Here is a 281,170-nt window from a genome sequence, read left to right as displayed (position 1 = left end):
GAAATGGAAGAGGAAGTGTGGTGTGGCGGGAAAACCCGGACGGAGGAAAGGAAAGGAAGGAAGGGGTGGAGGGGAAGGGGAGGTCGAGAGAGACGGGGTGTTCGTGGAGCCTCTGCACTCGCAGGGTCTCGCCCCGCCCCCCCAGCGGGGTGCACACCTGCCGCCGCACCTGCCCATCCCGGCAGCCGCGGGGCCCAGGCCCGGCCCAGTTCAGGGCGCTGTGAGTCTCGGGCCGCCTCTGTACACCTCCCTTCGGAGTGTGTCTGGCCACGACCGTGACTCTGTGGCTCTCTTCGGGGTGTTTGACGGGGGAGGCAACGGCGATCACCAGTGTCGCACAGCCTGCAAGTGGGTGTCAGAAGGCCGAGTCTGCCCCAGGGCCCTTTCCCTTCTATCCCACCGCGGGGGATGCCCCCTGGAGCCCTTCCTTTCACACCGCCTGCATCCCCCTTCGGCGACATGGTGCCACGGGGCTCCTGCAAGGACACTGTGTTTCTCCCAAACCCCAGAAGCTTCCCAGGCAGGCATGCTTCAATGCTCTGGTCTCAATTCCGAATCTCAGGAGGCCCTCCCTGACCCCCTGGTGTACAGGAGCCCCCCCCCCCCCCCCCCCCCCCCCCGTATTTGATGTTTTTTACAACGCTCCCTGGCCTTTTGCACTTATTGATTTCTGTGTTGTCAGACTGGGGCCACAAAGGAGCAGCAGTCTCCCCAGGGCCTGGTCCAGAGCCGGGTAGAAATGTTTCATGGCCATAAATTCCATTGCTGTAGTGCAACTTTGCAGCTCTTCTCATCAAGAAGTGAAGTTTGCTTCTCCACCCCCTTGGACTACTTTTTTTGTGACTTGCCTTGACTAATGGAATGTGGTGGAAGTAAGCCTATGTACCGAGAGGCCTCAGGTGGTCAGGAGCATACTGAAGAAAGAGCACGTTGAGAGAGGCCCGTCCTCCCAGAGCTCCCGGCTGAGCCCAGCCCCCAGCCAACTCACCAGCTGAATACAGCAGCTTGAGTAACCCTTGTGAGGCAACAGAACTGCCCAGCCAGCCCACAGAATAGTGGAAAGCAACACATTATTGCTATGTTAACTCACTATATTTGGGGGTGGTTTGTTACTCAGCAATGCATCACTGAGACACTTCTCGATCCTTATGTGTTAAATGAATGAGTGAATGAAACTTTCAAAAAATGCAGTACAATCCACGAGTAATACATTTTGTGCCATCTCCCACACTGAGGTCAGGCCATGTTACTTTCCTGCTGAAAAACCTAGTTACTCCCAATTGCCCTTAGAATGGACTCTAAAGATCTCACCATGGTTGACTTCTTTGCTCTTATCTCTCTCTTTCCTTCTTCCTCCTCAGGACTCTCCTGCCACTCTGGATTCCTTTTTGTTCTCATCAAGGGCTTGGCTTGTAGGCCTCTGTTCCTCCCAGTCAGGGCTTCTCAATTAGGCCAGTACCAACCCTAAGGACATTTTGAAATTTTATTGTCATGATAGGGGAGCAGAACTGCTTGACAATGTCCTACAGAGAGCAGGACAATCCTACAGACAGTCTCGTGGCTGGAATAGATATTCTTGGAGGTGAAAAACCTATTAATAGTCATCTGAACCTAGAATGTACATCTGCTTGACATATAAACACAAAGCATTTTTCACAGTCTTAATATATATTGAATTTTCCAGGAATGCAACTGTTCTTGTAATTCAGGAGAAAACTGCATTTCTTCTGGAACTTTACCAAATGCTGTTCTCTGTTTCAAAACCACATTACTACCATTTACACCAGCCCTGGTATTTGAGTTGCCACAACAGCATCTCTGATCAGTCTGCAATTGTCATAATTCAGGGAATTCTACTTCTTTTTTTTTTTAATTTTTTTTTTTCATTTATTTATGATGGTCACACAGAGAGAGAGAGAGAGAGGCAGAGACATAGGCAGAGGGAGAAGCAGGCTCCATGCACCGGGAGCCTGATGTGGGATTCGATCCCGGGTCTCCAGGATCACGCCCTGGGCCAAAGGCAGGCGCTAAACCGCTGTGCCACCCAGGGATCCCAGGGAATTCTACTTCTGGTTCTGACTGCTTTATTATATCTCTTCGTGTAATTTTGATTGAGCATTTATTTTTTTAAAGATTTTTATTTATTTATTCATGAGAGACACACAGAGAGAGGCAGAGACACAGGCAGAGAGAGAAGCAGGCTCCCAGTGGGGACCCTGATGTGGGATTCGATCCCAGGACCTTGGGATCATGACCTGAGCCAAAGGCAGATGCTCAATCACTGAGCCACCCTGAGCATTTATATAGTGCCCTGTCTGAGCATTTATATATTGAAATAAAATTTGCAGATGTACTTGCTTTCCTTTTGTTTTGTCTTTGTTTTTTGTTACCTCCTTAAAAAAGTATGTGTGTAGAAAGATTATTATCTGAATTTTGTTTCTGAATAGTTAATGGAGGCCTTGTGATTACAAAAAAGGGAGTGTGGTGTCTATTGGTGTTGGAAAGCACAGCTGGCTGACACCTTCCCATCATTCCATTTCAACTTAAGGTCACTCATGAGGGAGGTTTTCACTAACCTCCCTGTCATGTCACCTCTACCTCCACCACTGGATTCTACATCATCTTGATTTATTTTCTTTATTGCACTAAACTGAATTTGAAATGGTGGTATTTATTTATCTGTGTATTATCTATTGCTGCGTAATTACCTGAACCTGCAAAATTACCTGAACATCTAGTGGCTTAAAATCAAACATTTATTGGGGTGCCTGGGTGGCTTTGTCAGTTGAGCGTCCAACTCTTGATTTCGGCTCAGATCATAATCTCTGAGTCAGAAGCTCGAGCCCGGTGTTAGGTTCCATACTGAGTACCAACTCTGCTCAAGATTCTCTCTCTTCCTCTGCCCCTCCCCTACCCTGCTTGTGCTTGCTTTCTCTCTCTTAAAAAAAAAAAAAATCAAACATTTATTTTCTCATAGTTTCTGTAGAATTGGAGAGCAGCTTGGGTAGTTCTAGCTCAGGAGCTCCCATGAGATTGCAGTCAAGCTGCCATCTGGGGCTGCAGTCATCTGAAGGCTCAACTGGGGTTGGAGGAGCTGCTTCCAAGGTGGCTTACTCACATGGCTGTTGGCTGTAGGCCTCAGTTATTCACCTCGCCGTGGAGCTGTTTGAATGTGCTCATGACATGGCACCTCGCTTTCCCCAACAAGTGATCCAAGAGAATAAAAGAGAGAGCAGCCATAGGAAGTTGCAGTGATTTTTATGACCTCATCTCCAAGGTGAATGATCAAGGGTGGTGTTTCGGAGACTTGACATAAATGTTGGTGGTGTGATTTTGCTATGGTGAATGACATTTGATAAAGTTCCAGACAAAAGACGTTTTTTCCTTGATTTGCATATAGTTGCTTTAGAAGTGAATGACTAAGTCCAGCTCACATTAAAGAAGAGAAACATTAGGCTCCCCCTTTTAAAGGAAAGGTCTGTTTTCACATGAGTTTGTTGGCTTACCATCCCCTCTTTCCCAGGTAGAACATGCATTCATGAAGGTAGAGATATTGTCTGCCTCGTTCATAGTTCTATGCCCAGAGCATGAAGAAGGTGCTCAATAGCTAGTTATGGATGACTTGCGATGGCTGGATTGGGGTTCACAGGATTTAATAATTTCACCAGAAAGTTATTTGGGGGAAGCTTCTGTTTTTCTATGGTAAGCACAATAATGGCCTCCCAAAATATCCACATCTCGATCTCCTTAACTTGTGAATATATTACCTTAGAATGCAAAAGAGACTTTATTTCCGTTTTTAAAAAAAAATTTTTTTTAGATTGTATTTATTTATTCGTGAGAGACAGAGAGGCAGAGACACAGGTAGAGGGAGAAGCAGGATCCCAAAAGGACGCAATCACAGGACCCCAGGATTGCGGCCCCAGCGAAAGACAGATGCTCAACCACTGAGCCACCCAGGTGCCCCTTTATTTCTGTTGCTTTTTTTTTTTTGTAAGTAATCTATATGTCTAACATGGGGCTTGAACTCACAACCCTGAGATCAAGAGGCACATGCTCTACTGACTGAGCCAGCTGGGCACCCCACAAAACGGAGTTTGAAGGTGTGATTAAGTTGAGGGTTTGGGGATCGCTGGGTGGCTCAGTGGTTTAACACCTGCCTTCAGCCCAGGACGTGATCCTGGAGTCCCAGGATCGAGTCCCACATCGGGCTCCCTGCATGGAGCCTGCTTCTCCCTCTCCCTGTGTCTCTGCCTCTCTCTCTCTCTGTATCTCTCATGAATAAATAAATAAAATCTTAAAAAAAAAAAAACCCTAAAAAAAAAAAGTTGAGGGTTTTGAGATGGGGAAATTATCCTGAATTACCTGGCTAGCTCAGTATAATCACAAGGGCATGAGATTCTCGGGCGGCTCAGTGGTTGAGCGCCTGCCTTTGGCCCAGGGTGTGATCCTGGGGTCCTGGGATCGAGTCCCACATTGAGGTCCCTGCATGGAGCCTGCTTCTCTCTCTGCCTATGTCTCTGCCTTTCTCTGTGTGTCTCTCATGAATAAATAAAGAAAATCTTTATTAATAATAAAATAATAATTATTTATTAATGATTAAAAATAATCACAAGTGTCCTTATAAATGGGACACAGGAGGGCCAGAGTCAGAAGTTGAAATGTTGGAAGCAGAGTTAGAGGTGCGGAGGAACACAGGCAGCCTGTAGAAGCTGGAAAAGGTGGAGCAATGGGATCCCTCTCGGTGCCTCCATAAAGAGCCCACCCTGCTGATCTACTCTACATCTCTGGCCTCCCAAACTGTGAGAGAATAAATTGGAGTCGCCTTAAGCCACTAAATTTGTGGTAATTTTTCACAGAAGTCAAATTTGAACTTCAGATAAACAACAAATATTTCTTTTGAGTGTAAGTATGTCCCATGCAATAACTGGGGCATTGTTATATATATATATTTTTAAATTCACTATGTACCTGAACTTAAAATATAGCTGGAGGGAAAAAATATATATAACTGGAAGGGTGCCTGACTGGCTCATTGGAAGAGCATACAACTCTTGATCTTGGGTTGTGAGTTCAAGCCCCTCGTTGGGTGTAGAGATTATGTAAAAAAATAAAACATAACTGGATATGTTTTATCTACCAGTCTCCTCCCAGTCTTGCTTTGCCAGCAGCCATGTGGGACCCATGAGGCAATCTGAAATAGACTTTTTTCTCCACAGAGCAACAAGAGAGAAGGCGCCTGGGCCCCTGACATTCTGGGGTGCTTACCTACTGGCTTTTACCTGAGATAGACATAAACACCTTTTATTTTTTGGCTCCCTATCTCTTATAGCTAAACCTCGCCCTAACTAATAAAATTGGCAACCAGCAACGTCTGTTCTGAACAGAACGTCTGTCCTGACTCCTGTTTTCTTCTGAGTAATGTCTCAACTTGGTAGCACGAGCCAGTCACCTAAGGCCCCTGTGGCTGTGCCTTACAGCTGGCTTTTCCAGCTGCCAGTCTGGTTTCTTCCCACCACACACAGACTCTTTATACGTCTGGCTGTCCCGGATGGCCTGACCCTGCTCCCACAGAGCTTCTGTGTGTTACTGCTCTCTTTGAAACGTTTCTTTTCTGTGTTTAAGGCAAAACTCAAATGCAGCCTCCCCGATTTCTGTAGCAGGGCTGGGGATGGTGCTTGGGGCAGAAGCACTGTTTTGTTGGTGCCTTATTTTTAGGGAAAGCCTCAAAGGTAGACTTGTAAGATTCTCTCCAAAGGAAGTTATGTATATAGCAATTGTATTCTGTTTGTTTGTGCACGTGTGTCCAGTTGCACTAAAAAAAAATGTTAACTGGTTCAGTGTAAATATTCGACACCACCGTTGTGGGGATTTGCTGTTTATTTGTTTGCTTCTGGATCAGGCTTTGGGCTCCCTGAGAAGAGGACCCTGAGACAAGGATGCGAGTGTGTTTAGGAGGTGATCCCAGGACACAGCAGTAGGGGAGTGGGGATGGAGCCAATACAGGTGTGATATCAAGCCAGTCACCACTGAGGGTAGTCTGGGGCTCCATCCCCCTGGAGAACTTTGGGACCAGCATAGATGTGCCTCAGAGTTATCCCAGAGAAGGGGTGAGAAAGCCAGGGCATTCATTCATCTACTCATTCATTATTGCCTGAGGGCTGCTTCTCGGGGTAATGGATTCCGACACTGTCCTGCACACAGGTGGACCAAGCCCCATGGCCCATGGGGAGCAGCCTCCTCCAGCCAGAAGAGGTAAGTGCCCAGGGCAATGACTGGGGCACCGACAGTGCATGCTATTTACCTTTTGGGTATTTTTTATTCTTAAATATGCCAGACCCTTGGCCTGAGTGCTCTCCCGGGGCACAGATGTGTGCTCCTTCAAGCACAGGACAGACTGGAAGTGCCAGTGGGTTGACACCCTTGGGAGAGCCACCCAATGATGAACAGAGCATGGTCTGCTGTTACCCAGAGGTCCTCAGGTTTGCTGGCCAGATAACACACCCCCTCATGGCTTCCCTCTCCGTGTCCCATTTCCCCACTTACCTGCTGCTGCCTCCCAAATATACCATGTGCACCCAAATCCTGGGTGCTTCTGGGGAACCCAAGTGTGATATACAGAATGATAGCTGCCCAAGGATATCCATGTCCTAATCCCTGGGACCTGTGAATAAGTGACCTTACATGGAAATGGGATGATACTAAGGGTCTGAAGATGGGAAGATTATTCTGGATTATCAGGGTGGGCTAACTATAATCACAAGAGTCCTTATAGGAATATAGGATGTCTCAGTTAAGTAAGCATCTGATTTTTAGTTTTGGGCTCAGGTCATGATCTTGGGGTCATGAGATCAAGCCCAGCATCTGGCTCTGTGCTCAGCAGGGTATCTGCTTGAGATTCTCTCTCTCTTTCCACCTGCATCTCCCCCTGGCTCTCTCTTTCTCTAAAATAAGTAAAATTTTAAAAAATAAAATAAAAGCCCTTATAAGTGAAAGAGGTAGAGGCAGAGATGGGAGGCATGAGAGAAGCAGAGGTCAAGGGACGCTACTGCTAGCTTTAAAGATGAGAGGGGGGCTGCAAGCCAAGGGATACAGGCTGCCTCTAGAATTTGGAATGGACAGGAAAATGGATTCTCCCCTAGAACTTCTAGGTGGGAACACAGCCCTGTCAGCACCTTGAATTTGGCCCAGTAAGGCCCATCGCAGACTTCTGACTTCTAGAACTGTAGGGTAATAACCTTGTGGTATTTCACACCACTATGTTTGTGGCAATTTGTTACAGCAGCCATAGGAAACTAATTCCTAGATAGTGTATCAAAGAAGGTTCTGAAGTGCAAACAGCAGGATTCACTCTAGACAATTTAAGTAGGGAAGAGTTTTATTACAATATACCAAGAAGCCTGTAGAAACTCCGGGAGGGCCAGAGACTCATGTCTGAGGATGCAATGTCTGCGTCTCACTGTAGGGCTGCCTCAGAAAGACCTCACTGCCACCACCCGAGGGTACAAACCCTCCATGGGCCTTCTACCCACAAAACTGGTCTAACTCCTAGTTTTGGCCATCCACTGCTGTGTAACAATTTACCCCAAACTTAGTACCTTAAAACAATTTATTATTTCTCACAATTCTTCGCTTGCCCGGGATCAGCTGGGTGGTTCTTCTGTTGTGTGTGGTGTTGGCTAGATCTGCAGTTATCAGGGCTCACACAGGGTTAGGACTTCCAGAATGTCTGCTCACACATCTGGCGCCTTGGGGAGGACAGCTGAGATGCTAGGACAGCTGGGGCAACTGTCCTCTCTCCTCATGACTCAGAGTCTGTCCCTATGTGACCTTACCACGTGGTCTCTGTTGGCCGCGAAGCTAGACTTCTTATGCAGTGGCTCAGGGCTCCCCAAAGTGCAAAAACTGAAGCTACCAGAACTTCTTTTTTTTTTTTTTTTTAAGATTTTATTTATGTATTCATGAGAGTCACAGAGAGAAAGAGACACAGGCAGAGGGAGAAGCAGGCTCCATGCAGGGAGCCCAGTGTGGGACGCAATCCTGGGTCTCCAGGTTCACACCCTGGGCTGAAGACGGCGCTAAACTGCTGGGCCACCCAGGCTGCCCACTACCTGACCTTCTTTAGGTTGAGTCTTGGAAAGGAATAGCATCCTTTCCAACTGCACTCTATGGTTAAATCAAGACAGGTGATCATGGGATCCCTGGGTGGTGCAGCGGTTTAGCGCCTGCCTTTGGCCCAGGGCGCAATCCTGGAGACCCGGGATCGAATCCCATGTCGGGCTCCTGGTGCATGGAGCCTGCTTCTCCCTCTGCCTGTGTCTCTGCCTCTCTCTCTCTCTCTCTCTCTGACTATTATAAATAAATAAAAATTAAAAAAAAAGACAGGTGATCAGGTGAGAATGGATATTTGAGGAGCTACAAGGGGTGTGTGAATACTAAGAAGCTGGCTGATAGTTGTCAATTTTGATAACGGCTGCCACGCTGCTCTTTCGTGAACACCCGAGGGTCTCCTGCGACTGATCATAGTGAAGAGATTTCTTCATAGTGAAGAAATCTCACCCATTTGGCCTCAACAGAAGAAGTATGGTGCATTGGTAAAGAGTACAGACTCCAGACACAAGTGGTCTGGGTTCGAATTCTGCCTTTATTTACTTGTTGGCTGGGTCACCCTGGACCAGTTACTCACCCTTTCCTGTGTCAGCTCCTCCATCAATGCCTCATCATCCAGTACCTGGCTTGTGGCGTTTCTTGTGAGGAGAATGTGCGTTAATGTGTATCAAGCCCCTAAAACATGACATAGCCCCTAGCGGGTATTCTGTGTTTGTTCTTATTGGAGGGCCAGTTTTCTTTTTTTTTTTCTTTAAAAAAATATTTATTTATTTATTCATGAAAGACACACAGAGAGAGAGAGAGAGGTGCAGAGACACAGGCAGAGGGAGAAGCAGGCTCCATGCAGGGAGCCCGACGTGGGACTCGATCCCAGGTCTCCAGGATCATGCCCCAGACCAAAGGTGGCACTAAACCTCTGAGCCAACTGGGCTGCCCAGAGGGTCAGTTTCCAACTTTATCCGTAGATACCCGTTGGGCAGAGCACTGTCTATAGCTCGGAAGGAGATACAAAGAGGAAAAGGCAGGGTCTCCAGAATCTTATGTGCCATTATTAGTGTGTGTGGGGGGTGGTTGAAAATAAGACACAGTCAGGGGTGAAATGATACAAGAAATAAAATATCACAGATGTATGCAAATCCATAGACACAGAAAGGGGATCAGTGGTTTTCAGGCACTACAGAGCGGGGATGGGAGTGACTGCTACTGGGTACAGAGTTTCTTTTGCAGGTGATGAAGATGTTCTAAAATTAGATTGTGGTAACGGCTGCACAACTCTCAGTATACCAGAAAGCACGGAGTTGTACATCTTTAAAGGGATAAATTGCATGATATGTGAATTAAATCTCAGCAAAGCTGCTTAAGATAAAGAAAATACAATGGACAAATAAACTCCACCAGAAATCGGAGAGCTAAGACTGGCTAACTCATCTGGTGCTTCCCACCAGCCAGGACTGTTCTAAGTGCTTTGCTTAGACTCATCTAATCCTCACAACTATCCCAGATGCTATTTCTGAATAGCACCCCCTTTTACAAAAGAGAAAACTGAGACTCTTATCTTGAGGTATCTTGTCCAAGGTCACGCAGCAGGTGCCCATGAGCACTGGGATTGAAATCTAGGTACCTGGTCCCCAAGGCTGAGATGGTCATCTGTGCACGGTGCCTGTGTCCAGATGTGGCAAGCAAGTATGGGACTAAGTGACTCCCAGGTGGACAGGGAGATAGCAACTGCAGGTGTTTAGGAGAGCCACCACAGGGGAGGGTGGGAGCTGGATGTGGCAGTGCTTGGCCTAACCTGGGCGGAGAAGAGAAGGGTGGACATTTCCATCTGTTTCATCACCTTATGGTTCTTGCCTTCTGTTCTAGGTCCTGGGGACATTGCAGTGCACAAAATGCCTGAGCCTTTACCTTCATTGAGCTTGATTTCTAGTGCAGAAAAACAGACAATCAACACATAAACTAATGTGGGGGCTGGTTAAAGACTTATTTGTGTATTTTAATTATTTGCCCGAAATTAGTTGTGACAGTAATTTTAAAGTATGTCCACAAATTCTTTGTCAAGCATCCTTGAAACTCAGTGGGCTTTTGAAACTGTATCAGCTCATAGACTATGGCAGAAGCGGCACGATGTGGCTTCTAAGGCTGGGTCATAGAAGGTGATTTAGTTTCCACCCTGTTCGTGGGAATGCTTGTGCCTGAACCCTGAAGTTGCCAGGTAACCAGGCACACTGCCCCGAGTCAGCCAGGCTGTGAGGGAGCCCAGAAGAGCCCACACAGAAAGCACCCATGGAGAGAGGGAGAGGCTGGGCCACCCTCTCTCACCTCCACTGCTCCGGCTCCCCCGTGCCAGCTTCAGCAGGCATCAGACTGCAAACACATCAGAAATCTCCAGCCAGAACTTCCAAACCATGCTCTGCCCCCAATTCCCAACCCACAGAAATGGGGACAGGTGCTGATTTTCGTTGCTTTCATTTTTTAAAAGGTTATTTATTTATTTATTTATTTATTTATTTATTTATTTATGGGAGACACAGAGAGAGAGAGGCAGAGACACAGGCAGAGGGAGAAGCAGGCTCCATGCAGGGACCCCGACATGGGACTTGATTCCGGGTCTCCAGGATCAGGCCATGGGCCGAAGGCGACGCCAAACCACTGAGCCACCCAGGCTGCCCTGATTTTTGTTGCTTTAAGCCACTAAGTTTTGGGGCGACTCGTTCTGCAGTAACAGGAATCAGAACAGTTATTTAATGACAGAAGGAAAGATGACCATGTTGGGCTGGGTCTAAGGGAGAAGCTACTCAAACCACAGAAGCTTCTGCTGTTTTCTGGCTGAGAGGGGGTAGTGGTCTGGACCAAGGCCGCAGTAGCAAAGGTGGTGAAAGGCAGGCATACTGAAGACAAATTCAGAAAACTAAATGAACAGGCCTCAGGGACTGCTTGTGTGTGGCAATGAGGGAGAGTAGGACGTCTAGGAGGGCTCCCGATTTTCTCATTTGGAGAAGCAAACAGGTGGTGAGGCCATTTACCAAACCAGGGTACACGGGAAAAGCTGGTTTCAGAAAGAAAAGGTTGTTATAAATTCCAAGACTGCACCTTCCAGTAGATATTCCTCATAACCAGAGACAGCTTCTCTGAAACCTCTTGGTACATTCATTGGTTTCCCCAGGGAAGGGAAAGGACCACTCTCCACCCCACTCCCATCCTCAACCTCCATGCAATTTGTGTCTCAGTCACCAGAGGGCGACAGTGCTCAGGAAGTTCAGCTGGACTCCCCACCCCGTCTGGTTTTACTCCTCCCTGAAAAAGAGGTGGGGAAAAGGTTTTGGCCTCATCCTTTTGCCTTAGACTCATTCTCGTGAGCTGCTCTGGCACCAGAGGAAAGTCTGATAGTTATGTCGCGTGTGAGTCTGGTGCAGGCATATTTGATCCTTCAGTGCTCATCAGGAAAAATCTCCCGCCCCACGGTTTTCCAGGAGCCCACCTCACAAAGCACGGGGACTTTCCTTTATATATTTTCAATGCCAGCCTTTAGGGGAAAATCAGCCAAGTTTGATTCTGAAACACTGATACTTCTTCTGCCCTATGACCTCTCCCCCATCTGTGACCTGTTTCCTCATTCCTGTGCTTTCAGCAGTGGGAGCTTACACCTTCCTCTTTTGTTCTTTCATGATGGTGCTAGGACCCCATAAATCTCTGGATCCCTTTTTGTTTTAAGATTTTATTTGTTTATTCATTAGAGACACAGAGACACAGGCAGAGGAAGAAGCAGAGGGAGAAGCAGGCTCCCTGTGGGGAGCCGGATGCAGGACTCGATCCCAGGACCCTGGGATCATGACCTGAGCCAGAGGCAGATGCTCAACCACTGAGCCATCCAGGCTTCCAATCTCCTGACTTTCTCAGAGATGTTGCTTCCCTCCCAAACATGCTCAGATACCAGGCACTTAAGGGCTAGTATCCAAGCAGGCCTTTACCAGACATGATGGTTCTCAGGGTCCTTGAGGCCCAGGAGGAGAAGGGACCAAACCTACCCAGTCTTTTTGCTAATACCTCAACTGGAAGAGATTATTTGGCAATAGGACCTCTGTTCCTAAAAGTACTGGGACTCTAGAAATCGCAGACATTCTCTGATCTGGAAAAAAAAAAAAAAAGGTCTCCCAGGGCAGCCTGGGTGGCTCAACAGTTTAGCGCCTCCTTCAGCCCAGGGTGTGATCCTGGAGTCCCGGGATCGAGTCCCACGTCGGGCTCCCTGCATGGAGCCTGCTTCTCCCTCTGCCTGTGTCTCCACCTCTCTCTCTATGTGTCTATCATGAATAAATAAATAAATCTTAAAAATAAATAAATAAATAAAAATAAAAATAAAAATGGTCTCCCAGACTTGTGAGCATGTAGAATTCACTTTGGCTTGCTCAGGTCTCTGCCCCTCAACTGGTCTTCCCATGGTCAGAGCCAGTTTCAGTCTCTGAATTCTCTTGTTTGGGCCTCAAAACCATCATCCTGGTTTTGGTTCTTCCCAGAGCCTGAAGCTCCTTAGGGTAAGAACCACTTTTTGGACATCTCAGAATTCCCTAGAGTTGGGCTACCCAACATCCCCCTGCTTCAAACACACACACACACACACACACACACACACACACACACGGCCTGGCTAGACTGTGAGGAAGATATATTGTATTGCTTTTATTTTTAAACCTGTTCATGGTACTTTGTGGAAAACAACAATGTAGTGAAATTTGCATAAATTTAAACAGCTGCTGTTTATTCTAATATTTTCATCTCTTTCCCTTGTTGGGGGTAGTGGTGGTGGTGGTGGTAGTGAACACATTCTTTCTTTGTGAAGTAATGATGAAAATATTCCTTTGATATGAAAGTCTTTACTTGGCGATATAAAAAGTAGATCGTCTTATGGAGATTGCCCAATCATTTGTTTTGACTTTAGGAATTTTTACTGGCCTTAAGAAGTCCAAAAGGCTGGGATCTATTGTCCGACCACAGCTGGCACAGTCTCCAAAGCAGAGAACATTTGATTGCCACATGACACGGCAATTCCACTCTGAAGCATATGCCCAAGAGAATAAAAAACAAGGTCTACGAAATCTTGTGCAGGAATGCTCATAGCAGCACTCTTTACAACAGCCAAACAATGGAAACAACCCAGCGTCCATTGACTGATGAATGGATAAACAAAATGTGGTGTATCCACACAATTGAATACTATTATGCCGTAAAAAAGAATGAAGTGCTGGTACACACTGCTTTGTGGATGAACCTTGACAACATCACACTCAGGGAAAGAAGCCAGATGTGAAAGGGCAAAGGTTGTATGATTCAACTGCTATGAAATATTTAGAATGTGCAAATTCATAGAGACAAAGTAGATTAGAGGTTACCAGGGGTTTGGGGCAGAGGACAATGAGCAGTTATTGTTTAATTGGTACAGAGTTTCTGTTTGGAGTGACAAAAAAATTTGGAAATAGGGTTAATGGTTGTACAACTTTATGAATGTAATTGATGCCACTCAACTGTGCACTTAAAAATGACAAATTTTAGGGGTGCCTGGGTGGCTTAGTCAGTTAAGCATCTGCCTTCTTCTCAGGTCATGATCTCAGGGTCCTGGGATCGGGCCCTACGTTGGACCCCCTGGTCACTGGGGAGTCTGCTTCTCCCTCTCCCTCTGTACCCTACTTGCATAAGCACACTGTCTCTCTCCCTCAAATAAATAAATAAAATCTTTTTTAAAACTGACAGATTCTAAAAAAAAAAAAAAAACTGACAGATTCTATATGACATATATTTTACCACAATAAAAAAATGTGGAAACAATTGAAATGTCCACCAGCTAGTGAGTGGTTAAAAAAAAAAAGTGATATATCCACACATTAGAATAGTATCAGCAGCTAAAAGGAACAAAATACTGATCCATTTACAGCTTGAAGACTACAATTGCGTTTATATGAATATCCAGAAAAGGCAGGGAAAGGAGATTAGAGTTGCCTGGGGCTGAGGTAGAGGGATGGGGAGCGACCACAAATGGGCTCGAGAGATCTTCTTAGGGTCATGACAATGTTCTAGAACTGTGGTAATGGCTGCACAACTCTATAAATTTCACAAACATCAATGAATTATATGGTTAAAGTGAGGGGATTTCATGGTATATAAACTACATTTCAAAAAAGCCATTTTTAAAAAAGAAGGAAATGACAAGTGTCAGTGAGGATATGGAGAAATTAGAACCCTCGTGCATTGCTGGTGGGAATGTAAAATGGTGCAGCTGCTAGGAATACAGTACGGTGGTTCCTCAAAAAAATTAAACATAGATCTGCCATATGATCTGGCTGTTCCACTTTTGGGTATATACCCAAAAGAACTGAAAGCAGGGGCATGAACACACACTTGTACGCCCATGTTCATAGCAACACTATTATTTTTTTAGATATTTTATTTATTTATTTGACAGAGGGAGAGCACAAGCAGGGGAGAGAGGCTGATAGAGAGGGAGAGGCAGGCTCCCCGCTGAACAGGGAGCCCAGTGTGGGGCTTGATCCCAGGACCCCGAGATCATGACCTGAGCCAAGAGCACGTGCTTAACTGACCAAACTACCCAGGTGCCCCCATAGCAACATTCTATACAATGGCCAAAAGCTGAAAGCAACCCAAGAGTCCGCTGACAAATGAATGGATAAACAAAGCATTGTATATACATGCAATAGAATATTATTCAGCCTTAAAAAGACAGGGAATTCAGGGAGGCCTGGGTGGCTCAGGGGTTGAGTGTCTGTCTTTGGTTCAGGTCAGGATCCTGGGGTCCTGGGATTGAGTTCCGCATTGGGCTCACTGGGAGCCTGCTTCTCCCTCTGCCTGTGTTTCTGCCTCTCTCTGTCTCTCATGAATGAACAAATGAATGAATGAATGAATGAATGAATAAATATATATATATTTATCTTAAAAAGAAAAAGGAAGGGAATTCTGACATAGGCTACAACATGGATGAACACCAAAAGACATGATGTTGAGTAAAATAACTCAGATAGAAAAGGACAAGTACTGCATGACTCCACTTCTAGGAGGTCTGTGGAGGAGTCAGATTCACAGGGACAGAAGATAGATTCCTGAATGCAACAGGATGGGAGGGGAGTCAGTGCTTCACAGAGACTGTATCAGTCTGTGAAGATGAAAAAACTCTGCAGCTGGGTGGTGGTGATGGGTGTACAATAGAGCGAATGTACTTAATGCCACCAAGCTTTACTCTTAAAAATGGCTACAATGGTAATTTTTATATTATGTACATTTTACCACAATTAAAAATAGAAAAGTAGGGAGTAAGCAACTGTGTCACATGCTGCTGAGTGGTCCAAGTTATGGACAGAGACATCACAAGGATAGGAAACTACAGACTAATAGCCTTACGAACATACTTGCAAATATCCTCAACAAAATACTAGCAAACTGAACCTAGGAACATATGAAAAGGATTACATACCAGAAATGTATCTCAGGAATGCAAAATTGACTTAACATCCAGAAATCAGTTAATATAATAAACCATATGAACAGACTAATGGATAAAAACCACATGATCATCCCACAGGTACAGAAAAAGCATTTGACAATATCCAGCAGATTCTACAATAAAAAACCCAAAACACTAAATGAACTATGAACAGAAGGGACTTCCTCAACCTAATAAAGGAAATTTGCAAAAATCCCACAGCTAACATCCTCCTTAAAAAAAAAAAAAAAAGATTTTATTTATTTATTCATGAGAGACACAAAGAGAGAGGCAGAGACACAAGCAGGCCCCATGTAGGGAGCCCGATGCGGGACGCGATCCCAGGACTCCAGGATCATGCCCTGGCAGAAGGCAGGCACTAAACCGCTGAGCCACCCAGGGATCCCTAACATCCTTCTTAATGATGAAAGAATGGATGCTTTCCACGTGAGATCAGGAATAAGACAAGACTGTCTGTTCTCGCTACATCTAGTAAACACTGTACTGGACATTCTAGCTGGGTCAATCAGATAAGAAAAAGAAATAAAAGGCATACAGATTGGAAAGAAAGAAGTAAGACTATTGTCCTTGCAAATGACATCACTTTGTATATTATAAATGGTAAGGAACCCATTTAAAAACTATTAGAACTAATAAAGCAATTCAGCAAGTTTACGGGATATGACTGATTAAAGAATCAATTAAATCTCTGTAAGGAACAGCCCGGGTGGCTCAGTGGTTTAGTGCCGCCTTCAGCCTGGGGCGTGATCCTGGAGACCTGGGATGGAGTCCTGCATCAGGCTCCCTGCATGGAGCCTGCTTCTCCCTCTGCCTGTGTCTCTGCCTCTCTCTCTCTGTGTCTCTCATGAATAAATAAAATCTTTATTTTAAAAAAACTCTGTGAGATACCAATTAAAACTTAGGAAGTGAAATTAAGTAAAAATTCTGTTTAAATTAGCATCAAAAAGAATAAAACATTGAGGATTTACCAAACTTGTACTCGGAAAACTGTAAGATGTTGAAAAACATCAGAGAAGTCCTAAGAAAATGGAAATACAACCCATTTTCATGGATTGGAGGACTTAATATTGTTATGGTGGCAATACTCTCTAAACTGATCTACAGATTCAAGGCAATTCCTATAAAAATCTCCACTGGCTTCTTTTCACTTAGCCACCTGATCCTAAAATTCATGTGGAAATGCAAGGAATCCAGGATAACCAAAACAACCTTGAATAAAATTGGAGGGCTCATAATTCTTGCGTTCAAAACCTACCACAAAGCTATGGTATTAAAGACAGTGTGGTAGTGGCATGAGGATAGGCATGCTGATCATTGGAGTAGATTGAAAGAGTAGAAATAATTCTTTGCATTAATTAGTTAGTTGCTTTTTTGGACAAGGATGCCAAAACAATTCAGTGGGAAAATATCACCTTTTCTTAAAATTTTTTAAATTTATCTATTTATCTCAGAGAGAGAGAGAGAATATAATTCTTTTCATAAGAGGTTCTAGAACCACTGATATCCACATGCAAAAGAATGAATTTGGACTACTTCCTCATGCCATATGCAAAGAATAACTCAAAATGAACCACAAACCTAAAAGTCGGGACTAGGATTACAAAATTCTTAGAAGAAAACATTGAAGCAAATCCTTGTGATCTCAGGTTGAGCAAAGTCTTCTTAGATATGACACTAAAAAAAGCACAGATGACTGTAGGAAAAAAAAAATTGTACTTTATCAAAATTAAAGACTTTTGTGCTTCAGAGGACACTATCAAGAGAGTGAAACGATAAGCTACAGAATGATAGAAAATGTTTGCAAATCATATATGTGATAAGGGACTTGTATCCAGAATGTATTAAAAACACCTTAAGTCCAACAACAAAAAGGCAATAAACCAATTGTTGAGTGGGCACCAGTATTTGAATAGGCAATTTCTCTGAAGAAGATATACAAATGGCAAGACAGCCAACATCATTAACCATCAGGGAAATGCAAATCAGAGGCGCAAGGTACCACTTCACACCAGCTGGCAGGGCAAAAATAAAAAGACAGGGCACCTGGCTGACTCAGTTGGAGAGTGTGTGACTCTTGATCTTGGGATTGTAAATTAGAGCCCCACATTGAGGGTAGAGATTACTTAAAGATAAGATCTTGAAAAAAAAAGGACAGACCATCCTAAGTGTTGGTGAAGCCTACAGTCAGGTTACAACCCTTGTACGTTGCTTGTGGGACTGTAAAATGGTGCAGCTAGTTTGGGAAACGTTCAGCAATTCCTCAAAATATTAAACATGGAGGTGCCTGGGTGGCTCAGTGGGTTACGCATCTGACTTTGATCTCAGCCCAGGTCTTGATCTCAAGGTCATGAGTTCAATCCCTGTGTTAGGCTCCACGCCTCTTTTTTTGTTTTATTTTTTTTTAATATTAAACACAGTGTTAGGGACACCTGGGTGGCCTGGTGGAGAAGTGTCGAACTCTTGATTTCCTTTATTGTCATTAGGATGCTCAGAGACAATTCGATAGCCAAATACCTGAGAGGTCTTTGTGGTAGGCAGTTTTATGGACCAGGTAAATTTTTAGCTTTATTTCATTTTCTAACCTGTGGCAGAGACTACTAGTAGCCTGTCATCTATTCTCCCTTCTTTCCCAGTAGGGAAGAGCCCCGATTTTATTTGGGGGGGGGGGGGAATGACATTGTGCAGAGCTAAAAGACAGCATTTCCTGGTCTCCTATGCAGCTAGGGCTAAATCCTGGCTAATGATTTATTTTTTTTTTTATTTTTATTTTTTTTATTTTTTATTTTTATTTATTTATGATAGGCACACAGTGAGAGAGAGAGAGAGGCAGAGACACAGGCAGAGGGAGAAGCAGGCTCCATGCACCGGAAGCCCGACGTGGGATTCGATCCCGGGTCTCCAGGATCGCGCCCTGGGCCAAAGGCAGGCGCCAAACCGCTGCACCACCCAGGGATCCCTGGCTAATGATTTATAAATAGAAGTTTGGGACTAAGACTTCTAAGAGGCTCCTTGGAGAAAGCTGGGATTGTAGGGTTTTCTCTCTTCCTTCCTTCTTCCTGCTACCTAGAATGTGGCTGTAATTGCTGGAGTTCCTGTAGGCATCTTGCACCATGAGGTGGCCTTGAGGATGGAAGCCACATTCTAAGGATAATAAGGTCAGATTCTAGAAGGAGTCTGTGTTCTCAATTCTGTGGAGCTGCCATACCAGTTCTGACTTCCTCCCCGCAGATTTTATTTATATAAGAGAAAAATAAATGTCTATGTTGTTGAGGCCACTATTTTTTCTTGTCTCTCTTACCAGCAGCTGAACACAATACTTTATCGGATAGACTGCTCCTTATTTTTTTCTTTTCCCTGATTCCCTCATCTATTGATTTCATCTTGTACGTATTTTTATAAAACCACTTTAAATCCTTTATGGACTTAGAGTCAAAATAAATAATTTATTAAACGGCAGCATTACGCAATCGAGCACATGGATTCTTATTTCAAAGAGCAACAACAAAAACCATTCGCAGACAGAAAGTTAAACTGTGTCTTGTGATTCGCAAAACTGAAGTTTGAATCAGGAAGGAAATCCGTTGCTTATTACCAGAAAGATGGGTACCACATGGAAAATCAATTTCCACCAGAGAGAGTTTTTAAAATTTGAAAAGCTGAACAAAACCGGACCATATGTCCCACCATGGAGGAAGGGTTAGGCCATCCACAGTGTGTTAAGACAAAGGAGTATCAGATCGCCACAGAGAACGACAAATATGACTGTGATGTGAAAAGCAGCAAAGGTGCTCCACAAGGTAACAGGAAGAGAGGAAGACAGGCTTGGCCAGTGCCCATGCCTGCTTAGTCACCACTGTGCAAAATTACATCTCTGGTATCTTTAGGCTCAGAGGGGGTTACACAGTTAACAATAATTGGTGATTCGAGGAACCAATGGAGCTGTTGATAATTCAGCATTTCCATTGAATGTGTGCCTATTGAAGAGTTAATAGATGTACCCACAGGTGATATAAAAAAATGAGTAGCTTGAAAAAAAAAATGAGTAGCATAGAGGAAGCCTTAGAGAGTGCAAGAGGTCCCCCCGCCCCTGCCAGCCCTGGTGTTCACTCTTTAGGTGCCAGATTGTAGGAGGAGCTGGAGGGTCCCAAGAGAGGAGTTGAATACATCCTGGAGAGCCAGGGAGTACTTGGGAGATTGGGAGCGGTGCTATTTATTAACCATTACAGAGGCGTTTCAGTATTTTAACAACCCGTGTGCCTGCACTTACTACAAGTAAGTATCAGCTCTGATTATGCAGTTTAAATATTTGCTTCTTAAGTAAAAGTTTTAAAAGTGAAAATATTTAAATATGTGTGTAGAAGATGGAATTGTAAAATGCTAGTACTAATGACTCCTGCTTTTTGAGCATTCGTGGTGCTAAGCACTCTAATAATTCACAATTTCGTTTAACCTTTATAACAGCAGCCCTGAAATGTGATCTTTTGGTTACAAGTGACTGAAATCCAGTTCCAATTGGCTTGAGCAAAAAAGAGAAGCTACCAAGGCATGTGACTAAAAAGTCTAGTGGGATTCAAGCATGGCTGAACCAGGGACTCAAAGATATCACCAGAATTCGGTTATCCTCTCCCTTCTGTCACTGCTCCGCTTTCCCTGGTGTTTCTCAAGTAGACTCTCTCCCCATGTGGTAACCCTGGTGGTTCAACACCTGTGTTATCCTTGTAACAACATCAGCATTTAGAGAGCTTTTTATTTCTTTTTTCTTTTTTAAGGTTTTATTTACTTATTCACGAGAGACACAGATAGAGAGAGAGAGGCAGAGACACAGGCAGAAGGAGAAGCAGGCTGCAGGCAGGGAGCCCAATGTGGGATTTGATCCCGGGACCCAGGGATCACGCCCTGAGCCAAAGGCAGACACTCAACCACTGAGCCACCCAGGCGTCCCAGAGAACTTTTTATTTCTAATAATCCTAATGGAATTTTCAGGATTGAACCTCAATAGACTGACTTGGGTCACATGCCCATCCCTGAACCAACCTCTGTGATTGGTTGTGGACCACTCTGGCCAGTCATAAGCCCACCTCTGGATCTGGGGTGGGGTCAACACTTCTTGAAATACAGAAGTGGCCAAGCTGCAAGGAGAAGGGGAAAGCTGCCCAGACACAATATCAGATGTCTACTACAAGTGTCCCCATTTTAGTAACAAGGAAACTGAAGCCTAACTTGTGCAAATCAGCAAGGAGGACAGCTTGGCTGGAACACAGTGAGCAAAGGGGGATTATGGGAAAAGGAGTCAGCAAGGGCAGGTTTCAGATCATGTAGGGTCTCCCAGCCCATTGGAAGGACTTGGATGTTTGCTTTGAGGGAGAAGGCAGGCTCAGAGCAGAGGAGTGAAGTGACCCCATAAAGGTTTTAGAAAGAATCATTCTAGTTGCTCTGGTGTTCAAATGTAGAATACTGTCTTTCTTTCTCTAACCTTTCATGTTTATTCATGTAACAAGTAGAAAAGTGACATGGGGCCCAGGCCCCGCCAATCAGCACATTCCGTTTCTCTGACCAGTGATTGTATCAGAGATGGGCATGTGACCCACACCGGTCCAGCAAGGTCCAGTCCAGGCACTCCTGCTCCAACTATGGAGAGAAAAGAAACTCCACTGATGTTGATAAAGATATGAGTCTCACCACTAAGAGCCACCAGGTAGTAGGACTCCACCTGAGAAGGAGGCCAACACGAAGGATGCAGGACAAGTGATGGGGAGGAAGAAAGTCTAACCTCGATGACATCAGCTGACCCCTAGAACCAGCCCAGCCTGACGTCTTTCTAGGCCTGGATTTCTCAGTTCTGTGAGTCAATATGTTCCATTTTTCATTGGAGCCACCTTGAGTTGGGTTTCTAATGCTTACGATGGAAAGAATCCTGAGTGTGTACTTTGAGCCCCACTGCATGTTTGTTCCAGGGACAGATGCCAGGATGGTTTTGACTAGTGCTTTGCTCCTAACAAGTTCACAGTTGACTGAAATAGAGAACCTTTTCCTGTCTCCGTCTAAATCATTGACCCCTTCTGTGCAAAGTCCTTTACCTTCTCTGTCACTCCCAAGAGAATTTAGTCCTCTGTAGAGCTGTTTTCGTGGGTGCTCCCTAAGTGTGACCAAGGATGTGACTTTGCTTGAGGATGTGACTCCCAACAATAGCAAGAAAATGTTAAGAATCCAGGGTGGCAGGGAAACCTGCCTGCCTCCCAGGCCAGATTACAAGTCCCCGAGCCCCCCACAGACCCCTGGCCAGCAATGAACCAGGACGCAAAAGGAGAGTAAACAAGAAGAGCTTTATTCCCTTTCTTTGATTCCAAGGAGGAGTTGGCCTGATACAATCAGCACTTGGCCACCTCCTACCATCTTTCATGTCACATCAGGTTTCATTTGTGTCCTCTACGGGCTGTCCTGCAGCCAGAGCTGTCTCCAAAGGACTCTGGTTGGCTCCCATCCCGTCCACCTGAGGCCAGGTAGATGAGAAAAATAGTTTTCTGTCCTCTGTCTCAGCAGCAGACTGGGGCTGGAGCCTGCTGGGGAAAGAGCTTCTTGACCCAGGGACTGGGGGTAGGATTACAGGATCAGTCACCCCATCTGCCACTTCTCCCTCCCCAAAAGGTATGTCTTTGTGTGAGGAAGAGGGGGAAGGGCCCCACATGCCTCGCTCTGGTCCCCTTGGGGTAAAAGAGCAGGGAGGCGAGCCCAATATATTATTAGGAGACATGTGATCCTACTGTTCTCAGTAGGGCGGCTCTGCCCAGCTCAGCGGCCCCGCATTCCCTCATGCCCCTCTCTTCCACAAACCGAAGCTTGCACCCTTCCCAACCTGTTCTCGCTCGGGGCGCAGCAGGCACTTTCAGAACACTCTGCCTTCTTTGCCTCTGCCAGCTTCCTGCCTGTCCTGCCTCCCTCCCATCCCTGCTTCGTGAGCTCCCATTCGTTCGTCAGGACCTAGTCCGGGTGGCACCTGTGACGCCTTCCCAATCCCAATCCGTCTTCCCAACCTCTTCTCCAAGCTTGAGCCACAAACACAGCAGAATCGGTTTCTTGTGAATTGTTTAAACTCCACGTCGAGAGCTTCTCAAGTTTTGCTATCCCAGGTACCCTTTTGAAAGCTTGAATATTTTCCCTGTGGACCTGAATGGATGAAGTCATATCCAGAGTCATCCCACCGTTTACCCAGTAGCTACCCTGGTCCTGTCCCTGAGCCACTGGCTGCCCTGACCCTGCTCTCTTGAATGCACTCATGAAGCCCCTCGTGCACACTCACATGAATGCACAATCTTCCTCTGGCACCAGCTCATGGTCAGGCCATGCCTCTGCCCTCCTGTCTACCTTCCCCTGGTGACAACCCAGCCTATCTCCCCCTCCCCACCACCACCACCACATCCACCCGGACCTTTTGCCTCGCCACCTGGGTGTCTGTCCTCTTTCTCTGATGCCAAGCTCCAGCTTCAATCAAGGCATCCCCACTTGCTGTTCCCTTCATCTTTGCCTAATTCCCACAGTCTTCAGGTTTCTGCTTGAACGTTACTGCTCAAGAAGCCTTCCCTGACCCCAGGTCTAAATGAAGCCCCCTGGTGATACATTCAGATTGCACTGGCTCCTAAGTGTAGCCCTATTACCATCCCCAGTTCATGCAAGGGTTCTTTCAACTTTCTCGAAATGTGACCCGTTTTTTTGTTTTTGTTTTTGTTTTGTTTTCTCGAGTTAGCTGGTTAAGGTTTGTGTCATCCAAGGTGGAGCAGGGATATCAGCCCCTGGCTGAGCTTGCCTTCGGCATTCGGTTCTTAAAAGGACAGATAATAATTTCTGTCGGTGCCAGACTCAGAGCTAGCACATCCTGCTGCGCTGTTAAACCGCCTTTGGAGACTCCTTGTTTCTCTGGCTTAATCATGATGGCTACACCCTGTCTCCCAAATCCCCTAATGCGAGTCTGATCATAGTGAATGCTCCCCTTGCCTTTTCCTAAAACTCACCACCCTCAACACAACACACATACATACATGAAGGCACACACACACCTCTTCCTCTGTGGTCCATAAGAAGCACAGTGGGCTGGTAACAACAAGTTTGGTAATACAACTCAAACCCCCTTTTGAGGGCACCGGGGTGGCTCAGCAATTGACTGTCTGCCTTTGGCTCAGGCTGTGGTCCCGGGGTCCTGGGATGGAGTCCTGCATTGGGCTCCCTGCATGGAGCCTGCTTCTCCCTCCACCTATATCTCTGCCTCTCTGTGTGTCTCTCATGAATAAATAAACAAAGTATTAAAAACAACAACAACAATCCTTTTAGAGAGGCAGCCTTACTGTAATTGAAAGAACTTTTGGAAAGTCCTAGGTTCAAATGTTAGTTCAGCTATTTAAGAGGTAGGTGATCTTGGGTAAGCATCTTAACCTCAGATTCCTCATTTGTAAAGTAGAAACTCAAAAAGCCTAATCATGGTTTCAATGTAAAGTTAAATGATCAGATACTTATAACCGTCATGTGAAAATACATGTAGTGTGATGTCGTGTGAAATGAAACCCTTCTGTGTGTGTGAAAGTGTGGGAAAAAGTCCGATGGGTCACATCTGGAGCGGGTGGGTTGGGAGGATGGTTAGGTATTTTCCTCCTTTGCTATGGTTGCATACTTTCCTTTTTGAATTCTGAATGAGACCATGTTCACGTGTAACACTGGTTGCTGTAGATTAGGTTACTGTCCAGCAAACATTTACCTTCTCCACCTCCACTTCCATGGAAGGGATGTACTTCTGTGGCTCTCACCTCTGGCCTTGGCCCTGCGACTGGCTTTGGTCGATGGGGTATTAGTGGACATGGTGTAAGCCACGGCTCGACATGTACTGACAGAATGGGGCTCGTTCCCTGTGCCCCTGCCTTTCAACATGAGGAGAACATGCCATGGGTGCCCCGCTGGTTCCCCAAAATGGGTGACTTGTGAAGTACCCTGAACCAGACCCACTGCCCGGAGGCCCAGCTGAGATCAGGAGATCAATCATCTCTCCCTAGAAAATACACAGATGCATGAGCCACAAATGAGTGTATGTTGTGTAGCAAAAGATATACTTGTGTTATTTTTATTTTTTAATTTTATTTTTTAAAAAAGATTTTATTTATTTACTCATGAGAGACACACAGTGAGAGGCTGAGACATAGGCAGAGGGAGAAGCAGGCTCCCTGTTTGGGACTCGATCCTAGGAACCAGGGATCATGCCCTGAGCTGAAAGCAGATTCTCAGCCGCTGAGGCACTCAGGTGCCTCTACTTGTGTTATTCTGAAAGGAGAGTGGAGGGACTCTGGGTTTGGCTCAGGTCATGATCTCAGGGATGTGAGATCGAGCCTTGCGTTGGGCTCCATGCTCAGTGTGGAGTCTGCCCCGGATCCTCCCTCTCCCCCTGTTCCTCTCCTTGCTCTCACTCTCTCTCAAATAAATAGATAAAAGGAGAATCTTTAAGAATAAAAATAAATAAATAAAAGATGGGGGAAGAACAAAATTTTAAAAAAAATGAAATTAGAAAACAGAATACCAATTAAGGGGCACCTGGGTGGCTCAGTCAGTTGGGCATCTGCCTTTGGCTCTGGTCATGGTCTTGGGGTCCTGGGATCCAGCCCCACATTGGGGTCCCTGCTGAGCGGGACATCAGCTTCTCCCTCTACTCCTGCCTGCTTGTGCTCTCTCTCTCTCAAATAAATAAAATCTTAAAAAAATAAAAAAGAATACCAAGCAAATAGCTGTTGAATAAATGCTGGATCCTCTTCCATTCCCTAATCCTCCTTCAAGGGCTGGTTCAGAAGAGTCCAGAAGCTCTTCCACGACCCAGTTTCAATGAGTCGCCTTCCTTCTTGATGGTACTTTGCACCCACTACTTACATTATTCTGTCTTGCAATACGCTTACCTCACCCCCTTGAAGAATGTACCTGCCTTCAAGGAGCTTACAATCGAGTTTGCGTGAATGTGATATAAATACAAAGGAAATCTCTCTTCTCACTTAGGCCCACTTCCTTTGAGTCTTTCACAGCGTTTTTGGTCAGCTGCACCTGATTTTAACGTTTAAGGTACTTATTTTGTGTCTATGGTGATTACCAAGGACAATTCCAAGGGGGATCTCTTATTATCCCCGTATTATAGTTGAAGAAACCAAGTCAGGTAGAGTCTATAAGGGAGATTGGGCCAGAGTTGGGGTTTGGGCTGCGATGTGGATCCAAAGCTGGATCCTGGGTTCTAGTTGCAGACTTTCTTCTTCAATAAGAGACTTTCTCAAGCACTCAGTGAGGGCTTTTAGGTTAGATGAGCAGAAATAAGTAAGATTTTGTGGCTGCTTATTACATATCAAGAGCTGATACATCTGGAAGCGGGCATCTGCTGGATTTGAGGGCAGCTCCATCCACATTCAGAGAAGCAGGATTTCTTCCACTCATTGAACTGACAAAGGCTCCAGGTAACTGCAGGAACCCCAGCTTTTTTCTTTCTTTTGTTCTTTTCCCTCCCTTCCTTCCTTCCTTCCTTCCTTCCTTCCTTCCTTCCTTCCTCCCTCCCTCCCTCCCTCCCTCCTTTCTTTTCTTTTCTTTCTTTCTTTCTTTTCTTTCTTTCTTTTCTTTCTTTCTTTCTTTCTTTCTTTCTTTCTTTCTTTCTTCTTTCTTTCTTTCTTCTTTCTTTTCTTCTTTCTTTCTAGATTTACTTATTTCAGAGAGAGAGAGAGTGTGTCAGCACAAGCGGGAGGGGCAGAGGGAGAGAGAGAATATCTCAAGCTGACTCCGTCCTGAGCACCAAGGCCAACGCAGGGCTCGATCTCACGACTCTGACATCATGACCTGAGCCAAAGCCAATAGTCCAGCACTTAACCGACCTCACCACCCAAGCACCCCACATGTCCGAGTTTCTTACCACTGAAGCTGAGAACTCCCCCAAGTTGGTTTTCAGCCGGGTGGTGGGTCAGGAACAGGCATAGACATCAGGCAGTTGAGATTTGAGTTCTGACCCTGCTGTTCACTCGCTGTGCAACTTGAGGCAAGTCAATCAACCTTTCTGGGCTTTGAAGGGTGGTTGTTGGTAAAATTGGGGCCAGTGTGGCCCACAGGCAGGTTTATTTGGATGGCACATGGTTTTATTTTGATTCATTTTAGTTTATTTGGCAACAGTAAAACAATAAGGTGTTTGTGAGGAAATAGTTACTGGTACAAAATTGATGGGAGTGGATCTTGGTGCCACTACGAGGGGACAATTTGGCAAATTTATTAAATGCTAAAAATGCACACGCAGAAATTCTACTTTTTTGGAATTTTGTTCACAGATATACTTGTTCATGTGAGAAACGATGTATGTTGGAGGTCAGTCAGGCAGCATTGTTTGTAACCAATAGTTTTGAAAAACAGCCCAATGCCTCCCAACAGGGGATGGGCTGGATCAAATATGGATCATCCACACATTGGAATACAATGCAGTTGGAAAAACACCCAGGGCACCACCTAGGTACTGATAAGGAAAGTTCTCTAGGATATACTGTTAAGTAAAAAAAGCCAGGTGTAAACCGAAGTGCTCATTGTGTTCTCTTTTATCTAAAGTAAAGAAATATGTATGTATATGTTACTATTTGCTTGTATAATTATAAAGAAACCTTCAGTATTCAAAAAAAGTCAATTAACTGTTATCTTTGAGAGTAGGAGACTGGAGTGAAAGGGAGACTTTTTCTGCTTACCTTTTTATTTTTTTAATTTTTTATTTATTTATTTATGATAGTCACACAAAGAGAGAGAGAGAGAGAGGCAGAGACACAGGCAGAGGGAGAAGTAGGCTCCATGCACTGGGAGCCCGATGTGGGATTCGATCCCGGGTCTCCAGGATCACGCCCCGGGCCAAAGGCAGGCGCCAAACTGCTGCACCACCCAGGGATCCCTCTGCTTACCTTTTTAAAATGTCTTTAATTTTGAGAAAAAAAAAAAAAACACACTTAAAACATCAGATGCTTTCAGATTTAAATGATCCAGCAGCTCTGCAGGCAAGGGCCAGCTTCAAGCTGGGTGGTGGCTACTTCCCAGATGGGCTGCATGCATTCTGGTTTGCCACAGTCCTCACCTCTCCCTGTTGTCTCCCTGACCCCAAGACACGGGGTTTGTTGCCATCTATCAGTTTGCTCACTGTAGCTTTTCTTAGACTAGAGCTAAGAGAAAAGTGAAACTTCTTATACTCAGGCCTCCATCAAAAGCGGCAGGCTTGTTGCACAACAATGTGAATATACTACATCACTACACTACATTTACACTCAAAAATGGTTAAGATGGTAGGGACACCTGGGTGGCTCAGTTGGTTAAGTGTCCAACTCTTGATTTCAGCTCAGATCATGATCTTGGGTCCTGGGATCAAACCCCATGTTGGTCTCTGCACTCAGCAAAGAGTTTGCTGGAAATTCTTTCCCTCTCCCTCGGCCCCTCCCCCCAGCATGTGCACTCTCTCTCTCAAATCAGTCTTTTAAAAAAATGTTTAATATGGTAAGTTTTATGTTATGTATACCTAACGATAGTTTTTAAAAAATGTAGCAGGCTGTATACCTGCAGGTAGATGCATAGATGGTTCCTAGTACCAACAAAGTTCCAGAACCAATTATCATCAGTTCAGCTTGGCCAATGTACCAGCTCTGAGGCCTGTGGATGGAACAGCCAATCTGCTTCTCTTACAGACATTGCCTGTATGGCCTCTTGAGTTTGTAACTCTGAAGTCGGTGGTTTCAAGTTCTCTCCTTTTTTTTTTTTAATTTTTTTTTAAATTTATTTATTTATGATAGTCACAGACAGAGAGAGAGAGAGAGAGAGAGAGAGAAGCAGAGACACAGGCAGAGGGAGAAGCAGGCTCCATGCACCGGGAGCCCGACGTGGGATTTGATCCCGGGTCTCTAGGATCGCGCCCTGGGCCAAAGGCAGGCGCCAAACCACTGCGCCACCCAGGGATCCCTCAAGTTCTCTCCTGCCTCCATGATTCCTGGAATGCTTTTTCCCCCTACTTGCTGTGTGACCTTGGACAAACCACTTCCCCTCTCTGGGCCTCTTTCCCATCTGTTAAATGAGAAGCTTGAAGTGGATTATCTCAGGGACTCTTCAGCCCTTAGAATCTCCCAGTTGTGTTCTCTTTGAGCAGTTCTTCTGTCACTGTCTCCAAAGAGATGAAGTGGGCTCGGGCAGGGGAGCAGGGAGCAGAAGCCTTCTCATGTTGGGGATGTGTGGGCTGCAGTGGGAGGTTCTCTTTTCTTTCTTTCTTTTTCTTTTCTTTCTTTTTTTTTTTTTTTTTTTTTTTTTTTTTTTGTAGCCAGAAAGTTATTTTAAACCCTAAGCGAGGAGCTGCTAAAAGCCACATGCCTCAGATCTCACGTGCTACAACCTCTTCTGGGGAGAAAGTGAGCAGAATTCTTAATTCTTACTGTTCTCCCCCACCCCCATCCCAAGGGAGGGGCAACTCACTCCATTCATCCTTTGCTCTGCTGAGTCACAAAATGGAAAAAAACACTTGTCTTCTGGCCTCTGGCTGCCGCTAGGGCTGCAGTCCAAAACCTGCACCCCTCCAACTTGCACACACACACACACACACACACACACACACACACACACACGGCTCCCTTGAACTCTTCTCATTAAAATGCAGATTCTGGTTTGGCAGGTTTGGGGTGGAGCTGAGGGTGTACTGTTCTAGCAGTCTCCTCCGGGATGCCCATGAGCATCCCATCCCGGTCCTGAAGAACAGTGCCCAGGATGCTGTTAGCTCAGAAAATCCAGCTGGAAAGTCACCTGAAAACCACTCACCGACGTCTTCTCATTTTGAATTTGCCCTGCTCCCCTATTTTAAATAATATTCTTCAAGCATGTGATACATGCAGAAGGTAAATATCAATCAATCAATCAATCTAATGCTTGAAAAAGGCATACACTGAAAAGTTAGTCACCCTCTCTCCTGCCCCCCAACATTCCAGTTCTCAGAAGCACCCTTGTTACAGTTTCTTGGATCCATCCATCTGAGGAATTTTGTGCACAAAGATAATTGTTAGCATAGCTATTCTTTATTGACCAATGCCCGTGTCCTTGGCACTGAAAAGAACCAAGGAGATTACTTAATTCAAGGTTTCCAACAAGTACAGCAATGAGGACCCAATTTTACAGTTGAGGAAGCTGAAGCACAGAGAGGGTGACTGTTTTGCTCTTCATCACACAGCAAAAGAGGGCCAGAATTGGTTTGCCTGGGCTCCGGTGCTGGCCCTCTTTCAGGTTTTAACACCTCTGTAGACTTTCCCCCCACCTTTGTTACAGCTGAGGCCATATATAGTGTTCTGAACCTTTCTTACCTCCCTTACCAATTTATCCTGGAGAGAGCTCAATCACAGCACATGGAGAGCTGCCTTTTTCTCTTGACCAATAGGATAGAATTTCTTTGCAAGTATGGACCTTATTCATTTAACCAGGGACCTCTTTGGGGGGTGGAGGAGGATAGGTCATTCCAATTCTTTTGCTATAAACTGCTGTAACACAGAGGTCTGTGCATCTATCATTCCATACACGTGTGACGGTATTTGTAGGATAAACTCTTGGGCCTGGAATGAATGTGTCAAAGGCCATGTTCCTTTAAAGTCAGGTAGTTGATGTCAATGGCAGTTGCTTTCCAAAGCACCCAGAGCAACTGGCTCTCACCCCAGAGCCTCACCTCCACTGTTTAATAAACTTTTGGCTTTTTCTGCTGCTGATTTTGAGCTGACCTGCAGGAAGTGGAGTTGGACGAGACTACCCTTCTCTGCCTGATGGTCAAAAGCACCAGCTGAGGTGTGTGGCTTGGAGATCATTTTCCATACCCAGTGACTGTTCTCGCGGTCAGGTCAGTCTGCTCCTCCGCAGAACAGCGTTTGTCATCAGGGATTTAATGGCTTAAAAATAAAGGGGATCGGATTGCGCTCAGGAGCCCTGGGCAGGCTCAAGCCCTGGCAGAAGCCCCAAACCCTTTGCCCCAACCCTTGGGGCTGCAGCTGAGAGACTGGAGGAAGCCACAAAGAATAGTGAAGTTTGGCTTCCCTGCACCCTGAAAGGCAGAGGGGCCCTGGCACAAAGGAGCTCAGAAGCTGAAGATTGGGGCTTAGCCTGTGCTCTGCCACCACCCCTCCATCTGAATGACCCCCCCCCCTTACTGCAGAGTGGTGGGAAGCCCACAGACTCGGGAGACCCAAGACCTGGTCCACACACTGCTTCCTCCATGGTTGAGCTATGCCACCTTAGGTCAGTGATTTTTTTTTTAATAGTTATCTTTTTTAAGATTTTACTTATTCATGAGAGACAGAGAGAGAGAGAGAGAGAAAGAGAGAGGCAGAGACACAGGCAGAGGGAGTAGCAGGCTCCATGCAGGGAGCCTGATGTGGGACTCGATCCCGGGTCTCCAGGATCAGGCCCTGGGCCAAAGTCAGGCACTAAACTGCTGAGCCAACCAGGGATCCCCAGGTCAGTGATTTAACCTTCTGTACCCCAGTTTTCCCAGCTGCAAAACTGGGATAACAATAGGAAAGATAAGCAGCAACGTTGTGAGAACTAACTGCCTTAATGTACATAAAGATTTTGGAGCAACATCTGGCACAAAGAAAATACACAATAAATATGAGCTATTCCTTCATCATTCATATTATTTATTTACTTACTTGATTTTTTGCTTGTCTAGACTGTCAGCGCCAGGAGGGCAGACACCTAAACTCCTTATTCCCAGAGGCGTCCCCTATCCCAGCACGGTGCCCACACATAGTAGGTCGTCTTTAAATATTCACTGGAGGAATGAATGAATGGACACTTCTCCTCCTTGAGCCTCGGTTTCTTTATTTGTAAATGAGAGATTTATATTTTGTTCTCTATGCTCATCAATGTTTTCCTAATCTATGGTGATCATATATCATTGCTTTTTGCCATTGGAAGAAAAAGTCATAAAAAATGGATAAGCCCGTATTTACTATTGCTGAAACTTGGAGCAACCAATATGTCCTTCAGTAGGTGAGTGGATAGACAAACTGTGGTACATCGACAATGGAATATTATTTAGCGCTAAGAAGAAATAAGCTGGGCAGCCCAGGTAGCTCAGCGGTTTAGCGCCGCCTTCAGCTCAGGGCATGATCCTGGAGACCCAGGATCGAATTCCACATCAGGCTCCCTGCATGGAGCCTGCTTCTCCCTCTGCCTATGTCTCTGCCTCTCTCTCTATGTCTCTCATGAATGAATAAGTTTTAAAAATCTTACAAAGAAAAAGAAAAGAAGAAATAAGCTATTGAGCTAGGAAACATTATGGTGGAATCTTTTTTTTTTATTAAAAAAATAAAAATAAACTTAAAAAAATCATTTGAGAGCAAGAAAGGGCATGAGCAGGGAGGAGGGTCAGAGGGAGAGAGAGAAGCAGACTCCCTGTTGAGTAAGGAGACTGCCTTGGGGCTCGATCCCAGGACCTCAAGATCATGACCTGAGCCAAAGGCAGATGCTTAACCAACTGAGCCACGCAGGCGTCCCAGGACATGGTGCATGGTGGAATCTTAACTGCCTATTAATAAGTGAAACAAGCCAGTCTGGAAAGGTTACATGGATATGATCCCAATAGTATGACATTCTGGAACAGGCAAAACTATGGTGACCATGAAATGATCAGTGGTTGCCAAGGGTCCGGGGGAGAGAAGGAACTGATGCACAGGCAGACACAAGATTTTTAGGGCAGCGAAACCATTCTGTATGATACTGCAGCAGTAAAATATGTACCATGACACGTTCGTCCTAACCCATAGAATATATAACACAGAATGAACCCTACTGTAAACCTTTGGTTAGTTAATAATGATGTACCAATATGGCTCTAACACTGACTCTCAATGTTAACAAACATGCCATACTCATACAAGATGTTGTTAATAGGAGGACCTTGGCAGGGGGTGGGTGGTAAGAGGGTATAGGGGAACTCTCTGCATTTTTCCCTCAAATTTTCTGTAAGCCTAAAATGGTTTTTTAAAGTCTATTAATTAAAAAAAAAAAGAGGTATAGGCTCAGTTTTAAATACTTCAATTCGTTGGCTTTTCTTGTTGGTTTGGTTTTAGAACTATTTGACCATTGGTGGTTCTCAACCACATGGATTGTAGATTTTTTGGCAGTGGTGACAAGGACACAGGTAACCAAAGTACAGAGCTTAGTTGATGACTCTTCATCCTGTCATTACGTGTTCTGGCTAACTGCGTGTGGATACAGTAGGAGGCACTACATATTCCTTTGGCCTGGGTCAATGCACACATCTGGAGTTCCCATCTCTTCCATGACAAATTTCCGGATCTCTTTGAGGTTCCAAAGACCACATTTTTTGAACCCCACTTGGATGTGCTCGCGCACGCCGATGGTATGTTCTCTGGTCACCACCTCCTCGATGGCAGGATGTTTTTCTTGCTACCATCCTTCTTGGCGAGAGCCATTCTGGCTGGCTCAAGTTGGAAAGGAAGAACAAATGGATCGTGGATGAACTGGCGTTTGAATCGTGCGCGCACGTCCTACACTGGCAAGTAGAGTTCCAATCCATTCTTTTCGTATATGCTTTGAGTTTTAGGAAATGTGTTCAAGACCTAACAAAATGTTTAGACCACAAGGATGGCATTGTACAACTTGGAGACTTCACAGATGAGAATTGAGGCCTGGAGAGAGGAAGAGACTTGTCCAAGATCCCATCATGAGAGGTGAAAGAACTGAAATCTACCCCAGGTCTGCTCACCAGCAACATGTGGGGCTCTGCATCAGTTATGTCCTCTATATAATGGGATTATTTTTTAAAAAGATTTTATTGGTTTATTCATGATAGACACACAAAGAGAGGCAGAGATATAGGCAGAGGGAGAAGCAGGCTTCCTTCAGGGAGCCTGATACAGGACTCGATCCCAGGATCCTGGGATCATGAACTGAGCTGAAGGCAGATGCTCAGCCACTGAGCCACCCAGGGGTCCCTATAAAACGGGATTATAAGAGTGTCTACCTCCTCTGATTGTTGGGAGGTATAAATGAAATAATATGTAAACACATAGGAGAAAGCCCGGTACATAGTACATGCTCAGTTAAAGTCGGGCATTACTAGTATTCCTTTGTAGTGAAGTGGGAGAGGAAGAAGGGGAGGAGGAGGAAGAGGATGTGAATTCATATTCCTCCTGTTTGAATTATCAGGGCAAAATCACAAGACTTTAATAAGGGTATATTTTATTTTTTTACTTCCTATAAGCTTTGAGATGGAGGGTGGGAGGGAAGTTATTATTGTCTGAAGGCCCCTCAAGCAAGGCACATGGTCCACTGTAGGCTTTCTTCCTTTTCCGCTGGGAACCCCAGAAAACTGAAGTTTGAAGTCAAGTGGTGAGATAGCAGTGGGGGTGTTGAGACCCTGTCGTGGTGCCTCCCTATTTAGGGAACTTGTCTGCAGAATACTGGGGTTAGGAGCTGAGAAATGGGAGATGGCGGAGACAGGGTGCCCCACAATCAGAAGCCTCAGACCTGGGTTTTCAAAAGAAATCTTCTCCTAGGAAACTCTAGTGAAGCTATTATTGCAGTCAGGGGCCTCTCGGGTGTCATCTTGTCCAGGCTTTGCAAACTCAGCCACCTACAGTGCCCTGGCAGGGAAGGTTCAGGACTGGAGTGAACTGGGGGGCACTGGCTCCTTCCAGGGGTGCCACTTGCAGATGGCCGTGACCACCAAGGAGCAGAGCCCCAAGTGGCTGGACACTCTCAATTTTAAATCTTGTGTGGGACAACTAGGACATGTCTGGATGTCAATCAGAAAAGACAATTATTCTATGATCTCATTCATATGTGGAATTTAAGAAACAAAACAGAGGATTATAGGGGAAGGGAGGAAAAAATAAAACAACGTGAAATCAGAGAGGGAGGTAAACCGTAGGAGATTCTTAACCATAGGAAACAAATTGAGGGTTGCTGGAGGGGAAGAGAGTGGGGTGATAAGGTGACTGGGTGATGGGCATTAAGGAGGGCACACGAGCACCAGGTGTTATGTAAGACTGATTAATCATCGAACTCTACCTCTGAAACCAATAATATATTATGTACTAATTAATTGAATTTAAATAAAATTTAAAAACAAATGCTGCTGTGAACAAGCTTGTATAAATATCTGTTTGAGACCCTGCCTTTATTTACTTATTAATGATTTTACTTATTTATTTGAGAGAGAGAGAGAGAGAGAGAAAGTACAAGTGGGGGGAATGGGCAGAGGGAAAAAGAGTCTTAAGCAGACTCTGCACTGAAGCAGGAGCCCCATGTGGGGCTCGATCCCAGGACCCTGAGATCACAACCTGAGTTGACACTAAAATTTGGATGCTTAACCAACTGCCCCTCCCCTGAGTCCCTGCTTTTAATTATTTTAGGTACATACCCAGAAGAGGAATTGCTGGATCATATGGTAATTCTATTTTTAATTTTTTAAGGAACCTCCAGAGGCTGCATCATTTCACATTCCCACCAGCAAAGCATAAGGGCTCTAATTTCTCCACATCCTCACTGACACTTATTCTTTTCTTTTATTTTGATAGCAGCCACCCTAATGGGTGTTTAGTGAGACACGGCATCTTGATTTCTGTCTAGAAGATCTTCCTGAGGGTGTTTCCAAAGCAGTGATGTGGGCCTTCCATTCCAGGTGGCATCTCATGGGGTGCAGGGAGGTGGTTAGGTGACCAGATTTGTGTTAAAACAGTGTTAGTAAAAGACCCTCATTGGTTTTGTTGTTGTAATTGTTTTGGTTTATTGGGACTGTTAAAATTCATAACAATCAGTAAATTTTCTAATATTCTCTTTATTTCCATAAAACTTAAGTGTTTTGTGTAGTAAAATTGTAAAGTACTTAATGCAATGCACAGTATACAGTAAGCACTCAATAAATGTGACCCAGAGGCAGGGAGTAGGGGAAAGGATGAAATGGATGAAGGGGTTCCAATGGTATCAAGTCCTAGAGAGAAATTAAGTCATAAGAATAGATCTTAAACGTTCTGATCAGAAGAAAAAGATTTGTGGGTGCCTGGATGGCTCAGTGGTTGAGCGTCTGCCTTTGGCTCACGGCATGATCCCGGGGTCCTGGGATCAAGTCCCACACCGGGTTCCCTGCATGGAGCCTGCTTCTCCCTCTGCCTGTGTCTCTGCCTCTCTCTCTGTGTCTCATGAATAAATAAATAAAATCTTAAAAAAAAAAAAGTATACCTCAGTTAAAGAAAGAAAAAAAAAAAAAAGACTTCTGCCTCCTACATTAAGAAAGATAACCCCAAGGAAGGGTTTTGGAGATTTTATGGTGATTTGGTGGGGCAAGTTAGGACCTCCCAGGGTTCCCTGGAGGCTGTCCCTGCTGCTTGGCTAATTTTGGTCAGCATCATTCTGGACCTTGTCTGTCACCTCCTAGCACCAGGAATAAGTAAGGCAAGAGGAGACAGCTCTGGCTTCTTGGAGCCTGTCCCCCAGGACAGGGCTGCTAAGCACCCCCACACCAGATCAGGCCTGTGTTCTCTGCCGTTCTAGTCTGTGGGAAGATTCACTCCTGGAGGACTTCTCTGCTCTCTCTGTTTTTTCTCCCCCTCTGTCTCTGTCTCTGCCTCTGTCTCTGTCTCTGTCTCCGTCTCTCTCCTCATCCCTAAGTCCTGCTGCTGCTGGGGGCAGGGGAGATGCAAATTCGTCTGCTGCTGAGAGGCTCCCAGAGAGTGTGAACTTGAGAAACCACGGGAAGGTCTGCCCCATATGTGAGAAAGGTGGTGGACGCTGAGTGAGTTTGTGGGAAATCAGGGCTGAGGAGGGCAAGACAGGGGCACAGGCTGAGAGTCCAACTGGGAGCTTCCAGAGTCAGGCTAAGGAGGTACTGGGATGTGAGCAAGGCCAAAAGGAGTTGTAGAAGAGGGAGCCTTGGTTCTGAAGAAGGAGACCTGAGTTTTAAGGCCCAGCTCTGCCACCAACCATAGGGCCATGGATTTAGGACTGAATCCACATGCTTCACTGGGGCCTGCAAGGCCCCGCCTGCATCCCTCTGATCTCATCTCTCCCACTCCTCCCCCTGGTCTGCTCTGCTCCTACCTTACTGATCTTTCCTTTCTGTTCTTCTAGGACTAAACTTGTTCCTACCACAGGGCTTTTGCATTTGCCATCCTTTGGTCTAGAACCCTCTACTGCCTGGCTCTGGAAATGGCTGGTTACATCTCAAGCTACAGGTGTCCCTCCTATGTCACCTCCCCTGGAGCTCTTCTCTGACCGCCCTAAATTAGTCCTGTTGGAGCCCTTATTTATTTCATCCATAGCACTTAGTGTTCTCTGAAATTATCTCCTTCATGACATTATTTTATTATTTTTTAAGATTTTAAAAAATGTATATTAGAGAGAGAGATAGAGCATGAGCAGAGGGGAGGGGCAGAGGGAGAGGGAGAAGCCAACTCCCCATCGAGCAGGGAGCCTGACATGGGGCTCCATCCCAGGACTCTGAGATCATGACCTGAGCCAAAGGCAAACGCTTAATCTACTAGGCCACCCAGGCACTTCCATGACATTATTTTCTATGTGGCCTGCTCCTTGCTGCTTTCCTGGTCCACTGTGATGCATATCTGCTACTGAACAGATACACCTGCTGTATAGCCTCCGACGAGCTATTTTACTACTCTGGGCCTCAGTTCTATGGAAAAGTGACAAAGAGCTCAGCCTTCTCTAACCCTTGTGAAGACTTAAGAAAATTAGGGGAATGTTTTGCAAAGCACAAATGAGAAGTCACTTGCTGAGAGCAGAGAGACCAGTCTGGTAGAGAAATTGCTCATTTAACACATTGAATTTGCTTTGCAAAGTGTTACTCCTCACAGCCAACCCCCAAGCAAACAGTCTCACCTTCTTCTTACCCTTGGGGAAGTAACAACTTCTTAGGGAGATAAGAATATTGATTTTATTTACTCTCATCTGCACCTGTGAGTGGGATGATTCACTATTTGTTGCACTCTTAAGCCAGATCTTGAAAACTGGGGCTCTAGCAGGATCTTGCTATGTGACCTTGGGCAGGCCTCCTCCCTTCTCTGGGCCCTTCTTTCTCTGTCCCTTGAATGAGAGAATGGAAAGGTTTGAAACTTGGGCTCTCCCAACGCTGATATTTAGGATAGCACAGACTCACCAGGAAGGAGAAGAAACCACACTGACCCAAAGTGCCCCTGGCATGGGCCTTGCCCAATGGTCCATTAGTAACACTGATCATCCCTACTCTCCTTCTCAAAGCACTTTCCCATCCGTCCATTAGTGGGGATAGAGGTGGGGCAGCAGGCTGCTGTCTTTATTCCACTTTGTCAGAGAAAAGAGGGGGAGGGAAGCAAGGCCTTGCCTGCCTGTCCAAACTCAATTCCTACCGTTCTCACCCTTGATTGTGCCTCAGGGCCTTTGCATATGCCACTCACACCTCAACCTGGAATATTCTTTCCCCAGCTACTCTCACTCTATGAGCTCTGAGCTCAAATGCTTCCAAGAGGCCTTCTTTGATCACCTCGTTTAAAAGAACAGCTCTCCCATGTCTATTACTCTCTATGGTCTCACTCTGCTTTATTTTTCTTCATGGCATTTTACAACACTTGACTGTAGATGATATCTCTGTTTTTTTAATTGTCTGTCTCTTCCCCTAGAATATCAGCTCCATGAGATGAGGATTTCTGTCTGTCTTGTTCAGTGCTATCTTCCCAGTTCCCACTGGAACAGTGTGAACACTTGCTAATTAACTGTTGAATTGAATTAATCTCCTGGGGATGCAGAAGTGGAAGTGACCTTGAAAGATAAATATCATCTGTCCCTCTGCTACTATGCTGGACCTGGTGGCCTGTGTGGGTATCTTTTCTGGGAGAACCTCTTAGCAGAAATCAAGATTTTCGATATCTCAAACAAAACAAAACAAAACAGGTTTTAATCACCACCAAGATCTGTGCACTCTCTTTGCTGGCCCTACCTTGCTTTCTTACGGAGCTTGACAGAAACAGGAAAAAAAAAGACAAGATATTTAGGTTACACGCTGCAGATGAATGATATGGGCAAACTGCTAAAAAGAGAGATTGAATTCCTTCTTGCAGGGGACTGAGGGTTTCTGTACTCCATCCTATAGTACTGGATGACAATGAGCATGACAGTCATACTCACATGATGATCCTCACAAGGGTTAGTATTACGGGCAAGACCTGTGTGTAGGACTTTCAGTAATTTATCACTAAGCCTCAAAACAGTCCTGAAAGGTGGGAATTGCTGTGATGATCCTCCTTTTACAGGTAAGGAAACAGGCCTGTAACACAAAGCATAGATGCCGGATGCCAATGTAAGTGGCATCTGAAAACCCCCCTTCAAGGGATGAAAAGTTCAGAACTGGGGCTCTGGAATCAGACTGCCTGCCTCAGCCAAGGGCTCTAAGGCCTTGGGTGAATTCATTAGCTGCCTTGCACCTCAGTCTCCTCATCTGAAAAATGGGGATAGTGCTGCCGATGCTGATTCAATGGCGTCAATGAAGATTCACTGAGTTTAGTCTGCAACATGCTTAGAATAGAGACAGGCACAAGCTAAGGGCTCAATATTTGTCAGTTATTTGTATTACCATTTCCTTGTGCACTTTCTTTCTCTCTCTGCCACTGTTACACATGCACACATGCCTGGTGGGCTTCCTGGAGGAGAAGGTCAACCAGGCAGCCAGCTGAGTTCCAGACCTAGAATCAGGCTTAAATCTCCTCCCCTGGCAGGAAATCCCCCACTGACAAGGGAGTGACAGTCTCTTGCAGCCTTTCCCACCCTCCCCCAACCACCACACTTATGCCAGCCCCACACATGGGTCATGTGCCTGTCCCTCGGCCCGCGTGTGACTCAGCCTGGCAGCTGGACCAGATGGTGGGAGAGTTGGAGATTAGCACTGCCAGGGGTTGCTCAGAGCAACTGCCTAACTGCAAAGGTCAAGGTATTGGGTTTCCATCTTGCACGGTGCCCTGGGAGGTATATGCACGAGACCTGCAGAGACCAGGCTGGGGTTGTCTCACCTCTGCTCACCACTGGGGTTCATGTTATAATTAGTCTTTCATGTGTACACTTGACAGTTTGTGAGATGGTTTCCCTCTACTTGAGGTTCCCGAGGTAGCCAGTGTTATTTTAATCATCCCCATGAAATGGGGCTCATCGAGGCTGAATATCATGCTCCAGGTCACTGGGCGAACAGAACTGGGATCCAACTGAGGTTTACAGAGTTTCAGAGTTGAAGTCCAGGGTGCTGGCCAACATGCTGCGCAGACTGTCCTCAAACTGTAAGCAAGTGTCTCTGTGTGTTGTGTATGTGCATGTGTGGGTGTGCACATGTATTATATGGTGTGCCAGGGAAGGAGTTGACCTACTCTGGAACATGAAGCTCAGCTTTTCTGATGGTCTGATTTTACGTGTGAGCATTCAAAGTATGCCATGAGTCTTTTTGTTTACATATCATTATAACTTAAATTTTAAATGTATTTTTTGGACAGGCACTATATTCACAGAGTTCAAAATCAATATGGGATACCTGGCTGGCTTACTGGTTGAGCATCTGCCTTTGGCTCAGGGCGTGATCCTGGGGTCCCAGGATGGAGGCCCACATCAGGCTGCTTGCAGGGAGCCTGCTTCTCCCTCTGCCTGTGTCTCTGCCTCTTTCTGTGTATCTCTCATGAATAAATAAATAAAATATTTTTAAAAAATCCAGATGGGTACAGTAAAATGTCACCCTTTCTCCCCTGGATCCCTCAACTCAGTGCCCCTCTCCAGAGTCACTCAGTCATCACGTTCTCCTGCCAGTTCTACAAGTCAATATGAATACCCCTCCCCCAAGGTGACTCTGTACAAATGGTTGCACACTCCATTCATTGTTCTGCTCCTTGCTTTTTTTTTTTTTTGTAGTTACTAATATGTCCCAGGGATCATTCCATACCAGTACATAAAGAGCTGCTCTGGTACTTGGCATGGCTGTGTAAGTTTCTACTGTAGGGAAGCACCTATTTGGCCCCCTATTGATGGACATTTAGGTGATCTCCAATACTTATAATGACAAACTATGGTATGAAGGATCATCTTGTATGTGCATCACTGGAGGTGTGTGTGTGGGTGGGGGGGTGGATGTAATACCTTGCTGCTCAAAGTGTTCCAGGACTAGCTTCGTTAGAACTGCAACATCATGTGCCCCACCCCAGACCTGCTGGATCAGGCCTCGCATTTTAAAAAAGTGCCCAGGGGATTTGTATTATGCACATTAAAGTTTAAGAAGTTCTGGTCTGGAAGACAGATTCCCAGAAGTAGAATTGCTGGGTCAAGAGATAGGTACATTAATAATTTTGACAGGTACAGCCAAATTCACATCTGCGGAGCTTGATTCAATACATATTCTCACCTGCAATGCATAAACATTTTGATAGAATCTTGAAAAAGAATCCATATCCAGTACCACAAACAATGGAGTGTAGGATTCAGTGGGCCTGGGGTGGGCCTGAATTTGCATTTCATAGGCTCCTTGCTTAATTTTGGTTCAACCACAGTTGAGAATAACTGATCTAAATACATTCCTACCCTTTGATTTCTTTAAAGGGCTCCTGGGCAGCATGGCTCTACTGATCTTTAAGTCTCCATCCAGGGATGGCAAACACAAATGCCCACGGGGGCCAGATAGTACTAGTGACTACAGTGGACTGAGTTAGGCTTATATGACATCAAAGTAAAAAGAAAATTAGAAAAAATGCAAACCAAGCAAAACACATCAGGTCCCTGGTCTATGAGTCGGTGACCTAGGGTGCTCTCATGATGCCTTTTTTTTTTTTTAAAAGACTTTATTTATTCAGAGAGAGAGAGAGAGAGAGAGAGGCACAGACACAGGCAGAGAGAGAAGCAGGCACCATGCAGAGAGCCTGACATGGGACTCAATCCAAGGTCTCCAGGATCACGCCCTGGGCTGCAGGCGGGGCTAAACCGCTGCGCCACCGGGGCTGCCCTCATGATGCCTTTTTTTTTTTTTTTTTAATTTTTATTTATTTATGATAGTCAGAGAGAGAGAGAGAGAGAGAGAGAGAGAGAGAGGCAGAGACACAGGCAGAAGGAGAAGCAGGCTCCATGCACCGGGAGCCCGATGTGGGATTCGATCCCGGGTCTCCAGGATCGCGCCCTGGGCCAAAGGCAGGCGCCAAACCGCTGCGCCACCCAGGGATCGCCCTTAAAAAAAAAAAAATCTGTTTGGGTTGGGGTGCCTGGGTGGCTCAGTGGGTGAAGCGTCTGCCTTTGGTTCAGGTCATGATCCCAGGATCCTGGGATCAAGCCCTGTATCAGGGTCCTTGCTGAGTGGGGAGCCTGCTTCTCCCTCTCCCTTTGCTCCCCCCACCCCTGCTCAAGCTCTCTTTCTCTCAAACAAATAAATACAATTTTAAAAATTTTCTTTATTTATTCATGAGAGACACACACACAGAGAGAGAGAGAGAGAAGCAGAGACACAGGCAGAGGGGGAAGCAGGCTCCATGCAGGGAGCCGGATGTGGGACTCGATCCCAGGACTCCAGGGCCACGCCCTGGGCCAAAGACAGGCACTAAACCGCTGAGCCATCCAGGGATCCCCAAATAAATACAATTTTTAAAAAATTGAAAATTAAGAAAACATCTATTTGGGTCAAATAATCTCATATTGCTTGGTGAGAATGCAAGGATCCCTCCTTCGTGCAGTGTTGGGGATCTCAGGGATCAAGGCTCCCACTTTACAGAGGAAAACACAGGATGCAGGGCGTAGGTGGGGGGGCCCAGGTCCCCGCAGAAAAGTTTTTTTTTCCGCCCGCAGAAAAGATTAATCAGTGTTGACCGACTGTCGGACAGTGTGCTCAGTGTGGGGGGATCTGAGCCCGCACGATAAAGCCCTGGACCTTGTGGAGGGGGAGGGGACAACACATCGTCCCAAATGCCAGGCAGTGAGGGGACAGGGTTCAATGGGAGTGGTTGTCAGTTCCAAAGTGGGTCCCAGAACCAGGGAAGGTTTCACAGAGGAGCAAAGGCTGAGAAAGACGTTGGTGGTTTTTGTTTTTTTGTACATCTCACAAAGGGATTCGACCCGGGCTGGTGAACGTTTCCTGTCAAGGGCAGATAGTGAATATTTTAGACTTTACAGGACTCCCGGCCTCTGTCGCAACCACACAGCTCTGGCCTTCCAGCCTGAAAGCAGCCACAGAGGACAGGTAAACAAACGGGTGCAGCTCTCTGCCAACACAACTTGATTTATGGACCCTCGAATTGGTATTTTATATCGTTATCATGTGTCACAAAGTTGTCTTCTTTTGACTTTTCTCCCCGCAGCCATTTAAAAATGTAAAAACCGTGGGCAAGAGTGCATGAATGCACAGGTGTTAAGGAGCTGTGTGTTGCTCATGTTCTGATTTTTGCAACTCGACTCTGTACTTGGAGTCGGTCTGTACAATTATTATGTCATTGTAATGATTTCACCTCTAACTGTGACATTTTTATCAAATGTGTGAATAAATATATAAAGATTGGTAAAAAAAATAAAAATAAAAAATAAAAATAAAAATGTAAAAATCATTCTCAGCTCCAGAGCTGCAGGGAAACAGGCGGTGGGCTGGATCTGGCTAGAGGGAGGAGTTTGTTGACCCCTGATTTAGAAGATGAGGAGGAGGGATCCCTGGGTGGCTCAGCGGTTGAGCGCCTGCCTTCAGCCCACAGGGCGTGATCCTGGAGTCCCAGGAACGAGCCCACGTTGGGCTCCCTACATGGAGCCTGCCTCTCCCTCTGCCTGTGTCTCTGCCTCTCTCTGTGTGTCTCTCATGAATAAATAAATAAAATATTTAAAAAAAAAAGAAGATGAGGAAGAGGTTGCCAGGCAGATGGGAGAAGTGTTCCAGGCACTGGGGGTGACAGGTGCAGGGACAGGGAGGTGGCAAGGAAAAAAGGATTTAACAGAGAAATTGGGATCCAGATGCTGGGCTCTTGGTTTCCTGTACAGGGCTGTCATCTGCCCAGCTGAGGACTATGGTGAACAGCACAGGGAAGGTGTTGGCCCCTTCTTTTCTGGCTCCTGACCAGTGATGCCAAATTCTTCTGATGGCCCAAGAGAAGCTGGACATATGCTCATTGCACAAATGTGCTTGAGTGCTCACTGTGTGCCAGGGCTGTGGCAGGCACCGGAGAGTCCATGGAGGTAAAAGCAGACCAAAGACACTGCTTGCAAACGGATGTGGGGCAGATGTGAACAAAACAGATAGACCATGTAGCATGTGCGGTGGTGATAAATGCTATGGGAGAAACGGAAGGCAGGGCAGGGGGTAGAGGTGTCGGGAACAGTGTGAACTTTTAGAGCAGGGTACAGGGAAGCCTCACTGAGATGGGAGCATTTGGGGAAAGGTTGAAAAGATTCATGGACTGAGCTGTAGGGATACTGCTTCCCCAGGAGAAGAGCAGTCCAGGCAGAGGGAGAAGCAAGTGCAAAGGTCCCAAGGGAGGAGACTGCCTGGAATGTTCTAGGAACAGCAAGGGGGCCTGTGTGGCTCAAGCAGAGGGCGTAAGGGGGTAGAAGGAATTAAGGACAGAGAGGTAATGTGGACAGATTGTGTAGGACTTTGTACATTGTGAGGACTTTTGTTCCGAGTAGGTGGGAGCCATGGAGGGTTCTGAGCAGAGGAGGAAGACAATCTGACTTAGGTCCTCATGATAGTCCTCTGGCTGCATGTGGAGAATGGACAGTAGGCGAGGGAGAGTGGAGGTGGGAAGGAGCCTTGGGACCAAGCTAGATATTTGCATTTTGCAGGGGGAGACATAGAATTTGCTGCTGTGTAGGTTGTGTAGTGTGAGAAACTTAGACCTTACTGTGAAAACTTCCTCTATGTCATGGGTGGCAACGGAGTCAAATTTGAACTCGTCTCCCTGCGGGCCATGAAAACCTTTTGCGGGCTGCCAGTTTGCAGCTGCTTTTCAGCCAGATCTGTCTCCTGTGTTTTCACTTTTTCATTATGACTTTACTTTTTTCTTATCCCTCTGTCCTTTTCCCAAGTAGGCTGGAATCCACCCTGAATGAAGGGCGGGGACCGTGCTTTGTATTTCTTGGTATCTCATGATGAAATGAGTGAGTGTGGGGTGGGCGGGTGAGGGGCCTTTCCCCTTCCCATGGCTAACCGTTCAAGAGACATTTGTGCAACATCTAACTGTGGCATGAACATTCAGAGAGAGTCAGCCCCTGACTATCCCAGCCCTTGCTCCCATCCTCTCAGACTCTGTGCTCACAGCTCTTGAAAAAATTTTCTCCCTAAACCAGCTTGGACCTGTGATCCTTAAGAACAAAAACCAAAAAAACTTTTTTTTTTTTTTTTCCTGTCCTGTTTCAGGTCCAGTCCAGTCTGGTCAGATTCTCAGGAGAGGACTGCCCCTTCTGACCAACTCCTTTGCCCTGGGGCTCAGGCCCTGTCCCTGTCCCCTGTGCAGCTGGCTTCTGCTCCTATGTCCCTCCCTGAAGCTACCCCGCCACAAGTCTCTCCTAGGTCTTCATTGCACTCGCTTCTGGGGCTTCTGTTCCTGCTTAGTGAAAGGCTCTTGCTTCTGGAAACGCTTTTCTTTCTTGGTTCTATAAAGCTGCACCTGCCTGGGTCCCCTTCCCCTCAGACCTCCCACTCCTCCTCCCCCATCTCTCCTTTCTCTAAAATACATACATGCCATGGGTCAGCTGATGGAAAAGCCTGTGGGCCTGGGAGGGAAAGAAAATGACTGATGTGAGTGAGTTCTTTAGACACCAACACACTTTGGTTGAAGAATAGTAGACGGTGCTTACTGAATAGTTAACAAGTGCCCATCCCTGCTGTAAGCACGTGGCACATGTGTCAGTTCTCCTGACAACTGTTTGAGGTGGTTGCTCTCATGTTCCTGTTTTCCAGTATCATGTTCCCATCTTCCAGACAGGGAACTGAGGCACAGAGAGATTGAGTAACTAGCCTGAGGTCATATGGCTTTTCAGCGGCAGTGCCATAATGTGAACCCAGAGTGACTCCTTGGTGTCCAAACATAATCACACTCCACTACAACTTTCACAGTACCTTCTCCCCATCACCCTCCTTTCGCCAAATCATAGAAATTGTTTATTGTTAATCCCCCCACCCCATGCCTCCCGCCATGTCTTAAGTGGACAATGTATTGATCTTGCAGTATCTGGTGGTAGAAATCCTCTCCCTTTGGCTGATTTTATTCACATTTACAATATTCAGACCCTCTGACTCAATCATCCTTTCTCCTGTTGTAGAGAAATATTGTGTCCAAGGGGGCAAGCACAGGATGTTTATGGGAGTCATGCTCCTAATAATAAAAAAATCGGAGGGAATTCCTGGGTGGCTCAGTGGTTGAGCATCTGCCTTTCGCTCAGCTCATTATCCTTGGGTCCTGGGATCAAGTCCCAGATCAGGGTCCCCGCTGGGAGCCTGCTTCGCCCTCTGCCTGTGTCTCTGCCTCTCTCTGTGTGTCTCTCATGAATAGATAAATAAAATCTTAAAAAAAAGTTTTTTTGCATATCCTTATCACAGAATACTATGCAGCAGGCTGAAGAAGGCAACAGATCTATAAGTATCGATGTGGAAAGATCTACAACAGATTACAGGGTGGGGGGAGCCAGTTGCAGAACAATACACACACAATTCTTGCATTCCATAGATATTTATGGAGCATTGCTCTATGCCTGACACTCATAGCGCTGGGAGAGCATACAAACTCTCTTCTCTAGCTGAGCTAATGTCCTACCTGCGAGGACAGTAAAGGCAGGGGATAAATGGTATGTCGAGCATGGTAAGTACAGTAGAGAAACATATAACGGGAGATGTTTTCCCATTTTTTGTAAAAAGCATCACCGCAAAATAATACTATGTGTGTTCTGTGGGTATTTCCTTATGTATATAAAGGCACAGGAAAAGCTCTGCAAGGAAGCATCCCAAACTGCGGACAGTGTTATTCTGGAGGGAATGGTGGATGCGGGACGGTGACCCATGTATTACTTGTGTAATGGAAAGTTAGTAGTAGTAAGCAGCTGAAACCCTCACACAGTGCTGGTGAATTTACAAAACGGTACAACCCTTTTGGAAAGCTGTTGGCAATTTCTGATAAAAGTTAAACGTGGGGTGGGGGGGGCACCTGGGTGCCTTGGTGGGTTGGGCATTGACTTGGGCTCAGGTCATGATCAGGGGTCCTAAGATCTAGCTCAGCGGGATCAGCTGGGAGCCTGCCTCCCTCTCCCTCTGCCCCTTCCCCTGCTTGCACACGCTCTCTTTTTTTCTCTCTCTCTCAAGTAAATAAATAAAATCTAAAAAAAAAAAAAAGTTAACATGTGATTCGGCAATCCCCCTTTTAAAGTGTTCGCTTAAGAAAAACAAACACCAAAAAAGAAAAATGAACACCTATGTCCACGCACGGATTTGTCCGACGACGTTTATAGTGGCTTTATGCATAATAGCCCCAAAGTGGAGACAACCTAAAACATCACCCTAGGGGCACTAGGCGAACACGTTATGCCTCCACACACTAGAGCATTACTCGGCAATGAAAAGCAACAAGCTACTGGTGCATAGATGAATCCAAAAGCATTTTGCTGAATGAAAGAAGCCAGGCACAAAGGAGCATGTACCATCTGATTCCAATTATGTGACAGGCAAAAGTAATCTACAGAGCTAGAAACAGAAGGATGGTTGCCTGGGGTGGTTGTGGGTTGACTGGAAGGAGACCTGAGGGACTTTTGGGGGATGATGGAAATGTTCCAGCTCTTGATTGGAGGGGCATACACATGGTGTGGGCATTTGTCAAAATTCGTTGAATCATAGGCTTCAGATCTGGGCATTTCACTGCACATATTTCCTACATTCAATAATAATAAAATAACCACCAGAGCTTGGGGAGGACGACTCTGATGTGTTAAGAGTGCTTATTTCTAAATGGTGGAAATATAGGTGATTTTTATTTTCTCCTATATGCTCATCTGGGTTTTTCCAAGGTGTTACCAATGCACATATTCCTTTGGTGATCAGAAAAAAAAAAAAAAGTTTAAGATATGACATGGCCTGTGCATTAAAAAAAAAAAAAAAAAAAAGGACATAGGCTTCTTTTGAGCAACTTTTATTTGTTTAGTCATTTTGTTTGTTTTTTAAAAGAAGGGTAGGAAGAAGGCGAGGAAAGGAATCCCCTCTGTCATTTCGTTTTGTTTTATTCTATTTTCAACAAATATTAACTGGGAAGCAGCAATATTCAGCGCTGAGTCCTATGGAAGATGACAATCAACCCAGGCAACAGATTTCGGCAATCAAGAAGCTTACAATTGTGCTGAGCTCCTGAGCCATCCTCTCAGCCCTTTCAGAGCACTTGAAAAAGGCCCCCTCTTTTATGAAGCCTCCTTGATTTCTGCCTTAAGCCTCTACCTCTGCGCCCAGAACTCTTCTTACCTCCACCCTGCCCTTGGAGGACAGGGTGCTTTCCTTTTCTCTGAATCCCCAGAGCCTAGCACTGTGCTTTGCACGAGGTGAGTTCTCTGCCCAGGCTCTGAGCACTTAGTTTTTATTAAAAAGCCCCAAAGCAGGCCCTGGGGGTGGGTAGGTCCCTAGCTTTTCACACTTTCACCCTACACTGAGCCCAGATGAGGAACCGAGAGGGTGCCCTCCCAGCCTCTGGGGAGTGGGAAGAGATACTCAGGGGAGTCCCAGAGGCTCTGTAGAAACTCCTGCCTCCCCTCAAAGGTCAAGCTGGCCACCTCTGGCCTGCCTTCCCCCTTCTCTGGTTTTCTCGGCCTAGAGAGAGACACGTGCATGGGTGAGGGCTGCGACCTGCTGCAGGCACAAGTGTCCCGCGCACATCTGGCTCCCCTCGTGCCCCCCATGGCCTGCCCCCAGCTCTGGCGCCCCAGGCCCCGGGCGGGGCGGTGGGTGTTTGCCGGCGCTAGGGTTGGCCAGGGAGCATCTGGGCCACTCGCATTGTTTTCTGTCTCCCGCGACACAATAGAAGTTTTGCAGAGCCTCAGGGAGCGTCTGCAAAGTGCCCTCCTCCGACCGCGCGGCGCTGGGCCCGGCGCTCGGCGGCCTCTTATCTTGGGATCCAGGCGAAGGTGCGGAGGCGCCGGGCAAGAGCAGGGCCGGAGGCGGTTGTGGCAGCGCCGGGCTCTTCTCAGGGGTGGTGGTCGTGCCCCATGAACAAGATGCCATGCTGCAGGATAAGGGGTGGGGGTGGGGGGGGCACCTCCTGTTCAAAGTCCCTCTGGAAGGGGCGCCTGGGTGGCTCAGTCGTTGAAAGGCTGCCTTGGGCTCAGGTCGTGATCCCTGCGTCCTGGGATCAACTCCCGCATCAGGTTCTCCGTAGGGAGCCTGCTTCTCCCTCTGCCTTTGCCTCGCTGTGTCTCTCATGAGTGAATGAATAAATAAAATCTTAAAAAACAAACAAAAACAAAACAAAAAACAAACAAAAAACAACCCAAACCCACGAAAGACCCCCCAGGAGAAGGGAATCTGAAGGCACAGCTGGGATACTGTTCAGACCACTAGCAAGGGCTTTCCTTTCGATCTTGGAATTATATCCCAGGTTCAGACCTTCTCCATCTGCAGTACTAGCTGTCAAGACCAAGCCAGGTCCTCCCGTGTCCTCCCCCACCCCCCATTACAGCACAGCCTCTAGCTAGTCTCCCTGTTTCCTATCATTCTGGCTCTAATTTAATTGCTGCATGGTCCTGAGCTAGTTAGTTCACCTCTCTGGGCCTCATATCTATAAAATGGTAATGATCATAGTGGCACCACACTCATTCTTATTGTTATGTGGATTTAACGAGAAAGAGATCCTTGTATTTTTTTTTTTTTTTTTAAGATTTTATTTATTTGAGGGACGCCTGGGTGGCTCAGCAGTTAAGCATCTGCCTTCAGCCCAGGGTCTGATCCTGGAGATCTGGGATCCAGTCCCACATCAGGCTCCCTGCACGGAGCCTGCTTCTCCCTCTGCCTATGTCTCTGCCTTTCTCTCTCTCTCTCTGTGTCTCTCAAGAATAAATAAATAAAATAAAAATCTTAAAAAAATAAGATTTTATTTATTTAAGAGAGAGAGTGAGCGGGGAGCAGCAGAGGGAGAGGGAGAGGCAGACTCTGCTGAGTAGCGGGTCGGAACAGGACTTGGGACTCCATCCAGGCCCCCAGGATCATGACCTTTGCACAAGGCAGGTGCTTAACCCACTGAGCCACCCAGGTGCCCAATCCTTTATTTCTAATAAAAAAATATATAGAAAGTACTTATTTATTTATTTTAAAAAGATTTATTTATTCATTTTTAGAGGGGGTAGGGGCAGAGCACAAGGGAGAGAACCCCAAGCAGACTCCCCGCCTAGTGTGAGCCCCGAAAGAGCTGATCCCACCACCCGGAGATCATGACCTGAACTGAAACCAAGAGTCTGTCTCTCAACCGACTGAGCCACCCCAGGCACCCCTTTTAATTTATTTTTCATTTAAAAATTTATTTTTATTTTTATTTTTTAAAAGATTTTATTTATTTATTTATTTATGAGAGACACACAGACAAAAAGAGGCAGAGACACAGGCAGAGGGAGAAGCAGGCCCCATGCAGGGGGCCCGACGTGGGACTCGATCCTGGGTCTCCAGAATCACACCCCGGGCCAAAGGCGGTGCTAAACTGCTGAGCCACCCAGACTGCCCTTAATTTACTTTTTTTTTTTTTTAAGATTTATTTTTATTTATTCATGATAGACATATATATAGAGAGAGAGGCAGAGACACAGGCAGAGGGAGAAGCAGGCTCCATGCCAGGAGCCCGACGTGGGACTCGATCCCGGGACTCCAGGATTGCGCCCGTGGCCAAAGGCAGGCACGAAACCACTGAGCCGCCCAGGGATCCCCCTTAATTTACTTTTTGAAGTAAGCCCTAAGTTCACTGTGGGGTTTGAACTTACCACCCCAATATCAAGAGTTGCATGCTCTATGACTGAGCCAGCCAGGTGACCCTGAAACTATAGGTGGTTTTAGAACAATGCCTGGCACACAGTATGTATTATGAAAGGATTAATTATGGTCATTTTTATTATTGAGGGCTATTCTCCACTCAACAGCATAATTATTTACAAACCAGAATCAGGTCATGTCATACCTTTATTTTAATTCCTCCCTGGCTGCCCACTGTACTTTGCATGAAATCCATGCATTTGCCTGCCTGCACGTTACCTTTCTGACTTTTTTCCTACCACTCATCACGTTATTAATTTTTCCTGCCTCACTGGCCTCCTTGCTGCTCCTAGAATGTTCCAGGTTTTGTGCTTGCCATTTTTTTTCTCCTTAGAAAGCTATTCTTTTCATGCTTTGTAGCTGGTTCTGGCTCAGCATTGAGATCTCAACTTAATCATTTCTTTCCTAGGGGAGCCATCCTGTATCACCCTATCTAGGGATGTGCCTTCATGTATTTCACTATGAAAACATCTTGTATATTTCTTAGCTGTCATTGGCTATGTGTTTATTTGTTTACTATCTCTCTCTTCCAAATAGAATATAAGCTTCACAAAAGAAGGAACTTTGTCTTATTCACTGTTTTTTCTTCTACATCTAGCATAATGCACATAAGTACTCAGTAAATATGAGTTGGTTAAATGAGCAAAGAAATGGGAACATCACTCTATAAACAGTGGGTAAGGTCTTTTGGGGAATGTGGAGATAATAGATTCAAGTTGGGACTCTTTCTTTCTCTCTCTTTTTTTTCTCTTTCTTATTGAAGATTATTTAACATACAGTGTTATATTAGTTGTACCATATGATTAGGTGTACAATATGATTCATAATTCTATACATTTCTTAGTGCTCAGCAAGATAAGTGTACTCTTAATCCCCTTTATCTACTTCTACCATCCCCTGACCCTGGGACATGTTTTTGAGGTGCCTGTGGGACTGCTTGGGAAGATGCCCACTCTGTACCTCACAAATGGGTCTGGAGTCATCTGAGGAGGGAGGCCATAGCTAGCACTGTTTCTGGAAGTTTCACCATTCATGGGGTATATTCATCAGGATAATTCTTTTCTACAAGTCAATCAAGACCCAGCTCAATGTGGTTTAAACAATGACAGTCCTAGGCTTGGTTGATTCAGTGACTCGACAGCAGCATTCAGGGATCCAGATTCTTTCCATCTTTCCATCCACCATGATGGCACAGTGTTTATGGTTCCTAAATGGCTGCCATGGCTCCAGACATTGAGTCTTCATACAAAATCCATAGGTCAGAAGGACAGATCACTTTCCTGTGTCTTATTTTAAAAGGGACGAACACTTGAAGCCCCCAGTGGACTTCCATGAATGAAACTTCACGTTTGGGATTCCCTGGGTAGCTCAGTGGTTTAATGCCTGCCTTCCTGCCTTAGGCCCAGGGTGTGATCCTGGAGTCCTGGGATGGAGTCCCGCATAGGGATCCCTGCAGGGAGCCTGCTTCTCTCTCTGTGTGTGTGTCTCTCATGAATAAATATAGAACATCTTAAAAAAAAAAAAAAGAAGCTTCATGTTTTTGGGTTAAAAATGTGTCCTCAGCCCATTGTCTATGATAGGCTAGGACTCCTTAAGGTTTAGAGAATGAATAGAGTGGGGAGTGGGGGGGGGGGTGAGGGAGTGGAGGTGGAGTAGGGGAGTTGCCTGAGTGCCTCCAGCACTTACCAGCAAAACAGAAGGAGGGAGAAACTCATTGTGCTGAGTGCTACTGAATAATGGAGGAAAATAAGGATGGAGAAATAGCTGTTAGTTTTGGACTTGCAGGTCCAAACTGGTGACCTTGGTGAGAGCAGTTTTGGTGGAGTGATGGATGTCTCCGGAATCCATGGCTGCATCCTGACTTTTGCTTCCCAATTCCATGCTTTACCTTTGCTTTCCTGGAATTTTTAGAACAGCTTCCTCACTGATCCCTGGGATGCGGGAAGACCCGTATCATGTTGCAGAGGTCTTTCCATGCCAATCAGAGCAAATTATAATCACATCAGCCAGCAGTAGGGAGCCACTGGAGATACTTGAGCAAGGGAATAATTTGATCATAGCTGCTCTTTATGGAGGTTAACCTGAAAGAGTGGTACAGGCTGGAGTGGAGGCTGGTGAGACTGCTAGACAGCACAGCCTCCCTTGTCCTTTGTGTTTGTTGTGCCAGCCTCCGTTCCCCTTCTTCTAGCGCTAGAGCCTCAGTGGATCCTGGGTAATATCCCCTCTCTACTTTCCAACCATGCGGTCTGGGCAGAACCCACCTTCCTCTCCTCTCTTAATGGAAGACACCTAACCGAGGCCTGGGTGTTCAGAGTCAGTGATTGGACATATGTCTCAATCCTGGCTAATCACACAGCTTTGCAAAATACGCTTTTGGGAAACAAAACAAAACAAAACAAAACAAAACAAAACAAAACAAAAACAGTCTCTTTTTCTTTGAGCACCTGGATCCAGCTGTGCCTAATGAAGCTAGTGTAGACTTTGTTATTTACAGTCCCTGGCTCACTTGAATTGGTTTGAGTTGGATTTCTACCCCTTGGATCCTAGGAATCTTTGAATAATAAAGTAACCCAGGGATTTGAGAGATGAGACTTCTGGAGTTGGACAAAGGGAAAGTCAAGGTTGACTGTGGAGAATAGTGGGACTTCTTAAGATTGGACAAGTATGGGACGCTCATCATTCATTTTCAACACATTTGTTGAGTACCCTACACAGTGCCAGACTCTTTCCTAGATTGTGGAGAATCAGCAGTGAGCAAAATAGATAAAAACCCTTACCTATTCGAGCAGTGGCTTAGGAAACACCAGCTACATTCATTCTATTATTATGATAATCAGCATCATCCCATTTATAGATGCAGAAACTGAGGTCCCAAGAGGTGAAGTCATACAGCCAGGGAGGGGCTGAGTGGAGATCTGACTTCATCTCTTTCTAATTTCCAAATGGGCTCTGTCCACCCCACTAGGCAGGAGAGAGAGAACACACCCACGTGGAAATGACTTCACGCTCCAGAAAGAATGCCACAAATTGGTTGATGGGAGTAGAATAGAAATTTTCTCCATAGAGGCTGCAGGAATCCACTGCAGGGTAGAAATGTGATCAGAAAAGGATGAGATTTGATTTGCAAATCATAGTAGTTTTAGAGCTGGAAGAAAGTCCTTGAGATCAAGAGGCATCAAGCAGGTTTTCTGAAAGGAGAGGTGCTTGTGGCAAGGGTCTTAAAAGAAGGGTGTTGGTAGAAGAATGTGTGAATCTGTGGTTGCCTAATCAGTCCATGTGCCACATCCTCCATCAGACACTGAATCAATTATTTTTTCCTTTTTTTTTTTTTTTTTTTGGAGGCTGATGAGACTGGGGAATGGAGTCCTGGTTATAGTGACGACAGCTTTTGTTGCTGCTGCTGAAATCATTAGCCCCCTGCCAACAGCACCCAGACCCTGCAGGTCTGCAGGATGGAGATACACACAGTGATATGTTGAAAAAAATTCTCCAACAAGAGCTGTGACTCATACACATTTCTGCGAGAAGAATAAAAATACTAGGAGCAAAAGATAGATTAGTCACTGGAACACAGTTTGCTTTTGAGAACTGGGTCCCCCACAGTTGCTCTTGTTCCTCATTAGCTTCTGTAATTTGGAAACCAAACCCCAAACTGATGCCTACGAGGGATGTGGGATGAAGCCTGGTTGGGTGGGTGTGGGGCTTGGTGGGCAGAGGGTAGCTTGATGGAGCAGGACTGGATTCCCCTGGTATAACAGTTCAGTTGCACAGGTTGTATGCAGCTGGCCCCTGTTCTGATTGGTCTTTGCCTGAGTTGTTCAGTGTGACCACCTCTAAATTAAAGCCATATGTTCATTCATTCACCAACTCATTTTCTCATTCAGGCAGCCTACTTCAGGCGAGGTAATGTGTGAGGCTCTGTGTGGAACCTCAAAATAGATCGAAAAAAGCTTACCAAAGAGCTAAGATCAGAAAACATGACAACAATGTCTACATAGAGATTTAGGGAAAGGAGAGCTCTCTCTCTCTCTCTCTCTCTTTTTTATCTAGCTCAGGGATTGGCAAATGGTGACCCTCAGGCTATTGTTTTTATGTATTAAGTTTTATTGGCAACAGCCACACCTATCATTTACATATTATCTGTGTCAGGGCAACAAGAGCAGAATTGAATAATTGCAACAGAGACCATATAAGCCTTAAAGATTAAAATATATACTATCTGGCCCTTTATAGAAGTTTGCCAACTCCTGGTCTAGCATAAATCAGGGATTTGAAGTTATAAACAATAGAACTCACTTTAGTAATTTTATTACCGGCTCTGGGGGGGCTCACAGAATCTCAAGGGTGCCCTGGAAGCCCGTCTTAGGGATCATGCCCCCCAAGAACAATGCCAAAACTATTCTATGGGATGACTCCAGCGAGGACCCCACAGAGCACAGACATTCTAACTGGGAATGCCAAAGGTTCTGCTGTCACTGCCTTCAAAGCTGGATGCCTCTGCCATTGCTTTGGGCAGGTAAGCAAAATACCTCTAGCCCAACCCAACAATTCCATTTCTGGTAGACAATGTAAAAAACCTTGCTCACAGATGCAAATGGAAATATGTTCATCATAGCGTTGCTTCAAAGATTTCGGGTAATCATGTCTAGCAGGAAAAAACGGATAAGCAGACTACGGTTTTATTGGTTAGGGTTAATTTTAGCCGCTGTAATAAACAGACCCTAAACTATGTGAAGTCTCAGACCCAGTGGAAGTTTTATTTTTTGTTCATATAATAGTCTGAAGTGAATGTCACTGGTCAGTGGTCTGGCTCCCCTCCATGCAGGCACTCAGACCCAGGCTGAGGGTCGCCCTGCCACCTTCAACCTATGGCTTCCAAGGTCACTCTGGGGTTGTCATCCCAATCAGTTTAAGGGAAATAAACAGGTAAGGGAGGACACGGAGAGATTTCTTCACCAGGGTGGAGGCGATGCACACTTGATCCGCAGGCATCCCTGGGCCAAAGCTCCCCTCTGTGGCTCCACCCACCTGCAGGGGGCACTGGGAAATGTAGTCCTCCAGTGTGTCCTGGACCAGGAGGAAACCGGCAAAGCAGTCTGTACCCCGGTGAGGTGCTCACACAGTGAATACTAAGCAGCAGTTGGAATTGGTGAGTTATATTTACAAACGGCAACAGGGAGGGAGCCATCTCCAAAACATGATGTGGAGTGAAAAAGGTAAGATAGCATCGGAAGCACAGCTCTAAGCCATTTATGTAGAAATTTAAAAATAATCATAAAATGACACTTTATCTTGATCTCTTTATATCTTTTTCACTATGTCTATTTGGATACACATGTATCCAAACAGACATATGGCAGATGGATAGAAGGAACATACTTCAAATATATCTAAGTGGGTGTCCGTGGGGGAGAGGGACATAGGAGGGGGGGTGAAGGCAAAAGTAAGGGAAAATAAAACAGAATAGAGGCCACACTCACATGCTGCTGATGGTTCCATGGCCTGAGGAGCATGATTAACTACTTTTTGCATCTGAGGTCCAAATTAAGAGGAGGTGGGGGAAAGCGATATATTAAAGAATGAATGTAATATGCTTCCACTGTAGAAAATTTGAGAAATCTAAGTGTATAGAAAAAAACAAATACCCACAATTCCACTGCCCAGATGTATCTACTCTTCTCATTTTTATATATTTCCTTCCTGTCTTCTTTGTACGATTATGTAATATATATTGACAATGCTGACATCACAGTCTGCATGTAATTTATATTCTGCTCTTTTTCTACCCATTTATCCATGTGCTGTGAGCATTTTCTTATTCCATTGAACACTCTTTGGTAGCAGATTTTTTTTTTTTTTTTAAGGGACATAGGAGTCCATCATGGGCTTGAACTCACGACCCTGAGATCAAGACCTGAGCTGAGATCAAGAGTTGGATGCTTAACCTCTGATTGAGCCACCTGGCACTCCTGATAGCAGATTTTTAGATGGCTAACTAATTTCCTAATTGTGAAAACAGCCTAATGCAATTAGAATTTTGGTCTGTTCCAATATGATGCTAAGTATCACTGCAGTGAACATCTTTGTGCATCAAAGTTTGTCTTAGTGTGTGATTGTTTCATCCTTTAGAGTCCTTGAATGAGAATAACTTGGTCAAAGTGTATGGATGTAGGTGTGTATATTTATTTTTAAGGCTTCCTTTTTTCTTTTCTTTTCTTTTATTTATTTATTCATGAGAGACACAGAGAAAGAGGCAGAGACACAGGCAGAGGGAGGAGAAGCAGGATCCATGCAAGGATGCCCTGAGCCAAAGGTAGAGGCTCAACCACTGAGCCACCCAGGCATCCTGTATTTTTAAGGCTTTCAATACATTTTTAAGCTGGGAAGTAGAGAACACATAGAGAAAAGGGCATAAGACATAAAAATGACTCATAATACATTATTATAAAGTGAATCTTTGTGAAATCATCCATTCACTTAACTACTGAAAAACAATACTAAGGACTGCAAGAATCTATCTTACATCAATTGAATGCAAGTCGAACACTGGGGATAAGAAATCTAATGCGGCCAGCCCCCTGAAGCCCCTGTGCGGCTCATGGGGATCCCAGACCCCTCCTCCCCAACCCTGGGAGGAAACCAGTGCCCTGACTTGCATGGTAAGCGCTGTGCTCTTTTCTTTACAGCTTTCTCCTCCAAGTGTGGGCCTCTGAGAGCTGGTTTAACATCGGCTTAACATTGTTTGCTTTCGAGAACCAGATAAATGGAGTCGTACTTCATGTGCTCTTTTCTATCCGGCTTTGTTGGCTCAACATGATGTTTCAAAAATTCATGCATTTTGTTGCGTGGAGCTATATGTAATTCTTTCTCTGTCATCACCTCTCTTTAGTTTTCTCTGAATTGGTGAAAGGTTTTTTTTTTTTTTTTTTCCTTTTTTTTGCTTTGGTTTCATGTTTCTGAGTATCTTAAATTGGGCAGTAGATGAAGAAATCCCTTTCATTTGTGCAGGGCTCTTCATGTTTTCAAGCATTTTGGGGTCCGTAAAGTCTCATGGCGTCCTTGCATTCCCTTGGAGAGCCCACAGAGCAGGATTCTTAACGTCCCCACTTAAGAGATGGGGAAACTGAGGTTTGGAGCCATGAAGGAAATGACTGAACTGAGACAGGAAACGAGGTCATGGGAGATTCCATCATGTGTCTGGTCTTCTTAAGGAAGCCAGGGACACTGGACTCTCTCCAGTTCTGCTCTGGTGTCCACTTGCTGGCTGCCCTCGCTCTGAACGTCAATGTGGCCCGGTCTTCCATCCTTGTCTCTTCTCTCCCACCGCATGCCCTCCCTGGATGATCTTGCCCAATCCCGTGGCTTTAATTATCATTATGTCCTGACCATGTCTGCATTCTTATCTCCAGGCTGGCCTCCCCCTGAACCCTGGGCTTGTGAATCTGACTGCCCACTCAACACTTGGCTACTGGCTTTGGTATTTAACACTGCCAAAGCCAACTTCTCCACCTTCTCCCCCAAACCTGCTCCTCCCACAGTCTTCCCCATGCTGGTCAATTCCAACCCCATCCAAGGCCAAAAACCTTGGAGTCGTGTTTAACTCTGTCACTCCCAGCACTTCAACAAATCCTGCAGGATATAACCAGAACAGACCAATTATCCCTCTCTCTCCTAGTTTCAACCTGGTGCAAACCATCCACGTCTCCTGCTTGGACTGGTGCAGTATCCTCCTCACAGGTCTCACTGCTTCTGATCTTCCCCCCTTGCTGTCTCCTCCCATAGAGCAATCAGGGGGATCCTGTTAGATCCTATGTCTCCTCTGCTCAGAACCTGCCATGGAGAAAAAGCCAGCATTCTCACAACCTTACCTACACAGCTCATCCATCCAGCCTCCCAGTCTAGCCTTAGCCCATCTCCTATAGCTAGCTACATTGCCTGCCCCTTGCTTTCTCCACTCCTGGCTCTTCCTGTCTCCAAGTCCTGGCACCTGCTGTCTCCTCTGCTTGGAACACATATGGGACCTACTCCCTTACCTCTTTCACTCCTTTGCTAAAATGTCACCTCCTTTCTCTCACCTTCTGGGGCTGTGCTGGCCCAGCACTCCCTGCTGTGTCCCCTCTCTCTGTTTCCCCATAGCCTTTACACCTGGCAGACATTGTGGTTGACTTCTTGGGGTCCTTATTCCTCGCCTCTCCTGCCACTAGGCTGTCAGTTCCAGGAGGGCAAGGACCCTTGCCTGCTTCATTCACTGTTCTCACTGCCTGGGAACAGTGCCAGGCGTCACAGTGAGGTTTCTCTCAACCTGGAAACCAAAGAGAGTACTGGAGGTATTCATTCGTGCATTCAATTAATATTTAGGTGTCCTTGGTGCCATTCTGTGTCAATGGAAATGAGATTCTCACAGTCCTGAGGGAATCACCTGAGAGATGGCTTGTTGAGGATTTAGGGTCAGACACACCTGAAAGGCCAAGCTCTGGCCAATCGGATGGAAGTGCCAGTGATGTGTGAAACTTCCAGTTTACGGTCTTAAAAGGACCAAGCATTCCCTTCACCGTCCCTCTTTCTCTTTCTGCTGGTTGAGATGTGGTGCCAGAAAAACCATCGTGGAGCACTCAGTGAACACCTCATGTCAGGGATAGTGGAGTCCCAAGTTGGAAGGAGCCATGAGGTCTCCATACCGGCTTTGGGTTCTTTATGCCTGGATTATCATATGAGAGAGAAATAAGCTCTATTTAGAAAAATTTATTACTATTAGGGTCTCATCACAGTGGCTGTCTCCATCTCAACCAATACAGTGACCTTGATTGGGTTTCTTTCTGAGCCTCGAGTTTCTCATCGATAAAATGGGATGATAATGTAGTAATAATTATGAAGCGCACTTGTGAGAATTTGCTGCCAAATCTGACTAGTGCCTGGGACACGGTGTGAAATGGTAACAGTTGGCATTGGAACTTCCCTCCTTTCAGCAAGACTCCAGGAATGGAATTTGCCCAGGAAATTTGGAAGGCAGGCTGCAGCATAAATGGCATTTGGAGAGGGTGTGGCTGTTTGTGTTTCTGCTGGCTAAAGCGGAAACCGTCAGCTTTCCATAAAAGTTGCCACTGGGATTGCCAGGTGTCTGGATTCGGACTGGGCAGCCCTATTTTTGAGCTTTCAGGCCAGGAAATAAACTGAAAAAGGAAAAAAAAAAAACCCCAGACATATAAATGTGTGTCCAGTATGTCTGTTGAAACCATCTGGCATCCCTGGCTACAGAATTTCAAGATACACCAACCAGGTCAATCTCGGGTCTTGACGAAGTTGTATAATTTACCTTTTATGCACTGACTTTTTTTCTGAAAAATTTAAAAAAGATTTTATTTTTAAAATTATTTTATAATTTTTAAAAATAGGGTCCACGCTGGGCATGGAGCCCAATGGGGGGCTTGAAAGCATGACCCTGAAATCAAGACCTGAGCTGAAATCAAGAGTTGGGAGCTTAACTCACTGAGCTACCCAGGTACCCTAAATATTTTATTTTTAACTGAGACACCCAGTATGGGGCTTGAAATCACAAGCCAAAGATCAAGAGTTGCATGATCTACTGACTAGGCCAGTCAGACATCCCCTGAACCTTTTTTTCCCTTAAATTTTACCCCTACTCCAGCCTTCGTGTTAGAATCCTTAGGTCTTTGCTGTACTTGGAAAACACTGTGGTAGAGAGCAGGACCCTGCTGGGGCATCTGCATTTTAAGAGAGAACTGGAAAGAGCACAACACGTACTTCAAAGATAGGGTGATCATAATCATCCAAAGCGGGACGTTACTAATAATTATTTTGGGACAACAGGCACAAGATGGGATTGTCCCATGGAAACTGGGTGTTTGGTCTTCCTTCCTTTTTTTTTTTTTTTTTTAAGATTTTATTTATTTATTCATGAGAGAGAAAGGCAGAGACACAGGCAGAGAGAGGAGAAGCAGGCTTCATGCAGGGAGCCCGATGCAGGACTCGATCCCAGGACTCCAGGATCATGCCCTGAGCCAAAGGCAGACGCTCAACCACTGAGCCACCCAGGCGTCCCCCCCCCCCATTTATTTATTTATTTATTTTAGAAGGCGAGAACAAACATGCATGAATGGGGTGAGGGGCACAGGGAGAGAAACCTAAGCACCATGCTCGATCCCATGACCCTGAGATCAGGACCTGACAGAAATCAAGAGTCACTCAACCGACTGAGCCACCCAGGCAGCCCTGGTCTTCCTTTCAGTAGAGGAATCAGTTCATCTAAGTGGAGGGCATATCAGGATTCCTTTGGTTGCAAATAAAGGAAGCATGACTCATGTGGCTTAAATAAGGACATTTTATCATCTTTTAATATAATAAGTCCAGAAGGAAAGCAGATCGATAGTTGGTTAATTCCGGGGCTCCATGACATCAAAGATCCAGATTCTTTCCCTCTGCTATTTTGTCATCTTCAATTGGTTAGCAGTGACCATCCTCATGCTGTCAAGAAGGCTGCCACACCACCAAACATCGCGGCCTCACCCAGTTCTAATAGCTAACACTGAATTGAGTGTTGGGCAGCAGCATTCTAAGCACTTTGGATCTATGAAGTATTTTAATCCATATAACCCTTTGAGGTAGGAACTCTTATTGATCCTATTTTTACAAATAGACACATCAAAGCCCAGAGAGACTAAGTAACTGGCACAAAGCTACACAGTTAGGAAGTTGGTGGGGCCGGGATTTGAACCCAGGCAGCTGGTCCCTAGGGCCACAACAATGTCCAAAGGCTGGGAAAATTGAAAGCATGTCTATCAGTGGCAGAGCTGGGACTCAAACCAAGGGTTCTAAGCATTTCCTTCTTGGTTTCCTCCAGGCTATGTTTCCAATGCTTCCTGGCAGGAATATGATTTGGCAAAGCCCTGGAGCCCTGACTTAATCTGATATCCATTATGTTCAAATCAGACCTTGATCCAGAATCCTCTGGAGAGATCTGCTTCTAACAGCAAGGCTTCCTTTGGGGGAAGTTTTGACTTGGACAGTCAAGGGTGGCTCACCTAGGACTAGATGGGAGGAAATATTTTGGTCTGAAGAAGTGAACCCTGGCCGGCATGTCCCGCATTGCGTTCGGTGTCCAGCTGTTCTGGCCAATGCTAAGGGTGGAGATGCCTCTCTTCCTCTCAGAAAGCTGCTCTTGGTGCTCAGAATGGGGAAAAGACTTTCTGGGCAGCTGGCCTGACTTACTGAGAACTCATTTGCATTTGGGAAATATTGCAGTCCTGGGCAGTCCTTAATTCATTTCTCATCGGTTTGTTCAACTTGGGATGGACAGAAACCACCCCTTGTTTTTGCTTGCTTAATCGTTATTTTTTTCTTTTGAGCAGAGCTTGAGAAGGCAGCCTCCAAATCCTGAGCCTGCAGAATCTGAGAGGCTCGTCAGGGAATAAGGAACTGTCTGATGTTTCCAGGCAGCACTAACTTCTTCTCTGTACCTGTGATACATATGCAGCAGAAACGAAATGGTATTTCCCACTATTGGCGAAGTACATGGCAATAGAAACTCTGAAATTGTTAGAAGAGAATTTCCCTATCATTATCATTGCTCCCCCTCCTCCTCCACTCTCAACTGAAAGATTTTTTTTTTTTCTCTCTCGCTCTGTTCTTTTGGTGAATGTTTCCCAGCTATAGCCTATTTTAGGCTCTACCCTGGAGACATACTGGTTCTAACGGCTCCCCACTGGAGATCCTGGAGGGTGTGGGTGGAGGTGATGGCGAAGAAGGTAGGGAGAGGTCAAGGCCAAAACAGGGCTGGGAAAATAAATCTCTCCCGGGTTGTGGTTGCTTGGTCATGTTTGGTTCAGTGAATCGCTCTGTGCCAGCATTAGCTGGACGGCAGCCAGGCACTGGACCAAGGGAGTCCCCATTGATCACACCAGTGCGGAGCTCCCTGGCTGAGTCATAAGACCTGGGGTAGGCAGTGACCTGAGGCAGAGGCCTGGAGGTGACACTGACCCACTCTGGAGAAGCTGAAAAGATCTCATTTGTTTATTGATTGATTATTAACTTGATTATTTTCCTTCTCCTCCTGGTCTGGACTAGAAGCATCACGAGGGCAGGTACCTAAGTTGCCGTGTGACTGCTGTATCCCAGTCTGGGCCGTAGTAGGCCTTCCACAAACACTCGTTGAATGAACGACAAGACTTGTTGTCTTGCTAGGTTTCATTCATTATTGTCTGCCCCACCCCTGCTAGAATGATGTCGGCTCCTTGAGGGCCTCAACATCTTCGGTCTTTTTCAGTTCTTTAGTCCTAGCACCTCCCAACACCCAGCACAGAGCAGGTGCTTGTGGCAGACGCTTCTGTCTTGAAGAGGACCCCACGTTGTTCAGGCAGCCACGTCCCAGGAGACGAAGCAGGGTTATTGTAAACTGATAGTGACATTTATGCTCTTGGTCCAGGGGTAAGCCTGGCCTGTGAAAGTCTAAGAGAAAGCCTGCCTTGGACTTGTGTTGGCAGGTGATGCTGCTGTTGTAATAGCCGTCTTGGGACTCTGAGGCCCCAAAGCTGGGATGGCAAGTCACTATGATGAGGATAGCAGGGGTGAAGTACCTTGGTCCTTGATGACATCGCGAATCCTCAATCAGCCAGATGAACCAATATCCTTTGGACTTCTTGTTAAATAAATGATATCCTTACATTCGAACCCACCAGTAGCCCATTTTTCTTCTCCTTGTAGCCAAATGAATCTGTGGATTCTGCACACAATGCAAATAAAAGCCTTCACTTCCAGAATGCTTACTATCTGCTCCAAGCGCTTTCTTTCTTTTTTTTTCCCCAAGCGCTTTCCATGTATTAACCACCTTATGACGTAGGTACGGCTATTGTCCACAGTTCACAGAAGAGGGAAAGGAGGTGCAGAGAGCTTAAGTAATTTATTAAAAGTTGTATCATATTTAAGTGGGGATGAAACCTCCCAGAAGAATCAGATAGAATATAGAAGAGCTGGAGATGGGCCAGGGGTGGGCTCCACCCACAAGTGAAGACAGTCCTTTTGGCAGCGTGGACCAATTCTTGGATGAGGCATGGGATCTGTGCATGTGCGCCTGAGACAGACATCTGAAGCTGAAGCCCATCGTCACAGCTGGGAGGGGACTAACATTTGTTGAGCATCTACCATGTGCCAGCCATCGGTGTCAGGAGCTTTTTATCAGCGCTTCTCAACTGGTGGTGCTTCTGTCTCTCAGGGGACATTTGGCATGGTGACATTGTTGGTTGTCACAACTGGGGCGGGGGAGAGTGCTACTGGCATCTGGTGGGTGCAGCATACCCGTGAAATGGCTGTAATGCACAGGATGGCCTTCCACAACTAAGACTTCTCTGGCTCTAAATGTCTATAGCCCTGTGGTTGAGAAACCCTGCTTTACGTACATTTTTTTTCTTTTAATCTCTCACAAAGACTCCCATTTTACAGATGAGGGAACTGAGGCTCAGAGAGGTGAGGTGTTATAGCCAAGGTCATCCAGCCAGTTAGATTTGGAGCTGGGGTATGAACCCAAACCAGTTTCATACGACAGCCATCATGTTCCCACTATGTTCTCTTCTTGTTAGACAGTTAAAGAGGAGACATCTGAGGCTCAGAGAGGTGCTGTGACTACTCTAAGGTCACACAGCAGAGCTACTCAGAGACCTGTGTATCTTTTGGACATAACTGACTCTACTACCTACACCTGGCAGACTCACCTACCTCACACCTTTACCACCTGCCCAGAAAAACTGCACTCACTCAAGACCCAGATCAGGTGCCACCTTGTCCCACTGTCCCAAACACATTTCCTAGAGGGCTGAAGCCACTCCCCTCTCTCCCTGTGTCCTGAGGCACTTGCAGTATTTACAGAGACCAGGATAAGAACAGTTTTGGGTGTTTGGAACAGAAGATAAATAAGCAATCGTGTTCCTGCCTAAAGGATGATTACAGTCTAGAGGGGCATATTATGTGAATCAGCTAATCCACTGCAGCGACAGTACAGCCCCTGGTGGGTGAACAGGGCAAGGTTGGGGATTTTGTGAGCAGACTGGAAAATGGGATCAGGCCAAGAGGGGCAGTTCACACATGAATAATAATAATAAAGGACAAACACGGAGAATTTTCTAGGTACTGGGCGCTCTTCCAACACACAACCCTGTGCAGGACCCTATGAGCTAGGCAGCAATACTATTCCCATTGTGTTGATGAGAACACCAAGGCTCTTGAGGCAAGGACACAAGCCCAAGGTCACCCACTAGCAAGTGAGGGAGATGGGATTCGCACCTGAGCCGCTTACTCTGGGCCCCAGAGCTCAGCACCTCTGCACACCTTCCTGGGAGGCAGGTGGGGGCATTTGTCCAGCGGTTCCGCTGCGGATCAAGGTCACACGGAGCAGCCCGGACTAGCGGCCGGTTTCCCAAGGCCTTATCCCGGGGTGGGGGGGGGGGGGGGGGTGGGGGAGCAGCTGCTATTCGATAAGGAACTCGAGAGCAGATAATAGTTTCCTCCGGGAAAGGTGGAAGAGGCAGGGTCGTCTCCTGGGGGCAAAGAAGTTCCGAAAGAAGGGAAGGAAGGGGCGAGCGAGGGAAGGACAGAGAGACGCGCGCCTCCCTTCCCAAGGTCGTGGCCCAGGGTCTGGCCGGGGCGGGGGGGGGCGGCGGCGGCGGGACCTGCGAGCGCGGGCGGCGCGGGGTGGGCGCGCGGGGGGCGGGGGCGGCGCAGCCCGCGGCGGGGAGGGGGCCAGGCGTCGGGGCGCGGGGTGGGCGCGCGGGCGGCGGCGTGCGCGGCGCCTCGGGGTCCCGGGCGTGCGCGGCGGCCCCGCCGGAGGGCTCCATCCCGGGCGCCCCCTCCCGGGCTGCGGCCGCTCCGAGCTTCCGACGTAGCCGCCGAGCGCCGCGCGCGGCTCAGGGGCCCGGGAGCGCGCGGAGCGCCTGTGCGGCCGGAGCGCGGCGTGGCACTTGGCAGACGCTCCCTGGGCGGCGGGGGGCGGCGGCGCGGCGGCGGCGGCGGCGGCGGCGGGGCCCGCGTCTGGGAGCCCCGAGGGCCGCCCCTCCGCCCCCTCCCGCCCTGGGCCGGCCTCCGCGCGCTGCCTCCGCCCCCGGCGCGGGCCGCCCGCCCCCAGTGCCTCCCGCCCGCCGCGCCAGGCGCCGGGCCCGCCGCTGAGCCCGGCCCGCCGGCGCGCCCCGTCCGGGATGGGGCTCCGGGACGCCTGAGCTACGCCGCTCGGCGCGACCTTCGCGCGGGAAGGAGCGGGCGGCGCGGCCGCGCCAGGATGGAGGCCCCCGGCGGCGGCCGACCCCGGCGGCCACGGCGCTGCGGACGCCGCCCTCGCCGACCCCCGGGGCCCGTCGCCGCTGCGCCGGCTCCGGCCCCTGCGCGGCCGCCCGGGACTCGGAGCGCCAGCTGCGCCTCCGCCTGTGCGTCCTCAACGAGATCCTGGGCACCGAGCGGGACTACGTGGGCACCTTGCGCTTCCTGCAGTCGGTGAGTGTCGGCGGGGCCAGCACTGCCTGCGGCGCGGTCTCGGCGGGGCGCGGGGCGCGGGGGGGGCCGAGGGTCGCGGGGGGTCGCGGGGGGCCGCGGGGGGCCCGGGGGTCGCGGGGGTCCCGGGGGGCGCGACCCCGCTGCCGCGCGCCGGGCCGTCGCCTCCCGCCCGCCGCGCCGAGGGGTCTCCCGCACTCCCGCGCCCCGCCGCGCGCTGCCCTTTTGTCTTTTTCTCCCCCCTCCCCGCCTTTCGAATAGTTTTAAAATTAGTTGCCTCCTTGAGGCCGGGGCTCCGGGACCCAGGCGGCGGCAGCTCGGGCTCCCCGGGGTCTCCTCGGCACCTGGGCGCCGCCGGCTGCTCCTCCCGGCCGGCCCGCGGGCACCCGGAGCGCCCCCCCCAGGCCAGTCTCGACCCCCCGGGGCCCGGAGCGCCCGGACCTCCAGCGAACCCCGGGTAGGGCCCGCGTCCCTTCCCCGGGACGCCGTGTTTCGGGGCAGCTCGGGGAGAGCGGGTTTCGAACTCACGACTTGGCGGCCCAGGTTCCGCCCCCAGCCCTGAGCGCCAAGACCAAGGCGTCACCCTGCGAAGTCGCAGTCGAGCGCTGCCCGTGCGGGCGCCTCCAGCCCTCCAAGCGCCCATGAACACCCATGAATGGGGTAAACACGGGTATTTACCCCATTTTTTTTAGATGAGAGAGTTTAGCGCCAGGGAGATTGAGTAACTGGCCCGGAATCACGCAGCTGGTGAATTGGGGATACCGGCTCTTTGAACCAGGGCAGCCCCTGCCGGTGCTCTAAACTCCTGTGCCGTGCGTGTGTGTTTTCTTTCTTTTTTTTTTCTTCTTTTTTTCCTTTTTAAAAATTCTCCCTGTGAGAGGGAGGAAGGGGCCACTTCCCCACTCTCCTAGGAAGTGAGAAAAGTGGCCAGGGGCGGAGGGGGTGGGCCTGCAGCCAAGCCTCGCTGGAAGTTAGGAGACTCTGAGGGCTTTAATCTCCGTGCCTCCTGCTGGGACCTCATTTACTCCCTTCTCGGCTCTAGGAAGTCTTTTAATCCGGTTCAGGAAGAGCTGGTGGGGGCGGTGGTGGTTCCTTTGGAGACCCCAGAGCCAGGCTCTGCAGCTCCCAGTTCCTGGGAGACAGAGGGAACCGCTGGCATCCTCTGGGGTCCCCATTGGCTTAGAGGTACAGAGGAGGCTGTGCGAGGTCCTGCTTGCATCTCAGAGAGGAGAGAGCCCTTCTCTCTGAAAAGAGGTGTGTGTGTGTGTGTGTGTGTGTGTGTGGGAGGCTGGGGAGTTGCGTGGGGGCATTGAAAACCATTTGGCTAAAGGACCCTTCTAGAAAGGTCTGTGAGAATAAGGCAGGGTTGGCATTTCTTTCCCATCTCTGCCGCGCTCATAGTTAAAAAAACAAAAGACAACAACTACAAAAAAAAAAAAAAACAAAACAAAACAAAAAACCCCGAAAAGAAAAGGAATCTGTTCAGTTTGAAGCTGGCAGTTTCAGATACAAAGATGTAGACAGCTCTGATATCTCTGAGCAATGTCAAATTCTAGGGAACTCCTTACTTCTCCTTCTGAACCACTCCCTGTTCCTCAGAAGACAAACCAATTTTTATATTAATGGGTAAGAAAATACACCTCTCCTCCCACGCCCACACCTAATGTGGTGCGTTTCAGAACAGAGACAGATTGTGGTGGAGTTAACTGTGGTTTTAAATTGTCCACTCGAAGAGTCGAAGGTTGCTGGAATAATGGAAATTGATTGGAATCAACCATTCTTATTATTAAAGAAGCGGGGGAGAAAAGAAGATTCCCCTACTTCCATATTATTGAGTTTATCACTTTTTGTTGTGATTGACCCGTCAGGTCCGAGATGAGCTGGTTCTTGGACCAGTCACACTACTTGCCCTGGCCTCAGTTTCTCCTCCTGTAAACCAAGGGGAGGAGAATCCAGGCTTCTTTTCTGCCTTGTCCTTTTGGGTGTCCCCAAGCTGGTGCCAGAAACAGACTGATTGTGTAACCTGACCAGCCATACCTTGTTTGTGAGCCACAGGAGGCCTTTCTTGTTTTGCTCCATCAGAAATGCCCCCTAAACAACCCAAGGCCTTTTAGTTTTGAAAACCCAGGGCTTAGCTTCAGGAACTGCTAATTACCAAGGCTTTCCACGCAGCGAGGCTGGCAGCCTGCAGGTTGTTCTATCTTCCCACTCTCTCCTCCGAGCCTTTATACTTGGTAAGGGAAGAATGCTCCGTAATCCCTCCCAGCTTTTAATTCCATGGGGCAGAGGCGGGTCTGCAAGGGCTGCCCTGGCCTTCCTGTGTCACTAGTTTTAAGGTCCTGCTATCAGTAGAAATGACTGAGAAATGTGGGAGGTGCAGAAAGGCCAGCTCTAGGTTCCTGCCCTCAAGGAGGGGACAGTCTAGTTGATGGTGGCAGAGTGGATGTTTACAGACATTCAAGTAGGAGGCTGGGCTCTGGAGCTAGACTCCTTGGGTTGAGTCTTTCGGCTGTATGACCTTAGGCAAGTGGCTTAATCTTTCTGAGCCTCACTTTCCTCATCTGTAAAATAGGAGATGATTATAGATCTTGTCTTGCACGGTTTTTAAGAGGATAAGTTAGTTATGTGTATATAAAGCACTTAGAACAGTGCCTGGCAGGTAGTATGGCGTATAAATTTGAGTTATCATCATTAATTATTCTGTTATATGATGATGAAATAATACAGGTGATTAGGGCTATAGGAGTCTAGCTTTTAGTGAGCAGGAGTAGTCAGGGAGGGCTGCCTGGAGGAAGTGAGGTCTGAGTCAGCACTGAAAGGAGGACAAGGACCCTGAGTAAATTTCCTTTTGACTGTCTAAAACTCCGGAACCAGTGGTTTGTTATTTTGTTGTTGTTCCGGTTCTGGGGCTCTGTGGTTCCTTCAGAATCTCCCCATCTTTCCCCTCTGCCGCCTTCAGGAACTGGTTTCATCCCTCCTCATCTCCAAGGGGGGGACTGATGCTGTGTTTTATGTGTGTTTATGTAAGAGTCACAGGAAGGCAAGGACAGCCCTCTTGCAGAGATACTGGATCTTTCGCGGGGGATACCACAGAGAATGTGGGAGAAAGTGCCCTGGGTTTTGACTCAGAACCTTGGATTTCAACACTGAGAAGCCCTGGCTGTGTTGGGTGCTCCGGTGTGCTCTTGGGCAGTGTTCACAGTGATAAGAGCAGTTACAGTCGTTAGCGGGTCAGAGCTGACACTGATTCCTTACTCGCCGTTCTGGGCACTGGGCACTTCGCGTGTATCAACTTATTTGATCTTTCCAGTATCCCTAGGAGGGGAGTGTTGTCACCCCGCTGACAGATGAGGAAATTGTGGTGGAGGTAGTTTAAGCGGACTGCCCTGGCTCACGCAGACAGCAGTGCCAGGATCTGGCCCCAGGCCGCCCGCCCCAGAGCTCATGTCCTCACCACCTCACAGACTGTCTCTGGCTCAGAAAGGGCTTGGACCATCGTTTATCAAGGTGGCAGAACTGAGATTCGAACCCAGGTCTGGGTGACCCTGATCCTCTTCCTGTGCTTCCTCTGGCTACTTATCCCCTCTGCGGCTCCTGTTCGGTCTTCTGCACAACAGGCAGGATTCTAGAAGGGATGGAAGTGGCAGGCTACCAGGGTCTTCCTCTGCGCTCAGTGTCTGTTCATGAAGTGAGAGTTCAGTGTGGAGCTCTGGTTGCCAGCCTGCTCAGTGCCTCAGTTGCACCGTCTGTAGAACGGGAACAGTATAGCACCTGTGTCGTAGGGGGTGTTGGTGAGGCTCATTCAGGCTGTTAGAACTGTTCCAGGCACAGTTTGTGCTCACTATGCTATGGTGGCTTTTCCAGGGATGTGCAGCATTGGGGGTCAGAGGAGGTTGTCTGTTTGTGGTTCACGGTCTCCTCTCCCCCACCCCCCCACTTATAGAGGAGGCTAATTGAACCTTGGGCCCACCTCCCCCTTGGTTGGATTGATTTTGGATCCCTGCCTGCAAGTGGGGAGACCTCAGGGGCAGGTGCTAACGCATCCTATGATGGATGTGCCAGCCAGGCAGTGGTGAGAAGACAGGGGAGCCTGGGTGGATGATAGAGTGACCCCTGGATGAGGGTTGGTCAGCAGGCCCCCAAAGGGCTCCCCTTGGCCGGGGGCAGAGACCTCTGTCACTCCCAGGTCCCCACAAGGTCTGCTCGATCGGCTGGACCAGGGTCCCTGAGGATCAGGGGGTGTCGGCAGAAAGCTCCCAGAATGCTTTCTGTGGTTCTGCTTTTTTGGGGTTAGGAGACCAGAGCTTCTCTTCTCATTGGAGCTCTGCTTGCCAAAACAAGAAACTGTGGTTTTGTGTTGTCACTGTTTTTTTTTTTTTTTCCTTTTAAGAGTCTTTGCTCTTAGTCTCACTTCTAGAGAGAAATGCCAGAGGTTGGGGGGGGGGTGCATTTTAAATTCTGCAGTTTCTTTATTTCTTTCTTTCTTTTAGATTTTATTTATTCATGAGAGACACACATAGAGAGAGAGAGAGAGAGAGAGAGAGAGAGGCAGAGACACAAACAGGCTCCAAGCAGGGAGCCCGATGTGGGACTCGATCCCAGGACTCCAGGATCACACCCTGGGCCATAGGCAGGCGCTAAATCGCTGAGCCACCCAGGGATCCCCAATTCTGCAGTTTCTGAAACAGAATGACCTACCAAGTGACTTTGGGGATTTTTTCACGACAGTGTGTTGCAAAAGGTAGGATGCTGAGAAGTGTATATAATACAATTCTGCTTTGGAAAAATAAGCAGTGATCATAACATACACATGTCCATCATATGTATGACATTATAGCAGCTTATGGAAAAGGACACAAGAATGTATATCTTGTGGAGAAAGGCAAGCAGGAAGATAATAAAGGAAAAAATGTACTCAGAAACCTCACTTGTAATATTGTTTTCATGTAAAATTATACGTACGTATGTGAATATATGTTACAAAACTCTGACAGAAAGAACTGTATTTCAACATGATTATTAGCGTAATGTAACAGCAGTGTTAAATAATAATTTGCTAACACTTAGAAAGTACTAAATGTTTGCAAGCCCTGTGTAAAGCATTCTCGGTGTATCAGCTCAAAAGTGCTAGGTATCCTGCTTCCCATTTTACAAATGAAACCAAGGCACAGAGAGGCCAAGTCAGTTTTGCAAGGTCACACAGCCTAAAAGAGCTGGGATTGAAACCCAGATAGTATGGCTGCATAGCCCACAATCTTTACTGCTCTTCTGAACTGCCCAAGATGATGCTGTGCTCATGACCAGAGTTTACTGCCTTTGTGCGACCTCTGGCTGCCCACGTGGACAAGAATTAAGCCCAAAGGTTCAAATTATCAGAGCTTTAGGATTCTGGAGCGCCTGGGCCAGACCACTTTGTATTGGGCCAGACATCATTAGGAAGTCAGGGAAAATCTTTTGATGATAAAAACCTCAGTGTCAGCACGAGTTGGGGTGGGGGGCATCTTTTGTGCAGGAGACACAGAGCTATGCATAGGGAAATCCGAAAAGAAATTAGATTGCCTTTCTCAGTGTGCAGGTAGCTTGGGAGCACCTGCTGTTGAATCTAAACAGCATTCTAGGCCAGGAGAATGCAGCTGTCAACAGGGCAAATGTGGCCCTTGTCCTGCGGGGAAGGATGACCCAACTGAGGTGCAACATCCTATGCATTTGAATGAGCGTGTTCTTCACATGAGCATCCCGGACGCCCATTCACTATTATTGGGTGTTTTCCTTCGTAACCATTTATCTGTTGCTTAAAAAAGAGATGGATGGAGTTGGTGTCCCAGGCCTTTGGAGACTTCAGGGCATCCCTTTCTCAGAGGGTGTCCCTCTTTATCAAAGGCCCCTGATGAGAAGACCTGTCAAGCTTGGGCCACTCCCTCGGATCTAGAAACCCACATCCTCTTTGCTTCACAGAGCCCCCACCCCCAACCCCCCTACTCCTTGCTTTTGCAAGAGTTGTATCTGAAGCGAGTCATGCCTGGCTGTAGAAGAACTTAGCGTGTCCGATTTTTGTGATTTCTTTTTTTCCAACAGCCGCCAGCTCTCTGGCTAGAATCCCGGCAGGAGGCGGGTAATCAGGGTGGCCTGGTCCTCAAACCAGTGTGCCTTGTTCCCTGGGCACAGGGTGGGGCCAGAGCTGGTTCTTGCCCCAGAGTTCTGGGGACACAGGACTTGAGAGCAAGCTGGCGGGGAAGGGGGGCTCTGAGTCTCCTTGTTTTGCAGGTGAGACCCTAGAGGGACCCCCTGCAGAAGTTCTGGTCCCTAGAGGAACATAAGCTCTGGTCAAGGGTGGTGGCCCTGCGGCCAGTCAGGGTTCCATCCTCAGAGTTCTGGGAGAGGCACTCTCAGGGTTTGTGTGTTAGCCTGGCGCAAAGGTACCTCTCAAAGAGGTTCCACAGGGGACATTTCAGCCCTAGCTGCTGGGCTGGGGCTAATCCTTCCATATTTCAACCCATGGCACTCCTGAAGTATTGGGGTGGGATCACTCTCTGGTGTAGGGGGCTGTCCTGTGCATTGCGGGATGTTTAACAGTAGCCTTGGTCTCTACCCACTAGATACCTTAGCACCCCCTCCCTCAATTCTGATAGTCAAAAAATGTCTCCAGATATTGCCGCATGTCCCTCGGGATAGAATAACCCCTGGCTGCGAACCACTGGGCTAAACCTCCTTTGACCACTGGCTCTGCTTTCAGACCGTTTCAGGGCATGTATGTGCATGTGCAGAAACATAAGGAATCGCTGTGTGTATGTGCTTACCTGAGTGGCAGGATATGGTTGCGCTTCGTGCAGCAGGATGTCTCAGGTTCATGGTTGGGAGCACGGATTCTAGAATCCAAGCGGCCTGGGTTCGAATCCCAGCTCTGCCCCTGTGTGACCTTGGGTAAGCCCTTTTGCCTCCCAGAGCTCTGGTCTCCCCGTCTGCGGAATGGAGGTGATGGGGCCCCTGACCGGATTGCCGCGAGGAGCAGGTGCAGTCGTCCATGGGAAGAGGCTGCCGAGCGGAGCGCTGAGCCAAGGTCAGGGCCACCCCAGTACCTGCCGCAGGCTCTCCTGTTATCTGAGAGGAAGCCCTGAGGAAGAAGGGAAGTCTTCCAGCCTCTTAGCCCTGTGTAGATTTTTAAGTTTATTTTTATTTTCTTGGCTCCATGAGGACCAGGAGGGGAATCTGCTTGCCCCTCTTTTGTCTTGTGGTCAGATACTCAATCTGTGTTTACCCGCCTGGTTCCTTCCCCAGGGTGGAACTGACAGACGATCCCTTGTGTCTGGGCCAGCCGAGGCAAGGCTATTTCAGGCTGGCGGGCCGAGGGCCACCAAAGTCTGGTGGAAGCAGGTGGCCATGAGCCACCAGGATCTGGGGTCTTGTATTTTCCCCCTTGCAGGCGGGTAGTGGCTGGCTCCTGTAAGGAGCTGCTCGCTCCTTGCAGTAGCAAGGCCAGGGCCAGGCTGGGCTATGGGCAGTCGGCGCTTTCATTCATGGATTCACTTATTCATTCAACAAATGGACACTGGGCCGGGTCCTGGCGCATGGTCAGAACGAGATGGACAAGGTCTCTACCCTTGCGGAATCTTCAGACAATACAAAGAGAGATCACTTGAGAAGGTGGCAACAAGATGTAAGATAACATTCACTGAGGCCCTACTACGTGCTGAGCTAAGTGCTTTGTATGGATTATCTCTTTGAACCTTTGCAACAGTCCTTATGTCGATTTTGCAGATGGGGCAACTAAGGCCCAGTGATACTGAGTGACTTGTTTAAGTCTACTCAGCTGGGGAGTGCATGCACCAAGAAGGAAATAAAATGAGGATATGTTGGTGATGGGGATGGTGGCACCTACTTGAGATGGGTGGTCAAGGAAGGCCTGTTTGAAGAGGTGACATCTGAGCTGAGTCCTGGGGTTGAGAAGGAGCCAGCTGTAGAGAAAGTCGAGAGGAGTGTGTTCCAGGTGGCGGGGGTAGCATGTGCAAAGGCCCTGAGGCAGGACCATGCTTGGCTTGTTTGAGGAATGGCAGGAGGCCAGGATAGCGGAGTTGGGGAGATGAAGTTGATGTGGTATGGGACGCATGCATGGTGAGCACTTTGGTTTTTTTTTTTTTTTTAAGATTTTATTTATTCATGAGAGACACACAGAGAGAGGCAGAGACATAGGCAGAGGGAGAAGCAGGTTCCTTGTAGGGAGCCTAATGTGGGACTCGATCCCAGGACCCCAGGATCATGCCCTGACCCAAAGACAGACACTCAACCACTGAGACACCCAGGTGCCTAGCGTTTTATATTTTATTCTTAGTGGGGTGAGGAGCCCCTGGAGGGTTTTCAGCAGGGGTGTGGCATGGTCTAACTGATGATCTGAAAATCATGCTGCATGGAGCTCCTCCCAAGATCTTAGCAGCCACCTCCTGCCTCTGGCGTGACCACTCATCCAGGAAGGAAGAAGGGAGAACCATACCTTCCTCTCCCCAGGCAGATCCCCGGACCTTCTGGGAAGGCTACCATGTGATCCAGGGCTATTTCCATCCCCTGTCTGGGCCTCAGCCTCCATGTGAGTGCTGTGTCTGAGCTGACCACACCCGAAGAGGAGTTTGGGTCCCTGTTTATGGCCAGGGTGTAAACAGGCTGTGCGGGTGGCCGCTGGTGAGAGGACTGTTGATATATGATAGGTCTCTGCTTCCTGTGAGAGGGGAAGGCACCCCCTGTTTTCTGTTGAGGAAACTAATTTACATGATTAAAAACTGTTTGGCAGTGCCATTGCCTCTACCGACTCCTAGCCACCTTGACAACACCTTCCTGCGTGATATCAGTTTTCATCTCTGACCCGTGGTTGGGGAGGAGAACATAGTTTTCAAATCCACTTCACAGGTGAGGAAGACTGAGGCACTGAGGGTGAAGTGGCTTGCCCCAGGACACATGACCGAGAAGTGGCCAGGACTGTTGCCTGCCCTGCCCTACCGGGCCTGCCCCAGTCTCCTCCCCGTACAGCCGGAGGGGCCCAGTGAGCGCCGCTGCTCCGAGCCCTCAGAGTAGGAGCGACATCCTCAGGACGCCCCGAAAGTCTGCACCATCTGTCCCGTGGTCTACTCTTCTGTTAGTCTCTCTTCTTCTTTCTCATAGAGTTTTTTTTTTTCCCCTTAATTGAGGTATGATTCATGCACCATAAACCTCACCCTTTCAAAGTGTGTGATTCAGTGGTTTTGAGTATAATTCGCAAAGTTTGTGCAATTATCGCCGCTATCCTAATTCCAGGATCTCCTTTTGCTCCCACGGCCTCCCCACCAGCCCCACGTGCCCTTTCTCCTGCCTTGTGGTCTTCTCCCTGGTTCCATCTGCAGTGCTCTTCCCCGGTATCCTGGTATCCCCGTGGCTCACTGTGGCCTGTTCCCCAGGAAGTCCTTTGATGTCAAGCCTCACCTCACCGCTTCCTATCTCCTTCCCCTTCCCTGCAAGATTGTTCTCCAGCACCTGACACACTAGGTGGTTGGCTGACTTACTGTTTATTGTTTGTCTCACTCACCCCAGTGTCAGCTCCAAGAGGACAGAGCACTTCTGTCTGTCCCAATCATTTTGTCAGGCACCAAGAACAATGCCTGGCACATAGTAGGTGCTCATTAAATATTTGTTGAATGAAAAGATTTTCTCTTCCTCTGGATACATGTGTATGTTTTCTTCTATAAGAGGACATAATTGTCTAGGTTTATATAACTGCTAACTACTTTTATGCAGACTTTTGGGGACCTGGGAATAAGACAGTCTGATGTTCCCTAACATGACCAAAGGTGGGTGTGGGCTGAGGGCCCCTGTCCACTGTGCCTGGGGATAAATCCCCACCTGTGTTTGCTTCAGGCAAGGGAGTGCATGAGTGGAAAGGGGATGAATGAGGCACAGTCTAGTTCCTGCTACTTTCTCAATGAGTGGCCTTGACTTTGGGGAGCGTGGACCCCAGGGTGGGGAGTGACTGCAGACTGGTGTCCTTGGCCTTCTGCCCTCACCACACCAGGAGGGCAGAGGGAGCTCTGTGTGGTCCCAGCCACCAGCTGACGGCTGGCCAGACTGCTGCTGGGTGGTTTTGGAGATTTATTTCCCCTTGATCACAAAGGTAATAAATACAGTGGCGGGGTATGTGTCAAAAGCACATTCCCTCGTGCCCATTCAGCTACAAGCGCTCTTTTATGGAGCCACGTATGGTAAAATATTTTGTGTGTATGTATACCTGGTGATATGTATTATGTATTTCTACATACGTGCAGAGGACCAGACACAAAACCCTGGTGTGCTGTATTTATGGGCACTTTCACACATTTTTTTTTAAAGTTAATTTCTGGGTAACTTTTTGTTTTGACAGACTCACCAAATCATTAGCTGTTGGCTACATTTGCTTTTAATTCTCCCCATTCTTTCCCCCTCCCACCTGTCTCCCCCTGCCCCGCATAGATGCCTATGTGTGCGTGCACACACGTACGTGATTGTAATTATTATGACTTTGATCCATTTGAGAATAATTGCAGACGTGATGCCCCTAAGTGATGCAGCATGTATCTCTTAAGAACACAGACATTCAGGGATCCCCGGGTGGCTCAGTGGTTTGGTGCCTTCCTTCGGCCCAGGGCATGATCCTGGAGAGCCGGGATCTAGTTCCGTGTCGGGCTTCCTGTGGGGAGCCTGCTTCTTCCTCTGCCTATGTCTCTGCCTCTCTGTCTCTCATGAATAAATAAATAAAATCTTAAAAAAAAAAAAAAAGAATACAGACTTTCGGGGCTCCTGGATGGCTCAGTGGGTTGAGCGCCTGCCTTCAGCTCAGGTCATGATCCTGGTGTCCTGGGATCGAGTCCTGCATTGGGCTTCCTGCATGGAGCCTGCTTCTCCCTCTGCTTGTGTTTCTGCCTCTCTCTATCTGTGTCTCTCATGAATAAATAAATAAAATCTTTAAAAAAAAGAACAAACACAGACAATCTCTTAATGTAACCACAATATAGTGAACAAAATCAGGGAAGTTAACATCAATAGTAACTTATACAATCTGTCATCTATATTCAGATTTCACCCATTTCCCCCAAAATGCCCTTTATACCTGGTCCCCCTCCCCTGCCATTCCCATTCCAGGGTTTAGTCCTACCTAGACCATGTCCCTTTGGTGACTTTGACCCCTTGTGTGGCTAAGTAGAAACTCTTTGCTAACATGGCGCTCTGCCAATGCTTGTCCTTGGCCACCACTTCCCAGCTCTGTGATCTTGGGTGGCTGACTTTTGGGCCTCAGTTTACTTAGCAGTAAAATGGGGACATTGCTGTTCCTACCTGATAGGCTTGTATCTTCCTACACATTTCATCGAGCACCTGTTGGGCATCTGGGCCTGCTGTGGATGCCGGGGGTACCGCCATCCAGGCAGGCAAAGCTGCGCTCCCCTGGCTGCTGAGGAGAAAGGATTCACCAGGCATGGTGCTGGCTCCCAGGGACGCTCGCCGTGTGTTGGCCATCTTTGCTGCCCTCACACTCACATTGGGAAATAAGTACCCTTCCAGACAGTCAGTGTCACCTTTTGTTACATTTCCTCCTTATTCTTTGCATTTGTTTTAGCCTGGGAGCAACCCCACTGCACATACGGTGTCTTTCTTCTCTGGGCCCTTCTGGGGGATTCCTCCCAAGTTTGCACCAACACATCTTCATTACCGAGTCTTTGATGGCTTTGTAACGAAATGTGGGGACTTTGTAATGAAACATGGGCTCCCCGCTGCCTAGATTGGATCCTGGCTGCTTAGTGGCAGTGTCATCGAGGGCCATCTGCTTCACCCGTGCATGCCTCAGTGTCCTCTCTCCTGAAATAGTGCCACCTCCTTGGTCAGCGGGTGAATGAGACGAGGTAACATCTGTAAAGCTTGCATAACACTGCCCGGCACCTGGTAGGTAGGTGCTTCATGTGTATTAGCTAGACTCTAGTCATTCTACTGATATAACATGAAATATTACGTGAATGCAGTTATTATTATTTTATTTTTTAAAAAATATTTATTTATTTAGGAGAGAGAGCGAGCATGAGTAGGAGGGACAGAGAGAGGGAGAGAGAATACCAAGCAGACTCCATGGTGAGCGTGGAAGCCTGACGCGGAGCTCGATTTCATGACCTTGAGATCACGACCTGAGCCAAAACCGAGAGTCAGACACTTAACTGACTGTGCCACTCAGGTGCTTCTATTATTATTATTACTTAAACATTCATCTTAGATTGAGAGCTTACATGGTTTCCAGTTTTTCAAAGTGGCAGACCATGTGCATCGTCTTTGTTCAAGCTGCCAGTTCTCTCATCCATTCAGTAACTGAGGGCTGAAGAAGCCTTGGTTCAAACCTTTTGGTTTTTGCTAACCCAAAGAAGTCACTGGCAGCTAGAGTTCTAGAATCAGACTGTAAGAGCTGGAAGAGACCAAGACATCATCTCACTCATTCGTCTCATTTTCCAGAAGGAGAAACTGAGACCCAGAGCTGTTCTGAGCCTGACTTGGCCCAGGTTCACCAGGTGAGCTTGTGGCTGAGATGGAATTTGAATGCAGGTTTCCTGGCTCCTGTCCTATGATTCTTCTGCTTTTGTCCAACAGCTAAGACACCTTGGAGGATAGCGGAGGCTTAAGTTGTGTTCAGATGAGTCGAGGGCTCCTGCGTGCCCACAGGATTCCATGGGATCACTCTCAGACTCTGACCTTAGTTACCATAAGTGGGGATGTGTGTGTATGTGTGTGTGTGTATATTGGGGTGGGGAGGTCCTTGCTGTGGGCCCAAGGTCCTGTGCTAGCTGTTGAGGACACAGATGTGATGAGAGCAGAGCTGCTTAATCTCATTCATGGTCCATGGGTCCATAGAACCTTGGGTTTGCAGCTGGAGATCCTCATGCCGCATCAGACCCGTAAGTCAATTTTGTTAGGCCTGGACAGTGTTTGAAAGATTTTTGTTAGATGCCAACATTGAAAAAAAATAAGATATTTCATACAAGAATCTGTATTTCTGGCTTTTTAATCAGAAAAATCTATCCACACCAAGTTAATATTCCTATAGGGAGGGCTTGGCTGGAGCTGAATGGCAGCTGTTCCCTTCAGACAGGGAGTGTAATCTTCACTTTGCCACACTCCCTACTCTTCCCTAATGTCCCTGAAATTGAAACCAAATGGTGGTTGCCATTATCTTTATGCTTGCCCTGCTGGTTTATTTTATTTATTTATTTATTTATTAAAATATTTTATTTATTCATTCATGAGAGACACACAGAGAGAAAGGCAGAGACACAGGCAGAGAGAGAAGCAGGCTCCATGCAGGGAGCCTGATGTGGGACTTGATCCTGGGGACTCCAGGATCATGCCCTGGGCCAAAGGCAGGTGCTAAACCACTGAGCCACCCAGGGATCCTCATGCCCTTCTGGTTTAAAAAAATTTAAAAAAAAAAATGTAGAGTTCAAAGGACAATGGAATATTTCTTCTAACCTTTGTTTCTATCAAACGGGAAACCGAAAGCTAAAGAAGGTCATGTGTTCTAAGAAAAGTAGGATGCTGCAGATTTCTCTTTGGAAGAAAGATGTGTTTAATAAGTAAACATGTGTCCGACTTGCAAAAATGTGCTCTTCTGAGGATGTCACTTGCGTTGCCATTATGAAGGACACCGTCCAGCTCTACCACCTTACTTGTCGGGTCCCTGTAGGCAGTTGGGCTTGAGATGAGTGTTCCAGTGTGTGGGTGTCCCTCTGGTCCTGTGAGGTGAGCAGACGGGGTGAAGGAGGTTCTCCCCTAGAAAAGGTGATTCCTTCACCCCTGGTTTCCACCTCCTGGGGCCTGCCTGCCACCAGTCGCTCTTCCTTTTTGCAATGTCAGGTCTTGAACTGGAGATTCCCACATTCGTCTGCCCTACTTCCCGAATCTTGATCTGTGCTTATGCTCCTTTGGGAGGTCCTGGGGTGCAGACCCCAGAAAGGAAGCTCCTCTTGGACTGCAGGGCCTGGATACCACCCCTGTCAGGCTCTGCATGGGCAGCCCAGCAGTGCCCACTCCCCTGTCTCCATTCTTCTCCATCTCGGTTTTGAGAGAATAACAACAAGAACCAGAACTAGAACAATAAGAGTATTGCTGTTGCAGAGGAGAGCAGAACCTGATTGCCAGCAGTGCTTGGTGGCAAGTGACGGGAGGCCCAGCTCAAACTGCCTTAGCAAAAATGGGAATTGCTTGGCTGGTGTCTGGGGAGGATCCGTCCAGTGTTCTGGAGTGGGCTCTGACACATGCCCTGGGTCATGTGACTGTCCCTGACAGGGGTCACTGAGACTTGGGAGTGGCCAGGGGCCCACCTGTGCCACATGGCAGCGAGGGAGCATTAAGTCCAGGGAGGAAGACCCCAGGTACTGGTGCAGGGTCCATGTGTATGAGGTGGTGTGCTCAGTGGACGTGTCTCAAGCAGTATGGCTTCCCAGGAACCCAATAGGGAAGGTGGCCTATGTTGCCTATTTTATACACGAAACAGAGGTTAAAAAGGTTCAGCAGCCTGCCCAGAGTCACACAGCATCCTTTTCTCTTCCGGCAGACCCTGCTGGATACATTTTGTCTTCTGCAAGGTCACACAGCCTGAGTTCAAATCCAGGCTCTGCCCCTTTTAGGTATTGTTACCCGAGGAAAATGACTTAACTTCTGTCTTGGGAGAAGAACATTCCAGGCACAGGGAGCAGCAAGTGCAAAGGCCCTGGGGCAGGAACATATTTCAGGAAAGAGGCCAGAGTAGCGAGAGCAGAGTGAGCCAGGTACAGAGTGATTTGGAGGGGAAGTCAAGGAGGCAGCAGGGGGAGTGAGGAGGCCGTGGCCAGGTTGTGCAAGGCCTTGTGGGCCACTGTCAGGATTTTGTATTTCACTTTGAGTGACGTGGGGGCTCCTGGAAATTTTGGATGGAGGAGGGACAGAATCTGCCTTAGTTTTCTCAGTACCCCTTTGGCTGCCAGTGGAGAACGGACTTAAAGAGGGATAGGGTGGAGGCAGAGGGAGGAGGCTGCTGTGGTACCCCTGGGTAGAGCAACATGGCAGCTGGGGCCTGGGCTGTTCTGTGGGTGGTTAGAAGTCAGTTGCCTCTTCTCTGTGCTCTTGTGTTATTTATTAGTTGTGTGACCTTAGGTCCTGGCTTTATCCCATTGAGCCGTGGTCTTCTCCTCTGTAAAATGGGGTTAATGGTGTTTCCTCTCTTATCAGGCTGTGGGGATGAATTATATGAGGTGATGAATGTAAAGTGCTTCCTGGAGTGCCCGGCACGTCATACGCGCTCAGTAAATATTTGTGGAATGAACCAGCGAGCGAAGGATGGGGAATTTGGGGCTGCTCCAGCTCTGCCCAAAGCGTCTACCCCTAAGGTCAGCCCCAGAGTGGGAAGCATCCTGTTCTCCCCCCAACTCTACTCTCCTCCTCCGCACACAAGGAGATTTGAATGAACAGAATCCAGAATGTTCTGGCAGCAGTCGCTCCTGCTTTCCTAGTGACAAAGGCATCTTTGTTACGTCTGGGTGTGAAATCCATTTCAGAAGTGAGGATAGTGTAGGCTCAGGAGTGTGCTTGTGAGGATGGGGAGGGGCTTGGGAGGGAGGCATCTCAGGGCCCAGTAGATGGACAACCTGCCTCCTGACAATCCTCTGTCCTCATTTGGGTCCAGAATGCTCTTGGATTGGTATTATTTTGTGGAATGAGAGCTATGTGGGCATTTCTGCTGAGTAACTAACCAGTCAACATTACCTTTGGTAGCATTAGCGCTCTCACTCTCGTACACGCAAAGTGATAATACCCAGTGCTGGCGCGGCTGCTGGGAAACAGGCAGTTCCATATGATGCTGGTGGGAATGTTGATGACTGGTATCTTTTGGGAAAAATAGTCTGGCGGTGGCTTTAGAAATAGACAAAAAATCCACAGATACCCTTTAATTCAGTTCGGTTGGGACTCTCCCCGCAGAACCAAGAAAAAAGTACGTAGAGACGTAAGTTACAAAAATACTTATTTCAGTTTTGTTAATAGATGGCCAGAAAAAAGGGGGCAGGGAAGCCACATCAACAGAGAAAATCCTGACTAAGATTGTTGTTCATCCATGTGTCGGGATATCAGGCAGCTGTTCAGAAGAATGAGCTTGATCTCTGGACAGGAAGGGCTGTACATGCTGTACTGTTAAGCAAGAAAGGTTAAGTTGTGAGTCAAATGTAGAGTGTGATCCCAGTTTTGTAGGAAAAACATGTACAACAAGACTGTCTCAGTGGGTGTTTGTGAACGTGGAGAAACAGTAGCCCGCACACCCGAATATTAACCTTGGTCGTCTTGGGCTGATAATGAGGAGGGATGCGGAGAAGATATTTTATACATATTTGTATTTTTTTTTTTTTTTTTGGTTTGCATTGCTTCACCAGTTATAATTAACACATTATTTCTCAATTTAAGATAAACTAATAATTAAAAAAAAGATAATTACTGGCGTCTTACCCACTGTGTGGTAGACCTCTGTGTATGTACTATTGGGTCAAAGACTTCCTCTTGTGGTGCCTGGAGAATCAGGATAGTGGGGTGGTTGAGGGCCCTTAAAAGTTAAAGCCAGGCCTCGGGTTTAACAAATGGATGGAGGTCTTTCCCTTTATGGAGCTGACATGCGGGCCGGCCTAGAACCATACCTGGGACCGCGGTTCTCAAAGGAGGGAAGTTTTTGCCCTCTGCCCCCACAGGGGACGCTTGGCTGTCCTACCTGGGGAGGCAGGGTGCTGCTGGCCTCTAGTGGGTAGGAGCCGGGGCTGTCGCTAACTGTCCTGCAGGGTCCATGGCAGCCCTCACAGCAACGACCTGAGCCTAAATGTCAGTGGGGCCACGGTCAGGAATCTGGGTTAGATCAGCGTCTGGCACAGAGTAAGGGCTCAGCAGGTAACTAGCCAGTCTGACGCAATGATGACACCGTGTCTCCACTGGCCACCCATCTCCCAGGCAGGGCAGTCAAGGCCTAGGGAGGTGCCTCCGCTGAGGCTCAGGTGTCCCTGGGCTCGGGGCCGGCCTGCAGGTCCAGGGAGAGGGGAGACCCTGACCCGGGAAGACTGTTGAGATCCAGTCTTGAGTTTGGTGCTGGCTGCTCCTCCCGCCCCTCAGCTTGGTGCCAGCGCTGTCCTCCTCGTCTGCAGTCGCTGTGCCGCCTTGGGCCAAGACGTGTTCTCAGCCCCTTCCCGTGTGCCAGGCCTTTGTCACGTCCTCCACGCTGGCAGCCGTGGAAGGCGGGGTGGAGGCAGGGTGGGGGGTGGTCTCTCCATTTCTGTCCGTGAAAAGCTGGGTTTCGCAGCAGCTCGTCCTGTCTGCGGCTGGGGGCCCGGGCCGCGTGGCTTTGCCAGCCGAGTTGGCCCTAGACCACCTTTGCGCCCCTTCGTCTCTCTGTGAGCCTCAGTTTCTCAGCGGGGCAGTGGAGCGGGGTGGGGAGCTGATCCCTGCCCTACAGGCCTCTCCCAGGAGGAGGGAGCTGATGGAGGTGGAACCGCCCTGCCCGCAGCAGCTCATTTCAGAAGGAGCTGATGTCACTGTGACCCCTGATGGCTCCTTCCCCAGCTCACGGTCAGGGCGCTGGTGGGAGTGGGAGCCCAGTGGCAGGGAGATGGAGTGACTCGCTCCTTCTCTTCCTCCATCTTTTCTCATCCTTCGTGGTTGAGGTCCTCTTGTTCAATCACGGTAAATGCCGTCCCTTTGGTGACGTTTCCCGAAGGCCTGTTTCCTGTGCTGACCTCTGCCCTGACCTCCCGGCATCTGTATCCAGATGACAACCGGACATCTCTGCTTGGGTGTCTGGTGGGCATCACAGACTCTGTTTCCTCTAGCTCACCCCGTTGAGGGGCCCCTGTCTCATGAGTGGCTCCTCTGGCCTCCCGCTTACTCAGGCACATCCTTGGGGCCATCTTGACTCTGCTCTTCCCCTTTTATCCTACATCAGGAAATCCCTTTTGCTCCACCTTCAATAACTACCCAGAATCCAGCCACTCCTCACCCCTCAAAACAGCCACCTTGGTGTCTGCCACCTTTGGCTGGGACTGGTGCAGTCACGTCCTCCCTGGCCCCCTCTGCTATTACCCCTGACAGGTGGTTCTGCATGCACATCCTGTGTAAGTCACATCACATTCCTCCTCTGCCTAAGACCCTCCCGTGGCTCCCATCTCACTCAGTATAAAAGCCTTTGCCCTGAAGATACCCTAGGTGGCCCTTCAATATCTCGTCTTTCCACTCCCCACGTTTACTTCTACCTTATCTCCAAACATACCTAACACAGTCCAGCCCCAGGGCCTTTGCACTTGCTGTCTGCTTGGTCTAGAGCAGCTCTTGCATATTCCTGTAGTTTGTTACCTCTTTAGGTCTCTGCTCAGATATCTCACTTTCTCAATGCAGCCTTCCCTGACCTCCCCATCTAAAAATTCCACCTCTTCCCCATGCTCCCTTTCCCTTCTCTATTGCATTTATATTTTTCTTACTTGTTTGATTATTATCTACACTCCACTCACTCAAATTTGATCTCTAGAGGGCAGGAACTCTTAGCTCTCTTGTTCCATTTATTCCCAGACCTAAAACAGTACCTGACACCTAGTGGATACTTGGTAAATATTTGTAGAGTGAAGGGAGGAAGAACATTCAGTGTTCCTTATCTCCTGAGATTATGTTATATATCCAGATTTCTGATATAGAATACCAGGATCAGAGCTAAATCAAACAATGGTGTGTGTCCTTAAGGAGCTCCAGTCCAGTAAGGAGAGAATGGACATGTAGGTAATGACAATGCAGGGTGATAAGTGCTTTAACAGATATATCAAGATATATGAGTCAGGACTCTTTGGATTGTAAATGACAGAACCTCCAATTCAAAGGGTCCCAAGTTAAAAAAAAAAAAAGACTTTTATGGGTTCACTTAGGAGGAACAGCTTCAGGCATAGTTGGATCCAGGTGCTCTGTGGCTTCTCCCTTAGGTCATATGCCCATCCATGAACCAAGGATTGCCCATTGAGGGGCCCAGAGCTCTGACTGGTCAGGCCTGGGTCCTGTGTTTGTCACAGGATGGAGATGGGGCTCAGCTTCTCCATAACCACATGTACCAAGATTGGACCTCAGGACTTGGCTTTCAGGAGGTCAGATTTCTGGGAGCTGCTGCAAAGGTGGATTTTATGTATATTTTCAGTGGTTTTTGGGGTGTGTGGCCTTGTCTCTTGCAGGTGGTTAGGAGTGGATTGGGCTGCTGCAGGTTTTTGGTGACAGGTGGCCCCCTGCCTCTCTCCACACACACCTCCTTTGCCCCGTCGCCCCGTACTTTATAAATATTCCTGGCTCTCTGCCTCTCCACCATCCTCCCTTGCCTGTATCACAAAGGGGCTCCAGATGGTGTGGCTCTCGGGGAGTCTGCCACACAAATCTGCCAGGTTCCTAGCCCCCTCCCCCGCCCCTCCCGCATATGCTGACTGTGGGCTTCTCAGATCCTGTTTCAGGCCTGCGGGAGGAAAGATGCTCAGGATCCCTGGATGGGCCTGGGGCTCTTTCTAACCCTGATCCCGGGAATCCATGTTTTACACACGGGTGGCTTCATAGACCTACTTGGGCCTTTGGGTTTCCCAGGGACACCCCGCACCAGACTGGCCTGCTGTTACCCACCCGTCCTGAGTCTAAACCAGGATATCTCAAATTTTACTATATATTCATACCATCTGGGGACCTAATTAAAGTACAGATTCTGGGTCAGCAGGTCTGGGGGAGAGGGGCCTGGGAAGCTACATTTCTAATGAGGTCCCAGGAGATGGGAGGCGCATGCTGCTGGTCTGGGTATCACGCTCCCAGTGGCGGGGGTCCACGGTACCTTCTCAGGAAAGCTCTCCATGGCTTGTCCCCTCCCTGTGCCCTCGCCCAGCTCGGATCCCCCTTTGCTAGCTCTCAGGCCTGCCTGTCTTCTTTCAGAGCCCTCGTCACAGAGGGAATGGGTGATTCACACACCACGTTAGACACACTTTAAGCTTCGGGAATCTTGTTTTCTGCTTTGTACTGTCAGCAAATATCATTTAAAGTCTTGCTATTACCCCAGCCAGGCACTGGGGAAGCAGCAGTGAACAAGACAGAAAATCCCTGCTCTCATAGATCTGACATTTAAGTGGGAGGAGGTGGACAGTAAACAAATACGGAAAACACTACAAGGGACAAGCCTTGTGAATGTGGCAGTGCAGGGATATGAATTAGAGTGTTGGGGGCTGTTCTGGATCTGACGATCAGGGCAGGCCTGTCTGATGAGGTAGGTGACTTGAAATGGGACCTGAATGCTGGGAAGCCACCCCTGGTAAGAAAAGCAGGAGGCACTCTGTTCCAGGCGGAAGGAACCACCTGTGCAAAGAAGGACTTGAGGCAGGGATGAGTTTGGCGAGTTTCAGGATGAGGCAGGAGGCCAGTGTGACCAGGATGGAGTGAGTGATGGGAGAGTGGGTGGAAGAGATCTAAGCAGCAGAGTGGGAGGCCCCTCACACAAGGGCCAAAGTGAGGACCTGGAGGGTTTCAGGCCAGGGAGTCTGTAGTGGGTGACTTACCCCTTAGAAGAATCCCTTTGGCTGCCGTGGGGAAAGTAGTCTGGGGTTGGGGAGTCGGAGAGAGGAGTGGTGGGTTCAGGATATGAGTAAGAGCCAGTTTCCATGGAGCTGAAACTGTGCCCTTGGCTTTCGTGTACTCAAGGGCCACACTTCATTGGGTTCCATTAAAGGATAGTTTTAGGACCCTGCTGGGTGCTGCCTCGTGGCTGCTCTGGCCTTGCTTCTGAGGAAGTGGCTGATGCAGGGGATGCAGGTCTTGGGGGTCCCCTTCTCAGAGCTTGTTCTTGAGCGGGAGAGCCCGGCTGGCTGGGCCTGGCTTCTCATAATTAGGCCTTTGACGTCACCTGCCCATACAAGCCTGCAGAGCTGCTGAAAGAGGGGATGTGCCTGGCCCCGCTTCCATGGTTTCCATGAAAGACTGCATTGCTCATGATACTAATAAATACCAACACCATGACTGCTGATGGCCCCGCTAAAGGTGGCCGATGCTTATTGAGGGCTTCCTTTGTGCCAGCTCGACTGTTCTGAGCCCGGGGGTGGGGGGACCCTGGGGGAGGAGCTCGACTGTGTCCCGAGCCCTGCGGTGGGGGGACCCCGTGGGAGGAGCTTGACTGTGTCCCAAGCCCTGCAGTGGGACCCCGTGGGATGCTCACCGTAATCCTAATCTTGTGAGAGGGTCCTCGTTATCCCCTTTGTGCGGTAGGAGCCCCGAGGCTGGGAGGGGGCAGGGCCTTGCCCAGAGACCACCCAGCTAGTACAGGGAGATGTTAACATTTTAGAAATCCCCGAACTAGTTGCATCCACCGCAGTTTGGTTGCAAGTCATGTATGTGCCGCGTGGGTCTCCCACGGGTGAATGTTCACAGTGCATCGTGGTTCCTGGCGCCCTGTGGTGGCTCCGAGAACCTTAGGACATGAAGAGTGGGTCACTACTGCCATCCGAGGGCCTGGGCTCCCTCTACCTGATGCTGACCGTGGGCAGGGTGTACAGCCTCCATGGTCCTCAGTTTCCTTGTCTGTGAAGGGGGGTGGGGGGGAGAAGGGGACAAAAGCCCCGTATGTGACAGGACCCTGTGGTGAGCATCCCCTGAAGAACGTGCTTCAGGCGTTTGCTCGGAGCCTGGCAGTTGGAAGAGCTCAGTGGTTGTTAGTGGCGATTACTGTTATTCTTGTTGTCTTTGTTATTGGCAGTAAACTGAGTGACCAACTGCCCTGATTTGTTTAGGACTGTCTTGGGTTTCAAAACTAAGAGTTCCACACCCAGGAAACCCCTCCATCCTAGGTAAACTGGGACGGGGGCGGGGGTCACCCCTCTGATAAAGTACTTCTAGGTAGGTTTAGGCCCTGGCGTCAGCTAAGTCTAGATTTGAATTCAGCTCTTCCCCTTCCCACTGTGTGACCTGGAGCACGTTACTTATCCACTCTGTCGTCAGTTTCCCTATCTGCTCCTTGGGGTGTGATTGTAGTACCTGCCTCAGTGGTTTTTTCACTTTTTGTGAAATTTGACTGAGATCCTGAATATGAAAGGGGTGGCACAGTGTTGTATTTAAATTGTCTGAGAGGCCCTAGGGGACTCTGGGGAGAAACCGGGATGTTTGGAAGGCTGGGCCTGGGGCCTCGCGGGTCCTCCCCTCCCCCACAGCTGGCCTGGAGTCTGGCTGGCTCCCTCCACCACCACATCAAAGCTCCCCGAGACCGCCTTTATGGCAGGATCGGCCAGGCCCGGTGCAAAGGCAGATTACAGCAAGATCCTATCTGGATGTGGGGTTGCCCTGGCTGGGGACCCTTCTTCCGGCAGCCCCTGCTCCTCCCACACAGCCCAGAGCACTGGCTGATGTTTTCTTGGGTCTCCACCTAGCCAGCCCCTTGCTGGTCCTCTTGAGGCTGGACAGAAGCCCACACACCAGTGGGACCCTCACAGGCTGGTCAGCATCTCTAAATGGGGCCATTAGATCCTCCTCGTGGGCCCATGGGAGGGTCCCCCAAGTTGGGCTGTATTAACAAAAATCACGTAGGATGAAACCAGATCTCTGGAGGATGGCGTTTGAAATATTTTACTTTGAACCAGCTAATGCGTTGAACACACACAGGGGCTTATGGAGCTTGCTCTTTATTCTTAAGGAAACCGTGGACAGGGTGCGCAGGTGGACACGGCCTCAGAAGGGCATTTCAAAGGACTTCCTCTTTCAGTTCTGTCTTGGGGTCCTCATGGGGGGGGGGCAGCTCCCCTGGTGATTGTGAGAGATCTCTGTGCGGTGAGAGATCTCTGTGTGGCAAGCCCCGGCCACTCCCCGCCCAGGGTGCGGGGTTGTCTTTTGAGAATCAAAGTGGGAGAAAATACGCGGGCACTCAAGAAATGTGTGCTGTTTCTTTTAAATTAAAATGAAAATTTTGTTTCTGGTTCCAGATTTAAGTCAGGGTCTTGCCAACATCCAAAAAGATTTCAACTTATTCCCATTTGGAGGACCAGATACATAGCTCACCACAACCTAATTTAGTCACATGATAGTAACTATTGTAGATAAATTTTATTTATTTATTTAAAGATTTTATTTATTTGACACACAGAGAGAGAGAGAGAGAGAGAGAGAGAGCTTGAGCACTCACAAGCAGGGGGAGTAGCAGGGAGAGGGAGAAGCAGACTCCCTACCAAGCAGGGAGCCTGATGTGGAGCCTGACCCCAGGACCCTGGGATCACGACTCAAGTGAAGGCCAATGCTTAACCGACTGAGCCACCCAGGCGCCCCTGTAGTAGATAAATTTTATTGAGTGCTTATGATGCCCAGAACCTTTAGGTCCTTGCTGCCCTCCGGGTGTACTCCAGGGGCCAGCTGTGTGGATGTGGGAGCTACGGCCTAGCCCAGGTCTGATGGATCAGAATCTGCTTTTTCATTCTGTTTGTGCCAGTGGATCACAAGCACACTGCAGTTTGAGGAATGTTACTTTGGGTGGTGTTTATTCTTTCAGTCCCTACAACTACCCTGTGAGGTAGGGCTCCTTCTTTTTTTTTTTTTTTTTTTTAAAGATTTATTTATTTATTTATGATAGACAGAGAGAGAGAGAGAGAGGCAGAGACACAGGAGGAGGGAGAAGCAGGCTCCATGCAGGGAGCCCGATGCGGGACTCGATCCCGGGACTCCAGGATCGTGCCCTGGGCCAAAAGCAGGCGCCAAACCGCTGAGCCACCCAGGGATCCCGTGGATCCCGGGCTCCTTCCTAAAAAAGAAGAAACTGAGGCACAGAGAGGCACCCATGGTTAGTAGTGTTTATGAGGAGGTAGCCAGTGCTCACATCCAGGCTACCTGGCCCCAGAGCCCTGTTCTTGGGCACATGTTGTACCACTCAGTGGTATGCCTGCTAAGAACATGAAAACGGAGTGGGTGATTCTGATTGGGGTAGGGTCAGCCTCTGTGGCTCCCCGATTGAGTTGATCTTCAGAGAGGAGAAAGCCTTTGGCAGCAGAGGAACGGGCCTGCTCAGTGCCCAGAGTGCTGCTCCATGTGCCAGTCCCTGCCCAGCACCTGGTGGGAGGCCCTTGCTCTGCCCCAGCCTCAGGTGTCGTGTGGGATCCACCTTCCTCGTGCTGTTTGGGAGCCGGGGGGGAAACAGGGAGATCTTGACTGGTGGCCCAGGAGCTGGTCCGGAGCACCTGCTTACTGGGACACAGGATGGGCCAGCTCTTGAGTTAGATATTGTTTAGGAAGGATAGGAGCAACTTTTCATTAATTAATCAAGTCGCTAATCCTTACTGAGGTGGTGAGGAGATTCTGTCTTTGATTGGGTGCTCAGGAAAGGCCTGATCTCGGAGCTAAGCCGCAGGTAATGAGCAGGAGAGCTGGTGTCTGACAGTTTGAGGTGAGGGCTCCAGGAGGAGGTGACTTTGAAGAACAGTAGGTGCTGGAGTAGAGGGAGGGAAGGGCAGGAGGTGAGGAGGGTAATGGGCACATCGTACAGGGGCGGGCAGGTGAAGGTGAGGAACTGGCACTTCCTCCTGTTTTTTTTTTTTTTTTAAATTTTATTTATTTATGATAGTCACAGAGAGAGACAGAGAGGCAGAGACATAGGCAGAGGGAGAAGCAGGCTCCATGCAGGGAGCTCGACGTGGGATTCGATCCCGGGTCTCCAGGATCGCGCCCTGGGCCAAAGGCAGGCGCCAAACCGCTGCGCCACCCAGGGATCCCCTACCTCCTGGTTTAGCTGGCGGCCATGGAGGGCTGTAAGCAGGGCAGAGGAGTGGTCTGATTTACTTATTTATTTATTTATTTATTTATTCATTCATTCATTCATTCATTCATTCATTCATTCGAGACACACAGAGAGAGGCAGAGACATAGGCAGAGGGAGAAGCAGGCTCACCGTGGGGAGCCGGATGTGGGACTTGATCCCAGGACCCCAGGATCATGCCCTGAGCCGAAGGCAGACGCTCCACCACTGAGCCACCCAGGTGCCCCTGGTTTATGTTTTAAAAGGGGCTGCTTAGGTCAGAGTGTGGAGCGGGGGGCTATAGGAGCAGCAAGGCTGGTTAGGTGGCGGTGGGTGGCAAAAGATGGTTGGTGGTGGCCTGGGCCAGGAGGTGGCGCAGAGGAAGATGACAGATCTGGGATGATAGAGCTGGCTCAGACTTGAATTGGTGCTGGAGAAATGTAGGTGGTATGGCTCTTCAGTGGAGGGGAAATTGGACCTTGACTGGTGTAACCTGGAAGACTTCCTGGAGGAGGTGGAGACTTTCAGGACAGGAGGGACAGTCTCGGGGACATGCCATGAGTGAGGGCAAAAGTGAGTTCATGTGAAGGGCAGGAGATGGGCTTATGTAGCCTCTTTCCAACCCTTAAAGGTCACTGAGTGAGCTCAGTTGTTCCCAGGGGTCTTAAAACTAGAGAAAAGGTTGCAGGTCAAAGGTTTGGACCATCCCCTTGAGGTCAAGAAGGCAGCTCAGGGAAAGTCAAGACTCCCAGGCAGAGGAGTTTGAAGGCTCTTAGCTCTGGCCCTGGCTGGACTGAGGCCCTGACAGTCCTGGGGCCTCAGTTTCCTGAGGCATCAAGCGGGGTCACAGCGAGGTACAAAGTGAGCGTGCCAGCGGCCTGGCACGCTGGAGCAGGGTGCCGGTCCAGGGCATGATGCCCCTGTGCCGGGTCCAAGAGCAGCTTGGTTTGCAAAGCAGCGCTTTCTGGGTGAGAACAGAGCTGTTTGAGGAAGGCGACAAGGAGGGGTGTAGGGGGCTCTTTCTCTCTCTGGGGAGATCATTGAGGAGGAGCGGGCACACAGAGGGGCAGCAAACAGAGACAGCGCTGTGGGCCTCTTTTTTGGGGGGCGGGGTGGGGCGCGGGAGCTAGGTCAGCTCTATGGGCCACTTAATACCCATGAACTTGCAATTAAATGCGGAAGTGGGAGACAAGGGGGTAGTAAAAGGGGATATTGTTCCCAGCTCCGGCTGGAGCCCTGGGGAAATGGCCAGCCTCCAACATGAATGGGCTTCAGTGTCCTGGGGGGGCTGGGGGGAGTAGGGGGCCGTCATTTGGCCCTTTGTCCTGCTCTGCTGGACACAGCCACAAAGGCCAGCTTGATTCCCATTTGGCTTCTTTGGGGGGGTGGAGAGAGGGAGGGGCCTCGACCCCAGCTTGGCCCCCTCCCAGGGCCTCAAGCAAAGAGTTCCCTCTGGGAATGGGAGGGGGGGATGATAGAATTTGGAGGCTCTCTAGAAATCTCCCTTTCACCATGACTGAACCTTTTTTTTTTTTTCACAAAAAATTTTTAATTAAAAACCTTTAAGGCATATTTTGCATGTGAAATACACAATGTTAAGTGCACAGCTTGATAAATTTTTACATATGATTTATCCGTATGACCTACACCCATATTGGATAGCAATAGTCAGCACCCTAGAGAGTGTTCTGCTCAGTCAGTGTCCCCTAAAGTATCCACTGTTCTGATTTCTATGAAGATTTTGTTTGTTTTTCAACTTTTTGTAAAATGGAGAGATACAATATATGCTTTTTTTGTATCTTTAAAGATATTATAACTATACATGTACATATGACTGTATGTATGTGTACACACAAAAACTGTATATGCTGCATGGATAATCTATTTTTGGGTAGTGTGTATAGTATATATAATCACCCCTGTGGTCCAAATTAAGAAGGCATAAATAATGCAGAGTGAAAAGTCAGCCTCCAAAACTATGGAGACAGTCAAAAGATCAGTGGTTGCTAGGGGTTGGGGGTTGGGATGGGGAGGAGATGCCAAGGAGGATTTTTAGGGCAGGAAAACTACCCAGTATGAGAGCATAATGATGGATGCATGTCGTTATGTGTTTGTCCAAACCCATGGAATGCACAGCATCACGAGTGAGCCCCTACTGTAAACTGTGGACTCCGGGTGATAATGATGTGTCATCGCAGGTTCATTGATGATAACAAATGGACCACTCTGGCAGGGGACACTATTAATGGGGGAGGCTCTGCATGTGTGGGGGCAGAGGGTCTCGGGGAAATGCTGTAAACCTAAAACTGCTCTAAAAAATGAAGTCTAAAAAAAAAAAAAATCAAAACGAGCCACTTGCCCTGGTTTCACACAGGACCTTCAGATAGCGTAGACATGCCCCTTTTGTTACATAAGTGGTGGCTCATTGTACTCATATTTCTGCACTTGGCTTTGTCTGCCTTTTCATCTTGTGTCATGGAACTTGTTCACTATAGTACAGAGAATTCCATTGGATGTTTTGGCTGTGCTGCTTTTTTTTTTTTTTTTTTTTCTCTTTAGCTAATCCCCTTTTGCTGGGCATTAGGGTTGCTCCCATCTTTTGCCATTACAAATGATGTACAGCAGACACAGGCCACTTTATATGTGTAGGTTCATACATTTTTTTGGAATGAAATTTCTGGGTTAAAGGCTTTATGTACCTTATAATTTTTAAAAAAATTATAAGAGAGAGAGAAAGAGAGAGTGGGAGGCAGGAGCAGAGGGAGACAGTCTTCAGGCAGGCTCCCCCCTGAGCATGGAGCCTGACACGGGGCTCGATCTCACAGCCCTGAGATCATGACCTGGGCTGACACCAAGAGTCAGACGCTTAGCCAACTGAACCACCATGCCCCTACGCTTAAAATTTTTCATTCATCTTTTTTTTAAAAAGATTTTATTTATTTATTCATGAGAATGCACAGAGAGGAGAGAGAGAGAGGCAGAGACAGGCAGAGGGAGAAGCAGGCTCCATGCACCGGGAGCCCCACGTGGGATTTGATCCCGGGTCTCCAGGATCGCGCCCTGGGCCAAAGGCAGGCGCCAAACCGCTGCGCCACCCAGGGATGATCCCCTTTCATTCATCTTAAATGACATGACAGATATGAATGCAATCTCTTTGTAGAAAGTTAAGCCATTACAGATGAGGTAACCCTCACCTTCCTGCTCCTGGTCACCCTCACCTCCAGTTTCTCTTGTTAGTAGTCTTCTGTGCAGCCTTCCAGATCTTTCCCTGTGCTCATGTCATTGACATACATAAATAGGGAATGTGAAAATGGCAGGGCACGATTTTACATGCGTGCATTTGTTTGCATGAAAGGCATCAGACTGAGCTTGTGGTGCAGGTGGGTAAAGCTGTAGGGTTTGACTTCTAGCTCCTGGGTTTGACTTCTAGCTCCATGCCCCACCTGCTCCCTAAGGGGAAGCCGCTGTGAGTACCTAGCATCCTGTGGCTAGCTTTGTTCCCCGAATGTGTATGTCTGGGTGATCTCTTGATGTTGTTTTACACAGTTCCGGCTCATTCCTTCTAACTTCGCCTACTGTTTTATAGGGCGATTACACTGGAGTCTATACCTGTTCCCCCCTTGATGGGCATCCTGGTGGTTCTTTTTCTTCTACATCAGGAGTTCTCAGCTTCCGCACTATTGACAACTTGGGCTGCGTAATTCTTTGATGTGGGGGCCTGTCCTATGCAGTATGAGGTGCTTAGCAGAATCTTTGGCCTCTTAGCAGAATTTCACTAGATCCCAGTAGCACCTTTCTCCCCAGTTGTGGCAACCAAAAAAGTTTCCAGACATTGCCAAATGTAGTGCTGAGAGGAGCTACAGGAGCATTCTTTTTTTTTCAAAAATTTAAAAACATTTTTTAAAAAAGATTTTATTTATTTATTCATGAGAGACACACAGAGACAGAGGTAGAGGGAGAAACAAGCTCCATGCAGGAAGCCTGATGTGGGACCTGATCCCAGAACTCCAGTATCACGACCTGAGTCAAAGATGCTCAACCGCTGAGCCACCCAGGCATCCCCCCTTTTTTTTAAACATTTTTTAAAAATTTAAATTTAATTTGCCAACATATAGTATAACACCAAGTGCTCATCCTATGAAGTGTCCTCCTTAGTGCCCGTCACCCAGTTACCCCAACCCTCCTCCCACCTCCCCTTCCACAACCCTTTGTTTCCCAGAGTTAGGAGTCTCTCATGGTTTGTCTCCCCCTCTAATTTTTCCCACTTAGTTCCCCTCCTTTCCCTTATAGTCCCTTTCACTGTTTCTTCTATTCCATGTATGAGTGAAACCATATGATGATTGTCCTTCTCTGATTGACTTATTTCACTCAGCATAATACTCTCCATTTCCACGTTGAAGCACATAGTGGGTATCCATCCTTTCTGATGGCTGAGTAATAATTCCATTGTGTGTATACACCACATCTTTATCCATTCATCTGTTAAAGGACACTGAGGCTTCTTCCACAGTTTGGCTATTGTGGACATTGCTGCTATGAACATTGGGGTGCAGGTGTCCCGGTGTTTCACTACATCTGTATCTCTGGGATAAATACCCAGTAATGCAATTGCTGGGTTGTAGGGTAGCTCTATTTTTAACTTCTTGAGGAACCTCCACACTGTTTTCCAGAGTGGCTGTACCAGTTTGCATTCCCACCAACAGTGCAAGAGGGTTCCCCTTTCTCCACATCCTCTCCAACATTTGTTGCTTGCTACAGGAGCATTCTTGTCTAGGCCTTTCTGTGCACCAAGGAATGTATTACCATTCCATAGATAAGGAAATGGAGGCCCAGAGAGGTCAAATCATTTGCTTGAGTGCACACAGCAAATGCATGGCAGATCCAGGCTTTGAGCTCATGCTTCTTCCCATTTTGGGGGCACCCTCCAAGTGCCAGACACAGTTCTGGGCTGAGCTGGGTGTTTAGTGGGTGATGAGCAAACTTGAACCTCTGCCCTCGTAGTATAGCAATTCTCGTGGGAGTGACAGACAGCGCACCAGTCATCTACTAGATATTTGACACATCAGGTGGTGTCTGGTCGGTGAGGGGAAGGAGGAGAAGAATTATTAACAGCAATGCCCTCTGACATTTAATGGTACTTTACAGTAGTGACTAGTGTGTGGTGAGGGTTTCAATACATCAGTTACAGAAACTAAAGAGTTTCACATGATTAACTCACTGAATCTCTTCCCCCCCGCCCCCACCCAAACCCTTTGAGATATACCATTAGTGTTTTCCCCATATGACAGGTAGGGAAACCAAGGCATAGAGGGATGAAGTCCTTTGCAAGGAAGTGGCAAAGCTGGTTCTCGAACCTGGGCTGCTAGAACTCGTAGCTACTCTGCAGCCCCGCCCTCATGCCCATGCTAGCGCCTCCTTCCTGGGTGGTCATGGGGGGTCACCTGGGCTGACAGCACAACTCAAGAGTGTGGTTTGTGTGGAGATAGAGATGGAAACTGCATATGAACATTTAAAGTTTTTTTTTTTAATTTATTTTAGAGCAGAGGAATATTTAAATTTTTATAGCAATTGGGCAGAAGAATTTTGTGCCAGTGTAGGTCAATACTAAAATAATTAGGCTTTTTAGTCTTTTTGTTTTTCGAATAATTCATTTTTATTGTATTTTATAAGAGCATAAGTCCCAAACGGATTGGACATTAAAGGAAGAAAATAGCTCTCCCAACACAGGTAGAGGCATGCTGTGTGAGGAGGGAGCTGAGAACAGACCCTGGTTCATAGTTCAATCCTTAGTAAATGTGAGCTTTATTGTTAATCTGACACACTGACATTTGGTTCTCTCATTGTAAGCTCCTTGCCGTCCCCCCCGCCCTGAACTCTAGGGCAAGCTGAGGCATCTTCTTGCCATTTAATGGATGAAGAAATTGAGGCCCAGGTACTCAGAAATTGAGTACTTAGGGTTGTCTGGCGGGGTCTGGACACTGGGGACCTTCTCTTTGCTAAGCCTGCCTGGGTCATGATTTTCACTGCCCCTCTCCAGCCCAGGCAGCTGGATATGCCCTGACCTGAAGGCTGCCCCTGGAGGTGTGGTGGGCCAGTAGCTTGGATCCTGGCTATGCAGCTTCCAGAGAGAGAGAGGCTGGGCTTATCTGGGGCTGTAGGTGGCTGGGGCCCCTCTTGGGGAGCCATCCTCGGCACCTCATCAGCCCCTCTCTTTGTCTCTGTGGCCATGGCAACTTGGCTGGACACTAGGCACTCCCAGGCCCAGCCCCAGCCTGCCCGGCCTGCTTCCTCCACTGCCACCAAGGCTTCCCTGGCAGGTCCTGCCTGGTCGGGGTAGGGGGAGAAGGGGCGTCCCTACCTCCCACCGATGGAGGACCCCAAACGAAGGCCCCTGCCGGGTCTCCTCTCTCTTTCTCAGCCTCTCTGCTTCTGGTTTGAGGCACTCTTGTTCTCATACATCTTTCTTAACTTTCTTTCCCAGCTCTCTGCCTCCAGCCTCCTTCTGAGTTCTTTGTCAGCCTGTGTCTGATCCTGCCTTCCCTTCTCCCTGTTTTGCTGCCTGTCTTATTCTGGGCACCTCTGTCTCTCCCGCTCTCTCTGGCTTCTAATGGATCATATGCAGGTTGGTCCTGCATCTGAGAATGGGATGCGGAGGGTGTGGCGCCCCCCTACTGCAGGCCTCCCTTGAGGACCCTTCCATGCTCAGGAAAAGGGCTGTGCTTTATAGGGGCTCATTGGCAGAAAAGTTACAGCCCTGGTTCCAGACCCCAGCAGCCCCCTGAGATTCTGCAGCTCCAGGACAGGGGGAGAGGGGTCCGTGAAGGTTATCTTCCCAGGATGGGATGGGGTTCTGTTGTCAAATGGGGGCTCTTCCTGGGAAGGGAAGGGTTCCTCTAGCCTGGTGAGGTCATCCTCCCTTCTGGGGAGTAAGGGATCTTCCTGCCTAATGGGATGGTCTCCTGGTCTGACCCTCTTAGGAGGAGGTGGGCTGCTGAGCCCCCCTGCTCTGACATCCGAGCCGGTCATGTGAAAGGCTTGGACTTGGAAAACCCAGAATGTTTTCTTCGCAGACACCTGGGAGAGGGCCAGTTCCCACTGTGGGTCGTGAAAGTCATCACTTATTAATGGTCACAGCTGTCCTCATAGATATGAATAAATAATGCTTCACTACAGTGCCTTAGACTTGTAGGATCCTCGAGGACCTTGGAAGGATTTGGATTAGGAGTTATTCCAGTCCGACCTTTGAGTAGAGCCCAAAGAGGAAATGATTTGCCTGGGCATGGTTTGAAAACCCAGATGCCCAGGGCTCTGTGAGTAAAGCAGCCAGGTGTAAGAGAGAGCACATCACCCTTCCCCTCCTGTATCTTCCCTTTCTTCACTTTCAACATTGACATGGATATAGATGAGTATTTGTCTTTAATCTCCCTGGGCCTTGGTTTCTTCATCTATAAAATGGGGATGATAGCATCCATCTCATAGATGTTTCTTTTTTTAAAAAATTTAAAAATTGAGATAGAGTTCGCACACTATAACATCTACCCTGTCAAAGTATCCATTCCAGTGACTTTTGCTTTTTGCCAGGTTGTGCCCCATTACTGTTTTCTACTTCCAAAACATTGTCATCACCCCAGAAAGAAATTCCGAACCCATTAGCACTCACTCCCATTCTTCCCCTCCCCGACCCCTGGCAGCCGCCACTAATCTGGTTTCTGTGTCTGTAAGTCTGGACATTTCATACAAATGGAATCCTACAGTATGTGGCCTTTAGTGTCTGGCTTCTTTCACTTAGCGTCATGTTTTTGAGGTTCATCCATGTTGTAGCCTGTGTCAGTTTTTCATTCCTTTTCATGGCTGAGTAATATTCTATTTATATGGCTATATCATGTCTGGTTATCCATTTATCAGTTGACAGTCACTGGCTTGTTTCCCACTGTTCGGCTATTATGAAATAACACTGCTATGAACGTTCATGCACAAGTTTTTTTCTTTTTTAAGATTTTATTTATTTATTCATGAGACACAGGCAGAGACATAGGCAGAGGGAGAAGCAGATACCTGGTGGGGAGCCCGATGCGGGACTCGATCCTGGGACCCCAGGATCATGACCTGAGCCAAAGGCAGATGCTCAACCACTGAGCCACCCAGGTGCCCCTCATGTACAAGTTTTCAGATGGACATAGGTTTACATTTCTCTTGAGCCTATACCTGGGAGTGGTCCTTACAGGCTTCTTGGGAGGAATCAATTAAATTCATAAAAGTGCAGCTATTAGAACAGGCCAGGCTATAGCAGGTGCTCAGTGTGTGCGATCTCTTATTACAAAAAGGCTTCAAGTTGTTGGCCGTGGTGTTGGGGGTACAGCATGCTATCGAACACTTATGAGTGCTTACTGGGTGCCAGGCACTAGTCTCATGGAGTGGCTAGTCTTTGACAGATGAGGAAACTGAGGCACAGAAGATCACACCGTGAGGAGATAGCAGAGCCCAGACGTGAGCAAGCCCTAGTGGTCTGGCTCCAGAGCCCACGCCCCTGACCCCAGCCTTCTGGAGAACAGGAGAGCACATGTCCACGTCCCGTGTCCCACGTCCCGTGTAAAGGGGGTAGCTGCTTCTCAGCCCGGAGCAGCGGTTCTCATGTGGGAACATGAGCCCAGTTTTGCCAAATCTGCTGACTTTTTAAGGATGTTTCCCAACAGCCGGAAATGTAGAGTTTTTGGTATGAAATCATTCGATTTTTTAAAAGTTGGCAACTCAATCACATTTTTAACAAACACTGCATTGGCCAAACAAAACACGTCTGTGGGCCAAACCTGTGGGTTGCCAGTTTGTACACTCTGCCCCTCGGGCAGCGTTGCTGGAGGGCATGTCTGGACACTGACCTCAATGGCGTATGTCCCTGGACCTCGGGTCTTCCCTGGGGGTTTCTGTTCCTTGTCTGTGCCAGTCCTGTTTATATCTGGTCTCTCACTGGCACAGTGGGTTCATTGAGGGCCCCAGTGGCGTCTGATCATTTTGGGATCCCTCCCTTTCATCCCCAAGGTTATAAAACCCTGGCTTGCCCATATTGGATGGTGGATGGATAGATACAGGCATCTGACTTGAGGAGTTATCCATCTTCCTACAGCAGGAACCCACCTGGTACAGCAGGACCTGGATCCAGTTTCTATCCCTGATTCAAACTCCATCCCTGCCACTGCTCACCCGTGACCTTGAGCAAGCTATGTAGCCTCTTTGTGCCTCAGTCTTCTCATCTGTACACCTGCAAAATGGGACCGATGCATTATTTCAGCGACTGAGACACAGGCTGTGATCAGGTGCACGTGGAGCTCAGCACCCCGGTCAGCTAGCTGTGTTGTTGCAGTGGAATACAGTGCTGACTGTAGGGTGCAGGCTTGGGAGCCCGACTGCCTGGGTTTGAGTCCTAACACTGCCACTCAGCAGCAGTGTGACCTTGAGGCAATGACTTGACCCCTGTGCCTCAGTGTCTTCATCTGTCAAATAGGGGTAGCACCTCCGTCATGGGATTGATGTAGCAGGTAGGACAGTAGGACAGCATCTGGCAGCGGGTAGGACCTCAGTAACGTCAGCTGCCACTATTATTACATGCAAACAAATGCACAGCCGTGCAGACACGCAGTAATTGCCAAGGCTCTGCCATCTGGCAGAAACAGCGCGAAGGTGACTATTTCTGCGTGCTTATCTGTGTGTTTACTGCGGAGCGCGATGGTAATGTGTGTGCTCGCACAAATCTGCAGGGTCCTGAGCCAGCTAGCTGGGGTGCTATTTTCTGCATATGTAGCGCCCTGCATTAATACAGCGTGTACATCACGTGTGCTTGCGTGCACTCTCTCTCTCTCTGGCACATCTCCAGAAATAAATACACGTTGAGTTGTCCGGCAGTGAACCCAGCCCCCGGAGCAGCCCAGTAAGGAAGGTTCCAGCTGACTGCGGTGGGTGGGAGCTTGGTGGGGGCCGGTGGGCGCAGGTGGCAGGTGCCTAGAGTAATTTTAAGTGCCACTCGGGGAGATTGGGATGTGGCAGGGAGAGTGTTGGGGGCACCGAGGGCTGGGCTGGGGCCTTGGCGTGACCCCCGGCTGCTGGCTGTGGCCACGGGAGGGGCTCTGGGGTCCCCTGTTCCCCCTGCTGGTGTTCAGCCCTGGAATGGGCGGAGCGCCCGGCGGGCCCAAGCTTTCCTCTGCTTGTTTTCACCTTCCCTTTCCTCGGCATATTGCAGGCACTAATTTAGGCAAATGCTCCTTGGAGGCTGAGAAAAGCTGAAGCACGCAGAAGCAGCACAGCAGAATTTAGCTCTCTGCAGAGGCAGGCCGGGCTACAGAATTGATCTTTCTTTCTCCTGACTCGTGTTCTTTTCTCCCCCTGTTCAACTTCTCAGATCACCTTGCAGCCCACCCCCTTCCCCTTTGAGCCTGTTGGGGGTAGAGCCTTCCCTCCTCCTTTCTCTTTCATCCCTGGGAGATCTTCTGGAGAGGCTGGTGGGAGCTTGGGGCTGGCTGCTTGCGAAAGAGGGAGGTAGATAGATTTCGGATCCTTTCCTTCTCCTGGTCCTAGGAGGGATTCAAGAAATGATTCTTCACGCTGTTGCTGACATAGATCAAGCGCCGAGGACATATCAGACTGTGCCCTGAGCTTTCTGCATGCATTAACTCCCTTGTTCCTCCCAGCGACCTTGGTGGAGGTATTCTTATTGTCCAGTTTTACAGATGGGGAAATTGAGGCACAGGGCAGCTCTGTCACGTACCCCGGGTCCCACAGTGAGGAAAGGATGAAGCAGGATGAGAACTAGCAGTGTGGCTCCAGGCCCCGGCTGCTCACCGTAGCCTTGTGCCGCTTCCCTCGTGAGTGGGATAGGTCAGTGCATTTCCTGAGCACCTACTAGGTGCCAGGTCCGTTTTCTCCTTCCTTCCTCCCTCCCCTCCACTTCATTCTTTACTCCTCCTTCTCTCTCACCCGTCTGTCCATCCATCTATCCATCCATCCACTTAGTGTTTCCTAAAGTCTACTCATCCAGGATTGGTCTCCTTTTTTTTTAAAAAAAAAAAAAAAGATTTTATTTATTTATTCATGAGAGACACAGAGAGAGAGAGAGTCAGAGACACAGGCAGAGGGAGAAGCAGGCTCCCTGCAGGGAGCATGACGTGGGACTCAGTCCTGGGTCTTCAGGATCAGGCCCTGGGCTGAAGGCAGGCGCTCAACCACTGAGCCGCCCAGGTGCCCCCAGGATTGGTCTCCTGGTTTCTGTTGTATTCATATACCAGTGGCAACATTATTTCTCTAGCATTTTTACTTAATCTGACCCTCCTTCCTTTTTAAAAACTTTAGCCTTATTTTAAGCAATAAGGTTCAGGAGTCATGGATTTGATATGACAATCATAGGTATTAATATCCTAGTAGGAGATATTCATGAGTGCTGCCTCTGTGTTACCTCTGCCCAGCATTGTGGGGAAGACCTGGGGAAGCCCGTTGTGAAGCAAGCACAAAGGTCACAGCTCTACACCAGGCCCGGGGTGGCTGGGGCATCTTAAGATCTGGGGTTTCCACCAGTAGCTTTTACTGTAATGGGGAAGGTCAGGCCAAAACCTCCCAGCTGGCAAGCAGTGGGGAAAAGGCCTGAGCTGTATGAGGAGCCCTGTATTACAGAACTCTGGGAGGTCACCAGAGGTTACCTCTGGCCAGAGAGTCAGGAACAGGTAACATTTGAGCTGGAACCTGACAGAGGATTTTGGTTTTCGATTTGTCAAATATATATTTTAAATTTTTATTTAAGTGATCTCTACACCCAGCATGGGGCTTGAACTCATGACTCCAAGATCAAGAGTTGCATGTTCTTCTGTGTGAGCCAGCCAGTCACCCCTTGGTTTGTCAAATACTGGCATACAGAGTAAATAGGAGAGTTGTTCCTGACCTTGCTGGGCTCACATTCGGGGGTGCTCGGGTTTGGAGACAGACACACCAGTGATGGAGCATGGATCACTCAGACAGTGGTCAGGGCAGTGAAGACTGTGAGGCAGAGGTGAGGGGGTTAGCGTTAGGGGTGGGTCTCAGTGGACTCTGTTAGCCAGCGCGGGCAGGGAAGGCTTGGCAAGGAGGTGGTGTTGTCACTGAGCCACAGAAAGAGCAGCATTTAGAGTTCTTGGAGAGAGTTGTTGGGGTAAAAGGAATAGCAAGTGCAAAGATCCTGAGGTGCCAAGAGGGTGTAAGTAGCGGTGAGTAAGTAAGGAGACAGCCGGGGCCAGATCTTTCCTGGCGAGGTGAGGAGCTGGGATTTTTTTCTAGGTACATGGGAAGCCAGCCGTTGGAAGGTATGTATGTATATATGTGTGTATTGGAAGGTTTTATTTTGAAAGGGTTCCTCAGTTGCTTCATGGATTGGGGCAGGAGGGGCAGTGGGCAGACCAAGGAGGGGGCACTGTGGCAGTCCAGGTGGACGTGATGGTGGCCCTGGCCAGGGAGGTAGAGAAGGTGAGGTCGGTAGGATTTGCTGATGGTTGGCTCTGGAGGGGAGAAGGGAGTCAAGGGGAACTGGGGGTGAGGCACAGGGGGTGCTCCTCTTAGGAACTGACCCCACACTTGCAGGACCCAAGGGGGAGAACTGCTCCCCTGCAGCTTCCCTGACTCTAGGGTTTTTGGCCTGAGCACATGAGCAGGAGACTGGGACAGGGAGAAGAGGTCATGCAGTTAGAGCTCAGTAAGGGGGGACACACAAAGCATTGGTGGCCCTTACAGCAGCTCCGGGACCCCCACCTCCTCTGAGCTGTGCTCAAGTGGGTCTGTGTGGGAGCCGCCTCCCCCACTCATCTGTGACCTCACGTCATAGCTTGTCTTCTCTCATGGACAAGTTTTCTTACTGTGACTGATCCCCATGTGAAAGAGGCTGAGGAGGTGACAGGTTGGGGGGACAGGCAGTGAACAAATAAACAAGTGAGTTCACAGAGTACCAGTTGGTGAGGAACATCAGGAGGAGAGATGAGGCGAGGGTGGGGATAAGGAGAGCAGGGGGAGGGGTGAGTTGCTCTTCTTGGCTGGGCAGGGATGGCTTCCCCGAGACAGTGATGTTTGCACAGGGTCTGTGGGGAGGGCACCAGGGAGGCCCAGGCAGTGAGTCCAGGGCCAGAGGCTCAGCAGGTTGTCCTGGCAACAAAGGTGAATGGGGACATCGAGGAAGCATTGTGAGCTTGGGCGAAGCTGGTTGCCTGTAATTTGCCCTCATCCATGACACCTGAAGGACTTGTTCATTCTGAACTGGTGGTGGTTTGGAAGGGATGGACGTAGCTGGACCTCTAAGCTCTTTGCTAAAGTCAGAGTTTTATTTAATCCTTGGATGGTGAATTCTTCAAAAACCCAAGCCAAATGGACTTAAGCAAAAGTGGAAATGTAATAACTTATGAAGCTAAGACATAAGCTTCAGATACTGCTTGATCTAGGGGCTCTATGTTCATCTCTCAGTTACCCTATCCATAGGCTTCATTCTTGGGCCTTGTATGGCTCAGGTGGAGGATGGGTAACGCCCCTCCAGCAGCACTGGGGTGCTTTGCTACAAAAAGGGGAAATAGGAGTTGGTGACAAAAGACACAGTGCCTGCCATTGCAGCCTGGGGGGCAGAGCTTATTTCAAAGAGGAGAGACTCTTCTTTGAGATGAGAGGTGGTGGGCCTTCGGGTCTCAGTCCTGTGTTCTGCCGTTGGGATTTCTGAAGGACGTTTGAGGGCTGCTTCTATGACTCATTCTTGGATGAATTCACTTCACCCAGGTTACATCATATCCCCAGACATCTGCCCTCCATCCTGCATCCTAGGACACTGCCTGCCTATTCCTTGGGTGGTAGAGAACGGGGTTCCATGGGGGATGCCATCTCAACAGGAAAATGTCCAAGGCTTGCAGAACACTTCCCATGGGCTTTTAAAACACACCAAGAGAATTATGTTCCTTTTGGGTTTGCACACACTCTCTCTGGGTGCCCCTCCGATTAGATGTTTGGTTTCTGGGTGCGTTCATCGCGAAGCCTCTGGCAGGTCCACCAGTGAAGTCATCACATGGGCAGTGTTCCTAGCATCTCTTCCCTGGGTACTTCTAACTTCCTTAATTTTTAGGTTTCTTAAAAACAAAGAAAACCAACCACAGTCGTATTTCCAGACCCCAGCATCTGGTGGCCACTTGTAATTTGGGATGTTTGAAAAAAAAAAAGTGTTTTGATCATTTTTCAAAATTAGATTTTAAAAATGTATCGTTTGGTGTTTCTGTGTTCAAAGTTTTCTTTCTCTTCTTTTCTTTTTTTAACATTTTGCAACCAGGCTTCTTTAGGGGTTGCCTTGTTCTTCCCCTGCCCTCCAGATCTACTTATCCTTGCAAAAATCGGTTTTTCCTTTTTTTTTTTCCCAAAGGCTTCCCGCCCCCCCCCCCCCCCCCCCGCCCGCTTTGGGTTTTTTTGTTGTTCTTTGTGTGTGGGTTTTGTTGTTGTTGTTGTTGTTGTTGTTGTTCTTAATGTAAATCCACAATGTCATGAGCAGCAGAAAGAGGAAATTAGCTAGAAAAGTGGCTTAGGTTGAAACATTCTCTCATGGACTCTGGTTGGCCAGGAGTTGTTGCTTCTTCAAACACTTTTTATATGTGATGTTTGGCAATCAGTCTTTTTTTTTTCTTTCTTTCTTTCTTTCTTTCTTTCTTTCTTTCTTTCTTTCTTTCTTTCTTTCTTTCTTTCTTTCTTTCTTTCTTTCTTTTTTAATATGTAAAGGATCTTTATGATGCCTTTTAATAGAACTCACTGGGCAGTTGGGACCAACTTTTTACCTAATTATAAGATTGGTATATTTGGAAGTGCTGTGTAGTTCCGTTTCTGGGCAAGCAGACACAGGTGTCATTATTACCAGGTTAAAAGAATTCTCTCTGTCATTCCTCAGGGAGGGCCCAGGGCTAAGGGGATGGTGGGCACCCATCACCAACCACAATGGTGGGTACGGTGGGCATCCCCAATGGCCTGCTGCTCAGTTTTGCTGGACTTGTTGGCCACCAGGGAGGCCCAGGCAGTGAGTCCCCAGAGGGTTATCAGCATGGGGTGCTCACTGGGGCTTCTGAGAGGTCGTCAGAGTGGGAGTGGGGTCTGGGGATGGTGGTGGTCATGGGTCATGGGTCATTGCAGGGATGCTTGGAGCCTCCTTCCAGCCACCTCCTGACCTTCCCGCCCCTCCTCCCCTTCACAGCCTCCCCACCCCCTTCCCCTTCTTCCCTCCACTCCTCCCCACCAGGCACTGTGCCTGCAGAATCCTGTTCTTTACCACTTCTCTTTCTGCCTGCTTTGCATGGAAAGTCTTAGGCTGCAGGTGCTGGTGTCTCTGCAGGATCCAATCCAGAAAGGGACTAGTTTGCCTCCTCTGAGGACACATGGATTTTAGATTTTGGTAGTTGTTGCTCATTTGTCCTATAAAGGCGTCTTTAAAAAAATTTTTTTTTGAAGAAATTAAAAAAAAAATTTGTTCATGAGAGAGAGAGAGAGAGAGAGAGAGAGGCAGAGAAACAGGCAGAGGGAGAAGCAGGCTCCATGCAGGGAGCCCGACGTGGGACTCGATCCCCGGAGTCCAGGATCATGCCCTGGGTGGAAGGCAGGCTCCAAACCGCTGAGCCACTGAGGGATCCCCCCCCAAAAATTTTTTTTTAAATATTTTAAAAATTTATTTGACAGAGGGCACACAAGCAGGGAGGGTGGCAGAGGGAGAGGGAGAAGCAGTCTCCCCACTTAGCAGGGGCTCAATCCCAGGACCCCGGGATCATGACCTGAGCAGAAGGCAGATGCTTGACTGGCTGAGCCACCTGGGCTCCCTGTGTAAAGGGGTCTTAACACTTGTTCTCCCACCTGGGAAGGTCCCCTTTCAGGGAACTTCATACAAACCTAGATTTCTGGGTCTTTTGCCTCCCCACTTGCCCCCTCCCTCTGTCTGGAGCTCCCCCACCCCCCTGCAGCTCCTCAGACACCCTAGGCCCCATCCTGCCTTGTTCTCTTCCTGCCATGGGACACTCTCTGCAGGATCCACATAACCTGCTTCCCCCCTTTAGGCTTTTTTTCCCTGAAGTACCCTTTGCAGGGGGGCCTTCTGTGGGCCACTCTGAAAAAACCCCATGCCTTTCCCAGCTTTATTCTTCCTGTAACAGCTTTCCCCTCTTGTTGGTCGATTGCATTTATTTTTAAAAAATTTATTCATTTTTTTGAGAGAGAGAGAGAGAGGGTTCACGTAAGAGAGATTGAGCAAGGGGAAGGGCAGAGGGAGAGGGAGAGAATCTCAAGCAGACTCCCTGTGAGTGCTGAGCCCTTGGCAGGACTTGACCTGTTGCCCCTGAGATCATGACCTGAGCCAAAATCAAGAGTCAGATGTTCAACCGACGGAGCCACCCAGGCGCCCCTGGTTGGTTATGTTTGTCTGCTTTGGATAATCTGTCTTCCTTTACTAGAGGTAAATGCTAGGTTTCTCCTTTTCCTGCATCTCCATTGCCTGGCCCATGGTAGGGGGCTTATAAATATATGTGGAATGAATTTTGGGGTATGTGCTCAACTCCTTCCTTCCTTCCTTCCTTCCTTCCTTCCTTCCTTCCTTCCTTCCTTCCTTCCTTCCTTCTTTGGCATTGGGGGTTCAAAAACTGAAACTCAGGAGCACCTGGGTGCCTCAGTCAATGAAACCTCTGCCTTCAGCTTAGGTCACAATCCCAGGGTCCAGGGATCGAGCCCCGATTCGGGCTCCCCATTCTGTGGGAAGCGTGCTTCTCCCTCTCCCTCTGCCTGCTGCTCCCCCTGCTTGTGCTCTCTCTCTCTCTCTCTCCCCCTCCGTGTGTCAAATGGTTAAATAAAATGTTTTAAAAAACCAAACCAAGACTCAGAAGTGCACACAGAAGCTTAAAGAAGAATAGGAGAGGGCCTGCTGGCTGCAGCCTGATTATCAGGGGAGAGGAAATTTTGAAGGTTGGCTGGTTGAGATGTGTCCTGATGGCCGCTGAGGGGCTTGGGGTCATGTCCATGGGGTGAGAGAAGGAGCCCCGGGGTTTGATTCCTGAGCTTGGGACTGGCTGGGACAATAATGCCGCCAGGCCCCCCGGGAAGGGTTTGGGGGCACTGAACTGGCACAGGTGTCAGAGCCAAGCCTGAGCACCACTGAGGGAGAATCCCTGAAGCCAGTTTCTTGGGGCAGAGTGAACAGTGGTGGGGCACCAGTGGCTTTTAGTATCCTCTGCATTTTTTATGAGTGAGCCTTAATGGTGCTCTGTGGCCTTACCTATAACTGGTAGGGGGCTGGGCTGCCTGCTGCAGGTCATCCCCCAGCTGGCCTGATGGAGGGGGCCCCAGGCAGGATACTCACATAATAGAAGCTTTCTTGAGGTCTAAATCACATAAAATAAAATGTACCCATTTGAAGCCAACACCTTTATGAGATTTCAGAAGGGTGGGTCCATTGACTGCAGGCAGGCATGGCTGCTAATCATAGAGTTGTGTAAATGATTGCATGCGGGAATTTCTGTGGGGCAGGAAGGGGCTGCTGTGGGGTCACTGGGTTCAGGGGAGGCACTGGGCACTCCCCACTTAAGGCTTCATACCCAGCAGTCCCCTTGGCTTTCTCTTCTGGTGGGTTTGTGGTTCCTGTGGGTAGAATAGCTTCTTTCCCCTCTGTGAAGAGGTTTCTCTGGGGAAGGCAGGGATGCCTTTATGGAAGGAGGGCCCAGCAACCTGCAGATCCAGGACAGCCTTGGTGCCACAGAACGACTGGCACCAGAGAAAGGTGTGCAGCTGAGAATCCTTGGAAAATGGGGGAAAAAAAAAGAAAAAAAAAAAAAGAAAAAAAAAGAAAATGGGTCTGTGGACACCTTGGTGGGTCAGTGGTTGAGCAACTACCTTTGACTTAGGTCATGATCCCAGGGTCTTGGGATTGAGTCCCAAATCGGGCTCCCCATAGGGGAGCCTGCTTCTCCCTCTACCTATGTCTCTGCCTCTTTCTCTGTGTCTCTCATGAATAAATAAATAAAATCTTAAGGGGGAAAAAAAAAAGAAAATGGATTCTAATGTAGTAGTATTGGGGCTGTTGGTTAGATGAGGACTTTACCCTGGGAAGGAAAATCAAGTTGAATTTCATCCTTTCATTAATTAGGATGTAGTATTTAGGCTATGGGAGCAACTCAGCCTGGATTCTTAGAATCAACCAAGAGGGAATTAAGTGTTGATTTTTTTTTTTGTGTGTGTTGGGGGATGGATAATTTTTTTCTTAAAAAGAAATGATTACATGATATGATGTCATTTGTGTAAGGTTGCCCTTTGCAGGGTGATGATAAAGGGTATGAGGACAGAGCGTTTTGCGAGCCTGTTTTTGGCTTCCCTGCTTGTAAGTTTGTTCATACGTTTGAAACACACAGCCTCTGATCTATCTGTGATTCTACTACTTGTTGGCTCCACTACCTTAGATGAGTTACTTTATGTCTCTTGGCCTCAGTTTCCTAATCCGTAAAGAGGGGCTAATCATAGAGTTGTGTAAAGGATTGCATGCAGGAATTTCTGTAAAGCATGTAAAGAGTCCAATCTATGCTAACTACTCATAAATGTTAGGTTGTTATTACCATCATCACTTTTATTTCTAGACTAGCCTTATATGTGCGTCTAGAACTTTTTGGGGCACATTTTAATCTTCAAGATTTCCCATTGAGAAGTCCGGTGTGGATGTGATCATTCCCATTTTGTAGATGGGGAAACTGAGTCCTTTTGAAGTTCACTGACTTCTTGCAGTTGCAGGGTTCTGAAGCAGAGCAGTTCGCAGCCCCGGCCCTGGCAGGCAGACCACCCATAGGCTGCTCCATCTTCCATGGGAGTCTAAGCAGGGCGGGCCTTCCCCTTTTGAATCTAACCTCAAATTAGAAGGGTCCTGGGAGCTGGGGCCTCCTGGTGAGTGGTTGGGTTTCCGGCCTCAGGAGTGTGGGAAGTTGGGGAGAGACTTCATGGACATGTGGCTGGGGTATGTGGGTGGGCATGGCCCTGGCAGAGGACGCAGGGTCATTCCCAAAGCCCTGCCTGGGGGAGGAGAGGGGATCCTATCATTACAGACGATGGGTTCCCAGCCCTGTCTTCCTCTAGTGCCCTTGGAAGCTTAGGACCAGGTCCCTCTTGCCCTTGAAGGTTTCCCAGGGGTCGACGGTTTGGGAGATTTCTCCAACGTTGACTCTGAATTCCTCTGCCTTTTATTCCCTGGAAGCCAGGTCTCTCAACTCCTTATGTCTTTTAGGAAATTGAACCTGTCCATGTAGCCTGTATGGCCACTCCTGCCTTTCTCAGCACTGCTCCTTCCTTGCTCCTCCCCAGCCTGTGGGCCTTCCTCAGCCTCCCACAAACAATACCCACTCTCACCTCAGGGCCTTTGCACCTGACATTCCCTCTGCCGGAACATTCTTCCTTAGATGATTCCTGGTCTGTTTCCTTCTCATCTTTGAGGTTGGAACCCAAGTGGCACCCCCTCAGAGAGGTCTGAGAGAATGGCTTTGGCTCATTTCTGGGTCAAGCTTTCCCTAGAGGCTAGAAAGCCCACTTGAAGTTACAGAGCAAGTGTGGAAGAAGCGGTGGAGTCTGGGAGCAATAGTTGTAGCGCCCAGAGTTGTTTTAGTGATTAAATGTGTTCATGCGTGAAGACCCTCAAACATGGTTAGCATTCAGTAAATGTCAGCTATTATTTTGTTTTGTTGTTACAACAGACTCATTGTCCTTTGAGGACTTGGACTGTGTGATAAACAGCCTCCAAAATGGCCCCCAAATTCCTACCTCCTATTATTCACACCCTGTATCTTTCTCTCCCCTCGACTGTGGGCTGGACTTAATGACTCACTTCTGATGAATGGAACAAGGAGGAGGAGAAAGTGACCTACGCTCTCAGTCATAAGAGGATTGTGGTGGGTGTTCTCTTTCTCTGGGATCACTTGCTCTGGGGAAGTTATTAGCTACCATGTTGTGAGGCAGCTGTGTGGAGAGGCCCAAGTGGTAGGAAGGTAACAGAGGTCTCCAGCCCAAAGCTGTATCAGCACATCCTCTGGGCTCCAGATGACTGGAGTCCCAACTGGCCGTTTGTCTGCAGCCTCGTGAAAGATGTGGAGTCAAATGAGCCATATTTGTTACCCTCAAAGTTAGTGGCTTAAAATACTAAATATTTCATGTCTCACACAATCTCTCTGGGTCAGGACTTTGGGAGCAGCTTAGCTAGGTCATTTGGGTTCTGGGTCTCTCATGAGGTTGCAGAGAAGCTGCCAGCCAGGTCTGCAGGCTCATCTGAGGTTTTGACTGGGGCCCAAGACTCTGCTTCAAGATGGCACCCATATATGGCTGTGGGCCGGAGGCCTCCGTTTCTCACCATGTGGGACTCTTCATAGGTAGACATGACAGGTGGCTTACCCCCGAGTGTGTGGTCCTGAGAGCCATAGGTAAAAGCCACAATAGCTTTTGTGACCTGGTCTTGGAAGTGCCATACCATCTATTTTACTATGCCGGAGTCTCTTGGTCACAGCTGTGATGGAATGTGGGAGATCACTATACATATACCAGGTATTGTGAGGACCAGGAAGGTGGGGTTCACAAGGGTGCATCTCAGAGGCTGCTGGTCACACATCTCTTCCCAAGCAATGTTGCTGTAAACCTTGTTGAAAGGTCTCCTGGTTCACATGTGCTAGAGGAGTGAAGGTGCTGGGTTGTGAGGTTCCGTGTCTTGTTTTCCTCTTATTCATATTCTTTTTTTTTTTTTTTAAGATTTTATCTATTTATTCATGAGAGACTCAGAGAGAGAGAGAGGCAGAGACACAGGCAGAGGGAGAAGCAGGCTCCATGCAGGGAGCCTGATGTGGGACTCGATCCCAGGATCCCGGGATCACTCCCTGAGCCAAAGGCAGATGCTCAACCACTGACCCACCTAGGTGTCCCTTTTATTTTATTTTATTTTATTTTATTTTATTTTATTTTATTTTATTTTATTTTATTTATTTTATTTATTTTTATTTATTATTATTTTATTTGAGAGAGAGAGAGCGTGCACGCGCACACAAGTGAGGGGGAGGGGCAGAGGGAAAGGGAGAGGGAGAAGCAGACTCCTTGCTGAATGGGGAGCCCAATGCGGGGCCCCATCCCAGGACCCTGGGATCATGACCTGAGCTGAAGGCAGATGCTTAAACGACTGATCCACCCAGGGGCCCCTCTTATTCATATATCTTGGAGCTTGTTCTCTATAGTACCCACAGGCTTCCTCATTTTTCACAGCTGCTTAGTTTTTCATTCCTTAAATAGACCCTAATTTGTTTAGAATTATTTCAAAAGTCCTGCAGTTACTATTCTTGTAGCAATGTTTCTGTGCCCATCTATGAGGATGTTCTGTGAATTAGGATGTCCCATGTATGAGGACGTTCCTGACAGGGGAGACTTCACCCGTATGGAGGAGATCATTTCTCTGCCCCGCCTCCTTGCCTTGCAGAGTTCTGGGGCTCATAGAAAGTGCTGGAGACAGAGCGGGGAACAGCTGTGTTCAATTCGAATTTCCTTTCTCACTCATAAATTGTAGATGAAATGTCTCTGTCCTTCAGCCCCTTTGTGTTGCTGTAACAAAAAAACAACACCTAACATTAGTTCATCGTAGGTTTCCTAGTGACTTCATAGCAAGGCACACTCATCTGAGCTTCATGATAACCCCTGAAACTTGACCCCTGCCAAAGTTTTTAGAAGAAGAGGGGGAGTCCCTCACCCAGGCTCCCACAGTGAATTTGTAGCAGGGCCTGGGTTCAAACCCAGGTCTTATTTATTTAATTTATAGCCCTCTGTCCTTTTTGCTGGAGACTGTAGGTGTAGCTGTGAAAAACTGATCAAGAGGGTGGCGCTGGGGTGCCTGACCTGGGGAGTCTTTTATGTACAAGTTCAGAGGGTTTTTTCCTTGGGCTCCCTGGGGAGGCATGAGGGTGTCAGCTGTAGACCAGCGTATTAGTCTGCTCAGGCTGCTATAACAAAACAGCATAGGCTGGGTAGCTTCACCAGGACATTTATTTGAACACAGTCTGGAGTCTCTGAAATCCAAGATCAAGGTGTGGACAGATTCAGTTCTTGGTGAGGACTTCCTTCTTAGTGTGTAGACAATTACCTTCAGGCCATGTCCTCCCATGGCAGAGTGACAGCTCTGGTGTCTGTTCCTCTTTTTTATAAGGACACTAATCCTTTTCTAGGGACCCCACCTTTGTGACCTCACCTAAACCTAATTCCCTTCCAAAAGCCCCCATTTCTAGATACCATCACGTTGGGGGCTAGGAATTTGGGGTGGGGGTTCAGATGCAAACATTAAGTCCGTAACAACCAGGAGTGTGAACCTGTGGCTCGGGGGCCGAATTTGTTGTGTAGATGCGTGTTGCTTGACCAGTAGCTGAGTTAGCTTGGCCAGCATAGCGTTTCTGATTTCAAGCTGATTTTAGACTTATGGAAAAGTTGCAAATAGAGTTCCTGTACCCCCTTCATCCAGCTTCCCCTTAACATTTTGTGGAAATGTGATACAATGATCAGAATTAAGGAACTGGTCTGGACATAATGCCATTAACTAAACTACAGAGTTTACTTGGATTGCATTGGTTTCCCCACTCATATCTTTTTTCTTCCAAAGATCCAGGATGCCTTTAGGTATCACATCTTAGTCAGTTCTAGTCTTTGGTGAGTCCTCAGTCTTCCCTTGTCTCTCATGACCTTGACATTTTTGAAGAGTATTGGTCAAGTATCTTATAGATTGCCTCCCATTTGGGTTTGAGGTTCTACATTATTGGGAGGGATAGATCAGGGCTGATGGGTCTTTCTCAGCACGTTGTATCAGGGACACGTTGTGTCAGTATGTAGTACTGAAGATGTTAACCATGATCACTTGACTAAGATGGCAAAAGCCAGGATTCTCTACTGTAGTTACAATTTGTTCCCTTTATAATTACTAGATATTTGGGGGGGAGATTCTTTGAGGCTGTGGAAACATCTTGCTTTTGCTTCAATTTTCACCCACTAATTTTAGCATCCATGGGTGTATCTTGCCTGTAGCAATTCTTACTGTGATGTTCTAATGGTGAATTTCTATTTTCTTCGTTCCTTCTATTTTTATTAATTGGAACTTTTCTCTAAGGAAGAATTCTCCTCTGTTCACTTATTTATTCATTCAGTTATTTATATCAGGATAGACTCATAAATCAGTGCTCTTGTTATTTACTTTGTTCAAGTGGTTCCAGCTTTGGCCATGGGGAACTGTTTCCATTTGGCCCCTGTGTCCTTTTGATATGCCTCTACCTTTCTTTAAAAATTAAAAAAAATTATCTATTTATTTGAGAGAGAGAGAATGTGTGTGCACATGAGTGGGGGGGAGGGGCTGAGGGAGAGGGGGAGAGAGAATCTCAAGCAGACTCCCCACTGAGCGTGGAGCCTGATGTGGGACTTTATCCCGTGACTCTGAGATCATGACCTGAGCCGAAACCAACAGTTGGACACTCAACTGACTGAGTCACCCTGGAGCTCCTGCCTTCATCCTTTTAAAAAAATATTTCTTCCTCTTGCTTTTTCACACCACATAATATTTCAGACCCATCTTATATTTTACATGTCCCAGCGCTGGGATCAGGTAGTTTTCCAAGGAGCTCTAGTTGTTGTTGTTGTGTTTTTATTTTTTATTTTTTGGGGGAGGATGGTGTTTAGAAACCTTGATCTGGGTACTGGGTGTGCTTGTTGTTACTGCATGTTACTGTTTGTTCCCTGGCTCTGGGGGAGAGAGTGAGGGGACACATGTATACATATTAATTCATGCATGCACACACACCTGTATGTCTGTAGTATTCTCTCTGAATACATCTTTTAAAAAACCCTGAGTACATATTGGTACCCAGTGTGAGATTTTTTTTTTTTTAGTTTTAATTTTAAAAATTTACATACAATAAAAATGGCTTATTGGGGTACAGAGTCTTATGAGTTATTTATTTATTTTTTTAAACAATTTTATTTATTTATTCATGAGAGACACAGAAAGAGAGAGAGGCAGAGACACAGGGAGAGGGAGAAGCAGGCTCCCTCTGGGGAGCCCAATGCGGGATTCAATCCCTGGACCGTGGGATCATGACCTGAGCCAAGCGTCTTGTCTTAGGAGTTTCATCACATGTATCGAGTCACGTTCCTACACTGCAATCCACATACAGACCAAAAAAAACTCCCTAGTGCGGCCACTCAGAGGCCCCACTCCTGACAACCACTCATCTTGCTTCTGTCCCTGTAGTGTTGTCTTTTCCAGAACATGTATATATGCCACACGGGTGGAATCACACAGCATGCCTTTGAGATGGGCTTCCTTCACTCAGCATGACGTCTCTGAGATTCATCTCTGTTGTTGTCTGTATCTAGAGTATGCTCCTTTATATTGCTGAGCAGTGTTCCATTGTTTGCATATTCCAGTTGTTTTATCCATTTGCCTGTTGAAGGATGTACTAATTGTTTCTAGTTTTTGGCAATTATAAATGAAGTATCTATATGCAGTTGTGTACAGGTGTTTTTTTTTTTTTTTTTTTTTAAGATTTTACTTATTTACTCATGAGAGACACAGAGAGAGGCAGAGACAGACAGACGGAGAAGTAAGCTCCCTGCAAGGATTCCAATATGGGACTCGATCCCAGGACCCCAGGATCACGGCCTGAGTCAAAGGCAGATGCTCAACCATTGAGCCACCCAGGTGTCCTATGTACAGGTTTTTTGATTTCTCTAGAGTAAATGCCCAGGAGTGGATGCTTAACCTCAGGAGAACCTGCCAAATTGCTTTTCAAAGTTACTGTACCATCCCACATTCCTGCCGGCAACATCTGAGACCCTGTCAGCACTTGTTATTGTCAGTTTTTTTTTTTCGATGACATTCTCATCGAAGTGTAGTGATATCCCACTGAAAAAAAGTTTTCATTTATAGTCCTGAGTGTCTAATGATGTTGAATATTTTTTCATACACTTTTTTTCTGTCCATATATCCTCTTGGGTGAAGCCTATGTTCAGGTCTTTTACCTGTTTTTTTAATTGTTCTCTTTCTGTGGAATTTAGAGTTATATTCTGCTTGCAGATCTTCTGTCTTCCGTGTCTTTTGCAAATATTTCTCTCAGTTGGTGGCTTTTCTTTTCATTTTCTTAACAGTGTCTTCTGCAGAGCAACAGTTTAAAATTTTAATTTACCACTTATTTCCTCTCCTGCAGCATACTTTTAATATCCTGAAAACTTTTTGCTTAACCTCAGGTCACTATGTTTTCTTCTAAGAGTTTTGTAGTTTTACACTTAGATCTGTGATCCATCTTGAGCTAGCTTTCATATAAAGTGTGTAGTTTGGGTGAGGGTCAGTAATTTGCATATGGTGTCAGGGGTTCCAGCATCATCTGTTGAGAAGACTGTCCTTTCTCCATTGAAGAGCCTTTGCAGGCAGCCCCGGTGGCGCAGTGGTTTAGCGCCGCCTGCAGCCCAGGGTGTGATCCTGGAGACCCGGGATCGAGTCCCACGTCGGGCTCCCTGCATGGAGCCTGCTTCTCCCTCTGCCACTCTCTCTCTCTCTCTCTGTCTCTCATGAATAAATAAATAAAATCTTTAAAAAAGAAAAAAAAAAAAAAAGAAGAGCCTTTGCATCTTTGTCAGAAATCAAATAGCCATATTTGTAGGAGTCTGTTTCTGGACTCTTTATTCTGTTCCTTTGATCTAGTGTCTTACTTTTGGCTGCTACATACTCTCTTGATTACTGTAACTTGAGAGTAATTCTTAAAATTAGGTAGTGTGACTCCTCCACAATTTTATTTTTCAGCGTTGCACTGGCTCTTCTAGTTTCTTTGTCTTTCCATATACATTTTATAATGAGCTAGCACCGGGTTTTAAAAGTGGGAAAAATGATCACAAAAATCTAGATCCCCAGTTTCTCTTGGACAGCACAGAGATCTGGCTGCGTTTCTGTCGGCTGACAGCTGATGGGAGCTGTGTCGCAGGCACCCCTTTAGATGAGCGTCTGCATTCCTGTCCGCCGTAGTCCTCACTGTCTCCCTTCTGTGCCCCGTGGCCAGCTTTACTCATTCGCCCTACCTGTGTGTGGCTCCTGTGGGCACTGCCCTGGAATTGGCAGACCCCGCGTAAGCTCCTGGGGGAGGCGTCTCTGGCTGTGGGATCTGAAATATTGATAATTCTGATGATGGTGATGAAGATGGAGCAGCAGTTCCAGTCAGGGCTGTGTTGTTGGTGCTGTTCTCAGCCTTGCTTCTTTCTTTTTTCTTTCCCCTTCGGCCTTTATTCTTATCTACAGTCTTTCCTCAGATCTTTGCTGCTACAAGGGCATTACTTCATTATGCGCCCATTTTACAGATGAGGAAGCTGAGTCTCAGGTTTAACTGCAGGCCCACAGCCTGTATTCTATCAGATGCAGTTCTGGCTGCCTGGAGATGGAGGGCAGAGACCCTGCCAGCCAGTGTCCAGATCCTCTACCCGGCTTCCCTACCTGGCTCTAAGCTGTCAAGGGTTGTTCTCAGATATATGTGTGTGTGTATATAAATATAAATATATAAACAAATAAATATACATATATATGTATATATATTTAAAGATTTTATTTATTTATTCATGAGAGACACAGAGAGAGTCAGAGACACAGCCAGAGGGAGAAGCAGGCTTCCTGCAGGGAGCCCGATGCAGGACTCGATCCCAGGACCCTGGGATCACGACCTAAGCCAAAGGCAGATGCTTGACCACTGAGCCATCCGAGCGCCCTGTTCTCAGGTATTTGTGATGTGGCATTCAGGGGCTGTATATTTCCCCCCAGGCTCTCTCTAGATGACTCTGGGTGGTAGGTGGTGGGGTGAATATCCAGCCCAGTGGCCAGCCCTGAGGGACACGGGTTAACAGCTTTCTGCATCGCTGCCTGGAGGAGGATTCCTCCTCAGGGGAACGGTGGGATGTGGCTGGGGGATGATCCCTGGGCCACAAGCTTGAGGCTGGAGAGTTGGATTGGGGACTTGGTGACTTTTCCGAAGGCAGGCTCCGATTGTGATGATCAGACACTTACTGAGTGCTCCGTGTGGTGTGGTGGGTTTTGGTGTGAGAAACTGCACTTTTAGGACTGCCTTGTGCACCTTCCAGGCAAGTTGCTTCACCTCCCTGTGCCTCAGTAGCTCCTCTGTAACAAGCGCCGTTGATCGTGGCCACCTCACAAGGTTGTGAGGATGAGGTGAGCCAGTGCAGTTGAGTGCCTGGTTCGTACAACACACTCAGTAGATGTTGGCGGCAGTTGTTACCACTGTTATTAATACTGTGGGAATATTTGCTGACTCGACCAACCCCAAGCCCTTTGTATACCAGGGTCGGGTGATGGCGTGGTTGGAGGCCTGGTGTGCACTCAGCCTTCTCTGACTCTGCTCCTCACTGCTCATGATGCTTTACTTCCTACTGCTTCAGCTTTCGCATCTGTGAAATGGGCTTAGCACCCAACTCCGGGGAAGTAAATCACATGGCACATAAAATATAGTGTTCTCTGTAAATGCTCGCTGCTCTTATTTTTGTGTATTAATGCTGAACTCTCTCGAGTCCTTCCGCGGTAGGCATAGCCTCCCTTCCAGAGAGGACATGAAAGGCCCAGAGAACCTCAGGGGCCCAGTGCAGGGCAGGGAAGCGAGGCCTGGGCCTCCAGTCCTGCAAGCAGTGCCTACTGGACTTTCTGAGGAGCCGTGAGTCACGCTGCTTTAGAGAGAAGCCTGGAAACCCCCTGCCTTGACCCCCCCTCTGAAGCGGTGCCTGGCCTCCGGGCCCCAGCTGCTGGTTGCCATGGAGCCCGGCTGCCATCCCACCCCGCCGTTGCTAGGCAGGCGTCTGGTTGCCAGGCGCCACCTCCTCAGACACCTTAGCTTTCTGAGAGCCCGTTTCAGGCTGTCTGTGTGGGGGGCGGGGGTCCTTGGGGGCCCCAGCTGACCCTGGAACCAGGGAGGTTTGTTCTCAGGGGCAGAGGCTTCAGAGCAGCCTCTCGTTTCAGTATCTTAGCATGTTCCTCGCTGGACCCCCACGGGAGGCTGGACAGGCCTTGCGTCTCCATTTTCTAGATGGGCACCAGTGAGGCCCAGGGAGCCGAGGGGAGGGTCCAGTGGGGGATATGGGGGTTGGTGTCAGGGCTTGGAGCCCTCTGGACTGTCCCAGGAGGAATGGGGCTGCACTCATCCTCCACCCCTGAGAGCTCTGGCTTGTCCGAGCTGCTGAGTGACTTCCTTCCTCCCAGCCATGCCCACCATGCTGAGAGCAGAGCCCTGTCTCCTTAGCCTGCACCCTCTGGCTCCCGTGTACCTTTCTGCCAGAGCCCGTGAAGCCCGCCTCTTGGGTCACCTTGCCCAGTTCTTCCACTCACCCGTTTGCTCTGCTTCAGCCTCCATGGGCTCCTTGCTGTTCCCCAGATACTCCAAGGAGGCCCCTGCCTCAGGGCCTTTGTACTTGCTGGGGCCATGTTCTCCCCTGGCATCCCATGGCTCATTCCTTCACTTCACCTGGGCCTCAGCTGGTTGTCCCCTTATCAGAAAGGCCTTCCCCTTCACACGCCCCTTAACCGCTTGGTGTTTGTTCATCACCCGTGCCTCACCCATCACCTCTGAAGGTCGGGAGCTTTGTGTCTCCGTTCACTGTTCCATCCCCAGGGCCTAGAAAGGTGCCTGGCCCCACGCAGACGCTGCCTTTGTGCTTTGTTGAGCGAGGGAATGAACGAATTCACAGCGTCATCCAGGGCACAGAAGAAGCGTGTTCCAGAGGTGTGAGCAAGAAGCCGTGTGAGCAGGAGTGTGGGAACCAGGCTGGAGAAACGGGCCGGGCGGGCGCCCTCTCTCCCTGGAGCTGACGAGAAACCGCCTTCTGGTCGCCTGCCCCCGCCCGGTGCCCGCTCCTGTTTCTCGAAGCCCCTGCCGCCCCGCACTGGCCGTTTAAGGCTAAATTCGGCCTCACTGTGGAAAAACACTTGCCCCGTGGCAGACCGGGAGGCCGTGCGTGTTCATGGTTCCCGTTTTGGCCGGATGGAAAATCCCAGCAGGGATGGCCGGGGCGGCAGGGGCGGGAGGCTGGCCCGCCCGGTGCCCCGGGCCTGCGGGTTTAGCCCTGCGGGCCCCGCCGCTCCTGCGCCTCCTGCTCCAGCCTCGCACACAAAGCAGCTTTCACGGGGGCTCAGGGGCGGCGCGCCACGCCGGGGGAGGGACGCAGCAGCTCCCCCTGGGCTTCCAGAGCTTCACAGCACCCCAGAAGGTTGGCACCGTCACCCCCTTTATAGGTGAGGAGCCTGAAGCCTGTGACGGGAGTGAAGTCACGGGCTGTCAAGGCCACACGGCAAGAAAGGAGGGGGTGGTCCCGGAAGCTCCCTCTGGCGGGCCCCGCAGTCCCACCACGGAGGCCCTACTGCCTTCACTCCTGGGCTCCGTCCCTGCCGGCTGTGGAGGGCCAGGGGAGACACCGAGCAAAGTGGAGAATGCACGGAGGCACCAGTTTGCCTCACCTCCTTAGGTCTTCTCAGCTTCCTCAGCCTCTTGGCCTCAGCTCTGATGTGCCTCCTCCAGGCAGCCTTCCCTGAACACCCCCTTGCCTCGGTCCCCTGGCACGGTCCTGCTTCTTAGTGCTCAACACGATTGCTCTTGAATCCACACTGTGTGGTGGTTTGCTGACAAGTCTGTCTTCCTTGTGAGACTTCAGATGTCCCAAATTGAACTCTCACTGTACCTCCAACCCCCAAGCCACAGGCTTTCCTGTTTTAGTAGAAGTGATCTTGCCCCTGCCAGTGTCTCAGGCCAGATACCAGCGAGTTAGCCTCCTTTCCTCTCCCTCACCCCCGGCCCCATCCCATCTATCAGCAAAGTCCAAGGGCTCTGCCCTTAGGATGCATCTAGGATCAGAGCGTTTTCCTGCGGTCACACCCCCCACCCTGGGTGGGTCTACCTCTGCCTCCCATACGGGCTGTGGCAGGAGCTTCCCCACAGGGCTTCCCAGGTCCATTCTCTGCTTGTAGTCAGAGGGTCCTCGTGGCCACTGCCCCACTAAATGGAGGTGTCGGCCCAAATGTCACCTCCTCTAGGTAAAGCACTTGCTGAATGAATGCACAAAGATTCTGTCCCAAGAAAGTTACTCCACCTGTCTGGCATGTGCCTGGCATGTGGCTGGGGCCTTCTCTGGCGAGTGGCGATCAGGAAAGCGGTTATTTGTGTGGGGCACTTGGAAGCCAAGCCAGAGGAGGCTTTGGCAGGATGTGATAGCCAGATGCCAGGATGAAAAGCTGGAACTTAATAGTTGTGATGGACATTTATGGAGTGCACAGTATGTGCCGGGCCCTGTCCCAGGAAGCACTCTATAGATCTTATTTATTTACTTATCCATTCATTCATTCATTCATTCATTCATGAGAGACACACAGTGAGGCAGACACAGGAAGAGGGAGAAGCAGGCACCACGCAGGGAGAGCCTGATGTGGGACTCGATCCCGGGACTCCAGGATCATGGCCTGGGCTGAAGGCCGGTGCTAAACCACTGAGCCACCCAGGCATCCCCAACGCTCTATAGATCTTATTTAAATCATCATAGTAGCCCTCGAAGTGGGTCCTGTTTTGCCCGTTTTCCAGATGAGGCCAGTGACAGTAGTGGCTTGCCTGTGGACACGCAGTTGCTGAGTTGACTTGTTTGTTTCTCCGGACCACTTCTCCTTCTGCCTTGCTGCGCTGCCACGTGGCCATCCCTGGCTGCACGGCAGCGGGCAGATGAGTCCTAGCCCGGCCCGAGCTACCTCTTCCTCTTTCCTCAGCAGACATGAAATGATTTGTGTCACTGTCACCATTCCTCCTGCCAGATTGCCGACTTCCTTTTCAGCTTGATGCGGTGGGAAGTTCTGTAAAGAAAAGGGGAACTGGGACTTCTGTTTGGAGCTGAGTGGAGGATTCTGGGTCTGTGTCTTGTGGCTGGTGGCCAGGGGCAAGATTTGGGGCATTGGGATGTCTTCCTCCTGATGGCACATCTCGCCCAATGATGCATCTGGGGATTCCTGCCTTCATTCCATCATTAATTACCTGCCATGTTCCCAGGGTTTTGGCTCCAGCCCTGGGCCATGGGTGAGGACATCTCTCCAGCAGGAAGGGTCTAGCAGTGACATTGGGGTATGTGTCACCCAGTGTCACAGGGACGGGGCTGGCCTTATCGCCAGGACCGACTGCCACAGGGCGTAGACTGATGACCCCTCTCGTTCCATCTTGGGGATGTGGGCACTCTGTCAGGCCATCCTTGTGCCATCTGAGAAACTTGGCCCAGCTTTCTGGAACCCTGATTTTGTTCACGGATGTGGTTGGACAAATCTATAGGAAAATCAGACACAGATAATAGTGATCATAGTGTTTCCTGAGTGCTTGGTGCATGCCAATATGTGGGCATCCGCCCCAGCACACGGGGTCCTGCTGACGATCATGTGGGTTCATGTTAATAGAGCACCCAGGACCGTGTCCAGGGTTGACTAAATTCTCAAACAGCATCAGTCTTGAATGTTTCACTGTCTGGGCATCAGTTCCTCTGTGTGCTGGTGGGGCTACACCCCCGATAAAGTTTTAACCTCAGTGCCTTTCATGCCATCTGGGGGCAGTGACCTAATGGATGATTTAGCATCCTTATGAGCAGGAGCCTCCCAAACAGGATGCCCTGGGGTCCATGGGCACCCTGCAATGGTAAATAGAGTCTAAAAAAATCCTCAGGATGGGGCGGGGGGCAGATGCGTCTGTGTACCATGGTGTTCATCAAAACCCAGCCTGGGAGAACGGGATGCTGGAAGAAGCTGAAAGTCCCCAAATGGTGAGGCAGACAAGCCATGTCCACTTCTTCAGTACCAGGGGAAAGGGGACGTACCAAACCATGTACAGCCTGTGATGACAGCTGCTGTCTTGAGAATCACGTAGGAGAAAGTATGGGTGGTGACAAGCTCTGGCATTCTCAGTGGGTGCCGCCGGATTTGCAGTTTTCTTATTACCATCATTTCGGTTCTCTTGATGAAAGGCAACTGTACGCATTCACACCAGAAGATCAGACCCCGCCAGTGCTTCCTAAATCTCAGCCCATCACAGAGTATTTAAAGTGTATTTAAAAAATGCAGATGCCCAGTCCCCTTCCATCCCACTGAACTGGAGCCTCTGAATAGCAGGGCCCAGGAATTGGCGTAGCCTGATCTTGGCTGTGTGACAGAATCTTCTCTGTTGTCCTCCCCTGAGCAGCCCTCCCTGACCACCTGCCTGGTTCCTGAGTTCCCCAGGCGCTCCCACCCTTCAGGCTTCTCTGGGAGCTTTTATAAAGGCACAGGTTCCGGGTTACCTGGGTGGCTCAGTCAGTTAAGTATCCGCCTTTGGCTCAGGTCAGGATTCGGGGGTCCTGGGATCGAGTCCCACATCAGGCTCCCTGCTCAGTGGAGAGCCTACCTTTCCCTCTCCATTTGCCTCTCCCCCCACTCATGCTCTCTCTCGCTCTCTTGCTCTCAAATAAAATCTTAGAAAAACAAAGACTCCAAAGGCACAGGTTCCCTGGCTTTCCCCAGACTTCTTCTTCTTTTTTTTTTTTTTTTTAAAGATTTTATTCCTTTATTCATGAGAGACACAGAGAGAGGGGCAGAGACACAGGCAGAGTGAGGAGAAGCAGGCTCCATGCAAGGAGCCTGATGTGGGACTCAATCCCAGGAATCCGGAATCATGTTCTGAGCCGAAGGCAGATGCTCAACCCGCTGAGCCACTCAGGCATCCCTTTCCCCAGACTGCACCTCCTGGGCAAATGAGCCTTTTGAAAAGCTCCTCAGGTAATTTTTATGCCCAGCCTTTGGACATCAGACCAAGTGACCTAGGATGGTGCCCACCTGGCTTTTAAAACCAGATTTCAACTTGTGCCTTTTCAGTTGCAAAAGTTAACACATACTCATAACAGAGAATTGAAACAATGTAAAAAATCGTAAGTGAATCCTATGATGAGCCTCTGGTTTACCTTCTCGAAGCCACAAGTAATTTATGGCAACTATGTGCCAATTGGCTGGGGATGCCGTAAGTACACAAGACAGACAGAAACCCTTGTCCCCATTGAGTTTATAACAGACAGACAGTGAAGATATTAAACAAGAAAAGTTGATAGTGTTAGTGGCTGCTAAGTACTGTGGGAAAAAGAAGCAAGGCAAGGTGACCTGTGACCTGGGAAGGGTGTGGCAGTCTTAAGCAGGGTGGTCAGAGTGGGCCTCCCTGAGGAGGTGATGTTGGAGCAAAGACCCGAAGGAGGGGAGGAAATGAGTTGGGTGGACACCAGGGGATTGGTACAAAGGTCCTGTGGCAAGGGCCTGCTGGGGGTGTCCCTGGAAGGTCAAAGGGGCTAGTGTGGGAGCAGAGGAGAGGGAGGGGGGCCAGAGGGGAGTGGGTCGTGTAAGACCTTGAAGGCTGCAGTGAGGAGCATGGTTTGGTTTTGTTCCAAGAGTGGTAGCTGCGCTTGGAGGGTTTTAAGCAGGGCGGCAGTGGCATGAGGGCCTGTGATGTACAGGGCATGACCAGTGCGGCCACTCCTGGAGACAGCCTGTCAGTTGTAGAGCAGGCATTTGTGGGTGTCCTTGTGCCTGTGGTGGGTGGGGGGACACCTATCAACCACACAGATAGGATCTCCGACAGCATTTAAGGCACTTCTGATTCAGGGGGGAGCACCCTCCCGCCGTGCCTTCCCCTCCCCTATCACCCTTAGCCTTTTTGCTTTACAACCTCACAGCAGACTTCCTGTTCTGGCATCTTCTCGGAAGCCGGGCTGGGGGGCAGTGGTGGAGGGCGGCTCATCTCTTTGGCAGTGGGCCCCACGGGTGCCAGGGCTGCGTGGGTGGTGAGGGAGCCTGTGTCTGCCCGAAGCCGGAGGGGTGTGCTTGCTGTCAGGGCCCGGGAGACCCACGTGTGGGCCAGCGGATGAACCCCTCTCCATCACTTTGGAACAATCCCCTTGCCATCACTTTGTTGGAAGTGTTTTTTGGAGTAATTTTTACTGCAATGTAATTAACACAGTAAAGACACACAGGCCTTGAGCGCACATTCCCATGACTCTACCTGTGCGTCACGACCAGGCGCCGATCTCGAACATGACCGACCCCAGAAGTCCCCTCGGGCCCCTTGCCTGTCAGTACCTGGCCAGAAAAAGTAGTGACTTTTGGTTTTGGGGTTAGAAAAGGAACGACTTTTATAACCTCCTTACCAGAGATGCATTTGTCAGTTTATGGGTTTTGTAGTGTGGAATCCCGCAGGATGCACCCACTGCGTCTGGCTTCTCTGGCTCGAGGGACGTGCTTAGGACCCATCCACGTTGTCACGTGTGTCAGCAGCTTTTCTTCTGCTTGCTGAGTTGTATCACATTGTATGAACACATCACAATTTGTTTGGCCATTCTCCTGCTGCTGGGCATTTATGATTTTTTAAAAAGTTGAGTGTTTATTGTGTTCCCTTCCCTGCACTAAGCATTTTATGTTACGTGTAATGTTTTCTTTAATCCTGAAAAGAACCCTACGAGATAGAGGCTCTTCTTTACCTTGTGTTACAGAGGTAGAAACAGGATGCTCAGGAGCTTATGTAATGTCCATCCTTTCTTCTCTTAACAAGCAGTTTTTTAACATCTTCTGTCTGGCTCATCCCATTCTAAGAGCACTGGTTATAGCAGTGAACCAGATGCACAGAAATCCTTGCCCTTGAGATGCCCGGGTGGCTCAGCGATTTAGCGCCTGCCTTCAGCCCTGGGCATGATCCTGGAGTCCCGGGATTGAGTCCCACATCGGGCTCCCTGTGTGGAGCCTGCTTCTCCCTCTGCCTATGTCTCTGTGCCTCTCTCTCTCTCTATCTCTCATGAATAAATAAATAAAATCTTAAAAAAAAAAAAAAAAGAGATCCTTGCCCTCTGGGAACTGGTCCTCCACAGAGGCAAGGGCAACTAGTCAGTGCACAAAATAACATAGCTTGTGATAACTGCTTTGCAGGGAACTAGGGCCAGGTTGTTGTGGTAGCGAGTGACGGGGTAGGGCTTGAGGGAGCCTGCTGCAGCCAGGATGGTCAGGGATAGGCTCTCTGAAGATGCAACATTTGACCTGTCCTGTGCTGTAAAGAGCTGGAGAAAAAAAATCCTCTAGGCTGAGGGAGCTGCCTATGTAAAGGCCCCACGGCAGGAATAAGCCTGGTGGGTCCGAGGAAAGGGCAGACCAGCCCGTATGGGTGGAGTGGAGGGAGACATTACGTTTCGGGGAAATGTCAGGAACATACCGTGTGGTCTGTATGTTGGAGGTGAGGTTTTCTTTTATCACGATGCACTGACAGATAAAAATAATATCAGTGATGATAACAGTAAATGCTGACCTCTCATAAGGCATCATTCTGGTGTGATACTGAAGTTGAGGTTCATTATCTCATTTATCTTCTGAGGTAGGTGTTTGAGTCTCCATTCGAAGAAGAGGAAACTGAGGTTTACACTCTTCGGCCTTCTCCAGCTGGCAGGTGGGAACTGGTGCCAAAACCTCCCCCTGCCCTCCTTTTCTCTCCTTCCTAGGGGTCCCTGGGCCCTGGTGGAGTTCCCCAGGGAGGGAGCTGTGGAGAGTGTGGAGAGACTCACTTGCAAAGTCTGTGGTGGGCTGGTTGCTACTGGTTTGGTGGTGGTGGTGGGGGGTGGGAGTGGTTAGAGTGGGTGGGCCTGACCCCCCAATTCCAGAGCTGGGGCTTTCGGGGGTCCTGTGGTCTGACCCCCTGCTGCCCCTATTTCACAGAAGAGGGGATAGAGGATGGAGCATGGGAGTGGTGTCCCCAGCGTCACATGGTGAGGTGGTGGTAGTGTTGCATTTGGACCCGAACCAGCAGGTCCTGAGCAGTAGACGTTGTGCTATATCCATTGTGCAGAGGGGGACACTGAGGCCCAGAGAGGAGTCAGTCTCCCCAGTCACCTAGTTAGCACAAGTCATTTCTTGTAATGCTCACAGCGATCCTTGAAGTCGGCCCTAGTGTTATTACATTTTCACGGAGGAGGAAACTGAGCTCCAGGGAAGAGGACATTTCATTCATTCATTCATTCATTCATTCATTCATTCATTCATCAGAAGTGTACTCAGTGTCAGGCACTGTGGTACTAAGTGCTGGACCTAAAATTATGGCTAAAACAGAGTGAATGAAACAGGAATAAAACTGTGACTGAGCAAGACCTTTGGGAGCTCTCCATTTGGTGAGGAAGACTGCCGTTAATTGAATCATGTCAAAATCAAGGTTAAGGGACACCTGGGTGGCTGAGTGGTTGAGCATCTGCCTTCAGCTCAGGGCATGATCCTAGAGTCCCAGGATCGGGTCCCACATCGGGCTCCCCGTAGGGAGCCTGCTTCTCCCTCTGCCTATGTCTCTGCCTCTCTTTCTCTGTGTCTCTCATTAATAAATAAATAAAATCTTAAAAAAAAATCAAGGTCAAGTTATGGCTCTGGTGGTGCTAAGAAGGGTGTATGGAGGAGCTCTGGGGGGCATAGTCAGGGAAGTGTCTGACCCTTAGTTTCCGCTCAGGTCGTGACCTCGGGGTTGTGAGATCGAGTCCTGTGTTGGGCTCTGCACTCAGTGGGGGGTCTGCTTCTCTTCTTCTTCCTCTTCCTCTGCGCGCCCCCCCCAAATTAATTAAAAAGAAAAGAAGGGTAAATGGAGCAACTGGAGGCTGTGTAGGCTGTGATCTCCTTGGGAGGGTGGGGGAGGTGGATGGTTGTTAACCAGGTGAAGGGGAGGAGATGAGTGTTGGAGGTAGAACAGTATGTGCAAAGGCCTGGGGGCAGGAGTGAGCTTGGTATGTTTCCATAACAACCTGAAAAGCCAAAGGCTGGGCTGGTCGCAGCATACTTTGGTGGTGGCAATGAAGCTGGGTCCTGCTTTTTGGTTGTTATTCTCAGAGCAGGGAGGAGCCATTGCTGGGCGGGGTGGCATTGATGGAGGGAACTGCATTTGCATTTTGTAAAGATTTCCTTCTGACTTGTGTCTTGTCACTCCAGCCAGGGATTTTTTTTTTAAATTTTATTTATTTATTGAGAGACAGAGAGAGAATGCATGAGATGGGGGAGGGCGAGAGAGAGAAGTAGACTCCCATTGAACGGGGAGCCCAATGTGGGACTTGATTACAGGATTCTGGGATCATGACCTGAGCCAAAGGCAGATGCTTAACTGACTGAGCCACCCAGGTGCCCCCAGCCAGGGAAGTTTAAATGACCTAGGCCTGCCAACTCCTGGTCATCTCACCAAGCTACACTGTGCTCCTACCCCAACTAACTTTGCCCAACTTCTGAACACAAGAGGCAAAATAGTCTTGTGGCAAAGACTTGATTCTGGAGCCCCACAGGCCTGGGCTCAGTCATGGCTCTGGCCTTTCCTCCCTGCATGACCTTGAGGAAATGACTCTACACTGTGGTTGCGTTTCCTTGCCTGTGAAACAGGGATACAGCAGTTACCTCCCCATAGACCCTTGGCGTTGATATACAATAAGTACCTAATACACGTCAAAGCTCGTTCTTGTGTCTGTACTGCATTGGAAGCAACAGCATCATATAGTGCAGATAGCTTGGGGTCCTGAGGTTTCCCTCGTCTGATCTTACCAAATGGCTTCTTGCTTTCTAAACTCAGGAACAGAATATAAATGGGTAAAGATAGTTTATATTATTATAATTATTATAATTATTATCATTATCAGACCATCTGTCCTTAAGAATTTTGCTAATAGAGACCATGAGTGGTGGAGAAAGAAGACATTTCACAGCTTACTAATTATAAGACTAATAAATAAAATATGAAATAGGTAGCTATGCTGTATAATAATACTTATTGTGTTTTCGCAATAATTAACAATGAGGTATTAGGGCTGTGTCACCTGTTACTGGAGATGCTTGGAGATTTAGTTTTCTTTCCAGCTAGGTGGTTGTATTAGTTTCCTTTTGCTGCTGTAACAAATTGCCACAAACTTGGTGGCTCAAAACAATGTAGGTTTATTATCTTAGGTTTCTGGAGCTCAGAAGTCTGAAATGGGGCATACAGGGCTAACGTGCACTTGTTGGCAGGGCTCCCCATTGAGGCTCTAGGGAAGAATCCACTTACTTGCCTTCCCGGTTTCTAGAGTCTGCCTGTGTTCTGTAGTTTCTGGCCCTTCCATCCTCAAGGCTAGCAGTAAACAGGTGCCGTCTTTTTCAGGCCACATCACTCTCACGCTGTCTCTCCCGCCTCCCTCTTTCATTTTCCAAGGCCCTTGTGATTACATTGGGCCCATCTGGATATTCCAGGGTAACCTTGCTATCTCAGGATCATTAGCTTAATCCCATCTACGATGTCCCTCTCACCATGTAAGGTCACAGATTTACAGGTTCAGGGGTTAGGATGCAGACGTCTTTGTGGGGTGGGGGTCTTATTTGGTTGACTGCAGTGGTTAGGGGCAGGTGGAGTCTCTCTGTGCTATGGCATCTGGAGGCTGGCTGTGCAGGGTCTCCCTCCCTTCGCCTCCTGTGCCCAGAAGGCTGGAGACTGTGCTGGACCATGTAGACCAAAGTGCCTGCCCTCCTGGAGCAGGTGGGGATGGGGACAGCTTCAGTGCAGTGGCTGCATCATGAGTGGATGTGAGTGAGTAGCCCCAAAAAGCTGGCAGCACAATACTAGGTCAGAGCGGATGCAGCAGAAGGTCAGTGTCTGGACTCTGATGGCCCAGAGGGCAAATCCCAACTCTCTCCACCTGGCTGCATGTGGTGGGCCTGGTGCTTCGTCCACTGAGAACCTCGGTCTCCTTTTTCTGTAAATTGGGGTGAGGTGTCTGGGATGAGGCCATATGTGAGTAGCAGTGGGACTGTAACTTAAACCTTAAGTTTAAGATTTCCAACCTGTATCTGAGTCACAAACATCTGCACCCTCCAGGCTGGCACTGCTGTCAGCCACCTCTTCCCGTGCTCAGATTCCTTCCCTGGGGTCTGAGCAGGCGCTGGGAAAAATAAACCAGAGGAAACCTTCATGCAGAGCCCCCATCCCCTGACCGTGCCCTGAGTACCACTATTTTTACATTCTCTCACTTTTGTGCATTGTTTCCTGACTCTGCAAACACAATCCTTCACAAGCTGGGGCAGTGGAGCGGGGGGGGGATGGAGGGGGCTCCCTCACCAGCCCCAGGAACAATTGTTTGGGGAGGAGGGAAAAAAAAGGCTGCTCTGAGGAAAAAACAAAACCTCTTGAAAGTCATTGTCTTCAGATGTCAAGTGTCAGTCCCGTGGAGAGGAGACCACATTCCACCCATTGTCCTGCTGTAGACGGGCACAGGGACCCCAGGACTTCCCGCCGCCCCGCCCTGCGTCCTGGGGCCCAGAGTGACTTGGTTTGCTTTGTCTGGGACATTCTGGCGGGAAATACCACCCAAAGCGGAGCCCTGTTCCCAGCCACCACCATCCTGGTCACTTGAGGCTTTTCCACGCAGCAACCCACCCATGCAGGCGCCTGATCAGCACAGCTGCTGCTGGCAGTGAGACCTGATGCTTGTTTTGTGTTTTCTAGCATGCTTCAACTTAGCTCATCAAGGTGGGCACCGTGTGTGTGTGTGTGTGTGTGTGTGTGTGTGTGTAATAGCTTAGTGAGGTATAGGTCACATACCATATGATTTACCCACTTAAAGTGTACAATATGGTGGTTTTTAGTATATTCACAGATGAAACCATCATCACCATCTAATTTAAGAACAGTTTCAGCAACTCCCCAAAAAGAAACTGTACCCATCAGCAGTCAGTTACTGTGTTTTTATTCCCATTTCACAGGGAGAGAAACTGAGACATGGAGAGGCCGCCCAGGGTCACAAGGCTAGTAAACGACGGAGCCAGGATTGCACCTGCGTACTGGCCCTAGAGACGTTTTCTTCACTCTGATGTAATGCAGTGGTTGTCAACAGGGAGACATTTTGTCCCCCAGGGGATATATTTGGGGGACATTTCTTGTCACAAATGGGGGCGGGGTTTGTTACGCTCTGGCAGGCAGAGGCCTGGGATGCTGCTAAGCATCCTACCATACACAGGATGCCCCCGCAACAAAGACTCGTCTGCTCAAGGATCCGTGGTGCTAAAGTTGAGAAGCCCCGCCACAATCCCACGCTGATCAGCCCATTCTTCAGCAGAAAATGCTGAGGGGCCCAAAGTAGATGTTGGGGCTAAAAGAGGAAGGATCTCAGACCACGTTCTAGGCCAGGGACAAGAACAAAGTCCCGACAGTATAGGAAAGACTTCGCAGGAATGAGGTCTGCGTTCCATCAGTGATGCCCACCCTGGGTGAGGGTGTGGGGACGACGGGCTCTCAGTTGCCAGGCCGTGTCTACGGCTGCGATCCCACACTCAGATGCTCATAGGGCCAGGCAGGAGGGTGAGCATAAGCAGCAGGTTAGGGAAGAACAACCGCACCGGCCCTGGGGAAAGGTGGGAGTTGCCAGACCACTGCGGCCAGCGGTGGTCCTGTGGGCATTTGAGCCCCGCGGTCGGCTTTCCTCAGAGAAGCGAGGAACTGGGATTTTGATGGGAAATCTGATATCTAGACCCAGGCCTGAATTTTTTCAAAGCCCACTGCTGGTCAAACGACCCATGGCTGTGGGTCACCAGTTTGAGAGCGAGTTTTAGCTTGATAGCACGCAGGAGGCACTGTATGAGTCACAGTTGAAAGAATGGCAGGCTGTCCATGAGTTCAGGGAAAGATCATGAGTTCAGGAAAAGATCGAAGGCTGGGCCCCAGCCCCGGGGGAGGGGATCTGTGTGAGGAAAAGTGTTGGCTTCCCCTCTGTGGCCCCCCTCCCCCCATTATTGCATCAGCCTGTTCACAACAGGTTGTAGCAACTTGGTTTTTGCTTCAACTTCTACTTCCTCCATGGTCAGGGATGGAGTGGGGCTGGGTGAGGAGGACTGGACACTTCTCTTCAGGGCCTCGAAACTAGGTTGGGAGTAGGGCGAGTCTTGCTAGATGACTGATGATTAATCAACTAAACACATGATGTACCGTGTAGTAGGCCCAATCCTGGGCTCTGGGGATACAGTGGTACCCAGACAAACATCATTGCCTTCCTGGAACTGACGGTCCAGTGCGCTAGATGAACAATAGGCTGATAAATGGACATGCATAATATCCACAGCAGCAGGTGCTATGGAGAAAACAAGGCAGGAGGAGGGACAGATATTTTAGTAGGATGGTCTTGGAAGGACTGAATATGCCTCAGGGCCTTTGCACCAACAGGTTCCTCTATCTAGAGTGACTTTCCTTCAGATACCTGCAGAGCTGCTACCTTACCTCAGTCCCCAAGTATCTCCTCAAATGCCATCCCACCCGAAAGGCTTTCCCTGACCATTTCTGTGAAACAGCTCCCCAACCCCAGCCTTCTGTGTTTCCTTATCCTGGCTTTATTTTTACTCATAGTGCTCATCCCTAACTGTCATTGCGTTTTAAAAATCTATGTGTAATTGGTCTTGCCGCTGCTCCACGCGGGCAGACATGGAGCTGATTTGTTCAGTCACTGATCTGACATTGGCTCCTAGCACAGTGCCCGTCTGGCATAGAGGAGGCGCCTAGCGAGTGTTGAGTAAATGGGTGCCTGCGAGGGTGAATGAACACGCCTGCGGGTGGGTCACGTCCCGTGCGCCTCCCGTGCCCAGTTCCCTGCCGCGGGGGGCGCTGGCTGGCATGGAGAACACTTGGTGTTGGCTTTCTCCCCCGAGAATATAATCATAACCAGTTTCTTGTTTCCTTCCATAGCCCTGCCCCACTCCCCGGACCCAGCCCCCGGGCCGCTTCTTCCAGGAAGTCTTTGTAGTTTACAATGTTTTCTACCTGCATCATCTTGCTGAAACCTCAACTGCCTCTTTTTTCAGGCAAGGAAACAGAGTCAGAGAAGCAGGGTGACTCACTGAGGTCACACGGTTGGCCGTTGACGGAGATGTGCTGGTAGTGACGAGGATGAGGCGGCACAGTACAGGTTATAAAGCCTTCCGTCTTTCTCACTCCAGGAGACTTAGAAGCAGGCAGTCAACAACAGAATTGGTTCTAAGATGGGAAAAAAAAACCCAAGTAACTCCCCTAAGTGAAAATGACATAGGACAAGTATATAAAAGTCTGTGGTGTATCGTAAGAGCTCTATAGATGGGGTTGATGCAACTCCAGAAGTTTCCTTAGGAAACACAGTGGGTTCATATCGATTTACTCCAGGGCCTGGGTTCCCAGAAGATGCCCTAAAAACTCAAGGTGGGGCTGTGGAGAATATTTTAGCTGATGCTTAATTGAGCACATACTGTGTACCAGGCATCGTTCAAAGTGCTTGTTATACGTGTTTACTTCTATAATCCTTATTGCAATCCTCTGTGCTCCTTTGATCCCCATTTCATGGAGGAGGGAACTGAGGCAGAGAGAATAATTTGCTCAAGGTTGCACAGCCCAAAAGTGGCAGAGCTGAGATTTGAGCCAGCTTACCCAAGCATGTTGTCTGCTCTTATATTGTACTTCATTTTTGGCTCACCGGAGCCTGTGACGTCGGTGGTTTTGTTATTCCCACTCATGTTACAGGTGAGGCACAGGGAGGTGGAGTCACTGGTGTAGGTCCCACAGCAGTAGGTGGTGAAGGCAGGATCTGATGCAGGCAGTTGGTCCTAACCTCTGAGCCTCAGCCACTTTTATATACTGCTTCCTTCAGAGATGCGGGGCCCTTCCAGCATTTGAGAAAGGAGAGTTTCAAAGAGCAGGGAGGGCTTTCCAAAGAGGTGGCGGGTGGGGGGCAGAGGAGAATGTGGACGCTACTGTGGCTTCACCAGGGAGTGTGTGTAGGTTCCCTGCCGTGATGCAGCCCCTGTTACTAAACCACTTCCAGGTCTCACTGGGGTCAGCCCACGCGGTTCCTCAGCCCCCTCCTTGGACTGCAGCCCCTTTCAAGATTTTGCCGATCACCGAACTATTTCCATGTTTTAGCAACCAGGGAGGCTGACCTTGTGTGTTCTGAGAAATGTCAGCCTGGAAGGCCTCTGTTAACCAGCCTGCATGCCTTCGTTCTTCGAAGGTTCTTCGAAGACAGGGCCATTCCAGGTGTTTCCTTTCACCCTCTTTCTTTTGGAGGCTCCGTTGTGGCAGCCCAGCCAGACTTGCCATTACCAGCCCCTGTAGTCCTGGGCCTGGTGGCTTTGTCTGGCCTGCAGAGCCACTTTGGCACTTATAGGGCCCCCTGATAGTGCCAGGGAATTAACACCCTCTACCCCTGCCCTCCAAGCAGGATTGGTGTATGAGTGCCCCAGCTCCATTGCTGCCTCCCTGCCCCAGGATCACCCAGAGATGTGTGTTCTGCACTGGCTCTCAGGGAGCCTCAGAGGGATGGAGACCCATCGCCCATCCTGGCCAGTTGCTTGATCTCCTGCCCTATCCTGGCTGACCACCATCCCTGGGCCCACTTTTGTCCTCCCCTGCCTGTGTTTGCTGGAGCACCTCCCAGATTGACTGCTTGTACCCAAATCCTTGTCTTGGGGTCTGCTTCTAGGGGCCCAACCTGCTCAAATATGCCCACAGTCCACACTCGCTGTGCTATCTGTATGCACAGCTATGAGTAGAGCTGGTTGGTGCTTGGTGTGGTTGATGTAGGTTATGCTTTGCCGGCATTTGAATCAAGATTTACTCTTTTGACAACACAGTTTTCTTTTTGGTATTTGGAGCCAATAGTCAGATATATTAAGGTCTCCAGTGTTTTTGACAGTCTGAGAATCAGTGCCTAGAGGCCAGCGGGAAGGGGCCTACTCTTGTTTAATATGGAATTAAAAGTGCCTGCCCCTTCCATGGTGCTCATTTATTGAGCACTTATTGGGTGCCTCCTGTGGGCCTGGTACCAAACTGGATCCTGCAGGCTCTCGGCATGGGGGTGGAGGGAGACACAGAGGTGGACCCACCTTGCAAGGTGAGGTCGTGTTACCCAAGCACAGAGCCTGGCTGGCTGACTCTGGAACCCCCACATGTTGATTTATGCCCTGGTTTTCCTCTTTCCTAAAATGGGGATACTCACAGCACACCTTGTAAGATTATTCCCAAGGACAAACAGGCTGGTCATCGGGCACCTGCTAACCCACTTCTACTCCTCCACGCCAGGCAATGATCTAGGCCTGGGGTGGATGCTGTGTGAAAAAGCCACTCCTTTCCTGGTGTAGATGAAGCAGGCCGTAAATGAACGACAAGCAAGGAAATAGATATGTGGAGGGGGGTGGAAGTAAGTGCTCTAGGGCAGGAAAAGATAGATAAGATAGAGAATGGAGGAGAAAATGGGCGTCTGCTGTAAATGGAGTGGTGGGAAAAGGCCTCTCAGATGTGGCATTTGAGGGGCATCTGGGTGGCTCAGCTGGTTAAGCATCTGACTCTTAGTTTCGGTTCAGGTCATGATCTCAGGGCTGTGGGATCAAGCCCTGCATCAGGCTCTGGGCTCAGCACAAAGTCCGCTTGAAATTCTCTCTCTCAAAAAAACTAAAAAAAAAAAAAAAAAAAAAAAGAAATTCTCTCTCTCACTCTCCCTCTGCCCCTCCCCCCATAAATAAATAAGTTAAAAAAAAAAGAAAGAAGTGACATTTGATTGTAGATGGGAATGAATTGAGTGAGGAAGGAGCCCTCTACGGTATCTGGAGAGAGTCTTGCAGACAAAGAGAACAGTAGGTGCAAAAACCCTGAGGTGGAATGGTGCTTGGTGTGTTCATGGAACAGTATGGAGGCCTCAACTGTATCTTATTTTTAGTGCTTAGATGAAGATATTCATCTGTTAAGATACAGTATGAGGCAACAGTATTCGTGCTGTTCTATATAATGGCATGAATTTTATGTACATAATGTGGAATTCATAACTTGCTATATGAGACATGACATAAAGGAATGAGTGTGAAGTTGGAAAAGGAATGTTATTTTCTCTCAATCCTGTCTGGTATATCTGTGACTGAGTATGTAACCTTCCCTGACCATGACGTCTCAAATCTGAAATTTGGGTATTTTGGGAAAGTTGTTCTGGGCAGTGGCTTTCTGCTCCTGGCACGGGCCCCGCAAAAAGGGGTGTGAATGGAGTGCAGGAGGTTTTACTCTCAGCCTGGGTGGTGGCAGGGGGTTCCTCTTGGGGGAAGGTCTCTCTCCCTCAGGCTGTGGTAGTGCCAGGCCGGCTTGTAGGGGGCTGGCCAAGATGGGCATCTTCCTGGGGGGCCTTGTGGCTTCTAGAGTCAACACAGAGGAGGAGAGGTGGGCAGCTCGGAGGCAGAAGGAAAGCCTTCTCATCTCATATTTGCCTGGCTCCTGCTCTCTGCTGGCAGGCACTGCCCTGTCCACACCGGGACACACACCCATCAGGAGGAGAATGCAGACTAGACTCCTGGGTGCTAAAGAAGTGATAATTTGGGAGGGCAAGAGGGCCTGGTTTGTTTAGCAACCTCTCCTGTCCCAATTAAAAAAAAAAAAAAAAAGAAAGAAAAAAGAAATAAAAAAGATGCGTTTGTGTTAGAGAATGACTTATTTTTTAAAATTTTATTTATTTATTCATGAGAGACAGAGAGAGAAAGAGACAGAGACACAGGCAGAGAGCGAAGCAGGCTCCATCCAGGGAGCCTGATGTGGGACTTGATCCTGGGTCTCCAGGATCACGCCCTGGGCCGAAGGCAGATGCTCTACCCCTGAGCCATCCAGGCATCCCAGAGAATGACTTTTGATTTGAAAGCTGCATGCTCATTTTGTAAATGTGGAAAAAAACAGAAATGAAGAAAGAAGAAAATTAAAATCACTGATAATTCCACTCTCAGGATTAGGTTCCTAGAGTTAAAACTCAAATAAGAGTGCCTTCAATGAGATGGAAGTTTCATTCTCACTGGATTATAGACAGTCTGGGGCAGATACATTGCTTTCTCTGTCCTGAGGGACATAAGCTCCTCTGTTGCTGCTCCATCTTCTTCAGTGTGGTTTCCACTTCATGGTACAAGGTGGCTGCTTGGCCTCCAGACATGACGTTGGTTTATCCAATCAGTAGGAAGGAGGAATAGCAGAAAAGAATCCCGCCTGTTCTTCCTATCCCCAAGGATACTTCCAAGATATTGTATGTGATGCCTCCGCTTATGGCCCACTAGCCCAAACTTAGCCACATGGCCATACCTAGCTGAAGGGAAGCTGGGAAATGTCTTTATTCTAAAATCTTGGATTCTGTTTCTAAAGGGAAAGGGGAGACCAGATAGTAGGGGACAACTAGTAACCTCAGCCATATTCTCACACAGTTTGGGTTTTATCCTTTCACACGTCTTTTTTCTGTGCTTATGTAGAGATGATTCATTTAACTGAAAATGAGATCATATTTTATGTATTCTGGTACTTGTTCCCCCCCCCCACCATTAGATACATCAATAGCCTTTGTCCATACTATTAAATGGACTTCTGAACACCATTTCTAGCATGATCGTCCTTTGTGGTGATGAACAGTTTATTTAATAACTAAACACTAAGTGATAGAATTATAAATCAGATACTAAACTTAAATCTCAATGTCATATGTGAGATTTATTTATTTTTGCCATGGCATAAATGCCCAGAACTTGAATGGATAGAGCATAGGATTTGGGCATTCGAAGGAGTCAGTGGGCATTTGAGGGGTGTCCCCAGACTCTGGCCTGTGGGGCTGCGTGGAGCAGGCCATGCAACCCCCACTCTGTTGCTGTTATTCCTGTTTTATTAGTACTGCTGGGATTCAAGAGCCCTGCTCTTCTGTGACACTCTGCTTCCCTGGCCCCTGGCCACCCAGTCCAGGTGGGGGGATGGGTCCCCCTTTCCTCCGTCCTTGCTGTCGTCTGGGGTGGGGCAGCCTCATGTCTGGCCGGTCCCCCGGCCCTCTCCAGTTTCACCATATGTCTGGTGAGGTCACCCTGGCCACGGCAGGGATGTCCTTGGGGGCGGCCGAGCCCCCTCCCCTCTGTGATCAGGTTGCTGGCATCAGTCTCAGAGAGTGACTTGGAGACATCTTTCTATCCTTTTTATCTCCAGGGAAAGATTTATCCTCCCCAGGCGGTGACTGCAGGTTCCAGACAGATGGCAGCTCCCCAGAGGCACCCCGAGGGGCAGCTGCTCCCTGCTTTATGCTTATGTGGCTTGTTGTCTATAGTTACTCATTGATGATGTGTGTTGGGGGTAGCCTGGGCACTTATCCCAGACCAGACTGCTTGGGTTAGAGGCCCAGGTCTGCCCCTTGCTAGCTGTGTGGCTTTGGGAAAGCTCTCTCCTGCACCAGGCCTCAGTTCCCCCCTCTGTAAAATGGGTACAGTAATAATAGTACCTACCTCTACCTACCTCTTGCGATTGCCTGAGGATTAAAACAGCACAGTACCTGACACATAATAGGGCTCAAAGATGAAAGGGATGGTAATAATAAACAAGAGTCAATGTTTTATCACGATTACTGTTATGGTTACTGTTAGCTGTACCTGTTACTTCTGGAGCATCTTGAGGGCCCCTTTCCTCAGAGGTGAATGAAACCGCCTTCTGCCCCGAGACTGTTCACACCATGTGGGGGACATGCTACCAGACGGTGCGGTACATACGTGACTTCATCTTGATCAATTCTGGGAAGGGTGACAGGCTTCCGAGGGCTGTGGAGAATGTGGCGAGACTCTGCTTTCTCTGGGTCTAAGAGGAGACCTCTCTGAGGAGGGGTCTCCCCTGCTGGTTGAGTGCCTGGGAAGAAAGCTCCCTCAGCACAGAGCAGCCACCACGGGGGCCTGGTGGGGGACAGGCCCGGTGCGTTCACGGGACAAAAGGAGACCGGCTCACTGCAGCTGAGTGATGGGTGGGAGGAGCCCTCGTCCTATAGCACCTCGTCTCTTTGTCTCTCTAGGTTTTAGTAAGAGGCTCTTGGCACTACTGACATTGGGGCCACCTGCATCTTGGTGGGGCCCATCCCGGGCATCATAGGATGTTTAGCAGCATCCGTGATCTCTACCCAGTAGTCGTGACAACCCCGGGTATCTGCAGTCACTGTCCTCTCTTCTGGAGGATAGAATCACTTTGGAGTTGGGAACCACTGCCCTAAGGCAAAGTGGGACAGGTGTGAGCCTGACATCAGGAGACTTGGTTCTGATCTGTGTTTTGTCACCAACTTTTTGCTTGACCTCAGATTAGCATCTCCCATGCTCCCTGGTTTCCTCCACCCAGTAGGAGCTCTCTGGAGATGGCAAACACACAGCCCCACTACCCCTGCCATCTCCACAGCTATGGCAGACATCACCCATCAATCATGCCGCATCTGGGAGCCCTGGAGACACTTGGGGGCCAATGAGCAGCTTGTCTGGTCCCCTCTGAGCAGGAAGTGGGAGTCAGACAGTCCTGGGTTTGCTCTTTTGACTTCTGGTTAGATGACTTCTGTTAGGTGACTCATCCTCTGGGCCTCAGTTTTTCTCATCCGAAGACTGAGACCAAAATACCTACCCCAGAAGCTGATTGTGGGGTAGGAAATGAACTTAGGATGGGACTGTACAATTCTCAGCACATATTTGTTACCTGAAAGAATGAGAGTGTGTGGATCTTATCCTGGTATTGGAGTTGTGGAGACTCTCATCCACTGCTGGTTGGAGTGTGGCTGGGTATGATCCTGTCAGAGAGCCGTTCGGTGTTCACTAGTCAAGTTGAACATGTCTCTAAACTCTGGCCACCCATTCCACGCCTGGCTGTACATCCAGAGGGACTTGCACCTCAAGAGATTGACATTTTGAGGATATGGAGAACCTGGGCCCATGGACCTACTCACTGTAGCACTGTTTATCATAAGGACATTTGAAACAACCTCAACTTCTGCCTCCTAGTAGTGGGTGCTGTACTTTTAAATACTCAGCAACAGGGCAGCCCGGGTGGCTCAGCTGTTTAGTGCCGCCTTCAGCCCAGGGTGTGATCCTGGAGACCTGGCATCGAGTCCCACGTCAGGCTCCCTGCATGGAGCCTGCTTTTCCCTCTGTGTCTCTGCCTCTCTTTTTCTCTGTCTCTTTCTCTGTGTCATGAATAAACAAATAAAATCTTAAAAAAAAAAAAAAACTCAGCAACAAAGTGAACAACAAAGCTGGAAGGGGTGCATGGTGTGCACTCTGGGGGTAGGGACTGAGACACATGGGTAGGGTCTGGATGGCAGGTGCTGTCAGGTGCACACAACAATGTGGACGAATGTAGAAGATGTGATGTTGAGTGAGAAAAGCAAGTTGCTGAAACGTCAGTTATAGAAACGCTGTAAGCACGCAGAACTGTGTTCTTTATTGCTTGTCCATTCACATGTGTGTGGAAAGTGGGCAGGGGGCATGCGTGGGAAGGAGGCGCACCATATCCAGGATGGGGGGGTGCGTTGCGGGAGGGCAGGTGCACAAGTGGCTTACCTCCTTCTGCCGTGATTCATTTCTTCCCGTTATGCACTGAGGCTTGATATTCACGCAGCGCATGGATAAAGTACACACTGATGAGGCTTTGCATATGCATGGGCCCAAGTAACCCGCTCAGACTAATAAGTAGAACATTTCCAGCACCTCCCAGGGCTCCCTCGTGCCCCTTCCCCATCTGCACCTCCACCAGATTTGATGAATTTCTTTTAGAAAATGATTTAAATGCTAAGATTTGCCAAAGCTAGGTTTGTGGATGTTGATTGGGTTTTTCTCTATCCTTTTCCGAATCCTTCACATATCCCATCATCATTGTCATCATCATCATCAGCAGAGGGGGACTCAGACAGATGTGGGGGCAGTGGCCCAGGCAGCAGTGTGGCAAGGACTCCACAGGGACGAAGATTGCCGGGCCAAACCGGGGTCTCAGGCAGCCCTGGGAATCCTGAGAATGGCCTCGGCTCTAAGGGAGGTTCCCAAGACAGAGCTGCTTTTGGCTGAGCGTTCCAGAGCTGTCAAGACTTGGACGAGGAGTCGCCCCTGAGGGTCCCTCTAAACCACCCCGCCTGCACCGAGGCCATTGGCACCGCCTGGAAAAGCCAGTCGTGCCTTGGGCAGCACCAGGGCTGGGCCCAGAGCCCCTGCCTGTCCATTCTTTCCGGGTCACGAGCTGTCCATGGTGCCCATCACGCAGGCCTGTTTGCGGCTCCTCTGTGGGTGGCCCGAGCCTCTCATTGTCCCAGCACAATAGCAGTGGCTTTGCTTGCTGGAAGAAACCAGGACAGGAAGCCTCAATCGAGGCCAGCACTCCCAGCTTCCTGCTGTCCCCAGCGGTGCTGGGCCGGCAGGCCTTTGTCTCCCTCCAGTCTGAGGAGGCTGGAGGCCGGCCTTCCCAGCAGCAGCACTGCCTTGCTGAAGCATCTTCTAGGACTCGTGTCCCTCCACCCGTTGTCCTTTAAAAGGAAGGGTCAGCAGGCTTCCAGCAGGCTCCTGCTGTGTGTCAGGCACATCCCATCCCTTCCTTTGATTTCTGAGGGCTTGCTGTGTGCCAGGCACTACTATAGAATCTGGGGATACAGCTCGGAACAAGAGAGGCAAGCTCCCTGTCCTCATGGGGTTTCCATTCACTTTATCCTGTTGCATTCTGAAAGGTGGGATGGTATTGCTATGATCCCCGTATCTGGGAATAGTAAACTGAGGCTCAGAGAGGCTAATGCCTTTTCCTGAAGTTACACAGCAGGAAGGAAGAGGATCTCTGGCTTAAACACACAGTGTCCATTTCCAAACTTGGCCTTCAGCATTGGATTGGGGTAAAGGTTTCATCTCAGCCATGCTCCCTTCTTATCTTGGCCTTTCCCTTAGCACCTGGTGTAGATCGCCTAACCTCACTTTTCATCTGTCAGATGGACTTTTAATGCAAGATGGGAAGGTGGGAAGTGTATGAAGACAAGGAGGGCTTCTTGGAGAAGGTGACCTTTGAACTAAGGCCTGATGGATGAGGAGCTGGCACATGGCAGAGCTGGGGAGACTATCCTGCTAGTAAAAACAGCATCTGCAAAGGTCCTGAGGCAAGAATGTCTCCTGGCAGGTGGAAGAGATAGAATGATGTGGGGCTGAAGATTATTGAGGTGTGGGGTGATGGGACGCTGGATGGTGAGGTGAGAGATTAAGGGCCTTATGGGCTGTGGAAGGATTTTAGGTGGTTGTTTTTTTTTTTTTTTTTTTTTTTTAAGTGTAGCAGGAAGCCAGGGGAAGCCATGGAGAATTTTAAGCTGTGAATTGACAAGATCTGATTTACATATTTAACAGGATTCCTCTGGCTGTGTGTGGAGAAAGGACTTTGGGGGCAATGAGGGGGAACAGGGAGGAGGTGATTGCATTAGTGGAGGCGAGAGAAGATGGTGCCTTGGACTGGGGAGGGGTGGCCGTGGAGGTGGAGGGAAGAAGTTGGATTTTTAATACCTATTGAAGGTGAAGCTGATGGATGGAGGTGGGCACCAGAGAAAAAGAGGGGTCGAGGGTGAGGGACGGCTGGGGGGTTTTGGCTGGAGCCAGTGGTGCTGTGGGTTGGGAGGGAGGATCAGGAACTAGATTGTGAGGCTCCTGGACATCCAGATGCAGATGTGGAGTCTTCAGGGAAGGAATTCAGGCTGGGGACATAAACAAGGGCCGAGGGGACCTGGCGGAGACTGCTGTGCGGTGCGTGCAGCCAGAGGCACGGCTGCCTGGCTCCGTGACCGCTGCGTGAAGCACCCGTGCACCGCCTACTGGGAAACCTGAGTCTGCGGGTGGCCAGTGCCCCCGGACAGCCACCGACATCCCTTGGGTGATGGAGAAGGATCTAACAGCCGTCTCTGGAAGGCCAGCCTCCCCTTTGCCTGCCTCCCCCTGCTTTCCTCCATCCTGGGCTGTCCTTCTGTCAGAGATCTCCCCAGACAAGCACAGTCACATGAGACATGCTCTATCTAGCCTGCAGCCAGGCAGACCAGGCAAGGTTGGCTGTGTGGGACTGGCCTCAGTCTCTCCCAGGCGCGCCTCCCATCCTCCATCCACCCATCCTCACATTCAAGTCCATGGTTCTTTTTTTTTTTTTTTAAATATTTTATTTATTTATCCATGAGAGACACACACACACACAGAGGCAGAGACACAGACAGAGGGAGAAGCAAGCTCCATGCAGGGAGCCCGATGTGGAACTCAATCCTGGGACTCCAGGATCATGTCCTGGGCTGAAGGCAGATGCTCAGCAGCTGAGCCACCCAGGTACCCCAAGTCCACGGTTCTTGTCAGTAGTTCCTCTCCTGCCAGCTCTGTGCTACCCGCATGAGGGCCAGGCCACTGTCATTTGTCATTTCTCATCAGCCTGGCTGCACCCCTCCATTCTGGTACCCCCACTTTCACTCTCGACCCCCTAAAATCCAGTTCTTCACAAAAACTACCAGTATTTTGCCAATATGTAAAAACTGGGAGACTTTGCTTAAAAAACAAAACAAAACAAATTAAATTCTGGCTTCTGTTGAAAAGAGGCCCAGAATACCTGGTGATACTGGGCCCACCCACCTTCCCACCTGACCACACTTGGGAAGGAGAAGCGGCCATCCCCTTCAATAGGATGCACTTGCCAGCTCTCCACGGTCCCCAACCCCCCCGCGCGCCCCCCCCCCCATCGTCATGTGTCACATCACAGAGGACAGAAATGATTTCTCTGTTCTGAGCCCCTGAAAAAAGTGGCAGGACAGCTGCAGTCCATCCGTACAGCAGGATCCCGGGCAGCTGTAAAAAAGAACGAGGAGGTTCCCCGTTAAGGAGAGGAAGGATCTGTAAGCAGGATTAAGTGGGAAAAGCAGATACAGCATGTCCTGGGTATGCTGCTATTTTTCTGGTGTGTAAAAAAGGGAAAAAATGAAAATACGCGCACGCGCATGTGTGTGTACATGTCTGTATATTCCCATTTGTTATTTTTGCATGAAGATTCTTTGGAAGGGTACCCGAGACAAAGCTGTGGTTCGCCAGGGGGGTGCGGAGGGACTAGATGCCCTAGGGCCCCACGTGTAGGAGAAACACTTGTCGTATTTTTGACTTTTTATAATTTTGACTTTTGAACCATATGGATGTGTTATTATTTAGAAGTTAAAAAATTTTTTTTAAATTTTTGAAAAAAGGAAAACAAGGGAAATGCATTCTCGTCAGAGTGAGTGCCATGGGTGAGGAAGCAGATGGGAGTGTGTCTCCCTGAGGGCAGGGCTTCACCGTGCTCCCTGCACAGGGCCTGGGGTCGGAGGTGCTCAGTAAACATTGGTTGACTGCATGGGGGTGAGGGATATATTCCTGTTTTGTTCCATGCAGAAGCTGGGTAGGCTTCTCCTTGTTCCCTGCCCATGTCCCTGTGCTGTGATGCTTCCCGGATCCGCCCAGGTGGCATTTGAACTTGTGGCCCTCCTTTCAGGCCTTGGGGCGGGGTGGATCGGAGGCCTGGATACTCACCTCTCCCTGCTTCTGTTCCTCTAGGCATTCCTGCATCGCATCCGGCAGAATGTGGCGGACTCCGTGGAGAAAGGCCTCACAGAGGAGAACGTCAAGGTGTGGACTGCTGGGCCGGCCCTTTGCAGACTGACCTGTTGCTCTGTATCTTGCTCCCGGGGGTGGGGGGAGGGGAGGGGAGGCGGTGATGCTCAGAGGGCAGAGTGGGAGGTGCATCCACCCTGCTGGCCGCTGGCTTTGCCCTCCCACAGCTTGCTCCCTGCAGCCCCTGGGGGGTCTGGGGCCCCAGAGTGAGCTGCGCTTGGCAGACATCAGAGGACGCAGCCTCAAGACTTTGTCTCCTCGCTCACCATGGCCATCCTGTCTTCCAGCCTTCTCTGTGCCAGGCCTCCTGGCGTGGAGCCAGCAGAAAATCCCTTCCCAAGTGCCCCTGGGAGCCTGGCACCTCCAGCTGCCCTCTTGGCAGCCCTGGCCTGTGCCCCTGCTCTGGGCATTGAGTGTCAAGGCAGAGCAGTTGAGTAATTGGGTCCGGCCTTCGTCTTGGCTGTGGCTCTGGGGAGTTTCGGGAGGACGTCAATAGGCCCTCTGTGTGCATGGAGGAGGCCCCTGCAGTCCCCAGGCTTGGCTTTCTAGCGTGACCTCACTCTCTGGGAAGCTGCCTTTAGTTCTTGGGGCTCCGGGGTCCTGGTCCGGGGGAGGAGGGAGACAGGGTGGGTGGGTGTCAGAGGTGCCCGACATGTATAGCACACAAAGGACTTGGTCAAACAGGATGTTCCCCCCCCTCCCCCCATTCTCGGCCAGTCTGGGCAGTAACCTTGCAGTGGATAATTTTTTTTTTAAAGATTTTATTTATTTATTCATGAGAGACAGAGAGAGAGAGAGAGAGAGAGAGAGAGGCAGAGACACAGGCAGAGGGAGAAGCAGGCTCCATGCAGGGAGCCCAACATGGGACTCGATCCCTGGTCTCCAGGATCATGCCCTGGGCCTAAGGCGGCGCTAAACCACTGAGCCACCTGGGCTGCCCACAGTGGATAATTCTGAGTCCAGTTATTTGGATGAGAAAGCTGAGGCTTTAGATATTAAGAGACCCGCTCATGGTCACTGCCTGGCTGGTCCCTGATAGTGCTGGGATTTAAGCATTTTATGCATGCATTCATTCGTTCAGCAAATATTTACCGAGGGCTTATTTATTTATTATGTGTGTTTATCACAATTCATTTATTTATTGCAATTTATTTATTTTTTGTTTTTTTTTAATTGCAATTTAAAAATCACTAGAACTTTAAATTGTAATTTATTAGTTTTTTTAGAAATTACTTCTGTCATGAGCTCTAACTCACAGTAAAGGGTGCATTCTAAGTATCGAACGTGATGCTGTTTCACATATGAACAGGCCTATAAATGCAAACTCAATGAAGACAGAGCATCTCCTGCCCCCACGGGCTCCTCTGTGTCCCCTTCCTTGTAAATGCCCCCTCCCCAAAGGTAAACCATTGATTAGTTTTGCCTGTTTGTGAGCCTTAGATAAAAGTGAGCTCTTTCATGTCTGGTGCCTTTTGCTCACTGTGATGTGTGTGAGATTTGCCTGGGCTGTTATGTGCGGCTCTGATCCAGTCTCTGTAATTGCTGGCTCATCATCCCTAGTACAGTGTCCCTTAATTGACCATGCGTTCTCCTGTTGGTGGATATTTGAGTTATTTTCAGTTCTGGGCTTTTATGACCATGGTTATGTATGCCTTTTGGTGGACACAGGCTCTCTTGGGTATACACTCAGGAGACAGATATTTATTTTGAAGTTTTGGAGTCATCCCTTGAAGAAGTATGGCAATAGGATCTATCCTGTGGGTCTTTAACATAAACTGATTCAACCATGTGAACCAGACAAGAAGAATAATGAGATGGTGCAGGTGATTCTTCCAACCACCTTCCCGGATGAGTGTCCCCCAGGGTGAGGTGGGGAAGAGACTCCCTCACCCTCTCACAATGCAGCCATTGAGGAAAGGCCTCCAGCCCTCATACTTACCTGACCTGCCTACCCTCAGGCCATCTCCCTCTGCAGACTTTCTGGTGCATTCCAAAGGTCCCCCAGGTTGGTCTTCATTCCTTGAGGTCTTTGGCTCACATGTTACCTTCTCAGAGTGGCTGTCCTTGGCCCTCTGCCCCACCCTGGGACTCCCTCCACGTTTTCCTTTTGTCTTTAGTGCTTCTGACCCTCTAGAATATTCTAGCTTAGTTCTTTGCTTGTTGTCTGTCCCCTTGTATTAGAATGTCACGGACGCATGCACGTGTCTATGCCCCACTGTATCCCCCCAGGGCCTCTAATCGTGCCTGGCAAACAGCAGGTGCTCAGTCAGTATTTGCTGAAGGAAGGAGGAAGGAACCCTAGAGGGAAACAGAAACCTTTAGTGACACTGGTTACCCCTGCTGTGAGCAACCCCCCTGCCCCTCCCCCCCTTTCCCTGGGATGGGTGGGGGAAGAGCCCTTCACTGGATTCATTGTACTGTGTTCTGTTCATTGAACCATGGGGTATCTTCTCTGAAATTAAATTTCAAAAAATATACCTCTTATTAAAAAAAGGGTAAAAGAATTTTATGCAGTTCAGAAGGAATTTAAGTAAATAAAGAGCTCCTAGTTCTCTTTCCCAAGGTCCCTTTAGTTGCCAGCTCGATGCTTCATTCAGTTAGTCTCTCCTTCTGCCAGCCTACAGAGGATTGCCTTTCTTTTAATTTTAATTTTTATTTATTCATTTTTTTTTGAGAGAGAGAACAAGAGCACGAGTGGAGGGAGGGAGGGACTGAGGGAGAGGGAGAAGCAGACCCCTCTGGTAAGCAGGGAACCTGATGGGGGGCTCAATCCCAGGACCTGAGATCATGACCTGAGCTGAAGGCAGACGTTCAACCGACTGAGCTACCCAGGCATCCTATCCCCCCTCCTTTTTTTTTTTTAAACACAAATGGGCCCATGCTAGAATTTTGCTTCGCACCATGATTCTCCACCCCACCCCCACTTAGTAATATATATTAAGGATCATCCCAGGATTTGCAGATTCTTTTCATAGACTGCATAGTATTTCAGCATGTACAATATATTTAATTATAACCAGTCCAGTTCATTTAAGTATTTGATGAGTCCCCCTTTTGGACGTGTGCCTTTTCCCCAGTGTTTTGCTTTTGCAAATAAAGCTATAATATGTAAATAAGGCTATAGTATGTCCTTGGCTATCCACCAGGCTCTTCACCTTGGCATTATTAACATCTTGGGCTGGATGATTCTTTGCTGTGGGTGGGGCGCTGTCTTGTGTATTGTAGGGTGTCGAAAGCATCCCTAGCCTCTGCCTATGAGATGCTGGTAGCATCTTTACCCGCAATTTGTGATGGCCACTGATGTCCCTAGACATTGGGAAACATCCCCTGGGGTACACGGTTGTCCCTTGTTGTAGACCACTGATGGACAGGCTCAATTCTAAAATATAGAATTAATGGATCAAATTGTACCCTGATGTGGCATCTCAAACTTTGTAGACTCATATGGGGGAAAAAGCACTTATATATTGTTTGTGTAAGTTCACATGGCATATCTTGGACATCCTTCCCTATCATATTTTCTTTTGCCACAGCATTTTAATAGGTACATGGAACTACCCTCATCATTTTAAAAATCAGTCTTATGATTGGATGTGCTGGTTGGCCACTATGAAAACTGTGACAAATGTCTTATATTACATTCTCTGCATGCTGAGTGTGAACTCAGTTCTGCTGCTTACTGGGCTGTGTGGCCTTGAGAATGTTAATTTACTTTGGGTCCCTGCTCTTCTATAAATGGGGAATGACAGTAGTCTCTATCTCGTGGGGTTGCAATGAGCATTAGGTGCCATAAATGCATGTTAAGTTCTTAGCACAGGATTAAGCGTTAATCCTGTGTGATCAATGTTGGCCATAGTTTGTTTTAGCATTATTTTTATTAGTGGTAAAGTGGCTCCAGTGTATCAGAGTGCCTGTTGCATTATATCCTCATTCACACCGTGGGTTATGTCTTTTCTTTTTTTTTTAATGCTTGATTTTGCTCCCCCTCTGTGCCTTGATTAACACAATCTTCGGGCTTCACTTTTCCTTATAGATCCTGTTCTCGAACATCGAAGACATCTTGGAAGTTCATAAGGATTTCTTGGCTGCCTTGGAGTATTGTTTACACCCTGAGCCTCAGTCTCAGCATGAACTTGGGAATGTTTTCTTAAGATTTGTAAGTATGGTGACCCGGCCCCTGTTGGAGCCTGCGACTCTGGGGAAGTGGGCTTCCTCCCCGGCATCCTCGGCAGGCCTATCTGGGGGATGGAGAGGCAGGTGGCAGGCAGGGCAGGTGCAGCCTCTGCTCCCAGGAGCAATGGGAATCAGTTCAGTTCCAGCAGATTAGTGGTGGATTTAGCTGGCTCTGCCTCCCCTCAAGCCACAGAGAGCGTGGCTCCCTTTTCTTCAGGGCTCCTTGCTGAATGACTGTGTCCTGGGGTTCCCATGACCTCCTAGTCTGGCAGGGGCCTTCTGCAGCAGAGGGAGCAATGTGGGTAGCCAGTGCCAAGAGGATGGACTTGAGTCAGACAGACCTGGGTATGAGTCCCAGCTTGGCCACCCCTGGACCCTCGAGGGCGTCTTAGGTTCCTACCTAAGCTGCTGGTCAGAGAGGCAGATACTTTTCATAATAGCCTCTGTCTTCCTGCAGGATTGCCAAGTTGCTTGGAATAGTGAGGGGATGGCTGGAGGAAGGAGGGTGTGGGCACCCTAAAACCCAACCTCAGACTCCTGAATTGATCACAAAACTAGCACACACAGCCCAAACCCTCAGCCACACGTTCTCCACCCATCACATCTGTGTGTGCACAACTGCTTGTCCGTTTCTTCTTGGCACAATAATCAGAGCCCCCTGTAGGGCCCCTACAAGGAAACTGAATGCTTGGGCTCTTAGCTGTCAAAAGCAGCATTTCCATATCTGCCTGATCTTGGGCCTGGGATACAGCTGGGACTGGGCTCAACGAAGGGCAGGGGAGTGAGGGAGCTGGGCATGGTTTAGAGGAGGGGGTGTTGCCATTTGCTAAATTTAACTACTCAAAGCCTCAAGCCTTTGGTCCCCTGGCCTTTTTGCAAGCTGAAGGAGAGGATGACATTGCAGAGCACGTCACAGAAGGGGCTCAGGGTATGAGGAATGGCAAACCTGCTGCAATCTTATCACTTACTCTCCTTGCCTGTAGCCATAGCAGACATCACTAATCAGTCACAGCATTCTGCCTCCGGGCTCCCTGGGGGGCTCCAGAAATCTTCTCACCAGTGTTGCAGCCAGTGCTACTCATCAGTTGGGGTTGGCATGTGACAGTAAACAGATTGGCCTCTGCTTTCTGACCCAACCTTTTCATCGTGCAGATGAAGATGAAGATGGACAGCGAGACCCTGTCACTTCACAGGGCTTGGGTCCAGTTTTTCATTTTCTTTCCCCTTTTAGAGTGTGCATTTATTAGGACTTTCTTCATTGCAAGTGACAAAAACACCAGTTCAAATAAGCTTGAACAAACAAAAAGACTTTATGGCTCATACAAATGGAATATTCCAGTGAGTGGGCTTTAGGCATAGCTGGATCCAGGGCCGCATATGGTGTTTTCAAGACTTGGTTTTTATCTTTAGGTCTGATTTCCTCTGTTGGCTTCATCCTTGAGGGGTTGTGGGTGTGTGCCTCACAGAGTAGCAGAGGTGGTCCTCAGCAGTTTTAGGCTGACACTTTGCCAGCTCAGCAGTGACAGTTCAAAGAGAGTTTCTCTCCACAGTAATTCCAATGTGAGTCTTTGAGGGCTCATGGCCACCATTGCCAGGACAGGTTGCTCTCTGGGTTGGCCTGGGTCATATGCTCACTTGTGGTGCCTGTGCCTGGGAGTGGGGCAGGCTCAGTGGGCTCAGAGTGAGGAGGTGGCTCCAGGGGAAAAATTTGGGGCCATGACCAGAAGAAGGGGGAATGGATGCTGGGTGGGTAAAACAAGACATGGTCCAGTGAAGAGCCAAGGCTGCAGTTGTGGTAGATCAGGGTTATCTGGAAGAAGGGTGGGGCTGGTTGGAGGCCTGTTGGGCCTCTTTCAGTTCCTTCTGCTTTCTTGCTTTCATTCATCAAGTAGTCATGTTGCCCACTCGCCACCAGGGACTCCAGTCCCCACTGGCACTATGGCAGTGACCCCGGCAGATGCAAACCCTGCCCCCCCCCCCCCCCACCGCCGTGGAGCTCAAGGGTGTGGGGGGATGAAGGGGGAGGTGATGGACAGAACACAGATGAGAAGGAAGACCTATGGGGGTGGTGGGGTGGTGGGGTCAGGGCCTACCATAGTTCCTGGACTGCGCAGTGCCTTTCCGTGGGGAAGGGAATGCCAAAGGGGCCAAATCTCAAGTCACAGATCCACCACCTAAGCTTGGGGTGTGTGTGGTGCTGCAGGTAATGATGAAAAAGCTTAGAGTGCCTCTAGAACCAGACCACCTGGGTCGGAAACCCAGCCCCGTGCTCCCTAAGTAGTGGGTGACCTTGGACAAGCTTCACCTCTCCCTGCTTCAGTTCCCTCATCTACAAAAACAGACATAAGGATAGCTCCCCACTCCTTGAGCGGCATGAGGCCTTGGGCCTGTGACTTTTCCTTGGTTTTCCCCTGTGCAAATGGGGCAGGTAGAGTAATTACCTGCCAGGTTATTGTGAGGAGTAGATGAGGGTGCCCTCATTGCAAGAGAGCAGCGTGTGGCAGGTACTAAGTGCTCAGCACACACCCGGTGCCGGCCAGCGGCTCTGGCTGTGGGCCCTTCACTGTTTAGGGCGTCTGCTCAGATTGCACACCCAGAACCTTCAGGGTTGAGCCTGGAGGGGTAGCTTACTGATTCTGAAACCCATTCTCCCTCCTCTTTGGTTTTCTCTTTCCTGCAGCCACCATCGGCAGGATGACTGGGGGTTTGTTTAGAAACAAGATGAGTTGCTTGCTTTGCAGACCCACCTCTTCCTTCCTTAGTTTCTTGGGGTCTCCTGCCCAACCCCCAGCCCAAGGTCAGAGCCCTTCAGCCCTTCCTGTCCAGTGGCCTTACCCAGGACATCCTTGTTTAGGGTTTGTTGCGTTGGGAGGTGGTGTTCTGTGAGCCTTTTGGAACTGAGAGTGTTCAGTGCAGAGCTTCCTGCTGTTCCCAGAGGCCCCAGCTGACGGTTACAGACCTGGTGACCCACAGGTGACCTCTAAATTGGAAAGAGTCCAGTGGAGGGGCATTTGGAGGTCAAGAAAACTATCCCCTTGCCTCAAAATTGTGCTGCTGTGTGGCCGCAACCAGCGATCTACTTTCTCACACATTCCTGAGCCTTCTCTACACATTTCAGGTTCATATATGTGGGGCACCGCACATAGTAGGTGTTTAACTTAACCAGCAGTAGGTGTTTAACTTAACTATTTGCTGAGTGTTCACAGAGGGCCTATTGTGTGCCAGACATTGTGCCGGGGTTAGAGAATACCTCCGTAAGACGGATGTGGTCCCTGCCTTTGGGTAGCTGACTGCTATTTGGGAAAAGACATAAACTGATAATCTGAATAATTCAGACTACTCCTGGCTGGCTACTTTAGCTGGAGTAATCCAGGTATTGGTTGAGGAGGTGGAAGCTGAGTTTGGGGAGTGGCCAGGCTTGGGGGAAGAATGTTCTAGGTAGAAGGTATGGCAGTGCAAGGCCCTGAGGTAGGAAGAGGCTGGTAAATTCAAGGAGTAGATAGAAGGCCAGTGAGGTGAGGTGAAAGGAAGGCAGGGTCACATTATCTGGCCCTTGAAATTCATAATCAAGTGTTGGATTTCATTTGTAGCATAAGGATACTACCAGGGGGTTTTCAAGCAAGGGTGTGACACAGTCTGGCTTGTACTTTAATACTAATGGTGGACATTTATTGAGCACTTACTATATACTACAGCCTTATGTTTTAACTCATTTATTTATTTATTTTTAAATATTTTATTTATTTATTCATGAGAGACACAGAGAGATAGAGACACAGGCAGAGGGAGAAGCAGGCTCCATGAAGGGAGCCCGATATGGAACTCGATCCCGGGAGTCTGGGATCACACCCTGAGCCAAAAGCAGTCGCTCAACTGCTGAGCCACCCCAGGCATCCCTGTTTTAACTCATTTAATCCCTCTAACAACCCCATGAATTAAGGGCTATTAGTAACTCCTCCTTCCCGATGAGGAAACAGAGGCACAGAGAGGCCAGGTAACTTGCCCGAGTTCACGTTTGGAAATGCAGAGCCAGGATGGCAGGCCCAGGCTGCTGGCTTGAGTCTGCACACTTGATCCTGGGACTTGCTGCTTCCTGAAAGGGTTCCTCAGGCTTCTGGCTGCAGATTCGGGGCAGGACTAGAGGCTGTGAGGCCGACAGTGAGTGGGAGCCACCTTACCCGAGGTCCCTCCTGCTGTGTGGTCATGGGGTTCCTCCCAGGCTGGCCCAGCTGTCGGCACATCTCAGAGCGTCTGCTTTCCTGCCACAGGCTCTCTCTCACAGGCTCTGTCCTTGTCTTGCAGAAGGACAAGTTCTGCGTATATGAGGAATACTGCAGCAACCATGAGAAGGCCCTGCGGCTGCTTGTGGAGCTCAACAAGATCCCCACTGTGCGCGCCTTCCTTTTGGTAAGTTTGTTTGTCACCTGCCCTTCTGTGCAGCTTCAGGCTTGCAAGTCCCTGGGCACAGGAGAGCTTCATGCCCAACCCATGCTGCCTGGGTCAGCTGGGTTTAACAACTGGGGTAATGCTGGCATCACCTCACGTCTTCTGTAAGGGGCCAGATTTTTGCCTTTTTGCATCACGTACTCTCTGTCACAACGACTCAGTTCTGCCATTGCAGCATGAGAGCAGCCATAAATAATATATAAAGGAGGGAGCATGGCTGGGTTCCAGTAAAACCTTATTTACAAAACAGGCGGTGGGCTAGATCTAGGGCCACGTTGCCAATTCCTGGTCTAAAGTAATGATCCTGATAAGAGCAGTAGCAATGATTGTATTGTTAGGATGATTTAATTGTAAGGGAAAGAAAATCCAGTTAAAATTGGCTTTTGCGGGATCCCTGGGTGGCGCAGCGGTTTAGCGCCTGCCTTTGGCCCAGGGCGCGATCCTGGAGATCCGGGATCGAATCCCACGTCAGGCTCCTGGTGCATGGAGCCTGCTTCTCCCTCTGCCTGTGTCTCTGCCTCTCTCTCTCTCACTGTGTGACTATCATAAATAAATAAAAATTAAAAAAATAAAATAAAATAAAATAAAATTGGCTTTTGCCAAAAAAAGAAAAAAAATTATTTGTTCATTTTTCTGGAAAGTTTAAGACCCAGAGGGCTTCAGGCACAGCAGAATCTAGGTGTTCAGATATGTCATCAGAAATGTGTCTCTTAGTTTTGCTTTTCTCTGCCTTGGCCCCTTTCCCAAGTGGTGCCAACATGGCCTCCAGCACCTCTGTCCTTTTTTTTTTTTTTTTTTTTTTTTAAGGGTTTTATTTATTTATTCATGAGAGAGACATAGGCAGAGAGAGAAGCAGGCTCCCTGCAGGGAGCCCGATGTGGGACTCAATCCCAGGACCCGAGGATCACGACTTAGGCTGAAGGCAGATGCTTAACCACTGAGCCACCCAGGTGCCCTTCAGCTCTGTGCTTATACTTCTAATAGCAGAGCAGCTTTAGGGAAAAAGAGCTCCTCTTTCTCAGCATTAACAGCAAAAATCCTGGGTCTGATGCTTATTGACTCAGCTTGGCTCAAGACCTTGTCCCTGAACCAGTTACTGTAGATGGAGGGTTTGGTTGTTGCTCTGATTGGTCACTGCTGGAGCTGGAGGGTGGAGTCAGCTCCACCTGTACATAGCACAGGCCCTAAGGGTGGGGTGGAGCTCTAAAGGATGCTTGGTTTGCACTTGGACAAGTAAGTTGGGAATAGACATTGATCAGGCCAGATGGCAGACATCCATGATGGTCTTCTCTACAATTGCAGAGAGCTTCACTTGTGTATAAAGGTTCTCACTTGTGATTTCCTTGGAGCTTTACCAGCCACCGTCTGTTGTATATGAGTTAAGTTCTACATTTGTCTGCTTTGCAGACATCCCAAATAACAATGGTTTAAACAAGGTAGGCATTTATTTCTCTGTCATGCGAACAAGGTGGATGTAGACAGTCTAAGGCTGGTATAGGGGGCCTAGTGTTGGGGGCCAGTGCCCTGGGATGTGACCTCATCAATGTGGTCTAAGTTGACCTCTCACTACTTCTACATTCCAGGTAGTGGGATGCAGGAAGTTAGGAAAGAGGGCCCACCTGTCTCCTTTTAAGGGCACAGCAGGAAGCCGTACACATCTCTTCTACTCACATCCAGGACTGACTCACATGGCTGCATGCAACTGCAAGGGAGGCTGAGGCATGTAGCTGTGAGCCCAGATGAAAATTCTGTTGTCTTGGAAGAATACAGTAGGGGACACTGCATAGCCTTTGCCGACAGGTGATTCTGATGACTAAAATCTTAAGTGACTTCCGAGAGTACGTGAAAAGTGATTGAGCTGCTCATGGGTTCGAATCCGGATCCCTCACTTCTAAATCCCCTGCTCAGTCAAAGGCCAACACCCCCACCCCCAAGAACTGTTTTATTTCCTGACCGCACGTAGAGAATAAAGCACACAAAGGAAGAACAGCTAATTGACGTAGCACGAGGAATGTTAACTCCATGCATAGAGAGCTAAACTACATAATAAAATTATTACCTGCACTCCTCCCTGATGCACAGTCTCCAACAAAGCATTTCCAGAATTTTGATTCAAAATGTACGTTTCCATCACTCGTATGTTCATGTTGCCTGGTCCATTTCCAGTGAGCATCTGAGGAAGGGCCGATGGGCCAATGGATTGCCACTTATGTCTCATGTGTCTTAGTGTTTGGGACTGATGCTGTTGGCTGCTCTTACCTGCCTCTTTACATTTCCAGTTTTGTACATTCAATAAAGGGTCTGGACCAGAAGCAAAGATGAAGTCATATGGCCCAAGCCCAGACACCTGGCCCTGCCTCTGTGATTGCCTTGATGACTTTAGTCCTGTAGTCCCTGTAAGAAATCAGCTGTAATCTAGGCTCCTGGCCGAGGAGCCCTCTTCCTGGGGGTGTCTTCTTGGACTCAGCTGGGTCTTGGGAAGCAGGTGATGGCAGGATGGTGTTAGCAGGGTGGTGGGATGGGAAGGGCCCCATTCTTTTTCCTTCCTTCCTCTGTCTCCTGCAGTCTTCCTGGTGGGCCAGGCTGCCATTTCCCAACAGCAGCTGAGCTGGGCCAGATCAGGCAGGGGGAGGACATGGGAGAGGGCCAGCACATGCAACATCTTTCCCCCTCCTTGCTTTTGACCACCTGCAGAAAAGCCATCTCAAGTCCATCATGGGGTATTAAGGTGTTGGGAACAGACATGGTCTGGTTTTCCAGTCCCGATGTGCTGTGTGCTAGCTAAGAGGTAGCTAGCTTCATCATTCTGTACTCCGTTTTCTTGTCTGTAAGATGGGAGTAATTTATTCATTTATTCATTCATTCTGAGCCTTGGGGTACAACATGACCAAGGCAAGAAAAGTCCTTGCTGTCCTGGAGCAGCCATTCTGGTAGGAGAAACTTACATGATATGTCACATGGTGTTAAGTCCTCTGGAGGAAATAAAATAAATTAAGGATGACGGGATGTTTGGAGGGAGTCAGGGTGGTGGCTGCTATTTTAGATTGGTCTGTGGGGAAACGGTGTCTTAGGTGATGTTTAAACAGAGACTTTGGTAAAAGTAAGAGAGAGAGGCAAGAAGCACCTGGCAGGAAAGCATTCCAGGTAGAGAAATTGTGTATCCCAAGGTCCTGAGGTAGAAGGATGTTTGACGAATATCAAGAAGGCCAGGGTAGCTGGAATGGAGAGTAAGAGAGGAAATGTGGGAGAAAGTGAGATCAGATCAAGAGGCCAGGTAATGAAGGAGCGTTTGGATGGTGGAAGGGATCTGAGATTCTTAAAAAGCCTTTTTTATTGCAGAATATTACTGTATGCACTATATGCACTCATAACGTGACACCTCACTCAAATCACTTCTGTGAAGGAGGAAGATTTAAAGAGATAATTTTCAAAAGTTCTTCCCATAGTGCTTGGAGTGTAATCTTGCTAGAATAGTGAATGGCAGCTCTGTGTGTGTTTGCATTTTTTTTTCCCTTAAATGAAAATAAAGTGAAACAAGAATTTGGAGTGTTTGGGGGAGAAGTGCAGTTGGCAGCTTTGACAGTTATGTGAAAACCCCTTGATCCCGGACAAAGAGGCAGGACCTTCTCCCGCCAGGTCCTGGGGGCTTCTGGAAAACACTCCCCTACCGCCAGGCTCCCCTCTCTCTGCCCGGAGCTGACATCACCAGGGCAGCTTGTGGCGAGCACTGGCTCAGAGGACAAAGGCCTGAGTGTGAGCAGTGTGGGGCCTGGCATCTCCCAGCTGCCACAGCTCCGATCCCCCATCTGTGCCCTGGGGAGATGTGGGGGTGGGAGCCACGCAGCTCCTGCCAGAGCAGGGACCTGGGGTCCCGGGGATCCTGCTTCCCCAAGTAGAGGGCCTGCTGAGATCCCTGAAAGGCAGTAGCTCTGAGTCTTGGACCTGCCCTTTCACTTATCTGTTCCAGTTTCCCATCTGTAAAGGGGAGATAACATCCCTGGTCATCCGGGACCTGTGAACATGAACTTTATATAGGCAAAGCATAAGGCACAGGGCCTAGCACGTGGTAAGCACAGGCTTAATGTTCTCACTTGAGTATAAGCAGGGAATTTGCTTTGTTGGGCAGGTTCCCCAGTGCTTGGAACCGTTCCCAGCCCATAGTAAGCACACAATGTATATTTGCAGAATGAGTGAGTGAATGAATGAATGAGTGTTAGGATGAGGATTCTTTTCCCCAGAAGCTCCTGTTTCATTTGTAGTCTGCCAGCATGGTGTTGAGGAGGGAGGCTGGGACTGTGGGCTATGCTGGCAGTTTGCTCATTCTTCACTTTTTCCCTTCATTCCTTCATGCATGTGTATATTGTATGCATGTATATTGGGTGCATAGTGAGCCCCAGGACAGGACCATGAGGGGTTATGGTGGGGGACTCAGTTCACCTTCCAAGCCCTGTTCCCCTCCCTCTGCAGGGGTAGCTAACTCCCATTAACATTTGGTTTATTTTTCTTCCATCCCTACCTTTGTATTTTACTACAGATGTGTTCTCCACAAACAATGCCTGGTTTTGTTTTGTGTGTTTTTAAAAGCATCATATAAACGGGTTCATAGCACACACATCCTTTTGTTTTTGCAGCCTGTCCGTGTTGCTGTGCACAGTGTCAGGTCCCCATTCTCACCGCCATGTAGCGTGGCAACATATAAACCTATAGGTGTACCTTTCTGTTCTTCATCTGGTGGCTTTTCAGGTCGCATTTCATTTTTTGCCCTTCCAAACGAGGCAGTTTGGGTCCTGGTGCGTATGTGTGAGAGTTTCAGTAGATCAGGAATTAGTAAACTTTTTTTATACAGTGTCTGTTAGGACCACTCCGCTCCGCAATGGTAGTTTGGAAGCAACCTTACAACCTGCAGGTGTGTAAACAAATGGACATGGCTGGATTCTAGTGAAACCTTGATTCCCGAAGGGAGTGGGTGGGATGTGGCCTAGGGACCAAGGTTGCCAGGTCCTGATCTAGGTAGGCTTTGTGCTGGGTTATAGATATGCATACCTCCATCTCCTCTAGGTGTTGCTAAATGCTTCCAAAGTCTGTAGCCATGTTTTGAGAGTGCTTCCTATGCTTATTGAGAAGGTGGCCAAATCCCTTTGCCATTCCTGGCGAGTTTTAATGAAGGTCTTGTGTCCCTTTGCAGAGTTGCATGCTTCTGGGAGGCCGGAAGACCACGGACATCCCTTTGGAGGGCTACCTGCTATCTCCAATTCAGAGGATCTGCAAGTACCCCCTCCTCCTCAAGGTGAGACATTCACCCAACTGCTTTCTCTGCATTTGAGGTGACAAATCCCAGCTCTGACTGACTTACTCACAAAGTAAAATTTGTTGGTTCAAGTAGCTGAGACGGGTAGGGACTGCACTGGTTTGGGCCGGACTGGATCCTACCAGGACCCTGCCTCTTTGTGTTCAGTTCTGCTTTCCACTGTTGGGCTTTATATTCAGTGTGGTAGCCAATGACTGTGTTTCTCTGACTACGCACCTCCTCAAATTCAAGGGCAGTGGGAAAGCATGAACCTCTTTTCTAGTAGCTCTGACATAAGTCCTGAGAGTCACTCAGGCTTTGGTCATCTGTGGCTAGAAGAATATGATGTTCTGAATGGTTTGGGCCTGAGTCATATGGATTAATTTGAACCAATTACATGAAGCCTTTGCTTATGCCATCTATCCTCCTCCCACCTGCTCAGACTTGCACTTTACCCCAGTGGCTAGGAGCTGGGCAGTGTTGGACTCTGGTTGAGACATGGTCCAGTGCAGTGAACTGGGCAGCATTACGTTCTCATTGGCTGGTATCAGGGTTATCTGCTCCATGCCTGACCGAATCACACTGAGTGAATGAGCTCTAATCAAGGCAGACTTATGTCATGTACTCCAGCCTCCAACCAATCACATCCCATAGGCCAAGAGCCCATGGGTGGAGGATGCAGGACCTCCTCATCACAATCTGGCTATTTATGGAAGAGGTTGGGCCTGCTGAGTGGTCCACACACCTGCTGTCTTCATCTTTGATTTCATCTCGGTAGGCCAGACCAGGGGAAGATTTGCTGCTTGTGCGGCGACCCCAGAAGTCTCAATTCTCAGCTTCAGAGTTGGCCTCGGGGCAGATCCCCAGCTGGGTGGATGGCTCTGCCACCATTTTCCGCTCTACACCCAGGGTTTTCAGTGCTTGGAAATGGTGGCTATTGGCCCAAGCCTGCCCTGGCTCCATCCTGAAGGCCTTGCATCTGACAGCTGTTCTTTGGGGTCCCTGCTGGTGGATTAATTTGGCTGGTGGTGCCTCAATCATGCACCTGTCACTGGGGCCACACGCATCCTTGTTCCGTGACCTGGAAGGCAGAGGAGAGGGGAGGATTACTAGGGCATTCTTGAGCTTGACTTTATTGGACAGGGTGGGTGACCCTTGGGTCTGTGAGCTGGACCAGACCCTCTCTGGGGCCATCAGCTCTATCTGTGGACACAGGCCTCTAATGTGTGCAGCCGTGGTCAGTGGGACAAAGTTCTCTCTGCACCTCCTCTGGCCTGCTACTGTTTGTCTGTCCCTGGGGTCTCAAAAGGACTGTCTGTGGTGGTTCTTTGACCCCCAGACACGTGTTTGAAATGCTGTGTGTAGCTAGCTCTTCACCTGGGTGCAGAAGAAGCTCCTGGTAGAACTTGCTTGGTAGAACTGGTGGCCTGTGGATCAAATTAGACTTACCAAAGTGCTTCATTTGATGTGTTTTGGGGTGTTTTCCAAACCTGAACTGGTAATTAGCATTTAAGAGGTAGTCTTCTGTAGTGGTTTAGGGCAGGAGTTGGCAACACCGTGGCCCATGAGCCAGATAGATCTAGCCCATGGCCTGTTTTTGCACGACACATGAGCTATGAATGATGTTTACATTTTTTAAAGCATTGTTTAAAGAAAAAAAGAAGAAATCCCAAAAAACAAACAAGGAAGAGTATGTGACAGAGACCGGATGTAGCCACCAGAACCTAAAATATTTATTATTTGGCTGTTTACAGAAAAAGTCTGCTGATCCCTGGATGAGAGCCAGGCTCCGCAGCCAGAGGCTGCTTGAGTTTGAATTCTGGCCTTGCCATTTACTAGCTACCTGACCTTGGGCGGGTCACTTCCATCTGCCTCAGTTTCTCATCTGTGGCATGGGGTTTGTATGATTACAGATAGGGTTGTTACGATGATTGAACATTTATTCGCTTAATTCTTAGAACAACTGGATGAGGGAGGCACTGTGATTAGCCCTGTTGGAGAGACCGAGGCACAGATGAAGTGGCCTGTTTACAGCCACATGTTAGGTTAAGTAGTAGGAGCCCTGATTTGAGCCCATTCCAGAGGCCCACCCTCTGACCATTAGGCTCTGCTGCCAGGTAAGCACTTTGGGGAGTCAAGCTGCCAAAGTCCTTGGGTTTTCGGGATGCTGACCTCCTCAGTTCCTTAGGTGGGGGTCTGGGAAGGTCAGTGGTCTTGTGTTTTGTGGCTCAGTGGCTGCTCTTTCTTTCCTGGGTTTTCACACCTTGAACATTTGATCCATTAGAAGAAATGCCAGCTCTAGGTTCACAATCCAGCCATACCTCCCCAGGTGTTAACCCTTTGGTTTCTGGAGCTTGGAAAAGCCCGGAGTCTCAGCAGGTGCTTGGAGTGGCAGTTTCCATAACATGTTTTAACAGCTTGTGGAGCTGGACCTGGGCGCACGTGTGTGGGTGGGTCAGTCCCACAGTTCGGGGGGCCACAGTTCGGCCTGGTGGGACTTGTGGGCTCTGGATTCCCAGGAGAACAGACAGAGAAGAACAGAACTGGCCGGCAACCAGTGGGAGAGGAACTGCCCACAGGAAACAGTGACGAAGCCAGGCTGTGGGTTTGCTCTCCTGACCAAATGGCTGTTTACTCGCCCGGTTTCCTCAGTCTCCAGCTGTGTTTATCGGGAGCTCAGATAGCACCGGGGGGACCAGCCAGAAGGGCCTTGGATTCCTGTGGGGACGTGCCATGCTCCCCGCCTGACGGGCTTGCTCCGTGTCCTGGCCTTTGGCACCCACAGCTGGAACATTCGCATCAGAGCACAGCTGGAGCCGAGGGCGACTCTTTGTGCCCCTCCTGGGTTCCTCCTTCCTGTCACATTTTCCAGACAATTTGAAAAGACGATACCATGAGCCCAAACCCTCAGGCCTCCCCGACCCCGGCCCCTGCAGCTCTGCTGCCCTCGCAGATGTCCCCATGGCCCTCTGATCCCCCTGTTGGAGCTGAACTCCGAATCCAGTAGGCGAACAGGGTCAAGGGGCCCGGGTGGGAAGAGAGAAGAGGCAAGAATGAAAGCCTCATTGGGAATGGCCCCAAAAAGCTGAACTTGAACATTGCCTAAGAATAGCTGGAACATTCTATCTCAGCCTTCGGCCCAGGCTCAGGATAGACAGTTGGCATTTTTAGGCTTTGTTGAGTTTTCCATCAGCGTTTCCAGGGAAATGATTCAGGTTTGGGGTAATGCCGCTGGTGCTCCAGTGACAAGTGCCTGAGGGGAGGCTGGCTGTCACGGTCCCTTTGGGTTGCTTCTTGGTGATGCACAGATCTCTTTGGGCCACTTGCTGCGCACTAGCGGTTGGCGCGGCTCAGGACATGCAGTGGCACACGTGACAGCCCCTGCCCCTTTAGGCTCTGGTCATACTGGGCCCCATGAGGGCCTGGTACCTAACGGAAGTGGGACGAGGCAGGTGGGGGGCAGATTGGACGGGCGCATCTGTCCACTCCAGCCCCTCTGTTTCTCCTTTGCTTCCTACATCCTTGGTCCCTTCCCTGCAGTCTCCTTCGCTGGTTCCACGTCTGGACCTCAGCATAGGAGGTTCTCTCTCTAGACTTGCTCCATCCACCTTGTGGCCTTTAAAAAAAAATTATGTATATATATGTTCAAACATCGTGGAACCTTCATCCTCGTAATTTTAGAGAATTTTCCTCACTGTCAAGAGAAACTCCAGACCCATCAGTAGTCACTGGGGCTTTTCCCTCCTGCCCCAGCCCCTGGCAACCACTCAGCCACTTCCTGTCTCTGGGATTTGCCTGTCCAGGACCTTCCACATGGATGGGATCATATGATATGTAACCTTTCATATCTGGCCTCTTTCATTTAGCACAGTGCTTTCCAGGCTCATCCTCAGTTGCAGTGCAGATCAGAGCTTCATTCCTTTTTATGGATGAATACTACTCCGTCGTAGGGAACCACATTTTGTTTATCTGTTCATTGCTTGACGGACCTTTGGGTTCTTTCCACTTTCTGGCTATTATGAATAATGCTGCTATGAACATGAGTGTGGGCATTTTTTTGTGGGCATTCCCATGACTTTAAACCCCATCTCTGTGTCCAACCTGCAACCTGGACCTGGCTCCCAAGCTGGAGACTTGTTCTCCTGTGCACTCAGCCTCCCCACTGGGATGTCAGACGGGCCTCTCCTACCTAACATGTCCAAAACCAGATGCTTGGCCCTCCCCTTTCCCTAGACTGGGCTCCTCTCCCCGCCGCCCCTTTGTCCCCGTTTCCATAAATGGCCTGTCCTTTCTGGTTGCTCAAGCCAGACCCAAGCTGCCTCTGGCTCACCCTCCATCCAGTCTCTCAGGAGGTCCTGTTGGCTCTGCCTTTGGAGTCTATCCCATGTCTAGACCTTGTAGCTGCTTCACTCCGCTTTGCTCCCGGGTCCCTGCCACAGCCCCCACTGGGTCTTCCTGCCTCTGCCGTGTCCTTCGCAGTCTCTTTTCAACTCAGCAGCTAATCCTAAGCCAGTTCAGGCACTTCTTCACTTAGAACCTTCCGGCAGCTCGCTCTCACTCAGATCGAAATCCAGATTCTTCATCACTGTCACCTAGAAGGTGCCACATAGTTGTTTCTTTCTGATCTCCTCTGCTGCTTCTCCTCTGATCACCCCTCGCCTCTGCTCCAGCCACCCTTGTCTCCTTGCCATCCTCTGAACACAACAAACAGGTTCCTGCCCCAGGACCTTTGCACTTGCTCTTTCTTTTGAGACATCATTACTGTAGATAACCTGAGGCTTACTCTCTGATCTTGTCAGGCCTCTGTTGCTCGTTGTCCTTTCCTCAGAGAGGCCTTGCCTGACCAACCCAGTTATAGCAGAAATGCCTCTGCCATAGTCGGTCCCCGCACCCTGTTATTTTTCTTCACAACCCCTTTCCCTCACTCACATTCTGTCCTGTAACTCGTGGTGTACAGATTGATTTTCTGAATCCTCGTTAGGATGTCAGCTTGGCTAGGGCAGGGGCTTGGGCCTGTTCCGCTTGTTGCTGTTCCTCCAGTGCCCATAACAGTGCCTGGCACATAGTAGGTGCCCATCGCTCCTGCCCAGTTACCACTGAATGACTATGGAAATGCCACCCTAGTGTTGCCAGCTATTTCTAGATCTAGAAATTGGGGACTTTTAAGTGAAAGCTCCTGATTTCCAAATGTCTGCTTGGTTCATAACTTATCAAAGATCCTGGGGCCAAATGGGGCATGTCCTGGGAGCCGTCTGCTGGGGACTGCTGCTCTAGTGGGTTTGTGTCAGGGATGCTTTTTGCAGAATGGCCACTTGGGGTTCAGCCTTTGGGCCCTGCAGAGTCTTCGACGTGCCCTGCACCTCCTACATCTGTCTGCGGGTGATGCAGCTGTCGCCCACACTCAGGTGAAGACCTCGTCATTCAGTTGTTACTTCTGTCTCCCTGGCCACTGGGGGTGTGGTGCTCCTGCGGACGGACAGGGTCCATCCCTGAGGAGCTGTTGGCATCAATTCTTGGTGCGAGGGGATGGCTGGGAGTGGTGTCCCCAGATTTGGGACATGCAGCACTGGAAAGCAGCGCATCCCATAGTGAGAATGTTCTCTTCTTCACAAATCCCTCGAGTCTTCCTGATTCCCTCCAGGAGAGAGCTACGGTTGGTGCTGCAGTGTCAGGGGTTTTGGAGGCCATTCGGTTACTCCCCAACTATTGAGCAGCTGTTTTGTGGAAGGCGTTGTCCTAGGTGCTGGAGATACAAAGTGAACAAAATGGCCCAGAGCCCTACCTCCATGGGACTGGGGTTCTGCCGGGAGAGACAGACAATTGGTGGACGAATAGGAAACGGATATACTTGTAGAGTTGGCATAGGTACCGTGGAGGAAAAATATCTCAGACGAAGAGGGTTGGTAAAGGCCAGGAGTGATGGACTGAGAAGTTGGCATTTTGAGCAAAGACCTGGAGGAGGTGAGGAGGGGGGCCGTATGGGAACCTGGGGGAAGAGTCGGCCAAGTAGAGGGAACAGCCAGTGCAAAGGCCCTGGGGTAGGGCTATGCCTGAGAAACAGTGAAGTGGCCAGAGGAGGGTCTGAGGGCGAGAGTGCGGGAGTGAGGTCAGAGAGGTGGTGGGGCCAGATAGGCAGGGCCTTGTGGGCCGTTGTGGGGTCTTTGTCCTCTGAGTGTTGTGGGTGCCTCAGGAAGGTTCTGAGCAGGAGAGGAACAGGGCCTCATCTTGTTCCGACAACGTCTGGCTGTGTGTGGACTCTGAGTGGGGAGGGAGTGGGGGTGGGGTCCAAGGAGGAGAGGGTGGTGGGGGAGGGTGGGAGGGGTTCTTTGCATGAGAGTTGCCCCTTCTTATCATTTGCCCATTTTCTACTGGATGCTTTGGTTCATTCCTTTGGAGTTCTTCTCTGACTCTGATGTTATGAAATGAGCTCCTTATCTGCCAGGGATCTGGCATTGGTTGTCAGCATCTTGCCGTGAAGGCACAGGAAGTCAGAGTTCTCCCGGTGTGCCCCCGTCGCCGCACTCCCCGGCCGCAGCGCCCACCTCCATCCTGCCTGTCGGGCTGAGCACTGACACCTTGCCCGCAGCTGCTCTGACACCCAGCGCACGTTCAGCTTCTTTCCTGTGTGGTGAGCGGCAGTGGCCTCGGGCGCTGCCTCGGTTGGGGAGCCTGCTTGCACCTCCTTTTGTCAAAGCTGCGGATCACACCCTCCTTTCCCTTGGCTGGTGGATCTGGGTGGCATCCACCCCCACCCCACCCCCACCCCGGGGCTGTTGTCAGGTCCTGTTCCCCTGTGGGAGCCCCTTCTGCCAGAGCCCAGGCTCCACGTCCCCATCCCTCGCTTCCCTTTTGCTGTGGCCCCAGAGCGTGGCAGGTGCTCAGTAAACTCTCAGGGTCCTGAGGTTGCAGAACATCTGGGCCTCAGGACCGTGTGGCTGTGTCCCACGGAGGAGAGGCTGTTCATTTTCAGGCCGGGCAGAAATGAAGTGGATGGAGGAGGACCATCCTGGCCTTGGTTTTCTGCCCGGAGTGCTCAGAACGACACCCTGGCGTGGCAGATGGTCCCCGCTGTCAAAGCCAGCACGTGTCGTCAGACAGCAGATGGACGATGGCTAGCAGAGACTCAGTGCTTCCCAGGTAGGAACTTTCCCGCGGATGTCCTGGAGCCTGGGATTCACTGTGACCGTGGACAGAACCAGACGGCCAGGCTCACGCCCAGCTCCTCCTTTGACTTTCTGGGAGCCTTGGGTGACTCTGTCTCAACCTCCTTATCTGTTGAAGAGGATAATAGTGGATCCTCCCTCACAAACACAGAGGAAGGGCCGAGCGGGTGCTCACCACTGCCACCATCCTCCCCCTTTTCCCCCTCACCATGGTCCTCCTTATCCCTCCTTTTCAGCTGGGAGGGCGACTGGCCCAAGGTCACCTAGCTACGGAGGGGCGGGGCCAGCCCTGGCACCTGCATGTGGCATGTCATGGCGCCACGTCTGTGATTTTCGGGGGGGCAGAGAACTGGGGAGATACTGGAACCATTGGGCATGTTTGGGTCAGATGGTCGAGGAAATTTCTCTCATCAGCTAGGAAATCTGCCCTGCAATCTTAAGGTCCTGCCGGTTTCTCCCTCCTGTTTCTCTCTCATTATGCTTGCCACGCGGCTAAAGCCCTTCGGTGACAACACGAGCTTGGCCTTAGCACGGCCCAGGCCTGCGCTGGTGGCAGGGGTGGGAGGGCCTGGGGGAAGGCTTAGGGGAGGGCCGGCCCAGACTGGCCACTTTACACGGTCCATCTGGCCCCTGTGGGAGTGGAGGTGTTTCTTGTACCTCCCCTACAGATGAAGACTGGGGCTGAGTGGGCTCAGCATCTGTGGCCTTCTCTCTGACCTCCGGATCTGTCTGTTTCTCTCTCTTTTTCTTTCTCAGGTACTATCTCCCCACCATGCCACTTCCTGGCTGTCCCTCGTTCAATGCCTTATACATTCCCACCTTTGTATCTGCTGGCACACTCAGTCTGGCACACTCTTCGCCAAGGTTTTTGCAGGACTCCCTCCCTTGCTTTATCCAGAGTCTCCGTTCAGATGTCACCTCCTCCAGGAGGCCTTCCCTGACCTCCCCATTTGAAAGACCACCTCCCGGGGCACCTGGGTGGCTCAGTGGGTTAAACATCTGCCTTCGGCTCGGGTCATGATCTTGAGGTCCTAGGATTGAGCCCCACGTCAGGTTCCCTGCTCAGCAGGAGTCTGCTTCTCCCCTTCCCTTTGCTCGTGCTCTCTCTTTCTCTCTCAAATAATAAATCTTTAAAATAAAAAGAAAGATCACCCCCTTTCTCAAGACCTTAGAGCCTAGAGCCTGTCATTCAGATTTGCTTTCAAAGTATTATTGCTGCCTGACATTATGTTATTTATGTGATTTTTCCTGATTTTGGCCCATCTCCTTTACTAGAATGTCACACCCACCAGCTGAGGAATTTCCCTGTTTGGTTGACAGATTTGTCCCTGTGCCCTAGAACACTGCCGTTCCATGAAGCAGGTGCTCAGGGCATGTTTACTGAATGAATGAGTGAATGAATGAATCAGTGATATTCTCCAGCCCCAGGACACCCAGTTTGTACGCAGCAGAGCTGGGATTTGGCTTGGGGCCGGGTGGCCTAGGTGCTGTGTCTGGTTCCCTCTGGGTTGATGTCTCTCATTCCTGTCCTCTTCTGTCCCCTAGGAGCTAGCCAAGAGGACTCCCGGCAAGCACCCCGACCACCCTGCGGTCCAGAGTGCCCTGCAGGCCATGAAGACCGTCTGCTCTAACATCAACGAGACCAAGCGGCAGATGGAGAAGCTAGAGGCACTGGAGCAGCTGCAGTCCCACATCGAAGGCTGGGAGGTATGTCTGGGCTTGACAGGGGCCCGGGGGATGCACAGCTGCAGGTGCGCACTGTGGTCTGGACACCAGATTCAGCCCACAGTGTGTGTTTTGTTTGGCCTTGTGTCTGTAAAAAAAAAAAAAAAATTTAGTTATTTTCTAGTTAAGTCCACATAAGTCTAAATTTCAGGTTTCTTTTGAAAAATCGGTAGCACTGGGCCTCCAGTCTCCAGGACAGCAGCCACTAGAGCCTCCGGTTCCTCACTGCCCACCACCCCCCGTCCCTCCCAGTCTCTCTCCTTCACATGTTGCTGTACCTGCCTGGTGTCCACAGGCCTTTGAGCTTTTGATGCCAAGTCCACTGTGATACTTAAGGGTCTACTCCAGGACAGAATCCTGGCTTTGACACTCCCTTGCTGGGTGACTTTGGGCAAATGTCTTCACTTCTCTGAACCTCCTGTTTCCTCATGTATTCCTGGCACACAGTAGGTACTCCATAAATGGTAGGTGTTGCTATTGTATTACTATTGTCATGCTCACGAGGGTATGGGATTCTTGAAATCTTCCCATTGTGCATCATTTATTCATTTAAGCCTCCCTGTCTTCCTTAGATTATTAGAGATTTCCTACAAATCTGTTGAAGGAAATGGGAAAATCTAAATAAATAAATAAAAAAACCAATATCAGAGTAAATGCAGCTGGAACAGAGGATCAAAAGCAAAGATGAAAGACGCCTAGATTCTTCTCTGAATCATCTGCTTAGACCCTTTGGGTTTTCTGGCGCTTGCTACTTTTGGGATTTCCACTTCTTTTCCCTGTGTTCAGGAATCCTGAATGTGACCCTGTATCAGTGCGAGATTGAGAGTTTGGCTGCAGACAGGAGCCTGTTTTCAGGGAGGAGGCGGGTCCTGTGGATTAGCGCTTGCCACGTACCATCCTCCTCCTGCTGGGACTTCCTCTCTTGCCGAAGCCAGAGAATGAAGAGCTGTGTTTCTAGTTCCCCGTGCAGTTTAGGGTTGGGGTATGATTGGCCGAATTCAGACCCAGCTGCTGGGGATTTGGATGGTGGGTGGGACAGAGGCCAGCCACCCTTGTGCTGTTTTTTGCTGCAGAGCGCAGCCATGGTCCTGTTTGGCTTTCTGTGGTAGCATTAGCAGAGGGTCCAGGTTCCGGCTTCCTGGGTGTCGGGGGGCGTGGGCCATCTGTTTGTTGTTGGTGGTGTGTGTCTAGCAGGCAAGGGATGGCTTTGCAGCTGACAGTGAGGCAGCAGCTCCCGAGGGCCTGGTTGCAGCCCCGGGGGGTGTTCTCCTGTGGCGTCAGCTCGGGCAGGTGGTGTGCGACCCTTCCTTTCCCCAGTTGGGGCAGAGGCGGTGGCTTTCTGGTGGGTGGGCCAGGTATACAGTGCTGTTGGTTTTCGGGGAGCCCTGGTTTAGACTCCTGGCTCCCCTAGACCACCCAGTGATTAAGCGAGCCCCTCATTTCTTTTTGCTTAAAATATTATGTAGCTTAGTTTCCATTTCCTGCGGCTGCAAATTGTCAGGTACTCAAGTATGCTGGTTAGGGTATGTTGTCTCAGGGCTCATTTCAGCCCCAAGATGTCAGGGCTCCCATTTTGTCTCTTGTGGTCCTCCTGGCCTTCCCCTCTTGGCTCCATGAGAACAGTAGCTCCAGGCATCACGTGTTCCAAAACAGGAGGAGACAGGGGCATGGCCAGGGCAGTGAGAAGGAGCAGTTCTCCTCAGTGAAGAAAAACCTTTCCGGGGAGCCCCAAAGAGACTTACTTCTCCTTTCATCTCATTGACCATTGGGCCACACGGCCACTTTTGGTGAACACCCTTATCTAAGTTGCCAAGAGAGTAGGGGATGTGTTTAAGCCCGTTTGAGCTTTGAGCTTCCTGGCAGCCAAGGTGAAGAGAGCAGGAGACATAAGTTACTCAATATTTATTTTCAAAAAAGGAAGACAGAGCAGTTCTTCTGGGAGACACGGAGAGTTTCCTGGAAACCAGCTGAAAAAGATATTTCGCACATGGGCCCCTGTGAAGAGGAGGATTGAGCAAGCTATTTGGCAGTCAGAGCAGAAGTGATTTCTAGATGCCTGCTTCTGGGAAGGATCTGAGGAAATAAGAACTAAGGGTCTTTGGGGGCCCTTTTAGATCCTGAAAAAAATCTACAATTTGAGAGCGGCCCTTATTTTGAGCCCTGTTTCTAGGTGCAATAGGAAATGCAGGAGCCAGAACAAGACTTTCTGGCAATTACTGAGCCTCTGTTACATGTTTCCAATACTGAGGGGAGGGGCTGTTATTAACTCCCGCTGGACGGGGGGTGGGAAACTGAGGGACAGGACTTGGTTTGGAGGCCCAGCCCTATAACTTAGTCTGCCCTTCATCACGCAAGGTTGTCCTGCTCTCTCGGCCTCCATTTGCCCTTGGTTGTCTAATGTGAGTAACACTGTCTCTTGAAGGTATCCCCTGGTGTCATTCTGAGGATAAAGTGAAAACTGCAGTATGAATGCTCTTTGGAAAAAGTAAAATAGTTTTCTGTGCAGTAGGGAGAAGTATTTGTTTTTTTGTTTTAAGTGTATCTTTTTTTTTTTTTTTTTTAAAGATTTTATTTGTTTACTCATGAGACACAAAGAGAGACAGACACTAGAGAGAGAAGCAGGCTCCCCTCAAGGAGCCCAATGTGAGACTCGATCGGGGGAGCTCGGTATCATGCCCTGAGCCAAAGGCAGACGCTCAATCACTGAGCCACCTGGGTGCCCCAGTTTTTGTAAAAAGTAATCTCTACACCCGATGTGGGGCTTGAACTCACACCCCAAGATCAGGAGTCACATGCCCCACTGACTGAGCCTGCCAAGTGCCCCAGAAAGGTTCTTAAATGCAGTTGGATCCCCAAGATGACTTGTAAAAATAATGTGTCGTAGCTAGAAAAAAATCACATGTAACAGTGAAGCTACTTGCAATGGCTTCTTGCTCTCTGTAGTTACAGCCTCGGGGGACAGTGTGATTTCGGGTGTAGTCTGTGGTGAATGGGTGGTTGCAGATCCTTACTTCTGATAATCTTCCTGTGATAATTACTGATCTTTCTATCTGACCTCTCGCCAATCTAGTTAGAGGGCTGCCATCTAGCTCTTGGAATATGGCTGGCAAGGGACTCATTTAGGAAGGAGGGAGAGTCTCTCCTTGGCTGCTTTCTTGCTGTGCTTGGGTGTGCATCATATGTTTGATCTCCAATCTCTGGTTTCCTCCCTGCCCCCATCCTTTGTAATCTGCTTGTCCTTTTTAGTCGAGAGACTGGTTTACTTAAAACCAGATAAATTAATCCATAAATCCAATTTACCGAGCGCATGGAAATGGCAGTATGTTGCAATACCGTGGAAGTGAGTGGACAAGCCGGCTCCCTTTGCAGGGAGGGGTTCTTCTTCTTCTTTTTTTTTTTTTTTTTTTAAAGATTTTATTTATTTATTCACAAGAGACAGAGAGAGAGAGATAGAGACACAGGCAGAGGGAGAAGCAGGCTCCATGCAGGGAGCCCGATGTGGGACTCGATTCTGGGACTCCAGGACCATGCCCTGGGCGGAAGGCAGGTGCCAAACCTCTGAGCCACCCAGGGATCCCTTGCAGGGAGGGGTTCTTATCCTCTAGTTTCTCCATCTGAAAAGTCTGGATGATGGCATTCCCCCTTCTTGGGTCACTTGAGGATTTGGGAGGGGACGCATGCATGACACTCAACACAGCAGCGCTGTGGCTGGCTTCACTGGCTCAGAGTAAACGCTCCATAAATGGCGGGAGGAGCTGTGGCAGCAGAGCAGGAGTTCAGTCTCAAAGTTTTTTTCTTTTTTCTTTTTTTTTTTTTTTTTTAAGATGAAAAAGCATCGTGCAACTTTAGCTACAGCTCATACCCGGTGTGGGCTGACCCTCCCACACAGGGACACTTGGGAAGCAAGCCCCATGGACTTTTGTGTGAAGCTCACAGTCATAAAAAGAAATGCATGTTCTTAATAAGGAGGAAATAGAGCACACTTGTCTCGCTGGCTCTTGAAACGCTGGTTTAAGAGACCATCAATTGACCACTCACCCTCAGAGGGACAGAAGGCAACAGGAGTGAGGAAACATAAAGTTGTTATTAAAAGAGAGAGAGAGAGAGACCATAAACAGAAGTTGTCATATGTTCTTCTACCCTTCTTGGGATGCCTTGTGCTCCAAAGGGCTGTGGTCTCTCCCCTTCGGAGACCCCTGCTCTCTCTAGACGAGTAGTCTCATTAAAAAGCCCTTCTGGTTGTCAATTACCTTCTAAGAACCCCCCCCCCCCCCCCCGGTTAAGGGAGGTTGGTGGGTCAGGGAATGGGGTCATCCTGTCTGGGTTTAAGTCCCAGCTTGCTCACTGACCAGCTGTGTAACCTTGAACACGTTGCTTCCCTGCTCTGCGCCTCAGTTTCTTCACCTATAAAATGAGAGTTGTGGTAAGGATGAACTGGATTCATACAAAATACTTAGAATAGCAGCAGGCACGTGATAAGCTCTTCCCATCTTCTCCACATGTTAGTGCTTCAGTTGGATGGAGCCTACACTGTCTCCAAGTCTCCAGTCCTGCCTGGTGGACACCTTGGTGCTCAGCCTCTTCCCTGTGTGTCTGATCCTCAGCATCAGACTTGACCTTGACCCAGGTTCAAGGATTCTGGGGAGTCCAAGGGCCACCTGGGCTTCTCAGCTAAGGTAGAAGGAGCATCTTCCTGAAGTGTCCTTGGCATTTCAAGTGTATTTGCTAGGTGGTCTTGGGTCAAGGTGGAGGGGCAGCTTCCCTGGCTGGGTTCACTGCTCTCTGGGGTCCCTGGATGTTGACAGAGAGGTCAGGTGTGGGCCTGTGTGATGTCGGGGTTCCAGGCCCTGCAGCCAGACCAGGTACCAGATCCACATACAAGCAGCCCTTTAGAGGCTGGAAGGGCTGATGGGTGGGCATGAGTGAGATGGGGAGGCATGTGATCTCCAGGAGCTGCCCCAAGCTGGCCCATAGGCCACTGATAGAGCTTCATGACCCCAAGCATCATGCTCACCCTGTTTGTGAGGATACTGGAGGCCCAGGGGTCTCTTTGTCACAAGAGCCCTGAGCCATGGAGCAGTGGGCTTGCTACCTTGCTAGTAGCTGTGTGTGTGGAGTCAGATCCCTGCCTGCAGCATGCAGGCATCCATATTGTGATTTCTGTTAAACGGGTGCATGCTCCTGCCCTAGGCTACCTAGCTCTTGATCACAGGGAGATTGGTTTCCCAGGACTCCAGGTGGGCCCCAGAGGGATCTCTGCATTTTTGAGTGATGAGTTTGCTGTGCCCAGCCAGGCTGTGGGTATGGAGCAGGGAAGACTGCAGTGGGTAGTTAGCAGAAAGCCTGATTTCTGAGTTTCTAGAACCAGTTCCCCTTACTAGGTCTCAGAAGTAATTGAGTCAGCATATGTCATCGGGGTATGAACTCCCCTTTGGTTTGGTTGTTGCATGTTTGGGGAAGGAGACTCTGTGAACACACACTTCTCCCTCTCTCTTTCTCAAGTTGATTTCTGGGCTAAGATAATATCACATCTCATTCTCCTACCCCTTTTATCTACAGGTCTGTCAAACGAGCCTCCCTGAACCCCACTTTTGTGTAGTATCCCTTGGGCCTAAATGTCAGGGGCACCCCATTGTCCACTTATTGATGGGCCTGGTCCTTATCCTGATGTATGGGTTCAAGGATGTGGTTGACTGCTGACAGGAGAGAGAATGGCATAAATGAGGTAGAAGTTGGTTTCTCAGCAGCAGAGCAAGCTGGGGGCCGAGCAGCTCTGCTCCCTTTGGACCCAGGTTCCTTCCAACTTCTTGCTCTACCACCTGCTATGGTGTGTGCCACCAGTCCAGCTGTCTTCCAGCTTGTGACAAGAGGGGAGGGAGGGAGAGGAGAGGACGCTATTTTCTTTAAAGGGAATTTTGTTTAAAAAAAAAAAAAGGGAATATTGTAAAAATGGGCCACAGTGGCCATAACTTAGTCACATGACCACACTGACAAGGGATGCTGGGAAGCAGAGTCTGTGGTTGGATAGCTAGGTGCCCACTAAACTCCACTCCTGCCACAGGTGAGGACTACAGCTAGCTGGCATCCTGTGCCCTCCCAGGTATGTTTCTAGCTTTCTTTCATTGAGCACTTGGAGAGCTCTGTGCCCTGCTTTGGTCCTCCCTGAGTTCCAGACAGACCTGTGTGGTCCCGTCCTCCTGGTTCCTGATCTCCCCCCATCCCGGAACCTCATGGAGGTTCAGTGAAGTTTATGTATAGTTAACATTGTAGCCACCACCACCCCTGTCACTTAGCATTGATGACCATGTAGAGTTTGAGAATTGTCTCCATCTGTATCCGTATCTGTAGCTAGGGTAAGTGCTCTAAAAATCCTGCCCCGGTGGTGTTCACACTGTGCTTATTACCTGCTCTGCAGGCATTTATTGAGCACCTGCTTGTATGCCCAAGAGGGCTACAGGTGCTTGGAAGACCTTGGCGAATGCTTAATAATACTTAATAATGCTTCCTGTCCTTATGGAAGTGGCGTTCTGGTTAGGGCGATATGATCACAAGTCAAGACATAAATCAGGAAAGGACAGGCAAAAACCAAAACAAACAAAAACCCCCAAATGCCAAACAAAAACTGAAGCAAAATAAAAGTGGATGCCAACTAGGGCTGGGTGGTTTCTCCGCCCTGAGGCCAGATCTCTCTTCTGTGAAGTGGGCATCTCCATGTGCTCTTCCTGGCATTGTTCAGGTGTGCTCAACAGACAGAAGCCATTGATCAGATTGTTGGGATTTTCTGTCTGCTGACAGATTTCCTGCATGGTGCATTTAGGTTTTGGGGCACGAGGGGGCCAATGATAGGTTCTGTTTCTGGGAAGGAAGCTGATATCCTCGAGTGCTCTCTCCTGGATTTGCTGGCTCATTCCGTGCTCCCCTTATCACTCTCCCAGGGCTCCAACCTCACGGACATCTGCACTCAGCTCCTCCTACAGGGGACTTTGTTAAAAATCTCTGCGGGCAACATTCAGGAGAGGGCCTTCTTCCTCTTTGACAACCTCCTCGTCTATTGCAAGCGGAAATCCAGGTGAGTTGCTGGGGCAGCTGGGGGTGGGGCTGCCCATGTGGGCCATGAGGCAGGGATTGGATGGGACCCTAACAGTTTTTCACGGTGACACCTTAGGCTTGTTACTCCCCTCTCTTGGCCTCCCTTTGTTCTTCTGAGTTGAGGGGTTTGTTCTAGATCAGTACTGCCTAATAGAAATATAATGTAAGCCACATGTGCTATATAAAATTTTCTAGCAGCCATATTACAGAGCACCGTAGGGGAAGGGAGGGAAAAATAAGATGAAACCAGAGAGGGAGACAAGGCATAAGAGACTCTTAACTAACTCTAGGAAACAAACTGAGGGTTGCTGGTGAGGAGGTGGGTGGGGGGATGGGGTAACTGGGTTATGGGAATGTGATGTGATGAACATTGGGTGTTATATGCAACTGATGAATCACTGAACTTACATCTAAAACTAACAATATACTACATGTTAACTAATTGAATTTAAATAATTTTAAAAAGTTAAAATTAAAAAAGCAAGAAGAAACAGGCAAAGCGAATTTAAAAAATATATTTTATTTTTTTCAATGTATCTCTAAATATCATTTAATGTATATAACCAATGTATATTCAATTTTTGAAAATTATTAAAGAGATATTTTGCATTTTTTTACACCAAATCTTCAAGATCTAATGCATATCTTACACTTACAGCACATCTCAATTTGTCCTAGCCTCATTTTAAGTGTTCAGCAGCCACATATGGCTTGTGGCTGCTATATTGGATAATGTTGGTCTAGACGGTCATAGAAATTTGGAGATTCTTTGTGACGCTAACATCCTATGATTCTAAGACCCAAAGGTGGGGGATTCAAGGGCAGAGGGCTCTTCCACTGTTAAGCTTTTTGAGGGAAAGGATATTATCTTTGTCACCTTTGTATCTTTCCCTGGAGCTTCCTACGCTTTGTAGAGTTAAGGAGTGAATGGATGGGTGAGTGAGTGGTAGACACGTATAGGTGCATGCATGATTGTGAGTGTGGATGATGATGGGATGTGTGGGCAGATAGGAGGAGGGTGCACAGGTGGGGTTTTGGAGGGTGAGAGGATGGTGGATGAAGAGAGGCCGGGAGGAATGTGGATGGATGAATGAGTGGATGAGGGAGTGGATGGGTAAGTGGTTGGAGGTGTAAGAGATGGCTGGATGGAGGGATGGACAGAAGACTGGGGGATGTATGGATGTTTGGGTAGTTGGAGAAGTGGGTATGAAGCTGCTATGAGCTGGCAGAGGTGTGTTCCCATGAAGGTGAGTTGGTACCGTGCATGTATGGTATTTAAATGAACGGGTAGATGGAGGGATAGTAATAAAATGGGAGATTAATGGATAGATGGTCAGTTGGATGGTTGGATGGATGATTGGTTGGTTGGTTGATAGTTGTTGGGGTAGTTGGATTCTGGAATGAAGGGTTGAATGATCAAGTGGGTGGATGGATGGATGATTGTAGAGAGGGAGAATTGGGAGATGGATGGATGGGGGCATGAGTGGCTGGCTGGCTGGATAGATTATTGGTGAAATGAGAGATCCCTGTCTTTCAGTTTCCTGAGGACAGTCTCAGTCCAGCCTGTTTGAATCCCTCTTCCTGTTACCTTGTTTTAGGGATGAAATGGTGGCTTTCCAGATCCTTGATCTAGTAGAGGCTAAGGCTTAGGGAGGTCCAGACCCTGAGACCCACTGTCAGCATTGTCCCCACCTCCCTTTGTAGCTCCAGGCACCTCACGTACTGTCCCTGAGCCTCATCTTCCTGGTCTGTTTCTGCGCCTCCTGAGGTTGTCGTCAGGAACCTTTCCATAGGGTGAATGATGGCATTCATTGCATGTGTTTGGGCTTCTCTTTCTCCTCCAGCCTGACCTCTCTGAACCTCAGCTTCCTGTTCTGTGGAATGGGAATGATAAACCGCTTCTTACAGCAAGGTTGGGTTTAGAGTGAGCTCCTGACGATTGAATCATGTTCACGGTTCTCTGGCTCTGTGACTTTGCCTCTCTTTGCCTGGGTTCCCTTATATGCAGCATTGGGTGAATTATCACATGGACCTCAGAGAGTCATCGTGAAGAGCCTTTGTGTTAGGCGGGCCCAGCCCCTAGTAAAGCTCACAAAGTAAGGGTTGGCGGCTGTTCCTACTACTGTTAACTTAGCTCCATCCACATTGTGTTCCTGTTCACGGACATGTGCAGCTCCAGGCGCATAGTAGGCACTTTGACCGGGGCCCCTGCCCCTCTGCCCTTCCTCCTAGTTCTGGGTTTGGCCCTTTTGATTAAAGGCCTTGGCCTCCCACCTCTACCATCCCCCAGAGTGTGTCTTACTTGGCTGATGTTTTATTCTTGCCCACTCCCATTAGGCCTGTCGGTGTCTGTCTCATGTCCCCCAGGTCCTCTCCTCTCCACCTTTCCTTCCTTCTTGCTTCGTGCCTGTTTTGGCTGTGCCCTTCCCTGCCAGCCACCCTGGGCTATCTGAAGCAGGCACTGTTCCCTGCACCCTGGGGTTTAGGAAACAGAACGTCCCTTTGGGCATGTGTGACCTGCTCCAGCTTTAGTTGACCTTGTTCACCTTGGGCCGCCCTAGTACCAGCCCTTCCTCCATTGGCAGGGTCACACCTGTTGGAGCAATTGTGGCCCATCCTGCTGGTGCTGGATCTCAAGTGGGGCTTCTAGGACTGGCCCTGTGGCTGCCATGAGGTCTCTGAAGGCCATTTGCTGCCTTAGTTCCATGAGTGATCCAGGCTGGCTGGATGGAAAGGGCACATCTGTCTCCTGGGAGAATGTGGTGGGCAGCCAGCATTCCTGCCTCTGGATACGGAGCCAGAGGGCCAGGCTCCAGGAGGTCCCAGAGGGATTGGGCAGGGGTGGATAGAACTCCCAGCCTGACCAATGTGGTCACAGGAAGCGCCTGACACTGCTAGGTGTCTGCTGACGGTTTTGTCTTTGCCTGGGTTGTGCGGGGCACCGCCCGTCCAGGATGCGGGTCATGGAAGGCCTCTGACTCACAGTGCTTCTGGCCTAATTCAAAAGTAGAGGCTTCCATCAGACGTGGAAGGAGTGTTCTAGGACCCCATTTGCCCGTTGTTCAGAATGGGAAACAAACACCAAGAAGAGCTCAATTTCTGATACCTCAGCTGCTTGTGTCGTGTCTGAGGGGTAGTGGCATCACTCCGGGGTTAAGGACCTAGAGGTCCTGCTGCTAACCAGCTGTGTAGCCTTGGGCATGTGACATCAGCTTTTTGTGCCTCTGTTTTCCTGTCTGTTCAATGTGGATGAAAGTAGTCCCCACCCAATAGGATTGTTTTTATAGATGAAGTAGGATGAAATGTGTAAATCAGCTAGAATAATGCTGGCACATGTACATAAAGAAGAATGACCCATCTCTGTCTTCCTGTGGGTATCTCACATACAGCTCACACTTAGATGGGGCCTAAAGCAAGACTCTTTGTGAGTCTTTTCTTTTCTTTCTTTTTTTTATATTTAATTTTATTTATTTATTCCTGAGAGACCCAGAAAGAGAGGCAGAGATATAGGCAAAGGGAGAAGCAGGTTCCTGGTGGGGAGCCCGATGTGGGACTCAATCCCAGGACCCCAGAATCATGACCTGAGCCAAAGGCAGACGCTCAACCACTGAGCCACCAGGTGCCCCGACTCTTCATTTTCATTACAACTGCTGCCCCAGACCTTTTCTTCTTCCAGTCTTCCTCATTCTGAGTAAATGGCACTACTGTTTACTCAGGAAACCAGACCAGAATCTTCATTGACCTTACCTTACACCCACTTCTTTAGCAAGTCCTTTCTTATCTGTCCCCAAACTTTTTTTTTTTTAAGATTTTATTTACTCATTCATGAGACGCAGAGAGAGAGGCAGAGACACAGGCAGAGGGAGAAGCAGGCTCCCTGTGGGGAGCCTGATGTGGGACTTGATCCTAGGACCCCAGGATCACACCTTAAGCCAAAGGCAGACACTCTACTGCTGAGCCACCCCCACCCAGGCAGCCCATGTCTCCAACTTTGGCTAGAACTTCAGTGCTTCTAATAAGAACTCCAGGAAGGAGTGTTTGTGTATGTATGCATAAATGATTATAAAATTTACATGGAGGGATCCCTGGGTGGCGCAGCGGTTTGGCGCCTGCCTTTGGCCCAGGGCGCGATCCTGGAGACCCGGGATCGAATCCCACGTCGGGCTCCCGGTGCATGGAGCCTGCTTCTCCCTCTGCCTGTGTCTCTGCCTCTCTCTCTCTCTCTCTCTCTCTCTGTGTGACTATCATAAATAAATAAAAATTAAAAAAAAAAAAGAAAAAGAAAAAATCTTTCAAAAAAAAAATTTACATGGAAACAGAGAAATAGCTATGACAATTTTGAAAAAGGACAAAGCTGGGGGACTTGTACTATTGGTACCCAGGCTTACTATGCAGCTGCAGTAAGTAAAATAACATAGTATTGCTGTAAAATCAGACATATAGTTCAGTGGAATAGAACAGCCAGTCCAGGAGCAGACCCCCATGGACGTGGTCATGTGAACTTCAACAAAAATGCCAATGCAGTTCAATAAATGATGCTTGGTTAGTTTGATATCCGGTGGGGAAAATGAGTTGGCTATTAGCTCAGATGGTACAAAAAAATCAACTTCAAGTGGATCATAGATTTAAATGTGCAGAGTCAAAAAATCAGGTTTTCAGAGGAAGGCATAGGAGACTATCTTCATGATCTGATGGTAAGCAAAGATTTCTTAAATAGGACAAAAAGTTTAATTTAAAGGAAAAGTAGATTCATCAGATCATATTAAAATGAAGAACTTATCAAAAGACACTGTTTAGAGAATAAAAAGGTAAGCTATGGACTAGGGGTCTTTGAGATCCGTATAACTGACAGGGAACTCACATCCAGAATGTAATAAGAAGTCCTATAAGCCAAATTTGGCTTTTTTTTTTTTTAATTTTTTTTTGTTTTGTTTTTGTTTTTTTTTGTTTTTTTTTTTCAAATTTGGCTTTTTATAATGACTTATTGGCACATGGCATGCCCATTTGTTTTGGTGTTGTCTGTGGATGCTTTCATGCTGCAAGGGCAGAGTTGAGTAGTTGACACAGAGACCATGTGGCCCATAAAATTGAAAATGTTTACCATCTATCTGGCCCCTTTCAGGAAAAGTTTGCCAACTCTTGTTATAAATCATTAAGAAAAAGACAACCCAACAGAAAAATGTGCAAGGGACAGTCATCTCACAAAAGCCCATGGCCCACAGGACCAGACGGCCAATAAACATGAAAAGGGGCTCAGCCTCATTACTCATCAGGGAAATACAAGTGTGATGTTTAATGAGCCGCTACTCTATGCCCACCAGAATGGCCGCAGTGGACGTTAGCTCCAGAGGATGGGGAGCCAGCAGGAATGTTCCTGCTCTCCTGGGGTGGGGTAGGCGGGTTGGTACAACTACTTTGGGAAACAGCTTGGCATTCTCTGGTAAAGTCGATCATGTGCATCCCTTGTAAGTCAGCTGAGGTCGATCACTTGCCGAGATGTGCACGTGTATTCTTCATAAGACACGGTGGCACCGAACGAAGCAACCGACCTCTTGATCACCATCACCCTTTGTGATTCCATGTATGTGAAGTTCCCAAACAGGCAGAGCAAATCCACAGGGTCATAGGTCAGGATAGAGGTCACTCTTGCTTGGTGGTGGTGGTGGTGGTGGGAGTAACTGGGGAGGGGGCACAGTGGGGGGCTTTTGGGGGTGTTTACAATGATAATAGAAGTGTTCTCACTCTATAAAAGTTAAACATACTTCTTTGGGCATTTTTTTTCCTGTATGGATTTTACATTTTAATAAAAAGTTTATAGAAACTTGTATGTGTCCGCACACACGTAGGTAAGTAAGTATGGGTAGGTGTGCACAAACCATTGTGCTCCTCAGTGGCTTCTAGTTTCCTGTGGGCTCTCCTGGCCCCACCTGCAGTCCCTTCCTCACAGGCTGCCACATAACCTAGATCAGATCATGCTCTTCCTCTGCTCAGACCCTCCATGGCCCCCATCTCACACTGTCAGGAGGAGCCTATCTTCATCACAGCCCACAGGACCCGGCCAGATCTGGCCCGTGTGGCTGCTCTGACCTCTGTCCCCACACTCACCCTTGCCCACTCAGCTTCAACCACCAGCCGGCGCTGCTCCTTGCAACATCGCGTGGGGCCTAGAATGATCTTCCCCAGATACCCTCCTAGGTTCCTCCCTCATCTTCCCTAGGTCTTTGCTCTAAAACCACCTCTTCAATGAGACCTCCCCTGACCACCTCTTCCTCCCCTGTCCAGTTAAAATCATGCACCGCACCCTCCTTAAGCATCTTCTTGCTTTATTATTAATTTTTTACAAACCTTAAATATTTTAACTAAAAGCATATACTCTGTGTTCATTAAACATTCTTTTCATCTAGAGCCAAAGTTTCTTTGAGGAGAAGTTTACTCTTAACACAAAAGCAACTCACTTTTATCATGTCTTTCCAAAATAATCACCTTAATTTTCAGGGAGATAACTCTTTCTACATTTGTATGTCCTCACTTACGTAATACGGAGTTTACCTAATTGCAGTGACAGGTGCACATCAGGCAAATAGATTTGAGAACATCACCCATCTGGCAGAGTAGAGGGGCCTGCGCATGCCACAAAGTGGCCTTTAGCCCCGAGACCTCATCCTCTGTTTTATTTTAAACACAACATTTAGCATTCCTGACATAACTTTGACTTCTCTACTTTGCGTCTGTCTCTCTGCCCCCTGCCCCCTTGTATTGGAGGGCAAGTCCTCAGAGATTCTGTTTTGTTCACTGCTGCAGCCCCAGCACCCAGCAGAGTGCCTGGCACCAAGTAGGTGTTCTCCGAAGTGCTTGTTGAACGCATGGGTCAGTGACTCCCCTTTGCCCCAACTTGGCATCCTCTCCATAGGAAGCACTGCTCAGATGTTTGTTGAGTGACTGAGTGAGTGGCAGAAGGACCTGAGTCCTGAGTGAGGGAATGAATGGTGGGCAGGTGGATGTGGATGGTTGGGTGCACTGCCTCCTCTGAGCACCCTTCTCTGTGGTCTGATTTCAGGAAGTACCCTTCTGTTAGAGCCCCTACCCTCTTTCTAGCTAAGAGGAATGAGTTTTATTGCTTCTGGTTAGTTTCTCACTGGTGTAGCTCTGTGAGGTCAGCAAGGCAACTAGCCTATTTTCCAGATGGAGAGACTGTCTGGGAGCCGAGAAGACTTGTTCAAGTCACCTAGCCACCAGTCAAAAACTCGTGCATCCTTCCAGATTACTACTTCCCTTTGCTCTTCCGAGCCCCTGTTAGGTGAGATATAGGGGTTGTTGACTTCTTTCTGTCTTTCAGGGTCACCGGGGGCAAGAAATCCACCAAGAGGACCAAGTCCATCAATGGCTCCCTCTACATCTTCAGGGGTCGAATCAACACTGAAGTCATGGAGGTGGAGAACGTGGAAGATGGGACAGGTAAACCCTAACCCCAAGGCCCGCCTGAGCCCCAGCCCCACCTGCTCCATGGCACCATCTCGTTTTACTTTTTTCTTTTCTTTTTTAGAGGGGCTGGGGAGGGGTAGATGAGAGGGAGAGAGAAAATCTTTTTTTTTTTTTTAATTTTTATTTATTTATGATAGAGAGAGAGAGAGAGAGAGAGGCAGAGACACAGGCAGAGGGAGAAGCAGGCTCCATGCACCGGGAGCCCGACGTGGGATTAGATCCCGGGTCTCCAGGATCGCGCCCTGGGCCAAAGGCAGGCACCAAACCGCTGTGCCACCCAGGGATCCCGAGAGAGAGAATCTTAAGCTGGCGCCATGCTGTGCGTGGAGCCCTATGCGGGGCTCAATCTTACCACCCTAAGATCACAACCTGAGCCTAAATCAAGAGTCTGATTAACTGACTGAGCCACCCAGGCACTCCTCAATCTTTTCTTTTGTTTAAAATGTAACTTAACCTAAATATCTAAAACACATGCACATCAAGTGAACACCTGGGTAGTCACCATTCGAGTTAATAAGTCAAACACTGCCTGTACCGTGGAAGCCCTTCACAGGCTCCTCCATGGTCACAGCACCTTTCCCCACCAGAAGTAACTGTCCAAATAGTGTGATGATCATTTTCTCGCAAACATTTTTATAAGCATGCATTAGTAAACGTTTTCATGAAAATTTGTTTCTAACTTTAAGGGTAATATCATTATATATGCATGTTAAGTAGCTTTAAATATATACATGTAGTTATATAGATGTCTTATATATTCATTTAAAGGGTCACAAAATATTGTATATTCTTTTGCATCTTGCTTTGCATTTCTGCACATCACGGTCTACACTGTGTTGGTTTCCACTACTGTGTAATATTCTTATTAATGCCTTGGCGATAGACATTTGAGTCATTTCTGCTATTTGCTCTTATGAACAGTGATGCTGTGAGCAGTCTTGTGTGAACCCCTTTGTGTATGTGTCCTTGAGCTTGGCTAGGGCAAGAGTCCCTAGTTGGTTTTGAGACACAGACTCCTTTGACAATGTCGTGAAACCTGTGGATCCCTCCTCGGATTTAGGGTACGGGGAGCTTAAACCTCCCTGGAAAATTGACAGCCTGTTTACAAGAAGAGGTTGGCCCATCTCCATCCAGCCCAGCCAGCAATGCATCAGGGCCCTCGACTTGGCATTGTGAGGCTTGCACTAGGTTTTAAGTAACCCAAGTGCCCAAATGAGATGGGCAGGGAGGCCAGAGTACATTCCCAGGCTCTGAGACTCCTGTATTTGTGCCCAGACTATGCGGTCTTGAAGCCCCTGTAATGGGGGGGGGGGGGGCAGTCTTTATTTGCAGATCTTCTATTCTTTGCAGAGAGGGAGTGAGCATTTAAAGGGTTGCAAGTTCAACTCTCAGATCCTGATCCTTTTGATGCCCCTGCCAGCCTGTCTTCCTGGGGCAAGATGCACTGGTCCTATAACCTTTCAGGTGTGTAGTGGAGAATGTTCAGAATTGTCCAGCTGAGTCTGGGCTGACCTTTGCCTTTTGCCCCTACCAGCGGATTACCACAGCAATGGCTACACTGTCACCAATGGCTGGAAGATCCATAACACGGCCAAGAACAAGTGGTTTGTCTGCATGGCCAAGACGGCAGAGGAGAAGCAGAAGTGGCTGGATGCCATCATCCGTGAGAGGGAACAGCGTGAGAGTGAGTGGACCCTCTCGTGGGCTTCCGAAGAGTGGTGGCTGCGGGGGGCTTTCTTGGGATCCTGGGGTGTGTATGGCTTCCCTTAGGCTGGTCACTTCTGTGGAGTGAGGACTGTGTAGTGAGGACTGTGTCCAGGGAAGGGGCCTAGGGTCCTTTCCAGAGAGATTAGAGCTATAAGAAGCAGGTCATTGAAGGAGCAGAGAGCTCTGGGACTGTGTTATAACTTGGTGGTAGAGTCTACTTGATAGGTGGTGAAACTGAGGTCCAGTGGAAGGGACTTGCCCAAGGTTGGTCAATACAGTTGGTCATCCTGGGATGCTTGGCACCTTTTACCCTTAGGGGCTGGTAGCCAAGATGCACCCTCCATGCCTCCGTCTCCCCCATAGTTCTGCTGCCTTCACGGGGGTTCTTTGTGCTTGAGACTCAGAGTCTGCATCTGGTAGAAGGATCCTTGGGGGCTGCTCATAAGCTGTGGTCAGAGATCTCTCTCCCTGGATGCAGATTGCTAACATAGTGCAGGGCTGGGTGTGGTAATTGGGTGGGGCTGGGACCTGGCGCTGGGTTGTTGTGCAGAGATCTGGGAAAAGGGAGCTGTGGTATGTCTGGGGGCAAGTTACTTTAGCTTCCCAGACCTTAGCGATGTCGTCCAATAAGTGGGATAAGAGTCCCTGCTGCACAGGCTTGTAATGGTGTTAAATGCAGTTTGGATTTGACCATACTTGGGAAATTTGACATGTGAACCTAAAAACCCTACCCCCCGCCCCCTGTCTTTGCAAAGGACGAAACTGAGGCACAGTTTTCTCTGTATCTGTAGCCTTCCACTTGGGTGTGTCATAGACCTTTCCCACTCGCCATGTCTAATCAGAACTAACTTCCACCCCGCTTTCCACCCCTGTCGGTTCCCCATCTCAGTACCTGGTTCCTCCATTTGCCTTGGGCTTCAGATTCAAACTCTGGGTGCTGTCTCTGATTTCTGCCCATTCCCCAGATTCAGTACAGGGAGTCCCTTTACTTCCTCCAAGTCCATCCACTTCCCTCTTACCTATTCCACCCACGTGCAGGTCACCACCATTTCTCAAGAGTATGAGCCCAGCATAGCTAGATTTTAAGTTTTCAGGTGATATTTCTTGATTTTAAATTTTGTATCAAAATGTATTCCAATGGCTTTGAGCCAAATAAATGAAGGAACCTGGCCCCTGGTTGGCCAGCTTGTGAGTTCTGAAACTAGTCAGGGCTGGGTGTGTGCTCAGGACCAGGGGTGGTGTCCAGGGGTGTGGACGGGCCTGGGTGTGGCTGTGTCTTTGTGGTCAGGTTGGGGGGCTGTGGTTCATTCAGGGTACATGGGATCATGTGGAGGGTGTGGCCTTGGTGGGCTTCAGTCGTTAGAATCAGGGTGTGGTCCAAACCTTGACTTCAGGGCTGGGTTTACAGGGGGTGGTGCATACTGTGATCAGGGGAACAGATCCGGGAATCAAACTTTTTGGGTAAAAATCCTGGTTCCGCCACTTCTAGTTGGGTAACCTTAGGCAGACAGGTGCTTTTCTCTGGGCCTCGATTTCTTCATTTGTAAACTAGAGATAATTTTGTCTTACAGGTTTCTTGAGGATCAAGTGGCATATAGCAGGCGCTTACAGCATTTTCTATCATTATTTGTCGTTGCTGTTGTCAGGAGTCGTCAGGGTCCAAGTAGAAAATGTGGGGCAGGGATCTGGTCAGGGTTCTGTGCATATTGTCTAGATAAATGGGCAGATTTTTCTCCCTGGCTGAAAGGAAGAGCTCGGTAGGCTTTCTGATAACCTCTGCATTTGAAAATCTATGCTCAGGTTGAAGGGTTGAATAAGCCTGACTGCTGATCAGCAGTACCCTGGGACTTAACCTCTCTGGGCCTCAGCTTCGCCATCTGTAGAATGGGGGAGACCAGCCACCCTCCCCTACAGGGTTGTGCGAGGATCACTGGCAGGTACCTGGAGCAGTGGCTGACATGCCCTGTGTGCTCTATGATGACCCTGGTGGGGGGCGGGAACAGCTGGGTGGCAGGCTTCCAGGAGCCCCAGGCCTGCCTCCCTCTGCTCCCCAGGGCTGGTTCTCCCCTGAGCGCTGACTGTACCCCCTCTGTAGGCCTGAAGCTGGGCATGGAACGGGACGCTTACGTCATGATTGCGGAGAAGGGGGAGAAGCTTTACCACATGATGATGAACAAGAAGGTGAACTTGATCAAGGACCGCCGGAGAAAGCTGAGCACTGTCCCCAAGTGCTTCCTCGGCAAGTGAGTGGTCTCACTCAGGCCTCTGGGGGGTTCCCCGGCAGCAGGTGGGGTAGACTGTACCCACCTGGCCCTTCTCGCCCGTGCCTCTTCCCCAGGAGCCCTGCTGGGCAGAGCTAAAGCACCCGGAATCCTTGTGTAACAGACCTCGGAGGTCAACAAGGATCGTGGGGTCCCCATGTTAGGTCTTTCCAGTCTTTTCCTACCACAATTTACTGCAAAACATAAATTCTATGTTGTAACCTAGTGTATATAGCCGTGTAACGTATGATTGAAGCCAGTTTCACAAAACATTCTGGGCAGGGTATACTCTGAAAGTACCTGTTCTATTTCTTTTTTGTTCTCTTTCATTTCTATTCCATCTTGTCCTTTGTATGTTATTCATTTCTTCAGTTGTTTTAAAAAATAATGTGAAGCAAGACCATGGAGTAAATGTCACAAACTGCTAACGGGTTGCCCACCATGGATTGAGAAACACTGCCCCTCCTTCTCAAAACAGAAGCCACTATAGATATTTCCAGCGAAGAGGTTTTTCACACAGGGAGTTGATTTCAGAGTTGCAGGAAGTGCCAGAAGAGCAGACAAGGGCCTTTGCATCAGTCAGCAGGCACCACAGACCCAGCAGCTTAAACAGAAACTTGTTGCCTTCCAGTCCTAGAGGCTGGAAGTCTGAGACACTAGGTGTGGGCAGGGGTGGCGTCCCATGAGGCCTCCTGCCCTGAGTTATACTTTAGCAGGGAGGTTCCTAGAAGCTCTCCGTATTTGAGGGCCCCCAGTTTCTCTCTTTGGGAAATACATTCCTTCCCAATAAAAAACGCTTTACCCCTGCCCCCATTTCATAGCCAAGGATCAAAGGGGTTGGAGCACAGGTTTATGTTAAACCCAGAATTATATCTCCTTTATTTGGTGGGGACGGCTGGGGATGAAGAGGGGCAGCAGATACACAGCCTCACCAGGATTACCAAGCCGTGTGCCGTGCGCTTGACCTGGTGGTCAACACAGACGATGTCAGCCTCATGGGGCTTGCGGGCCAGCAGTGGGGGGGACGCTTGCCTGGGAGGCAGGGACTTTATTTAGAATTTATTGACTTATAATCCACCCACCTCCCAAAAACTTTTGAAGAGGCCTTGGATACGAACCTCGGTATTATATTACTGTGGACCAGGGGAGAGGTGATTTGGACGAAGGGAGTCACAGTAAAGATGGGGAAGTGGTTGCATTCTGGGTCATTTTGAAAGTGACCCCATTTGCTGGTCGGGTAAAAAAAAGAGTTGAGGATTGTGAGCCCCTGGAAAGCTGGAGCTGCCACTTGCTGAGAAGGGGAAGGAGACAGATGGAAGAGAAGGTTTGGGGCGTGGGAGTAGAGCTCAGAGGCTCCTTTCAGACAGGTGCCCTTGAGACTCTTACATACCTGGGTGGAGGTGTTGACTTGTTAGTTGGATATAGCTGGCCTTGGGGAGAAAAGACTCCGTTGGAGAAGTAAATGCAAGGCATGTGGGCATTTTTATTTTTTTTTAAGACTTCATTTTTGTGGGGGGAGGGGCAAACAAGCATGTGGGGGAAGGTGAGCCACAGAGGGCAAGGGAGAAGCAGAGTCCTAGCTAAGCAGGGAGCCTGACACGGGGCTCCGTCCCACGGCCCTAGGATCATGACCTAAGCTCAAGGCAGACGCTTAACTGACTGAGCCACCCAGGCACCCCACATTTTGATGGTTTTTAAAGCCATGGGACTGAAGTCTGCAAGGGGACATGTAGGGAGAGCCGAGGCAGGTACTGGGCCGTGGGGCTGCCAGGGTCTGGAGGAAGGACATTCAGAGGAGCCTCAGAGGAAGCGGGCAGAGAGGTAGGAGGCACTTGGGGCAAGTGTGGCGTCGTGCAAGCCAGGCGAAGAAGACGCAGAGACAGGGCGCAACGGCAGCGAGGTTTGGACACAGCATGGTTGAAATGCTGGGAAGACAGGCCTTTGGAGACCAGGTGTGGAGCCAGGGCCGAGCTCATTGGTGGCGGCATGAGGCTGGTGGTTGAAGGGGCAGCAGGCAGGAGGTTTTGAGGGGGTGGTTGGACTCCCGAGGAGGGGCAGGGGGGCTGCTCTGTTGCCCCCAGGGGTCAGCAACCCGCGCCAGGAGCTCCTTGGAAGGATGTGTGGAGAGGAGGTTGTGGGCCTCAGACCTGCGGGAAGTGGGGAAGAGGCGGCCTGGCTCGTCTCCATCAGCTAGTCTTTAATCCCTGGGCAGAAGGAAGGTTTTCCTTGCAGGAGGGGCTTGCTTCCGGCCCCTCTTGTCACCCGCCCCCCAGGTCACCCGACCTCTCCGCCTCCTGCCAAGCCCCTTGGGGAGCTTAGTGCAGCCGGATGGGATAACCTGCCTGTGATTAGAGCTTCAGCGGAGTCTTCTGTCTCCTCAGGAAGGATTAGGGGAGATTTCTTTTACCGCCCATTTGAAACAGGGCCAGGATTGAAGCTTGTTTTATAATCACCGGGGCCTTAAGGACCAGACTTCCTGCCGAAGAGTCTTCTAACAAAGCTCTTCTCCACACAGAGCTCTGCTCTCAGCCTGGCCCTGGCTCATGACCTTCCTCCTCCCCCCCAGGGCTCAGCTCCTGAGTCTTCTCCTGCTGGAGCAAATGTGGTCCTTCGGGTGGAAGGAACCTGTAGCTACCAAGACATAATTACCAAACTTTCCTGCTGCAGGCACTGGCATGTGGCCATGCCTTTTAACCCCCATGCAACATGGTGAGGCAGGTCACTGCCATTATCCCCATTTTAAGAGTAAGAGAGTTGAGGCACAGAGAGGGAAAAGGGCCTGCACCAGGTCATGTGGCCACAAGTCAGGGGCTGGGATTTGAATCCAGGGCTCTCTCCCACCACACTCTGCTACATGTATCCATTTATATCTCTGTTCTGCACATTTAATTTTTCCTTGATAGTTACTTTCTCCCTGTCCATCTGTGCTACTAGAGGGGGAATCCATGAATACAAAACATGTCTGATTTGCCCTCATAACTTTTGAGGGGTGGGCTTTTGAGTCCAACTTGGATGCAAACCCTGCTTCCCCCTCCTTCTAGCTCTGTGACTATGGGCAAGTTTCTTAACCTCTCTGAGCTTCAGTAAATGATCACTTAATGAGAAATAATAAAATATGCCTCACTGGATTGTCAGAGGCTGCAGTGAGAAAAGGCATGTGACATGCCCCACACAGTGCTGGCCAGGTGATGGAAATGTGTATTGGGGTGGCCTGTTTCTGCCCTGCTCGGAGACAGAACTCGTGAGGAAAATCAAGGAATAACATTTGTATATGTGTGCGGAGGCATCATGGGAGGAACAAGGGCGTCTGTCCTCTAGGAGCCTCAGATCGGTTGGGCAGACTGAATCAGTTCATTCATGCCATTCATTCACTGTTTACTGAGCCATTACTGTGTGCCAGCAGGGGACAGGACAGATGGACCCCTGCCCTCATAGAGATGATTGTCTAGTGGGGGATCAGAAAATACACAAGTAGACCAACACCAGTAAAGAGGAGATTTCAGTGAGTTGATTGATGTTGTAAGAAATGAGTAGGCTGATTGGGGAGGTGAGGAAATGGGGTACCGTTTCAGCAAGGGTAGTCGGGAAGAGCCTCTCAGAGGAGGTGACATTTTAACCAAGCTCTAGATTATCACCAAGAGCCAGTCATGAGAAGATCTGGGGGGAACAGCATTTCTGGCAGAGGGAACAGCAGGTGCAAAAGCCCCAAGGCTGCAACGAGCCTTGAGTAAGTAACTGAGGAACAGCCAGTCCAGAGTGGTTAGAGTGAGAGAGTGGCCAAGAAGTGGGAGATGAGGCTGCAGGGTTTGGCAGGGGCCATATTGGGCAGGTAAGGGGAGAGGGGGGCTCAGGTTTGATTCTTGATGAGCTCATTCCACAGGCTCTGGATGAAGGCACTGTCAGAGCTTGGAGAACTCAGGGCACAAGTGTAATTGTGTGTCTGGCATGAGGCAGTCAGGGCTTCCTGGAAGGAGAATGCTTTTGGATTCCCCCTTGCCAGAGGTTAGATGTCACTCATTGACTGATGTCTGCTGGGATAGAAGCTCTGAGGTGGAAGAGGCCTCACTGTCTCGCCCACCTGCCTGCACAGGTGCAGGATACCTGTGGGTATGAGTTGATCAGAAATGATTTGTCAGACATTGCTGCAGGAAGCTCCTCCAGGAATTCTTCAGGAAGCAGCTTCAGGCAGTGGAGTTATAGGGATGAGTATAGACCCCCCAGTCCTACCCTCATGGAGGAAACAGGTGAGAACAAGGGGACTGCTCTACTGGGTGCTGAGTGGCACACTGGGCCTCAGCTCAGGGGACTGTCCTAGGGAGATCACAAAGACATGCCTGTGTATCCCCTGTGCCTATTATTGGGCTTGACATGTGGCAGTGATTCTGGGGGCAGGAAGGAAAAAGGGCTGAAGCTGGGTGCACGTAGACTCAGCTAGCGCCCTGTTGTCTGGACCCCAGACTCCCCACCAGCCTAAGCTGACCGCATCTCTATGTGCCCAGCTCAGTGCTCCAAGCTACAGCTTTCTGAAAGGCTGGACTTCCAGCAACTGGCAGATTGCTGGTTTCCTAACTGTACTTCTCAACTCAGGGCCTTTGTATGTGCTGATCCCTCTGCCTAGAACACCCTTCCTTGCACCTCAGTGGAGGCAAATGGTGCCCCACTGACCTAGAGCAGTTCACGCATGTGTTTTATGTGGGCTGCATGGTGCTTTCAGGAAATTTTGGATTATATATCAACATTTAACAGTTGGGAGATTTCACAGGAAATGCTGAATTCCTGGCTTCTCTTGGAAAGTAAGATGCTTTAGTCTTCCCTTGTGGCCACAGTCAGCTGTATGGAGGGGTAGCTGGTGTCTTCAGGAGCACCAGCACTGGCTCGTTCAGCATCGCCTCAATCTGGCCGCCGCTGCCGCTGCCGCCTCCTCCTCCTTTTTTTTGCGAGAGAGACAGACAGACAGACACTGAGACTTAAGTAGGTTCCATGCCCAGCGCAGATCCCCATGCAGGGCTTGATCTCACAACCCTGAGATCATGTCCTGAGCTGAAAATAAGAGTCATATGGATGCTTAGCCGACTGAGCCACCCAGGCACCTCCAAGTTGGCCGCTTATGGTCATTTACAAGAACTCGAGGTCCCTGCGTTAGAGATGAGTTGTATCTGGTTTTGCACACTGGATCCCAGCTTGAGATTTCATTTGATGTGAAAGTTGATCAGCTAAATCCAGAAGGTTCCAGAGTGAACCGCTTGCCAGATAGCCCCTACTGAGACCCAGAGAGGAACAATGTCTTGCCCAAATTCGCCCAGCAAGCTGTGAACCTTCCCTGATGCTCTGAAAGGGGTAAGCCTCAACTTGGGGCAGAAACATGGGTCACAGTTGCTGTTCTCTGGGCTGCCTTCCTCCGCGCTAGCAGAAGACCCTAGGACACTTCCTGCCCCCCATCTGGCCACAGGGCGGCTGATGGGTGCCAGAGACGGCCCCCGATGGGACAGCTGGTGGGCAGCCGGATGCCGAGTCTCCAGCTTCCGAGAGTGGGCACTCAACATCTGTTTGCCTCCCTCAGCTGCCGGCAGCTTCCTCCGTCTCTGATTTTTGGGACTTTTAGAATGAAACTGAGGGTGGTGGACCTAGAAAAACCTCTTCCCCACCCAGGGCTCTCACCCCACAAAATAGATCCATTTCTTCTGTGCACCCCCCCTTCCCCTTGGCTTGCACCCGGGGCTCTGTGAATGCCTCTGCACACACCACTACCTACACACAGGCAGCCAAACACTGAGAAGCTAAAAATAGTCCTGCCCCCTCTGGCCCTGTAATTGGAGGCGGGACAGCTGGTTTCGATAAGCAGGAGAGCTCTGTGCTTTGGCCAGCTGCCACCTGCTTTCATTGAACACAGATTGCCTCGGTGGAAATAGCCCTGTTGCCGGTTCTCCCTTTTCTTGCTGACTTTGAGTGGCCTGAGCTCTGCACTGAACCTGAGTGTGCCGCCAAGAGCAGGGACCTGGGGTCGGGCTGAGCCTCTACCCCACTGGGTAGTCACGTTGGATTTCCTTAGGCTCGTGAGCCCTTCTTTCTCCCAGATACCTTCCTGTCGACCCTAGAAAATTCCACCTTGTTTGATGGTTCATACCTTCATGCGTTCAAGAAATGATGATTGAGCTCTGCTGTGCTTTAGACCCTCCTCTAGAGGTGCGGGGTGGGGGGCGGGGTAGGGCTGGGAATATGGCTGTCGGAAATCCCTGCCAGGAGCACCTGGGAGGCGCAGTCGACTGAGCATCTGCCTTCGGCTCAGGTTGTGATCCTGGGATCGAGCCCCACATCGGGCTCCCTGCTCAGTGGGGCAGGGGGTCTACTGCTCTCTTTCCTCCCCAGCTTGTGCTGTCTCTCTCTATCGCTGTCTGTCTCTGTCTCTCTCAAATGTAAAAAAAAAAAAACAAAAAACCCTGTCAATGTGGATAGAGATTACTTTCTGATGGAGCAGACTGCTGATAAACACATATAGAAATCTGTAACACTACAATTCCAGACAAAGATACATGCTAAAAAGGAAGTAAAATCAGAAGATGTGAGGATTGTGTAGGGAGCTGTTTTGTTGAGAAGGAAAATGTGAAGAGCTGGGGTAGAGCGTTACCAGGCAGAGGGAACAGCAAGTGCAAAGGCCCTGAGGTTGCTAGGAGTTTGATCTTTCTTAAGAAGCAGAAGATGGTGGTTGTGGCTGAAACATAGTAAGTGAAAGGTGTAGGAGAGGAGATCTGTGAGGACAGCGGTTCATGTGGATAACGGTCATCGTGTGGGCAGAGTGTCAATCTTTTTCTGAGATCAAGGGGGAGGCCCACTGGAGAGTTTGACTAGGAGAATGACACAATCTGATTACCATGAGCTCTCCTGACTCTCCACAGTCTTCCTTCGGGACTCTTATTTCTTCCTGCTTGTTTGTTTCTTCATTCCTCTGCTTATTGATCATCTGTTCCCCCACCCATCTGCCCAGGTCTCTCTCCACTTAGTGTCCACCCATTTCTTCCATGCTGCCCTCCACCCACCTGCCCACTAGTCTTCTGTCAGGTCATCCATTCATCTACTCAACGTTCTATTCATTTCCCTCCCCACTCCTGTGGGGATGAATCTGTCCATTCATCCATCCATCCTCCTCCTCTCCCTCCCTCCCTCCCTCCCTCCCTCTCTCCCTCCCTCATCCATCCATCCTTTCTTCCTCTCTCCTTCTCTCTCACATCCACTCACCCATCCATCCATCCTTCCGTCCCTCCCTCCCTCCCTCCCATCTATCCATCCACCCATCTTTCTCTCCCATCCATCCATCTACCCACCCTCCTTCTCTCTCTCTCATCCATCCACCCATCCACTAATCCTTCCCTCCCATTCACCCATCCATCCATCCTCTTCCTCTCTCCCCTCTTTCACATCCATTCACCCATCCATCTATCCTTCCCTCCTTCCCATCCACCCACCTCTCTACCCATCTGTCCATCCATCCATCTTTCTCTCCCATCCATCCATCCATCCATCCTCCGACCCTCTCTCCCATCCATCCATCCACCCATCCTTGCCTCCATCCCATCCAATGGCCCATCCATCCATCTGTCCATGCAGCCATCCATTGCACCCGAGTCAGGGCCTGGTCACACCCACCCCTCTACCTTTGGTCCTGGGAAAAGCACAAGGCCTCAGTATAATGCCCAGGGCTATGGTCTCCCAAAGTTTGCTCTCTTGTGGGATGTTCTAGCTGTCCTTCCCAGGAGAGGGTGGGGCCAGGCCAGTTTAGTGCTGGTCCCTGTGTTCCCAAGACTGGGGAGGGTCTCTCAATGGCATCTTATCTTCCTGGCAGTGAGTTTGTTGCCTGGCTTCTGGAAATTGGTGAAATCAGCAAGACCGAAGAAGGAGTCAACCTGGGTCAGGCCCTGCTGGAGAACGGTATAATCCACCATGGTGAGTCGGGGCTGGGCCTGGGCAGGCCCGGGGGTGGGGGGCGTGGTGAGGGGGAGCTGTGGGTGGGCACAGGTCAGACCTCAGCAGTGCTGTGCTTCCGAGAGCATGTCCACTAGCACAGAAGCATTAGTGTTCCCTGGGCACAGGGTAGCCTTGGGATGCGGATGCCCTTATGAATCTGCTCACCAGGCTGGGAAGCCCTGCACTCACCTGCAACACCAGCAATGCAGGGACACCTTGAAAAGTCCCCTCAAAAAAGGGCCAGAGTCATTTATATTTCTGTCACTTAGTGAATATTTATTGAGTGCCTGTCATGTGCCACATAGCCGTGGACAGGATGAATGAAAAGTCTTATCTTCATGGTGCCGATGTTCTAGTTGGAGGGGGAAGGTAATAACAGAAGTAAACTCTGTGAATCCGGATGGTGATCAGTGCTGGGGTCGGGGGGAGGAAACAAGGGGGTGGTGTTCAATTTCGCATTGAAGGCCTCCCTGAGAAGGTACCCCAAGAGAGCAAGGGGCCGGATACCATTGGGGTTCTAGGCTGAGGGAGCAGCTGGTGCAGAGCCCCTAGGAGAGGAGAGGCAGTGGGTCCAGGGAGCCGCACGGCGGCCAGTGCTGCCATGGGAGCGGGTGCGGGTGCAGTTGGCGGGCATGGGGCCAGGGTTTAGGGAGATGAGGTCTGAGACCTCGTGAGGGATCGTGGGGGCTTCGGCTTTTACTCGGAGTGACATAGGAAGCTGCTGCTGAGTTCTGAGTGGAGGGAAGCCCTGCTAAGACTCAGACTTGAGCGGGTTCCCTCTGGCCACCATGTGGACAGTGGACGGGTTGTGCGGGGATGGCAGCAGGTGCCCAGTGAGGGGCTGCGATGTTCTAGATGAGAGAGGGTGGTGGCTTGGAACAGGGTGGAGTGTGGAGTCACACTGTTAGTGTTTTGAAAGAAGAGCCTCCAGGATCTGCTAATGGATCCACAGAGTGACAGAAAGAAACGCCAGGGGTGACCCAAGGCCCTCGGGTGTCATAAATCCTGATTGCGTGGTCTCATACCCCAGCACCCATGGTCCCAACACATGCTTTGGTGATTGAGCACCAAGGAGGTGCCGGCCCAATGGGTTCCAGTGCAGGCTGCGTCAGGGCATTTCTGGGCCTCTCGTGAACCTGCAGGTGCCCCAGCCCCAAGCAGGATAGCTCAGCAGGGCCCCAGATGGAGCAGGGGGACCTGGTTTCCACAGAGGAGCGAGGGCAGGGCTTCAGGGAAATTGTGCATGACACAGAGCCTGGCCGAGTGCAGGGTGATGACGGGCGGGGGCGGGTGCTGGGCCCAGCCTCACTGGCTCCCTGGGTCCCTCCAGTCTCTGACAAGCACCAGTTCAAGAACGAGCAGGTGATGTACCGCTTCCGTTATGATGACGGCACCTACAAGGCCCGGAGTGAGCTGGAGGACATCATGTCCAAGGTAGGTATGTCGCCTGGCCCCATGACCCGGACCCCACGGTCATGGCAGAGCCGGCCTGTGCCCTGGTGGCCTGTGCTCTTCCCCCACCCCCAGCTGCCGCTTGATCCTGGGAACCATCTCTCCCAGCAGCCTGGATTTGGAGGCCCCTGAAGCATGTGGCCTGATCCCAGACTCTCCCTTTGTCTCTTTCAGGGTGTGAGGCTTTACTGCCGCCTCCACAGCCTCTACACCCCCGTGATCAAGTAAGTTACCTTCTCTGAGCTCCAGTTCACTTCTGCCTCTTTTCAACTGTGTGGCCTGGGGCTGAGCCTTAGTCTCCTCCATCAGATGGGGCTCATAATTGCATCTTCCCTGTATGTTTGTCCTCAGGGTTAATTGAGTCAGTCTGCAGGAAAGGCTGCAGGGTGGTGGTGAAGGATGTCTGTGCAGGAACCGGTTTGAGTCTCAGCTGCTGGTTACCAGCTGTGTGACTTGGGGCAAAGTCACTTAGCCTCCTGGTGCCTCAACTTTTTTCCTTTGTGGAATGAGGATAATAATAAGATCCACCTCAGGGCCTTTGCACTTGCTCTTCCCACTGCTTGGAGTGCTCTTCCCTTACCTATCTGTGTATTTATTCCCTCACGTCCTTCAAACATCTCCGAATCAGAGTGGCCTCCCCTGCCCACCGTTCTAAAGCATCACAGTCTGGTATGCACTGTCCTCCTTACCTCACTTTGCTTTTCTTCTTGAAACTTGTTACTAGTTGACATCTTACATATGTATTGTTTCTTGATGTGCTGTCTTTCTTCTCCACTGGATTGTAAACTCACCAAGGGCAGGGAGTTTGCTCACTGCTCTGTCCCCAGACCCTTGACTGGCACGTTAGAGCAGTGCTGTCCTGTAGCCCCTTCCATACTGGTAGCCATGCTCTGGGTCTGTGTTGTCCAGGGCAGTAGCCATGAATACCTATGGCACATAGTGAGGGCTGTGGAAACGCCAGTGATTATTTTCTTTATTGTGAAGCTTGTGGTTATGGATAAAGGGATGGAGAGGGTGACCTAATCCTTACCCAGCTGCACATTCCTCTGTCCCCTGTCCTGACGGCTCCTGTCCACTCGTAGAGGAGCGGAGAAGATTCCAGCTGTTGCTGGCCTTGTTGGGGGTTGGGCCCCCGGGAACTACTTACATCTGTAGACCTGCCTCTGACTCCAAGGTCTAGCCTTGGCCCTCATGAGAAAGGCCTCCTGCTTGGCCCTGGGAGAAGGAAGTGGCAGGGCCAGCCCTCACTGTGCGCGCGGCCTGAATCTGGGAGAAGTGCCCCCAGCCAGACTTTATCAGCCTCGGCATGGCTGGCCACATAAACTCGTACTTGCCAGCTTCGCAGCCTGAGAAGTTGTTGCAGTCTGACTGTGAGGTTAACGCGGCCCTTTGTACCAGGACTTGGTGGGAATTCAGATGCTGCACAGATCGGAGCAGGTGCTGGTGGGGTGCGGGGTCGAACTGGGAATCTGCTCCCCACCTGTGTTCTCCCTGATGGGCTCACATGCACTTCCCCCCTGTAGAGACCGCGATTACCACCTGAAGACCTACAAGTCGGTGCTGCCCGGGAGCAAGCTGGTGGACTGGCTGTTGGCTCAGGTGAGAACTCCCTCCGGCTGTGTGAGCGGCTTCTCCCTCTGCCCAGGACTGAGGAGCTAACCGGGATGTGGGCCTTCGAGGCTTTAAACAATCTGTTCATGAGTTTCTGCTCCCAGTAAAATACACAGAACGCTTACTGCCTTAACTATTTTCTAGTGGGTAGGTCGTGGCATGAAGTCCACTCACAGCGCTGTGCAGCCATGCCCACCCGCCCTCTCCAGAGCACTTTTCATCTTGCAGAGCTGAAACTCTGTCCCCAGTAAACAGCAGCCCCCCACCTCATTGCCCCTTCCCCAGCCTCACCTGTGCTTTCTGCCTCTAGGAGTTTGGCTGTCCTGGGTGCCCTGTGTAAGCGGGATCATACAGTCTGATCCTACAGCCTTTGTCCTTCTGCGGCTGGCTGATTGCACTCAGCCTAGTGTTCTCAGGCTGGGTCAGGATTTCCTTCCTTTTGCAAGGCTGGATAATATTCCACTGTATGGATCAACCGCATTTTATTTATCTGTTATTTCATATTTGCTATCTATTAGCTATCTACTTAATGGGCGCTGGGGTTGCTGCCACTTTGAGGCTTTCAGTTACAACTGGAACAGTCCTGGGGGAGCTGGGACAAGTTGATCTCAGGCTGAAGCACCAGACCAGAGCCTCCATGTGGAGCTTGCCACGTTATTCCTTTCACATAAATTCCCAGAGGGCAAGGGTTGGGCAGAGGCTGGGAAAGTCCATGCGTCGGTTTTATTGCAACTTGCCAGAGGTGTTTGCTCCGTTGAGATGCTGCAGATACTCTGTCTGCCTGCCTCCTGTGCTTTATGGCCTCTGCTCACGGGACGCTTACTCCACTCTCGTGGAGTCCTCCAACCCATTTAGAGACAGGGGAACTGGGACCCAGAGAGGCCGAGCGCTTGGCTCAAGGGTACACAGCCTTGTGGCAGCACAGCTTATTGGCATGGGCCTGTCTCCCCCACTTGTACCTCGGTTCTGCGAACTTTTCAGGGAGCTTGCGACAATGTTCATTCATAGTCTGTAAAAAAAACGTATTGGCTCCAAAGATGAGGAGACAACTGTGAAATCAAAATGGATAAATGTTTAAACGTTTACAGAGCGCAGCTTTATGTCAGCCTCCTTAATTGTTAAATTTAGCATTCATAAAAACCTCGTTCCATTTGAAAACAATTTGCTGGCGGGATTTTCTCATGTCACACAATTCCTGATGATTGCCTGGAAATCGTAGCCAATCTGTAAAGTAAATGTTTCTTGGCGCCAGATAACTTAAAAAGCAGGTTTAGAAAAATCCTTGAAAAAAAATTTCAAGCCAAAATAGCATTATTTAATGTAGGATGTGGGTGTTATTTTAATGTAGGATGTGGGTGTTATTTTAATATGTTTGCTGTAGCATGGGATTCTAAGACCTCAGGAGGTCTTGAAAGACCCCTGGATTTGAATTCAGTTTTGGACATCTGGAAAGCCCAGAGCACCTAACCACAGTGTAACACCGCCTTCCCCTTAGGATCCCATCAAACCAACTCTGAGCACGTGCTTTTATTTATAGCCAGGCTGACCTGGCTCCGATCCCCGCTCTGCATCTTCCTTGCTGCGTGGCCTTGGACAAGCCTCTCGGCTTCTCGGTACCTCACGTTCCACACCTGTAAAATGAAACTAAAAACGATACCCTCCCCGTTAGATTATTTTGAGGATTCAAGGAGTTAATCATGTAAAGTGCTTAGAAGGGCACCTGGCACAGAGTAATTGCTCAATAAATACAATGATTATTATAATTCCTCATCTCCTGCACAAAGGATTCAAGGTGGCTTCAAGTTCTGTGTGGTATGGAAGGCTGAAGAAATTGCAGCCTGGGCGGCTCAGTGGTTGAGCATCTGCCTTTGGCTCAGGGCATGATCCCGGGGTCCAGGGATCGAGTCCCGCATCAGCCTCCCCGCAGGGAGCCTGCTTCTCCCTCTGCCTATGTCTGCCTCTCTCTGTGTCTCTCATGAGTAAATTTAAAAAGTCTTAAAAAATAGCAGAGGGGTTTTGGGGGTGCAGGACCAATATGAATAGGAAACAACCAGCTGGGGAGTGGGGGTGGGGTGGGGTTGGGGGTTGGATCCATGGAGTCCCGCCTCCTGAGTGTGCTGCCACAGGTGAGGGTGACAGGGGGTGACGGTTAGGTTCTTTGCTTGGGGCCCAGACCTGGCTGGGTTTGGGGTCTCTGAAACGGCTGTTTTTCCCCACCTTGGCCCTTCTGTGGCCTCATGTTTCCCGAGTGCCCGTGGTGCCCACAGCTGCGTGTTGGTTTCAAAACATGACGTGGACTTTGCCTTAAGTGGTGAATCCCAGGCCTGAGTTGGGAGTGAGGTGCGTCCCCGAGATGGTGAGAAGTCAGATAATACAGGATGCACTGCTGGGGGAGGGGGGGATGGGAAGCAAGGATGCGTCCTGGGGCTTTGGTGCGCTGGGTGGCTGGAAATACCCTTTACAGTGATGCGAAGACAGGGGAGGAACCCCTGGATGCCTGGGAAAGTCCAGAGTTCTCCTCTGGCGAGGGAAGGCACTGTCTTTGGGGTGCCCGCTGGACTTCCTAGTGGGTGGGTGGAGGACGGGGCAGATTGGCATGCCTGGCACTCAGGTGGCCTCTGCATCACAGACACTCTGTTCCTTGTCACTTTAGCAGTATTTAAAATGAGAAGGCAGGAGAGGGTGTAGAGAAATCCTACAAGAGGGCTCATTAGCTCATCCCTTTCTCTCCTTGAGCACCTCCTGTTTACCGGGCACTGCTTTAGGTTCGGGGACAGAGCAGTGAACTGGATAACAGTGTCTGCCCTCATGGGTCCTGAATTCTGGTGAGGGCTGGGGGAGGCAGTTGATAAGAACAAGGAGTAAAATGCAACATATGTTTGCTGATGCTGGGTGCCAGCTTGGTGCGTGGGGTAGGGTGTGTGGGAGCCACAGGGGGGCATTTACCCTTCACACGGGTGGGGCTGGTCCAGTTTTTGGAGGGGCCTGAGAAGGCTATATTGAGTAGGGACATTTTAACAGAGACCCGAGAAAGGTGGGGAGTGAGCCCGAGGATGGTTGGGGGTGCAGCCTTCTCTGGGGTGAGCCTGGTATGTCTGTGGGAGGCGTGAACAGGAGGTAGGCATGCTGGGGAAAGCTGGCCTGTGGCCAGTCTCATGGCATCCTGTGGGCTCTGGGGAGGGTCAGGCCACTTCAGGGCTCTGAGCACAGAAGGGACAGCAGTGACTTTGGTGGGATGAGATTCTGCTGTAGGGGGGCGAGGCTGCCAGAAGGGAACCTGGAGAGGAGGCGGCTTCAGAACGTCAGACAGGGAAACAGGGTTCCTGGGAACTGGGTGACCACGGGGAAGGTGGGAGACATGGTCAGATTCTGGAATTTTTGGAGGTAGACCTAACAAAGTTTGCTGATGGGGGTGGGTGGGGTGTGGGAAGGGAGAGACAGAGAGGGATCTCCAAGACCCCAAGGTCCTTGGTGGAGGCTGAGCTGGGAGGGTACAGGACTGCATCCCGGAGCACGCTGGCAAGGAGGACCACCAGCTAAGCAACGCCAGTGTTGCCTTCTGTGTGGTGATTGGTGTCAGGCATGGGGAGGACCTCCTCATGGCCGGTGCTGCCAGAGAGGCTGTGGTCCTGGCCGAAGGACCCCCGGAGCAGCCCGAGTCATGTCAGTTGGTCCTGGGGACCAGCCCCTGTCCCCCCAGCATGGCAAGTGGAGGCCGGAGAAGGGTGGTAGGATGAAGGTGGCAAGCTAACTGTAAGTGGTCCTGTCTACTTCAGCAGACCTCCCATGGCTTGGCCTGGGCTGAGGACACAGGGAGGCTAATTGGAGCTGACGCAGGAGGATGACTTCCAAGAGATTGACTGGAAGACAGCTGGCACATGGCTCTGGGAAAGGGGCAGCAGGATGTGTGTGTGGGTCACTGTCGGGGAGAGGTTGGTGGTGAGGATGTCTTTGAGTTCGGGTTATGGTGAGCCTTGATTTCAAGAGTTATTGCCATCTTGTACCTTAGCAGGGAATTTGAGAAGGGAACCTATAATTGTGTAGCCTGGCGGGGGTGGGGGTGGGTGGGTAATTTTGGTTTGAACACATCTTCAGTTTGAACTTCTAGATCATTCTGCTCCTTGAAACAAAATGTTCATCAAAACCCACTGGATCAACTAGAAGTGCTTTTGGCTGCATATGATAGAAAATCTGACATGCACAGTGAAGACATTTTTCTCTCACATAACTAGGCATCCCCAGTTCATGGTCCTAGAGCTCATCAGTGCCGTTTACACCCAGGCTCTTCCCATCTTTCTGCTTTGCTATCTTCTTGCCATTTGCTCTATGGTTGTAAGATGGCTGCCACGGCTCCAGGCATCACATCTATGTAGACCTATGGCCAAAGGCAGGCAGCAGGGGCAGTTGGAGAGAGCTCTCTCAGTCTATTTGGAGGAGGAAACTTCCCCTCCAGACCCCACTTTTCCTCACTGGTCTTCCCCTTAAGTCTCACTGGCCACGTGGGTCCCACATGTACCCCTAAACCACTCCCTGGGGACAAGGACAGGGATTGAGGAGAGTGGCTTAGAATTCCTTGGAATTCATTGTTTGAGGCTGGGGAAGGGGCCCCTCCCCACTGCTTGGACAAGTCAGGGTTCTTTTAACTCTGAGGGTAAGGGGGTGATTAGCCCTTCCATAGACAAGCTGTGATCTGTCAGTTCCGCTCATCTCTGCACGATCTCGTTTACTCCTCACAACAACCTGAGGAAAACACAGGTATTCCCATTTTACTGACAAGGAAACTGAGGCCTCAAGACACACGCCTGTGGCACTCCTGTAAGATGCGTGTGGAGGGCTGTCATGATGCCTCATAGATGTAGATAATGACAGTGGTGGCACTAGCCCCGTCTGGATGGCGGCCTCCACCATGGGGTCTGAGCAGGGGGGCAGAGGCCTTGGAAGATCAAGGGCAAATCTGGGAATAAGAAATGACAGACGAGGAAGGGAAGGTCAGAGGGGTCACAGCCAGGGCCCTGCAGGGACGGGGACCTGGGGAAACCGACTCCAGAGTTTGCTCGCTGCGCCTCTCTGCTGCACAGTTTCTGATTCGCTGCCTGGGCTCCAGGATGCCCCAAGGGTGGCTGTCGGGTGGAGGGCAGGGGGGCAGCAGGGACAGGAACAGGCCAGGAGCCAGGTGCTGGAGGGCACAGGCGTGCAGGCTCCGGTGCTGGTGGGCAGAAAAGAAAAGGGCCTGGGAGCTGTGCCGACCTTTACGAGGAGGCAGATGGTGGGCGCTGACGGTGGCAGGGTCATCAGCTCGGAGGGGAAAGGGGCCCTGCTGGTGGCTCCAGGCACCGATGAAGGAGACATGGGGACATGTGCCCTGGCCACAACCCTGGGTGACTGACTTGTCCTCTTAGAGCCTCAGTGTCCCCATCGTGGTAGGTGAGGGGAGGGTCTGGCTCTGAAGGGATTCCTTTCTCCCAGTGTAACCCAGGGCAAGTGCAAGCCCGTCTGGGCCCCAGTCTCTTCATCTGTTAAATGGGGTCAGCGTGATTACCTCTGGGTTGACCAAGACCAGTGAGATCATGTGGTGCCTGGCACGCTGCGGGTCAGCGAGAGGCATCGGTGGACAATGTCCTGGGGCTTCCCAGTTCACGGGCAGGGAGCCTCCTGGGGCCCTGTGTACGTTACCCCCCAGGGTGTTCCGTCGCCCGGCCCAGCTCTGCCTCTGCCACCTGCATCCCAGGTGGTTCCCAGTAGTAATGTTTGGTGGTCCACTGAGTGCTAGATGCCATGGGGAGGCGGGTAACCTTGACGGCCACCGCCGCTGCCCACGTGCAGCTGATGTTCTGGCGAGAGACAGACCTTAAACCGTATTTACTTATCTGGAGGAACCCAAGGACCAGGAACAGTTGGTGCTGATTCTCCCGAGAGCAGTGCCCTGAAGGGATGAGTTTGTTTCCGACCGTGACAGGTGCAGCACCGGTATCGTACAGGGTCATGAGAATGTCCTGGGCTGGTGGTGGGGGCTGGGGTGTCCTGTGGGGCGTTGACCCGGACACTGCGACCTCAAAAGCCAGGGCAGGGCATTCCATGGGGAGGAAATTGCTAGTACAAAGGCCCTGAAGTGGGGGCATGTGTAGTTTGTGAAAGGACTTGCGAGGAGGCCAGCATGGCTGGAACCCCAACAGAGGCTGGTGGGTGGGAAGGGGAAACGAGGGGAGCATGACAGTGCAGTGGCACAGGGCTATGTGTGTCTTCCTCTGGGAGGGGAGAAAACAGTGATTTGAGGTTTTCCCGCAACTTGGTGGGATGTGGGGTAGGGGACCTTACTTTTCAGGTGTCCGAGATCGGCGTTAATCCACGGTTAACCTGAGAATCCTGCTGTTGCTCTAACTTTAGGAACCTCCCTGTGTGTCACCCCAGGGCCCTGTGGGAAGGGGGCAGGACTGGGCTGGGAGCCCAGAATGTGAGTGCCTTGGAGAATGTGAAGTGCCTCGGAGAGCCAGGTGGGCTCCAGACGCCTGCCGGGGCCTCCCAGGCTGCAGAGTGGGGTCTGCACGCCACCTGGGCCCCAGCTTCTCCCCTACTGGCCCTCCCACAGCTGGGGGCGGCTGTTCCGGATGCAGCCTCCCATGGATCGCCACCTCCCCTGGCAGGGCTCGGCGCACACAGCCCTCCAGCCGCTGGCCTGAGGTCCCCCAGGAGAGATTTGTCTTCCTCCAGTTGGCCAAGTGCGTCAAATCTTGAGGCCAGTGGTTCCCCCGGGCCCCATGCTCTGAGTCTGAGCTGCAGCTTTGGCAGGTTGAGTCCTTCAGTCCCTGGCATTTGTTTCTCCTTTAGCTGGGAAATTCCCCGCCCCACCCCAGCCCCTCGGCTGCTGGCAGCGGGGATGGGGGACAATCAAGGCAAGTGCCTCTCGAAACAGCTTCTCAGTTTGGGAGTCCTTTAAATGAGAGGTTGTCGGGCCCTGTGGCCATATGAAGGTAGTTGAAGCTCACCGACCTGGCCACAGCCCCTGCATGATTTGGCCCCTGCTGACAACACCTTTATTCAATCACCAAATATTTACTAAGCACCTCCTGTATGCCAGGCTGAGTTCTAAGCATTTGGGGCTCCACAGGGAATAAATATAACCGGTCAAACTCCTTATCCTGTTGGAGCTGACCTCACTCACCCCCTCCCTGTTGGCCAGGCTGCTTTTTGTGCTGCAGGCTTCATCCCACCCCTGGACCTTTGTCCATGCTGTTTTCTCTACCTGCCACCCAGCAGCTCCCCCCCATCCCCATCCTCCACTCCCAACCGCCACACAACTCACATGATTTCCCTGATGAACTGAGATTGTTGGGTTTGCAAGAACCAGAAACAGATGCTAGTTAACTTGGAAAGGGTGGAGAGAGGGAGGAAGAAGATGGCTCATTAGAAGGCTAAAGAGCACCCACAGAGTCAGGGGGAGACCCAGGAGCCAGCCTTAGGAAGAACTGGCATCCAGAAATGCCCAGCTTCTTGGGAGCAGGAGCTGAGGGCACTGTCTTCAGGGCACTGCTCTCCGGGAGAACCACACCACCTGTTCCTGTCCTTGGGTTCCTCCACCTACAGGTCTTATTTCTGGGGCATCACTGTAGCTTTGCACAGATCATGTGTCTTCAACCTGGCCTGGGGTGGTGGTGGGGGGAGGATGGTGGTGAATACTTTAAGGGGCTGTCCTATCAAGATGATGTTCCACATGGGAGAGGCGGCCCCAAAGGCAGGCCCAATAGGCCATGACTGTTCGTATTTCACTTTTGGGTTGGATGTCACTTCCTTGGGGAAGCCCTGAGACGAACCAGACTTCAATTGTACCAGTTAGGAGTGTGTTCATTTGTAAGAACAGAAAACCCAACTGAACAGTGGCTCAAGCAAATAATTGTGCCATGTACCAGTCATGTCACATGTCAAGAACCTTCCATCCTTCACTCTGCCTGTGATCTTGATCACCGGGTAGCCTGTTAGCCCTACACATCTCACTTCCTCATGTGACTTTGTCCCTGATAGGGAATTGTGGTACTGCTTTTTCCTTTATCAGGGAGAAAGGTATTTTCCAGAATCCTGGTGTTCTTAGGTGTGACTGGCTACTGCTAGGTTAGGTAGGATTTGGAATTCATTGTTATCAAAGATCCCAGCTATAGAGGCTGGTACAAATTAGGGGTTTATTTTCCTTTGGTCTGAGAAAAGCCTAGAGGTGGGTGGTTGAGAGTTGCTAGGGCAGCCTCATGGGGCCTTTGGGCCACACACTCTCTTCCTGCTCTGCACGTTTTGATCCCAGGTCATATTGTGGTTAGGATGACTGCAGGAGCTCCAGCTATCACGTCTTTGTTCCAAGGAGGAGGAAAAAAAAGGAAGGACCAGGGACTTAGGTTTTCCAGAGCTCCGTACCAGTGATTTCTGTTTATATCTCATTGCTTATATCTCATTATATCTCCAGCTGCAAGGGAGCTGGGTTTTATGATCCTCTAGATGGATGCATTGCCGTCTTCAACAGTGATCATCTCATTCCTAGCGTGGTATTGGGGAAAGGGTTGTTGCTAGGCATCCAACAATATTTGCCATGTAAAGTCTCCATTTATTCTTTGTGGTGTTCATGGCACGGTAGGCAATGTGTTTATCCCAACTACTACTAATTTTCTTCTTTGGGGTTTATTAATAATAGCCACAAACCCGTTTGGTCAATGCTATAGTCCATAAGACAGACACAGATCCCTGCCCCTGTGGAGGGTCCACTTCTAGGGGTGACAGAGGGCTTGTTGCTCAGCCCCTTGTGTCAGTTCACCTAACACCGTCCCCTTCTTGTTCCAGGGTGACTGCCAGACGCGGGAGGAGGCAGTGGCGCTTGGCGTAGGCCTGTGCAACAATGGCTTCATGCACCACGGTAATCTCCTTACCTTTGGCCCAGCCTCCTAGGGGGTCTGCCCCAAAACAGAAAAGCTAGTAGGGACCCTGGGGCATTTTTATGGAGGGGGATTTGAAGCCCAGAGAGAGCAAATGGTGGGCTGGAGGCTGCTCAGCACGCCCATGGGTGAGCCCCAGGCTAGGTGCCGGAGCTGTGGGCCTTGGATTGCCAGGGGTTGGGGGGACTGAGGACAGGCAGGTTGTAAGTGAGAGAGGAAGAGAGCCAGGCAGGGACGTTGGCACCCCTTCACCCGGCCTGACCCCTTAGATAAGTCACTCTTCTTCCCAGAGGAGGAGCACAGAAGAGGGGTAGAGAGGTGGGCAGTCTTGAGATGATCCTGAGATGGGAAGGCGGGGAGAAGGAGGGAGAAACTGGTTCCACTGTGACCATTTCAAATTAAAACAGAAGCTAATACACTGTGTGCCTGGCCTGCTTCTGAGCTCTCCCCATGTATTCATTAGTTTAATCCTGAAATGATCCTTTGATGTTGGTATTAATATCACCCCTATTTATAAATGAGGAAATGGAAGCCCAGATAGTTAAGAAACCTGCTCAAGGTCACACAGCAAGTAGGAGCTGGGATTTGAGCCCAGGCAGGCCAGCTCCCTGGCCACATGCTCAGCCACTGTACTCTGAGGGAACTGTCTTCAGGGCACTGCTCTCCGGGAGAACCTTCCTGCTCACTGGCCCTGGGGAGCCCCGAGTCTGAGTCTCTTGCCCTTTCAGTAGGACAGGTAGACTTAGCTCCCACCAAGGAGCCTTTCTTCTACTTCTAGAACACTCGCACGGCCTGGGCTCTTGCAGTTCCCCTGGCCTGGGGTGCCCTGCCTGCCTCACACCCCTGACTTTTTCCATGTTTCTGTTTAGTTCACAACTCCCAAGGCTCCCCAAACACCCCCCGGCCTTACAGGTCCTCTCCTTCATCGCTCTCTGCTTAGCTCACATTCACTGTTGTTCACGGAGCCCTTCTCTCCGTTAGACTATTCCCACACTTCCCTGTGTCTTTGTTCACGCTGTTCTTATCCAGCCTGTGCTTTCTCGGTGTAGGCACTGTGCTAGGCTCCGGGGACAGAGCGGTGAACGAGGGCAGGTGAGAGTCCCCTCCTTCTTGAGAGCTCACAGCCTAGCATGTGTGTATCGGCCAATGGAGTCAGTTGTTTCGGAACAGTATGGGCCCGTGAGGAGGACTTCGGCTGGGACTCTAGTGCGGTGGGAATCCTGGCAGGGTTCTGAGCAGAGGAGGCCTGTGGAGAATGTCTGTGGGGGCGACCAAGGAAGGAGAGAAGCCAGGGCAGAGTTGATGTGGCTTGGGCCCTGGTGGGGGCAGAGGACAGATGAGACTCTGGAGGGTCTTTTGGCCATTCCTCCTCCCAGCTTCTGCTTTGTGCTCTAACTCAGAAGTCGGCAAACTCTCCCTGCAAAGGGCCAGAGAGTAAATGTCTTAGGCTTTGTAGGCCACAGAGTCTGTTACAGCTCAAGTCTGCCATTGTAGCATTAAAGCAGGTTTAGGCAGTAGTTTAAGTGGGTGTGGCTCTGTGCCAATAAAACTTTATTTAGAAAAGCAGACAGTGGGCCATAATTTTCCACCCCTGATCTAGCTGCTGGGTTTGTCATCCCTTCGACAGGATGAGAGGCGTGCCAGCGAGGGGACAGGTCATCAGGCACATCTGCTGCCTTGTAGCCGGCAGGGCTTGTTCTAGCCCTGACCCGGATGACTCCCAGTAGGCCTGTGGCCCTTTCTGGGCCTCAGTTTCCTCATCTTCCCACTAGTGGCCTTGTCATCCCCTCCTCTGAGCTCAGCCTGCCCGTGGCTCTGTAGGGTTAGGGGTTGGGACACACTCCCAGCTGTCCGTTTCACCAGCTGCGATGGACAAGCAGGCCCAGCCAGGGTCATTCCCGTCCATCAGCGCCTCTCACCAGAGTCCCTCATTCCCAGAAGCCGCTCTGTTCCCTGCACAGCCCTCTGACAGCTCCCTTCTTCCCGCCAATCAGCTGGGCAGAACCTCTCATTTGTGGGTGAGAGTAATTAGGGGTCCCCCCCAGCTGCTATTCTGGGAAGGCGGCTGGCTCAGGACATTCTGCGGGGGGTGACTCTCTGGCAGCGCCCACACCCTGGGGCCCTCAGGGAGAGAAATTGCAGGGCGTGGCCCCTGCTCCCCTGGTCCCTGCCACGAACTCAGAAATAAGCTAAAATAGGAAAGGGCCAAATCCCAGGGTTGTGGCTGCTGCAAAGTGCAGGTTAGGGTGCAGAGTGGAGGGTGGAGGTGGGGCCCATGTGGCGCCTCCCATGGCGTCTGGCCCGAGCTCCAGGGCCCTGAGGTGTCCTTTAGGCACACACAGGGAAACTAAGGCTGAGAGAGGCTAAGAGGACATGAAGTTGGGCTTGGGCAGGGGCTGAGCAGGGGTTTGAACCCGGCCAGCGGCCTTGAGCGAAACCTGGATCAGTGAGTGGTGGGACCTCACCTGGCTGCAGTCCTAGACTCTGGGATTCCAGCTGTTTCCCCAAACATTTCAGCCAAGACACAACATTGTGCTTCCTCCTCCCACTCCCAGAGTCTTTCAGCCTCCTGTTTACAGTGGAGGTGAAGCCATACAGCCCCCGGGGCCTGGCTCCCCAGCTCTGGGCAAAGCAGCAATTTGTGTGTCTGTTTTCTCCAAAGAGGTAATAGAGGTGGCCGGAAGAAGACACAAACAGCTCGATGTCCTAGGAAAGAAGGAGAAGGAAAAGATGACCTCCTGCTGCTTTTCATGTAGTCACCAAATTGGTAGACAGCCCCTGTCTTCAGGGAGGGTGTGGACATCTCCAGCCTCAGGCAGCTGACTTTCCTTCTTTCAAGGGCCCACTGACTTCAGACAACTGCCTTCCCGAAACCGAGCCTGGATTTCCCCCTTTCTATAATTCACCCCTGCCCCCATCTCACAGGCCATTGGGCAGCATGGTGAAAAGGAGGAGCCTGTCCACTCTGTGACCTTGGGCAGTTTATTTAGCTTCTCTGGGCCTTAGCCTCCCCACCGGTAAATGGGGTGCAGCAAATTCTTCTTTGTCCGAGGAGTAAACGAACTTGAACTTACGCCTGCATCCACAGCATGCCTGGCACTGGTAGATACTTAGATTGTAATCCACAGGGACCGGATCACGTGCTGGTTGTTACTGGTTATTTTGTATTGATTTTCCTACCTTCTAGAACAGAGGTCAGAAAATTTTTCCTGTAAAGGCCCAAAGAGTAAATATTTTAGGCTTTGTGGACCATACGGCCTTTTGCAGTTATTCAGCTCTATCACTCTGGCATGATAGCAGCCCCAGGCGATGAGTAAATAAATGGATGTGGTTGTGTTCCAATAAAACTTTATTTATCAAAAGAGGTAGTGGGCCAGATCTGGCTTATAGGGTCTGAGTTTGCTAATCTTCAGCCTAAAGTGTCCCAGTCTCATCATGGTCTGTTTCTGATTGTTAATTTTATCCGATTGCTTTCTGGGGGGGTCTTGTTTGAAATCTTTTTCTGCCCTAGGACAAAGATATTTTACATTTTGTTTGATGAGCTTTAGTTTTCCTGTTCGTATTTAGGTCTTTAATCCATTAGGATCTTATTGTGATAATATGGTTTGAGGTAGGGATCCAGTTTTATTATTTTTTTTTTCCCTAAAGTGAGTCTTTCCCTTCATCCATGTGATTCATCATTTATCAGATCCTAAGTCCCCATCAACACACAGTCCTTTCATGTGATTTCTGTTTTCTTCCACCGGTTCTTTGCCACAATTCTTCACTATTTTTGTTCTGGCTCTGTAGCATGTCTTTAGAGCAGGTGGGGCAAGTTCAGACTTTGCAAGAAAAGTCAGAAAGCCAGACTTCTATGTGAAACATTCTAATACGTTAGCATTGGCACATGATTGCATTTAATAAAACATCCTGCTAGCCAAAGCAAGCTTGTCTAGGGCTTGGTTCTGGCCTGTGGTTGCCAGTTGGCAAATGCCGCCGAAGCCTTCCCCTGGGAGCCTGACCATGTGCTGCGCATCTGTGGGTTTGCAGTGCTGGAGAAGAGTGAGTTCAAGGATGAGTCCCAGTACTTCCGCTTCCACGCAGACGAGGAGATGGAGGGAACGAGCACCAAGAACAGACAGCTCCGCAATGACTTCAAGCTGGTGGAGAACATTCTGGCCAAGCGCCTGCTGGTAGGAGTGCGGCTGAAGTGTGCATCTGCCTCCTGACACCCAGCTGCAGGCTGGGAGCTGGGTGACCTTCTGATTACATCCTAAGAAGTCAGGCTCCACTTTGAGCACCCGAGTATGGGTATTCTAGGTGCTGGCTGGCCATGCTTTGCTGGCCAAGGCCACCTTCTTGTGAGATTGGGCTTGCTGGCTCCCTTTCTTCTCCTTTGCTTCTCCCCTCGTCCCCCACACCCCAGCTTAGCGTCGTGCAGAAAGGTTGGCCCCCCCGATGTGGCTTACCCCAGATACCGAAGCCTTAGGTCTTCTGGGCTGGTGCCCTGTCCACATGCAGTTGCTGTAAATATCCTTGCAGCTGGGGGAGCACATTTACCCGCCTGTTCAGATTTTCTCCAGCCTGGCCCACCAAGTCCTATTTCTCTGCCCACTGATGACCAGCGGCCTTCATCTTCACGCCTGGTCGATGGGAGGCAGTCCAGAGGGAGGCTCAGCACGTTAGGTCTCCTGCCATAGCCAGAGTGGGGCTGAAGTCTGACTAATATGAAGATGGCACCATTAACTTCTGTCCTGTGGTACTCACAGGGGTCCCATAAATACGGGGGTTCACATTTCTCCCGCTATGAAGCCCACCATGCTCTCCATCACACATGGGATGAAATCCAGTCTCTCATCATGGTCTGTAAGACTCTCCCTGCCTCTGCAGCTTCATCTCCTGTGTTCTCCCCTCCCCTCCCCCTCCCAGCCACTCTGATCTCCTTTCTTATCCTCCAGTACTGTGGGCCTGACTTGGGGCCTTTGCACATGCTGTGTACCCTCTGCCAGGGACACTCTTTCCACTCATCATAAAGTCCTGTTCCTCACTTCATTCAGGTCTCCACTCAGATAACTCCTCCTCTGGGGCCCCCTGCCACTCTGCAATCTATCCTTTTAAGTGTTTTATTATAGTTCAGACTATATACATCACATTCTGTATTTCTTTGCTCATTTGTTTGTAGACTGTCTTCCCCACTGGACAGTTGGCCACAACAAGGCAGGAACTGTCTGTTTTGTCCAACACTATTTACAGTGCCTAGTAAAGCCTTTGGCTCATATAATAGGCAGCAGTTCACCAAATATTTGTTTAATGAATAAATGCATTCCCCCTTCCCCCCCACAGAACCCCCAGACCTCCCAACCTGCCTGCCACCATGCTGTGGGCAGGGACTGCTCCTCCCTATACTGCTTTCCCGTCCCTATGTTCTTGGTGGCTGGACGCCTTTGGATTTGTCTTATTCATGAAGCCAGCAAATTTTGGCTGAGCACGTACAGTATGCCCGCAGATAAGGAGACCGTAGTATAACTGAGGAGACTTGGGGCTCGGGTTGGGAGGAGAAAGGGGAGGCGGGCAGTGAGAAGTGAAAAGTATGTGATCAGCACCAGGCTGAGGTGCGAGCTAGGTGGTGTGTCTTCACTTGACAGGCACGTATTGAGCACCTGCTGTGTACTGGGTGATCTCCGTATCTAATTTCTTCCTGCCGTGCACCCTTCCTTTTTGTGGATCTGGGGCATGAAGAGCCGGCAGGGTCACGGTCTCGAGGGGCCCAGCTGGGGCTGGCTGCAGGCCCCCCTCAGCATCTCACTGGCTCTCTCCTGCCTTGGGCCCTCAGATCCTGCCCCAGGAGGACGACTATGGCTTTGACATCGAGGAGAAGAACAAGGCTGTGGTGGTGAAGTCGGTCCAGAGGGGCTCACTGGCTGAGGTGAGGCCTCTCAGAGGGGCCACCTGCAGTGTTCGGGGCTCCTCCCTGCTTGTTGCCATGTGGGCAAACTCAGTCCAGGGCAGTCTCCGGGGAGCTGCGATAGAGGCCCCCCCCCCCCCCCCCCCCCCCCCGCCTGCTCAGGGCTGTATGTGGCCCCGGCTCCCCTCAGGGCCCTGTGGGGAGGTGCAGGAGAAGAGCATGTTTCTGAGTCCGGCTGTTTCCTGAGTCAGCTGTGATGAGGGGGCAAATTAATGTTCAGTGTCTTGAATAGGATGAGTTGGTGGCTCTGGCATGGATGTGACACATAGAGGAGGGAGAATAGAGTCTGGGTAGGTCAGGGACTCAGCCCTGTCCTCCCAGCTGCTCCCGGGGGTGTGGAGGTGGGTGGGGGAGGCACCGGCCATGTCGCCCGGGCTCTCCTCTCCTGTCCTTGTGGTGGTTAGGAGTGCTTTGGGCTGCAGGTAGCCATGTGCTCTCTGCCCAGTGGCTGGAGCCATAACCAAGTGGTTAGAAGAAGGTGGCTCTGGGTCTTGGCTCAGGGTCAGCATCTCTGACCTTCCTGGCCAAGCTGTCAGGGTCACAGGGTGGCCCTCCTGGTTCGCTGCCTTGTGTCCTCACACGGCAGGCAGATAGCAGTGGTAGGCCCCAGCAGTTTCTCCTCAAGGAAGACGTCTTTCCTGTTAGTGCCCGCAGTAGGCTTCCCTTCCGAGCTCATTGGCCGGAACTGGGCCTCAGCAGCCACTTGGCCGCTTCCCAGAGTGGGGAGCGGGGCTGCCCTGGTGGGCTCCCTCCGCACCTGCTGAGTCCCCGGGCTGGCTGTGTGCTGCCTGAGCGCAGCTGGGGCTCCTTGCCGAGGAGGAAAGGAGGCTAGTAACCTGGTGTGCATGTCTCCCCCGCCCCCCCCCCCCCCCCCAGATGGCTGGCCTGCAGGTGGGGAGGAAGATCTACTCCATCAACGAGGATCTGGTGTTCCTGAGGCCCTTCTCTGAGGTGGAGTCCATCCTCAACCAGTCTTTCTGCTCCCGCCGCCCGCTGCGCCTCCTGGTGGCCACCAAGGCCAAAGAGTGAGTGTTTCTGTGATGGGGTGTCCGGCCCTCTTCCTCTCAGGCTGAGGAGTGCCGGGGTGGTGGTGGTGGGGCCGAGCTGTCCCGGTTCCCCGTGGGTGTGGCTCGTTCTACAGGCACGTGGCATGATGCTGCTACTTTGATTCATTCAACAGATGTTTGTTGAGCGCCCACTGTGTGCTGAGTGGTGTTTCAGGCTCTGGGGATCCAGCCATGTCTGGATGGACACATTTCTCCCCTTCATAGATCTCAGTCTAGTTGGAAGGTAGAGCAGGAGACAGACAATAAAACAGAGAAGCAAGAGACATAGTGAGCCAGGTGGTAGTAAGCCCGGGCCAGTCCAGACAGCTGGGAAAGGAGATGGGCTGTGTGGAGGGATGGTGGTCAGAGATGCCACTGTGAGCTGAGGTGAAGATGGAGGAGGTAAGGGAGGGAGTCGAGGGGACTTCTGGAGGAAGAGGGTTCCAGGCAGAGGAGACAGCCAGTGCAAAGGTCCTGGGGATGGAACCATGGCTCGTATCTTTGAGGAACAACGAGGAAGCTGATGGGGTGGAGCAGAGTGAGTGAGAGGAAGCAGTGGGTGCTGAAGTCAATGAGACAGTGGAGGCCAGGCCTTGTAGGTCCTCGTGTCATGGTAAGGACCATGGAGCTACTGGAGGTTTCTGAGCAGAGGCAGGGCATGATGTGACCTAGGTTCTAGAAGAATCCCTCTGACTGCAGGTGGAGACTAGGTTGTCAGGGGCAAAGGTAGAAGCAGAGGAGTGGTGAGGAGGCTGGTGGCCTGGCCCAGCCCAGCATGGCAGTAGTGCAGGTGGTGAGAGGTGGTTGGATGCCAGATATAGGTGCAGGGAAAAGCATTTTCTATTTTAAAAATTGTGCATTTGGTTTTCATTTCTCTCTTCTATTTAAGGCAAATGCTCCCAGTTTGCTATTGACGGGAGTGATGGGAAGTTTTAAATATGATTCTTTCAGGGAGAAGGCAGGGCGATTTAGGGAAGATGATTGATAGTTTGGTATGTGAAAGTGGCAGAAATCACCCAAGGAAATGTGCCTGCTTAAAGTTCTAGAAATGTCTGGGGTTTGAGAACAGGCTCCCTAGGCTCCTAGGTGGTTTTATCTGGCAGGTGGGGATGGGAGGATGACCCTGAGGCCCCCTGGGGGACATACCGCGGATGCAGAAGCAGATAGCTGCATCGAAGCCACTGGATTAACATCGCCCACTGCACAGCCCTGGGGGGCGGGGGTGCTGCTCGCTGTGCTCTAGCCTTCCACCTGCAGAATGGCCAAGACCTGGCCTTTCAAGCTGTGCTCTCTAGTGGACACATGTGGGCATTTTTCTAGAGTCAGCACCAAGATGTTCTGGGTCACTTCTCACCCTCCCACTTGTGATTGTTGAGCAAAACATTCGCCGCCTGCCGTGCTAGTTTGACCACCGAGAGGCCCCCTCTCACCAGGAGAGTGACAGAGACGGCATAGGAGGGTGATCTGGGATTTCGGTGCGTGCATTGCCTCTCCAAGGCCAGGCCAGGCGGTTCTGACTAATTAAAGATCCCAGAGGTGTGGACTTCGGGTAATTGAGGTCTGTCTGTATCTTTGGGAGCCGAAAGTCTGGCGCTGCTGCTGCTACTACTTTGGGCCGGATTTCTCAAAAGTCTGGGAGGCAGGGGCTCCTGGGGTGGCCCTCTGGGCTATTGGGTGTAATACTGCTTTCCCTTATGGCTGCTTCTCCTTGTGCAGGATCATCAAAGTTCCTGACCATCCAGAGGCTCTGTGCTTCCAGATCCGTGGAGCTGCCCCGCCATATGTCTACGCTGTGGGCAGAGGTGAGCCTGGCAGACAGAGAGGGGGGCTCTGGGAGATGGGTCTGTGTGTGCGACCACCAGGCCTGGGCTTCATGAGCACTCACTTTCCTCGTCTGGAGCAAAGGCTTGCAAGTCAGATGTCTCTGGGGGTCAGGCAGTTAGAAACAGACAGCCAAGGGGAGCGCATAGGGAATGGTGCAGACTATGGCCAGGCCAGAGAAGACATGCTCGCTTTAAAAGGGGTGGTTTTTCCTCAGCTCAGGTAGGAATGTGAGTCCATCCTTGCCAGACCCGAGCTTTTAAAGGCCACACTTTTGTGGTCAGATCCAGCCCGAGGGCCAACAGTCAGAGACCCAGCTCTTGTGGTATCTTCTCCTTGCACACTGCTCACAGGGCTACTCTCTCCTGGAGCTGAGACCAGGTAGGTCTGAGGTTCTGGGCTCCTAGCCCTTTTTGTATCTGAGGGCCCCACTTTTCAAGTTGAAACATTAATTGTCCCCTTTTGCAGTCAGAGTTGTACTTCTAATACAAGGGGATTAAGAAAACACCTATCCTGGCAGAAAGCTACTAAGGATTTGTTACTATCTTAAGGCGGGTTTTTATGTTGTCCTTAAAGCAGCGGTTCTTGACCAGGGGCACTTTCACCCTCGGGAGGACATCTGGCCCTGTATGGAGACGTCTTTAGTTGTCAGAGCTAGGGATGGGGAGCACTGCTGGCCTCTCGTGGGGAGGGACCAGGGATGCTGCCGGACATCCCGAGCAGTGCACAGGACGGCCCCGCAGCACAGTTACCTGGCCCCCAGTGTCTTAGTGCCGAGGTGAGGAGCCCTGCCTTGCAGCAGCTCTGGAGAAGAACAGGTGTTTAGAGGCGATAGTACAGCAGCTGATACTTCTTGAGCACTTACTAAGAGGAGGTCAGGGGGCAAGATGCTTTACGGGTTTAACTCCCCGACTCTCTGGAGAACCCTGTGAGCCGGTATCGTTAGTGTCCTCCATTGACAGATGAGGAAACCAAGGCACAGAGAGGTTGAGGAACGTGTCAGAGGTCACACAGTTGGTCAGTGGCAGGGCCCCGGATCCAGGCCGGTACTCATCACTATCACACTAAACGGTCCTGATCTTCTCTCAGGCACGGAGGAAGCTTGGCGTTCATTTGTACTCCCAGACTCTTCATATTAACCACACAAAACCCTGAAGGCCAAGACCTACAGTTTGGGAGTCATGGTATAGCTGAAAAAGCATGCCATTGAAGTCTGGTAGACCCAGGTTCGAATCCTGGCTTCTCCTCTCCGAGTCACTTTGCCTCTCTGAGCCTTTGTTTACCTGTCTGCAAAATGGGGCTGATCCTGTCATAGTATTACAGGTCGTTAAGGGATTTTAAAGGAGGTGAAGCTCTAGAGTGAAATGTACCTGGGTTTCCAGTCCAGCCTTCCTTGTTGTGTGACCTTGGGCAAGCTGCTACTTCTCTGAGCCTCTGTTCCTTCTTCTGAGAAATGGGAATGGCAGTCCCCATCCTGCCTATTGATGTGGATTGGAGAGTGGCTCTAGGGTGGGGAGATGGCGGGATGTCTGGGTTGGGGGTGGGGTGAGGTGGGGCACAGTGTTCACCTGGGTACTTGCCCTTGCCTGCTGCTGCCCCAGGCTCTCTCTGCTGTCCGCCCTCAGACACTTGTGTCCCTCTAGGCTCCGAGGCTGCGGCCGCAGGGCTCTGTGCTGGCCAGTGCATCCTGAAGGTCAACGGCAACAACGTGGTGAACGATGGTGCGGCAGAGGTCCTAGAGCACTTCCAGGCATTCCGGAGCCACCAAGAAGAGGCCCTGGTGAGCCAGTCCACAGCCAAGGGGACTGGGGTCGGCCTGCTCAGTGGGGTGGGGGGCTGAGGACCACCTCTCTTCTGTGGGGAGAGGCCTGAGGGCACCACAGCATTTGGGGTGGGGAGGGCCTGCCCTCCTTGCAGGGCTGAGCTGGGCTTGGGCTCTTCCCACTGTCTCCCTGAATCGGAGGAGCTGGGCCGGGATACCTCACAGTCTCGATTGTCACCACTGTGACATGGGTGTGATAAGACCTCTTTTCTTACCACATAGGCACACTGGGCAAAGAGTTGATGGTAAAAGATGTTCTAGTTGGGTTGGGGGCCGGGGTCCTGGGGAGGGTAGCCTCATTTGCAGACTCATACAGTAAGTGTTTATCGAACACCTGCTATGTGGCTGGCATGCATGCGGGCCCTGCAGCTGTGGGAGTGACCAGGTGTCTGCTCCCCTGGGTCCTGACCTCTGTTTTCAAAGGCTCCCCGCTCCTCTGGCTTCTGTGCGGAGCATCTACTCTAGAGGGTGAGGGCCGAGCATGACTGGAGGTCCCTCAGGAAGGGTCCAGAGCAAAGTCTTGGGGGACTCTCCAGAGATGGTGTCACCACTAGGCTAGAAGCCTGGGCTTTGGAGTCAGGGACTGGCTTGCCCCTTCGTCCCATCCCTTCCTCCCAGGGCTTCTGGTGTCCCGGCACCCCCCCTTACTCCACCCTTCTGGTAGGGTCTGTACCAGTGGGTCTACCACACGCACGAGGATGCCCAGGAGGCCCGAGGCAGCCAGGAAGCCCCCGGCGAGGACCCGCAATCTGACTCAGGTAACGGGACAGTAGGGCCATGTGATGGAGACTCCAGAGGGGACTGGTCCCCATCCCGTGTCTATGGTTTGGTGCCATCAGTTTTGTGTTACTCTGTGCAGCTGTAACAAAGCAGCACAGACCTGCGGCCTAAAGCACACAGTTGTTCCCTCACGGCACTGGAGGTCACATGTCCACTGTGAGTCTCTCTCTGGGCCATCAGCCAGGTGTCAGCAGAGCTCTGTTCCTTTCTGGAGCTGCAGACGAGAATCCATGTACTTGCCTGTTTTAGCTTCTAGAAGCTGCCTGCGTTCCCTGGCATATGGGCCCTTCCTCTACCCTGAGAGCCAGCAGTGTTGGCCTGAGCTCCTGCCCACGGCCCTCTCTCTGACTCTTCTGCCTCCATCTTCCCCATAGAAGGACTACGTGGTCCCATTGGGCTCATCTGGATAACCCAGGATCATCTCCTTATTATAAAGTCGGTTGCTTAACACACTTAATTTCCGTAATCTCGCCCCTTGCATGTAACAGCATATTTATGGGGCCTGGGGGTTAGGGCACGGGCAGCGCTCAGGTGCCGGATTTGTGTCCACCACAAGCTGCAGCCCGGCCCAAGCCCTGGACTCTAGATCTGTCTTCCTACCTGCCGTACCCGGGATGTCCTCCAGGCCCGTCTTCCTACCTGCCATCCCCGGCATGTCCGTCAGGCATTGCCCACTCAGTATGGCCCAAACTGAAATCCTAACCTTCCGCCGAAACCTGGTCCTCCCCTACATGCCCCTGCCCTGTCCTTCCAGATTCTCAGGCCCCAGACCTCAGAGTCCATCTGGACGGTTCTCTGTCTCCTCTCTCCCTCCACCTTGATTCCAGCTGCACACCTGTTGCCCCACCCGCCTTCCTCACGCATCCAGCACGTGACCATTTCACACCACCTCCCTCACTGCCTGGCCTAAGCCACCATCCTTTCTGACCAGGACCCCTGCAGTAGCTTGTCCTGCCTTACTTCTTCCTCTTACAAGCTATTCTCAAAAAACAGAACAGATCCCTCCAGCGGCTCCCACCCTTATTCCAGGCAATGACTGAGCCCTCCTCTTCCTCATGGTCTTCCAGCCCCAGCCTGGCTCTCCAGCCCTACTTCCCAGCACTTTTCATCTTGTCCTCGCTGCTCCGTCTGCTCTAGTCTCTTGCTCTTAAATATCAAATGTACTCCTGCCCCAGGGCCTTTGCACTTGCAGCTCCCCCTTGCCTAGAGTGCGCTTCTCCAGAGTACTTCATACCTCATGCTCTTCACCTCATTCAGCTCTCTGCTCAAATATCACCTCCTCTGGGAGGCCACCTGAGTCCCCTTGGTTAAAATAAGCCCCTTCTGTTCCTCTGTGTCTCCTTACCCTGTTTTATTTTTCTTCACTCCAAGTATCGGTTAACATATCGTACTGTTGTTTCCCTATTATTTGCCCCACTAAAGCATAAAATCCTCGAGGGCAGGCATTTTATTTTCTTCCTTGCTGTATGCTCAGAGCCTAGAACTGCGCCTGGCACATGGTGGGCACTCAGCACACGTTTAGTTTGAATAACAGCCTGTTCTCTCCAATTGCTTCTCTGGACTCTGCCTGTATTTCTGCGGGGCTGGAGGTAGAGGCAGAGGCTATGGGAAGAGTAGGGGCTTTGGATGCCTCTTCAGCTGTCTACCGGGGGCTCCTTGCTGGTACATTCAGGGTCAACAAAGAGCCAGGGTTTGTGGGGTTGTTTGGGGAACTGTCCCCTGAATGCTGGAGCATACACAGCTTGGCCAAGGGATCCTCAAGGGGACAGGCTGATGGGGAGGGAGGAGGGGCCAGCTGGCAGCTCTGAGCACACTTTATGCCCTCTGAGAGGCAGGGGCTGTGGGCCTTCTTCCCTAGCACGTGGGGCCCTCTGACACCCTGACAGTGATAGCCCTGTATGCTGACAGAAGCTGGCAGCTTCTACTCTTCTGTTCCCCAAGGAGAAGCACCTGCTGTACACCAGGCCCTGGTCTGGGAGCTGGGGATGCATAAAAACATTGGTTTCTCTTTTACATGCTGTTTCCTGCCTGTGGTGGTTCTCATGGCTGGGAATCCCGTTGAAAAAGGGAATGTCTCCTCTGTGTAGATTCAACAAATTTCCCAGAGTTGACTCTCCTTGGCCTGGCTTGGGTCACGAGCTCGGTCCTTCAGGTCTGGTTCCGGGGTGGACACGGTTTCTGTCCTCATGGTGCTGACACAGGGGGAGCAGAGAGGAGACAGAAAAACTGACAGAGTACGAGAGTGAGGGGGTAAGACAGTCCTGGGGTGTGTGTCCAGAGGAGCTTCCTGGAGTGGGCAGAAAGGAAAGTGGTCCAGTAAAGTGCCTGCTTCATTCTCTAGATACGTCACCACCTAGCTGTGTGGCCTTTGAGGAGTCACTTAGACTCTCTGGGCCGGTGTTAATCAGGACTGAAACTGAGCTACATAAAAACATTGGCTCAGCAAACTAAGAAGGGAGTCGGGTCAAGCAAGCTTCAGGTCTGGCTCCATCCAGTTCTACATACAGTCTCGGCAGGAGTCTCTTTTTGTCTGATTCTCGGCTGTGCTCCCTCTGTGTTTCCTGCCTGTGGTGGTTTTTGCGGCTGGGAATCCCATTGAAAAAGGGAATGTCTCCTCTGTGTAGAGCCAACAAAAGTCCCAGACTTGACTCTCCTTGGCCTGGCTCGGGTCACGAGCTCTGTCCTGAACCAGTCATTGCACATAGCGGAAATCGAACTGCTGATTGGCCAGCCTGTGCCTCTGGGAAGGGGTGTGGACAGGGCTTGCTTCTGAGCCCCAGAGACTGGGAATGGGGTACAAAGGTTGATTCTTAGAAGGAGAATCCAGGGCCAGGGGTGAGCGAGAGCGGGCTGGCTAGAATGAGCAGGGCTGTAGCGCAGGCTTCGTCTCCCCGCGAGCCCCACGTGAGCCATCTGCAGGGCTGGGTCAGGGGTGGGCTGGCCGGTGGGTGTGCCCCCTCCTCAGGGCTGCCTGTCCCTTTGGCTTCCAGCCTTCCCCCTGCTGTCCCTGGGCCCCCAGCTGAGCCTGCATGAGGACAGCCCTGTGGTCACCCTGACCGTGGACAACGTACACCTGGAGCACGGAGTGGTGTATGAGTATGTGAGCACCGCAGGCATCAAGTGCCACGTGCTGGAGAAGATCGTGGAACCCCGTGGCTGCTTTGGCCTCACTGCCAAGGTCTCACTGGGGGCTGCCCTGCCCTGGGGGGCGGGGAGGGGGCGTGTGGAGCACTGATTCTCATTTCCTCAGACACCCTGGAGCGCTGGATTCTAGTATCTGCCTCCACCACTTGGTAGCTGTGAGATTTAGGAGAGTAGCTTTGTTTCCCCTCCTCTTTAGCCTCAGCTTATTTATCTGCAAAATGGGCCAGTAGCAGACCCTTTGTCACAGGGGTATCACGAGGCACACAGGAGTCGCTGCAGATAAACTGCTGAAGGACCCTCCTTGGTGCACAGTGAGTACTCAGTGGTTGTTCGTGTTTCTGCAGATCCTCAAGGCCTTTGCGGCCGACGACAATGTCTTTGTGCAGAACTGTGGGCGGCTCATGGCCCTGAACAACAACATCAGGACCATGTTCCACTACGAGTTCCGCAACATCTGTGACACCAAGCTGGAGAGCATCGGCCAGAGGATCGCCTGCTACCAGGAGGTACCTGCGCCCCACAGGGTCTCAGCCTGGGGTATTTTGGTTTTCAATGTCAAAATCCAACCCAACTTAGATTAAACAAACAGGAGCATTAATTGGTTTATATTCCTGAAAAGTCCAGAGGTGAACTTCAGGCTTGGTTGTATCCAGGTGCTCAAACAGCCATCTCACCATCACAAGAAATGTGGCCTCTTTCTCGTGTCTTTGCTTTCCTGTATTGGCTTTGCCTTCAGGCAGACCCTTCTCACCTGCTGACAGAATGGTTCCCAGTAGCTCTGGCCTTAGCAACCCCAGGAGAAAAGGAACTCCGTGGGAACTCCTAAGGCTTGGCCTGGATCCTGTGTGTAGGCCTCTAGCAGTCACTGCAGGGATGGGGAGGCCAGCCTTACCTTCACTTCAAGGACAGACGGTTCCTCAAGGATAGCTCAGGGCAGCTGAGATAAAAAAATGAATGTGGGGAGGCCTCAGATTTCTCCTCACCTCCCCTGAAATCTGGATGCAGTGAAAGCCAGTGTAGGGGAATCCACTTTTCCATTTGAAACTCTTGGCGTTTTGGAATGTCTGGCCTAGGCTGGGATGAAGTGAGTGCTGCGGGTGGGCTGGGACTCCCAGGCCCCTGAACCATGACTCCACGTCCCCCACCTTCCTCAGTTTGCAGCCCAGCTGGAGAACAGGCTCAGCCCGCCCTTCAAACAAGCATCCCTGGAACCCCATCCGCTGTGTGGCCTGGACTTCTGCCCCACCAACTGCCACGTCAACCTCATGGAAGTGTCCTACCCCAAGACCACCCCCTCAGTTGGCAGGTCCTTCAGTATCCGTTTCGGTCGTAAACCCTCCCTCATCGGCCTGGACCCTGAGCAAGGTGATTGCATGTGTCTGTTAGAGGGTGTGTTCAGATCTACAGATCTATAAACAGAAACATGTCTGGAGGCCAGCAGTCCAGGCCTAGCATGGTGGCTCCCTAGTCAGTCATTGGGGATCTGGGTTACTTCTTATCCCACCCACCATCTCTAGATGTGGCTTCCATCCTGAAGGTGCCTTATGTTACAAAGTAGCTGCTGGAGTACCAGCCATCATGCCTGTATTCCAGTCGGGAAAAGTATCATGGTAATAAAAAGCATGTGAGCCTCAAACTGAAACTTTCTTCTCAAAGTAAGCTAGTGGTTTCAAAGAATATTTAACAAGGAATTTTTTCACTCATTGGGATCCTTGCAATTGGTTTGTATATTTGTCTGAGGGGGTTTATGGGTGTCTGGGGGCTGGTTCCAAATGAGCTCTCCCCCCTCTGCTCTAGGCCACCTGAACCCCATGTCCTACACCCAGCACTGTATCACCACCATGGCTGCCCCATCCTGGAAGTGCCTGCCTGCTGCGGATGGGGACCTCCAACTCTGGGGTCTCCACGACAGCAGCTTTGGGTCAGCCAATGAAACCATTGGCCAGGAGGACCGGGGCCTGAGCTTCCTCCTGAAGCAGGAGGACCGGGAGATCCAGGGTGCCTACCTGCAGCTCTTTACCAGACTGGATGTAGCCCTGAAGGAGATGAAGCAATATGTCACCCAGATCAACAGGTGGGCTCTGGCCCCAGGGGGAGCGGGGCGGGGAGGGTAGGGCAGGATTTGCCTGCCTGAGCAATGTTGACACGCTGGGTAGAGGGGGGCTGTCAGGCACATTGCAGGCTCCTCAGTGAAGCCCCTGGTCTCTACCCACTAGATGCTGTAGCACCCCTGTTCTGTGGTTGTGACAACCAAAAATGTCCTCAGACGTTGCCAGATGCCTCCTGGGGGGGTGGAGTCCTCCTCCCGCCCCCCAACTGAGAACCACTGCTCTAATGAAATAATGAGTGTGGACAGCAGTTGTTAGGAGAGGCTGACCCTTTTTGGAGAATGGTTTTGGGGGAGCTTTCTTTGCAGAAAGAGAGACAGCTGGGCATGTCCTTTTTGGTGTCAGTGGCACAGGACACACAGTGGAAATGGCACCATGCTCCCCCCAGAGTCTGGGGCTCACTACTCAGCGACAGGATGTGGGGGGATAGAGGATGCTGAGGTGGCACTTTGGGAATCCATAGGGCGGGTGGTTCTAGATGACACGTGAGCCAGTCTCTTTCACATGTGAATGGTGGTGGGCAGGGAGCAGGGACAGGGAGGAGGAGGAGGGGGAGGGAGAGGAGGAGGAAGAGGAGAGGCCTGAGACATACCAGCCAAATACAGCATCTGGACCTGGTCAAGATTCTGTTCTTAACACACTTTGGAGACCGTCGGGGACATTTGAACGTGGATGGGGGTGCTGGATGGTATTAAGGAATTATGAATTCTGTTACGTATGTTGATAGCAGTCTGGTTGTGTTTAAGACAGTGTTTCTCAGCCTTGACACCAGTGACATTTCAGGCCAGACAGTTCTTTGTTGTGGGGCTGGCCTGCACCTTCTAAGATACTTAGTGGCGTCGCTGGCCTCTGCTCGTTGGAGGCCAGGGGTGTCCCCTTGTCCCTCGCTTCCATTGTGACAAAGAGCAATGTTTCTGGACACTGCTAGATGTTTGCCTCTCGGGAAAGAGGCTAAATTGCTAAATGTTTCCGGGGGGTGGGAGTGGGCTGGCAGTCAAGAACACTGCTTTGAAAGGAAGTCCTCACGTGCTGGAGACGCATATGGAAGTATTTATGGGGGAAATTATATGGTATCTTAGATTTGTTTTAAATACAAATCACACGCAGTGGGGAAAGCTGAGAACACAAAGGTGGTCCTTGAGTCGCCGTGGCTGCAGCCAGCTGCTGGGTACCTGGGGTTCTTGTGCTGTTCCTCCTACTTTCGTGTACGTTGGAAATCGTCCACGGTAAAGGAGAGACAGTGTCGGGTCTGGAGACAACAGCTGTGCGATTTCGTCGCCTCACCTCTCTGAGCCTCACCTGTGAAATGGGGCTAACCCTCATAGTGCCCTTGCCGAGGTGTAGTAGGATGATATCAGCAAGGGCTTAGGGATCACTTGCAAGGTACCAGATGCTTTTCTAAGCATTTTATGTGGTTTAAGTCCCTTAATCTTTGCAGCAGCCTAGGACACAGATACTGATGTTAACTCCTTTTACAGCCGAAGAAATGGAGTCTCCGAGAGGTTATATAGCTACGTTAGGTCTTGAAGCCAAGAAACGGTAGCGCTGTGATTTGAATCTGGGGTCGGTCTGTCTTAAAGCCCTGCACTCTTAACCATCATATTCTGTGCCAGGGATTGACAGACTATGGCCTAGGGGCCAAATCCAGCCCGGCCCACTGCTTGCTTGTTTTATTTTATTTATTTATTTATCTTTTTAAATTTTTATTTATTTATGATAGTCACACAGAGAGAGAGAGAGAGAGAGAGAGAGAGAGAGGGAGAGGGAGAGGCAGAGACACAGGCAGAGGGAGAAGCAGGCTCCATGCCCTGGGAGCCCAACATGAGATTTGATCCCAGGTCTCCAGGATTGCGCCCTGGGCCAAAGGCAGGCGCTAAACCGCTGCTGCTGCGCCACCCAGGGATCCCTGCTTGTTTGTTTTAAATGGAGTTTTATTGGTACGCAGCCATGCCCACTTGATTACCTCTTGTCAGGGCTGCTTTCCCACCGCAGCAGCAGAGCCGAATAGCTGGGTAGTAGCCGCCTGTATGGCCTACCAAGCTGAAGGGATCTGCCCTCTGGGCCTTTTATATTCCACGTCCTTGTTGTGTCCTGTGCTTTAGAGCCTTCAGTGACTCCCCCAGGAAATGCATCTCACACCCACTACAGGAAGGTTGGTACAGGCATATCTGCAGACCTACTGGTGGGATTTTCAGGGAGGGGACTGGAAACATTTGATGGCTGCCTGTGTTTTGGGTCAAAGGGGAGGCCTGAGGTCGGGGCCTTACCCGGGACCTTCACGGAGGAGAGTGAAGCTGTGGGCTTGAAGTTTACGCTCTGTGCTCCCACAGGTTGCTGTCCACCATCACGGAGCCCACCTCTGGTGGGTCCTGTGATCCCCCCTTGGCTGAGGAGGCCTCGTCCCCACCGTTGGTCAGTGAAGAGAGCGAGATGGACAGGGCCGATCACGGGGGCATCAAGAAGGTGTGCTTCAAGGTGTCTGAGGAGGACCAGGAAGACTCAGGCCATGACACCATGAGCTACCGTGACTCCTACAGGTGGGGACAGCCGTGGGGATCACGTGGGGATCATGTGGGGGTGTGATGTGGGTGGCCAGGGGGACAGTTGAGGACGCTGATCCATGGGAAGTTGGAATCAGCAGGATGTGTCCTAGGAAAGTGGGATGGAGCATGGTCCTAAACTGTGTGGTTCTGGGCAGTGATCTGAGCCCCGCAAAACATCCCAGGTGCCCCCTTTGGTTTTCCTGCCCTGAGGCCAGCGTTTCAGGGCCAATCTCCTCATGGTCTCCATCCACCTGTTTTGCCTCAGTTCAGCTCTGCGCTTCTTGATGGAATGTGGGCAAAGAAAAAGTCAAGGTCTGCGGTGTGTTTTAAAACTCAGCATAAGACATATGGTTTCTGCAGTAAACATCGTTTATTTTTACTTGATTCAAGGAGGAAGAGAGTGTTTTTTCCCCCTCCTAACTTTGAGAGGATCTGAATTGTTTTCCTACTGGTTGATTATAACCAGATTAGTGAAATCCTAATTAGTGGATTAAGTAACACTAAAAAGCCAGTTTTCTAGCATAAACCATATAGCGGGTAAATAGAATTTCTTACCTCGAGTAAACAAGTGCTGCAATCTCCAGCAAAAGGCTGTGATGCTCGATCTTACAGGGTGCTTCAGAAAATAGGGAGCTGGCCAGGTATGACAAGAAAGCCCTTCGCCTCAGTTCTCCTTGTTCATATTCTTTCTGCCTTCAAGGGACCCACTGGTCCGTGTGTCTGGCTTAGTCTTCACACATAGAGATGCTCCAGCTAACTGGGTGCTATGCGTCCTTGGAGCCTCCTGTCCATTGTCCAGGATTTCCATTCTTACATTTTTGGGTCCTCTGATTCTTCCTTTAATTGTCAAAAAGGTGAAGGAAAGAATCATGGTATTGTGGTTTTTGACTGCCTGTCCTTTCTGATTTCCTAGGATAGTCCCCGGCCTCACGAGGTCACAGCCGGGCTGGGGAGAGAACTCAGAGCCGTGTGGCTGAGTGGTCTATGCTCCGGAAAGTGGGTTCTGGGCGCTGAGCCCAGAAGGTGTGATCCGGGGGGGTGACTCATCCCTTCCTCTCTGTCCCTTTGCAGCGAATGTAACAGCAACCGGGACTCTGTGCTGTCCTACACCAGCGTGAGAAGTAATAGCTCCTACCTGGGCAGTGACGAGATGGGGTCTGGTGAGTGCAGCGGCTCATGCTCCCGGAGAGTGATCCCCACACCAGGATTTTGTTTTGTTTATTTTTGTTTATTATACTTTGTATTGTTTTGTATTATTTTGCATAGAGGGGTAGTATAGTTCCTTCCAATCACTTAGTCACCGACTGTTTATTGAGCACCTACTGTGTGCTGGGACCTCAGTGGGGAATGGAAAGACAAAGGTCCTGGCGCTCGTGGAACTGATATTCTTCATGAATGTCACAGACACAGAGCAAATAAAGCATACACGGCACACCCACAGATGGTGGCAAATGAGGTCACTCAAGTAGGGTGACCTGGCAGTTTCCATAAAAATGACACACACTCAAACCAACATTTCAAAGGACCCAAAGGAGTTCAAAAGAAGTACAGGAAAGTAAGTCAGAATATCCCTCCGCCCCCCAGAAGTGATCGGTGATGGTATTTGGAGATCATTGGTGAGCACGTGCTTCTGCACAGATGGATGTGTGGGTGGATGGCCGGATGGACACACAGACAGAAATAATAGTTTATAAATTAGGTTAGACTGTACTTGCAGCTTTTACTGAAAGACCGAAATTTGTTTTTATTTTAGTTTCATTGATTACAGCCTTTAAAAATTTTATTTTGTGAATAGGTCATACATCCATATGGTCCTATTTCAGAAGGCACAAGAGGGTGGGTGACGACAAGCCTCTCCCCGCCCTCGTCCCCTGGCTGCTGGCTCCCAAGCTCCCACTGTCCCTGCCGCCTTCTGTGCTCTTCCCCAGCTCGTCTGTGCCTACAAATTCAATTTTAATTATTCTTCAGTTTAACAGAAGAAAGAGAAGCTAAAGTAAAATTGACGATATTGCTGAACTTTAGATAAATATTTCATCACATAAGATGTTTAGCCACAAGAAGTGTCCCTGAGGGGGTTTTAGGCAGGAGCTTACGTGTGGCAGCTGATTTAACTCAAACAGCTGGGAGATGTGTCTGGAGACTTGGAATCCAGCTCCTTGTCTCTGGCTCTCTGTCCCCTCATTTGCAGAATGGAATAATAACAATGACTTACCATTGTGTTATGCTTTAGTTCCCAGTGTCCGTTTTGCAGGTGAAGAAACTGAGGTTCAGAGAGGTCAGGTGATTTGCCCAGTGTCCCACAGCCAGGATCTGAGTCTGCCAGGCTCCATTTCTGGCTTGGGTTTTGGAGCTCAGTTGCTGTGCTGCCTTCTTGGGAAAGAGGTTGGGAAGGTGTGGATGGGGCAGGGATGGTTGGTGGCCATGGCTTCTTCCCTCTTCCAGGGGATGAACTGCCCTGTGATATGCGAATCCCATCAGACAAGCAGGACAAGCTTCACGGGTGCCTGGAGCATCTCTTTAACCAGGTAGGACCTTAGTCGCTGCCCCTGGCCGGACCTCGGGTTCCTCCCATCACCCCTGGTGAGAACAGCTAAGCCAGGAGTGGGGGGCAGGGGCTGGGTCATGGCCCCTGGAGGGCTGGTGGGGGCCAGACTAACCCAGAGCTTCCTGCGCCCAGGTGGACTCCATCCACACACTCCTCAAGGGGCCAGTCATGAGCAGGGCTTTTGAAGAGACCAAGCATTTCCCCATGGACCACAGCTTGCAAGGTGAGCAGATGGCAGTCCCTAGGCTGGGAATGGCAGGGAGACAGCCTGCACTGGGGAATGCGTGCTGGATGGGGCAGGACACCTGGGTCATAGACTCAGCGTTGTCCCTCTCCTGCCCGATGTCCCTTCCTGGTCCTGGGGTCAGCAAGTTCAGCTCCTGGCCCAGATCCACCCATGGCCTGCTTTGTTTTTATAAACTGAAAATGATTTTTTCTTTAAATGAAGAGTTGTAAAAATAAAGACAGAGACTATATGTAAGAGAGACCATATGCCTCCAAAGCTTAAAACAGTCCCTATGTGGCTCTTTACAGAAAATGTTTGCGGCCCCCTGGACTGGGCACTGAGCCTTTCTGGCCTCCGTCTGCCCATTTGTAACATGAGGGGAAGGATTGCAGCAACTTGCCAGATTCCCACGTTCCCCCCTTCATCATTTTAGCTGCGCTCACAGATCCTCCCTACATCTTTACATTTTTAAAAACCATATTCATTTGCTGTCTCTATTACTATTGACGTAACTTTTTTTGGAAAATACCTCCCTTTTAGAAACTTAATTTTGAAAGGAATTTATTTAATCTCCTTATGCTTATGGAAAACTGGTAAAACATGTCATAAAGTGATGATTACCATGATGCTAAATCCAATGGAAGCATCAATAAAAAAAATGTCATTATACTGTCGTTAAGGACAGTTGCCTTCCCAGAGCTCTTTGTGCTTTCATGAGAGGGATCAGTGAATTAAAGAAGCATTAAGGATTTATTAGAACCAGATTGAGACTTTATTCTTGAAATGTGGAGACAAAAAGAATTGACATTTATATCCTTCCACCAGCCTTTTCTCCCATTTACCCACCATCTATGTACTCACCCCCCACTTGTCCACACACCCACACACCTACCATGCATTCACTGTCCATCCATTCATCCATCCATTGACTCATCCACATGCCCACCCTCCCACCATCCATCTACCTACCTATCTACCATCCATCTACTCACCCACTCACCTACCACTCATCCACTGTCCATCCATCCACCCACTTACTCATCCACATGCCTACCCAACTACCCACCCACCATCCATCTACCAACTCATCCACGTGCCCACCCACCCACTCGCCCACCATGCATCTGTCCATCTTCCTACTTGTCTACACACCCACCCACTACCCATCCACTTTCCATCCTTCCATCCATCCATCCATTGACCCACTCATCCATCACCACTCACCAACCCAACCACCATCCATCCATCCATCCATCCATCCAGTAATTCCCAAGAACCACCTTGTGCCAAGCCTTGTGCTGGGTGCGTGGGACCCTGAGATAAGTGTGATACTGCCCCTGACCTCAAGGAGCTCTTGGTTGCTCCTAAGTAAGAGTAGGAAGTGGTGAGGAGTGGGGGTGTCCTAGCTCCTCTGCCCCTCCTGCTGTCTCATGATCATCTGTCTCAGGGATGGGCCTCAAAAAGCAGAAATGTCAAAACTCTGAGAAACCATAAATATCTCAGAAACCTGAGACTTTGTAGCAGGAAGGAGGCCAAAGGACAGGGGCCTGTCTTTTAAATGGTCCTACTGGGGCTACGTTCAGATCCCATCTCTATTATTACCCAGTTGTGTGACTTTAGGCAAGTCTCTGTGTCAGAGCTTCCCTCTCTATATAGGGAAAAGGTTAGACTAGGTTATAACTCCTGTGCCAGCTCCACTGGTTGTGGCTATAAGGAGGTAGTACCCGAGAATTTTTCTGTGACTACGTCCAGGCTTGGGAGAAAAGGGTGCAGTGATTGGTGATGTCTACCTTGGATTGGTTACAGCTTCGAGGTGCCACAGGCTCAGACTGGCAGGAAGCAGTGCTGAACTTGATTAGCGATGCCTGCCATGAGCGTGGTTCTATGAGTCAGTAGCACACTTACTGTGGATTTGCCCACCATGGACTGTTTAATTCCCAAAAGTCCTGCCAGCATCCTTATCTGGGATTCTGAGCTTTGGAATCTGGGGATGGGACATAGGCCTTGTGCCATCATTCTTCACATTTACCTCTGTCACCTTCCCACCCCAGAGTTCAAACAGAAAGAAGAGTGCACAATCCGTGGCCGGAGCTTGATCCAGATCAGCATCCAGGAGGACCCCTGGAACCTCCCCAACTCCATCAAGACCCTGGTGGACAACATTCAGAGATACGTGGAAGGTTAGTTGGGCAGGCAAGGATGTTTTGTGGCCTTCAGTTCTTAACGTAGCACGTAGGAAGATCAGGAGTGGGTGTGTCTCCATGTCACGCATCTGTCCATGCCCAGGGGAGCAGGAAAAGTGGGTGTCCCTTTCTTGGCTGAGTGTTCTGGTCCTGGGCCTTCTATGTCCTTGACCTGGTTGCTGCTGATCCTGGGTGCCTGGGGCTTTTTGGTGGTGGGCACATGTAAACAGAGGCGGCTTAACACTTGGGGTTCCACCCCTTGGATGTCTGGGGTTTCACCGCAGGGGGCGGTAGGGAGGGCCAGCTCCACTCTACCTTTTTTTTTTTTTCTTTTTTAAAGATTTTTTTTTTTTTTTTTTTTTTTAATTTGAGAGAGACCACAAGTGTGCACAAGCTAGGGGGAGAGGTAGAGGGAGAAGCAGACTCCCTGCTGAGCAAGGAGCCCAATGTGGGGCTCCATCCCAGGACTCCCAAGATCACAACCTGAGTGGAAGGCAGATGCTTAAGCAACTGAGCCGCCCAGGCACCCCTCCACTGCACCTTTTCCTGACTCCCCTCAGCCTGTCTTTTCTCTACCTTCTTCTAGACGGGAAGAACCAGCTCCTCCTGGCCTTGCTGAAATGCACAGGTGAGGGCTTTGAAGAGGCAGTGTCCGTGATTGGCACACACTGGCATGTCCAGGAGAGGCCATCTTGGCAGGGGTGTGCTTGACCGCAGTCCAGGGAGACCCCTCCTGCTGGCTGAGGTCAACTTTCCGACGGTCATTGGGGCCTGCACGGGGAAAGTAACATCACGGCCTCTAGCATCTCTACAAATGGCTTAGACCTCACTTCTTCCTCTTGTGTCCAAGGCACAAGTCTTAGGGCCCTGGAGCCCCATCTCTTGCCATCTCCTGGGCCTGGGTGGATCTTGATGAGGGCTCGGGATGGAGGGTGATGAGTAGGGCAGCTCCTTGCCTGTAGTGCCTACAGCCCAGCCTGGGACTCCCTACCCAGCAGACCGAGGGCAGGAGGGAAGAGCTGATGGTGGGGCTGGGGACAAGGGGGTGGTTGGATGTATTCTCTGTCCCTCTTCCTTTCTAGAAAGTCTTAGCCAAGGGGCAGCAAAAAAAGGATCCAGGTCAAAACTGGTCACTGGAAACCAGTTGGCAGAAGGCAGTCTTCAAAAATAATCTTTTTCCAGAAGATTGGGACCCTGTTCCACTATTGATTGAAATTGGCCAGCTCTGCAAACCGTGTCCAGAGCAGGGGCAAGGAAGGGGGGAGGGCAGGAAGGCAGAAGGTTTACTTCTCAGAAAGAGAAAATGGTAAAGTGCATTTCTTAAAACACGGAGCTTGGCAGAGCTGCTTGGCGTCATTATTCTCAGTCAAGGCTGAGAAATCCCCTAACACATGGAGTAACAGCTGAGGGTAAGGGTTTGGGGAGAGCCTGGGGAGAATGAAAAAGTGCCTTTTTTGGCGGGGGGGGGCGGGGGGGATGCATAGGCAGATGGATCATTGAGAGAACGGAGTCTTTTGGCAAATTGGCTTGTTTTCAGAGAATTGAGTTTTTTGAGGTTGGCTTTTGTTTGCTGGGATTAATTAACTTCTGGCAAGCCGGCCCAAGAGGTGGTCTGCAGGGAGTGGTTCAGGGCCCCCGGGGTCGGGGCGGGAGCTGCTGACGGCACCCGAGCGCCCACCCGCCCTCCCGGCCTCTCCCCAGACACCGAGCTGCAGGTGCGGAGGGACACGATCTTCTGTCAGGCCCTGGTGGCCGCCGTGTGCACCTTCTCCGAGCAGCTGCTGGCGGCCCTCAGCTACCGCTACAACAACAACGGCGAGTACGAGGAGAGCAGCCGGGACGCCAGCCGCAAGTGGCTGGAGCAGGTGGCGGCCACCGGGGTCCTCCTGCACTGCCAGTCCCTGCTGTCGCCGGCTGCCGCGGTGAGTGAGGGGCTGAGGCCGGGCCTTCCGGGACGCAGTACAGGAGGGCTCTTGCCTGCTCACTGGGCCCTCACATACCTTGTCATTCCTTCAGCATGTATTGAGCACCCACTGTATGCTGTCACAGGCCCTGGGGATCCAGCAGTGAACAAAGCAGTGTCCTTGTAGTCAGGAACCATATGTCCTCGTGTGTGGGGGGTGGGACACGTGCAGACATAAATAAGTGGTGTAGACCAATGGCTGTCAACCAGGGCCGTTCTACCTCCTAGGAGACACTGTGACGTCTGGAGATATTTCAGGTTGTTGCCACCAAGGGAAGAGGTGGATGCTATTACTGGCGTAAGAATTTTGGGATGCTGCTAAGCATTCTACACTGCACGGGATGCCCTTGCCCAAATGTCAGCAGTGCCGCCTTTGAGAACCCTCGTATATAGTGATCTAGGCTAAGGGGAGAAATGGAAGGAGAAGGCAGGCAGGTCTGGGGTGGCAGCAGTTTGAGTTTTGATAAGGTGGCCAGTGAAGCCCTCGCTGAGAAGGTGACATCTGACTGAAAAACCAAAGGAAGGGAGGGAGGGAGCCATGAGGATACTAGGAAGGAACCTTCCAGGTAGCAGCAACAGCAGGTGCAAAGGCCCTGAGACAGGAGGTTGCCTGCAATGTCTGAGAAACAAGGTGCCCAGTGTGGCTGGAGCAGAGGGATCCAGGGGAGCCTCAGAAGGAGCCTGAGGTGAGTCCTAAGAATTAACTGCCTCAGATTGTGCAGGCAGGCTGTGGTGGGGACGTTGGCTGTTGCTTTGTGTGGTTGTGAGCCCAAGGAGGGTTTTGAGTACACGAGGGAATAGGTCTGACTTCTCCACCTAATGAGTCACCCATGCTGCTGGGTGGGGATGAGACTATAGAAGGGCAAGAGTGGACGCTGGGAGGTCGGAGAGCAGGCTTTTGTAATAATCAGGCAAATTCCCTGGTGCGAGTAGCATCTCACTTAATCCTCATAGTGACCCTGAGGTAGGTCCTTCACCACCCACATTTCAAGGATGAAAACACTGAGGCCCAGGGAGCCAGATTTGAACCCTGGGAGTTTGACTTCGGGCCTAGTAACCCCTCGGGTGTGCCCTGCTTTCTCTGTATCCCTCTTTTATCTTTGCCTGCCCTGTCCATCCACTCTCAGGGCTCAGCATCCGGGTGTGTTCCTCTGCCAGCCCCAGGGAGGCAGAGCCAAGGCCTCAGCCTTTGGGGATGCTGGTGCCCAGAGCCGAGGTGCCCCAGAAATGCAGTTGCGGTGGCACTTGCTCTGTGCTGTTTGCTCCTCCACCATGCCTGCCCTTGGCCGGAGCATCCCCCACCGCTGCAGCTCTGTCCCAGGGACCCTGGAAGCCACGGCTGCCGGCCGATGGGGAAGTGTGGCCGTGGCGCGCCCTCTGCTGGCCAGTGTCGCATGCGGGTGTCTGCCTGGCAGGAGACCTGCTGTCATTTGGGGCCCCCGGAAGGCAGCTGAACCCCCAGCCCTTGCTTTCTCCTCTCAGATGAGGACTTGGGGCCTTGTGCATTAATTCGTTAATCACCATGATGTGCCAGGCTCTGAGCTGAAGGCTGCGGCTCCGAAGCTCACTTTCTAGTGGGGAAAGCAGCTCGAGAAGAGGGCATGGAGGAGGGTGTGGGGATAGAAAGAAGGAGTTCTTCAGAAGATAAAGAAGCCACGGAGTTTCCTTGGGTTCAGTGCTCAGAGCCAGCTTCTCTGAGGAGGGGACATTTGAGCTGAGACCTGGGTAGCCAGACAGCCAGCAGGGTGAATGGTCTGAGGAAGAGTATGCTGGGCAGAGGGAATAGCATGTGCAAAGGCTCTGAGCAGAGGCCAGTGTGGCCAGAAGGTAGCAGGCTGGGAGGATTTGAGGGATCAGGTTGGCCATGTCTGTAGGGCTTGGGACTATTCTGGGAGCAGAGGGAGGGTGCAGAGGCTTTGAGGCAGCCGAGAAATAGAATTAAAATTAAGTTTTTGGAAGATAACTTGTAGTCACAGGGGAACCTAGGCCCAGGAGGCCCTCGGCTACCCTGCTCTCCCTGCACCTCTGAGGTCATCCCTGTCTGCCCTGTGCTCGGGGGCAAGGTTGGCAGAAGGAGCCTGACAGAGAGGCAGGTGTGGTCCTTGTACTGGGTGGAGGAGGTTGGGGGGCCGGTCAGGGGAAGGTTTGGGTGGCTGAGCGGGCAAGACTGAGCGATGGTCCATATAGGGGGAGGGGAGAGATGTTGAGAGGTCCTTAAAGGCTTAGGGCTTGGGCACCTGGGCCCATGCACTTTATTGAAATGGACTCTATTGGAGGAGGGTAAGCAGGAAAGTGGGGACTTGTTGGGTGTGTTAGGTTTGAAAGGGCTAGGATGGACTGGTGCACACTAGAACAGAGATCGTTCTGACCTTGGGAGGTACAGGGTAATCCACGAGCAAGTGCAACTTCACATTGAGCCCTGGACAGCCCAGCACAGGACCTTGTGCCTGGTGTGTTGACTAGGGTCAAATCACAGAATCTTGAAGTGCAGTCCTGGGCGAGGGGTGGCATCTGAGACTCCTGTACCCTTTCTCCTGCAGAAGGAGGAACGGACCATGCTGGAGGACCTCTGGGTGACCCTGTCAGAGCTGGACAATGTCAGCTTTTCCTTCAAGCAGCTGGATGAGAACTACGTGGCCAGTGAGTGCTGCTTACCACCCCCACCATGAGAGTTGGCTTTCTGGGACGGAGGGGACTGGTCTGGGGCCACCCTGCCACCAGGTCAGCTGCCCAAGTTTGAACCGGGATTTAGCACTTTCAAACCTCTTGCTTCCAACATGAGTCTCGAAGCTGAACCTTGGGGCACATATGGAAAAGAGGGGTTTCTTTTTGTATAAGCCCAGCTATCTCCAACAGCTCTTAAAAGGGAAGAGCCAGTACCCAATTCTTAAAGTTCTACCCTAGAGAAGTCCTTTGGAGTGAAGACTTCTTAAGATTTCTTAAGGGTTTATCCATAATTTTCTTCCTTTCTGTTTCCCTCTCTCTGCTCCCACATACTTTCACCTGCTTACCCTCCTATCTATCTCCCCATCCATTAATCCGTCCATCCCATCTACTTCTATCCATCCATCCTACCTACTTGTATCCATTCATCTGTTCATCCATCCATCCATCCATTGATCCCATCTACTTCTATCTATCCATCCTACCTATATTTATCCATCCATCTGTTCATCCATCTGTCCATCCATTGATTCCATCTCCTTCCTTCCTTCCTTCCTTCCTTCCTTCCTTCCTTCCTTCCTTCCTTCCTTCCTTCCTTCCTTCCTTCCATCCTATCTACTTATATCCATCTATCCATCCATCCTCCATGAACCAATTTCCACCTCCTTGGGGGGTGATATCCTGTTCAGAATGCACAGACTAGAGTCTAGAGGGACAACAGGTGTCTTCTCGGGTACCAGTTGAAATTGATCGGCGGTGGCTGCCTGTCTATAGGGAGAGCTGGGCTCAGGGGCAACTATTGACTGGTTAGTGATTTTTGCTGTGGGTGCAAGATGGGGTGGGAGTGCCATAATTTTGCCACCCTTGCCATAAGCTCTTCCTTATGAGTATAAAGATGCAGGTCCTATTTGAGGACAGCTTTTGCCAGGTAGAGGCCCTGGGTTACCAGATGAGGGGTAGTTCTGAATTTGGTAAAGCTCTGAACACAACTCCCCAGTGGGGCAAAATCAGTGCCCTGGCCTAAGAAGGAAGTAGTGGAAACTGGGACCCATGGAAGGAGGTGAAAAGTCAGGCTGCTGTCCTGAGGGAGGACGGGGCTGGGAGGCCAGCCCAGTGGGTGGGAGGGCAGGGGTGTCTGCCCAGCGCTCTGGTGTGGGCAGACAAGGAAGTCCCAGGATGCCTCTCTGAAGGTGGGAGGCAAGGGGTTCTGAGGCTACTCTTTGAGGTGGTGAGAACAGGGAGGTCCTGGACGCCACTCTGGAGGTCTGAAGGTAGGGGTGAAGCTGCCCTAGTGAAGGGTGAGGGGGACTCCCCTCGGGCCTAGGTGGTGAGCCGCCCTGCCCCACCGTATCCTCCCACAGACACCAACGTCTTCTACCACATTGAGGGCAGCCGGCAGGCCCTGAAGGTTGTCTTCTACCTCGACAGCTACCACTTCTCCAAGCTGCCCTCCCGCTTGGAGGGCGGAGCCAGTCTCAGGCTGCACACTGTGCTCTTCACGAAAGGTGAGCTCTGGGGTCCCTGGGCATAGCTGCGGCCTCTGAGCGCACTGGGACCCAAACGCCTGCCCTCCCCCTTCCTCCGTAGCTCTGGAGAATGTGGAGGGGCCACCTCCTACAGGCAGCCAGGCGGCGGAAGACTTGCAGCAGGAGATTAACACCCAGTCTCTGGAGAAGGTTCAGCAGTATTACCGCAAACTCAGGTAAGGGCTTGGGCCGCATGCTGGGGACAGGAGTCTGGGCCCGGCCATGGCAGGGTGGACGTCAGCACGTAAGGCCCCAGATGGGCCCCCGGTGCGGCCTCAGCCTTTTCTTAAGCACCTGCTCTCTGCCAGGCCCTCTGTGAACATGGGCTCTTCAAATTCTCCCAGTCACTGTATGCCAATCTAACCCACTTTACAGATGAGAAAACGGAGGCCCCAAGAGCCTACCCAGCTTGCCCAAGGTCACACAGGTAGACAGTGGCTGAACTGAGCTTTGAACTGGGTCTGTTTCATCTCAATGCAGATTTTTCCAATTGAGAGGAGCTGCCTGTTTCATTCTATGTGGGGGATAGGAGCTGGGACAAGGGGCCTGGGATTCTTGACCCTGGGAGTCCGGGGGAAAGGGGTGGTCCTAAGGGCCTTGGCCCTGCCCAGAAGAGAACCCCCAGGGAGAAGTGGAGAGCAGGGGGCATCTCTGCCCAAAGGAGGCTCCAGGCCCAGGGAGGCAGCTCCCACTCCCACCACTCAGCCCAGCTCCCTCCTGCTCCTGCTTTACTTCTTCCTTTGTGGAAAGAGGCTGAAAGTCAGATCAGGGGTTTGGGGTATGGGTAAGGGCTTTCCTGTCTTGGGGCCTGGTTTTACCATTTGGAAATGGGAGGATGATGCTTTCATTCATCTGTTCAGGGAAACTATCCAGCTGTCGTTAAAACTGGTATCTTCTGGATCGACCCATGCCATCAATCCACCTTTGGCATTTGCTGAATATTTTAAATATTGCCTCTGAGAGCATCCACTCATCCATCCCTCCCTTATTCAGCACACGTTAAGGGAGAGCTCCTGGGGCCAGGCTCTGTTCTGGATGCTTGCTTGGGAGTTAGCAGTGGCCAAAGCCTCTGCTTCACGGAGTGCAGATTCTAGAGCAGCAGTCGCCCTGCTTTGTCAATAAAGTTTTTTTTTTAAAGATTTTATTCATTTATTCATGAGAGAGAGAAAGAGGCAGGCTCCCTGTGGGGGGCCCAATGTGGGACCTGATCCCAGGACCCTAGGGTCACAACCTGAGCCAAAGGCAGATGCTCAACCACTGAGCCACCCAGGTGCCCCTGTCAGTAAAGTTTTATTAGCATGCAGCCACGTTCACTTGTGTATGTACTGTCTGAGGCTGCTTTTGTGCTACAGCAGCAGAGCTGAGTAGCATCTTGAGAGAGACAGTCTGGTCTGTGCAACGTGAACACTGTTTTATCCTTTACAGAAAAACATTGGCCAAGCCCTACTTTCAGAGGGGGAGATGAGCAATAAGCCAGTCAACAAAGACCATTGTAGCATGTCAAGTGGTGACAGGGGCTCAGAGCAGAGAGTCAGTGGGACAAGAGGATAGATGTCGTGGAGGTGGGGTGCTGATTCTGACAGCAGGCAGGGAGAGGTGCTTTGAGGAGTGCCTGGCGGGGAGTGCCCAGGAGCCCACTTGTTACCCTGCTCCCTGCCCTTCCACTGTTAGAGGACCAGGTGTCTGTGGACGGGGAGAGCAGTGCGAGGTGTTCTCAGTGCGAGTAGTTGGCGGGGGGCAGAGAGGCAGAGCCCCCACCCTCACCCCATCTCTCTCTCTCTCTCAGGGCATTTTATCTGGAACGGTCTAACCTGCCCACGGATGCCAGCACCACAGCAGTGAAGATAGACCAGGTGTGCCCCCCCCTTCCCTCAGCCGGCAGCGGAGCTTGGGCAGCGCTGGGGACTGTGGGAGTCAGGATGCTGCAGATGGGATCCAGGGGTCCCGCCCCAGCCAGGATCCTGGCAGAGCCGCCTCTGAGGCCTCTGTAGCGCCTCCTCCAGGAGCATCCCTCCTGGGACAACTCCGTCCCCATTCTAGGAATTCCAGCTGCTTCCCCATGTGCGTTGGAATTCCCAAGATGGTTTCCCCCTGCTGGCACCTGCCCACCTGTGCCCTCCTCTCCATCATTTACCCGAGCGTGTCTCTGAAGCAGCCGCCCACATGTGACGTCTGATTGGAACTTATTGCCAACATTTTAAAATCAACAAGCTTTCCGATGAGATGGAGGCCTCTAGCTTCCCTGGAGAATCAGAGGGCTCTGGCCGTCCGGGGGCCGCATTCCCATGTGTCAGTTGGCTCTCCAAGGGCCTGTGCTCCAGGCTCAGACAGGCCTGGAATGTGCTTCTGGGGTACTGGCCTCGGGGCTGGAGGCTGGGGGCTCCCAGAGAAGTGGTGGGCACGGCCCTTTGGGAGTCGGTAGTCTGGCCGGCAGGACAGTCCGATGACACAGAAACTAGGGGCAGAGCGCCATTTAGTGCCTGCACAGGAGATTGAGAACAGCTGGAGGCACAGGGAAGGCTCTTCCCGGGAGGGTGCCGTTGGGAGAGGACAGGAGGGGGCACTTGGCTCAGGTTAGCTGGGGGCACACGGCGGCAGGTGGAAGGTTAGGCTGAAATTCAGCGTAAACCGAATGCCAGCTTGCGGGTCAGTGGGAGCCACCGATGGTCCTTGAGCGGGGATCGTGGAAGGTTAAGCGGGCTGTGCCCCCGGGAGAGGGGAGCCAGGGGGACAGCGGCAGGGGAGGGAGATGGGGCGGGGCGGGGGCCTCCTCCAGGGGCCCTGATGTGTGCCTGTGCCTCGCAGCTGATCCGCCCCATCAACGCCCTGGACGAGCTCTGCCGCCTTATGAAGTCCTTCGTCCACCCCAAACCTGGCACCAGTGGGAACTTGGGTGCCGGCCTCATCCCCATCTCCTCTGAGCTCTGCTACCGCCTGGGCGCTTGTCAGATCGCCATGTGTGGCACGGGCATGCAGAGGTGAGCTGCGGTGACCCCAGAGTCAGGGCAGGCAGGGCCCCAGGGGCTTCCACGAAGTTCGGGGGTGCAGGACAAGGAGGCAGGTGGCCCTGCCTGTTGAGCCCGGTGGTGGCCTTGGCCCTCTCTCGGCCTCTGGCCTCTGCTGGGGAAGTGGGGCTGCAGGGGTAGGCAGCCCTAGGAGGGCTGCGGAACCCTCTGGAGCGAAGTCCGGGTTGGTGCAAACGCCAATCTGCATGGTTGTGCTTGAACATCCCTGCAGCCTCAACCGGCTCCTGTCTCCGGGGACAGAACTGGCCTTCATGGCCCACTGGACACTCCGCTTTCTGCCCTTTGTCCCTGCTGCTCATTCCTGGGGTGGGGTAGGAGTCACCTTCTCCAGCGGGCCTTCCCTCTTTAAAGGGCACCCTCTCCCCAGCACCACCGCCCTCCCCTCCCCTTCTCCTCAGCAGCCCTACCACCGTGCCACACACGAGGTACTTTACTTGTGTATTCATTTATTCTTGGGTGACCAAGTGTCAGCTCTGTGAGGGCAGGTACTTGTTTTATTTCTCTGCCATACCCTAGCACTGAACAGCACCTGGCATACAGCAGGTGCTCAATAAATGCTTGTTGAGAATGCTTTTCTTGAGGATACGAGGCACCATTGTTAATGGATTAACTCATTTCTTCTTTATAGCAAGCCACTGTGGCATGGCCTATGCCAGGGCTTCTCAGGCCAGGGCAGTTTTGCTCCGCAGGGGACATTTGGCAATGTCTGGAGAGGTTTTTGATTGTCACAGATGAGGAGAGGAGGATGATGTTGGCATCTAGTAGTCAGAGGCCAGGGATGCTGCTAAATATCCTACAAAGCACAGGTCAGGCCCCCTGCCCGCCCCCCTCCCCCCCGCCCTGGTCCAGGTCCAGAGGTCAGTAGTTTCCTGGTAACAGTCTATCCCTGTCTTGGGTTGAGGAGCCTAAGGCCTGGGGAGGGCAGCTTACCTGCTGAGGGTCACAGAAGTAATTATGTGGCTGAGACTTGAATCCTAGAGGTTGGGCTGCAGAGCCCATGTTTTAGAATTGTTCAGAACAGATGGGAGAGGTGAATAGACGTGTCCATGTCAAGCCCTGTTGACAAGTTGTGAGGCATTAAGGGAGTCACTTCATTTATTCCTTCAACATCTGCTTACTGAGCACCCTTTCCGAGCTGGCCCTTTGGGAGTAACACCACAAAACAGGCGAGGGAAAGCTCCTGTGCTGTGCTGACGTATTAAGGGGTGCACAGAGTAAAGCAGTAAAACACCTACTGTGTGCAGGAGTGCTGGCTGCCAGGAGGAAGGATGGGCAGATGTCGGGGGTGGACAGGAGGGAGAGGGTGGTGGTGGTGGGGCTCTCAGGGAGAAGATGCCTGATGGGGAGGGAGCTAGTGCAGCGGTTATCTGGGGGCAGGAGGGGCAGTTCCCAGGGGAGAGGGCAGGGCATGAGGCCTGCCGGCAGCCACAGCCCCGCCCACCCCTCCCCTGCAGGAGCACCCTGAGTGTCTCCCTGGAGCAGGCGGCTATCTTGGCGCGGAGCCACGGGCTGCTGCCCAAGTGCATCATGCAGGCCACGGACATCATGCGGAAGCAGGTGAGGTGGCCCCACCCACCAGGTGGGCGGAGGGCAGGGTGGGTTCTTGGGGTGGGATGCAGGGCCATCAGTGGCCCCCAGCCCCTGACTCGGGCCTCCTCCCCATCTGGTGAGGCCCCAGATTTCAGCTTCTGGGGCCTCCAATGACTCCCCTCAATACCCCTCCTGCCTTCCACCTACATCCATACGCTTCCTTCCCTGAACTCTGCAAAGGCAGGTCCCAGGCCTCATGGTTCTTTCTTCCCAGGGCCCCAGGGTGGAGATTCTGGCCAAAAACCTCCGAGTCAAGGATCAGATGCCCCAGGGTGCACCGCGGTGAGTGGCTGCTCCCCCAGCCCCCGGAAGGCCAGGACCTGCACGTGGCATGCAATCCCCGCCTCACCCCCGGCAGCCCCCATGGTGTTCCCATGGGGGCCTCACCTCTCATTTATGGGGACCCACTTTGAAGAGTGATGAATCCCACTCCAGGCATTGTTCTTATTTCTTTACCCAACAAGAACCCTGGGGCATTCTCTCCAGGTGGCAGGTGGGGACACCGAGGCACAGAGAGGTGAAGTATCTTGTCCCAGGTCATAGAGCTCGCAGCTGTCCGTGGGGTGCTGGAGAGGCCCCCGGGATCTCTTACTTGAAGAAAACTTGAGGGGGCAGAGTGCTGTGTCTAGTTTGCTATTGTCGTGGAAAATGCATTACCACCCCCGCCCCCATACACACACCCCCGAGCACGGATTCTAACGCCCAAACACACACGTGCAGACGCGCCTGTGTTCATAGTCTGCCAGTCTGGGGAGGGCCAGGCGGCTGGGGGAAAGCGGGAGCAGCCTGGATGTTTCTCCCCACCGCGCATCTTTTTATACCTGTTGAGTTTTATATTCTGGGCAGGGATTATGTGTTCAGGAAAACAGCCTGCCCGGCCATTCCTCATCCTCTTCGCACCCTCTTCCCCAGGCTTTACCGCCTCTGCCAGCCGCCGGTGGATGGAGACCTCTAAACGTGGGGACGGATGCCCGGTGCTCAGCTGCATCCTCTGGAGCTGGGCTTTGGCGGGGCACGGGGGGCCACGCTGGCCTTCACCAGAGCTCGCCGGGACTCCTTCCCGCTCTGGGATCTGCCAGGCATCTCCATCACCTCCTGCGAAGACAAGTGGTGTCCCCGCTCTCGGATGAGCTGGCCCATTGGCCCCGGGCCGGCACATTCTCGACCCTTCGGCCAGAAGCCCGAGGGGTGCCATAAACCCACAGAGCTAGCTGATGGGTGCAGCCAGGACCTGGGCTCCTGCCCACAAGTCCCTGGGACATGGGAGAAGTCACGGGCGCTGTAGCTGGAGGCCTGCAGACCCAGTTGCCTCAGGATGGCTCAACCTGCACTTTTAAAACCCCTGCTTTCCTTCTAAATCCACATTCCAGGTGACACATGAGTCTCCTCCTCCCCCCCCCCCCCTTAGCTTCCACTTCACCCCTAACCCTGTACTAACCTGCTCGGTGGACTCAGAAGAGCCGGGCCTCTGCCAAGAAAGAGGGACAGGGCACAAGCCCTGTCACCAAGAGGAAACCTGAAAGCCACACCAGCTTCCTACATGACTGCCATCGGAACTTTGAGCCATCAGCCCTGGGTGCGAGATTTGCTCTGACTTTATTTATATGGTGTGAAATCTCTATGGTTTATTTTGGGGTTTTTATGTTGTTGGTGTTGTCGAGATTTTTTTTTTTTCTCTCTGGGTTGTGTGATTATATATTTGACATTTTAAATTTCAAAGAAAGATATATTGTCTAACAGGGGACCAACATAAGGTAGCACTGATGACTTTTCCCATCTACTAAAAAAAAAAGAGAGAAACTAAATTATTGAAAATTCAAAAATGTCAGTATTTCATCTTTTTTTAATATTAGGGTCTTAAGGTATCACTTACAGGTATTGACTACAATTCTTTTTCCCACCCACCTCAGTTCTCCAGCAGCTGGTCAGTGTTAGCATGAATTCCTCTGCTCTCTTTGAATCCGGGGCTGCAAGGATTTGAGCGGCAGTGGGACCAGGGCTGGGGGCTGGAGGGGGTTGAACCACCTACCCAAGGTGCTGTCCCGCACAGGTGTCTGTCCTGCAGCTAGGAGGACCACTGGGAAACATGGGGAGGTGGCTTCTGTAACTTATTTTTTTGATATTAGCTCAGAGCAGGGCATTTGGGACTTCTCAGCCAGCGGGAGAGACAGGAAGCCAACCTGCCCACCTCCTGGCCACAGGGACCCACCCTGGGGTCCCCTCTAGCTTCTGTATGCCAGCAGGGAAGCCTCCTAGCTGAGGTAGCAGGGAGGGGAAGTCTTTCTTGTCTGTGGCTGAGGTCGGGAATGGGTTACCCACTGTCCCTGAGGCTTGAAGCCACCAGCGTCTTGGCTCTCTGGGCCTCCAGAGGGCCACGCTCCCCCTCTTGCCACTGTGGCCTAGGTTGCAAGAGGTGGCTCCTTGCTGGACACAGGTGACATGGATACAAATGATGTGCTTTAGCCCCCTGGTGGGAAACAGAGAGGGCCCCCCTGGGGGCAAGGGCCTTGTGCACTGGTTTACTTTAAAATGTACAGATCTTCTCATTAAATTCATGATAGATTTTTTATTATTATTAAAAGTCAGTTTATAATACAAAGATCCTGATCTGTGGAGGGTTCCTTTGGGGGGCTGACCCTGGTGGTGTGGGGCGGCCAGCGTCACGTGTGGGGGTGAGCTCGTGCTCTGAAGGCTGCGCCGGGGATGGACCCGGTTCCCATCGATCCTGACCTAGTCCCTGGGCCAGCACGTCTGCGGTGACGTTACCAGTCTGAACCCGTTTCCTGCCCTAAAATGGGGGCGGCATATGTGTCCTCTTGCAGGGGGAGAGAGGTGAGGACTACCCGGGATTGCACGGTGGGCCTGAGCCTCCCGCGTGCCAGGGAAATAACGGTCTTCACATTGCGTTCGCCTCGAGTTTCCATTCTGAGCTCCCATTTCACCACAGTGGTGGAAAATGGGATCATTTTTCCAGGCGTTCCTTGCCTCCTCTGGGTGTCATGCTTGGCCTCCCACTCTTACGTGTGCCGGAGGGCCAGGGCAGGTCCAAGCGATGCCGATGCCGCCGAGCTGCCCTCTGCTCCAGCCTGCAAGGCCCACTGGGGTCTGGGATCTGGGACCGAGTGGGGGTGGAACTCTCACCACGGGCTGATTTCCGGCCAGAGTCCAGGCTGCCGCCGGCGGATCAATCAGGACAGACGACGCACACCTGGACTTGGACTCAGGCGCTGAAGGCTCTCACCTGCCCGTGCCCGGGTCAGCCTTCGGGGCTCCCTGGGTCTATCCGCCCAGGAGGGGAATCTCATTCCCTGGGCCGGATTTGAGCTGCAGGCCTGTTTTGCTGGGCTTGCCCTCTTCCCTCCTTCCCTCTGGCAGACCCTGACGTCTATGAAAGGCTCCCTCCGGGTCCTCCCTCCTCATGAAGCCTGCCTGCCCTTGGGAGCCCCCTGAGCCATGATGTCTCCACCCACTCGTGCCTTTCAAACCAGCACTTCTTTTAGTCTCCTCTTTCCAAGCTAACCTGTTCCAGAACTCCGACTCTCAAGGCCCAGATTGGGTCCTTCCCAGAGAGAGCGATCCTGGTGTCTTTCAATTACAGGTTTCAAAGACTCCATCTCACTGTACAAATAGCTGAGAGTGAATCCTGGTGGGATTTGAGGCACAGCAATGGGCTGATTGTTTGGAATTACCCGAGGCTCGTGCCTGGATCCAGGGAAGGATCCTCAGAGAGGAGACCTGTCACCTCAGTCTGTATTTGGGGTCAACAGGGAGGATTCTATGCCTTTCTTCAGGCAGGCTCTTGTATGGGAAGCAGCAAAGTCTGCTTGTTCTGTACCTGGGCACCGGAAACGAGAAAAGTGAAATCTCAGATAGTGATTTGGTTTGGAGCTGAGAGGTAGGGTCTCTGTGGCCTTGAGCAAGTCACATCCCTCCTCAGACACAGACACAGAGCTTTGTCTGCATAAGTGAGGGGGTGGGGGGAAGCCCAGGACCAGCTTTGGGCTCAGGAAGGCCTTTCTCACTGTACAAGATGAAACACAAAGTGCTACCCGGAGTGAGGGGGCATGTTATATCAAACTGGTGGCCTGCAGGTTGAAACTTGGAAATAGATATGGGTTTTGTTTTGTTTTTTCCCAATACGGTATTTTCATAATTTTGAATTAGACACTTGACAATCAGCAGATTTCACTTCCAAATTCTGATTTGTTTCTAGTGAAAATTCAGAAGTTCTGGTCCTACTGCCCAACATTGCTGCCTGGCTATGGCAGCTGTGGTTGAGGAGGGCCACCACCTTTGGGCAAGGTGCCGGCTCTCCTGTCCTCTGCAGCCCCACCTGGCCCAGCACAGCCCCTTACCTGACCTTCTCGTCTCTGGGCTGGACTTGCTCAGGCAAACTTGGCCAGTGCCTGCCTCATAACTGTCCAGATCCTCAGCTCTTGACTCATCCTGGTGATGTTGGCTGAGTGAGGACCTGGTGACCTGGCTACTGGGCCGGTCAATGGAGCATCAAGGGGAGGGCAAAACCCCATAGCTGATGAATCTCTTGAACCTCCGAGCTGGGCTTCCAGAATCCCTCTGCACCTTGGTTTCTTCCAACCGTCAAATGGAACTGACTCAAAAATGGCCCCTTGGCGTGGATGGTGTCAGGGGCCACTCAGGAAGCCAAAGGTGGGATGGGGGTGTATTGGCCACTTTATCACTTTGTCTAAACTTAAATGTCCATGCATTTACCATCCTCCTTTCCTGCCAGTAAGAGCACCCTGGGAGTAGGAGCCCTATCCCTCCTGTGTGTTGTGTCCCCAGGGTCTAGCCCAGTCCTGGACATCAGTGAACCATGGCTAAATAAAAGAAGGATCAAGATGATCGGAGCCAGGAACCCAGGCCACAGCCAAAGCTCGTGCCTCTAATCATGTGCTCTGCACCTGGCCTTATTCTGGGGCTTATTGTTGAGGGCTGTGAGGATCTGGCTTGAGACCTTTGAAGTCAGATAACCTTGCCTCCCCCCTGAACTTGGAAGTCTTCTGTACTTGCTGGGTGCCCTCTCTTGAAAGGTCACCACCTCCCTTGGAGCCTCAGTTTCCTTCTCTGAGAAATGGAGTTTATTCATCTGGCTGTGTTTTTGGGAGACAAATGATCTCCAGGATTCCCAAATTTAACTTCCAGGGGATAAATGTGGTGCTCTGTCCTTCCAGCAGGTGGCATCAGAGACCGTGTAGTGACAGGAGGTTCGGTTACCTGGGCTCTCGTCCTGCCAGGTCCTGCCAACCGGCTTCCAACCCAAATGCTGGCCGCTGGGTGCACACATTTGGGACAGAGGTGGCCTGGAAGTGCTGGTTAGAACTGTCTGGATGATGAGCACCGGCTCCTGCCCTTCTGGCCCGGGATTGGCCTGACTTGGTGTGGATATTTTCTCTTTTTCTTTATCTTCCATTTTTTGTTATTGCTCTTTCTTGATTATTTTTGTCTTTCCCCTCCATGTCTTTCTTTCCTAGATTTTCTGTTGTTTCTTTGTCTTGTAACATATGTCTGTGAGGTTGAATCTATATTCTTTTTTTAAAAAATTGTGCATTTCCTTCTCTCTCTTCTTTCACCCCTTGCACTTGGATGTATGAGAAGGATGTGAAAGACCCTTGTACACTGTAAAATGAGGTGCTCACCAGGGCTGCAGCCAGGAACTCGCCAATGACTAATGTCATTAGTACACCCGGGCCTGGAACGAGGCCGCGCCTGGAAGCACGGACCGCAAGGTGGTGCTGTGGGCCAGGTTGTCCAGACTTGAGTCTCCCAGAGCACCTGGGGCGGGGGGTGGGGGGGTGGGGGGGGTGGGGACTCCAGCTGTAAGTCTCTGGGGTTTGGGGCTTTGCGGGGATGGGGGGGGGTGAGTCAGATAGCCTGGCCCAAAGTGGCCTTCTCTGAGTACTTAGCAACATCTCCTGGAGGGTCAGGGAGAGGGCGGTAGGGCCCCAGAGCCCAAGGCGTCCTGTGTGCCTCAGTTTCCCTACCTAGGATGAGAGTATGTACAACTCAATTCCTCAAAAAAGGACTTATCCTCTGACCAGCCTGGCCTCCCTCAGACTCCTTTGTAGGATTCATAGCAACGTTCAGGATCTTTCAGGTGTGTTGAGCTCTCAGTGTCTATTGGATACTTGGCTGGGTGGTGTAAAGGCATTACCCGGTACGATCCACATTCCAAAAACTTTTTTAAAAGATTTTATTTATTTATTCATGAGAAGCAATGAGGGAGAAGCAGGCTCCCTGTGGGGAGCCTGATGCAGGGCTTGATCTCAGGACCCTGGGATCATGACCTGAGCTGAAGGCAGATGCTCAACCACTGAACCACCCAGGTGCCCCAGGTGTGATCCTCTTACCAGCCCTTTGGGTATGACAAGGGCTCCCTCCATTCTACAGAGGAGGAGGTGAGGACAGATAGTTCTAAGTGACTTATCCAGAGTCACACAGCTCAAATATCCCAGCCCCAGCTGTGGTAGCAACGTTACATTTAGCAAGTGGGAAACACAGTGGCTGCTGGATTTCTTGGACTCTGCCCATGTGCACCATGGGAGAATCTGACCTTTAGCCCAGAACCTGGCAGAAATAGGGGCAGAGGAAGGGAAGAGTGAGGAGGTCACTTGATTAAGGAAGACCTGCGGGCTGTTTTGGGAAAGCAGAAAGGGCCTTGCTGCTCTTGCCCTGGGTTGCTGCCTCAGGGTCTTTGCACAGGTTCCCACAGCCTGGAGTGCTCTTCCCCCAGCTGGCCTCAGGCTTTGCTCCCTCCTTTTACTCACATCCTGCTCAAATGTCACCCCCTTCCCCCTTCCTTCGGATGACCACCCTCCTCTGCATCGCATCTACCACCACCTGCCAGAAGTGTGCATTGGCCCACTTCCCATCTCTGGCACTACATCCAGGTCAGCTCACAGGGCAGGGGCCCTTGTTCACCACATTTATTAGGGACTCACCGTTCATCAGAATGCGGTGGGAAAGCCTTCTAATGGGTCCCCGGCCTAGAACCTCAGCGCTGGGAACCACACTGGGCTCTGGGCTGCCTCTGCCGTGTGTCCCGACTGGTTTCCCTGTCGCCACGGCCGCGGGAGAGGAAGCCCAGGGCAGGCCTGGCGGCCCAGATGTGTAGGAAGGTGTCCGCTGGGGTCGGCCCGCCGCAAGCACACCAGCGTCGCTGCTTCTTGGGCATCCCCCCTGTGCCCGGCGCCGTCCTGGGCATGTGAGTGCCACGCGTCGGAATGCTGGAGGCGCCCGCTGTCTGCCGAGTTTAACCCTCGGAGTCTTGGCGCAGTGGGTTCTTGCAGATGTTCTTTCAATCCCATGGACTCCAGTGGACAGAATCAGGGAACGAGGGGTGCAGGCTGGGGGGGGCAGCGCATCCCCACTGGCGAGGATTCTGATCACTAATCCTCACGAATTCTCACAGCACCTGTGAGAAGACAATTATTGTCCCATTTTACAGATGAGAAAACAGGTGGGACGTGTTCAGTGACCTGCCTGAGGTCACGAAGCCTTGGAGCTGGGACCGAGTGCGTCAGTCTCCAGCTCCCCGGGTGTTTGAGCACCTCCCAGGCGGGCAGAAGCAGCCAGTGCTGAGCGGGCTCCGGCCTCTGCAGTCTCCCAGACCCCCTGCCTCGCTGGCTCGCTGCCCTCCAGCCCCCAGGACCCCCTGTCTGTTCCTTGGGGTCTGTAATCACGTTCCTTGTCCCATCTCGGGAACTTCGCACTTGTTGTTTTCTCTGCCTGGAGCCCTCTTGCAGGCTGCCTCTCCCGTGACTGCCTCCTTCCTGTTGGTTATTCAGGTTGCAATGCCACCTCCTCCAAGAGGCCTTCCAGATTGAGTAAAGATATCCTCACATATTGACTGTCACACAGCATGCTCTTTCCTACTGCATAAGATCCAGTCTTTATTTAGTCTCCTTTTGCCTTTCTTAACTCACGTGTCGTTGGTCTACTCCAAGCAGCCTGCAGCTTCGGGGAGGGCCGGGCCCCCCTTGCTCACACCTGTCTCCTCAGTTCCTAGCACAGTGGCACAGTAGGTGCTCGGTCAGTACTTGTTGACTCTGGTCGAATGAAGCAGTGAATGAATGAATGGCCGTGGCAGGGAGGATGAACTTACAGCTGCCTCCTCACGAGGTATTTATGTTAATTTAATCTTCAGGTTTTGGGAAGTCCACGAGTATGTCTCTGTTCCTTCCCTGGGTGGGATAATTCTGCTCCTGACCCACTTGGAGCCCTTCTGCTTCACCCAGGCCTCAAGACCTTGCAGGAGGCCGGGACGAAGCTGAATGGTCCGTGAGAATGTTCTTCCATCAGGCTGGACCCAAGTCACCAGGTGTTGGGTCTGATTTGGCGGGAGGGCACGGCTGACGATGCAAAGCCACCCCACCCTATCCAGGGTGTGTCCTGTCCTCCCTCGGCATTCTGGCACACGAGAGCCCTGCAGAAACCCATATGTGATTCTAGGTCTGCTCTGCAACGCATCTGGGCCCACCTCGGGCTCTTGCTCGCATCATTTATCAAGTATTTATTGAAGGCCTCCTGGGTGCCAGGCTCTGTTCTAGGCCCAAAGTCATATGAGCGAAGGGCTTGTGGAGTTTATTTTCTGCTGGAAGAGACGGACAAAAAAGCCAATAAACTCACGGGTATGTAATACGCCAGATGGTGTAAATGCCAATGAGCTAAATCCAGCAAGTGGGAGGTCAGGAGGGGATGTGCGAGCGATTTTAATAAATGGTCAGGGAAAGCCTCTCTGGGCAAACCCAAGGAGGAGAGGCTGCAGAGATAACGGATTCCACATAGTAAAAACAGCAGGTGCAAAGGCCTGGAGGTAGAAAGTTCCCTGGTGGGTTAGAGGAGGGATGACAAGGGCATTGCAGCTGGGGCAGCTGGGGGTGGGAGGCTGTGATGTCACAGCAGGCAGGGGCCAGGGCATCATGGGTGACTGGCGGGCTTTGGAGTTCATGTCTAGAATCAGGAAGCCACTGGCAAATTTTGAGCAAAAGACAGTTTTCTCATCTGTAAAACAGAGCAATTACAGGTCTGGGTCCACCAGCCCTGCCCGTTTGGATGTTTTCCAAAAGAAGGTGAGAGGACTCTCCAGAGTGAAAGTGGTTTGTAACGTTTTATTTCTACAACGTGTTGCATTTTTCCTTTTGTGTTTTATGAACTGTGTAGTATTACCATGACACACATTCATATTTCTATTTAGTCCACGGACACAGCGGCCTGTCTGAGGAAGGCTGAAGCAGGGTTAGGGTTCTTCTGGAGACAAGGAACCTGCCCCATGGGGGAGTTGCGGGCACTCAGGTTGCTGGGAGCGTGGGCCGGAGAAGTCCTCCTGGAGTCAGCGGCTTACAACTGGGTGACACCAGCAGGCTGGAGAGAGGAAGGTGAATCTTGTCCCGAGAGGTAGAGAGGTAAGGAGGGTGGGAAGAAGGGCCATTGTTCCCAGCACTTGGCCTGTATCACCCACATCTTCCCAGCAACTCCCTGGGCCGTGATGCCCATTATAGGGACCAGCAGAGCTACGCACATAAGTCCTGTACCCTGAATCTCACGCTGCTGAGGCTGCGGCCCTCGCTGGGGTCTCTCCCCACTGCCCACGCCCTCCCTCCGGCGGGCAGTCTGGGTGCTCAGCCCAGGGGATGAATCATGAGGACAGGGCTGCCTTCACGGGCCCACGTGGGACCTGCGTAGTCACAGTGTTCAGAAGGGCCCCACGACTGGCTTGAGGTTCTGCTGTTCCTGTCTTGAAATTCTTTTTAAAAGTTTCTTTCTTTTTCTTTTAAAGTAGGCTCCATGCCCAGTGCAGAGCCAGTGACAGCCCGAATTCACAGCCCTGAGATCAGGCCCTGAGCTGAGACCAAGAGTCAGACGCTCAACCAACTGAGCCACCCGGGCTCCCTGCAGTCTTGAGATTCTTAATAACTTTTTGAGTAGGGGCTCTATATTTTTATTTTGCACCGGGCCCCACACATGGGGAGGAGGGTCGACATGAGGCTGCGAGCCGATCCTGGGATCCTGCCCCTTTGCCTGTCATTGGTGGGACATTGACCCACTTCTGACCAACGAGGTGAGGTGTAAGGGCCTTGCTCTGGTAGGTTCTGGGAAAATCTTTTCTCCCTGAAGTGAGGATGCTCGTGAGGAACATTTCCTTTCTCCCCATGCCCTTAACTTCCTGCTCTGGATATTGGACACTAGGATATGTCACTCTACATCTGCTGCTGCCACCCAGGTCCAAACCATCATCCTCTCCCTAGAATATTCTATGCTCTCCACTGGTTTCGCTGCTCCCACCCTCTTCCCTGCATGCCGTGTTCAGTTCTTCTGCCTTTCTGCCCAGACGTTCTGGGGCTTTGGGGGAGGGCCTAGTGCCCCAGGTCACCCCCTCCTGGGTGGGCCTCAGCCAGCCTCTGCCCAGCATGCAGGGAGGCCACTGCCCAGTCCTCCTGCTGTCCTATTTCCCTTCCAGTACTTTCCACGCCCATGTTTCCAGTGCAGGGCTGCTCCAGCGTCCCCACCATGCAGCCCGTCCCTGCTACCCTGGGTTCAGCCTCCAGATCTTTCCAGATCCTTCCTGCCCATTCACCCTCTCTCTAGTCAAAGCCTACCCATCCTCTGTCCCCCTCCCCCTGGCCCTGCTCCCTGCGGAGGGACACAGGCCTCACAGTGCCGCCGGAGTAATGGGGAGACATCCCCTAGTTACCTATTTGTGCTTGGCCAGGACCTGCCTGAGCCAGGGCGGGGGTGAGGGGGTTCAGACACCATGACGATGGAGGGGGACAAACTGTTCCAGGAACGGTGCGCCGCAGGCCAACAGGCTGGAGGAGGGCAGCCCCGCGGGGGCAGCACACACCTGAGCCGGCCCGAGGGGCATAAACGGACCCCCAGCCTCCTCTGAACTGACAGATGGGAGGGATCCCAGTGCCCCCCTGGGACCGAAGAGTCAATCTGATGTGTGTTCACTGAACACCTCCCGAGTGCCAGCCCCGTGTTCGCGTGAGCATGTCACCTCCCTCACCCTACAGCAGCCCTGGGGGGCCCCGGATGCACCGCCTCCCCCAATGCAGAGAGGAGGGAGGCAAAGAGGTGAGGGGCTCACCCAGGGTCCCATGGGGAGGGCGTCAGAGCCGGGATTGGAGAGCGTGACGCCTGGTCCCAGGTGCTCTCCCCAGCCCTCAGGCCTGCCCGCTGCTCATGGGATGGGAGAGGCCTCCGCCGAGGGCGGGTCAGAGAGGGGAGCCCCGGGAGGCTTCCCCCTTGGGGGGCTGCTGGTATACCAAAAACGGGGGACATGCCAAGACAGGGTGACGAGGCCCCCGGGCTGGCTGAACGTGAAGCGGCCAACGCCTGGTCACGGTGCTGCGCCAAAACCCGGACCGCATGGATCTAACGAGAGGCTAAGTCCAGGTGCACTGAGGCATGAGCACAGGGTGGGGGGCGGGGGGTAGGGGATGCGGCCTCGTGGCCAAGTACTGAGCTTTGTGGCCAGACTCCCTGGGTTCGAATGGCTTCTCCCGTGCCTCAGTCTCCCCGTGGGTAGCAGGGCTCTCGGCAGTGGGCTCCTCACGGGGCTGGAGCGGGGCTGGGGGTGAACCCGGACGCCTGTGCTGGGCGCTGGGCCTCGGGGGGGGGGGGCTCAGGAGGCCGCGGGGGCGGAGGGGACGCCCAGACCTTTTCCACTCTCCGGGCGCCTCATTCAGAGAGAGTTCCAGAAGTCTAAGAGTCAGGCCTTTTGTGCAAGTGAGGCCCGGGGCCTGTGTAGCCCGGGCCCTGGGGACGGATTGCATCCATTTATTTTACAAAGCGCTGTGTTTATCTGCATTTTCCACCTGAATGCTCCAGGGAAACGTTCATTTGTGAGGATGCTGCTCCCAAAATAACCGGTGATTTCATTTGAAGAGCTAATTAGGCAGAATCAATGTGGTTTACTCTAAAGAGGGTCCATTTCAGACGGAGAGGCGGGGAGGTCGGCCTGGATACCCTGGGCTGGACGCAAAGCGGGCGGAGGGTCGGGGCCGACCCAGAAGCTCCCTGGGGATGTCACCGCGGCCACCAGGAGCTGCAGGATCAGGGCCTGGGCCCCGCTGGCACCGGCGCTCCTGGCCGGACCCTCAGGGGCGGGGTGGCACCTGCGCCCCCCATCCTGCCCCGGGGGGGCTTCAGCATGAACCCCAAGTCAGGAGTCGGATGGGCCTTGGTTCAAAGCCAGCTGTGCCCTTGACTGGCCGTGTGGGCCGAGGTCCCTGCATGACCCCGCCGAGCCTCAGTGTCCCCATCTGTCCCGTGGAAATAAAGCACAAGACTGCCTTCCCTCGGGACCCGTGAGGCTGCGAGAAGTCGCCGTGAAGCAGGGCCAATGCCCGCCGGGTTCGGGGTGCGCAGGGTTCAATTATTCCTCGCTCCTTCCTGAAATGGGGAGTGTATGGGCCGCCCCGCTCCGCCCAGGTCGTGTTCTTCACGCGGAGGGACGCATGCCTGGCACCCGCGGGGCGCCGTGAACGGAGCGGCTCCTCTCTGGGCTGCATCGGTCTGAACCCCCCGACGCACAGTCAGGCGAGGCCGGCGATGCTGCACCGCAAACAGCCCCCCAAGAAGAGGCCCCGCCCTGGAAGGCGGATTTCGGGCTCCAAGTGCAGGTGCACAGAGGGGCGGCCTCACCCCGGGGGCTGTGCTCAGGAGGCTCCTCACCTGCGACCCGGGGACAGGGCAGCCCAGCCCCTGCATCCCCAGCGCCTAGGCCCTGAGAAGGGAGGGTGGCGGGGGTGGGGGGTCCTGCAGGGCAGTAAGGTGCCCAACCCCGGGTGTGAGGCCACCTCTGTGCTCGCGGCTCATTGGCCAGAGGTGGGCAGTGCAGGGGTGAGCCCATAGGGGGGATGCGGCCCCGGCCTCCAGAGGGTCCCCAGGAACCCGTCCGCGTAGACGCTGGGTCCTGCGCAGCCGCGCCCTGCTGAGGGCGACACTTGTCCCCGCGGGCCAGCTGGGCTCCGCCGCAGCCCCTCCTTGGAGAGCCGCGGGCTCGGAGCTGGTGCCCCTGGGGGCTCCTTCCCTGGGTCCTTCCCCGGCACCCACTAATTCGTCAGGAGGGACAGACGGGGTCTGTTTGGGTCTGCAGGAACCGTGCGTCTGTCTGTCTGCATGTCAGGTCCCCAAGACGAGAGTCTGCTGCACAAGGGCCTCGGTCTCATCACAGCAGTTCTCAACGACCGGTCTCGCTCGTGGATTGTGTGTGTGTGTGTGTGTATGTATGTTAATGCATGTGCTTGTGCATGTGTGTATGCATCTATATGTGTATATATGCATATGTGTGAATGTATGTGTGTGCATATGGATGCATAAGTGTGTGTGTGAATGTGTGTGTGTGCATGTGTACACGTGAGAGGCCTTCTCAAGCCTTCCAGGCTCGCACAAAGCTCCCCGTCAGTGTCCCCGCCCAGGGGCCTGGTTAAGCAAACGCAGGATCCCCCAAGAGCAGTGATGGTAAAGGAGCCCGTGGAGCCCGTGTGAATTCCTGCTCACGCTGGACCGTGTGGACTCTGGAGCCTCCGCTCTGCAGGGGGTGCCGGCTCGGGCGGAGGAGATTCCAGGGCAGTGGTGGTTCAGCCTGGCTCTGGGTGACCCTGTGCTCCTGCCAGGTCTGATGGGGCCCACATTTCAAGCCCCCCGAGGAGCGTACCGGAGGGGTTAGTCCCTGGCCTCGTGCGCCCAAGGCCCCCCATCTTTCTGCTGTTTGCTCCTCTCCCCAGACTTCCAGGCTCCAAGGGCCTTCTCAGAGGCCCAAGTTCCCCGCAGGAGGGGGGCCTGTGCCATTAGCTGGGTCTTGGCTCCTCTACCTGGAGGCCTCACTGACCACCCTGTCTCCTCTGAAGTCGCTTCCTGTTCCCTAATGCCCTACTCTTTCCATTGTGGGGTTTATCAGTCCTCTGATCATCTGGCTCATGTGATCATTGACCGTCTTGCCTCAAGGAAGCCAGGTCCGTGAGGGCAGGAACTGTGGTGAGCCCTGGGCCGTGATTCCAGGACCCCACACCGTTGGAGCACATTGGTGCACTTTGCTGGGGTTCTCTGTGTGCACGAGTGTAGGGACGAATGGATGGAAGCTCATCCTGGTACCAAGAGCAGACTCTTCTCCAGCCTCATCTGTCCCATGTCTTTCAAAGCCTTCTACATCTGAGCCTAATGAAGAACTTACTTGTGTTAATGAATATGTATTAATTCTTTTTTTAAAAGATTTTAATTATTCATTCATGAAAGACACACAGAAAGAGATAGAGGCAGAGACACGGGCAGAGGGAGAAGCAGGCTCCATGCAGGGAGCCTGATGTGGGACTCGATCCCAGAACTCCAGGATCACACCCTGAGCTGACGGCAATCGCCCAAACTGCTGTATTAATTTTGGTCCCTGTATTAGTTTTTTCAAGATGAGATATACATATTTAATGAGGGATGTCTAGAGACTCAGGTTTTTAATCCAAGGAAAGTTACCCCGATAATGAGAATGTAAAATGATAGCAATGAGGGAGTATGGATATTTAGGGCATGGAGGCCTGGAGGAGCCATGGGTCACAGAACGGAGCAGTTCTCCTGGGTGTGGGGTGGGAGGGCAGGGGGAGCTTTGCAGTGGGAGTCAGTCCAGGACCAGGACCTGGTCCCAGCTTAGCTACCACCTGTGCATCTGACACCAGAAAAGTCACTCCCCTCCTCCTTGGCCTCAGACACCCTATCTGTAAATGGGGACCCTAACCCACACCTCACAGAGGTGTCAGGTTCAGATGACATGAATGTAGTTCTGGTGTTTTGGAAATTACGAAGTTTTTGCTCACTAAATAGAAGGGATTATGGTAATGAGCAAAAGTGTCCCTACCTGTCACTGATGAGATATTTTTGGCTTCAAAAAGCAGAAAGCTCCCAAACATGTAGCTAAATAATAAGGACAATTTATTACTTCATAAATCAAGGAATCCAGAGAGTATTCCAGGCAGCTCTGGGTCTGGCTGGCTTGGAGGCCATGGCTTCTTAAGGACCTGGTCCCTCCCAGCTTCTCTGCTGCACTGTCTTCCCCTCATTGGCTTTCTCTCTGATTGTTGCAGGAAGGTTCCACAGCTCTAGGTATCATATCCTCACACAACAGTGTCCAGAGGCAGAAAGAGGGAAAAATATATTTCTTCCTATGGCCTCTTTATAGGACCTGGGAAACCTTTTCCAGAAGCCCCCTGCATCTTTTCTCTCATGGTACTTTGGCCAAAATTGCATCCAAGGCTTATTCCTAGACCAGTCACTGGCAGAGAAAATGTACCAATCATGATTGGCCACCATGATGTTTCCACCAGAAGGTCTGCTCCCTGGGGACATGTTGAAACTAGGGGGTGTTTTAGTTTGTCTTTTTTTTTTTTTTTTAAGATTTATTTATTTATTCATGAGAGAGAGAGAGAGAGAGAGAGAGGCAGAGACACAGGCAGAGAGAGAAGCAAGCTCCATGCAGCGAGCCCGATGTGGGACTTGATCCCCGGACCCGGGATCATGCCCTGAGTCAAAGGGCAGATGCTCAACTGCTGAGCCACCCAGGCGTCCCATGTTTTAGTTTGTCTTAATGATTGATGACACTGCTGGCCTTTACAGGATAGACCCAGGAATCCTGAGTGTCCTACAATGTGCAAGACAGTTTAAGCTAGATAAACATCATTTATGTGTGTGTGAAGTGCCATTTTAGTTTATTTTCTAAACGGTGTAAAGGGCACGTTTAATCATACAACTTATGTCAACTATATCAAAACAAAACATGTTGCAAGATTTTCATATATACTGAATATACTATTGATATTCAAGTATCTCTGTCATTTTTTCTGCCCTTCTGTTGTGGGGCGACTCCTGATCTTACTTCTCTTACATCCAAACTTATTCTCCTGATGTTGGCAAAGAGCTATTCATCGTGTGTCCTCATGTGTCTGTGGCTTCTCATTTACATACTGAAATGTGATTTATTTTATTACAAATTATTTTCCTTTTATTTCTTTTTTATAATCCACTTAAGAGCATTATAATGGGTTTTTAAGTACGTGTGATATTATAGGTTAATTATTTATGACTTCCATCTCAGGGCAATAGAGAGGTTATTGAGTACATTTCCTCTTTGGAGAGGTCATTGGGTCTGCCAGAATTGAGAACCACTGGCCTGAATCCATCACGATTCATATCCTGGGGTGGGAGGAGAGCCTGAGTTCTGAAATTTGTGGCTTCCTGGGACCTGAATCACCTCAAAGTTGAGTTGAGAGTAAAGGCCAGAAGTGGCTATTGGCTTGGCACCTATGATGTCTGATTGCCCGTGCAATTGCTCCTTCACTGCCACTGAGTCACAGTGGCTGCTCAGGAAAGAGATCCACAGAGAGGCATGAAGGTGCCAAGAGGGCTACTGAGGCAGGGCTGGGTTTGCATTTAGCCCGGAGACCTGACAGTAGAAACCCACCACATTATGGCCTGCTGGGTGTTGGTCATACAACTGCATCAATTTACATCTGGGAGAGAATTTGCTGGTGGGAATGAAAGATTGGTTTATCTCCTTGAGCACAAACTGAAGAATACAGAGGATAGGTAAGGTGTGACCAATGCCCAACTGAGACAGACGGTTCTGAAAGAGGCCTCTGAAAGCAATTCCCTACATTCATTCATTCATTCATTCATTCAACCATCCAGCTAATACTTACTGAGCATCCATTGGATACCAAGACTCATGCTTCCAGATATGAAGGTTTGGGAGGCATCAGACCTGAGCCGGCCCTTTAGGGGAGGCCTGCATTAGCCAGAGACAGGGTAAGGAGGAGCCAGATGGTTGGGGGTTCTGTTCAAGTGAGCCTTACCTAGAGGAAAAAGCTACATTTTGACCAGTCATTTTATTACAAATTAAAAAATGAAATAGAATTTCAAATGCTTGGCCCTTACCCCGGAAGTGTTTTTATTAATCTATCCAAAAATATTTATTGTGTGCCTACTAAGTGCCCACCCTCATTGTGGGCACCGGAAATAACACAAACATAGAAAAAAAAGAACAGAAACTAAGTAGGACCAAGTAGAAACAGGCTCCTTCCCAGGCCTCCTTAGAAGGCTACTAGAGGGTTTCCTTGCCAGGAGCTATGTATTCCCCTCAAGCCCACCCTAATCACTCTTGTTGCTACTTAACTGGGGTCAGGTGTCAGTATGTTCCAGAGGGCAAGTGCAAAGCCTGGCCGGGAGGAAACAACACGTACTCCAAAGTGATTTTGGGATGTTGCTGATTTATATCGGTGGAAACCTAGGGAGTACGCACAGGAATAGATTTGGCAAGAGTGTTAGGCTAAGGAGGACAGCATATACATTGGATCAAAGTAAATGTAGAAATATGGGTGCTTCCGGGGATTCTGGATTCACTGGTTAGCTCACCAGGCTGGAGGTGGCTCTGTTCACTTGGTTGCTGACCTTCCATGGTTTCACGGCAGGCCCTCATTTAACCAGGATGGGATAACAGAATGTTCCTTGTGTAACCTAAGGGAAGAAACCCAAAGGCTTAGGGAGATACGGAGGTGGGAGTGACTTTATCATGAATGATACGGACAAGCACTCTTCCTAACCCCTCCTGTGCCCTCTAAAGTTCTGGCAGGTACTCGGTTCACGAAGGCATTGAGGGATACATCCCTGAGGGAGCACCTGCATCCTTGGAACTGTCTGTGTGACTGTTCTCGGTAAGCCAGGTGTAATGGTGGAGAGCCACAGGGAGATACGAGGTGCCAGCTATCTAGTGGGGATGAGGTCGAGTGACAGCATTTCACTTGTGGGAAGAAGGACAGTGGGGATGAGGACAAGTGACAGCATTTATCCACCCAAGACTAGGATGGGCATACTTATTATATTTCCCAGAGGAAAAGAAGCGGTGATCAGAATGTCTCAGGAAATCTTTTGCATGGCTTATTCATGATGGTGTCCTTAGAAATGAAATAGATGGGCGGTGTAGCAAAATGTTATTGGATCTATATGATGCAGAAAGATCTGGTGGCCAGAAACCACTGCAATGGAGAGTCATGGCCTCTTGTCTAATATTTTGAAAAGAGAGATCAGGTAATTCATGGAATTTTGACTCAAGTCCAAATCACAGTGGACCCAGTAGGCCTGCAGATCCTGAGCTCCTTGGCAACTGGAAGGATCCATGGAGTAAAATCCGTAATAGAGATAAGACCCAAGTGAACCCTCTAGTAATTTCTTTCCTAACCAGGATAGCATTTTTTGGTGAATTGCAGAGATTAGTGCCACCCTTGGAGACTTGAAAGATGTGGCAGGTTGGGGAATCCAATCGTATCTCCATTTAACTTGCCTGTTTGGCTTCTCTGGGGCAGATGGTTCTTGGAGAATGATAGTGGATTACTATAAACCTAATCAGGTGGTGACTGTAATTGAAACTGCTGTTCTGGACATAGGATCTTTGCTTCAGCCCGTCAGTAGCCCCCTGACACCCCATATGCAGCTGTTGACGTGCCAGATGCTTTATTTTTTCTAGAGCAATCTACAAGGACTATAGGAAGCAGCTTGCTTTTACTGCTCGGAGCCAACAGTACACATTCACAGTCTTGCCCCAAGTCTATGCCAACACTCTTGCTTTTTGCCACAATATAGTCTTCTGAGATTCTTGGTTATCTTTTCATTGTACCAAGCGTCATAGTGGTTGGTCCACTATGGTGTTGACATTTGGCTGTTTGGACCCAATGAACAAAATGTAACAATATTTTGTTATAACATTAAATTTGACATTAAATTTAACAACATTAAATGTTTTATTTAGTAAGTCAAATGTGAATCCTAATCTGGGTTCCAATTTCCGTATGAGCAGGAGTTCAGCCAGGAGACAGAAATCATGCCAGTTATTTTAACAATAACAATAAAAATAATGTATATGTAATATAACTGTTAACTAGGTATTGAGGAATTGAAATGCAAAGAGAGAACACGAAGGCAGTGATGGCAAATTGCTGTTCATGGGTAGTCTATCTGCCTTTGTAAATAAAGTTTTATTGGCACACAGCCATGCCCGTTTGTTCACATACTGTCTACAGCTGCTTTTACACTCCAAGGGCTGAGCCAAGTGGCTGCAACTGAGATCATGTAGGTTGCAAGGCTAATGTGTTTGTTATGTGGCCCTTTCAGAAGAAATTTGCCCACTCCTGCACTAAGGTGTCACAGAAGTGGCAAGGGCAGGAATCAGCTACCATCTGAGGACTCGGCAGTTAGGTTGTAATGATTAAAACAGAGGCTTGGAAGAGGGACCTTGCAGAATTGAAACTGTGAGGCTGAAAGTCATCTAGCACTGGCTGCTTGATGCTGCTATGCCTGAAGGCACTCAGGTGACACTGACAGGAACAGGAAAACAGACTGGAAGAGGGGGAAGCAGAGAGGCACCAGGAAGTGGAGGGAAATAGCAAATCCTCTCTTCCTCCTCCAGTCTTGATGCTCTCCCTCTGGCACCCCCATAGGCAAGGCCCAACAGGGATCACCAGCAAAGCCTAAACGTGGTTTGCAGAGGCAGCCCCAGTATCGCAAAGCAGCACACACAAGGGTAGATTTTCAGATGAGAGACAATAGTTTAAGAACTGGTACAAGGAACAAGGCATCCCTTTCTTGTTCATCTCCAGGCACACGAATTGAGATGGAAGACAGAGCGCATATCAAATTGCTGATTGTAGATTCTATGGTAAGATTCAGTTTCCTCATCTGTAAATGGTAACGAAAAATATAGTAATAATAATAATACACCTGTTAATGAATATGTTTGGTTGCATGCGGTCCTGATACCCAGACACAGAATGCAACGCCCCCGTGGCTGGTGGCCACTGGTGGCCAGATCTGCATGGATGGAGGACTCTGGCTCTAACCACCTGTGCCAGCACCCGAGAGGGCTGTTTCCACCCACCCTCGCTGTCACAGCCGGGTCTACTGTGTTACCGGCCAATGTAACTCCCCCTAGTCACGGTCATAGACTTGTTTCACTCACTTCACAGACCTTACCATTGTCTGCGCTTATCCAGGCAACAGATTTCTTTCCTGTCTCCTCTCTGAACACCTGAGATCTGGGGCCTTGTGTTCCAGGCCTCCACTGTTTCCCCAGAGCATAGGCCAGGTGCCCGACAAAGATTCCATCCAGAACCTCACTTAATCCTGAGCCACCCGGTTTGGCAGGTTTTGTTATCCTCAGTGACAGGTAAGAGGACTAAAGCCCAGAGACATTAAGTGACCTGCCTGATGTCACAGAGCCGTGGAGGTACACAGCAGGGCTTCAAAGTCCAGGTGGTTTCTCATACTGTGCCCTTGCTGCAAGGTCCAACCTCTCGCTTTCCTGGCCCACCTTCCAGGGGCCTCTCTTAGGCCAGTTTGCCCCCAGTTCACAGAGGGCCAGTCCCACTTTGGATGGCATAGGAGTTTGCTCAAGACAGAAGTCCACCGTCCTCTTTTAATTTTGATAATGGAACGAAGGACATAAATCCAGCATTACGTGTGTGGTCAGTTGTCCTGTTTCTTTTTCTAAGAAGCAAATTTATGGGGCATCTACACTTGGGGTGATTATTCCCCAATAGTTTACAGTATCAAAGCTCCTTTATCCCTCTCACCCCCATAAATCTAATTTACATGGACTGGTAGATCAAGCAGTGCATTTCCTGGTGTTAGAAGGCCGTGAATCATTCACAGTGCTTTTAGAAACTTGTGGAGATTAAGGTTTTGCATAATGCAAATCGGGGCAAGAAGATGTTTGCTCTGCCTGTGGATGCAATTAGAGCAATGATCACCAGGAGAAATTCATTTTCCCGGGACAAAAAAAGGTCTGCTTGGTATGCAAAAGAGCAGAGTTATTTGCAACACAGGAGCCTGGAACCTGTGGTTAGCAAAGCACCCAGTGACTGATTTGCAGCTTTAAAGAACTTAAAGATGAATAAAACGTTGAATAAAGTTTCAAAGAACCGTTGTCAGACAGCATAAGATCTAAGTATTTGTGGGGAGAACAAAAGTCAAGAAGGTACCTAAAATATTCCAGCTCCAAACCCTGGAGTCCTTTATACTACCTGGAATTTTCTCCCACCAACTTATGCCTCTTCTAATCCCTTACATTCCAATGCAAGCCCCTTCTTCCAGGAAGTCCTCTTTGCTTACTTCAGCCCTAGTACCCCAGCTCCTTTGACCTCCAGTTTGCTCATTCACTCAGCAAGTATATCTGGCCACCTCCATGTGCCAGGTGCTCACTGATCTAAGAGCATGGGCTAGGTCAGCCACCAAAACACACAAATCTCTGCCTTCTTGAAGCTGATGTTCTAGTGGGGACGTGAGAGACAATACATGAAATAAAGAAGTTATTACTATGTGAGATAATGCTAAGTGCTATGGAGAAAAGAAAGCCAAAGTAGAGGTGGGGGTGGAGTAAGAAATGCCCGGAGGTGGGGGTGGTTTACAGTTTTAGGCAGGCTGGTCAGAGGGCCCGAGATAGTGACATCTCTACAAGCATCTGCAGGAGGTGAGGGCCGAGACCTGACATGTATCCGGGGAAGTGGTCCAGGAGTGGAGAGAACACATGTTGCTGGAAGGTTCTGAGGGTAGTGGGGTGGTCGTGGGCCACGAGTCCGGACCAGGAGCTGGGCCAAGGTCATATGAAGCCCATTCATCCATCCATTCCTTCATCCACCTGATTTACCCAGTTCCTTCAACAAATGATTTGGGCCTAACGGTGGGCCAGGATTTGCTGTTCTTGACACTGGGAATCCAGCACTAGACCCAACGCATGGCTCCAGGCTCTCATGGGGCTCACACTCTGGTGGGAAAATAGAGAATAAGCAAAAAAACAAATAAGATAATTTCAAAGAGTGACCAGGAAACAAAAGGGAGTGACGACAGAGAGGTGGGCAGAGAGATCCAACCACCCACCACTGGCTTCCAGGAGAGCCCCGGTCTGCGAGGACGCCCTAGTGACCAGGCCCTCTGACCAGGCCAGGCCCGGCCCTCCTGGAACCTTCGAATTAATCCTCCAACGACCTTGGAGTGAGTGAGGACTGCTGTCATCCCTACCTGTTGAGCGGGAGTCCGCCTCCCCCAGCATTTGTTGAGGGAACAAAGGAACAGGGGGGTGACTCCCCCTCTCTGCTGCCCCAGGGTCTTGGGAGGGCACAGAGGAGGCCTGTGTCACCCGGGGGGAGGGGGAGGAGGTCCTCAGGGGCTGCTTCTTCTTGGTCCAGAGGCAACACGTGACTCTGCTCTTCACCACGGGGGGTGGGGGGTGGGTGTCACTTTAAAACAGAAAGTCCTGCTCCCACTCACCAGGCCGCTGGCCCACCAGCTCCGTGTCCCCATCCCTGTGGCCTCAGAAGGCCTGGGAAAGGGAGAAAACAGGATGGGTGGGGCTCGGGGGCACTGAGGCACAGGGAAGGGTGCTGACCAGAGGACATTGGTCCAGGGACTGCTCCAGGCACCCAGGGTGGACGTGGCCTTGGGTCCACACGGCCCGGACAGGGCAGCTTGGTGGACATCTGTCTGGCTGTCTGCCCCCATTTTCATGTGAAAGGCAGGCGGGACATGACATGGGGGACGACGCTGCCATCTGCTCCTGGAAAAGCGCTGTGTTGAGAGCCGTGTGTCTGCGACCAGGGTGGAGAGGCTGGCTGGGGCAGAGGGTCAAGGGGAAGAAAGCCAGCAGCAGGTGCTTGCAGGGCGGCTCATGTGGGGGGTGGGCTCTCGAGGGCAGGGCTGTTCTGGGCTGGGTCACCATCTGTGCCCGTGTCCCTGGAGGCGGTTCTGGGCTCGGCCCGGCTCAGAGGCACCCCTCCCTGCCCAGGGCCCGGCCGATCCGATGCAGCCGGTGCTCGGCCCCTCTCCGCTGCCTGCTGCGGAGCCGACCCCTGAACCGGCTCCATCTGCCTCCAAGGTCTGCCCAGCAGGATCCTGCCTCAGTTCCTCGGCTACCAGAATGTTGGGATGGTCCCTAGGCCACACCTGCTCGGTGGTCAGGAGGTTGTCCCCCTGGGAGGTTCCCTCCAGCTCTGACCTCCGGGTCTGGACACCTGGACACTCCAACCAGAGGTGGCTCGGGATGAGGGAGCAAAGAGAGGCTCTCCCAGGGAGCAAGCAGGCGGGGGAGGAGGAGGGACACCATCCTCTGGCAGTGCCCCTGTACACTTGAATTTCCAGCGAGGAAGACCAACGGTGGTCTCCTCTTTCTGCAGGGACTCTGCACAGGGGGGCAGGCTCTTTGCTGGCTGCAGAAGCCCCCAGGTCAGGACAGCCCGCTGTCTCACTGCAGACACCTCCCTGCAGCCCAAATTCCGTGCCGACCTCAACAGGATCCCTTTGTCTTGTTTTAGTGGAAAGTTGGTGTGTCCCCTTTTGAGCAGTTCTAGGGGTTGGGGAGGAGGCAGGCTGTTGAGAAGAAGGTGTGCTGCCCGCGTGGCCCAGAAGCGGCAGGAGCATCTGCGGGGGTTTGACGGGTGACTGGCGGGAGGGTCACCCAGACGCAGAAGGAGGAAAGGAGGGACCGGTCTCACTGGCCGCGGCGGGGCAGCCCATATGGGGAACGGAAGGGAAATGCAGGCCCGGCCATTCCTGCAGGGCTTTCTCCCCTGCACACCCGCCGCGCTCACCCAGAGGGAATGCACAGGTATTCTGTTTGTAATTAGAAAGTAATTTAATTAGCTGCTGAAAATGAGGTTCCAGAATTAATATTGAAATGAATTTCTAGCTGTGCCATTCAACATCTTCTCTCCTGCCTGTTAGAAAATCAGGAGGTTGGAGGGAGAGGAGGCCCGAGGAGCAAACGTGAGGCTCCTTCTTTGGTAGATGCCGCGGCAGCCCAGCTCTGGGCTGGGGAAGGGGAGACACAGCCCCCGGTACCCTCAGACCCAGAGCACCTGCGGGGTCTGGGCGAGACAGGGAGGAAGAGTTACAGTCGACTTTGGGGGTTGATGGCTCTGCCACTCAGCGGCTGTGTGGCCCTGGGCAAGTCACCGAACCCCTCTGAGCTGAGTGTCCTCACATGGAAAACAGGGATGACCTGTTGGGGGATTTGGACTCCTTGAGCTCTGGACTCTGATGTCACTTGTGAGCAAGGCTGTCCCCGGCCGCCTCACCTGAAGTCTCCACCCAGCCCCTCGTCAGCGCCTGTCTCCTGGCAGGTAGCACCACCGCCCACGCTGCGTGTTGCCCTTCTCTCTCTTGTTGTCTGGCTTCCACCGCGAAATTTAAAGCCCTTGAACGAAGGGATTTTGATCTTGTGCTCCTTGCTTTACTCCTAGAACCCATGACACTTGCTGGCCCGCAGCAGGTGCTCAGTAAAGGCAGGTTTGGGTGAGACGGTGAGTGGATGAATGGGTGAGTGGGTGAGTGAGTGAACGGGACGTAGGGCCGCGAGCCCTGGCTGCACGGACAGCTCCTGGGAGAGTTAGCCACCCTGTTCCCCTCTCTCCTCCTTTTCTTCCTTCACTCACTCAACAGTCATCCACAGACTCCCGCCACGTGTCGGGTGCCCTCCTAGGCGCTGTGTGAATACAGCCGTCGGGGGAGAAAAGACTTAAACTCCTGTCCTCTTGGAGGCCGCATTTCGGGGGCAGGAGGCAGACACTGAAGCTTTGTGTAAAGGTTAAATACCCAGCAGAGCGTCAGCTGGGGCTGAATCTTAGGGAGGATGTCGGGAAGCGGGTGGAGAGTGATGGTGTGCTAGTCAGCAGGGCGGGTGGAGGGGACCTCTGGGGACGGCGGCCCGTGGGCAGAGCCCCGGGGGGTTGGAGCAGCCCTCGGGTGTGGGCGTGGGTCAGGGGGCCCTGCAGAGGGCAGAGGCAGGGGGAAGGCCCGGTGGGCACCGCGTGGGGGGTCGGGGGGCTGCAGGGGCGGGCGAGGTGGTGCCAAGTGGGCAGAGAGGAATTGGGGGGAAGGGGCGAGGTTGTTCCTGGGGCGCCCGTGGGCGGGGTGAGGGGTTCGGCTTCTACCCCGAGCGAGATGGGAGCGGGTGTCCCAGCACCGGAGGGCCCTGAGCGGGGTTTTGAGGCTCCCCGGGGCCACGCGTGGAGCCCCCACTGGGCAAGGGCAGAGGCCGGGGCGGGGGCACACGGGCTGGACGACGGTGCTTAGGGAGCAACGGGGGGAGAGGGGCTGGAGGGAAGGCGAAGAGGGCGCGGGGTCTGTGCTGTTTCCTCTGGTCCCCTCTTCCCCCTTGCAAGCCTCTTCCCACAGGGCCCCGGGGCCCCGGAGCCCAGGCCACGGTCAGGTGTGCTCACCGCCCGCCCAGGGCAGACCGGGGTGGGTCCTGTCGGGCTCGGCCCCCGGGGGTCCCCTGGGCTGGCAGGTGGCTCCAGGTGGAAAGGGGGTGTCAGCGGGGCGGCGGGGGGCACCGCGGGCAAAGGGGGGTGGCCCCTGGGTGGGCCCAGCCTCAGCAGCGGGAGATCCGGGCCGGGGTGACAGCGCCCAGGCCTCCAGCATTTGTAAATCAGAGTCACCTGCAGCCCCGGTTACTTACACAGGACAGTCGCGGCGTCCGAAGGCCAAGCTCTGAGACCAAGACGGTGGCAGAGCAGAGTCCAGGGCTTGACTCCTCCGGGGCCCCTTCTTCATGTGCCCGCTGCCGCCCGCCTGCCTCCTGCGGAAGCTTCCAGGAGGCTCTACTGGGCCTTGGGAGGACAGGCTCATTGAGCTGAGGTTCACCGAGGTCTTGCAGGAAGCCTGGGCAGCTCGAGGCCCCCATCGATCAATACCGTCAGCCGAAGCTTCCTGGCAGGGGCCCGGTTCCCAGAAATGGGCTCTCAAGACAGGGCTGTGACAGGCAGGGACATGGGGGACCTGGCCTCCTGGATGCCCTGGCTGGTGGGTGGACGCAGGTCTCCAGGGGTGGCTCTGACCAGGGTCTCGGCAGTCCCAGCGGGAGGGTCCTGGGATCTGGGAGCAAGGGAGGGCAGGACACGGGGAGGGTGCCAGAGCGGGTGCTCACCTGGAGGGCACTCACCGGGTGGCCCCGCTCATCCAGGAGTGCTGTGCATCCTGGTCACCTGCTGTTGGAGGCGTTGAACACCCTCCACCGTATCACACACCGTGGGCTGGATATGCCGCTAGATGCCCAGCAGTGACCCTGGCAGTTGACCATCAGTAAATATCTATAGAATTGATTGTAGAAGCCGAGCCTGGTGACACCTGTCACGGTGCATCATGGACCCTCCCAGCTGCTGAAGGACAGCCTTTTCTAGGGCCTCTGAGCATTGTCTGTTTGCTTGTCTTCTCTTTCTCACTCTGCTCCCCAGCCCCATCAGGCACAAGTGACACTTGAGCCCCCAAAGGTCAGGGGACAATGGAGTCTGGGCAGACATGTGCCTGGGGCTGAGGAACTACCAGCAGGGTCCCCCCCAGACTGCTGAGGGGCGCTCCTGCTTCTGCCTTGGGGGAGGATGTGGCCCTCATCTGCCATGTGCCAAGCATTATGTTCACTCCAAGCTGGGGCTGTGCAGGGTGCTGGGCATCCGGGGGGGGTGGGGGTGGAGAACCCTGTCACTACCCCTTGGGGACTTTCCAGTCCTGCAAATGTGAGTGTAAGTCAGCCTGTGAGCTGAACCTCTGTCTCCTCACTCAGGGGAGCAGGAGGAATTTCCTACCTCGATTTAATTTCTTATTCCAAGACACCATTCCACTGCAACTGAGGGAGTTTTACACTTTTTTTGTTTTATCTTTAGATCTAAGATCCATTTTGAGTTAATTTTTATACAAAGTGCGAGGTACAGGTTGAGGTGCATTTTTTTTCATAGACAAGACCAGTTGTTCCAACAACATTTGTTGACTGTACTCTTTGTTGTCCATTGACTTGTTTATGTACCTTTTTTTTTTTAAGGTTTTATTCATTTATTTGAGAGAGAGAGCAAGAGAAAGGGGGCACCAGCAGAAGGAGCAGCAGAGGGAGAAGTAGACTCCCCGTTGAGCAGGGAACCCAATGCAGGGCTCCATCCCAGGACCCTGGGATCATGACCCAAGCTGAAGGCAGATGGTTAACTGAGCCATGCAGGCTCCCCATTTTTGTACTTTGTGCAAAATCAATTGGCCATATTTGCACGCATCTGTTCTGGACTCTCTGTTCTTTTTCATTGATTTGTTTATCAATCCTTCATCAATACCACACTGTCCTGATGACTAGAGCTTTACAGTTAGCCTTAAAATAGGGTAGTAGTTCTTCAAAACTTGTTCTTTTTCAAAACTGTTTAGCTATTCGATTTCTTTGCCTTTTTGTCTCTACACTTTACAATGGGATAATCTATATTTTTATTTTTTTTTCTGGTATTTTGGTTGATATTGTGTTAAATCTCTAAATAAATTTGGGGACAATCGACATCTTTACTGTGTTAAGTTTCCAATCCATAAGCCTGCTGTGTCTTTTAATTTATTTAGGTCTTCTGTGATTTCTTTTATCAGTATTTTGTAGTTTCAAGCATAAAATCTTATATGTATTTGTAAGATTTATATCACAGTATTCCATTTTTAAAGAGTTTTTGTCAAAATACTTAAAATATGTTTTCCCATTGTACATTTCTATTGTATAGAAATACTATATAACAAGGTCTGTGCTGACCTTGTGAATCTCACTGTTAACTCCTGGGAGTTTGTGTGTGTGTGTGCATGCAAGCATGTGTGTGCACGTGTATGTGTGCAATCTTTGGGACTGAATGCAAATAAGAGCAGCTTTATTTTTTTCCCAATATGTATGCCTTTTATTCTTGCTTTCACATCCTGCTTTTCAAAATTGTATTTTTGCCAATATCAAAACAAATTACAGTTTATTTCACATCCCAAACCCTGGCATCATTCGAGACCAGAAAAGTAAGCTGTGGCAGGGCCACAGCAGCAGTCACCTCTGTACACGGGGCAAATACCCTCCCACCCCCTCACCACCCGTTCGCTAGGCTGCATTTGCAACCTTCACCCTGAGCAGCCAAGCCTTGGAAGATGGCCAGAGCGCCCTCCATCCCGGGGCCAGAGCTGTGGGGTGATTTCCCTGTGCTCCAGGTGTCATGGCAATAGCAGAGTAACGGTCCAGGAAGGAGTGACAGGCACAGGAGCATCACCATGGCAACCACTTGAGCCAACACTCAGGATCCAAGCAGAAGGGCGGATGTCTTAGAGATGGAGTCTAAGGACCAGGTTGGTCTCCTATCACCTGGACCAGGTAAATCCTCAGAAAAGGAGAGGCGTTAGCCCCAATTTGTCTGAGGTCAGATTTCCACCAGCTGATGAAGTGTTTCTCCTGTGTGACTCTTTGAGCATGACGGTCGTGGAATGAAGCCATCATGTTCCCACATCAATGCAGGAAGACAGTAACCATGATGGTGACAAACGTAGACTGACATGTGTGCCCTGCTGGGGACCTGACACCACAGGAGCCTGCACGATGGACTGCGTTCCCTCAACGTCAATGATAGATGCTTTCCGAAAAATCCTGCGGGTCTTCAGAGCACAGAAGAGGATAAAACAAGCAGCAATTGAGGTCATACTGTCAGTGCCTGTGCCCCTCGCCCCTTCCTTTCCAGTCCCCAGGCTCCCTCCCAGCTTGGCACCTGTCAGCCTCAGCCTTTCTCTGTCCCCAGAGTTGGTGCTCACATGGGACTCATGCACCCAGCGAAGGTGGAGGTGGGGGAGCAAATGCTCCACAGCCACACTCTGGTACGTGGGACACTGGGGCCACATGGGGATGCCATGGGCATGTGGGGATGCCACTGGCACAGGTCCTGTCCTGTTTGCCCAGCCGTCTGCAGTCTGGGCACCCCTGCAGGTAACACACTTATTGGCACACCCAGTGCCCACTGCCTTCCCTTCCCTTCCCCCCCTCCACCCACACTAGTGTTTCTGAGGCACTAGTTGCCTCAAACAAATCACTGGCCCTTGGATCCTTGACTCAGGGTCTACTTCTGAGGACACCCTACTAAGATCCCATCTGAGTGAGATTCTGGCCCCATGAAGGTCTGGAGGGCATGAGAAGCCCAGCTGGGCTGGACGAGGCCTTGGTTGTTCAGGACTGTGTGTTGTATATTGAGGGTGAGATGTGTGGCACCCCAGCCTCATCCACTGCTTGCCAGTGGGGCCCCCAGTTATTATGGTGATCTAAAATGTCTCCACAGTTCTCAAATATGTCTGGGGGCAGGACCACCCATGTTGAGAGTTCCTATATCTGATCCCTCCCAACTAGGAATGTGGGTGGGTCAGCTGTGAGTTCTGGTCCCCACCGCCCTGCATTTCCATCTGTGTCACCCTCCTGTTTCCTTCCCCCTTTCGGGCAGGAGGGGAGACTCATGTCTACCTGCACACCCACTGCCATGCTGGGGTGCCTTTCTTGAAGGTTCAGAGGCCATTAACTACTGGGCCACTGGCTGATTCTCTCTCCCAGATATGTTTTACTTGGTTCACAGAGACGCACCACCCAGGGTTTTGAAAAACTAAATTTGTGGCAGCCTCTCCTCTGCTGTCCTGCTCACCGCTCCTTTGTGGTATATTCAATAAACTTCTATCTCCTCAAAAAAAAAAGGAAAAACTAAATTTGTGATCAAAGTTTAAAAATAGGAGACATACAAAATTTCATATCCAACTTCTCTGGAGTAATTGGAAGATCTGGGAACATTGGGGTAATACACTGGCAAAGATCACTGGAGGTGAGTATGGCTGCCCCTCCACAGGTAGCCTATGGTCTCCACTTTGCCACACTCCCTACTCCTCCCTGTTGTCCCACACTTGGCCTATTTCATTCACTTACACCGACTGTCTCACCATGGGAGTGTTTGAGTTTATGACACTGACTGTGGGCTCTACAGTGAGACTAAAGGACTCCATTCTCTGAGGCTCAGTTTTCTCATCCTTAAAACAGGATGCCTGTAATCCCAACCTTGTAGGGCTATTGCAAGGGCTAAATGAGATGATGCACGTAAAGTGCCTGGGACATGAATCCTCCATACAGATTAGCCAACCTATACTGTGATTATCATTGTATCAAGTTATGGAGACAGTGGTCTAGACAGTTATGGGGTAGTGGTCTAGAGGACAGATTCTGGAGCCCAGCTGCCTGGGTTCAAATCCTTGCTTTGCCACTTCATTGCTGTGTGACCTTCGGTGAATAATTAATATCTCTGACACTCAGCTCATCAGTAAACTGCATGGTAATAATCACAGTGACTTCCCAGGTTGTCTCAAACACCTGGGACTAAGCTGCCCACAGCAGACACATCGTTGAACAACAGCTGCACAGATATTGTCTCCATCACTCCTTTTCTAACCCAGTCCCTCGTGAACTTTAGGTGTCACCTTAGTCCTGCCTCTTCTAGGAAGCCCTTTCTGACCCCCACAAGTTCCTGGGCTCCCTTGCATAGCATGCTGCTGGGCAGGGCCCCAGACCTCCCAGGTCAGCTTGTCAATCATGTGCCTCTGCAACTGATGATGATGGTGATGAATGATAATGATGGTGGTGATGGTGATGGTGGTGATGGCGATGGTAATGATGGCGATGGTGGTGATGGTGATGATGATGATGGTGACGATGGTGATGATGATGGTGACGATGATGATGGTGATGGTGATGGTGACAATAATGAACTATTACTGAGCCCTGATGTGGACCAGGAGGTACATTTCATGTTTGTGTATCACCTCATTAAACTGACCAAAGGCAGACAAAGACTCTGCTGTCAATCCAGCGCCCATCAGGCCTCCTGGCAGGAAGGAAAGACCAGGATGCACAGCTGTTTCTAAGCCCCTGCCATGTACTCAGCTTTTTTTACACACACTGGCTCCCTTAACTCTGCAGGATCATGTGTCCATCATCCCCATTTCATAGATCAGCACAGTGAGGCTCAAGGAGGGTGAGGTGACCTGCCCCACAGGTGACTGCCCCACAGCCAGTGAGTGGCAGAGGGTTGTCATGCATGCAGTGTGTTTGGTGCTAAACCCCAGATCTGCCCACATCTCCCCTTGGCATTTCCTCCAGACACGAGTGGGAAGAAGATTCCAGAAGGCAAGGCTTGCCCCCAGGTGGGCCATTGGCTCAGAGAAGGTTGTGATGAGACTGTGAGGTAGCATTTTGGGGTTCCCTCCCCTAACCTCCACTGCACTCACTCCACAAAAGGAGACTGGGCCCCCTGCAGAGGCGATGGCTGACCTCTACACACTGACAGGATGGCTTCAGGCATGGCTACATCCAGGGGCTCCTACAACGTCAGTGAGATGCTGCCGCTCATCTCTCAGGCCTGGTTTCCCTCTGTGTTGGTGTCGTTCTCAGACAGGCTCTTCCAGGTGGGGGCAGACTGGTCACCGGCAGCTCCAGGCTTCCATCCACCAACGTAGCAGCCCAAGCAGAAACCAGAGACCTCCTTCCAGGAGTCCAGCTGAGCCCCAGGGTGCTGCTCATCGGCCAGACTGGGGTCACATGAGGAGGGGATTAGGCCACATGGACTGGGAGTGAGAGGAGCTTCCACTGCTGAGCCCAGAGCTGGGTGTCTGGGTGCAAGCTGGGGTGTCCGTGCCCCGGGCAGCAGCAGTGGGTCCCCGGGAGCTGTCCTGCCAGGGAAGTCGGTCTTGGTTTCTGCTTGTGGAGCCTCCAAACCCGCATCTCTGGTCCTCGCAGCAGCTCTAGAGCCTGCTGACCCCGAAATCCATTTCTTTCTCTGCTCGAACCAGCTGGAGCAGAGTCTGTGGTTTGCCGTGAAGAGCTCTGATACTCTGACCATAAAGCCTCATTTTGCAGATGGGGAGACTGAGTCCCAGAGAGGGGAGGTGACTCCCCCGGTCACCCAGCTGGCGAGTGTGGAGCTGGGGTCTGAGCCCAGGATGCAGGGAGAGGGTGCCTGCTGCCATCCAGGTGCAGCGGGTCTCCTTCCTGCAGGCGGGGCAGGCCCCAGGCTGAGCCAGTGGCCCCGCCGCGGTGGCCCTGCAGGAGGACCTGGGCCCGCGGTCCCTCCGGGGTTGGGTGTGGCGCTGTCGCAGCCAGTTCTGATGGATGCTCAGGGCAGGGGCGGACGCAAGGGTGAGCTCTGAGGGCACAGTGATTTTCCAGCAGGACGTGGCCTGGCCCCGCGGGTGTCCTCCTACTGGGCGGGGAAGCCCAACCCCGGAGCAGCGCGGCCCCGGCCCAGGGCCTTCCCGGGGCCCTGACGCTCCTGCTGTCGGCTCTTCTGGGGCAGCCGTGGGCTCCTCAGGGGTGGCACAGGCGGGAGACTCTGGGTCACGTCCCTGGCCCTGACCCCACGGTCTCTAGGGCCTGAAATCCCCGCTTGCCCAGGTGTTCAGGCCGTGTGTGTGCACAGGCACAGCTGTCCCTCGGCGTTCAAGCTGCACCTGAGAGCCAGCCCTGTCCTGAGGCCACCTGGGTTCCCTTGTGTGGCTTTTCTGCTCTGACTCTGCTCCCTCCACTGTCCTCCCCTAGCTGGAGCCAGGTCACCCCTCCTTGGGGCACCGCACATACCTCCCCACTGACCTCCTGCCCCCACTGTGCGGCCTGCACGATCCTTTGTCCCCGTAGCAGTGATGTGACACTTGAAACGTGCCAATCGGTTCTTGTTACCTCTCAGCTCATCGTCCCCTGGGGGTCCTCACCTAACTCAGCATTGGTGCCATAGCCCTGGCCTTGACTGTGGGCCTGTGTCACCTGTTTGTCCTTTGCCCTCCATGACTACTGTCTCTACCTTCCCCTGCTCTCTCACCCATAAGGTTGACTGCGAGGTGGTCCATCCACGGGGCTCTCTGGCTTCTGGCTTTGGTTCTGGTCCAGTCTCTGGAGATAATCAGCAGATCGCCAAAGAGGGGAGGGTAGTGTTGGGAGGTGGTTCACCCGGTTCCCTTTTTAAGGGGTCACGTTAGGTTGGCGATGCTCTAGCCTCCTTTCTATTCCACTAGAGGAGGACGTTTCCTCCCCCAGGGCCTTTACACTTGGTGCTCCCTCTGGAAAGGTCCTTTGCCAGCTCTTCCTAAGCTGGTTCCTCCCATCTTTAAGTAAACCGTACAACTATGGACTCAGCTAGGGCAAGACGGGAGGAGGGGGTGGATCAGGTTCAGGTAAGAGAAACGGGACCTTCTCTTCAGCCAGACGGAGCTGGGGGCAGAATGGGCCTCAGGGGACACGCTGAGTTGGCATCAGGAGATCAGTGCCTGGAGCTATGAGAAGTCTGAGTTAGAGGCAGATGTCTGGGGTGAGCGGGCTGATGTGTTTCCTTCAACGTCACCTCCTCAGGGACACCCCTCAACAACTCTCCTGTCCTTATAGGGTGTCCCTGTTTTCCCCAACTAAAGATCCCCTAAAAGATCACACTGTTTATTTCCTTCATCTCACTAATGTGATTATTATACTATTTCCCTTGGTTATTTGTGTTCCTGGGCTTGTCCGTCTCTCCCACCGGACGGCGTCATTCCACGAGGGCAGCAAGCTGGGCTTCCACGGTTACTCGGTTCACGAGTGTGGCGCACAGTCCCAGGCACAGAGCAGGTGCTCACTAAATATTAGCTGAATTAGTGGGTAAGTAGTAGATACACCTGTGTGCATGAGCACACACGCTCATGCTTATACCCTATCCGTTCACTGCCATATGCACATCTCCGTGGACGTACATGGCCGTATTCATTCATTCATTCATTCATTCATTCATTCATTCATTCAGCGTATCTTAATAATGAAGGATGATGAGCACAGTACAAACCCAGGCGAGGACATAGTCACACGTACCACGCAGTATGGAGGAGATCGTGGACTGCTCCTCCCAGTATTGTTTTCCCTTTCCTCTGGAGGGAGGAAGGAGTGCAGCTGTCACAAAGCTGCCCAAAATAATGACTCCATTCCTCAGCTTCTCCTGCAGTTAGCTTTGGCTATGTAATGAAGTCGTCGTCGTCAGTGGAATGAAAGCAAGAGTGCCATGTGTCATTTCCAGAAAGTGTCTCTGAGGAAGAGGAAAGCATATTTTTGGACCTCCATCCTCACTGCTGACAGAAATGTGGGTGTGATGGCTGGCGCTCCAGCAGCCGTCTTGAATCACAAGTTGGAAGCCTCATGAAACGTATTGTGATCGACAAAATGAGAAGTTAGAAGGAACCCGAATCTTTGATCAGAGTGAAGCCATCCCATCAGCCCTGGCTGCCTCCTGCTGGGCTTTTTTTCTTTTTTCCAGAGAGAAAAATAATCTTGTGTTCTGCTTAAGGAACTTTTAAAATGGATTTATTGTCACTTGTAGCTGAATCTAGTAATCTACACACACACACACACACACACACACACACACACACACACCCTAGTTCCTCACTGGGGACCTTAAGAAGGTCCATTCTGTGTGATCACATCACCAGAGGAGCTGCACACTGATCCCCGTCCATAATCAGGGCCCACCTGCCTGACCACCTTGCAGCCAGATGATTATTTAGACGCTCCCTCCTCTGAGGATCGACAAACCTCTGTGGATTTATGCTCTGTGCTGCTCATTTCTTCACGAGTGTCTGGGGAAGATTCATTAAGGAAATAGCAGAAGGCAGCCCAGCTTTCCAAGAGCCCGGGGAGGCTGAGGCAGCATTTTCACAGGGAAGGGAGCTTTTCCACAGTGGCAGCTGCCCCGTGGATAGTGTCCCACGGTCTCCCTGGGCCCCACCTGCCAGTCTGGCCTCCTCCCCACTGTCTCCTCTGTGGTTCCTGGTTCGAGGGATGCGTCTTCTCTGAGCCCCGAGCTGCTCCAGCTGCCTGCTCCCTGCAGGTTTATCTCCACGTGGTCAGGACGCTGCTCACGGCCCCCCGGAGCCCACGGTTCCCCCCAGCGTCGTTCCTCACCACGGGCTTCGCTTGCCAAGTCACAGACAGGACCGTGTTATATCACAATACGCCATGAAAGCCATGCTATAACTTTGAACCTCTGTAAATATTAAGAGTAATGCAATTATACTCCAAGTCTTATAAAGATGGCCATAAATCTATAGTCCATGTTGATTATATGTGGGTCCTCCAATGTAATAAAAACATACACATCATACATTATAAATGTACCTCCCCAGGCCCATAAATTTGGCGTAAAACTAACATGAGCTATAACAGGCATTAAACATTTCATTAGCACTAGCTTTGCTTGTCTTCTTAGAATTTAGGGTGTCTATTTTGGAATAATTTGGGTGGCTCAAGACAGTGATGAAAAGCTGACAGGGAAAGGTGGTGAGTTTAGCAAGCAGGGTGTGCAAAACCCTTGGGAATGTTGATTTGGGGAAAAAAAATCGCCTGCAGGCTCTTTTCTTCTTGCTGGTGAGCTCACGTGTGAGTGCTCCTGGGCGATGGGAGGTGAGTAACAAAGATGAATGACTTACTGTGTGCTGTGCTCTCACATTTAGCTATCACATTTGTCTATGAAGCCCTTTGCCCACAACGAACAATGGAGGATGGCACTCACTTTAAAGTGATGTAGTCTTTGTATTAAACAGAAGTCTTTTTTTTTTTTAAAGATTTTATTTATTTATTCATGAGAGACACAGAGAGAGAGGCAGAGACACAAGCAGAGGAAGAAGCAGGCACCATGTGGGGAACCTGATGCGGGACTTGATCCTGGAACTCTAGGATCATGACCTGAGCCAAAGGCAGATGCTCAAGCACTGAGCCACCCAGGCGCCCCTAAACAGAATTTTTTTTTTTTTTATTGAAAACGGTGTTATCCCAATCCACAGTGATGTAGCTGAAATGGGAAGTTAGTGGTCCAACAATGGATAAGCCCAGGGGTTTCAGGAGGGGCTCTGGATCCAGGATCTGTAACGTATTTGTCTCCATCTCTCATCCCTGATTCCTCGATGTTGGCCTCATTCCCTGGAGGGCCCTTCCCTCACAGGGACAGAGATGGTCCCTATGAACTCTAGCCTACTATCCCACCAGCTCAGCAACCCCAGGGGAATGATACTTTTTTCCTTCGTGAGAGCTCCAGCAATACCCCTAGGCTCACTCTCACTGGACTCGACAGAACCACTCCACTGGCTGAAGGTTTGGTTGCTCTGATTGGCCTGGCTTAGGTGTTATGCCCACTGTGGAGCAGGGTGTGGGAGTCACCATCACCCAAACATGTGGACCAAGTGTGTGAGCTATCCATTTGGTTTTTAGCAGCAGGAATGGAATCTGGCTAACTGAGGCAATTGAGAATTTACTGGGTCCAAGAAAAGGATGCTCGGATGATCAGAGAAGGCTCAGAAATGGAACAGGTGGGAGCCAGCAGTGTTCAGAATGACACTGCAGCAAAAATTGCCTAAGTGAGTGACCTTGAGACCAATACACAACCAATAAGCCCAGTGAATATTTGTTGGTTGAATGAATGAATAATTAACAAAAAAAGGAGGGGGCTTAGAAACTGCTCAGACAAAACCACAGATATCCGTTACATCTTTTTTTTTTTTCCCCAAAAAACTCTCCCTACCACTTATTCTGGATTGTTTTGCAGGATCCAGCCCTGGTAATAACTTCCAATTTCTTGATGCCCACTACTCTCTTGGCTTCCGAGATCCTGATCTCAGTGTTGTCCTCCTTCTTCTCTTACCACCTTTGCTGACCAGCCCCTACTCCTCGCCCCTAATGTCAACACATCCCGGGATCCTGTCTCCTGCTCTCCTCTCCCTGCCTCCTCTCTGTGGCAACCGCTCTGTGGTCTCAGCTTCAGATGTCACTTCGGGTCTGGTCCCAGCATCTCTCTCAAATTCTATTCTTAGGTTTCCCCAAACTAAGACTCAGATCCCATTTATTAGGCACCCACTGCATGGTAAATCCTTTGCTAAGCACATACAGTGTCTCATGTAATCCCCATGCCACCTGAGAAAGGATGGCAATTCTTGAGCCCGTTTTACAGATGGGGACCATGAGGCTTAAAGAGGTAAAGGGCCTTGCCCAAGGTTGATCTTCTGGGTGGTCACAGATGCAGGACTCAGCCCCAGAGCCTGTAGCCTTAGCCCTGCATAGACTTAATTGTTCTTAACCCTTCTTCCCTAATATGAGCAAACCATTCCCTTAGATGCCAGAATCCAAATTTGAGAAGCTTTCCTAATCGCCTCACTTGGTCCACCTTGTCCAGGCAAACACCCAGTCCTACTGTGTCAATCTTTGTGGTCTCTTTCTTTCTAAAACATATGAATAAAGAGACAGATAATTATGTTACGTGACTGCATTGGTATAAAGATGAATATATGATGAATATATTCCAGGATGGGTTACATTCATTTTCTACTTCATGATTTTCAAAGGAATTAAAATTTTTTTATTAGCCCCTAAAAGTATCATGATCCCTAGGCTCTGCTCCCCCTGTACCTAATTGATAAGTTGGCCCTGCTTTGTTCATCTCCCCACACAGCCAGTGCCAGCAGCTGGCCTCCCCGCTGCTGCCCATCCTGAGCACCCGAGCAGGGCAGTCCTTGTGCGGTGGTCTCCTGATGTGGGTACCCATTGAGAATCCATCCCTCCTCTCTCTTCTGGTGATAGGGACCCAGTTTTCCTTTGGAGACCCTCCCTTCCCCAGTCTCAGGCTGATCCTACTCCAGCTGCAGAAGGCACACAAACTGAGCTCTAGCCGATTAGAGCAGTGCATTCCCCCAGCCTCAGTGATTGATTAAGAAGCTCCTGAAAACTGCTGGAAAGAAGCATTCCCTTGCCTTGAAATTGCTGATCTGGTATGAGGGAGGCTGGGAACTTCCTGTGGCACTACTCAGAGTGGGCCTGTGGGGAACAGTCAATAGAAAGGAAAGTAGAGCCAAGAGGAGGGAGGAGAAGGAGGGGGAGATGGGGGGGGGGGGTGGAGAATAAGGAGGAGAAGGAAGAAATGAGGAGGAGAGGAGAAGAAGAGAAGTGAGGAGGAAGAGCAGATCTGATGGCATCATTGGAATCCCTGGATCCAGCCATGCCTGAAGCAGCACTATCTTTGGACTCTTCATTTCCATAAGTCAGAAGTCCCTTTTGCTTTGGGTTTCTGTAATTCATAATGAAAAAAAACACATACTTTTTAATGTATAGCTCCCCACACTCTAACTTCCCTTTCATTTAGACCCTGCTCTGATGGCATAGCATGGGCAGAACCAAGCCCTGACTTCCCACTTGGGCTCCTCACAATCGGCTTTAAAAAAATCCTCTTTAGCTCTGCTGGAGCTTAAAAAAAAAAATCCAAGGAAAAAGAAACAACCCAGTTGCCCTTCACGGGTGAGTGGTTAAATAAACTCAAGTACATTCACACCATGGATTATGACTCAGCAATAAAACGGAGTGAATTATTGATACGTGCAACAGCCCTGATGGATCTCAGGGCAGTATGCTGAATGAAGAAGAATCTCCAAAGGTTGTGTTCCAGGTGATTCCATTCGATAACATTCTCGAAATGACAAACCTATAAAGATGGAGGAGAGATTAGCAGTTGCCAGGCGGTAGGGATGGGTGTGGGGTTGGGAGTGGAGCAGGTGTAAGTCTCAAGGCGGTAGCACAAAGGAGTTCCTTTGTGGTGCAGGAACAGTCCTCTATCTTGGTGGCTGTGGGGCTCCCATGAGCCTATACATGGGATACAATTGTGTAGGACTAGAAGCATGTACGTGCATGTGTGCGTGCACACCGGCACACGTACGCACACGCACACGTGAGTTGCACGTAAATAATGATGGATCTGAATGAGGTCTGTGATCTAGATAACAGTGTTGCCTCAAGGTCAATTTCCTGGCCTGATAAGGAATTACAGCTGTATGAGATGTCACCACGCGGGGAGGTGGGTGAAGGGTACATGGGACGCTGTAACACTACTTGTAGCTTCCTATGAGTCTATAATCATTTTAGAATTAAAAATTTTTAAATTTCAGTGAAATGTGGCTAGTTGCCATTTTTCAAGCATTGCCTTCCCTTTCTGAGATTTTTTTCTTTCTTTTTTTTTTTTTTTAAGATTTTATTTATTTATTTGAGAAAGAGAGAAAGTGAGCCTAAACAGGGGGAGCAGCAGGCAGAGGGAGAGGGAGAAGCAGGCTTCCCGCTGAGCAGGGAGCCCGATCCCAGGACCCCGGGATCATGATAGATGCTTAACCAACTGAGCCACCCAGGCAACCCCCCTCAAGAATTCTGAGATTCTTGTCCCTATTTATGAGCACCTCCTGGAAAATCCTCACTGCCCCCTGTCATGCTTTCTTAAAAGAGGACATATAATGTGCTGTGTGGTTCAAAGCATGGGCTTTGGATAGGGGGACCAGCCATCCTGGTTTGTCTGACTCCAAGGGTTTCCAGAATGTGGGATTTTCAGTTTTCAAACTGGGACAGTCCTGGGCAAACCGGGACCAGGCGATTGTCCCGACTTTGGATAAGTTGGAGTGGACTTGGGTTTAAATCCCAACTCTGCTACTTACGAGCCGTGTGACCTTGTGGAAAATGCTAGACTCTTCTGGTCTTTGGTTCTGTTATCTGTAAAACGGAACTAAAGCAGGACTCCCCTGAACGGGGTTCTCCTGAGGATTCTATGAAATCACAGACATGAATGGCTGACATGGGACCTAGTGTGTCACATCCACTCATAAATCAGTAGCCTTATTGTCACTTGGCTACACAAGGGATTGCCCCCAACAGCCCAGGCTCTGCTGAATTCCCCAGGCGGAGACCCCATGCGACACCCCCCACCAACAGTTAAAACAATAAGCATATGCACCGGGACTCAATAAAGCATAATCATTACACGACAGACCCCAGTGTACTGAAATATGTATCCACAGCACTTTAAAATGCAAGGCTCTCTGGCCCACAGACTTGACAGACAACTTGCACGCGACCTAAAGCAGACATCAAAGATTTCGTTAAGGCTCCTTTGTTTGCCTCTTAGAATTAGAACGAGGTCGGGCGACACCTGTCACTTTCTGCTGGGTGAGTTGACACGTCTGTGGCCCAGTCCTTGATCCACATTTCTGGAATTTGGCATTTACCCTATTCTCCTCTTGTCAACCCTGACTCTGACAAGGTGTTTTCCATCTGCTCAGGACTCAGGGGATTCACCCATTTGATACATATTTATGGAGCAATCACTCTATGCCAAGCAAGGTCCTGGGCCCCGGGGATAGGACAGTGAGCAAAACAGATAAAAGTCACTGTCCTCACGGAGCTTACAGTCGGATGAGAAGGAAGGAAAGAGGGGAGGCTGGAAAGGAGGAGGAAGGGAAGTGAGGCTTGCACTAACCGACAGCTTGCTCTGTGCGGGCCGTGTGAAGCAGCCCACGGGGTCTGCCCTGGGGCGGGGATCTCCAGGGGGGTCAGCACAGTTAGGTGTGGTCAGGCCCAGAGTTTAAAGTCCTTGCCCCTCCCAGCGAGGAAGTGGGAGGAGCCAGAGATGGAACCATCTGGATTCAAAGCCTCTGCGAGGGGACATCTGGGTGGCTCAGTGGTTGAGCCCAGGGCATGATCGGCCCAGGGCATGATCCCGGGGTTCTGGGATCGAGTCCCAGCATGGAGCCTGCTTCTCCATCTGCCTGTGTCTCTGCTTCTCTCTCTGTGTCTCTCATGAGTAAATAAATAAAACCTTAAAAAAAAAAAAAGCCTCTGCTCAGTCTGGAATGAATGAGTGAATGAAACCCAGTGAATGAATG

The 281,170-nt window shown here is 50.4% G+C and overlaps 1 protein-coding gene and 1 long non-coding RNA gene across 2 annotated transcripts; both read left to right on the top strand.

Moving 5' to 3' along the window:
- Positions 1 to 55,715: 55,715 nt before the first annotated feature.
- LOC119865559 lies at positions 55,716 to 63,369 on the top strand. The gene is made up of 3 exons (XR_005377400.1): positions 55,716 to 55,849; positions 62,000 to 62,137; positions 63,131 to 63,369. It is a non-coding gene; the product is annotated as an uncharacterized LOC119865559 (long non-coding RNA).
- A 420-nt stretch (positions 63,370 to 63,789) lies between these two features.
- PREX1 (phosphatidylinositol-3,4,5-trisphosphate dependent Rac exchange factor 1) lies at positions 63,790 to 243,191 on the top strand. Its single transcript, XM_038572997.1, is given in 42 exon segments — positions 63,790 to 63,838; positions 65,886 to 65,991; positions 65,993 to 66,122; positions 144,341 to 144,412; positions 148,431 to 148,553; positions 152,873 to 152,977; positions 158,202 to 158,303; positions 167,012 to 167,173; positions 174,127 to 174,260; positions 181,617 to 181,735; positions 183,297 to 183,446; positions 185,565 to 185,712; positions 193,568 to 193,668; positions 195,020 to 195,123; positions 195,316 to 195,365; positions 196,665 to 196,740; positions 205,570 to 205,642; positions 209,691 to 209,833; positions 211,474 to 211,566; positions 212,482 to 212,630; positions 214,368 to 214,453; positions 216,116 to 216,252; positions 216,959 to 217,052; positions 220,065 to 220,252; positions 220,563 to 220,724; positions 221,373 to 221,583; positions 222,016 to 222,292; positions 224,657 to 224,863; positions 225,941 to 226,029; positions 227,312 to 227,394; positions 227,547 to 227,637; positions 229,692 to 229,820; positions 230,410 to 230,451; positions 231,525 to 231,745; positions 234,327 to 234,426; positions 235,812 to 235,955; positions 236,038 to 236,152; positions 237,763 to 237,829; positions 238,782 to 238,954; positions 240,457 to 240,559; positions 240,807 to 240,874; positions 241,505 to 243,191. Coding segments are annotated over 42 exon segments (5,019 nt in total). The 3' UTR covers positions 241,548 to 243,191.
- The last annotated feature ends 37,979 nt before the right edge of the window (positions 243,192 to 281,170 follow it).

The sequence above is a fragment of the Canis lupus genome, chromosome 24 (assembly GCF_011100685.1).
Source record: "Canis lupus familiaris isolate Mischka breed German Shepherd chromosome 24, alternate assembly UU_Cfam_GSD_1.0, whole genome shotgun sequence".
In the NCBI taxonomy this organism is placed as follows: domain Eukaryota; kingdom Metazoa; phylum Chordata; class Mammalia; order Carnivora; family Canidae; genus Canis; species Canis lupus.
The sequence above is the reverse complement of the archived record's forward strand: the minus strand, read 5'-3'. Positions and strand labels throughout refer to the sequence as shown.